At 38.8% G+C, this 250,792-nt stretch overlaps 2 protein-coding genes, 1 long non-coding RNA gene and 1 pseudogene across 14 annotated transcripts; 2 read left to right on the top strand and 2 right to left on the bottom strand.

The window, feature by feature from the left end:
• Positions 1–7,422: 7,422 nt before the first annotated feature.
• On the bottom strand, positions 7,423–119,645 carry ANKRD12 (ankyrin repeat domain 12). Of its 9 annotated transcripts, XM_082353455.1 has the most exons (14): positions 119,498–119,624; positions 105,436–105,526; positions 90,386–90,523; positions 79,624–79,771; positions 71,829–71,897; positions 67,482–67,628; positions 63,252–63,452; positions 61,761–61,903; positions 52,419–52,566; positions 25,130–29,847; positions 17,992–18,090; positions 12,807–12,950; positions 10,928–11,023; positions 7,423–10,287 (listed from the first exon to the last, which is right to left on the bottom strand). In XM_082353455.1, the coding sequence occupies exons 3-14, from the start codon at positions 90,470–90,472 to the stop codon at positions 10,102–10,104; spliced, it is 6,186 nt and encodes a 2,061-aa protein (XP_082209581.1). In that variant the 5' UTR covers positions 90,473–90,523; positions 105,436–105,526; positions 119,498–119,624; the 3' UTR covers positions 7,423–10,101. The 9 variants fall into 9 exon arrangements, with proteins under 9 accessions (XP_082209581.1, XP_082209579.1, XP_082209580.1 ...); XM_082353453.1 differs by lacking the exon at positions 105,436–105,526 and having other exon boundaries at positions 119,371–119,645; XM_082353454.1 differs by lacking the exon at positions 105,436–105,526 and having other exon boundaries at positions 119,498–119,638.
• Positions 119,646–124,397: 4,752 nt separating this feature from the next.
• NDUFV2 (NADH:ubiquinone oxidoreductase core subunit V2) lies at positions 124,398–150,001 on the bottom strand. Of its 2 annotated transcripts, XR_014234006.1 has the most exons (9): positions 149,868–150,001; positions 142,847–142,912; positions 140,837–140,899; positions 140,633–140,749; positions 138,387–138,555; positions 136,550–136,659; positions 135,909–136,233; positions 131,814–131,890; positions 124,398–124,551 (listed from the first exon to the last, which is right to left on the bottom strand). XR_014234006.1 is itself a non-coding variant. In XM_082353611.1 (8 exons), exons 1-8 carry the CDS (start codon positions 149,919–149,921, stop codon positions 124,458–124,460), a joined length of 750 nt encoding a protein of 249 aa, XP_082209737.1. In that variant the 5' UTR covers positions 149,922–150,001; the 3' UTR covers positions 124,398–124,457. The 2 variants fall into 2 exon arrangements, 1 of the variants encoding a protein (XP_082209737.1); XM_082353611.1 differs by lacking the exon at positions 135,909–136,233.
• Positions 149,834–208,633, top strand: LOC309610580. 2 transcript variants are annotated; one of them, XR_014234047.1, is made up of 5 exons: positions 149,842–149,956; positions 193,055–193,232; positions 195,705–195,790; positions 197,669–197,834; positions 201,028–208,633. It is a non-coding gene; the product is annotated as an uncharacterized lncRNA (long non-coding RNA). The 2 variants fall into 2 exon arrangements; XR_014234046.1 differs by lacking the exons at positions 193,055–193,232; positions 195,705–195,790 and having other exon boundaries at positions 149,834–149,956.
• LOC309610546 (small ribosomal subunit protein uS2 pseudogene) lies at positions 173,651–178,354 on the top strand (annotated as a pseudogene). Its single transcript has one exon. The product of its transcript is annotated as a small ribosomal subunit protein uS2 pseudogene (transcript).
• Positions 208,634–250,792: the final 42,159 nt, after the last annotated feature.

Genomic DNA, 250,792 nt, shown 5'->3' with positions numbered 1-250,792 from the left:
TCGGTCTCCCGCAGACCCTGCCGCCCGGCCCCTTCTCCGGGCTCACCCTTCCCTGGTCCCGGAGCTGGGACGTGATGTGCACGAGCTCGTCGCCTCCTCACAGCCACCCTGGGAGGGAGCTGGTCTCGGCCCCGTTATGGGGATGCCGGACTGACTGATGCACCCCCCCTGGTACCCAGTGTAGCTCATACCTGAATCCCGTCATTGATGTCGGAGACAGGATTTAGTAAAAACGCAGGCTTCTGGGGTCTGCCTCAGACCTACTGAATAAGGGTCTCCAAGAGTAGAGCCTTCGTCCCGCAGTGCACTGAATGCCGAGCCCTTCCTGGGCGCCCGGCTTTGTGCTCAGCGCTAGAAGCGGGCAGGGGCGCCGTGGGTGCTGGTCCAGAAGGTCGCAGGCCAGGGGAGAGGACGGATGGACACCTGGACAGATGGCAGGAGACACCTGCCCAAGCATGTGTGACCAACAGTTAGCTTGTAGATAAAGGCGACTGAGAATGGCTCTCAGTTCTTTCCCACAACCCTGGGAATTTGCTTTTTTAAAAGTTTCCAGAGTGATTAAGTTGGAGCCCATTGTACGTTTCCCTTGCAAATGGTACTAGACCATTTTAGACCTAGTACTAAAGTCTTAAGCTGGTAAGATCTTAAATGCCCACATTCCCCTTGGTTGATGAAGAAAACAGAAAGAATGGAAAGAGTTGACTGGCTGACAGGGTGGACTGCATTATTGCTGTTAGTCCATTTTTGTACAGTAAGTAAGAATACATTTCAAAAACCATCCCTGAAAATTATCCGGAAGAAATAATTGAGTGTACACAAATTTAACTTTAAGGATCTTATTCTTAGCATTACTTACTGGTTAAATGAATTATGATACAGTGCAATGGGCTAAATCAGATATTAAAAAATAATATTGTAGATCAGAGGTTCTCAGACTTTGTAGTCTCAGGACCCCTTTACACTGTTGAAAATTATTGAGGGCTCCAAAGAGGTTTTGTTTATGTGTGCTACATCTATCAAAACTTTTGAAGTTAAAACAGAAATTTAAGAAATAATTATTTATTATCTCATTTAAAAATAATAGACTCCGTTATATGGTAACATGAATACATATTTTATGAAAAATAAGTATATATTCCAAGACAAAAAAAAAATAGTGGGAAGAGTGGCATTGTCTTACATTTGTGCTATTTAATGTCAAACTTAATAGAAGGCAGCTGGATTTTCATATCTGCTTTTGCATTCAAACTGTTGCAATATCATATGTTATATACCCTCTAAAAAAACTACAGTGTGAGAGGAGACTGAAAGGCAAATAATGCATTAGAATTAAAATAAGAATAGTTTTGAGCTCATGAACTACCTGAAAATGTCCTGGGACCCACAGGGTCTCCTGATCACACTTGGAGAACTGGTGTTGCAGAGAAATACCACTGGCATGGAAAGATATTCATGATATATCAACTTTTAAAGCAGTGTGTGTATTTTTAGAATGACTGATGTTAAAAACTGTGTATACGGTTATTTTAAAGGCCTGGAAAGAGAACCATGGTGTAAGGAGTGATTGTAAGGAGATTATGAGCGATTTGTGTTGATGATGTTTTTTCTTTGTGCTTGTCTGCATTTTCTCATGTCTTTGCCTGTATTACTTTGGTAATAAGATAAAAAATAGTTATTTTTAATTTAAAGATCCTCTTTGATAAGCTCTAGAAGATCAAATGTTATTTGAGCCTCCAGGTGGCTATCAAGTGGTTCTGAACGGGTTTGGGAATTTGAGAGCTGCAGGGGTTATTGCAGTGGCTATTTTATTTTACCAGAAGCCTTTATGATCAATGCAATAAAGCCTCTTAGTAGGGTTTGATGAAAGGGTCAAATGTCACTGATTCACCTAAGCTTCAATCACCTGATACAGACGCATCAGTGGTTGACTGTCAGCCAACTACAGTGAAGAGGTGACTCATTTCCTATTGCTGCTAACAAATTACTGTAAATTTACTGCCATAAAACAACAACAATTAATTTTCTTACCGCCTGAGCTCCGCCTCCTGTCAGATCAGCGGTGGCATTAGATTCTCATAGGACCGCGAACCCTACTGTGAACTGCACATGTGAGGGATCTAGGGTGCGGCTCGTTATGAGAATCTAATGCCTGATGATCTGAGGTAGAGCAGAGGCGGCGATGCTAGGTCTGGGGAGCGGCTGCAAATATAGATTATCATTAGCAGAAAGATTTGACCATAATAAATCAATTGCTTGCAGACTTATATCAAAACCCTATCAGTAAGTGGCAAGTGAAAACAAGCTCAGGGCTCGCACTGATTCTGCATTATGGTGAGTTGTATAATTATTTCATTATATATTACAATGTATATATATAATGTATATATATTAATGTGCACAGTAAATGTAATGCACTTGAATCATCCCGAAACCATCCTCCCCACCCCCCCGCCCCATCTGTGGGAAAATTGCCTTCCACAAAACTGGTTCCTGGTGCCAAAAAGGTTGGGGACCGCTGGGGTAGAGGGAGTGAAGCTAGGGGAGGGGGTGTTATCCTGCCCAGCACAGAGAGATAACAAGGACAATTGTAGTTTGTGAACTCACTCTTGTAGGTGGTGCTTCTACACTCTCACCTCTGGGCCTCCCCTCACCCCAGCCAATTCACCCCAGAAGACAGGGAGCAAAATGGGAGCCCGAGACACAGGTGTTGGGTGCCCCTGCTAAGCACTCCAGTTTGGTCTGGATTCTCCACTTTTGAGCTTCCTTATAAGAGTACGGGCAGAGCCCCCGGCCCTGCCAGAGGTGGGACTGGATGGGGGGCAGAGGGGGGTGGGGATTGCTCAGGCCTGCCTGGAGGAGGCGTCCAGCCTGTGCGCCTTTCAGTCGGTGGAGACAGGAAGACTATTCTGTGTCCCAAGGAACCGGCCGACTGCAGCAGGCTGGGGATTATGGTTTGGAATCCACTGTCCCATTCTTAATGCTTTCCATCCGAGAGACTCAGTTGAATTAGCTGATTTGATTTACAGATTTGAACTAAAGGAGCCGCATCTAACAGCCTCGCAGCCTGTGGTGTGGAAGGGAAGATCTAGGGATGGAAGGCCCTTTGGGAAGAAACCTCCTTCCTCCACCCTCTCCCCCGCCTCTTCCCTCCCTGCTTTGTTGTGGGAATTACCGCAAAGCTCTCAAAAGAATGGGGAAAGAAAACGCTTACTTCCAAAGGCCTCTCAACTCTTCCTGTTTTAAACAAGAAGAAATGTAGAAAATCTTGAGGCTATTTTTGTTTTGTTTTGTTCCATTTCGGGTTCATAAGATCCTTATAATTCCCTCTGCAATGAACGGCTGTGAATCCACCAGGCAAAAGGACCGCCCAAGCAAGCTTTTCCGAGGCTCAGGTCCCTGGGGGTACAGGAGGCCTAGCAAACCCCTGGGGAAACTGCCGACCCCGCCTGCTAGGAGAAAATGCTGTTTTGGCAGATGTTTGCAAAGGGCTATCAAGGGCTATTGAGAGATTTACAAATCATTCTCAAAAGCTCTTAAGCCTTCTCAAAATCCACTATTTACTCATGGCTCACTCTTGCCTACCAATTAGGTCCCAACTTTGTAGCTTACTTATTTAGAATATTTCTTAATTTATATTCATTTCGACTTTTTCCTTTTTTTCTGATTACAGAGAATTTAAAAATTTCGGGACTTCATGTGTGACCCTGGCCATTTTAGCCCCCGGAGATTGCACCTAGCTTCCTATATATTCCTTCAGTCTTTTTTAAGTCACATGTATTTACATATTTTTGCAAAAAATGAAATTATGCTAAGAATACTTCACTGCAACTTGCTTTTTCCCATTTGGCATATCCAGAACATCTTTTCATGCTAGTAAATGTGGATCTTCTTTGATGTTACACAAATCCTCTCCATAGAGCCAAGGTGGTCTATTTGCATGCTTCATACTTCTCCACTCCTGTATTCTGCACATTTTTCTTTTTGCTTGGGACATGATTTTTTTCTTTTTCCTGGCTACATAAACCCTATCCACTCTTTTTAAAAAAATTTTATTTTACTGAAGTATAGTTGATTTACAATGTTGTGTTAGTTTCAGGTGTACAGCAAAGTTAATGTTTTTAATATATATACATGTATATATATACTTTTTCAGATTATTTTCTATTATAGGTTATTACAAGATATTGAATATAGTTCCCTGTGCTATACAGTAGGACCTTGTTGATTATCCATCCTACATATACTAGGTTTGCATTTGCTAATCCCAGACTCCCAATCCCTCCCTCCTCCACCCCTCGGCAACCACAAGTCTGTTCCCTACTTCTCTACGTCTGTGAGTCTGTTTAGTAGATGAGTTCATTTGTGTTGTATTTTAGATTCCACATATAAATGATATCTTATGATATCTCACGGTATGTCTTTTTCTTTCTGACTTACCTCACTTAGTATGAGCAGTCTTCAGTGGCTGGAAACCTTGTTTCCACTCTGAAACTCATGGGCGTGCACTGAGGTGAGAGGCTCCAAAGCAGGTAAGAGGGTACACGGGACTGCATCACAGCTGTGCTGTTTTATCCCACGTGGAGACAGAGCAATTCTGAGGCAAGAGTTCTTTCAGGATTGTGTTGGGCAGGGCTAAACACAACAAAACAACAAGCGAACCGAAAAACAAAGAAACCCACACCTAACGTCCACAAGAAGGCAGCTGGTCTGCTCTTCACCTGCTTGCCAGCATTAGCCTGTTCACTCCCTCTGAATTAGTGATGTCTTTGGACTGGGTTTTTGTCTGCCTCTATGTTGAGCATGCACTTTTGCTCAGTGAATGTTTCCTCGTGAAACTTCCACCACAGTGCTAACTTATGTCAGAAAGCCAGAGCTTCTAGATGCCTCTAAAGGACAAACTGCTCCTTTTCACCATCTCCAGCCTTTGGTGTCGTTAATTCAGGGACTCACATGGCTTCACCAGGGCTTCCATCTGCAGTATCCCTGATTAGACTGTACCCGTCCAGGTTTTCTTTTCTTTTTCCCTTTATCAGTGACTTCAGCTTTTTGCCTTTAAGCCGGTCAGACTTACAAGTTGAGGTTTTTCTTTCTTCCCTTCATGCTTTTTAAAATATGGATGTGACATTCATCTCTTTCATTTTTAAATACCACTCCCATTTCACAAAACATGTTGCTGTGATTCTCTTTCCCTTTTAGGAAAACAGAATTTTTGTATTCTCCAAATATTCCAATTGGGACAGTTACACCAAGTAGTTTAATTAAAGCATTCTGAGGGACTTCCCTGGTGGCGCAGTGGTTAAGAATCCGCATGCCAATGCAGGGAAAAAGGTTCGAGCCCTGGTCTGGAAAGATCCCACATGCCGCGGAGCAACTAAGCCTGTGCGCTACGAATACTGAGCCTGCGCTCTAGAGCCCACGAGCCACAACTACTGAAGTCTGCGTGCCTAGAGCCCGTGCTCCGCCGCAACAAGAGAAGCCACTGCAATGAGAAGCCCACTCACCTCAACTAGAGAAAGCCTGCGCGCAACAACAAAGACCCAACGCAGCCAAAAATAATAAATAAAATTTAAAAAAGAAAAAAGCATTCTGAAATAGACGGTTGAAAATATACTACTATAATTTATTTTAGCAAACACTGCTTACGTTAAGAATGTTTGCAGTGACAGAATTTTTTGCCTCGAATCCTTGTCACTAAAACCTAAATGCATGGATATGCATACATTCCTTAAATTCTTATGGATGTTAATAAAGACCTACCTGCCAAAGGGCTTGTGTGCAGAATAAGGACTTCCTACAAATCAATCAATAATAAAAAGACAACACAATGAAAAATGAGCAGAACACTTGAGGACAGTTCACAAAATAAAATGTACAAATGGCTATTAAACATATTAAAAGATATGTTCAACCTCTTGAGTCATCAGAGAAATGCAAGTTAAAAGCACAGTAAGATACCACTACATATCCACCAAAACTGCTAAAATTGAAGACTGACAACACCGAAGATGAGGATTCAGAGCAACTGGGCCTCTGATAGTTGGCAGTAGGAGTATAAAACGGTACAACCCCTTTGGAGAACTGTCAGTTTCTGATGAAGTTAGACATACATCTATGCCCTATGACCTGGTGACTGTACTCCAAGGTATGCGCCCAAGCAATGAAAGAACATGTTCACAAAAAAAGATTAGCATGTTTAGAGCAGTTTTATTCAGCCCCCAACTGGGAACAATCCAAATGTCTACCAACAAGAGTGAATAAATAGGTTTGTACAATGTACTTCCACTCAGTAAGAAAAAGGAACATGACTGACACATGCAACATGGTGAATTTCAAAACCTTATGTTGAAAGAAGGCAGACGCAAAACAAGTGTATACTGTTTGATTCCATATACATGAAGCTCAAGAGCAAGTACAGGTAATCCATGGCGCCGGGAGTTATCACAGCGGTGGCCTCTGGGGTGAAGTACTCTGCAAGGGGGCAGGAGGGAACTGCGGGGGGGCTGGAAATGTTTTGTATGCATCTGTCAGGACTTATCAAACTGCCTACTTAAGATGTGGGTATTCTTATTGGATACAAATTACACAATTAAAAAAAACTGAGGACCGCTCTTAAGCTGAGTGATGGGCACACAGGTGTTGTTTTTTACTCTACAGACATACGCTATATATGCCTCATTCTCTATATCAACAGCAAAATTTTCTTTAAAAGTCAGTCTTTCCAGGGACTTCCCTGGCGGTCCAGTGGTTGAGGCTCCAAGCTTCCACTGCAGGGGGCAGAGGATCGATCCCTGGTCGGGGGAACTAAGATCCTGCATGCCTCGCAGCATGGCCAAAAAAAAAAAAGGTCAATCCTTCCACATGTACTTTTCACTGTTTAAATTATAATACTTATAATTCTAACCTTTTGAGCCATTTGATTAATAGGAATTATTTAAACTTTAAGGTTTGAAAAAGGATTTTTAAAAAAAAATTGTGGAAATGCTTCTTTTAAAACACAAGACATGACTACCTCATGAGTTTTAAAAAGTCAATTTCCCCTACATAAAATTTTTGGTTTTTATGTGTCAGAATATCAGAGATAGAATAAAAAATATTGCTAACTTTTTGGATAACTAAGAAAAATAGATATTTAGCATTGCTCAATTTCTAGAATAACTCTATAATTCCTCAGTCTGTTAAAATGAGCTTCAGGGGATCTTTGCTTGAGATTTTTACAGTTAAGTCTGCAGCATGTCTAATACTTAAAATTCATTTTCGAGACCTCACTCCTGAATAGACTTGAGCTCAAAAGGCTAATTCTTCAGAGGTTGTTTCCCCAGAATGAGTATTTTGCAATTTTGCCAGCTGCCCAAGTAAACACTGGTGTTGGGCTTGGAGTCACGTGGGAGTGGAAAATAAAAAAAAACACTTAACACATTTCACTCTTATTTTTTCTATAAAAATATAACTCTTTATTAAATAACATGCACAAATATCTAGTCATTTATTAAACAGATATGATTTAGAACAAGATTTAAAGAAATACAAATCCTTAGGTACAATTTAGTATCTTGTTCATGATATTTGAATATTTAAAAAAAAAATCACTGATTAAACTAACCATCCTTTATTTCTCTTTCAGAATCCTGTATCTTTTTAGGCATATACCCCATTCCAAGTTTTTTCTAGCATTTTAGAGCTTCAGAATAATCTTTAATATCAAGAGCCCTTAACTTACTTAACTATAAATTCCCGTGGAGAAGGCATTTACTTTTTTTTTTTTTTTTAAAGCTATCCCGATTAGCTTCGAATGAGTCACTTTACAAAGGGAATCTGCAGAAGCAGCATCATGGCAGACAGGCTCCAGCAACTTGAGGTACCACTGAAGAGGGTGAGAACTGTGGTTAGTACTAAAAAGCTGGGATGACTAAAATATGCCAGATTTCTGCTTGCTTGGTTTTTCTCTTCTGCAGCTTGTTCTGTTTGGCCAAACAGTGATTTTTTTTCTGCCCCCCTTCTCTGGTTGAACCATCAGAACAAAATGCTGTATAAACTTACCCTTCTCATATTTTCTATGATTTCAATGCTCAATAATCTGTTTTTTTATTTTTAGGCAAAAGTATAAACAAAATTTGCATTAAGTTTTTCATATTAAAAAGTATTGCTTTTATAAATTAGTTTTTAATGTTCCCAGCCTTAATAAACTTAACTTCAACAAAACCAGTGCTTCAAAATCTACCCTGCCTTTCTTGGCCCCATTTATCCAATAAAAAAGGCCAAAATCTTTCATCTAAATTTCTAAAGACTACTACATCCAATCTTTATAATAAAGTCCTTGCACTGTGTATTTTTCACACGTGCTGCTTTATTGCGCATGCCAAGTACAGTATCAATTAAAATATAAACTGATGTAAAAATTCAAAAATCCCTAAGCTTAATATATACCTTTGCACTCAAAAACTTCAATTTTACATTCTTTCCCACTAGCTGGGATTTCCAACTTGCAAGCTGAATTTAAATCACTTTATTCCTCATATATTCTTTTCACTTTTTTCTATCAGAATAAAAAACACCCGGTATTATTTTATAATTCAAGAAAGTATTGTGGAAAGTTCTGTAAATTTTATCTCATATACTTATGATCAATTTTACATATAACCTATTTTCTTTCCAAAAATGTTTAGTAAGTTTAGCAGCAGGTTTCAGATCTGAAATATTCCTGAATATTTAATTTACATCATGTTATAGGAGAAACTGGACTTTTTCTAAGTATATTGCTAATTATTTTATTAAAAACAGCATACCAAATCTTATTTTAATTATAAAATTCTGAAAATTATATGTTTTGCATCTTGATACAAGGAAGAAATACAACATATTAATATTTCATAAACATTGCAGAGATCGATCAGAATATGCCCATTTCTTTTACCTATTTTGACTACCAAATATCTCTTTTTTGAGTACTCAGTTATTTTAAAAGTGCAAAGGTTATTAAGCTTAAAACATTATATTTAAGCAATGTAAAAAAGTTTTACAATGATTTAACATGACCAATAAAATTTATTAAACATATTTACATATATTCACAGATTCTTTCATATTTGAGTATTAAAATAGACATTTACAATTTCAGAATTTTCATTCAAAGGCATTTTTTGGGGGAAGAGGAGAATAGGCTCTATCGTGAGATGAAAAAAGAGCTGTTTCTTTGCATGACTAATTCTAAATAAAATGTCCAACATAGTAAGTCACAGGTACTATCCTGGGAGACTGGTATGAAACACCTTACACTACCGTCAGGCATCGCTATGGAGAGAATTAAATTATAGGAAGCATGCAGTATGGCTAAGTCACAGTCTCTACAGTTCTGTGATGGAAACAAGCTAACTCAGGCACGCATGCCTTATTTAAAAGTCCTGCTACCTCAACACACTATCACTACACTCCATACCATACAAACTACAACTTTGGTCCTTAAACATTAGACAAAACAGTTTTACAATTATCTCTTTGTATATGTTTTGACTACCAATCCCTTTGTATACATTTTGACCATTAATTACAAGATTTACATCTGCACAATATGTATAAAATAAGTTATTAAAAAGGAAGACAATATTAAAACTTTCAAAAAGAAAGCTGTACAATTAACTTACAGATATAATAAACTGAAGAAATTTTGTGCCAAGTTTTCCTTCCACATTAGAAACTATTTGGTAGGAATTGAGCCTTTTAGTTTGCTGATCTGTTTTAGTAGAACTTGACAGAACCTCAACACCCGTGGTCACCTCGTACGTAGAGCACTAACAGCTTCCAGCGCCATTAGCAGATCCTCAGCTCCCTAAACATCTACCTCGTCTGCCAACGTGCTCCAATGCGAGTCACCTTTCACCAATATAAATAATAGTTTTCAGTTAGAAACTGCTTGGATCTAAGATCCAAAATAATTCTTTTCATTTTTAATAAAATGACAGTGTTTACTACATCACCAACTTTAGTTGAACTTTACTAATAGCTGTGAAGGCATAATATCATATTTTTGTCAAAAGGCAGTATTCCACAGTATAATACTCTTAAGCCTCATTCATTTAAAACACCACCACCAGGAAGTCACGGCTGCTATATAGGAGTCAATTCAAAGTCATCATTCACATCAACAAGGGGAACGTAAAACTCCTGAATTTCATAAATGCTGATAGATTTATAGGTGGCAGGATCAAGTTCCTGGAGTTTGAGCTGCCATTCTAACCTCTGGACGGCATTTAAAGCTGCAGCTTCATGTTGTTGCCTCATTAAAAGACAGGTCTATTTAAAAGAAGAGAAGAATTCATTGATTATTTATTACAATTGCTTTGTTTAAAAATTAATCTCATGCATCGTTTCTTTAGGGTGTAAGATGGATATACTAGGGTATGTGAAGCTTCTGAGTCACACGTCCATTTCTGGTTTACCCTGTCTGTATCCATATGCCAAATACTTCTGGACCCACAACTTCACACTCATCTAACAGACTTTAATTTGAAACTGTTCTTTCAAGCAATAAAATTTCAAATTATCAGAAGAATCAGGAAAATCTAAGGAAAAGTGATTTTTGAAATGATTCAAACCAAATAATTTTCTTTACAGATTACTTGCAAAATACATTTCTTCTCTTCTTGTTCTCCCCTCTTTCACACGTTGGAACTATAACCAGACTCATACACTGGATAACAAATATGAAGATCTCCATTAGAAACTGCTTTCTCTGTGGTCGCTGCACCATGTACATGAAATTGGACCCGAAAAATGGGGGGTCTTTATCTTCCTTTATCTTCCAAAGTGCAACCGCATGAGGATTCACCACTAACCGGTCTTTCCTTTCCTAACCACTCCTCTCTAACCCAGCTACAGTTTCTGTTTATGAAGGGGAAGTATCCAGTTAAAGTGAACTTCTAAACATACATACCTTTAATTTGTCAAATTTATCATCCACATCTTGTAACCAAGACATGAATTGTCTTGCATTAAAACGATCCCTCACAGAAGTTTTACTGTCATCAGACTGAAAGAAAACATTAAAATTGTTGGATATTATAAAATAAAATAACCTACTTTAAAATCTATATGCCATTTTATCTTTTTATGGTATATTCTACTTTTAAAGGAATGATGAAAAGTATATTTCAAAGAAAGAAAACATAATCTGAATATTTTAAAAATCTGATGAAGTATTTCCATACTGAGATTAGTTATTAGAATTATTAGGATGCTGGGTTTAGTTATTAATAGAATCCTACCGATCTGTGTGTCAAAGATGTCTCAGAAAGGCATGTCATATGAAGTATTACATGCCTGTGACTTCTTATTAAAGCATAATTGATTATGAAATTAATTTTAATGTTATTGTTTACCACATGTAGGGAGAAAAAAATGTTAAGGTGGGAGACAGGCCTTTGGGGCTGACATTTCTTCCAGGACCAGTCCTTTGGAGTGCTCACAAAGAAATTCTATACCAACTCTTAAGAATACCAGTTTTGGTATTCTTTTAAGATAGGCTATATTCAAACGTCAGCTTTGTATCTTACTGTGTAATCTCAAACTAATTACATACTCCAATTTTCTATTCTGTAAAATAGGGTAAAAGCACCTCTTTTAACCTTGTTTGAGAATTGAGAGTCACTAAGCCCTTGTTCTAACGCTTGGGCAATGGGAAGCACTGGGTCTGACAAACAACTGCTGCCATTACTGCTGCCAAAGCTCTGACCACCAGCACCATCGAGGTGGCATCCAGGCATCACAATCACACTACTCACATTCTTAGCTGTTACCACTTCCTCCTTGGTCTTCAGGTAAGACCTTTTGACTATTTTAAATTTTATTATTGAACCTTTTTTATTATTACAAGTTTATTTTGAAAAGGAAGAGGTCTGATATGAGAATGGATAAAGGATGGCCCAAGCCCCTACCCAAGGAAGCGGACTTGTTCCTTAGTCCCTCAGCAGCTATGCTCACCTGAACAAGCCTGCTCCTCAGTGGAGAGACCGTCTACCAACTGTAAAGCCAGCCGTACAAGGGTGGGTAACAGGCCCACAGTCATCCTCAAGACGATGATTAAGTTCTCCTGCCCTTCAACTATTAGGTGGCTTGTGGCCTGATCCTTTTTAGTCTCTGATTCGGGGATCATTCTGAGGGTTTACTGGGAAAATTCACTTCTTTTCAGAAATTCTCTTTATAACCCATCTGGAACTCCCTTTGTTGTTTTTTTTTTTTTTTTCCAGGTGAGAAAAATAAAGTCCAGAGAGAACTAAGTAACTTTCTCTGTAATATACTGCATATACTTTGTGTCTCTATAGTTTGTCTGATTTAAAACAGTATTTTCTAGTCTTTTTTGGTGATAATCCTTCACTGTCTCTGTTTATACTTTTATATTCTCTCTTATGACCAAAGAATTTCATTCTGGTTTATGAACCACAAAAAAATTCTGACAACTGATGTCTGGTTCTGAATTCAAGTAATTTATATGTGGCAGTAAACCCTTTTCAAGCTGTAGCTACAGTTTTCCACAGCTGTGTTAATTTATCCCAACAACATCCAAGATCCAAACAAAGCCTGGCCCTCTCTCAGCACTATCACGACCTGGGCTCCACCTGTCGCCCTTTCTAGCTTCCAGCAGCTTCCACTTTAGAAGCAACTTACAAGTTATCTATAAAAAGTACTTTAGTGTGAAAGAGTTGTTTTCTCCTTTGAGCTTTACTGATTGTTGAATTCATGTTTCTTCTGAGGACCCAGATTACCAAAGGTGCCTGCTATCCTAAGAGAACTAAAGGCCATGGCTAGTCCTTTACCTGGGCGTCCAGTGGCACGCTGTACACTTCTGCGTCCAGGAGAACAGTGCATGCGCTGAATGGCAGTGTCTGATTTGCCAGTGTTCTTGCAGCTCTGTAATGAACCCGAAGAACTTCCTGTTCATTGGATACAATGAGTTTTTCCTGGTTGAACAAAGAATTAAAAAAACAACAACAATTCTTCAACCACTTGTTCTTCAAATAAAAATAAAATCACTTAGGGCTTCCCTGGTGGCGCAGTGGTTAGGAATCCGCCTGCCAATGCAGGGGACACGGGTTCGAGCCCTGGTCCAGGAGGATCCCACATGCCACGGAGCAACCAAGCCCATGCGCCACAACTGCTGAGCCTGCGCTCTGGGGCCCATGAGCCACAACTGCTGAGCCCGAGTGCCACAACTACTGAAGCCCGTGCGCCTGGAACCCGTGCTCTGCAGCAAGAGAGGCCACCCAATGAGAAGCCCGCACACCGCAACGAAGAGTAGCCCCCGCTCGCTGCAACTAGAGAGACGCCCGCGCGCAGCAACAAAGGCCCAACGCAGCCAAAAATAAAAATAAATAAATAAATTTAAGAAAATAAATAAATAAAATAAAATCACTTGAAGTGCTAAAGAACTTCAATCTCAGAGCAGGTTTTCTTTCACAGTAAGCTTGAGAAATTGGAGAACTCCAAGAGTTCCAAAAGTATAAGCAAATTTCCTTTTCAAAATCAGCAGTCTCTTTTTAAAAATCATCTTCTTAAAATGTACAATGACGGCTTTTAGTATACAGTTGTCCCTTGGTATCTGCGGGAGATTGGTTCCAGGGCCCCCACAGATACCAAAATCCATGGATGCTCAAGTCCCTTATATAAAATGGCATAATATATGCATATAACCTACACACATACTCCCGTATACTTTAAATCATCTCTATCTAGATTACTTATGATACCTAATACAATGTAAATGCTGTGTAAATTTGCCAGTGTGTGGCAAATTCAAGTTTCGCTTTTTGGAACTTTCTAGAGTATTTTTTCTTGAGTATTCTGATCCGCAGTTAGTTGAATCCACGGATGCGGAACCTGCAGATATGGAGGGCCAACTGAATTCACCAAGATGTTCAACCATCACCACTAATTCCAGAACATTTTCATCACCCCAAGAAGAAACCCCATGCCCATCAGCAGTCACTCTGCATTCCCCTAACAACAGCGACTCTTTCTGTTTCTATGGATTTACTTATGAACATTTCATACAGATGGAATCATATGGTAACTTGGTCTTTTGACTGGCTTCTTTCACATCCCATGTTTTCAAGGTTCATCTGTGTTGTAGCATGTATCAGTACCTCATTCCTTTTTACCACATTTTCTTTATCCATTCATCAGTTGATGGTCTTTTGGGCTGTTTCTTCCTTTGGGCTATCATGAATAAAGCTGCTATGAACACTCATGCTCAGTTTTTGTTTGAATGTATATTTTTATTTCTCCTGGGTAAATAACTAGGAGTGGGACTGCTGGGTTATAATGGTAGTTTTATGCTTAACTTGCTGACAAACTGCCAAAATGTTTTCGACAGCAAGTGTATCATTTTATGTTCTCCCCAGCAATGTATAGGGTTCCAGTGTTTTCACACCCTTGCCCATGTATGTTATTCTCTGTCTTTTTTATTATATCCATTCTAACTGTTCTGACATGATACACCATTGTGGTGGCAGCTTCTCTTTTATAACGAATATTTCATAGCAACAAACACACTGTACACTAATGCTAACTACAGTTGACCCTTGAACAACGTGGGTTTGAACCGAGCAGGTCCACTTATACATGGGTATTTTTCAATAAATACGTACGACAGTCCTACACAATCCACGGCTGGTTGAATCCACGGATGCAGAAATGTGGATACGGAGGGCTGACTCTAAAGTTATAAGTTAATTTTTGACTGTGCAAGGGGTTGGTGCCCCTAACCCTCATGTTGCGCAAGAGTCAACTGCACTTGTAAACCTCTGACAATCACAGTACAATCCTGCCTAAATGTGTTAAGTGGGATCCAAAACTTCCACTTATGTAATACACAGTCACCCTTTTGTAAGGTTAATGCCAATCTAGGCAATCCTCTGCATTTCGCAGATGGGAATTCCTGAGGTCCAGCTGCAGACCTTGGCCTGTCTGGAAGGCTGCGCTGGGAGAAGACTAAACATGTGGCTGGTCTCGTCCCCACCATGTTGCCTATTCACCCCTCAACTGACAAGAAATTTATCCTTCCTCCACTGGAGAATGCAGGCCACATTATATCCAAATATGCATTACTGTAGAGTTTTTCTGTATTTATAATTTAGTGAAAAGCTAAAGAGACAGTCCTATTTAATCTGCTATAAATTGCTATGTGATAAATGACACTCAAAAGAGAAGTGTTAAGTCCAATACTTATAATTTATGAATTTAAGTACAAGTTTAAGGTGGGACTTTAAGTGATAAATATCCAAACACGTGGTCAGATACTAAGAAAAAATAGCTAGAAGAAAAAATACTTTCTAAAAAGTTGGCTGGGGACTTCCCTGGTGGCACAGTGGTTAAGAATCCGCCTGCCAATGCAGGGGACACAGGTTCGAGCCCTGGTCCAGGAAGATCCCACATGCCGCGGAGCAACTAAGCCCAGGTGCCACAACTACTGAGCCTGTGTGCCACAACTACTGAGCCCACATGCCACAACTACTGAAGCCCGCATGCCTGCGTACCTAGAGCCTGTGCTCCGCAATAAGAGAAGCCACCGCAATGAGAAGCCCGTGCACCACAATGAAGAGTAGCCCCTGCTCGCTGCAACTAGAGAAAGCCTGCGCGCAGTAACAAAGATCCAACACAGCCAAAAAAAAAAAAAAAAAAAAGTTGGTTGTAGACCTGCAGAGATAGAGCAATAACCAAAAATCTTTTTCACCATACAAGAAAGAAATACATTAAAAAAAAAAAAATCCATTTAGTTTATTTATTTATTTTTGGCTGCGCTGGGTCTTTGTTGCTGTGCACAGGCTTTCTCTAGTTGCGGCAAGCGGGGGCTACTCTTCGTTGCATTGTGTGGGATTCTCACTGCGGTGGCTTCTCTTGTTGCGGAGCATGGGCTCTAGGAGCGCAGGCTTCAGTAGTTGTGGCACACGGGCTCAGGAGTTGTGGCTCGCAGGCTCAAGAGCGCAGGCTCAGTAATTGTGGCTCACGGGCTTAGTTGCTCCGCGGCATGCCGGATCTTCCCAGACCAGGGATCAAACCCGTGTCCCCTGCATTGGCAGGGGGATTCTTTTTTTTTTTTTTTTAAGCAGGGGGATTCTTAACCACTGAGCCACCAGGGAAGTCCCAGAAATACATTTTTTAAGTCAGACCCCCTCCCCTAAGATAATTAACAGAGATATGTGGCTTAACTGATAGCCTACATATTCCACTTTAGATCATCATTCTTAATGCTGTGTCTTTGAACTTCTAGAGCAGAGCCTCTCAAACAATGTCTTCTAAGAATGGGCTATGCCTCTCCCAAAGTACTGCCTTCCTCTTAGTTCCTGGGGAGGCAGGTAGGATGCGAGGTGGCTCTGAGGTCAGGGGCTCTTGGGGAGGCAGGTAAGGGGCCAAGGGCTCTGGCTGCAAGATGTGTTCATTCATTTAGCACAGTATTCCAATGTTATCATTTTCTATGGGAAAAATGTCCTCAGAACAGAGGTTCTTAGCCTTCGGTCCTCATACTCCTAAGAAGCCTCTGGACAGAACGAGGGGAAGGTCATCTGTGAACCTGAATGGGAAAAATTACGTCTTTATTTTTGCTCACCTTTAACTGGCATTTCTTTCAATTATCAATGTAGGCCACAGTGATGCCAGAAGTATTTGCAACTTTGTCATCCATAGAAATCACAACTATTTTCAATTCCTGTTATAGCTATTGCAGGTATTGCCCCCAAGTTTTTATATTAATTTCTTCTTTGAAATTCCAATAGTTATTAGACCTGCTACTGTATGACATGTGATGGCAGCTCTTCCATGTAGAGACAGCTGTGCTACACTACACAGCTGGCCAACTACCAACCAGTTCTTCCCACCGGAGAACCAAATGGCAGAGTTGTTTGTTCTCACACTGGCCAGACTTCTAAGTTGCTTTCTAGTTTTCTGTAATTCTAAATTGTTTGCTGGTGGATAAGTGGAAGGATGTGAGTCATTTTCACTATTAAAGTTCTGCAAATTACACAGTTCAAACGAGAATTCTAAACTGTCCGTAAGGCAGCACAGCTTTTCTAACACGGTTAGATGCATAGATGAATATATACCAGGTGACTTCACACATGCCTGATGGCTGAAACAGCTATTGATGTGGGTTATATGACCTAACTTCTTACTGCTAACAAATCGCACTGACATGGGTCATGGCACAATGCTGTAAGTTCTGTTTCAGTGCTTCTTTTTTTATTGCTTTTCTCTCTGTAATACTATAATTTTCTTCATTTAAAAACATTATTCTGAGGAAAGGTTTTATATTTAAATAACCAGATTGTTACAGGAATCCATGGCACAAAAAAGGTTAAGAACCTCTACCCTAGGAAATCAATCATGTATGAAGGAATTGCATACAAGGTTTTGCTTGTATAAGAATATGTGTGTATGTCTGTAAAGAAAGATCATAGCTTACATCACATTTTCAGAAAGTCCCTGACCCTCCCACAAAAAATTAAGGTTATTATTTTTGTCAATCCAAGTTACTTTGATGATTTCTATAAATAATTAGATAGGTTTTCCCCCCCGTCATTTCATGCCAAAACTAACCACCAGAAACTGGAATACTAAAGCAGACCCTAAAAGGACCAATGAGCACAACCTTGTTAAGAGTCTGTACTACAGTAGCTGGTACCAAGCAACAATTCCAAAGCTTGGAAATCCAAATGTCCAAATAGGAATTCACTGCTACAGTTCTGCAAATTTGGCAAATGATAAGAAATTATTAGAGATTCTTATATCAATATATCAAATATATACTGAACGTGAATTGTAACATGGGAGCAGCTATCCTAAATCAGGCTTAAAAATTCTCCATCTTATTGCGTGAGCACAAGATAAAATCAAACCATTTCCTAAAATGGCTTTAAATAAGAGTCACTAATAAAAAACTGTAGGCAATTATAATGTATTGTTAAAATAGTTATTTTTGACATAAATGTAAATTTAAATATTTCTTACCCTTTCAATACTGTGTTGCAAACGAAGTTTCATCCTTACAACTTCCTGTTGTCGAAAAAGCTCTTTAAGCGGATCTGACAGGGAAGGTGGTGGGGTAATCTAATTAAAAAAAAAAAAAGTTGAAAACATTAGATTTTATTTACAAAAATCGGCTATTCCTATAAAATTAAAACTTTTTAGTGTGTAACTTAATGAAAACATAAATTCTAATGTTCTTTGAATTAAATAATATAGTAACAATTACACAACTGGTTGTTACTTCTCAATTTAAACTCTTTGAAACTAAGCAGAGCATTCCAGAAAACTTTTAATTCTGTTTTAATTCTGTTTAATGTTTTAATTCTGAGGCCACAGCAAATTCCAAAGAGCACATTAGGACTAAGGCAGTTATTTACCATACAGAGACACATTTTAGAGCATCAGTAAGTGATAGTTCAAAGACAGGGAGGAAGGAGTAACAAAAACACACAACACTGAGCAAACAGTCCTAAAGATGACAGCAGTCTGAGGGTATGGTAAGTGAAATTTCTCTGTATACATGATAAAATCCAAACACTAAAGTGCTGAGTTTTACGTTTAGTGAATTAACTCTTTTATAAAAATACATGAAATTGTCTTCTAATACAGTTGTAGTTTTCAAACTTTATTATATGTGGTAACTCACTTTGTCTATCCATGCTCCAAAAAGCGTATGTTTAGTTCATCTCTAAATTGATCATTATAGTGAACTGTGCTTTCTGGTAGATGCTGGAGGTTAAGAAAGCTGACTCAGGGACTTCTCTGGTGGTCCAGTGGTAAAGAATTCGCCTTCCAATGTGGGTTCGATCCCTGGTCGGGGAACTAAGATCCCACATGCCACGGGGCAACTAAGCCCGCGCGCTGCAAACTACAGAGCCCACGCGCTCTGGAACCCGTGTGCCACAACTAGAAGCCCGTGCACCGCAACGAAAGATCCTGCATGCCTCTACAAAGATCCTGCATGCCGCAACTGAAACTCAATGCAACCAAAAACAAAAACACAAAAGAAAGCTGACCCAGTCTATGTATACACTCAAGTGTTAATATAAAGAGACATCCAAGTATGGCAGTAACTGTCTGTGATCCCTGAATATTCTCCCTCTACCTCTTGGAGTATCTATATATCCCCCCACCCCAAGCTTTTAATTACTGTCAGCATATTAGAGTGAAGTAACAAAGGTATCTCAGCACATTCTGGCACAGTTTAATAACTCTGGGGACTCTTCTGAAGGGGGAACAAGCAGATACTGTGTGCTTCCTGATGTGGCGCTACAGGGATTATGCAGTACTATACAGGAAACACTCTTGCTAAAGACACAAACCTGGATCCAATCAAGACTCTATTTATAAACAGTAAACACTTTATAGGAATCACGGGGAATTGAAAACATGTCAAATAACAATCAGTTGAATCAATGCAGAAAATTCTACAATACCAATAATTTACTGGGGCTGATCATTTTTCAGGTCTCTGATTGCAGTAATGCATTTGATTTCTGTGTCTGTAAACTTCTTTAAATTTAATAAGAAGAGCCAAGAGTAGAGTTTGGTGCTATTATTTTAGTTTTGCGAAGTCATACAGGCGTCCTTCAAGCAGCACAGAGGACAAATATTCTACTCCTTTGAGACCGGACTGTCAGAGAAAGCTTCTTTGAGAGGGTAATGCCTGAGCTCTATCTTAAAGGAAGAGCCAGAGTAAAGAGTTAAGCGAAATGAGTTGTGGGGAAAAAAGAAAGGGAAAGAAGGGAGGGAGATAATTCACACACGAGAGGACAGTATAATCACCTGCATGAGAACACCTGGTGTCAGGAGGCAACTGCAGGCTGTCCTGAGTTCCTGGAACATCGACGTGAGGGCAGGAAGGGTGGGATACAAGGGTGGAGAGGGCAGCAGAGCCCAGTAATAAAGCTTGTAGTCTGTTCTGGAAACAGCGTTTCTTCAAGCATGACCCACAGAACACTGGGTGCATAGAGATGATTTACCGGAAACGGTTCCAAGAACAAGCAAGTTTGGGAAACGCTGTATATATGTACTTATTTAGGTATCTTGTAATTAACAAATTAAATTTTAATAGTTCTCAGAAGTCCTACAGTGAAGAAATCTATTTATTTTTAGATAAATGGTGTTTCCCAAACTTATTTGATCATGGAAAACACCTCTCTCTCCCTACTGGAGAAGGTATTTAATTAACATACTGTGGAACACATATTATTTGTAACACATTAGGGTAAATTTTGTATGTAATGGGGAACCAGTGGAAGGTCTTCATAGCTCACTGCTATATTTGGAGAACAGGTATTAGGGGGACAACATTGTAGGCAAGGAATTAAGGAAGCAGGTCACTGTTACACTGGTGTTAGATGAGGAGGGAGTGGAAGAGATGGGGGTCTAAAAATGCGGGTAACTGACTGATTTAGGATAAAAAAGAGGGAGCAGCTGAGGACCTGTAGGTCCTTAGCACGAGGACTGGATGGCTAGTAATAGAGACCACAGGAGGGGACACGAGGAAAGAGAAGCAGGTTTGGGGGCAAGTTCAGTGCTGAAATGTTGAGTCTGTGGAGCTATCCAGTTAGCAAAAAAGAAGCCGAGGAGAGAGGTTTGGGCAGAATATATAAATTTGGGAATTCTCAACATATATCAATCTATAGAGAAGTCTCTATATGGAGACTTTTGAGGAAACTTTCCTTTTGCTATTTTCCTCATCTACCTGTAAGTAAATCAGGCGTGGAGATTTTGTCTTTTTTAGCATCTGTGAGTCCCAGGAGTCTCTAGAACAGAAGGTCTCTTGACAGCTTCCTCGGGACACCCTTTCTTCTCATCCCCCACACCTCCATCCCTCTGCAGGGTTTCTGTGTATACCAGCTTGTGACAAGTCTTTTTCTTTTTTTCCTTCGCCTGTTCATTTGAGTTTTGGGAACCTGACCTAAAGTTTTATTTTTCTGCCCTGTATTTCCTCTGGAAAAACGGCAGCATTTTGGCTAAAATTTAAGAAAAGCATGTGATAGAAGAAAGAACATGTAAGTGGACTCTGGAGACAACATACCACATTTATTAACAGGTTCTATAATCAGATTACACAGACAAAGTGAAGAAACCACTTTGACAAAAAGGCAATTAGCAGACTGAAAGGAAACAAATGGATAAAATATTGGTAAATACGAAAAGTAATGTAACAAAGCGATTTTTGTTATTCTGGTCTTTATTATTTTTCAAAAACTAAGTTTCAAATAAACGAGTTTTAGTCCAATAAACTCAAAAGTACAGCTTTTTATGAGCAAAAGGTGGAGGGTTCACATATTAGCAATAGTAAATGTGACCCTTAAAGTAATTTTGAGCTGGATAAAATAATGGTAACCTCTTAAATGTGTACAATGTTTTAAAAGTTTTCAATGGGCTGTGACATATACTATTTCAACCTGCTTTGAGGTGGGGTAGACATTATTGTTTTACAGATATCAAAACTAAGGATCAGAGAAGTGAAGCAAATTCTTCAAGATCACACAGGTGGTTTGCAGCAAAATCTAGACAAACTCACGTATGCTACTTGGAAATCTACTACTTTTTCTACTACATTGTGCTGTGTGTTTCTCTACTTTAGTAATTTTCATTAAAAACAAAGAAAAAATTCCCTACTACATCCAGAAATAATTCTAAGCTCTGCTTATAACGCCTTTTGAAACAACACTTGATTATGACTAAATTCTAATTTAATTAAAGTTATATCCCCAGAACTGCTGCAAGGGGATTAAACTTGTATCACATCATCTTTGCAGGAATAAGCAAAGCTGATAGTAAACACAGGCGTGCATAACACATACACAAATACGCATCACACTATATACACTTGTATACATACATATACGTATCAGTAGGCAGATAGTGTTAAAAGGGTAACCTAACAGTTTATTAGAAATTGTTTTTAGTGAAACAGTTTGTAAAAGTTTCTAATTTAAATGTGTTCTTTATAGCTTTATCTATATTTCAACCCTATGATACATAGTTCAGTTCAAAGTTCTTATCCTTTAAGGAGAAATAAAGGAAAAAAGGAAATTATTAGCTTTATATTCTTTGAATCATTAACAAATTATCTTGCTGACAATTTGAAAGAATGACAAATTTATTTACAACTCTATTCTTTTAAATCTACTACTACTGTTTACTATTAGTAGAGTAATATCAAAATCTCTGTCTAAGATTTAAAAGGCACTAGCATCAGGTATATTCCGTGAAAGCGGGAATAAAGAACCACCATTCCTCTAACTGTCTGATCTCCTCTGAGCTGGGCTTTGAAAGAAGGAACATGTGCAAAGGCAGGCTGTGAACCGGCAGGGAATGGCCTGGGGACCACCGAGTACAGCAGGGTAGTAACCACAGCCGAGCCTGCGTGAGAGGACCGTGTATGCAGGAGTGGGGACTTAGCTTATAGAAAACTGAGTCTTCTTTAGAAGATGTTTAGCCAGGTAGTCATGAATCAGATCTGAGTTTCATATAAGGAATCCAGACAATAAGTAGACTGACTAGCCTAGAAGAGACTGGACTAGAACCTATGGCAGCTTCTCAGAATGTCTGTTTTGCTCATGTCTGATATCCAGTTAGCACTATGCTTAGCACAGTTATGAATTACATGCATATGCAATTTTTGAATATCTGATTATGCTATATTCACATGTGTGATAATGCAGTAGTCTAAGGAGGTCATGAGGTCCCTGCATGACAGTGGTAAGAAAGAAGAGGGGAAAGGAAGTGAGATGAATCAATAGGACTTAGTGACTAATGTGACAGGAAGGAAGAGGGGAGGGTTGAGTTTTGGGTTCCCAGCCTGGGAAGTGAGGTAACAGATAATGATAGTAACTGAAGCAGATGGAGCAAGAAGAGCACTTCTGAGATAAGATAAGCGTGTTTGGTATTGGACATAATGACTTTAAGGATATTGTGGGATATTCAGGAGACGTCCAGAAGCAGCTAGACACATGATTATGGAAATCAGTAGTGTATTCGGGGCTGAAGATAGATGTAGGGCTCATTCTACAAGAGATCAAAAGTGTAGTAACCCTTTATCGGATTATAGCTCAGAGGGAGAGGCAGACACGTAAACAGTTAACTGCAACATAACAGGGGAGGTATAAGGAAGACACAAGCAATTCTGCTTTGACAAGACCTTGCACAGAGGTGACATCATAGTCGGTACAATTGATGGAAGAGGAGAGAAAAGGGGGCCCGGCGAAAACAACATTTCGCATAGAGGGAAAAGCACTGCCAAAGAACCCAAGTAGTGAAACAAGAGATTCCAAAGAAGAGTGAGTTCAGTTTGGCTGAAACACTAGGTGATTTGGATGAGTGGTGAGAAGGTGAATCAGGAGGGGTAGACTGGGGTCAGACTGTGAATGAATAATTATGCTGGGCTTAGATATGGGTTTTATGCTGTGGGCAATGGGAAGCCAGCTAATCACAGCTGAGATACTTCAATAGGGAAACAGCTTTTTATTGCTTTTGAAGGGACATAAATTTAACAACAAGAGAGAATGCTCCAATAGAAAGAAACTAGGAGAAAAAAGAAGGGAAAAACTTGCTGCGACGTTGAGAGTAAGAGATAACGACAAGGGCCCTAAACCAAGGCAGTGGTAGAAGGTACAGATTCTGGAAGGTAGAATGGTCAGAATTTGGTTTCTACTGTGGGTGTCTTCACTAATAAATACAAATTTGTTTTTAAGGGAGCGGGTGGTAACTCATTCCCTTTTGGTCTGTGTCAAGTCTGAAGTGGGAGTGGGCGCATGGTTAGCCCCTCCCCCCAAGAACGCGGGGTGCTGGTGGCTGATGGCTCCCGCTGCAGCTCCCCTCTAGGACGGAGCCCAAGGTCACATTCCTTCCCTGAGGGTAGACTCCCCATTAGCAGCTCCCGCAGGTGCAGTGAGTCACTGTTGCACCTGCATTTATTTCAGTTCACCTGCTTGCTCTACCCGATTCTGATTCCCTCACACATAGACAGGGATTGCTCACAGTCTCAGAGTCAGCTTCCTGGGGAACCAAGCCCATTACAGGTGCCTCAGGTCATTTAGGTGACGATGCCCAGGAGGCACCTATATTTGAGTCTAGAGATCAACAGAGATGATATGGCGCAACAGAATTTTTTGGGACTAACTGGTGCGTGGAAGACTGCTGAAACCACAGAAAGAGACAGGACCTCACTGAATGAAAGCTGACTGAAAATTTAATTCCTGGAGAACGCTGATGTTTAAGGACTGGGTAGAGGAGCCATAAAAAGACAGAAAAAGATTAGTGAGGCAAGAGGACCAGAAGAGTGCACCATCATGAAAGACCGGGGAGTGGGGGGCATTTTATGAACAAGATGGTCACGATATCAAATATGACAGACATCAAGTAGAAAGAAAAAGGGAGAGGCCAAACAATCAGGCAATTACAAGCTCACTGGTGAGCTTTGTCAGTGCACATAACGGTGACAGGAGGAACAAGAAGTGACAGAGAGGAGACATCAGGCACAGACCACTCTCCAAGGTGCGGCACTGAGAGAGGCTGAGCTAGACAAACTGTGACAGGCAAGGGGCAACATTTTTCTCCCTGGGATGAAGGAGACCCAAATATGTTCAGAGTGGGTGGATAAAGGCCAGTGGAGAGAGAAAATTTTAAAATATATTAGCAAGAAGTGTTTTCATAGAGGAAGGTTCCAGAGAAGACTGGAGGGAATGGGATCAAATGCACATGGAAAGGAATTACGCTTCAGAGAAATAAAAGTATAACTCCTTAGGGTTGAAAGAAAAAGCAGGTAAGGAACAAAATACCATGGACCAGTGCTGTTCAATAAGGTAGCACAGCCTACACACGGCTACTGAGCACTGACTGACACGTGGCTGGTCTGAACTGAGACATACTGCTAGCCCACCGGATTTCAAATACCCAGCACCAAAAAAAAAAAAAAAGATTATAGACTATCTCAATAACTTTTCTATATTGATTCTATTTTGACACCGAAATATTAAAACTAATTTTGCCCCTTTCCTTTTACTTTTTAAAATGTGGCTACTAGAAAATTTAAAACTATACATGACTTTCGTCACATTCCTAGTGAATGGGCTGCAGGTGTGTATCAAGTGAGGTTACTTACTGTGGGGATGCAGATCTTGCTTAAGGGGTTTCCATCCAGGAGATACGATCCATTAAATGTCACATATTCATCGTAATACTGAGGTGCTTGAGGGATAACACTACACAACAATTTGCGTTTTTCTTCGATTTTTTTCCTTATGTGCAAGTATTCAAAATACGGATTTGCTCTCTCTGAACTGTACGGCTGGATCTCGTCTAGTTTCAGAGAGTCCACGATGGCTGCCAGAGACTGCTGAGTTTTCTCTTTTGCTTGCAGTAAAGAGGGACTTGCTTGCACAGGCTGAGGCACACGTGACACTTTCCTTTTCCGTGGGTGGTGAATCTGAGGATCATCCTCCTCAGTTAATCTTATTCTTCCTCTAGGAGATGAAGACTCGGTATCTTTGTCTGCTAATAGTGTACAGGTGGCAAGAATCTGTTTGCTTTGATTTGCTATTGTATTTGCTTTGTTTCTAGTCATCCTTTGAGGAATTTGGTTTTCAGTTTTATCATCTTCAGCACTTTCTTCTAATTCTACTTTAACTAAGTGTCCGTATCTGTGCATTTCTGGTTGAGCTGGTTGTTGTGAATGGTTTTCCAGACTCGATAAAGTACTCTGTTGTGATTCTTCATCTTCTATGGAAAGCAAACACTTTTCACTTTCAGGACAATGTTTTGGATTATCCTGTTCATTCAGGTTTCCTTTTGGCATCCCTGCATTCATTTCACATAAATCAGAATCACACTTATCATTCAAATGAGTCAAAACCAAACTCTCCAGTTTGTTTTCTTTTTCGTGTGAAATAACCTGAATATCAGAAGTGCTATTTTCAGCCTCATGGCCACTGGAAGACTTATACATTAGTTTGCTAAATGCATAATATGTATTTGGCTGGGAAGAGGCATCACTTCCATTAAAGTCCTTTTCTGATGGTAATACAGGCAAAGCATTAGCTTTCTCAAAATTCGGTGCTGTTTCTTGAACAGTGCTTTCAGAGTACACTGGGACAAAGGCATCTGTCTTTTGAACATCTGTTAGGATAAAAGTATTCTCCATATCTTTTGTAGATTCATTATCAGTATCTAAAACAGAATTGATAATTTGAATTGCATTTTTCTGTTGTAAAATACCTGGCTCTTGATTGGCAACATATGACAAAGACCTATGCTTAGAAATAGATTCAGCATCTGAAAGTGATTGGCTGTGAAAAGAGCAAGGTTGCTGTGAAGGGAGAAAGGACGCTGGATCCTGAGCACAAGTGTTTCCTGGCAATTCAGTCTGGTGCAAGGATACAAAATCAATATTCTGTTCTTTCAATATTTTGTTTTCAGAATTACAAAAACCCTGAACAGAGGAATCTTGATCAGGTGTAGTAGAATTTGGGCAGACGAAGTCACTGGCGCTTAATGACTCCCGTCTATCAACAGGTATTTCCCATGATTTACTTTGGATCACACCAACCTGATTAGACGGCTCTAGATACACAGGACTGTCCATCAAAGTGCCCACTGCAGCAGTGCTCTTGATACCATTTGTATCAGCAGAAGTATATTTGCTGTTTACAGATCTAGTTGGAGAGGCTGCAAAACTGGAATGTGTGTTAGACGCACTTGAAAGTTCTCTTTCAGGCACATCCGAGGGTACCTCAGGTTTGGGAGAAGGACAAGCATCTCTTGGCACAACTAAGCCATCTTGACTGCTTTCTTCTGATATTGTTTGGAAGTGTTTTGTATGTTCGCAAATGACAGATGGCATGCTACATCTTCGAACTTCTGCAGTTGGTCTCCCCTCATTTATAACTAGTTTAGCATCTTCTACCGAAGATGACCGGAGATGGGCTGTTGGAAGTCTGTTTGTATATGACGCTTTAATCCGCTCTGGTAGTTCAGGCAGGCTATCTGACTCCCTTTCATGAAGGGCAGGAGATTTGGCAATTGACAAAAATGGTGACTGGGAAAAGGACATTTGGGAATCTGAACCTTCTAACATAAAGTCTGAGTCATACTCCACTGGAAGCCTTGGGGTTGTCACTGTAGTATGGCAAGAATCTTCTGAGCTAGCCACCGAAATCATGGATACAGACCTGGAGCTGAGACCTGGCTTTTCACTTTCTGATCTAGGAGATCTGTTTAAGCTATTATCTGAAACAAAGGATGACTTGCCTAAATTCACTGTATTTTTGGTGTCGACAGATTGTGACCTGTTACTTACAGCATCTTTGCAACGTTTCTCCTTGGTATAAGCATCAGTCAACTCTGAACTCTTCGACCTAGTAAGTTCTTTATTTTTGGACTCAGCTGGCACATGCTTTGTTTTTTCTTTATCTTTTACTTTAAGTTCTAAACAATTACGATTTCTCAACCGTTCCTTTTCTTTTTGCTTAATCTTTTCCTTGTGTTTTCTGTGCCACTGCTCTATTTCTAGGTCTTTAAGGCTTAGCATCCGTTCAAAGCTGGTCTGCATTAAGTCATCATTCACTAGCCTCTTTTCTTTGGGTCGAGTATCTTTTGATGCTGGTGATGACTTAGGTTTAGGCTTATCTGCTTCAGATTTTACTTTGAGTGAACTACTTAGTTGAACTTTATCCTTGTGTTTGTCTCGTTCTTTGTATCTGTCTATATCTTTATCTTTTTTGTCTTTTTCTTTTCCATCAGGAGTTCTCAAAGGCTCATCTTTTGTTTTTTCTTTAAGAGAGAAAGTTTTTTCATGTTGTGCTTTATTGCTATCTGCTATACTTGACCTCCTCTCTTCCTGGAACTGTTTGGAGTTAGTTATATTTACATTATCTCTAGATTTTTCCTTTTTATCTACCTCCCTATCTTTTTCTTTATTTTTGCTTTTTTCTGATTTAGTATACTCAGTATTATCTGATTGTTTGTTTTTTTTTTCCATCAAGTGCTTCTCTTTGCTCTCTGCAGGATGTCTCTCTTTCTCAAGTTTTTCTTTGTCATGTTTTCTATCTATCTTTTCTCTACTTTTCTCTCTGTCATCAGTTTTTTTAACGGTAGTCATGTTTTTTATCTTCTCACCTTCTTTATGGCATTTTTCTGTGTGATGTGAATATAGCTTGTCTTTTTCTTTTATTCTGTCAACACATTCACTGGGATCTAATCTGTCTTTCTCTGACTTATGCTCATGTTTTATCTTCTTCTCTTTTTCAGAGTTTTTTCTTTCAGCCTTCTCAACATCCTTTTCTTTACTTTGAAACCGTTTCTCAGATTTTTCCTTACTTTCTTTCATATGCTTTTCTTGTTTTTCAATTTCTATTTCCTTTTCCACTGAATGTAACCCTATAGACTCTTCACTGGCACTTATACCTAAAGAACTGAATTCTGTTTCTTTATCAGTTGGTACATTCTCTCTCTCATCTTTCAAATCTCTTATTTTTTCCTCCCTAAGAGATTTCTCACTTTCCTTTTTAATCTTTTCTCGTTCTTCTTTAAAGTTCCTCTCTTTGGAGACATGCTTTTCCTTGGTTGATTTATCATCTTTTATGTTTTTCTCCAACTTTGATTTTTTTTCTAATGTTAGGGACTCATGTTCCATACTTAAAAATAGATCTTCAGTTTCATCACTTTTAAAAAAATTCTCTTTCCAAAATTCTCTATCAAATTCCACACTTCGCTGCAGCTCTTTAGCACCATCCCTATTTTTGTATTTTTCCTTTTCACCGTCAATTTCTTTTTTATGCTTTTCTTTTTCCCTTTCTTTATGTTTTAATTTATGCTTTTTTAATGTTTTACCCTCTTTATCCATTTTTTTCAGCGTGCAATCTGAGTTTTCAAATGTTGGACTGTGATCTTCATCCTTTATTTTGGCATTTGACTTTTCACCAAATTCTAAGTGGAAATCTTTCTGATGTTTGTTTTTTTCCTTATGCTTACAAGATTTTACACTTGAACTTTCTGGCAAGAATTCAGATTCTATATTATCATACCGAACAAGATCAGGCTGTAATGACATTTCAGAACTTCCTGGTGATAAACATGTCTTAGAATGTTCTTGTTTTAGTGGTGTTGACTGCTTTTCACTGAGTCCACAAGAATGTTTGGGAGATTTACCAGTGGAAATATGAAATAAATGTAATGAAGTATCATCTTTTGGGCTAAAAGATTTCCTAAAATTCCCCTCCTCTCTGGTCTTTTCTGAACAATCTAGTGCAGTATTAACTGTCAAGTTTGTTACTCTGGTATTTTCTTTCCCCTCTTTTTCTTGCTTCAGCTCTTGGTTCTCTTTATTTTTGTTCTGGTTCTTTAATTTTCTTTTAACTTTGCCTTTCTGTTTGTGTTCATTTGAAACTCCATATTCCCTTCTGGTCTGTATATCAGAATTCGATGTTTCAGGAACAGAACATGGAGCAGAACACTTTTTGTTCTGAAGAATTTCCTCATCTGAACTTTCAGAACTTGAATACAAAACCCTAGATGGCTTTTGTTTTTTATTTTTAAATGATTTAGGATAGAAAGCTTTTTCCTGTTTTGCAAATAAGCTACTCTTTTCTACTTGAGCCTCGTTCTCTCTTCTCAGCTCTTTCCTAAGAATGCGCCTGCCATCGATCATCTTGCTTACTGCTTCCTCCTCGTCATCTTTGAACTCATACTCATCAAGGGCACATGGAAGAGCTGCTTTACTGGGAACTATTTGTTTACTTTCGCAGATGAGAGAGTCTTTCTCTGTCTCAGAGTCAATATTTTCATCAACACTGGAAGGATTTACAGACCGAGCCTCTTCAGAATCTAGAATAAGAAAGGAAAATCTGCTGTTAGTCAAGAGACAACTGTCAGAAAAGTAAGACTGAGAGAAAAATATAGCATATACATCAAATATTTCAAACAATTCAGAGAAAAAATTCATATTTGTATGTAAATAATACAACAGAAATATGTAAGAACTCTGCTACAGTTTTGTGGAAAAGCTTTATAGAGAATCTGCTTCAGGATGACACCCTGTGACACTTCTAAAAGCACACAATACACTGGATTTACAACACAGATACCAAGAAAACATATCTAATATTAAAATGTATGTATAATATAATGAAGAGGTTCATAACTCAGGGGACTGGATTCAGGAAAACACTGGCTACTAATGTAAAAAAAAATTTTTTTTTTTTGGCTGTGCCACGCGGCATGTGGGATCTTAGTTCCCTGACCAGGGATGGAACCCGTCCGCGTCCCCTGAAGTGGAAGCACGGAGTCTTAATCACTGGACCACCAGGGAAGTCCCCAATAAAATTTTACATATATGTACATTTTCTTTTTTCCTGGAGAGAGTATATTTAAGTAAAATTCTTTGATGTAAAAAAGATTAACAATCACTAACTTAAAGGGTTTATAATTAAGTAAACATCACAGATGGTTTTATATGCTTCAGAATTTTATTAGTAAAAGCATAAAAGAGCAAATGATTCCCATAAAGGACAGAACTTGAATAAAGGTGAATGGTTTTAACTATACAAGACACATGACTATTTGCTTTACTATCCGTTAAAGAAAAAAAAAAAAGAAGAAAATATATCCCCCAATTACACAGTCAAGATTTTAACAGATAAACTGGATACATAATTAGAAAAAAGCTATTTTATTCATTAGTTTTTTAATTTATAGTTTATTTTCTTCCTAGTTGGGCATCTTTTCTTAGCTGAAATATACATTGCATATATGGGGCCTCCAACTGGAAAGAAAACCCAGACCTCTAATTAAAAGAAAAGAAAACTGAGGCCTCTGACCAAAAGAGGAAAAAACCAAACTCATTATAAAAAGTAACTAAACACTTTTTTGGCTAAGTATTTAATAATATTAAAGTTATAAATTTATTTTAATACAGCAAGCTTCCTCTGAAGTGATCTAGCTCCCAAATATTCTCTTTACATGGAAATTCAAATTCCAGAAGCATTTTAGAGTGTCTATAAGGTTTTGAGCACTGGATAGGAGCCGTGGAGAGATCACAATCTTATTTTTGGAGAAGATGTGGAAATATTCTAAGACAATACTATTATTAGGTGCCAATGAGTGACACGGTTATATTGACATGTGGTATAAAAAAGAACATTTTTGGAATTACAACTGCTTGTAAGCATAACTCCATTCCCAGTTATCAATATTGCAATACAGAGTATCAAGCCATAGAACTTTATGCTGCAAAAAAGGAACGGCTGTTTTGGAAGTAGTATTTATTCTGTTCCTTGATTAAATGAATACAAGAATATGTACTGATATGACAGGTGTTATTTTGTCTTATTTGTGCCTTATTTACAATTTGTTCTTGAGGACTGTTCTCCCCTTGCTGTTAAGAACTTGATTTTTTAGGGTTTATATGTAAGTATTCTATTTATATTATTTCTCATTAGGTAAGTTTTACTGGAAATTGGGAATGGTTTTTTCCTTTGTATATCCCACAAACCTTAATTCGACACTTAGAATCAATCTTAAGTAAATATTTATTATGCTCCTCCAGGCACAGAGTGCTAGGTGCTACGAGTGACATGATGAAAAGAACACAGTCCCGTGCTGTAACATTTACACAACCTGCTAATCGCTAAAATGGCAGTGGGCACTAGGTCCAAAGGGTGCACTTGGGAAAGAGTCAGTATACTGGGAGAAGTGAAGGGAAGCAGGCTTCTCAAAGCAACAGCACTGAACTGAGGCAGGAAGGATGTATAGGAAGTTCAGGTAGGATTTAACGGCATGAAAACAACTATTATGAAAATAAGGAGCTCAAACCACAGCATATCCCATTTCACATATGGCTTTTTTTCATTGAACAGTTGTAGATATTTTCTTTTGAAGTTGCATTTTCTTTATTACTGTTTTTAAGGGCTGCATATTACATGGAGTTAATGTGTAATCATTTAAACGGATTCTCCTGAGGAGACATTCAGGTTGTCCTAATTATTTGATATTATAGATACTTAATAATTTAGAAAAAACTTTCGTATAGTTTGTCAGTTGAAAATAGCGGTATATAATTTTGTCTGTGTGTGTGTGTGTATGTAGGGAAAAAGAAATGAGAGAAATACATTAAAATAGTATCCATATTAAACTCTGGCCAGAGGAATTACGCCTTTTTATTTTTTTTCCAGTTTTGCTGTATTTTCCAAATTCCTAGCCTAACACATGTATTAGTTTTAACATCAGAAAAAATATTTTTAAAAACCTCACTAATAGGTACAAAGTGGTACCACTATTTGTTCGATTTTTTTATTACAGGTGTGGCTCATTTTCCCATGTGTTTGTATTTCTCCTGTGTAACATCACTTTATAATTTCTTCATCCTATTTTCTTCTGGTCTTCTTTGCCTATGCATATTAATATATTACTTAAATTATACTACACACATACTCCTGTGTATGTTTCAATCACTATATCATAGTGCTTACCATTTTGAATATACATATTAAAGGTCAAATGCAGATTCTCTGAGTTACACAGATATGTGTACCTGAGAGATGTAAGGTTGTCATCTGTGCTCCTGATTCATCAACTGAAGGTAATTAAGCAATGCTCTCCAACACAGATATGTTTTTCTCCCCATGGTTCTTTTAAAGAGACTCCTACTTTTTTAAAAGGGAAAAATATAAGTTCTAAAGTGAATAAGTTAGCCTCATGGTACATGATATGTCCGTGATGAAGAGTGTGGAATTACCCCAGGGAAGGATAGCAGCCTGGCTCTGGTCGCTGAGTTGCACCTGCCCAACAGGCTTGCTCCTCTCTGCACGCGATTCTCAAGCACCAGCAGCAACGACCCTGCATGGTTCTCATGAAGCTGGCTAGTCTGTGACCCCAGCAAAGATACTATATCTCTGTGATGCCATTTCACTGCCAGACCAGGCTGAAACCCTTTTCTTCCCTAAGCAGTCCAAACCTTTTTGTTACTTTACCCAGGACTATAGATCAAGCTGGTCTTGGAATTCTAGTGCAGTAGTAACTTTAAAAAAAATGTTTGCTCTGCCTCCCTTAGGAGATGATTGCTTAGAGTAAGAAACTCACCTAGAATCCAAATCCTCAAATCCTTGTTCTCAAAATGGCCATGGTTATCATTATACTGCATTATTTTCTAATTTGTTGCAATCTTTTTAGTCTTTAATGTCTCTTTAGTCACTAAATTTGAACTCATATTTAAAACATTTTACCAAATTATTTCTGATAAAAAGCTCCTTTAAAAAATGTTAATGTTTATCATCTCAACAATTTTATTTGGGAAACTAGGAAGAAAAGTGAGAAATAAGCAATCATTAAAACATTAAATTTTTCATTAAAACATTTTTTCTTCTCCATGAGAAAATGCTAAATAACAAAATGAAACTTAATTGATAAAAAACACAAATACACTTGAAAGTTGCTCTGTACCTCTCAAGGCACTCTAAGATATTTGCAACTAACACTAGTGACATTTAAAGAATAGCTAAATGTTACTTGAGATCACAATTATCCTTAGGCTTGACTTTTCCCCTACTGAGGCTACCATAAATTTCCACCTTATCTTGTATGGAATCCAAAAGGAACAGATGTGACCAACGCAGGGAGATGACAGTATATAAAGTAAATCCCTCCTCCTTCAAAATCTCTCCAAAATAACCAGCATGCATTTGATGAAGCAATTATATTTCACATGCCTGACTAATAAAATCAACAGATTCTGGGCTTTTAAAATAGTCTGATTATATTAATGATTACACATCTTCAGAAAACATAACTATATTCTACTAATGTCACATATACTTTGGGAGTGGGTGATGACAAAACGAAACTAAATATACCATGACCCTAAACTTAAAGAACTTATAGGCAAGTCCAAGTCTCTACTTTTCCTCTGAGATTCAACTGCCTAACCTGGAACTTCTTGGACTCCTTTCAACCACCCTAATTCAAGACTGAAAACATTCAACTCATTACTTTCTCTTCCACAACTGCTTCCTCTTGCTGCTAAAAGCCAATGTTTTCCCACCTCTGGCGTGACAACAACCCACTTATTCAAACTAAAAACCTCAGTCTTTTGCAACTCTCTCAATTCCTCAGCTTCCAAATTCAACCGTTCCAAGTGTCACTCTCTGGACTATCTCTTACGTCCATCTTCTCTCGATCCCCATGGCCACTGTCCCAGCTCAGGTCCTCACCAGTGCTTGCCTAGATCAGTTATCACCTGAAACCACAATGTGGCCAGCATTACCGATCATATCATGTTTCTTCTCATCTGAGGGTTCCTGCCTCTAGGATAAAAGACTTCCCAAAATCTGAAGCACTATCTCTACTACTAATACCATCAACTATTAATACCATCAATTATTATCCCCATTTAAGAGACACATAAACAGAGTAAGAGCTAATAAGTAGCTTGTCCAAGGTCACCTCACCATTAGGGGATATAGCCCGGGGTGTCTTCATCCACCTTCAGAGCATGTTCTACATCATCTCCCATCTTTCATTCCTTCTTGCTATACACATTTGCCATACCAGTGTATTACTTCCTAGTCCCCAAACTTCTATGCATGTTTACATAGATTCTTATCAGTTACTTTTTTAAAAAAACTGAAGTATAGTTGATTTACAATATTGTGTTAGTTTCAGGTAACTCAGTTTTATATATAAATGTATATATATATTTTTTCCATTTTTTCATTATAGCTTATTATAAGATATTGAATATAGTTGTGTGTGTAAATCCTTTTTTAAAAAAAATTTATTTATTTATGTATGTATGTTTGCGTTGGGTCTTCGTTTCTGTGCGAGGGCTTTCTCTAGTTGCGGCAAGTGGGGGCCACTCTTCATCGCGGTGCGCGGGCCTCTCACTGTTGCGGCCTCTCTTGTTGCGGAGCACAGGCTCCTGACGCGGAGGCTCAGCAATTGTGGCTCACGGGCCTAGTCGCTCCACGGCATGGGGGATTTTCCCAGACCAGGGCTCGAACCCGTGTCCCCTGCATTGGCAGGCAGTTTCTCAACCACTGCGCCACCAGGGAAGCCCCTTGTTGTTTATCTATTTTGAATATAGTAGTGTGTATCTGTTAATCTCAACCTCTAATCTACCCCACCCCCACTTTCCCCTTTGGTAACCATAAATTTGTGTTCTATGTCTGTGAGTCTGTTTCTGTTTTGTAAATAAGCTCATTTGTATCATTTATTTTAGATTCCAAAGATTAAATATCATATATTTGTCTTTAATCAGTTACTCTTTATTATTTTCCATCTACTTAACTAGAAGATATTTTAGATTATCGGTCAAGGAGAGGTGCAGTTCAAGAATTTATATTTTAGGAAGGGCACAGGGGTAGGAATCTGTTGCGGGGAGGAGGTTGGGTAGGGGACTTGTCTTGAGGCTATGTCTGCATTGGTATTTACTTATATGTTTATTTGGATTGATCTGGAAGGAGGTAAAGTTAACTTCTCATTTACCCCTGGGAACATCACTGGTTTGAAACCATTCCAAAAGATGTGTATATTTTATTGCTGCTATCCTGATCACTGGGATTTGGGAGGTCAAAGATCATTTCCCAGGAAAGTCAAGGGGCAAAGAGAAGGCTATCTGTTCTACAATATCCCCTATGCATTCCACTTATTCTAGATGAATAAGTGCTTAAATACACACACGCGCATGCGCACACACACACACTTCAGCTTCTTGTAAACTTATAAAAGTATACTACTTTATTAATAAGCACCTGTGTAAATTATAGCACCTGGAGAATGAAAAACTTAGGTATTATCTATTTGTGGGACGGAGGATGGTAGGGATAGTAGTGCATTTACTGAGAATAAAAACGCCTATTTATGGAATTTGGGAGTTCTTTGTGGGAAGGTAACCTCCAGTGAGTTAGCTCTACTGTTCTGTTTCTGTTTTTCACTTACCCAACAGATACTTCAAATACAAGTCTGTGACTTATACTTAGGGACTTTTGTAATACCTAGCATGTGCAGATACTTAATAAATGCAGAATGAGTCATACAACTAGGGGATTTCAGACCTGGATTAAGATGTCAAGAAATCAAGTCAGGGTGCTTATGGTGGACAGACAGGAGGACTGCAGAAAGGAACAGAAACATGTAACACAAGTAGAAACTAACACACCACTGTAAAGCAATTATGCTCCAATAAAGATGTTTAAAAAAAAAAACATGTAACACAAATTTATCCACTTTACAATTTTGTTTAACGTCCAAGTGCCATTGACTACTACTACTTTCTGTCTCATTCATTGCTGACGTCTTCTTAAAGTCAGCACTTTGAAGAGGTAGCAACCACTTCACCCACACGGTATCAGTTCCCACATCACTGGTCACGTGGAGATTAGGTCTGTTACTTGAACGGCTTTCAGCCACCCTTAGATTTTGTATAGCCTGCACTTTCACACCTTATGCACTAACACTTCCAATATTCTTCCTATACTGAGCTCATGCTTTTATACATCAGCTGCTGAACCTTTTTGAGTCAGCCAGAAATTTACTTTTAAACAATGGCACCATCTTTATATAGTGTGGTGTCTGTACAATTATTTGAGTACATATGTAATTTGTATTTTATGAAAATGGAAAAATTAGCCTCCTTCAGAAGCTGAAATAAAGACTGTTCAAGTGTGAAGAAAAGGAAAATTAGAGAACCCATATAAATACTAGATATATATTAGAGTGTGTCACATTTTGAAAAGCAGTGATGAAAAATAAGGTTTTAAAATTATGGGCAGTATCAGCATGTAAAATATTTAGATAACTTATACAGAGTTTATGCCAATACTAAGTGCTAGAAATCAGTTTCAAAAGGAGCCTAATGTTCACCTCTGTCTTGACAAAAATTAAGAAAATTGATCAGAACCATTAAAATAATCTCCTGCTCAATCTGTGGCTAAATCCCTTTGTAATCACCACAAGCAACTCTTTCTTTCCAATATTAAAGTCAGTTTACCACTAAACTCATTGCAGGTTAACAAACAAAATGTGAAATTGAGATAAGAAAAATATTTGGAAAACAGTTTTCCTTAACTAAAATCATGGAGATGCAATGAGCAAAATCCAGACTTTGGGAAAAACTGCCAGGCACATAATTTTTTCAACAACAGAAAAATACAAGAACATAAGAATGGAAGGGGATATTTACAGATTAAAAGATACTCAAACGAATCACCCAACTGCAATATATGGACTTCATTTGGATTCAGATTTTGAAAAAGTTGAAAAAAACTTATGATTTTATGAGGCAATGAGAACTTGGAACAATAACCAAATATTTACTAGTAATACAGTTTAGTTAGCTTAGGTATGATAATGATATTATGTTTTTAAAAACTGCTATCTTTTAAGAGGTACCTACTAAAATATTTTCTAATAAAATGACTTCAAAATGATGGGATAGGGAAGAATGGATAGAACAAAACAAGATTGGCCATAAGGTGGTAATGATTAAAAGTGGGTAATAAGTATACATGGGTTCATAATACTACTCCTCTTTCTGCTCTGTACTTTCACTATAGAAATTAAAAATTTCTATATTGAAACTAAAAACATTAATTTGCATACAATTAATCTATTTAAAAATGTTTTCAACAATGAATATATATCATGCAATGTACAGAATTAACCCCCCCCACCATAACATATATACTATACTTAGGGAGTTTTAAAATAAATAATTTTCTGAGTATAAAATCAGGTAATATGTAAGCACATTTTCAGGAATACATATGAAAAGATACTCTTTCATTAAAGACAGTAAATGAGTTAACTGTAGGCTCTATGGCAAAAAACAAAAAAATCATACCAGCAAGGTGACTACAGTTAACAATACTGTACTGTATACCTGAAAGTTGCTAAGGGTAGATTTTAAACGTTCTTACAACACACACAAAATTGTAATCAGGTTAGGTGATGGATGTGTCAACTAACCTTACTGTGGTAATCACTTTGCAATATATACATATATCAAATAATTACACTTACACCTTAAACTTATACAATGTTCTATATCAATTATCTCAATAAAGCTAGAAAAAAAAATAAAGGAAAAAAGCCGTCTTGACTACTTTAAATTGACTATATAAACCAGTGAACTTGATTAAATTTTTCATCTTTATGATGGTAAATAAAAATGACATTTTAAAGATTATAAGACTGCAATATCATATAAAGGATGGTCCTGAATGTTTCATTTTAAATAACTGGACATGTCTAATATGATAACTTTATTTCAGGTTTTCACTGTTTTTAAAGGAAACATTTATCAAGTGCTTACTCTGTGCCAGTCAATAGTCTATGTGTCTTTGTATATTAACTCATTTAACCTTTATTTACCACACCACCGTTAAGTACTGTATGTACTCAGGAACTGTATGTACTGTAATTCCTATTTACAGATGTGGAACGTAAGCACGTACAGGTTAACTAACTTACCCACAACTCGAGATCCAGGGCTGAAACCTAGATAATAGTATAGGAGCACTAAAATACGAGCTCTTATGATTAAATTAATACAGCACTCCAAACAGTGGGGAAAAAATGATGGTTTTGGCTTGATTTCCATTGCCAAAAACTCTACAATGTTGAAAGCCTTTTTTTTTTTTTTTTTGGTGTAATGTACTCAATCAGAATTATGAATTCTTTTAACAACAGGAATAGTACTTAAAAAAAAATTTGGAATTGTGTTTATATATATCATTTTTATTCAGAGATGCGCTAATGCATAAAAAAGTCCTAAGATAAACTTCTTTAGTGATCTTCATTTATTAACATTGCTTCTGTTTCATTTTCAAGTAGTATTTATTATTCTTTTATTACAAAAGTAAAAAACAGTTAATGTTAGAAAACCAGGAAAATATAGAGATGGGTAAAGAAAAGTCAACCATAATATAGCCCCATCACTCAAGCGAATCATTCTTCATAACTTAAAAGTATTACATTTGATTTTATTTGAATTTAACTAACTTAGAAATAATAAAGTGAACAGAATTTCTGAACCTCAAGTCTGTCCTCTTGGCTCTTCTAAATTCCCTGACCAAGGTGGTCTACTATTGTCATTTCAGAAAGCACGCTTATACTCCATGAGCACCCCCAACTCAGACCACGTTTTAGCTTGCTTTCTGTCAATATTTAGCCTGTGACTTGTATATATAGTTTATTTTCCCTTGAGGTTTTGCATTCTGTCTTGTTCATCTTCATATTATCAATACCATGACACGGTGAATTCTCAGAATCTAATTCACACACTATGTATGTTGTAATCTACTCTTTTCTTGATAACATTCTTCACAAAGCTGACATTTTGTCCTAAAATATGCCAACTGCTCATTGCTGTCACTTGCAAATTTTTCATCAAAATCCATAGTCTTCATATTTTCCTCTTAGACTTGTATTTTGTGTCACTGAAAAGTAATATATTTGAATAATTTTTTCAGAAAGAGAATAGAAAGTATGTCTAATGATGTTTTTCTTTAGCCCTTGCACTTGAGTGACAGGTTGGGAATGGAATTCTAGGTTCAAAATAATTTTCACAGAACGTTGTGACTGTAGCTACACAGTCTTCTCACAACATCTTTAAGAACAAGAAATCGGATTCCCTCTCCTTCTTCTGTAGGTAACATGTTTACCTGAGTCTGGGCATTTATAAGATTTTAAATAATCTTTATCCTTGAAGTCATGATGTATCTAGATGTGGATACATCTAGATACATGTAAATGTATCCTTTCCTTGCTTTTGTTTTTAAGTAAAATTACCCTCTTTCTCCAGTTAAGGGACATCTTCTTCCATTAAAAAAATTACTTTCTCCCAACATTTGCTCTTTTTTGTAAAGTGAATACTGCATATCCTGGGTATGTTTTTTGTCTGTTTATTTGTACCATTTTTCTCATATTTCCAATGATTTTTTTTAATGTTTTATATGTTGCCCTTCTCATAGATCTCAAATTAGATCTTCAGCAATGTCCAGTCCATTCTTTAGCCCTATATGGAATATTTACTTTCAGTAACGATAAACATTTTGAATTTCAAGGACTTCCCTTGTCGACTTTTTCAGGGTGGCCTTTTGTTATGGTTAGTGGATCGACTGCCCCCCACCCCCAGTGTCTCCACGCATACTGAGAAGAACTTACCCTTCTGCTTCCTATGTAATTTACATTCTCCAAATCAGCTGTTGTGCTTGTTCATTTTGGCCCTTCTCGTTTTCATTCAGTTGATTTTCCTCAAATCTCTGGATTTCTTTTCATACTGATAAAGGGGAAAACTTGTTTCTTCAGCAGTTTTGTGGAGGACCTCTACAGCAGGTGTTCCCCTGCACGAGTGGTCCGTGGTCCTCTCTAACTGCAGTCTTCTCTGAGTTTCAGAGTCTCCGGGGCTCCACTGACAGGGGTAGTTCACAACTGAGGCGGGCTTCTCTTATGCCTATTTGGGTTGTTCCTCTGCTTTGCAATAGTCCACTAACCACAACTAGTATATTTAAGAATTGATTATATAACTTATTTATGTTACCTAGCTAAGGAAGTAACATTAGAAAAAAACACCTGCATTTTAGGAAACAAATCTTTACAGCTTTTATATCCCTAAATTGACTGAGAAATGCAGCTTAGAGACAGGAAAATAAAATATTGGGTAATTGTATACAGTTTCTTCTAAATCTCCATTTCTAAACCTCAATTTTCCTAAGTAAAGGTTAGATATTTTAATTCTACTATACAGGAGAAAAGTAGTCATACACTTATTTGGAAGTAAGTATGCCATATGAGAACATATTTTCACTGTATTTCTAAAGTAACAGATATAGGTAAGAGAGTTATAGCTAAGAATTTAGGGGTGAGCTGGAGAGGGAAGAGAATATAATCAATAATTGAAAATACTATGTCTAAAAGCAAAATTTACATAAAAAGTAAAATCAAGTATCACACCACTCTTTACACTCCCTCTATTAGTAGTTATGCATGGCCTTTCTACCAACATGTCAGTAACACAGAAACGAATTCTATAAATAAAAATTATCAAGATTTTCCCCCTCTGAAAAATATGATTGGTATCACTACAAAAATTTTGATGTCACTACAGGAAACTGACAAAAATCACCCAGTCTCGGCTATTCCATCTATATATATATATATAGATAGATAGATAGATAAATAGATATTTATCTCTCTCTCTCTCTCTCTCTATATATATATATACACACACACATACATACATATATATATATTACATGGAGGTCCTTCAAACCATGACTAGATAAAACAGGATGATATAGCTAAGGCTAAACTCATTTAACTGTATGCATATATATTTTAAAGTCAAAGGTCTTTTTTTAAGGGTTCTGCCCAAATGTACCCTTCATAGAGCTTTAAGTCTTAAATATTCAGCAATATCTCAAGGTCTATAATTATGTGACAGACTCACTTTAAGTTGCTAGGCACTGGTACAAATTCAGTTTTTAAGGAAAACCATCAAGCTAAAATATTTTTAACAAAAAATCTATTAGTTTTGGTATCTGCAATAAGCAATTTTACATATTTTGGGCAAACACACTAAAAATTTCTTGACTACTATATTTACATAAAATTCAAAGAGAGATATTTAGAGGACTATTATTTTATGTAACATAAAAATTTAAAGACATTCATTTGCATCCAAAGAACATCCCAGCTGCAGTCACAATTTCCCATTTATTTTTCTGATACATGAACAAGTAAAAAATATAGAACTATGTAATTTTTATAGACATTACTAAAGAGTAAATGCTTATAGTATGGTAATTTAGGTATTTATAATTTCTTTCCCTTTTTCTCTACTTAACAAAATTTGACATATAAAATTTTCTTGAAAAAAAACCCAAAAACACTCCACTTTGAATTTAAAATTCTTAAGCTTTAGAATTAGGTTGATATAATGAATCCACATAAAACACATGATAAAATCTGTATTGATTTTAAAGTACTGATTTTCAAATAAGAGAACTGTAGGGGTTTTGGTTGTTTAAGTTTCAGGCAGAAGTAGCTGGTGATATTTAGAAAAAAGTTTGAAAAAGTAAAATCAGAACTCTGTGTATAAAGTGCACCATGTATGTCACAAAGCAGAGGAGAAAAAGCAGAGTATGCAAAACACAGTGATAGAATTTCTTTTTTTCCCCTTTTTTTAAACTTATTTATTTGGTTGCACTGGGTCTTAGTTGCAGCTCGCAGGCTCCTTAGTTGTGGCATGTGAACTCTTAGTTGTGGCATGAATGTGGGATCTAGTTCCCTGACCAGGGATCGAACCTGGACCCCCTGCACTGGGAGTGTGGAGTCTTAACCACTGCGCCACCAGGGAAGTCCCAGAATTTCTTTTAATTGATCATTAAATTAAAGAATATCTCATTGCTTATCATGCTGTATGCTCAGCCCTCTGCACATCATGGATATTTAAGTGCCTTTTCATTTATTGTAAGCATCAATACTACAGTGACATATATGTGAAAAATAAAGGGTGCTGAACACCAAATATGGTGCTTCCGCTATGTAATTTCTACCTGCAGTGTTTATGCTTCCAAGGTTAAAAAGTTTGCTTTAAAACTTCCAAAGGTGATGCTTCTTCCTACTTAAACTGTTAACATCACATAATCCATTTAATAAAAATTTCTGGTATATTTTGACTTAAATAATTGTTTTTTGTACCTCTTGATTTATTTTAACTGTTATAATTCCATATGTGCATGTATCAACAGTCATTTTTTCATAGCTCCTGAAATATAAAACTGAGGATATAAGTTTACCAAATATGACAATATATTTAGAATAGTTACAATCTACTGTTTTAACATTCAGAAAATAAGGCTTCAAAATACTGGTCATTTTGTGTATTTTATGACACAGAAATGCACTCAGTAAACACTAGAGGGTAACAACATATCACGGTCTTTTAAAAAGTTTCCTAATCTGTCTTATGGTAGACTCTAAATGTAGCTTGTCTATTTATTATGATGGAGCATTTCCTTGCTTAAGCTGAAGCATGCAAGTGAGGAAAGTGTATAGCAGCTGCTTAATAAACATGGCCAGATTATTGGCAGTCAAAGTAAGATAAGAAAAGGATGAATAATTATTTTAACAATGCCTGGCATTTTCAACTTTGCCCACTGGGCACTGTGTTTAAGTAATAAAACCAGGGTCTGCAAACTTGCAGCAGAATCTCTACTTTGGCAATTAAGGAGTGTCAGAAAGTATCGGGAGAGGCGCCGTGTGACACCTCTGTTACCGTAATTATGGTTTATGAGCATGGTCTGGCTCTCTGAATATGACTGAGTTTTCAGCAGGGTAGCAAGAAGCAATTATTTGTAGCAAACGCTATTATTAGATAGAATTCTGTCAGGAAGGTAATGTGGAATAAGACTGTGGAAAAAGGGCAGAGGTTGGGGGAAAACAACTAAAGAATTATGCAAATTTAAAAGTGCCACACATTTGTATACATATAAGCTGTAGTAACCAGGACATGTATTTCCTGCAACAATATCATAAATGTCTGATATGCACAACATAAAATGGCTACTCAGTGTGGTCCATGAACTTAAGGCCACTCTGCCAACTGTTTATTACAAATCTGTGATGAAACGATGAAATAACGGGCTTGTGCCAGAGACGGAAATCAGTTATGTCACGAGCACACTTAGTTCAGCTGACATTTTTGTCACAGCATTTTTTCCTCTGATGAAGGAAGCAGTGCACTGATGTACACTCTGGCACAAGCTCTGTATCCTGAGGCACAGTAACAGTTTGCAGAACAGCTACTCTCAGTAGCACTGTCACAAAGCACAATGACTAATGGAATAAACCGTTTTTAAAATGTTACACGTATAGTACCTTTTTATCTACTCCAAATTTATTAAGTTCTGAAATCCATAGTCAGTTATATTCTCTAACTTTGCAACACTTAAAGTGTATCTGTCACATGGATGACATAACATACAAGATGGGTAACAATGCTATCAGGCTTTATATGTACAAACGTCTATGGGCAGTAAAATGAATACTTGATTAAATATTAACACATTCTGAATTTAGATTAGATGACGTTAAGTCTAACAAGGACCTCATGTAAATTAAGCAATAAATTTGGGTATTTTTATCAGTCTTTTTCAGCAACTTCAAAATCTTTGTATGATACTTACGGATGATTTTTACTGATGATTTTTGAATCATTCCTTGAGGGATTTTGATCAAGCAATAATTCAGGCACATTCACCATGAGGAAAATAAGTATGCTGAAAAATCAATACATAGCTGATGAACACATGAACAATATCGGTGATAATCAAAAAAGATTCCAAAAGATGTGTTTCACTCTAATGAAACATGTAAGTTCAAATAAGATACCTAACTTCTTCCATGGGAAAAACTTACTGCAGCACTTCTTTCTCACAGAAAGATTTTTAACCAAAGCTGCTTTTCACAGCTACTGTTTTCTGAAGAGACCAAGATTACAGAGTTTGTAGCCATAATAAATGGGAGTATTAACATACCATATGAAATGTTCCTAGTTTTCAAATCTTATTTTCTTACTTTCTTGCGGAAGCCTATGTAATTCAGCTATTATAATCCTGATTTCACATAGCACAAAGATGTTCAAATGACTTTCAGCTTGCAACTGGTAGATGGATTTACAAATATTTTGAAAATAAGAAGTGACAAGGGTTAGGGGATGATTATGTTAGTATTTCCACTTTCTTAATCAGCTAGATCTCCAGTGCTTAAACAATGCCTCACACATCATGGGTGCACAAACACAGCTGTAGACTAATTGACCTGAAGAAAAAGGAGGAAGACGAATTTAGAATGACTATCAAGTTTAGGACATACATATAGCTCAATGATGAGACAGGAAAAACAAGAAGAGGAGTGTAAATGTGAAAAAAGAAGTTCATTTCAGGTACACTGATTTCTGTGGTAATTCTAAGTGGTAACATCCGGAGAGCAGTTAAATATATATGCATGAAGCGTAAGCGAAAGGTATGGAATAAAGAGATATTTAAAAGGCTTCACAACATAGATGGTAGTTAAAGCTGTAAGTGTGGGTGAACTTTATTTGGGAGATTATCTGGTATGAGAAGAGGGTTCCAGAAAGTAAATCTTTGGAAAAATGAACACAGGGGTGTATGGGAAGAGAATGAGGAAGAAACGAAGAGATGAGATCTGGAAGGAACCTGAGAAGGAACAGTCTGAGAAGCTGGAAGAGAATTATCTTCCAGGAGAAAAAGCCAGAAGAGAACTGCCTCTCTGAAACCAGGACCAGAGAATTTTAGGAAGAACACAGTTCAACACTGTCAAATCCCACAGAGAGACTAAAAAGACAGCTAAGGGGTTTGTTGTTGGAAGATCATGTGCGATGTTAGTAAACACAGATTGGATGGAAGGTACTTTAAGTGCACCACAATGCACTTTAAGAAACTTAGTTGTGAAGGGAAGGGAATGGGGATTAACAGTGGTGCTGGGCAAGAGATTTTGTAGAGTCCTGTATATTTATGTGTACAAAAATATTATCACACAACTGTGTCCAGCTCTACCTCCTTTCCCTCCACCCAAGTCATCCCTTCCTCTGCCACTTGACCCCCAACACATGCCTCATTAGCAGCCTGAGATACATCCTTCCAGATTTTACTCCATGTTTATAAAATTTTACACAAATATATGTGCATATACAAACATATAGATTTTTAAAACACTGTTCATTTTACAAAAAATGAGATATTATGATCCTTCGTCTTGACTGTTCTGACTCAATAATATCTTATGAAAATCTCTCCAAGTAACTGGTACAGTGTTAAGATATACCTTTTCATGGCTGTACAATAGTCTGTGGTGTGGCTATATACCTTGATTTATGCAACTGATCCCCTGTATGACTATACATTTTTTCTTTTGCCACTGAAAGCACTGCTGTAATAAACATGGCATATTCCCAGAAGTATGACTACTATATTAAGGAGCCTAAGTATTTTTAAAACTGTATTTACAATGGTAAATTTTGACTTTACACAAAAGTAGACAGAATGTTATACTGATCCCCCATGTATTCATCACTCAGCTCCAATAGCCATCAATCTCTGGCCAACCCATACCTCTATTCATCCTACTCCTGTATCATTTTGAAGCATATTCCATTCATGGTATCATTTCATCCAGAAATATTTCAGTATATTTCTCTAAAAGGTAAGAGCCCTTGTATTTTGTTAGCTGTTGCCAGACTGTTTTTCAAAAAGACTAACAATTCACATACCTTTTTTTTAAACCCTTCTCCTATTAGGTAACCACTTTTATAAGATGTTGGTTTATTCTTCCATAACTTCTTTTTTAAAAAAGTAAGAAAATACATTGATATAGCTTTTAAACCCCTAAATTATCTTTCCTTTACCCTAACAAGTGAACAATACCTTGGCCAGGTACATAATTCTTATGCTGCAGTTCTTTTCTCTCAGTAGTCTATCTTCCACTGTTGTAAGTTAGAAGTCCAATGCCAATGCGACTGTATTTCCTTGTAACTTGCTACACTCAGAATTTACAAGGAATTTGATCAAAATATGTCTAGGGGTATGTGTACATGCTTCTTCCATCAATCCACCTGGAGCTCACTGAGCTTTATAACTGATAGACTCGGGCTTGCTTCAGCTCAGGAACATTTTCTTCTATTTGTATAATTATGGACTATTCTCCACCTGTTTCTTTTTTTCCCTTTTAAATTCCCATAACTAGCTATTATTCATATGCTAAATCTGTTAGCGCTCCTACTATAGCTAGGACATGGAAGCAACTTAAATGTCCATTGACAGAGGAATGGATAAAGATGTGGTACATATACACAATGGAATATTACTCAACCATAAAAAATAATGAAATAGTGCCATTTGCAGAGATGTGGATGGACCTACAGATTGTCATACAGAGTGAAGTAAGTCAGAAAGAAAAAAACAAATGTATAATATTGCTTGCACGTGGAATCTAGAAAAATGGTACAGATGAACTTATTTGCAAAGCAGAAATAGAGTCACAGGTGTAGAGAACAAACTTACAGTTACCAAGCAGGGAATGGGGGGGGGTAGGATGAATTGGGAGATTAGGATTGACATATATACACTACTATGTGTAAAATAGATAACGGAACCTACTGTATAGCACAGGGAACTTACTCAGTGCTCTGTGGTGACCTAAATGGGAAGGAAATCTAAAGAAGAGTGGATATGTATACATATGACTGATTCACTTTGCTGCACAGCAGAACTAACACAACATTGTAAAGCAACTATACTCCAATTAAGAAAAAAAAAGATCTGCTAGAGCTCCTAGATCTATTCCCTAAGTCTTTTATCTTATCTCTTCTTTCAGGATTCTTTCTCTTTGTATTTTTGCTGTGTTGTGAGGATTTGTTTTACTTGATTTTATAGCCTAATCATTTAAGTCCCACTTCAGCTCATCTACTGTGTTGTCTGATTATATAATCATGTTTTTTATTAGCTCCAAAAAGCCTTTGCGCTGTCCTTGAATTTTCTTAAGTACTCCTTTTGTTGTCGCTGTTGAAGCTGAAGTAGTCCAAGAGGCAGCTCTTTGCAAGCAGTGGAAGGGAAAGTGGGCTCCCCCAGGACTGCCAGTCAGCACTGAAGCACCAGGAGGAGACCTCCCTGTTGCTGGACTAGGTCTTCTCCAACTTCCCCAGTCTCAGTAATGGACAAACTCAGCCCAGTTACTCCTTGGATCTGTGGGGGATGGAGGATTCTGGCATAATCCCTTAGGGCCAGTTACCCCTCCCCCACAATTCAACAAATATTTATTAAGCAATGTCTATGTACCAAACACTTTAGTTTACATTTATTGGAGGCTGAAGGAGTGAAAATACATACTAAAAGGAAAGCTGCCACCTTTACAGTTTTGCCTATAGCTTTAGCTCCATCATTACCATTCCCACTACAATATATTGCTTATCAACCCTTTAACCAACATTACATTTTTGTCTCTTTATTCCCCTCTCCCCCCACAGTACTGGCTCTAGGTGCGCAGGCTTCAGTAGTTGGGACACGCGGGTTCAGTAATTGTGGCTCGCGGGCTCTAGAGCGCAGGCTCAGTAGTTGTGGCACACGGGCTTAGCTGCTCTGCGGCATGAGGGATCTTCCTGGACCAGGGCTCGAACCCGTGTGCCCTGCACTGGCAGGCAGATTCTTAACCACTGTGCCACCAGGGAAGCCCTTAACTGAGTTTTGTACAAAATGCCCCTGAACTATAAATTACCTGTTAAATACATGCTTAATATTTTAGTCTTGCCCATTTTTGAAAGTGTGATATGCCACTTAAGTCATTTTTATTATTTTCTACAGGTTCTTCTTATTTTTGTACAATTTATCTGTTGGGAAACGATGCTGTTGGGGTTTCCTATGGTCTGAATGTTGCTTGGTGCAGCTCAGCACGCTCCTCTGTCTGGGTATTTCCTGCAGATGGCAGCTGGATCCTGAGGACTGGGGAGTGGAGGAGAGGGGCATTCCAGCAAGGGCAGGCAATGCCTTCTTTCCTTCTCTTTTTAATTTAATGTTAGCAACTGTTGATCCTCAATGCTCCCATACATTAACTAACAGGGGGTTGCAAAATGGTCAGTCTTTCTTTTCACTCTTTTAGCTGGATTAATCTTATAAAAAACATTTCTCCTCACCCATAATGAGGTTACCCAGTGACAAGAGTTCATATAGGAATATGAAGGTGAAATAAACGACTGCTTTTTTTCCTCTTTTTTGCCTAATTTTTAAGATAACAAATTGGTTCTCTGATGACCATGATAAATTTAAAAATTTATCATCATAGACTCATGGGTTTAAACATATTCGATGGGTTTCAAATCTTTGCAATTAACACCCTTAATGAAACTCAAACTACTGCATTTTTGGCCAGTGGGGAACTGTTCAAGTTGTCTCCTAAGGCCTCTGACAAGACCTGAAATCTGAAATGACAAGATGTTCCAAGCTCATCTTACACATTTCCTGCCCTAGACTTAGCATCACTCATTTTTTCCAAGAAACCTTGGTTTTCTTTTAGGAGAAAATATTTCCTGATTATAATCTGGGTACTAGGAATGATTACCGCTACTGCCTTAGTCAGTTTTAGATCTTTTCAATGGACAAAGCAAAAAAATTTTATGTGTTTGTATATTTTAGATTTTATTTGGAAATAATTTCAAACTCACAAAAAGTTAGAAAAATAAAAAATAATGAACACTATATATCCTTTACCCAGGTTTTCCTCCTGTTAACGTTTTGCTCTCTTGTGTTATAATTTACTTTCTCTCTATATATACACATGTGTGTAAATACATTTGTTTCCCTGAACTATATGAGGGTAAATTACATATATCATGGCTCTTTATCCCTATATACTTTAGTATTTCCCAAGACATACAGATATTCTCGTCACCACAGTACAGTTGTCGACTTCATAAATTTACACTGATACGACACTAATCTACCGTCCATATTCCTTGCTAAATGATCTAATAATGTCTTTTATAATCTTTCTCCCCCTCCAGGACAGAAAACAGTCATGGAGCAGGTACTGCCTTTAATTATTACCTCTTTGGATAGCCTGGAACATTTCTATTGCCTTTACTGGTTCATGACACTGACATTTCTTAATCTTTGGTGACAGTGGCTTTTAAAAAGAAGCAGAACATTCCTCATGATTATACATTCTCAGCCAGAATGCTACAAGTGATGTTCTATCCTTCTCAGGGTACCACACATAGAGGCACATGATATGCATCTGTGTCTCATTTGATGATGTTAATTTTGATCACTCAGTCCAGGTGGTGGATTTCTCTACCATATAATCGTTTTTTTTTCCTCCTCTCTTGTAATGTGAAAAGGTCATGTAAATATCTGCTCTTATAAAAAAAGAATTCTCCCTAGATTTACCAGCCTTTAGTGATTCTTGTCTAATCATCTTTACCATGAGGGTTGTAAATGATCAGGTAGGGGTGGGCACTGACTAGGAAGGGGCATAAGGAACTTCCTGGAGTATTGGAGATATGCTGTATCTTGATAAGGTTGGATTATACAAGGTCTATGCACTTCTTAAAGCTCACAGAATGTTATATTAAAGAATTATTAATTTCACAAATGTAAATATTACCTTGTAAAAATCATATACAAAAACTGAACTCTAGTTATAATGAAATGCATGTTAAATTATTTAGAGATGTCCACAACTTATTCTGAAATGCATCAAAAAATAAGAATTGATGGGTAGATGAATAAATATGTGATAATGTAATAAAGGAAATATAGCAAACAGTTAACAACTGCAAAACATAGCTGGTGGGTACAGGGGTTCACTGTACAATTCTCCGAATTTTGCTGTGTGTTTGAACATTTTCATAATAAAATATTGAGATTTTAACTTCTGCACAGCAAAGAAAATCATCAACAAAATGAAAAGGCAACCTACTGAATGGGAGGAAATCTTTGCAAATCATGTATCTGATAAGGGGTTAATATCCAAAATACATAAAAAACTGGTATCATACAACTCAATAGCAAACAAACAATCTAATTTAAAAATTGGGCAGAGGATCTGAATAAACATTTTCCCAAAGAAGACGTATAGATGGCCAACAAACACATGAAAAGATGCTCAACATCACTAATCATCAGGGAAATGGAAATCAAAACCACAATGCAATATCACCTCATACCTGTCAGAACACCTATTATCAAAAAGACAAGAAATTTCAAGTGTTGGCTTGAGGATGTGGAGAAAAAGGAACCCTTTTGCACCACTGGTGGGAATGTAAATTGGTGTAGCCACTATAAAAAAATAGGATGGAGGTTCCTCAAAAAATGAAAAATAGAACTACCATGTAATCCACCAATTCCACCTCTGGTTATTTATCCAAAGAAAATGAAAACACCAATTCGAAAAAATATATGCACCTCCACGATCACTGCAGCATTATTTCCAATAGCCAAGATATGGAAACAACCTAAGTGTCCATCAATGCATAAATGGATAAAGAAGATGTGGTACATATACACAATGAAATATTATTCAGCCATAAAAAAGAACACAATATTGTCATTTGAGACAATATGGATGGACCCTGAGGTCATTATGCTAAGTGAAATAAGTCAGACAGGGAAAGACAAATACTCTATGATCTCACACGTGTAGTCTAAAAAACAAACAAAAACCAAGCTCATCCATACAGAGAACAGACTGGTGGTTGTCAGAGATGGGGGGTGGGTTAAATGCGTGAAGGGGGTCATAAGGTACAAACTTCCAGTTATAAAATAAATAAGTCATGAGGATGTACTGTACATGGTGACTGTACTTAACACCGCATTGCACATTTGAAAGCTGCTAAGAGAGTAGATCTTAAAAGTCCTCATTACAAGCAAGAAAGAAAAAACTTTGTAACTACATATGGTGACCATTACTAACTAGACTTATTGCAGTGACCATATTTCAGTGTATACAAATCATTATGTTGTACATGTGAAACTAATACAATATTATATGTCAATTATACCTCAATAAAAAAAAAAGTAAATGGTAGACCTTTCTCTTTTAAAAGTACAGATGTTGTCCTATTGCCCTCTGGCAATGGCTGAGATTAAATGAGTATGGTTTCATTTTATTTATAAATAATATATAAAAGTAGTATTATTACCTAATTGCTTATAGGAATTGTTTACAATTTTGTAAAGATATGGCCAGTTATGAGACTTATTAAATTGTTTTCCATTGATTTTTGCCTGAAACATGGTGAAACCTTCCAATCTGTACATAAAAGACTTTTTTATATATTTTTAATTGTTTATGTTTATTTTTTTAAACTCTGAGTATGCCAAAAGTTTTATGAAATATTCTTTTCGGGTCTTTCCTTTTTAAAACTGTGACTGTAAAACTGTGCCTGTATTTTACAACAGTGACCAGAGTTTAACCACCTAAACTGCAAAAATAAAAATGCAAAGATGACTCATTAATGCCAGGAAGTTTGGTTAGTGGTGCTCTAACTTATAAAATAATTAAAAGAACTCAGATGTGGGATAGCTAGTGGTGGTAGTGTATAGCAGTGGTGGTAGCTATTAATGGGGAGAGAGGCTGCAATAGGCTTGAATGTAACATCAGCAATCTGTGGGGAACAAGAAATCACAGAAATAGGGCGAGAGCATTATGACTCCATTTACACAGAGGACATGTAGCAAACACCTAAATTTAGGTTACTAAATTCACCATTCTTAATAGCTAGATAGCATTACCTAAGGTACTCAACATTTTAGGTATTATAAAGCAGAAGTAGAATATTCTACTAAATATCAGGTCAAACAGGTGAATGTAGATCATGTGGAACAAACCTGTGTAACTCTCATCATCATCAGATAAAGGCACCTCTCTTTTTAGCAGCAATTCCAACTCCTCTGTTTCTGCTACATCCACTGGACGCTCCCCATGTTTATTAGCTTGAAATGGATTTCCACCATGACGAAGTAGCAGTTTCACTATCTGCAACATTAAACAGTAGGAAGACTCAGTCCTTTCGTAGACTGCATTATTTCAACCATTTTCCTCTTGATCACACTCATAATATCCTCCTGCTTCATCTCCTCTGCCTCCATTCCTCAGTGTCTATTCTAAATCATAATTACTCTCAAGTTCCATTTTCATCGCCATCCCCCTTCTGATCTTATCTACTACAAAGAAATTTGCTCCTCAAAATTTAAGCTGGGCTATTTTAGCACTGAATCTCATTATTTTTCTTCCTGTTTCATCATACATTTGACAAATATTTACTGAGTACCTATTAACAAGCACTGCTCCAAGTTCTTCAGATAAATCAATGAACAAGAGTATAAAGCTCCCTGGCCTCTTGGAATGTACAGGCTACAGGAAGTCTCAAAAGAAGTATCTCCCCTCTGTTTCAGGCTACCATCGCTACCAAGGCTCTTAATCACCTGTTCCCCATCATTCTGGGATTTAAACTATCACTAACTGACATGGGTTTACTTAAATCTACTATAGCTTAAACTTCAAGGCCTCTCATTTTCATGGTCCCCTTACATGGCCCTATATCTAATTTTTTATTCATTTCTTAAAGAACCCTGCCCTCACTAATTTCATAAGCTTTGGGCTCCACAAACCAAGATGCGACTGGTTAGTCATCACTTCATTTGTTTGTTGCTCCTTATTCCTCTTCCTTTCTATATTTCTTACCTCTTTTTCGATTGGCTCCTTTCTAAAAGCCAATCTTCCCAGTTCATGTCTCTTTTGCCTTAAAATAATGGCAATAAAGAAATGAAACACAGGTTAAAAAAAGCAACTGCTCACACCTATACTCCCCTCCTCTAGCTAAATCTCTCTTCTTTCCTTTACAGTCAAGTTCCTAAAAAGATGTTTACCCTTGGGGCCTTGACTACTTTTTTCTTATTGGCCCTTCGCTCTTCTACCTACAATTATGTTACCGTCAGTCCAATGAAATGAGTCTCCTAAGATCTGTAAATATCTAAGCCATAGATTGTTTCCCTAGGGCTCTGTCCTTGATTCACTTGATTCATGCTCTGGTCTACATCATCTCCGTGGAGAGCTCACCCACTCTGAATGCGATGACGATTAAGCAATCCACTCATTCATTTTCATTCTTGGGCTTGCTCTTTCTCAGCCTTTTTCTTGAGCTTCAAAATCAAATATCCAAATATTCTTTGGATATACTGTATTTCAATACAAAAGCTGAAACCAATAGGTCCCAGAGTTCATTAAACGTACACCCTTATCTTTTATTTGTTTCCATTCTCAGTGACTGGCACCAAAGTATACCCAGTCACTGAAACCAGAAAGCTGGGAGTCATCACATTCTCGTTTTTCACTCATACTCTATGTCAAATAGGTGGCCAAGTATTATTAATTCTGCTTCCCTAACATCTCTTCTTGTTTTGAGCTTCTACTTCCAGTGACATGAGTGTGTTCTATCATAGGTAAATCTATACTATAATTTATTAACACATTTCTCCCCTTATCCTAGACCATAAACTTCATGTGAGATCTTTTTTATTTATTTATTTATTTATTTTTGGCTGTGTTGGGTCTTCGTTTCTGTGCGAGGGTTTTCTCTAGTTGCGGCAAGCGGGGGCCACTCTTCATCGCAGTGCACGGGCCTCTCATTATCGCGGCCTCTCTTGTTGCGGAGCACAGGCTCCAGACGTGCAGGCTCAGTAATTGTGGCTCACGGGCCTAGTTGCTTCGCGGCATGTGGGATCTTCCCAGACCAGGGCTCGAACCCGTGTCCCCTGCATTAGCGGGCAGATTCTCAACCACTGCACCACCAGGGAAGTCCTATCATGTCTTTTTAAAGAAGCAATATTAAACAGGATGCTATAAATTAGGAACTTCTAACAAATGAAAGTATTTAAGAATAATAAAGATTCACAGTGAATAATGAAAAATCTTTTCTAGACTACCAAGAATAAACCATCAATACAGAATACCTGAAATTTAAGAATGTATAAAGAAAACAAATTACGCATGATCTCAACTGTTAATATTTAATTTCCCTTTTTGTTTACTAATTTTTATCAAATTACATGTTTATGATTTTAAAAGATCAAACGGCTTTTCAAGGCTGCTGGTGAAGAACAATCGTCCCTGATATTTATGTTCATATACTTAAGTAACATACTTAGTGTGCTGCTTCCGTATTTTTCAGTTTTAGGCACTGCCTACTGTCTTACAATGGAAAACAATTCAGCTCTCTCTTAACAACTCCATCTCTCTCCTCCCATAAACATCCACTTCTCCCTCCTCCTAACTTTCCAAGATAGACATATTATTTTTTGTGTGTCATTATGATAAATATAAATGTTGAACCAAGTAGTACACCATGACAAAATTTCCATTCTTACACAAGTTAATTTTATCCCAGAGAGTTAATTATCTTGACTTTTCACTTACTCGTTTTTCTACATACTCATCTTTAATTCATTCCCCATTCTGCTACAAGTACAGATCTCTTCAATTCAATATACCACCATTTTTTTGTTTAACTCCTTTCTCCAAGCTTTCTAACTTGCTCTAAGATGGACTGGTTGCTGTCTAGATTTGCTTCCCAGTTGTCATCTTGGCATCTCCGTTTATCCTATCATCCTAGAAATAGCCTTCCCTATATTCTGTGGATTCTTTAGACCTTATCTTTTTTGGTTTACTCCCTCATTTTGTTGAAACACCATCTCCAGGAGATTCCTAAGAAACAGTAAATATGCTGAGATTTTTCCATGGCAGAAAATACCTTTATTCTGTCCTCACTTGATTAATATTTACTCTTGATATAGAATAATTTTCCAGTTTTGAAGGCATCATCATTATCTTCTAGATTCTAGTATTGTTATTGAAGTCTGATGCCATTCTGATTTTTTACCTTTATATGGAACTTGCTTTTTCTCTCAGTAAGCTTGAGGACATTCTTTGCCTCTACTGTTCTGAAATCTCAGGATAATGAATTTTGATCTTGGTCTTTTAACATCCATTGAGCTGAGCATTCAATTGCTCTTTCAATCTGAAGATCCACATTCCTTCAGTTCTGAGAAAATTCCTGGTTTTATTTATTTGATAATGTCCTATGTTTTCACTGTTCTGTCTTCTAAGAACTCTTGTTAAGATAATACTGAATCTCCTGAATTAATCTTCTTTTTTCTCATTTCCCCTCCTCCACCTTTTGTTTCCTAGTTTCTTGGAGATTTCCTCAACTTTATCTTTAACCCTCCATACTCCATTTTTCATTTCTGTTACCATATTATTTATTTCCAAGAGCTTTTTTTGTTTTTATTTTTAAATTTGTTAACTGTTCCTTATTTAGCAACCCTTCAGTTTTTGTTTCATGGCTACAAGAAACTCTCATCTCTTTGGGGAAGGTAATGTGTTTCTTTCTTTCTTTTTTTTTTTTTTTTTTTTGAAGTTTCTCTTGGCCTTATCATGTCCTCCACATTTCTACTTTTCTATTTGCTTGTTCTGCTCTTTGCCTTCCATATTAGAGACCTTTCTCAAAGGTCAGGTGATCACTGACTGTCCACATTTAAGAGTAAGGTACTAGGGACTTCCCTGGTGGCGCAGTGGTTGGGAGTTTGCCTGCCAATGCAGGGGACACGGGTTCGAGCCCTGGTCCGGGAAGATCCCACATGCTGCGAAACAGCTAAGCCCATGTGCCACAAGTACTGAGCCTGTGCACTAGAGCACGTGAGCCACAAGTACTGAGCCTGTGCGCCTAGAGCCCGTGCTCCACAACAAAAGAAGCCACCACAATGAGAAGCCCGCTCACCGCAATGAAGAGTAGTCCCCACTCGCCGCAACTAGAGAAAGCCCATGAGCAGCAATGAAGACCCAATGCAGCCAAAAACAAATTAAAAAAAAAAAAAAAAAGAGTAAGGCACTAAAAGACTTGCTTAAAGTTTTTTAGGCATAGGTACGATCTATTGACAGATGGATCTTGTGCTAGTGTGACATGACTGGGCCATTTCATCAGAACCCCCTCTTGGCTAGTTCACTTTTCTATTGAGAAATCTTTCAATTACTGCCCTAGAACTATAAGCCTTAACTGTCAGCATTCTGGTTGACTGAGGTCTTAATGTTCAGTATGTTTTACTTAATTAGCTTACATTTAATCCTTACTCCCAACTACTCTTGTGGTATGTCAGTCCAGATGGTATGGTTTATACTTGTCAGGAAATAAACCTCCAATCATCTGCCAGAGAAATGTGCCGTCATATAGTTGTGAAGGGTTAGGAAGGGAATATGAGGGTAAAAAACCAGTTTGATTCAATCCTCTTATTTTCAGTCTTATTCAATGGGCACCTCCAGATGAACCCAGACATCAATTGCTGAGCTTCAGTTTTTCTGGGATTCTGTGTTGAAATGGCTTTGCTTTCAATTTTCTTGGATTTTTAAAATCAGGAGCTGGTAAATTTGGTCTGTAGGCCAAATCTGGCCTGCTGACTAAGAATAGTTTTTATATTCTTATAAAATACTTCAAAAAGAATTGATAAAGGAGAAATACATAGGAGGAAACAGGAAGCAGAGAGAGAGGGAGAAGGGAGGAGGGTCAGTGGAGGTGGCATGTAGCCTGCAAAGCCCACAATATTTACTATCTGGCCCTCTACAGAAAGAGTTTGCCAAACCCTGTTCTATGTAGTCACCACTCATTCCTCAAATTTCTATCTCCCAAAATATTGGTTTTCTTGTTTCTTCTGTTCTTTATCCTTGTGGGACTGTGTCCTTTAAAATCTCCCCTTTTAGGGGTTTGAGAAGGTAACTGAAGTTAAAAACTTTTAGTTATTATAAATAATGCTATAGTGAACACCTTTATAAGTTGAAACTTTTCCCCCCATTTTTAGGCTTATTTCCTTCGGTTAGAGTCCTAGAATGAGAAAACAGAAGGATCTTGATACTACTGAACGCTTTCTATACCTGTCAGGAAATAATCAAAAAATATTTATTCCTGGGACTTCCCTGGTGGCCCAGTGGTTAAGAATCCGCCTTCCAATGCAGGGGATGAGGGTTAAATCCCTGGTCGGAGAACTAAGATCCCATATGCCACAGGGCAACTAAGCCCGCATGCTGCAACAGAGCCCATATGCTCTGGAGCCCACACGCCACAACTAGAGAGCCCGTGTGCCGCAACTACTGAGCCCACATGCCACAACTAGAGAGAAGCCCACGCGCCACAATGAAAGATCCCGTGTGCTGCAACTAAGACCCTATGCAGCCAAAAATAAATAATATGAAAAAAATTTATTCCTGACTATGTTTAGACAGTTGGTTCATTCAAACATGCTACAATAACCCTAACCTAAATAACCAATACTTTACAGATCATTCTCATATGCAAAAAATTATTTATTCTAAAAAGAATTTAAAGTAACTTAAAGTTGCTTAAAACGAGCAGGCAGCAGGACTTCCCTGGTGGTCCAGTGGGTAAGACTCTGTGCTCCCAGTGCAGGGGGCCTGGGTTCAATCCCTGGTCGGGGAACTAGACCCCACATGCATGCCACAACTACGAGTTCGTATGCCTCAACTAAGAAGTCCTCATGCCACAACTAAAGATCCCACATGCCGCAACTAAACATGCCTCAGTGAAGATCCTGTGTGCCACAACTAAGACCCGGCACAGTCAAAATAAATAAATAAAAAAATTAAAAAAACCCCAAAAAACATAGACAGCAAATTAGAAGTAAGTAAAAATGATGAGACAAGAAGAAAATAAACATAGGTAGTATCTAAAATAGAACTAAGAATAGGGCTATTATAAGAATGTATATTATGAAGTAATACACATTTGTGAAAGGTAGGCCAAAGATTAGGTTCTTAGTAAGCTATGTTAATCCTCTCTTACTCGAAACAATTTAGAACAGATCTGTTTCTCCTACCTTAGAAATGTTTTATGGATGGCTGAAGTTGTCATGAGTGTTACTGAGTGAAAGAAATCTAATTCTTTGGTGGAGACTCATAATATATGGTACAAATATACACCAATGGGTTTTGGTATATCTCATTTCCCTCCTCCTCCTTGGGGACAAGTAAAAGAACAAGGAGAAAATAGCCCTCAACAGCTCTGAATTGTGACTCCTACTATCCTAGGCATGTTGGTAGGAGGAAAAGCAAAGATCTCTTGAAAATAGCATGCCAGTCTCCTTCTGGAAGGAGACTGGAAATAGTGTTTGAGTCTTTGTAAGTACATGAGCTCAAAGGTCAGCTTCTGGAAATATTTTGCAGCAATGTGCATATTTAGAAACTTGTATTCATAGAAACACGTCTTACTCATAAGGCATAGTTCTTTAACATTACATTTAGAAATCAGGAAATCTTTTTATGCAACATTTAAAGAAAAACTATTCATGCTTGATAAACTATCAACGATGCTTTTAAAAAAAGGGCAGTAAGTACAGTATTTAAAATAGCACAGCCAGAACATAAATCATGTATGCATGGGACTCAAAATTCAATGAAGAAAACAGACAAGCACATGAGTAAAAAAAATATAGTAAGTGCTATCACATAGGTATGTATGAATTGTCAAGGGAGCAAAAAAGACTGCAACGATGGTAAGCAAGGATCAGTTTAGGAAAAATAACGTTATAGGCTACATTTTTCTTCAAAATTATAACTTGAGAATTATGAAAAATACCTTATAGAAAGATTTAAATGAGAAAAATGGCATCTTTAATTTCCAAAATATCTCAGTATATTTGAAAAATAGCAATATAAAAGTAGCCTTTTAATCTTTGACCTCTGACATTTCTATAACATTTTAGATTTCAAGGTATATTTATGTGCACAGCGTCTTTTTTTTCCTTCAAAATATCCCTTTTAGGCAGGTATTATTTATTATGTGACTTAAAGATGAGAAAATGGAAGTTGGTAGGAAAAAAGTAACTTGTTTGAGATCACTCATTTGGGAAACTGGCCAGCCCAGAATTGAATTCGTATCTATCTTCACTCCAAATTCCATTTTTTTCTCAACTAAAGTGGCTTTTAAAAAACAGGCACCACGACACTGAAATTTTTATTGTGTCAAAAAAGAAAATAAGGCAGAGAATGTTTGCTGCTAACAAGAGAAAAAAAAAGGAATTTTCCAGCACAAAGGTATGAGACCACCAAAATCCTTCTACGTTATTCACTAGAGAGGAGAGACAGTGTACTGAATAACAACTCTTCCAGATTAATGAATTATTACCTCACTTTGTCTTAAAAAAAACACTGATATTTATCCTTTTTAGTCCCTTAATTTGAACTCCTATCAGTTTAATAAACTTGGGAGTGTCTTAGACCAGTGTGTCTTTGTCTTTGTCTTTGTGTCTCCTGTGTCTTTGTTTCTCCATGTTCTGGGAGAAGCTGAGGATACTGGAATGCAATGGGTCATACAGTTTCAACAAGAAACACCAGAAGGTTATTCATTTACTGTGATGATTAAAATAATACTGGGACTTCCCTGGTGGTCCAGTGGGTAAGACTCTGTGCTCCCAGTGCAGGGGGCCCAGGTTCGATCCCTGGTGGGGGAACTAGATCCTGATGCATGCCGCAACTAATTTGAGTTCTCATGCCACAACTAAGAAGCCCGCATGCTGCAACTAAGAGTCTGCATGTCACAACTAGGAAGTCCACAGGCCACAACGAAGATCTCCCGTGCTGCAACAAAGATCCCGCGTGCCACAACTAAGACCCAGCACAGCCAACATAAATAAATAAATATTAGAAAAAAATTAATACGTATAAAGAAAGCATTTACAACACTTCTTATCCCATAGTGAAAACACACAAATATTGCTGTGAGAAGTTAATGTAATGTGGTTCACAACCACTCCAGCCAGAGACTGGAAATCTCATGAAGAGACTGAGGATCTCACATGAAATTAATGGCAAAAACAAATCCCTGGACAGCATCTATGCTACAGATCTAGAGAGCAGCTAGTCCCAATTAAAGCAGGATACAAGATATCTTGTATACAAGGATATTCTCAAACATAATAAACTGATCAATGTATTTGACCTTATTCAGGGGCATTTTAGAGTTATGTCAGAGAGAGTAAGGAAGTACAGAAATAGATACATGGAAAACTAAATAAGAAAAATCAGAACAAGGCAGTGTAGTAACCAAGGTAATAAACAAAAATCCAAGAGAAAATACAATTATATTAAATTTGTGAATCTCTGAGAAGCAATATATATTAAAACCCTTTGCAGGGGGTCAATAACTAGTGACTAAAAATTTAAAAAGCAAAATAGCTTCCATCTTGTTAGAAATAAAGAGATAACTACTAGAAGAAACACCTACAAGAGCTGCTTTTGGTTAAAGGTACTGGGAAGTGCAGAGGGATGGGAGGGAGCAGGTAGTTATCTATCTTTATAAGCTAAGTAGTACTTTTCAACTTTTTAAACTATGTACAAGTATTCTTTGATAGAAGTTAAAATTAAATGAAAGAGAAAAACTACTTATGTGATAAACAAAATCCTACTTTAGAACCATTGCTAATAGTGCCCCAGGTTGATCTGCTCTGGCTGTAAGCAGGTTATAGTAATGGAGCTAAGCATTAAACACACTTAAAACATAAGCTACATTACAACAAAGACTGGTTAGGCTTTGATGTCAACATGCCAAAGACTGAAAATGAAAATGGAATTTAAAACCCAGAATGGTTCATAATATTATATCAAAACAAATTAAACTTGATATTTAAAGATACCATTAAATTTGCAAGCATATATAATCATGTTTGTTTAAATCATGTCTTTATTATTATATACATAAGCATCTGAATAATAATGTCAGCTAAAATTCAGGAACAGATGTTATATATAGAGGAATCATTAAATATTAATAAGTCTTAAAAAAAGGCATCATGACAATGTAAAATTTTATTTTAAGTAAAATCTGCTTTAATCGCTGCATCTAATTATCTGACAGTAGAATGGCCTTTTAAATAAAGATTTGCCAAGTTGTTTAATTACCAAGTTAAACAGGTTTTATGAAAAGAAAATGCTAAATCTATGATAGGAATTAGCAATTAGAAGGTAGAAAAAAGGGAAAATATAATATAGATGAGCTGATCATGCAATGAGTGAAATATGACACAAGATCGTATGACTAAGAAGTGAATTAAATGACTGGATTAAATTTATATTTTGAAGATGTATATTACTGCTCCTTCCATCATACTCACATCTCTGTGCCCACTACTAGCAGAATCATGGAGTGGAGTGTCGTCATCCAATCCTTGTGTGTTAACATCTGCTCCAGCTGCTATAAGTATCTTAGCAACATCATAATATCCAACATTGCAAGCTTCATGCAGTGGTGTCCAACCTAAAGTTACAATATTAATTGAACATATGGTTCACTTCTACTAATTCAACACATATGCTTTTTAGATACATAACCATGTGTGACATACTGATTCTACATGCACACAGTACAGAAAGAAAAAGGAGTGATGAACAAGTTACTGGAAATAAGTACCTAGGAAAACCACCAATTTTACAGAAGGTTCATCCACAATCATATTATTTCCATTGGGACTAAATTATTTGACAAAAGTACTAAACATTTAAGCTTATCCAACAACTTGCTGTAATTTAGAACAATCATCTCAACTATGGAAAAAGAGTAGAAAAAGGCAAAATAAGCTTGTTAGGGTCTTTCAATATTACAAGATATTGAATATAGTTTCCTGTGCTATACAGTAGGTCCTTGTTGTTTACCTATTTTATATATAGTAATGAGTATATGTTAATCCCAAACTCCTAATTTATGTCTTCCCCCGACCCAAGGCTCTTTCATATACTCCTGATGGGAGTGTAAATTGATAAAAGATTTTTTGGAGGGTCATTTGCCTGATTTTCAAAAAATTTTAAATATGCATCTCCTCTGATTTAGCAGTTTCCTTTCTACTGAAATATCATCCTTCCATAACTATACACAAATATATTTCTACAAGAGGGTTACTGAAGTATTGTCCACGGAATCTATTCTATACACTATTATGTGGCTGTTGAAATGAATGAAGTAGAACCACCTATATGTACCAACAGAAATATCTGTACAACACTAGTAAAAAGGGGAGATTGCAGAACTATAGGCTAACACAGATAGAGTGATTTGATTTTTTTTAAAAAAGTCTCTATGTAAATAAACGTTCATTGTATATATGATCCTGCAAGTGCACAGAAAGGACAGCCTCCAAATTGTTAACAACAGTTCTGTGAAAAAGAAAGAACCTGGGGGATGGGAGGGTAGGGTACCGTAGTATGTGAAACTAAAGGGAATTTCTACATTGTTCCCCAATACTTTTACTGTGTGAAACAACACTGCCACTCTCTTACAGTCCTTGTGCTCAAGCTAATAAACGGTTTAAACATTATTTAACTGTGATTCACCTAGAACCTAAATTGGATAAAAAATTATATGGTAATATGCCAAATAAAATGCAAGTTTAATATTTAAGTATTTGAGTAATTACTGACAAGGAACTGTAGCAGAGATCAGGGTTTTAGGTATACACTCCAAAATAGTTTTATATTAAAGTATACTTTTAGAACTCTTTCATTTCAGAAAGAGGAATGAAGAATATAGATTAAATTGTAACCAGCATCTGTTTAGATGATAAACTCAGAATTTTAGTTCCTGAGTATTAGTTTTTAACTACAAGTCTTACCTGCAAAATCTTTCACATTCACATTTGCCCCTAAACTTATTAATTCTTTGACTTGTTTTACATCTCCTCGAATAGCTGCCATGTGTAAAGGAGTTTCACCACGTTCATTTCTTTTATTAACTTTATCTTTCTGTCGAGATGAAGAACTGGGAGTTTTCTTTTGGGCTGGTGTTGTTTGTGATGGATGATTTGGTGTGGAATCTATAAGAAAGAGAAAAGTTAACAAAAGTTCTAGACTAAATATTTTGTATACTCATTTAAAGGTTTTTTATAGGTAACGTGCTAACAGGGGGAATATCTTCTCACCCAAACAACCTGAAACTTGACTTGGATGATACACTAATAATTTGACCCAATTACATGTAGTAGATCTTCCTTTAGGGTTATCAAATATTGCAGGAGCCAATTAAGGAAAAAGTTTTATTCTGTCAATTCACAGAATTGGTTTAAAATGATAATAAAGTTATCAAGTATGCACCGTGAAAGTGTTTGCTTAATGAATAATTTGATAAACTGCAAAAAAACATGTTTTTCATGGCATGTTATGATACTATTTCAAGAACTAGATGAAATGACATTGAAGGCTAGAGTTCACACCTCTGACTCAAACTACTGGAGCTCTATTCTGATATTAGGTGCAAATTAAGGTCATAGATGATTTTAGTATGAAGTGAAGCTTAATATCTATGAGAAATAAGGACAGTCTAGAAAAAGGCCTTTAAAAAGTGGGTGATAAAAGAGGAAAAAAAAGTGCTTTGCTTTTGCTTTGATTCCTATCTTTTGATTTTTGTTCCAGTTTCTTTCTCAAAAACAAGAAAGTTCAGTTGGATGACACCCAAAGTCCTCTCCTCCCCACTTCAGAACTGGAAAAAAAACAAAACAAAAAACTAGTTTCTTAATCAATTAAGGATTCAAGACATATGTACAGTGTTAATAATTAACTCTGAAAATTTACAACTATTTAAAAGAAACAACAGCTCTAAGAGAAAAAAAGTCTATGGAAAATCATTTTCTGACATCATATAATAATTTCCCTGCAAACTGACATGATTAGAGCACTGAAGCATTATCATCCTTTTCTCAATAAGAAAAAGTTTAAAATTTACCTTTTGGATTTTAAAGTACATTCAGTTAGTAACAGTTTCCTATCTATGGATTTCTATAATGTATGCTCCAGAAGAGCATGAACCTTGTCTAATTCATCACTGTATCTCGGCTGCTTAGAAGACTTCTTGGTACACAGTGTACTCACGCAATATTTGTTGAATGAATACATGATTCTTATTATAATATTTATAGTCAAGTTATTTATTTAGAAAATTAGTGGTTGAACTTCTTAAAAACAAAAGGACATTTTAAAATTCAAACAACTTGCAAGGAATTAATTAATTCATATAAAATTTTCTTAGCCATTCCAAAATGATACACACACAGACAAAATAACAGTAGTACTATCCATAATGGCAATCAGAATAAACAAAAACATGGAAAATGAATTATGTAATGGATAAAACAATGAACCCTAAACTCCAAGCATATCTATAAGATGGCAAACAGGCTGATATTTCAAAAGCTCTCCACTCTAGTTCTACATATATTAATAAAGATGACTGATGTACCCTTTAAATGAAAAGAACCAACTGCAGAACAGTATTATAGTATTAATCTTATTTATATTTAAAAACGAACAGCAACAAAAGATATGTTTACATGTTTATATCTAGAAATTTTCTAGAAAATAAGAAACTGTTAATAGTGCTCGCCTCTCAAGGGGGGAGGATCACTGGAAATGAGGGAGGACTTTAGCTTTTTTGCCTTACTGTATTAATTCTTTAATTTACTCTATGGATAGAGGTTCATAGTATTAAAAAAACAGTTTTAAAAAATAAGTCTTCCCATCTTTTTTTTTTTAATTTTATTTATTTATTTATTTATTTATGGCTGTGTTGGGTCTTCGTTTCTGTGCGAGGGCTTTCTCTAGTTGCGGCAAGCGGGGGCCACTCTTCATCGCGGTGCGTGGGCCTCTCACTATCGTGGCCTCTCTTGTTATGGAGCACGGGCTCCAGACGCGCAGGCTCAGTAGTTGTGGCTCACGGGCCCAGTTGCTCCGCGGCATGTGGGATCTTCCCAGACAAGTGCTTGAACCCGTGTCCCCTGCATTGGCAGGCGGATTCTCAACCACTGTGCCACCAGGGAAGCCCCCCACCTAACTATTAAGTCCGACTCAAAGTCAACATTTTACAGAAACATTTAAAGTTTAACACCGTAAACAACTTTAATTTGGCCACACTCTTTCCCCAGTTGTGGGTGGAAAGGCAGAAGAATAACCAAAACAACATGCCCTACTTAAAAAAGCAGAAAGCCCTAACATGTTTTTATTAGTGAGAGATATAGATACACTCATGTTTAATGGAAACTATGATATATAGAAACTCTAAGAATTTTACCAAGTTGTCCCATTTTTAAAAAAAAGAGCTAACACTGGGAAAGTACACTAGAAAAACTGTGTCCTTTTCAATGCATTTCAACAGGCTGTTACGTTACCCAAAGTCTTACATAAAAAGACGCCTTGAAGTCAGAGCCGAAACAAAAAATTTTTTTTCTCTAGAGAAAAGTGATTTACTTTCTTCTTGTATTGGTCAATGAGAACTATACAACTTAAAATTTTTGTGTTGTGAACTACCAGAATGCATAGCTAAATTCAATGCTCAGTAGTAATAACTATCTCAGTCCAGATGTCTGGGTTTTATCTACTTTTTAAACCCCTTTTAATAAGTTAGCAAGTTGGTTTGTTCCTTCTTCGTTTTCATCCTGCTGGTGAGCCATCTTTAATCATTTTTGGAGGGCAAACTACCCGAATAAACACACACACACAAGTAGCACAACACCTTAACTGGAAGTGTGAAATGAAATATGAAATAAATTTACATAGTATACTGCAGATATTCCTCCTTTTAAAATAAATTTTAGCAGATCTTTAGTCACTAAAACATGAATTACACTCTTGCTTCTAAAAGTATGTGATAAGATTACCAGCTTACAGCAGTGTGCTAATGAACTGAAAAGTAAACTATAAACCCAGAAGCAGCTTTACAGAAACTAGGGTAAAAATTTCTGCAGTAAGGTAAAAGCACACACAGTTCTGCAACAGATTTCTCATGCTGACTGACCCAATTCTAAATTACAGTTGACCCCTGAACAACTCGGGTATTAGGGGCACCCACCCTCCTCACATTTGAGAATCCGTGTGCAACTTACAGTTGGCCCTCCATATCCACGGTTCTGCATGTGCAAATTAACCAACCACGGATTATGCAGTAGTACAATATTTACTATTGAAAAAAATCTGCATATATGTGGACCCACTCAGTTCAAACCTGTTGTTCAAGTGTCAACTGTACTCATTTTAGCTGACAAATATTCACTGAATGTCCACTAAGTGCAAAGATCCGTGCCCGTGTATAGCTTTTCATCTAGTGGATGATACAGACATAAACAATTGTCACACAAATAAATATAAAATTGCAAACTTATGTTATAAGAAACTGATTAAATCCAAGAAAGGATAAACATTTAAAGTAGTTAAAAATAATTGTCAAGGACTTCCCTGGTGGCGCAGTGGTTAAGAATCCGCCTGCCAATGCAGGGGACATGGGTTCAATCCCTGGTCGGGGAAGATCCCACATGCCGCGGAGCAACTAAGCCCATGTGCCACAACTACTGAGCCTGCACTCTAGAGCCTGTGAGCCACAACTACTGAAGCCTGTGTGCCTAGAGCCCGTGCTCTGCAACAAGATAAGCCACCGCAATGAGAAGGCCGCACATCACAACAAAGAGTAGCCCCTGCTCACCGCAACTAGAGAAAGCCCGCACACAGCAACGAAGACCCAATGCAGCCAAAAATAAATAAATAAGTAAATAAAATAAAAATAAAAATAAATCCAAAAACAGTCATTATAAAAAAAAGTTGTCAGAGGGTGTGAGGGAGGGGGATGCAAGGGGGAGGAGATGTGGGAACATATGTATATGTATGACTGATTCACTTTGTTATAAAGCAGAAACTAACACACCATTGTAAAGCAATTATACTTCAATAAAGATGTTTAAAAAAAAAGAAAGAAATAAAACAATAAATACAGTTTGGCACTTTAAAAAAAAAAATTGTCAAGACAAAGCTACAGTGTGAGGAAAACTATGAACACACAAGAACTCGATGATGGTAAGTGTCACCTGGACTGTTGTCTCTTGCTGTCATCTGCATAAGAAGTGCCATCTGCTTTCGCTCTGAGAGTGGATAACCAAAAAGAATGCTAACTGGAGTGGACTTCTTATTTCCAGCTTCCTTTTTTGTTTTCTTCTTTTCTGGACCTTCTTTCTCTGGAATTATTAATAAATATATAAGAATCTGAAACAAATGTAAGCACTCAAAAGTAAAACATACGGAGACTTCTTAAAAATAGATGATACATGTTTATGAGAAACAAGGGTAACAGAGGAACTTGCAATAGGCAGACAAAAGGCACTAGGCTTTTATTATATAAGCAATTTTCTTCCTGAATGCTTTGAAAAAAATAGTCTTGTGTAATTTTCAGAAAATTAATAACATTCGGAAATTTAGTACTAGTAAAATTTTTAATGATTTGTTCTATTAAATAACACTTCAAACAATCCTTAGTTTTACATCTTTGAAATGCCTCTTTCATTCATTATAATTTTATTCTATTATTGGTAAGTTTATATAGCAACGTTCCTTCATATTACCTCCCTAATTCCACTAATAATCTGTACAATCTTCTAAGGAGGTGTTTAAAACAAAGCATATCACACGGAGTAATTACTGAAAAAAAAACGCCAAATCACTTTATTTCAGTCATAGGACAGCTGAACATGGAACAGTATTAATCAAAGCTAAAACTGAGCAAATTAAAGATTCTATATGTGTGTGATAAGGGGCCGGGGATGGTTAATAGAGATCCTGAAAAGATCCAAAAATGTCTTAAGATTTTTCAAAGAGATTTGATCCATCATAAAGTCAGCTCTCAGACTTAGCTATTTGGCAAATCTCTGGCAATGGAGCCAGCATTCCCCATTAAGTGACAGAAAATTCAGATGGAACTGGATTCCATGGGTCAAAGAAATACAGGTGTCTGTTCCTTCCTTCCTTTAGGACTTTTCTGGGAATTAATTCAAGTGGCCCTGTGAGATGAGCTGCCTATTAACTGTTTAGGCATGTATTTCTTGGGAAACCCTGTACCAATATCTGGGATTTACTGATCCAGGTTTGTGGTATAAAGAGGGGCTACAAAACTAAATAAATTAGTAAAAATTTTAAATAAACGTGAAACAGCAAAAATGAGTGGAAGAAGAGAAGGCTTAGTAGTCAATATTGTGGTTTTTCTCAGGCAGATGTGGCCAGCAGCTAGACTACTCCAGGAGATAAGCATTTATTGATCTGGTAAAATTTTCAAGAAACTAATAAAATTTGATATTATTTAAATATTACTGTACTATAATTTAAGACATAAAAACTTGCAGTGTACCACTTAGTTAATTAGGATAAACTGGCATCCTAATGACCTAGAAAAATTAGAGGTCCTAATGTTTAAACTCTGCTGCCCACAAATCACTCAAAATTCAATAGCTCCTAAAATGTCCATTTTGTTGATATTCGCAAAATTTTACATAACAGAAACAAAAAATTTCAAGATTTTTGAAGTCAGCCTTTATTAATAGTTCTAATATATTATTTTCTTATTTCTCATTTCATTATCATTAATGATCCAATTAGTATAAAGCCAGTTTCAGCAGTGTTTCACCCAACGTACTAAATGTATTATAAAGCCCTAAATAGGTCTTTTGGAGAAGCCTGTTTTTTTCTGAAACATATACTTTCTCCTAATAACATTCTGTATGCTTTGGTTCTCAGATTTAATGAGAAACCACAATTGTTATTTTAATAGTTTTCCATCTGAGTAACAAATCTTTAAATATAATGAATGTACTTCTCGTCCAAAATTAAAATATTTAACAGTGTGAAAATTTTAAAGAAAGTAGAAAAGTTGTTTTAAGGAAAAAAAGTAGAGTTTAGTAATCAGAAGAAGCAAAATTAAAAATACACAGTATCTATCCTTAAAATACTTCCTAAAATTTTGGGAAAATTTTGTCTTTTATTTTCTCATTTGCAAAACTATTGATTTTTGATATCAACTGCATTTTAATACAATCTTTTAAGAAGAATATGCTCTAGGACTTCCCTGGCGGTCCAGTGGTTAAGACTCTGCACTTCCACTGCAGGGGGTGCAGGTTGGACACCTGGTCAGAGAACTAAGATCCTGCATGCTGCACAGGCGCAGCCAAAAAATTAAAAGAAAAAAAAAAGTAAATTCAGTGAGATTTAGATTAAGATTAAAAGCAAAAATCAGTTGTGTTCCTCTATACCTGTAATGACCTCCTAAAAAAAAGAATATGCTCTAAAGTGATATACACTCAGTTTACAGAAGAAAGTGAGACACTTACGAATTCATTATTAAAATTCCATGCTGCCAAATGAGCAAACATATAATTATTACATTTTGGAAAAGAACAAATTGGATATACTCCAAATATTCAAGCAAAAATTCAAATTAGATACTAGCATTCAATATGAACTCTATTTTTTCTGAGTTACCTTAGCCATTTGTCTGAGTTCATGCTTTACATGAGACAGGAAAAGAAGGTAACTGAACAGGAGCTGGTGCAAGATAGCTAAGTTACAGATAACTATATACCATTCTTCAAAATCATAAATCTTAGATTAGTATGTCCCAAAGTGTGAGTTGAAAGCATTCAAATCTGACTATCTGGGATCTATCCTGTGAAGAACTTGTTTCCTCTGACCTGTCATAAGTAAGAAATGATCATATACGGTAATATTAGAAAAAGTCAGGTACTTTTTCAAATTTCAGTATCTGAAATACGTACTTATTTGTTTGAATGACAGATCAGAATTTTAAAATTTAAACACAGGAATACTGACACATATACTCAATCTATACTAATAGATTTGAAATTCCACTCAGCCACCTTAAGAGATTTTTAAAGAAAAATCCAGGTGATTCATTTAAGACTAAAGAAAAACAGATATGGACTTTTCAACAATCCAATATTCTTTATTTCAAGGTTCAGAGGATCTTTAGAATTATAGAAATATCTCGGTCTTATAATCATGAAAATCAGTGCTTTCTTTCCAGGTCTTGTCAGAATAAACAGAAAGCTCAACATTGTCACATCCCAATTAAGTATATTAAGGAGAAGAGACAAAATTGTTTTTCTTGGGGAACTAGCTCATAAGCCTATTAGTGTCTCAAAAACTAAATACAACATTTTCCCACAAAGCAGTCACTGTATAAGGCATGAAAGAATGGGAGCTACGATTCAAATACAGATGAACGTATTTAAATCAATCACATTTAGAATGTATATATACTTCAATTCTGAGGAAAAGCATTGCCAATTACTCTCTGGTTGTGAAGTATCTACACAATCTTTGACAGGTGGGTGCTTATATCTTCTGATTTCCAGCACTGATCCTCAGACCATGGATGGCTTCATCACATACAGCTCTTTTAGGTGCACCCTGGTACTTAGGAGCCCGATTTTAGAAAAGTACACCTAACTCCACAGAAAGTGTAAGTCTGTTCAATTTAAGGCAGATTGTAAACTTGCCTCCCACCCCCAAATTTTGATAACTAAGTATTACTGACTCATCAGCTCAATTAACAGCTTTCAGCATAATTTTAAGAATAAGTATTTGGTTCTATACCAACCCCACAAATTTTTTAAATGAATACAAGGTATATCAGAAACAGAAATTTTATTTCAGCTTTTAGAGTTAAATGTCATATGCTAAAAACTGGACATTCAGGGACTGAACAATATTTTACATTTAAAAAGTTCAGACATAAGAATGTAAGCTCATTAAAAACTAAAAAAAAGATAATCAAAACACTTAACTAATTTAGTTTTCACATACTAGGGGATACATTTACTCTTTAATGGCATTTCTCCAGGAAACCTGGTGTTTTAATCTACTTTTAAATTCAACAGGGGCAGCAAAGTCAATACACTAAAGAGGTCAACTGAAAATTTTTAGATGTGTTTTTAAAAAACCACTGCATGTTTGAAGAGTAAGATGACACTGTCTATCAAAATCACTACACATGGTATACCGTGTGACGGGCATACACCTAAGACACTAAGGACCCCGGGCACCTTCCCACAGGCGTTGCTGCACAGCACAACTCCAAGGCGGTGACTTTCACACTTTTCTACATGAATGGTGCCCCCAGGTTGCGCTGCACACCTGAGTGGCTGTGTGCAGGAGTCCTGCTTGTAACGTTCACACAGAGCATGTCTTGGACATGATGCACTGGAGATCTCAAATGAAGACTGGAAAATCTTGTGTCACTCATATAGTTCACTTATTCAACCACAGGTATCTATATACTGGTTTGAAAATAAGTTACTTATAGTACAATAATTAATTATAAATGTGACAGAAACCACTGGCTAAACAGGAGCCCCTGATAATCTAATTACCTGAGTATGTCCTGTAAGAAGACATAAGTCTCTCCCCCCAATTTTCACTTGTATGTCCTGGATCTGAATCTACAGAATAAGAAGAGACAGGAGAAAAGAAAAAAGCATACGAAGGGAAATGTAGAATTCAACAAACCAACATTTTTCAAAAGACCACAATGATGTATCATTGTTTTTCCAAAAGATAATTTTTAAGGTAAAGCCAAAAGTACATTTCAAACACAGATTTGGCCAATACTTAAGATTTCAGTTTCTTTGATCTTATAGTTGAAAAAGTCAATCACGTAGTTTGCAATAATAGTTATTACTGAGGCTGCTTATTAAAACATATCATCTCTTTTGAGGATATATTTTTTTCAATCTCTGAATAATGATAAAAGAGGCAGTACTCTATCACGTTTTTCTGTTTAGAATTTGTCTTTAGAAAACTTGAATAATGGACTTGCATCATTCTTTTTGTTCTATGAGTGCCAAAACTATTCAGAAGACAATAGAACATTTTGGACTACAGTATCATTCTAGACCACGGACCTTTCTATAATTTATAAACATTTCAAATAATATGAATTATTACTGACCACTACAAAAGACGTCTTAGAAAGAAAGTAGCCTAAATCAAAACAAAGTTTATCAGCAAAGAATATGAAATGCTGCCTAACAACTCAATAAATTAGAGAACTGACTTCTGGCAGTATGGCCAGAGCAAATAATTTTACTTACAAACAATATGCTGTTTTAACTCAACATAATATTATTCTGATCTTCACATTCTCAATTTATTGGCTTATGGTCTTCTTTCCAGGATGATCATTATAGACATTATTCATGAGTTGTTAGGTGTAAGGAAACAAAAGTGTTGGAAAAAACACCAATTTAGAGAACAAGTAACTCCTAAACATAGTATTTGAAAAATTTAAAGATAAGCCTAAAAGTTTAGTGATGAGAAGGCTTACTCAATCAAAGGGGAAATCATTAATAAAATAATATTTAGACCAATTTTAGAGCAAGTGGGTAAATGGACTGAATTACAAGCCTTTCAATAAACACTTATATTTCAAAATTTAACCCATTAAGTTAGCAACTAGAAGAATTCTATGAAGAATATTTGTCATTTCAGTTAAAGATAAGCAAAAATTTTAAAAGGCCTCCATAGGTTGCAAAGAAAAAGGGGCAACTAATAAGTTGCACCAACAAATTGAATTAAATGGATTATTGAAAGCAGATCATATTACTGTGACAGATGAAAGAATAGTGGATAAAATAAACTTTCAATTATATTCATTAATATAAGGAAGTAGTTTCTCCAAACCTTTCTTTGGAAGTAATTAATCCATCCAGACTCCACATACCCTTTTGGCTTTTACTCAAATAAGTATGCTTATATTTGGGGCGTTTGCATGTGTATTCTTATAAAGATTTAATTAAGGAGCTAGAAAATTAAAAGCTCCCATATTCTGTCCTTTTACTCAACTACTTCTTCTTTCAGTGCTATACTGAGACTAGACCATAATGAGACTATTGTTATCTATGAGGTTTTTGTAAAACACTGAGTGCTAAGCAGAGCAATTCTCTCTCCCTGATATGTTCTTTGCAGCAAGGCAAGACAAGCGATACCTATATTTTAAAAGCCATCTTTTTTGTTTTCAATTGAAGTATAGTTGATTTACAATACTGTGTTGGTTTCAGGTGTACAGCAAAGTGATTCATTATATATACATGTATTTTTCAGATTATTTTCCATTATAGGTTACTGCAAGATATTGAATATAGTTCCCTGTACTATAAAGTAAATCCTTGTTGTACAAGCCATCTTTTTAAGTTAATATTCTGTTCTGGATTGCAAGAGAATAAGAAAAATATCAAGAATGATTTTAAGAGTGTGCACTACATTTGAAAATTTTTATAATAAAATATCAGGGAAAGGGACGGAGTAAATCTATAATAAATAATCACCACGAAGAGCACCAAAAGAGGACTATCCTTATTAAGCAAAGCACTAATTTTATCTGCTACTTTAACACAGTTACCAGAAAAATTACATGTGTTTTCTTTTTTTAAAAAAGTTTTCCTCTCCAAATTTGCTTGTGTCATTATATAGGGTAAATCCTTTAATGGCATCCAAAGCCTCAGGAAAGTAGGCCTTCTATGGCTGGCTGGCAGAGATTTAGTTCAAAACATTCGAACAGACTCTACAACTGCGACCATGGACTTTGGGAACAGATCATATTGTGTCTCTTTACATTTTCTCCTACCACATTTATTTACGTATTACTTACATATGCCACAAGAAAAAAATCAGTAAGGAAATAAATAATGCCTATTAAGAAGAAACAAATATTTTTTAAAAAGTAAAGAATGTTGTATTTTTTTTACTTATCTAAACATGCAAACTAAAATGAAGTACTACTGGTTTATCCCTATAGATACTTAGAGCTATCAAACCTAAAGAAAAACAAGTGCCATGATGTTATTTGAGATTAAAGAACATAAATATACTGCTGGAGCCTTTATAACTATGTATAACTATTTTGAAGGAACGTTATAGAAATGTTTTACCCTTTTAACCCTGTAAACCTACTCCTGGGAATGAATAAGAAAGAAAAAAATTCAGGGTACAATAAAAATACAATCTGCAAAGACGCTCTATGGCATTACTCACAACAAACAAAATAATTGCAAATTTAGCTTGGAGGCTAAGAAGAGATTCACTCATGTGTAGCCTCAAGATAATTGCTCAGTACTTTCAAGTTAAGGGATTGTCATGGCATCCTTTGGATGCCAATAGACTAGGAAAGAAAATAAGTATGATTTTATGACGGATAGTGTAGGAAAAAAGTTCCCTTAGGTAGAAACATTAATAACTTAAAGATAACAGCAGTTATATTATTAATTACTATGTCAAAAATTTTATATACAGTAACAGTATTATAAGGTGCCTACTCAATATTCATTCTCCCCTTACTAGGAATACTCCAATTTTGATCAGGGTGACAATATGCCCAGCTCAAAAATATTCGACTTTTCAGACTCCCCAGCAACTAGGGGAGCCTAACCAATTGAGGTGCAGGCAAAAGTTTCTAGGGAGGTTGTTTCATGAGTAAAAAGGCAAAAGTCTCTCTGGGAGAAAGATACCTCTGTCTTTGGTCCTTCCTCTCATCTTTTCTGCCCAGGAAGGATGTATCCTGTGACTATAAGGCAAAATGCTTAAGGACAAAGGCTACGTATGAGCTAAGGGTAGCAGAGCATAAAGATGAAAAGAGCCCAGTCCCTGACGGTGTTACTGAACTGCTATACCAACTCTGGACTGCCTATGCCTGGTCTTACCACATTAGATGAAAAAAATCCCTATCTATTTAAGCCAGTATTAGTTTTCCGTTTTAATTAATGTATCGCAAGCTGATTTTACATGATATGTCACTTAGAGGTCACAATTTTCTGAAGTTGGTATTATATGCACTTTTATAGATGAGAAAATTGGGACTTACAAGGAACTCAACTAATTTGGCCAGGGCTAGTAGGTGGCTGAGCAAGGACTCAACAATGGTCTGTCAGACTCCAAAGCTTCTGATAATAAACACTATGCTATGATTTCCCTCTGTTATAACTACAATAACTTATCTGGTCAGGATTCTAGACTAGGAAAGATTAAAAGTAAAAGCTAAAAGTAGGTGATAAAGCAAGCTGATGCAGTAGCTGTAAGAAATAATTTGTCTTCTAGATAAGAAGTAGTTGCTTCCATAGGTTCAATGAGTCATTGTATAGATTGGCCTCAACATTTCATGGGACAAAATTTATAGGACTTATCTAATAGGATAGGACACTGTGGGATTGATACTGGAATGATATAAGTAGATATACTGGAGATTTGCTGAAATGAACAGTATTATGATACAGCTATAAGAACTCACTGGCATGACTTTGAATTATGCTGTAATTTTCCCCCAAATTTTATCTGAATTTCTTTTCTAGAAAGTGCTATCTTTTAAAAAATTAATACATATTAAATAATTGAGAATTTGGAAAGTTTAAGACACACTAGGGTATCTCAAAACGAAGACTAGGAATGACTCAGCCGGTTGATGGCATTACTGCTGATTTTGAGGACCACTGAATCTTCCTTGGACAATATGAATGTCTTAAAAAAAAATAATGACCGCGTTTTATAAAAATAATGTATGTTTGTTATTTTAAAAATTCAAGGCATATAAAGAATACAAAGAAGAAAGTAACAAATCATCCCAAATCCTGGAAACAAAATGTTAACATCTCATGAGCATCGTGCCAAGCATCCTTCTAAATGTATATAAAGACAGAGGAACTAGTAGAGAGAGAGAGAAATCAACTTATGTAAGAATAAGAAAATATCATACATATGTGCTATCTTTAAATAAAAATCTGTAAGATTAACTTTAGTTTAATCCAACATAAAAAGAAAAGAAACTAAAGGAATTGCTCTTCTCTATAAGAGATACCATATACTAAAATATAAACACACACATATATAAACATATAGGCAAAATTTTAAAGGAAAGATTAAAAGTTTTAAAGATTAAAAACAGATTATTTCAGTTTCAGACAATTTCAGTTAATCCCTTGCTATGAGAGATGATGAGTTGAGTAGCACTCTTAGCATTTTCTCCTTATTCCCCACTCCCTGTTCTTTTACTTTTCACCTAAGTCAGGGCTTATAATATTTACATTTTTGTTCAGGACCTTTAATAAACCCACTAGGTTTAGGCTTAGTTCTACAATGAAACAGTCTTTATATTTAAACAATCTTATCTTTCTGTATGTGTGTTAAGTATGTCCTGTGTGCATATGCATACAAATATAAAGAATATGACATAATGCAAACAGTACATATTATTTCATAACCTACTTTTTTACTTCGTATACTATGAACATCTTTCCATACAGTTTATTCTTCTACAATGTTATTTTTAAGGGTAAAAGATCATATTTCTTCATTGGATTTACCATAATTTAACAAATCCTATATTTCTTGACACTCTTTTCCTGTTTTTTCTATTATAAAGAAAGCTGAGAGAAATATACTTGAAGATAATTTTTACTCTCATCAATAATTATTTATACAGAATAAATGACGAAAGAATAAGTCAAATGTTAACAAACTTTTAGTTTTTAACATATGCTGTTATATCTACCTTCAACAAGGTAGTTCCATAATTTAGACAAACTAAAGCAAGTTCCTATTTCAAACCAGTGACCAGTTTGTATGATTTAAGCCAACGACAGTTTTGTCAATCATTGTAAACTCTATTTCTTTGAGTACTATTAATACATTCCATGTATTTCTTCACCAACTGTAATTCTGTTGTTCTGAACTACTTGCTTGTATCTTTTGTCCATTCTCCCATTTCTGTATTTTTCTCTTCACATTTAAGAGAACTTTAATTACTAATTATATTAAGATAAGGGTTGTCATATATGTTATAAATATTTCTCCCTTTTATAGTTTATTCTGTATAGTTTCAGCTAATGATTTAAAATTTTAAAAAGATCAATGTCAAATACGGGGTTTGGTGCTATAATTACCTTTCATATGGAAAATATCAGTTAATGGTACTCTGGACTCTTTTTTAAATTATGAAAATAAGACAGCTTAATTGTAAATAAGACATTTTGCCTTGGGCCTGGGGAAATTCTTCTTAATGCTTTGGATGTGTGTGTATGTGTGTGCGTGCAAAACTAAAGCCTTCATCTGTTATTTACTAAAATTTATAAATTCAGCCTACCCAAAATATAGAAATACATGTTTAAATCTATCAAAATCTCATTTAATGTTAGCCATGTAACCTTTTCAAAAAAAAATAAAATAAAATAAGAGTTTGTTCCATGAAACAGTCTTAGAGAGAGCTGCAATGTCCCACTAAATTCAAATAGTGGAAAGACTGTAGCAGGGGATAAGCATATAATCCAATCAATAAAATATGAATTAGACTATGTTTATTCAGTGCCTAAAGTTCATGTCTTCCTAAGTCTTTCTTTTATTTTGCACTAAATAAAAGACAAATAACCCACCGGATCTAATAACAAAGGTTCTCATGGGAAGTGTACTATTTTGAAACCTTATTTCTAAGTCCCTTCTTCAAACTACTAGTAGGATTATCACGGTCACTGGAAAACAAAACTTGGTTAATGTAAGTACTTTAAAAATAACTAGCAAAAGGGCTTCTAAGGGGAGAGTATGAGACAAGTTAAATCTTGTATATTTGAAGGCACAGAAGCACCTTCTTCTCAGCTAAGTGACCTAGTAATACCTTGAGAAAAATGCTTAAAAATAAGGAGGGTCAAACTTCAAAAAAAAAGAAAGAAAGAAAGAAAGATTCTGAACCTCTAGAAGAAGACAGTGTAACTTAAAATGAACAAAGCACATAATTTCTTAATCACTCAAAAAAGAGCAATTTTCAAAGTTTAAAAATGTCATAAGCGTTTAAGAAAAATTTTTAGTTCAAGCTAAGAGAAACAGCCAAATACACAAAAGGAAACCTACTTACTAACAGTGTATAGTAAAATTAAGTATTTTCTAAAGATTAGCATAAGGAGTTTCAAAAGTCTAGTCTTTTGAAAATAGTCTTTCAAAAAGTCTATTTTCACAGATTCTGGAGTCAAGATCATTCCCATACTGATGATTAAGATGGCTACAAAGATGAAAGTAGGATATGATCTCTGTACATAAATTTAGCATGTAACACTGATTATCTTTCTTTCTTTTTTTTTTTAAATAAATCTGTTTTTTTTTTTAAGTTATTCATTCATTCATTCATTCATCTATTTATTTATTTATGGCTGTGTTGGGTCTTCGTTTCTGTGCGAGGGCTTTCTCTAGCTGCGGCAAGTGGGGGCCACTCTTCATCGCGGTGCGCGGGCCTTTCATTATTGCAGCCTCTCTTATTGCGGAGCACAGGCTCCAGACGCACAGGCTCAGTAATCGTGGCTCACGGGCCTAGTTGCTCCGCGGCATGTGGGATCTTCCCAGACCAGGGCTCGAACCCGTGTCCCCTGCATTGGCAGGCAGATTCTCAACCACTGCGCCACCAGGGAAGCCCCAACACTGATTTTCTTTGAGTGAAACTAAAACATTCTTAAGAATAGTTCATTACCAATACTTCATTCAGGGGCTAAAACAATTATGATAAACATATAACGAACATTCAAGTTTATATTAGTTTCAAGAAACGATTAGTTCATGGCTAAAATACAACCTAGTAATTTATTAGATAGTGGTAATAAGGTTTTAATCTATTATGAATAACTGGGATTTACTGATGGCAAGTTATCATTCCTGATATAGCAAAAGTTTTGAGGAAAAAAGTACTATGAACTGGCCTTAGGAAGCCTCAATATTTTTCTTCCTTTTTTTGAAAGGGACATATTTCTGATTCATTTCTGAATCTAAAATGCCTAAACTTTTTTCTTTGGTGGGTTCAATAATTTGTTCACAAAAACTCAACAGCTTTTTCTCAAATCTACCATATCAATGCTCCATATTACTGAGTAAATTTTCATCACTGAAATGCTCCCCAAGCAATTAAGTTCTTAAAGTGGTAAGAAATTTGTAATAAACACTGAGACTAAGAAAAAAAGCTAATTGCTTTTATCTATGATAGAAATCAAATTTGGGTGAGGAATATATGAATTTCTGCCCCAATGATAAACCTGAAATTCTGAAATACAAATATTTCTCTCTAAAATGCAGTGAACAAGGAATGATAAAGAAAATCACAGTAAAAGAAGGATTATGATTTTACCAGAAAACAACAAAATTTCCTACCTGTGTCTGAATCTCGTTCTTCATTTCTTGATGGGCTGATGGTAAAAGGAAGTTTACGTTTCATGGACGATTTCTCTTTCATCTCCTTGCCCACATCACTCCGATCAATTTTTGGAGTTTTGCTATAGGATGCAATCTTGTCTTTACTCTATTAAAAAATTAAATATGAATAAACTTATAACAATATTAGCTGAGCAATACAGTATTAAAAAATACTTTATATAAAGTAGAAAGAGTATTACTACAAACCATCGTTGTCCTCAATGTCCTTAAGGTCCACTTTCAACAATCATAATGTGTTTTCTAACTTATTTCATATTCCCTTTTACTTAGTAATATAATTTTAAAATAACAAAACAAAATATCTTGAATATAATGGAACTCTATGTCTAAGATAGACATCATCACCAATAAACAAATATATAAATCAGAAAAAGCAGTCTAGATTGAATTAAGCAGATTGTATTTTATTAATACCATGTGTCCACTCATTTAGATAAAGTATCCTACCCTCATGCCTACAGAAATTACCAAGTTCACTCTTATGATCCAACATCTGAATTGGTACATACAGCACATCTAACTGGGCTATGACAACTCCTTTGGAAAAACATGCTAGATACTAAGAACTAAGCCACATCACCTAGCAGGTGAGCATAAAAACTATGGTAATAAATGATAGATATCATAACCATAGAGATTTTCAGAAGAAAATGAGAAGTAGACTCAGACTGCAGAAGACACGCGCTTTCGACCCAAGCCAGAAAATAAAGGAAGGAAGAGTGGGAAGAAGGGGCATAAAAAAATACTGAATTTTTTTTAAAAGTAGAATTTATCAACGAAAAGATGATTCAAAAAGAGCAATATAAAAGCTTTTAGTGAGTCTAATCATGAAAAGAAGAAGAGGGAAAAAAAAAACCAGGAAAAAAAAAAGACTGGGATTGAGACCTAAAATACAATTCCAGAGGGGATATTAAAAAGTTATGAAAGAATACTGTATTCATTTTTATACAATTACAATTTCAAGGCCTGGAAAAATGGATTATTTTCTTGGAAAACATGCATTCCTAAACACTGGCTCATGAAAGAAGTAGAAAAGCTGAACAGACCAATGATCATAGAAAACAATAAATCTATAGCCAAAGATTTTACGTCTAAAAAAGGTACCTATTCCAGAAGATTTTACGAGAGGTTTTAAATTAAAAATTCAGGGCAAATATATTTCCCATTTCATATAAACAATACTACAACACAGAAATAAGATTAGGAGATACCCAATCCATTTTACAAGTGTGAAATAAACTAACACCAAAGAAGGGTTCAAGATAGAAATTATACACTAAATTGCTTATGAAATAAATGAAACAATAAACTGTCCTAAATAAACTGTCCAAACTTAGTGCCTTAGAAAAATATCATAATCAAGCAGGATTCACCCAAAGAATGTAAGAATAGTTCATTATTAGAAAACCTCAAGACAATTCATTATATCAAAAGATTAAGGAAAAATCTTATTATGATGTTAATAGGTGACAATAACATCTAAATAGACCCTACATTCATTCTTGATAAACCTATTAGCAAATTAGGAAGAGAATGTGACTTCCTTATATCTTAACTGGTAAAGATTAGTAAAGAATAAAAGTCTCATACTATTTATTTCCCAGATGTAAAGGAAAATCCTCTTGAGCTGTTTTTTTACTTCTGCTAATGAAATGGAGCTTCACAGGCATGCCTTTTGCTTATAAGGTTGTTTTAAAACGTCGATTTTATTATTATTCTGGTATAGTGAGGCCAACAGATCAAGAGATCGCTGCCACTGAAAAGAGAGTTTGTTACTCACAGCTCCAAAGAAGAGGGGGCATGCCGCACCATGAGGTGCCACTGGGGGAAGCACCTAGGAGGTTCAGGAAGCAGAGGGAGGGGAAGGAAATGTGAGTCAAAGCTTTTATTGCGGTTTCCACAAGAAGAAAAAGGCAAGGCAGAGTAAGCAGGTTTAGGGTTGGCTAGTTTGCATAATTTCAGCAGACTCTAGGGTATAGGTGTTGTTTCTCTAGTTGTCTGGTACCTGGTTCTGGGGTGACTGTTATTAGGGCAGGGGGATAGTGGCCCAGAGTGTGAGAGCTGGATAGAGTTGGTGGTTGGGGATGGACTCTGGATTGGTTGGTTTGCATATGAAAGGTGTGGTCACACATAAGTTGTTTACTATCTCTGGGAACTGAGTAGCCCTGGGAAGGGCAGTCTCTCCAGGGTCACTGAGGCCCCAGATGTCAAAGCATCAGAAACAAAAAGGCATGATTAGTAAAATGGTTAGCCAACAAAGTTCTAAAGATTTGCCTTAGAAATACAAATCTTTGTTATTCAAAAAAGAATCTAAGAAAAACATTAGGTTGTCCCTTCTCCCTTGCACTTGTGTGAGTAAAGATACTGTTCTGTGCCATAAAACAAGAAAAACCAATTTGTTAATATGTTAAATGAAAAATGTTCACAAGAATTTATCAATCATACTCTCCTGTGCAATATGGTGATCAGTGTGAATATTCATTCCTGCTACCAACTTATTCTGTTCTCTGTAAAATAAAATTGTCCTTAAAAGTGTTACCTGAACAAAGCGTTTTTGTGAGAATCTTAACAATAAAAATTATTTTCTGATCTGGGGAAAGTAACTTTCAAAAGAAATAGCTATTTCTGATTGTCTTAAAATTTCTATATCATCAAATGGTATAAATACTCTTGTCAATTCAGGAGAGAATCACTGGCACATTCTTCTTTCATATCCATGACATAATAAACCTAACAGAGTCAGACTTTTTTTATTTTAAAATAGTTTAAGTCTTTTTCATTTATATTAATGATTTTCTTTCAATAACCTACAACAGCTATCATACATAGCAATGAAAGTATTAATGGCAAGACAAGAATGATTTTCTATCACTGTTGATATTGAACAATGTGCTGGTAGCCTTTACCAACTCAAGAAGATAGAAAAAAATAAGAGGTAAAAATTTACCTAGAAAAAAAGAAAAAAAACAAAAAACAAAAAACGCTTGAAGTATATAAACCAAAATGTTAATGGCTATCTGTGGGTAATGGCATTACAGGTGTGCTGGGAGACAATTCTCCATAGCTCTCTTGCATTTCTGCACATCTTGCAAGCAGAAGCACTAAATCCCTTTATTCTATCTTTTCAAGGATATCTGTATAGAGAATAGCCTTGGAAGACAGAGAAAGTGTCTCCCTCTGGAGGAAAGGGTAGATCAGACCTGTTCACTGTTCAGTATAATAAATAATTTCTCCCTTTAGGGCAAAGGTCAGGTAGATTTATTGCCCATTAAAAAGATCTGGGGTTCCTCTCCTATAATACAATCCACTGTATATGTAGTTGTAACCTGGCCTTCTTTGCATCCCTTTGTGAGAAACAGGGCTCAGAGAACAGGCACAAATGCTGATATATGGCTACTGCGATTGCTGTGAGAAAAAACACTTTCCTCTCTATCTGATCCAGGAGTCTCATGTCTTCTGCCATAATCCATGAAACTAATTAGCTTGCAAGTAGGGTAAAACCTCAGATCCTTCATCTCAGACAAGGCAATTTCTGTTTTCATTATTCTTATATACGTTTTCTAATTTTTCTGTAATGAACATTATTACATTACTTGAATAACAAAAGAAAAGTTCTCACTTATCATGGGGATAGGAGATAATGAAGGTCTGAACTATATTGATGATGAAAAGGATAGGGCAGAGCTATTTAGAAAGGCAGACAATTAACATCCACTCTCTCACACTTTATGAATTTAACCCAGGTTTTAGCTTATCAGAAAAGGTTTGATGAAAGATTTTGTTTTGCAAATTATAGCTAATTTATAGCTAAAAATGTCAGTGGAAAAATTTTTAAACTAAAACCAATGGGGAAAAAAATTCCACAGATTAGCAGTGAAAGGATAAAATATTTGAAGAATTTTGAGGAGACATTTTTGATGAACCCCTGAGTATTGTAATATTTAATATGGTAATAAAAGCACTTTATATAAAAAGCATATTGCTATAGAATGGGATTATTAAAAATTATGGTCTATTTAAATGCATTTAAAAAATTAAACTTTGGTTCAGGTTATTTTTTAATTTAGAACCTTATAACAGCAATGTCTATGCCATATTAAGCTGTAAATATGGTCTGTATTTACATAAGAGAACAGCTATATATTCATTTCTAAAAATTTTATGGAAGGAAAAACTCAGCAGAAGCTAGAAGCTGGCTTCAAGGCCAATCACTCACCAAGAAAAGACAATCCTAAGAATATGCTTTACAAATAAATAAGTGAATAAGATGGTCATGCCGCCTTCTCTCCTCCCCTCTTCTAACTTTATTTTGTCCTAAGCAGCAGTAGTAATGTGGTCTATAAGCAAGAAATTTGGAATGGAAATTATGGCCCTTCCTCTCTTAAGGTGCAAATGAACAGTTCAAATATCTACTTAAAACTAAGAAAATTACTTCTAACAACAGCTTTGGATGTCAAGCTGCTCGGAAATCCCAAAGCATGGCAGTAAGCACCACGCATACTGCCTCAGAAGGGCTTTTGACCGTTACCCAAAGAAACGTGTGATCTTGAAAAAAAAACACTGAATGATTAAACTGAGACTGAGAACAGTTAAATATATCCCTTTAGGTAGGCCAACTGTTAATAATTAAGGAATTTAATAGTTTGTATTTATTCTTCCTATTTATTTTATAAATCTAATGATTAATAAGTATTCTTAACTTACCTAAGCAATATTTTTAATAGAAATACATTAGTAAAAAGTGTTTGCTTTTTGCTTGCCTCTATAGTTTTAAGAAATCACACTGTTATGAAGGCAATGGTCAGGACTACTGCATATTTAGTGGCAATCTTCAAAAAATAATACGAAGTACCTAGAAGAATAAAAGCTTCAACAACTTTAGCCTTATAAATTCAAATCCAAAAACTGACATCAAGTAGCTCACATGTAATTTCACAAATGCAACCTTCACTATATTTAAACATTTAGAAATAAAAGTTATAATTCCTCAAATCTCACATTGTACTCTGTCCCCACAACTCTACTGAGGTCATCTTTACCCAGGTCACTGTAAGGTAGCTCTACTGACAATGGCCTGGTCTTTCCTATTAACTGTTGTGGCATTTGGCATACAGACCCCCTCGCCACTCTTCGCCATGTAACATCTGCTTCTCTCTCTGTCCTCCTTGCTCCCCCTCTCCGACTCCTCCTAAAATATCTGAATTCCTCAGGGTATGCTCTCCTCCATTCTTGCCCCACTCTCTTTGGGTGACATCTCGATACCTATAGATCACTTTTCCACAAATCCTCATACATTTATTTCCAGTCTAGCTGTTCTGACCTCTAGACGCATATCTAACTAATACTATCTAACTGATACTTCTATTGGATGTTCCGATGACCAACTAAATTCAACAAGTACAAACCAAACATTCTTCTTGAAACAACCTGTTCCTTTTCCTGAATGCCCTCTCAGGGAATAGTCCAATCAACCTCAGAGTGGACCCAGACAACTTTTTCTATACATACACAAGTTTCAGTAATTCAGTATCTTTTAGATCTGCCACTTCTATCCCCACAGCCACTGCCCACACTGCCTTCTGCTTGGATTTTTAAATAACAGTCTAACTGGTTTCTGCCATGGCCCTTCCCTTCTGGCTCACTGGCCACAGGATAAATTTCAAGATCTTTAGCAAGGAACACAAGGCCATAATGAACTGGTCCCTGTCTAATGCTTATCTCCTACCCTCCATCCTTCACAGGCTACATCCTAACTCTGTATGCACTACTTTAACAGATTCTTGTCCTTTTTACATCTCCTGCTTAGTCTACTCTTTACTCTCATTTTCCTGCTAGTCACATACTTGAGAATCCAGATTAGGTATCTTTTCCACTGTGAGACCACCCCTGAACGCCCTAGAACTGACTGCTTCTCTCCTTTGCCCCATCATTGAACACTCAAATACTTTAATTAGTGTGAACAAAGTATGGTCCCAGAGACCATTTCAGGGGAAATGCAAAGTCAGAAATATGCTCACAATAACACTAAGATGTTAGTGTATCTTTCTCTCTCATTCTCTAAAGAATGTATATTTGAGTCTTGAGATTACGTGACAAGAGATAACTGAACATCCAGATTGCAGAAGCAGATGAGAATCTAGCTATCTTTATGTTAAGCCGCACATTAAAGATATTTGCAAAACCAATGACACTCTTCTCACTGATACTGTCTTGGAATATACAGTTGTGTTTCATAAAAATATATTATCAACATGTAACAGTTATACTGTTTTTTAAACCAACTAATAAATTTAAATTTTTTCTCAGTTTTAATTTCTGATTGTGTAAATGTCAACAGAGATACCCACATACAGAAAAGCCCTTTAGCCTCCTCAGTTATGCTAAAAAGTATCAAGGGGTCCTGAGAGCAAAACACTTCAGACACAGAGATAGAGCAATTACTTAAGAGTCTTCATAAAGATTTAGACCAAGCCTTAACCACTGTTTTTTTTTTTTTTTTTTGGCCGCACCACGCAGCATGCGGGATCTTAGTACCCCAACCAGGGATGGAACACATGCCGCCTGCAGTGGAAGCGCAGAGTCTTAACCACTGGACCACCAGGGAAGTCCCACCAATCACTGTTTTATTTCAAGGGTCATAGGAGAGGCACACAACACAATAAGCATCTCATGTAAGGTTTGCTGAGTAAAATGAATAAATTAGTGAACTCACGCTCCTTAAGATTTGGCACATTAAAATACATTTGGGGAAACTTCTGTCTATGGTAGAATGAAGATACTGGCAACTTATCTCTACAAGAAACAACTATAAACCTGGACAAAATTGTCGAAAACCACCATTTCAAGGCTCTAGAAATTGAACAAAAACAACAAATTGAGAAGCATTTTCAACAAGAAAAACTGCTGAACTATGGATAAGAACAGAGATTGTCTTTGGCATTCTTGCCTGGGGTTGTTCTCATTTCCTGGCTAATGCTTAGTTAGCATGAAGTAGTTCCAGGGTGGGGCTGGCAATGAAAATCAGCATCTTTGCTGCCAGAGAGTCAACTTGAATTGACACAGAAGGCCAAAACCCCACCACCCAGTCACTCCATTGATAAAAATAGCAAGCAGGGTAGGAAAGGAATGGAGTGGAAAAAAAACCATAGTTCTATTAGCCTACGGCTGTGGTCCCACAGCAGCCAGTAGACAAGCCAGAAATTTAACAGGGAGGTTGCAGAAATCAGAGAGCCATGGAGGCACTATATAAGACAGCCACTCGGGCTTCCCTGGTGGCACGGTGGTTGAGAATCTGCCTGCCAATGCAGGGGACGCGGGTTCGAGCCCTGGTCTGGGAAGATCCCACATGCTGCGGAGCAACTGGGCCCGTGACCACAACTACTGAGCCTGCGCGTCTGGAGCCTGTGCTCTGCAGCAAGAGAGGCCGCGATAGTGAGAGGCCCGCGCGCTGCGATGAAGAGTGGCCTCCGCTCACTGCAACTAGAGAAAGCCCTCGCACAGAAACGAAGACCCAACACAGCCATAAATAAATAAATAATTAAAAAAAAAAAAAAAAAAAGAGGAAGGAAGGGAGGAAGGAAGAAAACAATGTTTGAAGAATTAAAGTATGACAACAATGACTTAAACAGAGAATATGAATAAAGAACAATTACAAAGAAATACTGGATTTGAAAAGTAAAGTGACTGAAAATGTATTAGGTATGTTCAACAGCAGATGTGAGATGGCAAAAACAAACAAACAAAATCAGTAAATTCAACACCCCAAATTTCATGAAAACCATTAATCTACAGATCCAAGTAACTCAAAAAACCCCAGGTAGAATTGCAAAGGGATCCTAAACACATTACAGTCAAACAAAAGAGAAAACAGCAATGAAAAAAAAAATCATCACAATTAACGGCTGACTTCTCATCAGAAACACTTAAAGCAAGAAAGAAGTGGGATGACAATCTACTAAAAGGAAAAGTCAAATAAGAATTCTATATCCAACAAAATAAAGGCAAACAGTCATGAATGACCACATACCGTAGAATTCCATTTATATGAAATATCCAGAATAGGAAAATCTATAGAGACAGAAAGTAGATTTATTTGCTATCTAGGGCTGTGGGGTTTGGGGACAGAATGGGGAGTGACTGCTAATGGGTAAATAGGGCTTCTTTTTCAGGTGAAAATGTCCTAAAATTGACAGAGGTGGTGATTAAACAACTCTGTAAATATACTAAAAACTACTGAATTTTATATTTTAAATGAGTAAATTGTATGGTATGTGAATTATATCTCAAAAAACCTGTTTTTTAAAAATGGCAAAATCAAGATATTCTTAGATCAATGAACACTGAGAGAAATCACAGCTGAAGATCCATCTTACAGTAAATACTAAGGAAAATTCTTATAGACTGTAAGGAAATGACACTAGACAGTAACCTGAATTCACAGGAAGAAATTAAGAGTGCCAAAATTGGTAAATTTGTAGATAAAAACAAAGAACTGTATAAATATATATTTCTCTTTAATTCTGTTATTTCTTTAAAAAATAAGACTGTATAAAACAATAATTGTAACACTCTGTTGTTGAGTTAATAACAAACGTAGATATAATCTATACTACACAGAGAACACAAAGGAAGGGAAGGTAACGGAGCTATACTGGAGCAAAGTTGCTGTATTATACTGGACTTAAGTCAATATTATCCTGTAGTAATTAGCATGCACATTATAATCCCTAGATCAACATTTTAAGAATATAATTTAAGAAACATAGTTTAAAAAAATCATAGAAATTTAAACAGTACACTGAAAAATAGTTTTTAAAAAAAGGCAGCAAAGATGGGAGAGAAAAAAAGACCTGAAACATAAGAACAAAGAGCAAAATGGCAGATATAAATCTAACCTTATCAATAATTACATGAAATGTGAGTGGATTAAACACTGCAATCAAAAGCAAAGACTGCCAGTGCAATCAGGCAAGAAAAGGAAATAGAAGTATTCATACTGGAAAAGAAGTTAAATTATGTCTATAAGCAGGTGACATAATCCCGTATGTAGAAAATCCTAAGGAATCCACAAACTTTTAGAATAAATGAGTTCAGTAAGGTCACAGGATACAAGATCAGTATATAAAAATATTTGCATTTCTATATACCAGCAGTGAAAAATCCTAAATGAAATTATCTACAATGGCATCCTAAAGAATAAAATATTAATAATTTAACAATAAAAGTGCAAGATCTGTACACTGAAAACTACAAAGCATTGGTCAGGAAATTGAAAATCTAAATAAATGGAGAGATATTCTGTGGTGATGGACTGGAAGACATGTTAAGATGACATACTACTTTAAGTGATCTACTGATTCAATAAAATCCCTATAAAAATTTCAGCAGGCTTTTTTTTGTGGAAACTGACAAGCTAATCCCAAAATTTATATGGAAATGCAAATGACCCTAAAGAGCCAAAAGAATTTTTGAAAAGAACAAAGTTGAAAACTTACGTGCTCTGATTTTGAAAGCAGATTTGGGGTTGCTTGGACTTTGGGGTGGGAATAGGGACACACTGCAAATGGGCATAAGGATCTTTTAACAATGATGGAAATGGTCTAAACTGTATTGTGATGATGGTTGCACAACTCTATAAACTTACTAAAAATCCCTGAATTTTACACTAAGTGGGTGAATTTTATGGTATATAAATTACACCTCAATAAAGCTGTTCAAAAAAGATTCGTACACGAATGTTAAGACTCTTTATTCATATTAGCCAAAAACTGGAAACATTTCAGATGTCCTTCAACAAGAAAATGGCTTACAGGAAGAAAAGAACTTAAAAAAAAAAAAAAAGAAAAATCCAAAGAAAGAAAAATTCAAAGATAATGTGTAAAACTAACTAGATAAAGCAGAGACTAGGGATAGTGAGACCACTTAGGAGGCAACTACAGAAGTCTAAATAAAGGTTTTGAGGGTCTAAACTAAATAGTAATGAAAAAGGATAGATGTAAAAGGGCAGAATCATGGGTCATTGGCAATGACTAATAATAAACAACAAAAACGGTTAACATTTATTGAGCACTTACTATATACCAAGCATTGTATTAAGTACAATACTTAAGTCATTTCACTGTCACAATTCTATAAAGTACTGTTGTCCTCTATTACAGAGAGATATACTGAGTTTGGAAAAGTTATGTAAATTTATCCAAAGTTATAGACATGGAAAAGTGAACGGCTACTGTGTATGTGTGTTTCAGTACCAGGGGTCAGGGGGAAGAAATGACAAATGATTGTGAGGTCTTGGATCCCCAGCCTCATGATCATTTCTCAAGTAACTGTGTAATCTTGGTAATTTTGTTATATTTAGGGAATGAAAAACAATCTCACTCCCAGGATCTGGCATCCATACAGCTTTTTATTTTATGAGCAGTTACTAAAAATACGAAACCATGGGAATTCACTGGTGGTCTAGTGGTTAGGACTCTGAACGTTCACTGCCGAGGGCCGGGTTCAATTCCTGGTCGGGGAACTAAGATCCCACAGCCACTGGGTGTGGATAAAATAAAATAAAATAAAGTAAAATAAAATAAAACAAAATAAATGTTACAATTAGAAAAGTTTTTAATAAATAAATAAATAAATAAAAATACTAAATCAGGAGTCTTCACAATTTCCAAAGAGTGACCAAATCTTTAGCATAATCATATACCTTTCTTCCATATGGTTTTTCTACCATATTGCTGTCACTGTCAGAATTTTCACTCTGAACTGGTTTTGTGAACCCAGATTTGGGCATCTTATAGCTGTTCAACTAGCTTCTTCTTTTAACAGTCTTCTCATCCTGGATCTGCAAAGAATGAATATATAAGGGTTATTTGTATACGCATGCAATAAAACCTACTTAAAGTTTATGCACAATTAGTGCAATTTGGTTTCTTCCATGTCTCTATAATTTATTTTCTCAGACAGGCTATCCTAGCCTAAAGTAAGTTTTCATTTAACAATTTGAGCTTCTAATTAAAGTTCTCTTGCTCAAGTCCGTTCAGCTTGTCACTGAAAAGAGAACTACTTTTACATTTCTTTCCATCTTCTCTAGACTAGTATCTAACCTCCAGCTTTTTGGGTAACCAGCAGCAGTCCAAGTGGAGGCAAAGTGTTTGTCACCCCACCCAGCATGGCTCCAGTGGCAGGAGCTCCTAACAGATTCTCTGGTAGTTCTGCACTGGTCTGGAAATTATTTCTAAAGACTCAACCAAGAACTTGATAGGTTTGATCAGTAATTTTACAGCGAATTCTATTTTAAGTTAAATCAAGCCCTTACTACTTAAAATCCCCAGAGTGGTTTATTTTCATTCACTGAACCCCCAGACATCCCCAGGTGTTCAGTCACTTTATCAACCTATTCACTGATTTAATCCTTATCATACTATACTGTAATTATCACTTTATGTATCATTTTCTTTCCAACTTGTTTAGCCTTCTGCCTCCTCCTCTACAAGCTGATTTAATAGGTCAAAGAGCCTCTTACAAGCTTTTTTTTTTCTCTTAGAAGTTTTTGCTTGAGAGATCCAGAAAAAATTCCAAAATGTGGGTTTTACATATAAAAGGGGTAGCCATGAGGCTAGACCTGTGTTGCTGTCTGATGACCTATTAGTCACACATGGTTGAAAGTTAAATTAATTAAAGTTGGTACCACACTACATAGTGCATATGTGTAGTCTGCACTATTATCTACTCTATGACCACAGAAAGCTCTACTGCACAGCACGGGGCTAGACTGAGGTTGCCGGCCAACAGGAACAGGACCTGGGCCACAACAAGAAGCACAATGACTGACAAGCCTAATTTTAACTACTTCATGCTATAAATTTCCTATAAATGGGTATCATAGATATAAGTAAGCTACATTCTAGGACCTATATGAATTATTAAAACTAAGACATCCTGAACAGAAAATTAGTAAAATCTATATTCTTCAAATTGTTCTACTGGTGCTTTAAAATCTGTTTGGTTTCAATAGAAACAAAACCAAAAAACCCTTAAATGAACTGAGTTAATTGGTAAATTATTAAAACTAGTTTAAATTAATCTGAATGTAGCCAAATTAGAGTATACTGCAACACAGAAAAACTGCCACAGTTCAAACAGTTCAAATCTTTCATTTTATAGAGGAGGAAACAAACTTGAAGAACTAAAGGAAAAATTTTGACACTACACAGAAGAGGCAAAGTTTCCCTTGGGGTCATTTAACTGTTTCTACTATTACCATATAAACGGAATCATTTAAACTTAGTACTGTCCTCAAAGCCAGCCCTATGCAAAGCTTACAGAGTTAGAGTTACAAGTCATACATAAAGAGAAAAATTCTGACTCAGAAGCAAAACTGAGGTGCATAATATCAACAGGCATTAACCTAGGCGAGACTGTGAAGATGAAGCAGTATCTCCTTTTGTAGACCAAGCAAAACAAGTCACTGGTGAATGAACAACTTTCATGAATATTTTTGGAGGAAATTAAACGTAGCAATAATATCACATTAATAGACTGTATGTTTAAAAAGCTTGTATTATTTTTCAATAACTGTACTTGGAAAATTTTAGCACTAACAAAACTCACAAATGGATTTTTAAAATTCTACTTCAGTCAACAAAGTACTTAATAAATAATTAGGTTCTGGGCCCAAGATATATACTGTAATCCTTAGAACAATCAACACACAAAGAGATGATCTAAATCACATTAGGTAAATTAAACTTGAATATTTAAAAATGTACAAATAACCCAACAGAAGGCAGAAAAAGAAATACTGAGGAATGAAAAACAGAAGGAACAAACAAAACAATAATAAAATGATAGACCTAATCAAGACATAGCAATAATTAATATAAAATGCAAATATTAAACACACCAATTAAAAGAGATTGTCAGAGGAGAGAAAAAAAATGACCAAACTATATACTAACAAGAAATTCACTTCAAATATAATAGTATGAGTAGGTTAAAAGTAAAAGAATGGAAAAAGATATGCCATGCAAACATAATCAAAGGAAAGCTGGAGTAACTGTATTAATATCAGACAAAACAGATCTCAAAGCAAAGAGGGACATTACATATTATATACTGATAAAAGGCCCAGTTCACTAAACATGTATGTAACTAGCAACAGAGTTTCAAAGTACAGGAAGCAAAAACCAACAAAACTGACAGAAGAAATAAACAAATTGATAGTTACAGCTGGAGGCTTCAACTACTCTCTCAGTAAGACAGAAAATCAACAAGGATATAAAAGAACTAAAAAAATGCCATCAATTTGAACTGACTGGATCTAATTGACATTTACAGAAAAATCTGCACAACAAACAGAATACTCATTCTTTTCAAGGACACACATAATATTCACCAAGCTAGGCCACATCATGGATCATAAACAAACGTTAATAAATTTAAAATTAAAATCATACAAAGTTTGTTCTCACACAACAAAGAAATTAAACCAGAATCAATTATAGAAAGGTAACAAGAATATATCCAAATTAAAAAACAAAGAAAAATCAATGAGGCTAAAAACTGTTTTTTAAAAAAAAAAAATCAATAAAACTTATAAACCTCTTAGCCACACCTATTAGAAATAAGACAGAACACATTACAAACTTTATACAAATAAATTCAACGAATTAAATGAAAAGACAAATTCCTTGAAAGGCACACACTACCAAAGCTCACTGAAGAAAACAATCTCAATAACTCAATACTTATTAAAGAACTTGATTTCATATTTAGAAACAAAGAAAACCCAGATGGCATCAATGGTGAATTCTACAAAACACATATGTGGAAGAAATATTACCAATTCTACACAAACTCTCTTGAAAAGGAAAGAAAACATATTTTATGAGGCCATCAATACCCTGATAGCAAAACAGAATAGTCTTTTACAAGAAAACTACAGACCAATACACCTCATAATCATATAACAAAATCGTCAACAAAATATTAGTAAATCAAATCCATCTATATAAAAAAGGATAATACATCATGACCAAGTGGGATTTATACCAGAAACCTGAGGTCAGCGTAATGTTTGAAAATCAATCTATGTAATTCACTGTATTAACAGACTAAGAGACATAACCATTTCAACAGATATAGGAAAAAGCATCTGATAAAATTTAATACCCGTTAATGACAAAACTCTCAGCAAGCTAGTAATAGGACAGAACGTGAATGCTTTCTTTCTCTCCTAAGGTCAACAATGAGGCAAGGATGTTCGCTCTCATCATTTTCCGCTCCCAGCTTTACTGAGGTATAACTGACAAACAAAAATTGTATATATTTAAGGTGTACAATGTGTCAATTTGATAAATGGCTACATTGTGAAAGGGTTAGCACAATCAAGTTAATTAAGTACCCATCTCACATAGTTAGCATTTTGTGTGTGTGTGTTGAGACCGCTTAAAATCTACTCTCAGCAAATTTAAAGTATACAATACAGTATTACTAACCACAGTCACCATGCCGTACACTAGCTCCCCAGAACTTACTCGTCTTATAACGGAAACTTCATACCCTTTTACAGTATCTCCCCATTTCCCCTACTCCCAAGTCTCTGGCAACCACCACTCTACTCCCTGCTTCTGTGAATTCAACATTTTTAGATTTCACATCTAAGTGAGATCACACAGTATTTATCTTTCCGTCTGGCTTATTTCACTTATTTAGCATGTCCTCCAGGTTCAACCCTGTGGTGACAAATGGCAGGATATTCTTTTTTTTAATGGCTAATATCCCATTGTAAATATATATACAGTTGACCCTTGAACAACACAGGTTTGAACTGTGAGGGTCCATTTGTATGTGGATTTTTTTTTCTTTCTTTTTAAATTTATTTTTTGGCCACACTGCGGGGCTTGTGGGATCTTAGTTCCCCAACCAGGGATTCAACCCAGGCCCCCTGCAGTGAAACCGCCCGAGTCCTAACCACTGGACTGCCAGGGAATTCCCAAGGATTTTTTTTTTTTTTTCCAATAAATACATACTACATTACTACATGATCCGTGGTTGGTTGAATCTGAGAATGTGGAACTGCAGACACAGAGGGCCAAATGTAAAGTTATATGCAGATTTTTGATTGCACACAGGATTGGCGTCCCTAACACCCATATTGTTCAAGGGTCAACATTTTCTTTAATCATTCATCCATTAACAGACACTGAGGTTGATTCTATACATTGGCTATTGCAAACAATGGTGCAATGAACATGGGAGTACAGCTAATTCTAATTTCATTTCCTTTGGAGATATACCTGAAAGTGGGATTGTTGGGTCAGATGGCAGTTCTTTTAATTTTTTGAGGAACCTCCATATTGTTTTCCACAATGGCTGCACCAATTTACATTCTTACCAACAGTGTGCAAGGGACCCTTTCTGCCACACCCTTACCAACACTTACTATCGCCTTTTTGGTAACAGCCATCTTAAGAGGCATGAGGCATATCTCACTGTGGTTTTGATTTCCATTTCCCTTGTGATTAGTGATGTTGTACAACCTTTTAATATACTTAGCCCTCTGTATGTCTTCTTTGGAAAAATGTTCAGGTCCTTTGCCCATCTTTTAGTCTTTTTTTTTTTTTTTGCCATTGACTTGTATGGGTCCCATATATTTTTTGGATATTAACCCCTTATCAGACGTATGTTTTGTAAATATTTTTCTCCCATTCAATAGGTTGCTTTTCATTTTGTTTCCTTTGCTGTGAAAAATATTTTTTATTTGATGCAGTCCCACTTGTTTATTTTTATTTTTGTTGCCTGTGCTTTTGGTGTCATATCCATAAAATCACTGTTAAGACCAATGTCAAGGAACTTTTCCCTTTTTTTTTGGCAGGAATTTTATGGTTTCAGGCCTTGCATTTAAGTTTTTAATCTATTTCAAGTCAATTTTTGTGTATGATACGAGTCCAATTTCATTCTTTTGCATGTGGATATACACTTTTCCCAGCACCAATTACTGAAAAAACTATCCTTTCCCCATTTTGAGTTCTTGTCAAAGATAAGTTGACTGTATATGCATGGCTTTATTTCTGGGTTCTTTATTCTGTTCCATTGGTCTCTCTTTTTATGCCAGTACCATACTCTTTTGATTACTATTGCTTTGTAGTATAGTTTGAAACCTGGACGTATGATGCCTCTAGCTTTGTTATTCTTTCTCAAGATTGCTTTGGCTATTCAAAGTCTTTTGTGGTTCCACATGAATTTTAGGATTGTTTTTCCTACTTCTGTGAAAAATACGAGAATTTTGATAGAAATTGCATTGAATCTGTAGACTGCTTTTGGTAGTATGGACATTTAATAATATTAACCCTTCCCGATCAATGAACACATTGGATATCTTTCTATTTATTCATGTCTTTAATTTCTTTCATCAACATCTCATACTTTTCAGTGTACAAATCTTCTACCTCCTTGGTTAAATTTATTCCTATTTTATTCTTTTAATTAATTAATTTATTTATTTATTTTTGGCTGTGTTGGGTCTTCGTTTCTGTGAGAGGGCTTTCTCTAGTTGCGGCAAGTGGGGGCCACTCTTCATCGCGGTGCGCGGGCCTCTCACTATCGTGGCCTCTCGTTATGGAGCACGGGCTCGACGCGCAGGCTCAGTAGTTGTGGCTCACGGGCCCAGTTGCTCCGCGGCATGTGGGATCTTCCCAGACCAGGGCTCGAAACGCGTATCTCCTGCATTGGCAGGCAGATTCTCAACCACTGCGCCACCAGGGAAGCCCTATTCTTTTTGATGCTATTATAAATGGGATTTTTTCCTTAATTTCTTTTTCAGGAAGTTCACTGTTAGTGTATATAAATGTAATTGCTTTTCATACGTTGATTTTATATCTGGCAACTTTACTGAATTTATTAGCTCAGTAATTTTTTTGGTGGAGTCTTTATGGCTTTTTATCATGTTATTTACAGAGACAATTTAACTTCTTCCTTTTTGATTTGGATGTCTTTTCGTTTTCTCGCCTACCTGCTCTGACTAGGACTTACAGTACTATACACTGAATAGAAGTGGTGAGAGTGGGCAAGCTTGTATTGTTCCTGATTTGATTTTTTATTTTTATTTTTATTTTTTTTAAATAGATGTATTTATTTTTATTTATTTTTGGCTGCGTTGGGTCTTCACTGCTGCACACAGGCTTTCTCTAGTTGCGGCGAGCAGGGGCTACTCTTCATTGTGGTGCGTGGGCTTCTCATTGTGGTGGCTTTTCTTGTTGCGGAGCACGGGCTCTAGGCGCACGGGCTTCAGTAGTTGTGGCACGCAGGCTCTAGAGCGCAGGCTCAGTAGTTGTGGTGCACGACGTTAGTTGCTCTGCAGCATGTGGGATCTTCCCGGACCAGGGCTCGAACCCGTGTCCCCTGCATTGGCAGGCGGATTCTTCACCCCTGCGCCACCAGGGAAGCCCTGTTCCTGATTTTAGAGGAAAAGCTAAGCTTCTCACTGTTGACTATGATGTTACCTGTGGGTCTGTTATATATGGCCTTTATTATATTACATTCCTTCTATACCTAACTTGTGAGGAGTTTTTATCATGAAAGGATGCTGAACTTTGTCAAAAGCCTTTTCTGCATCTATTGAGGTGACCGCACCACTTCTATTCAAAACTGTACTTACTGATGGCCCTAACTAGTTCAATAAGGCAAGAAATAAAAGGTATGTAGCTTAGAAAGGAAGAAGTAAAGCAGGTTTTATTTCTGGATGACATGATCATCAATGAAGACAAACACAAGGTATCTATAAAGAGGCTACTAAAACTTATAAGTAAGTATAGGAAGGACAAAGGATAGACAGTCAATACATGAAAATTTTGTTTCTATATAGTAGCAACAAAAAGTTGGATACTGAAATTAAAATATAACTCACAATAGTATCACATATACTAAATTTTTAGGGATAAATATAACAAAAATTATTTAAGACTACAGTGAAAAAAAACACTGCTGAAAGAAATTAAATTTAAACACTGCTAAATAAATGGATATACTATGTTTATATGGATTAGAAGACTCAATAAGAGATCAGTTCTCCCCAAATTGATTTATAAATTCAATGTGGTCCTAGTCAAAATCTCAGGATGCTTTTTTTTTTTTTTTTAAACATCTTTATTGGAGTACAATTGCTTTACAGGATGCTTTTTTAATAGAAACTGACAAACTGTTTCTAGAATGTACATGAAAATGCTAAGGACCTAAAAAAGTCCAAATAATTTTGGGAAAAAAAACAAATTCATGGACTTACATTACTTGATTTCACTATAAAGATACAGTAAGCAAGACAGTGTTTACTGGTATAAAGATAGATTTACAGATTAATGGGACAGAATGCAAAGTCTAGTCTAGAAATAGACTTGTACATATGTGTCCAACTAAGTTTCAAAAATGCTGCCCATGCAGTTCACTGAGGAAAGGCGTATATTCCTTTCAACAAATGGTGTTGGAACAACTGTATCTCCGTATGCAGAAAAAAACAAAAAACCAAAACTTTGACTCTTACCTCACTCCATAGAGAAATATTACCTCAAAATGCATCATATACCTAAATATATAAAGTGAAGTAATGTTTTCTAGCAGAAAACATGGGAGAATATTTTAGTGATCTTGGGTTAGACAAAGATTTCTTAAATAGGCTATGAAAAACAGAAACTATAAAAGGAAAAATATGGATAAGTGGGACTTCACAATGCAAACTCTTGCTCTTTAAACGACATTGTTAAGCAAATGAAAATCAAGACATACAGGGAGAAAATACTTGCAAATTATGGCTTTATAAAGGACTTATATCCAGAATATATAAATAAATCATACAAATCAGTAAGAGGATAATCCAATTTTAAAAGGAATAAAAGATTTAAACAGTTCATCAAAGAATATATAATTAATGGCAAATAAGCACAGAGAAAGATGCTCAACCTCCTTAGTCATCAGGAAAATAATAATGAGATGCCACTATACATCCATGAGAATGGCTAAAATTAAAGAGAAGGAAGACCAAGTGTTGTTGAAGATGTAGAGGAACTGGAACTCTCATATATCGCCAAGGGTTAGGAGGAAACACAAAGTAGTACAGCCGCTTTACAAGTGAGAATAGTTGGTGGCATCTTCCCATGGCTAAGAAGAATTATTCTTTTCTTCCATCCTTTGTATGATAGTCTTGGTGACTACTACACTGCTTGTTTTTCAACCTCCTTGCCCTAAGACTGCACAAAGGCATCAATACTTGTTGTTAAGGGCCAACCATCTGCAAGCTCTATGACAGACTTTGCTATCTAACAGCTAAAGGAAACAGTTAAAAGCTTTGATTCTGCCTTTTCAAAGGTGTCTCTTCCTTTACAATAAATACATTCTTGCTCCTTACAGATCAAGGACTCTATGTATTCATCTAACAACAGCTCACTTCCAGGTTTGACAGTCCATGAATGTATGCTATTATATTCAAGGGTTTTTCACTCTTATTTAGCCACAGCAGTAAAGTATATCTTCTTCTAAAACAAAGTAACCCAGCAATCTCTTGGTTTTTTTGTTTTAAATGGCATTCCTGTTTGTGACCATTCAAGGGATACTAAAAAAATATTTTTAATAGTACTGCTAACTGAATAACTGTGTTTGTAATGAAGGTAAAATATTCTAGTTGCTATTCAGAGGTACCAAGTTAGCATACACAGGTACATCAAAAACTCTAGTGTACACCAAATGTAAAGTAGATAACTAGTGAGAAGCAGCTGCATAGCACAGGGAGATCAACTTGGTGCTTTGTGTCCACCTAGAAGGGTGGGATAGGGAGGGTGGGAGGGAGACGCAAGAGGGAGGAGATATGGGGATGTATGTATATGTATAGCTGATTCACTCTGTTATACAACACATGCTAACAAGCAATTATACTCCAATAAAGATATTAAAAAAACCCAAAAACTCTAGTGTAAACTAAACATCATCTGGATGAAGAAATTGCATATATGCCATTTATTTTTTTAGTATAAGCACGTTAAGAATTAAGAACCAAGGTGTCTTTTTAAACTCAGTCAAAATTACACCAAAAACTTACTAACTTTCTTTCATAGTGGGGAGTAATGGATGGGTGAATACTTCTGGTTGGTTAATATCATTATCTTAAACTATCTATATATTCAGTGTCGTCTTCCACTGTACTGTTCCTCCTTCCTACATGCATGCTACTCTCAAAAACACACTTAGAAATTTCACAGCTCTCTAATGGTCAAAGAACCTGTACTTAATACCAGTTAACTCACATTATTTGATTATTAGTCAAAAAAATCGAACCCATAACAACTTAAACTTATCAAGCAAATAAACATTAGTGGCCGCAGAAGTCCTCGATGATAAAAATTTTCCCACAGTGCTACACATTTAGTAGGCCTGATACAGACTCAAGAATCTGTACTTTCAAGAAATATCCCAGTGGTTTGTATCATTAGGAAAGCTTGAAAAACAAATTAAATGAGGGAGCATTTTTCATGATATAAAAGATCTCAAAAGAATTCGCTTAGGCAAATTTAAAATAGTGGATTTCCCTACCATATTAAACACAATGTGCATGTATGTGGGTGTGTGAGGTACCATCTAATTTAAAAATAAGCACATTAGGCAGCCTGATAGTCTCATTAAAAACAAAAAGCATTTTACTACCATTTCCTTTTTTCATAGGATAACTCTTTGGGAGACTATCTTAACTTACAATGAAATGGATTCCAAAGAGCATTCAAACACCGTTATCATATTTATTTAGTTTGTTCCTCTACTGACTGTTAGTTATGCCATAAACACTCCATAGCTTCTTTCTCCTAGATTTATCTGTTTCCATTTTTTATGGCAAGTTTATAGAGCAACTATTAGTTTCTTGTCACTGTCTATGAATTATAACATTTAATACTGGCTTCTCTGGAAGCCTATTTTCTCCTCTAATCTAGACAGAAAATTTCTCAGTTATTGCCTTCTGTATGTTTTTAAGTTTGAAATAGTCTCAACAGAAGCTTAGAAACTATAGTTAATATTTGTCCCTCTTTTAGATAAGTAGAAAATGATTTAGGTTTTACCCAATTCTTTACGTTTAAATACAACTTTAAACAGTATTTTCTAAACTGATTTTTCAAAGCCTCCTTCACTGAGACCTCTAGAAACTGCTTTTGATGCTGGGGGAAGAGGTAAACATACAACTGGAAGAAAACTACTGTATCTCAAATCTCTTGACCTGTGTAAGGCGGTGAAAAAGATCTCACCATCCATTTACCTTATCAAATTCTTCTTTCTAGTAGGAAAAAAAAAACGTTCTACAAGCAAATTCTCTTGGATTATACATGCATTTGCTTTAGCAAAAGAAGTCTGACCAATTCATTTTTGAGACACAATGAACCATTCATTTTAGGGGGACACAATGCATGCATGCCCAATAAGTCCAGTTATTGGAAATCTGCCAAATACTACTGTTGATAAAAATGTACATCACTACTCACAACATAAAGTTTAAGCAAACAAGTGTAACAAATTTAACAAACGACAGCAGAATCAAACACAACTAACTCAAGATAAGAATGGAGATACACACAGATAAGCATCCTTCTTGAAAGCTGAGGTAACTGCAATGATGCCAAGTTTTGCTTGCAGGTCAGACTTCTTAGTATAGTAACTAACTTGACTCTTCAGTAAACATTAATAAGTTGCTCTTTTATTTATGAATTGCCCGTTATTCTAAGGCTAACGATCTGGAGAAAATTTTTTCTTAGCAGAGAGTACAAAATCACCCATAGGAAGAGGCCAAACTTTGTTAAGATACTTTGAAAAGCTACTCGAAATAAACCTTGGGACCATGTCTGTGGAGAAAAACTACCCAACATGTCAAAAGGAGAGAGGGTTAAGGGGAAAAAAGAGAGAGAAGACTCGGTAGACTATAGGCAAGACAGGAATGAGAGAAAAAAACACCTCTAGTTGGCAGTACAGCTGGAGGAGAACTTTCGAGAACAGAAACAGGTAACAGAATTTAAGAAGCTATATGCTATGGTAAAAATCTATAGAAGTGTTCCTCTAAGAACTAAAGAAAAGTCTGTATTTTGAGATCACTTCATAGTCTTTCAGCCTTCAGTGAGCACTAGACCCTCAGGATCAATGCTTTAAACACTACTTTATTCTGTTTGCTCTAGTCACTCTATCTTCCAACTATAAGTCTGACTTGGAAAATTCTTCATAGGGAGATCGCAATCCACTAAGTTTTTGTCTTTCGCTTCCATCTACAAAACAAGAAGGGGTCAAACTCCAACTGTGCCAACAAGTCTTTCCCAACTAAGCGATCAGATATACTCGGCTTTACCACAGCTCCGTAGTTACTTGGCAATGAGTACTCCTCCTTTAAGAATGCATTTTTACCACGGTAGTGGGGGCATGAAGAGAGATAACTTTCCTATGACTAAGCTAAAATAAGCAGAAGTTAAAAAAAAAAAAATCAGAAAAAACCCCCAAGAGAAAACAAGCAGAACAAAGTCACTGACACCAAAACTTGGTAATGGATAAATAGACTATACAGATTAAAAACAGATTAAAATTTAACTGAAATATAACACAGATGCAACAAACTGACAGTTTATAAAATGCTTTCTTTCCCTCACTTCAATCCTAAGTTGGCTTTTAAATTAAAGATGATCAATCTGTGCTGGCATTATTTGTACCTTTGACGAGGTGCTCCTTGATTGACATTACTTCTTCTACAACATTTCAATTTACTCAAAATATGCTGTTCTTTTAGGCTCATGCCACTTGGTAATTCAAACTTGCTTGATTATCAGAAGCAAAGCAGAACACTTTTTTAAAGATACAGACTCTAGCTTCATCTTTAGAGCTACTGAATCACAATACCTCAAAGGGGAGATAAACACCACTTTTTAAAATGTACAGGGACTTCCCTGATGGCGCAGTGGTTAAGAATCTGCCTGCCAATGCAGGGGACACAGGTTCAATCCCTGGTCCAGGAAGATCCTACATGCCACAGAGCAACTAATGACATGTGCCGCAACTACCAAGCCTGCGCTCAAGACCGCGAGCCACAAATACGGAGCCCACGTGCCACAACTACTGAAGCCCATGCGCCTAGAGCCCATGCTCTGCAAAGAGAAACCACCACAATGAGAAGCCTGTGCACAACGAAGAGGAGACCCCGTTCGCCGCAACTAGAGAAAGCCCGTGCACAGCAATAAAAACCCAATGCAGCCAAAAATAAATAAGTAAATAAAATAGTTAATTTAAAAAAATAAATAAAAAATAAATAAAATGTACATGTACAATCAAGTATACATTCTATGCCTGTATCTTATGAATCCTTTCTTCTTTTAGGCTTGCACCATCTCAACTCCAGTATCAGAAAATATATTCACTTTTATTCCCTTTAATCCCTTTTTTAACATTTAACTCTTCCTATCTATCTGTAATGCTAGTGTTTTTTAAAAAATTTTTATTGGAGTATAGTTGATTTACAATGTTGTGTTAGTTTCAGGTGTACAGCAGAGTGAATCAGTTATACATATACATACATCCAATCTTTTTTTTTTTTTTTAGATTCTTTTCCCATATAAGCCATTACAGAGCATTGAGTAGAGTTCCCTGTGCTATACAGGTTCTTTTTTTGTTGTTGTTGTTAATTTATTTTGGCTGTGCTGGGTCTTAGTTGCAGCACACGGGATCCTCGCTGCAGCAGGCGGGATCTTCAGTTGCGGCACGCGGGATCTAGTTCCCTGATCAGGGATCGACCTCAGGCCCCCTGCATTGAGAGCGTGGAGTCTTAGCCACTGGACCACCAAGGAAGTCCCTGTAATGCTAGTTTTTAGTAACAATCTTATTCCTTTATATACCCAAATCTGTCTCTGTGCTTTCTAGTGTTTCACTACTCTGTCTTTCATTTTTCTTTTTCAAAATTATCTTGCCAGTTCTCACCAAATTTTAGATTTGACAAGTTAAAAATGTTGGCATCTGGGTCAAAGAAATAAACATAAAAATCAAACTACAGAAATACTAAAAAAAAAATCGTTAAAATAGGGTAAATCTTCCTAAAACATAATATAAAAGCTAAAAGTCATTTTTTAGAAGTCCTAAATAAAAATTTTAAGCTAGAAATGCAAGTGTCATTAACAGCAATCAGATAACAAGTGAAAACATTTGCAACACATATGAAAAAGAACTAGCAGTCAAAGAGTTAAAAACAAATCAATAAAAAAATCAGAAGATGACTTGAGGCAGTTCAAAGAACAAGAAATACAAACGTTGAGTAAACATACAGAAGTATTCAAATTCACTCATAATTTTAAAACTGTAAAATAATGGATGACTTTTCATTTAGAAGACTGACAAGGATTAAGGCTGTGTTGGCAAAGATTAAGGAAAATCAGAATACTCATACATTATTGATGGCGATGAAACTGGCATAACCTCTTTGGAGAAGAATCTGGCAAAACTATTAAAATACAAACGCACAGACTTTTGTCCTGATAATTCAATTTTAGTATTTACCCTACAGGTGTACTATACAAACATGCAAAGATAATATACAAAGGCATCCACTAAAATGTTATGTGTATCCAAAACACGAGAAAAAATCTAAATATTCATTTGTAAAAATGTGGATAAACAAAGTATAGCACCTTTTTACAGTAAAAGTTATGCAAAAATCCTTTTTTCTTGACCTCTCCTCTTCCGCAGAAACTCTAAATGTTGGGAGTATCTCAGGACTTGATCCTGGATCCCTTTCTACTCTCTAACACACTCCCTAAATAACCTAATCCCATGGTTTTAAATACCACTGAAGTGCTACTCACTTCCAAATCCATACCTCTCGTCCTTATTTAAAACTCGCTATTTGTATATCCAACTGCCTACTTGACATCTTCACATGGATGTCTAATAAGCATATCAAACTAAAATAATACTATAGAGAATTCTTAATTTTCTGTCAAACTTCCTCACCTACCCATCTTCTCCATTTCAGTAAATGGCACCACCCTCCATCCATCACTTAAGCCAGAAATTCAGAAACGTTGACTCCATCTCTAAAGCATATCTCAAATTAAATCCATGTCTTTCCACATCAATTGCTACCCACCCCAAGCCACCATCATCACTTGAATAGGCCAGTGCAAAAACTCTGCAAATTATCTCCCTGCTTCCATTCTTACCCTACTCCTCCTTTCCTCCTTCTCTTAAACACACACACACTTCTACAAGCAGTGATCAGTGATCAGATCTCTTAAAACTAAAAACCAGATGCTACCACTGACGTGCTTAATTTTTTTATTGGTTTCCCACTGAAAAAAATCTCAACTCAAACTAAACCATCTATACTATATGAAGCTTAATTAATGGAACAGACGTCTGAAGAAATTTTTAAACCATTTAAAATCCTCAAAGAAATAAGAGAAGACTGATAATATGCAGAAAGACTAAACAGAACCAAGAAGAAATGCAGAGTATGAAAGTACAATGATTGAAATAAACAACTCTACAGGTTAGATAAATAATAGAAAGAAAAACCCAAAGAATGCGTTAGTGAGCTAGAAGATCAGGCAGAGGATAGTTGCAGAAAGCATCAGAGAGGGATTTTTTTTTTAAAGGAAAATATTAAAGTTAAGAGATGGAAAAGAGACGTTAGAAGTAACAAAATCCATATAACAGAATTCCCAGAAGAAAAAAAAATGAAGAAAAGATATTTGAAAAAATTACCAATAATTTTCCAGAATTGAGGAAAGATCAAAGGTCTTAGATTGAAGTGTCTGGAATACAACCTGGCACACAGTAGACTTCCAATAAATATCTGTTGAATGAAAGAATCAATGAATATGAATTCAAGGGCCAAACAAGACAGGAAAGGAACTACACCCAGACACACTATAAACTGAAAAAACAAAAAACAAAAATTTCAAAATCTTCTAGAGAGGAACTGCAGGTCACACACACAGGAAATCAAACTGACATCAGAAGTTACGAAAAGCAACATCAGAGGCAAGACAACAATGTAGTAACATTTCAAAATGTTAAGGGAAAAAATTTCAAACCAAAAATCTTTAATCAAACTAAGCTATCGTTTAAAAGTGAGAGTTCAATAAAGATGTTAAAAAAATAATAAAAATTAAAATAAATAAAAGTGAGGGTTAACGAATGATATTTTCAGGCATAAAAAGGCCTTAGAATGTATATATACAAACACCCTGCTTGAAAATTGCTTTTAAGGAGGCACTCAAAAAATAACTGAAATAAATCTATGAGAACTACTATGTGATGTATGGGAATTAGAGTGAGTAAATAACCTAATAAACCTAATATTTCATACAAAAACAAAAATGACGGATGGATGCTTGAAGAATACCCCTAACAATCCAGAAACAAAATTCTACAAAATGTCAACATGGCTGCTGGGACGTTGTGAGGTAGGAGGTGGGGTGGAGGAGACTAGAGGAAAGTGAGAAAGTGGTTACAGTACTTCTCTTGTTTGGAGGAAAGAAAACATATATATTTAAAAATATTTTTTAAAATATATTTATAAGATTAAGAAACTGTGGAAGATGAATAGAAATAGTCAATAGAATGTAAATAATTGCCAATATTTGTGTTGTTACAATAAATTTATTACATTTATTACAATAAATGAAAATGGATTAAACTCATTAATTAAAAGATACGAGTCTCTGAGATTGGATAAAAATAAGATTCAGCAACATACTTTGTAAAAGAGACCAAAAAAGGATACTAAAATGGTTGACGATAAAAGGATAAGAAGAAGACACACCAGGAAATATAACCCTAGGCTGGCAGACTTTTCTTTAGGCCCCATTCATAAATAATTCAGACCCTTCCTGGTCTGGGCACAGCTCCCTGCCACTCCTGGGCCTGTGGGTTCCAGGGCTGCATTAAAGCTCACACACTAAGAAGGTATCTGTCTATTTTCTTTATAGAACAGGGCTTCAATTTCTGCTTCCTATTATGACTTTGAGTTCTTTTTCCATTTCAGGCACCTGCAGATTCCTCTTTCTTGCTTTCAAGCTCAGCTGTGTTTTTAAAATATTTTATTTTTATCTAGCTTTCCGTATACATTACTAAAAAAGAAGGGAGCATCCCCAGTCTGCCTCATAGTCCAGAAGTCCCCAGAACATGCACTTAACTTCTTAATCTTAATTTCTTTTTTAATTTTAAATTTTTAATCTTAATTTCATCTATATTATGAAATGGTAATGCTCAAATAATAAGGCTTTAAGTAAATAAAATATCTTAGCATACATAGTCCTTGGTGCATATAAAATATTCAAATGCTGCCCTCTAAATTTACCAGCAATCTTACATCCTACCTAAAGAAAGTAAAGCTAGAACCGTAAGCACGGAATGGAAATTCCTAACCTTTTTCCTGCTCCAGCTTCCACTGGGCTGCAGCTATGCTGAGGGTAAAAATGCTTCCTCCAAAATTGTTTTGAGAAAAATAGGTAACTAGTAAAGGACCAAATCACAGCAACAGAATTCAATGACCCTTAAGAGTCATTCAGTAGGGACTTCCCTGGTGGTCCAGTGGTTAAGACTCTGCACTTCCACAGCAGGGGTCGTGGGTTCGATCCCTGGTCGAGGAACTAAGATCCCGCATGCAGCACAGTGCAGCCAAAATAAAATAAAATGGTTACTTTAAAAAACAACAAATAAATAAAGGTCATGGAGCTCATCCTTTAAAAAAGAAAAAAAAAAAGAGTCATTCAGTTAGTAAAGTGACTATTATTTTCTCTGTGATTTGATCTGGGAGCCTGAAGTCCAAGATTCTATGCTGAGATCTACCACTGACTTTTTGGTTGACCTTCATCATTTCTCAGTATTTGTTTCTTCTTGAAAGCAAAGTTAGGCTAGATAACATTGAAGATCTCCTATTCTTCCAAAATTCTGATTCCAGAATAAGATGTTTAGAACAATTTCACTCCATTCTATTTTTCTATGAATACAAAAATGACAGATTAAAGTACTAAACAATGACATCCTTATTGCTGTGTTCCCCCATGCAAAAAAAGTAAACCATTAGACATAAATACTGAACATTTCCTACTTGCACCAAGACCAAAAGCTTAATTCCCTCACACTTAAAAAGTGGTCTTAAAAAATAACAGAAAAGGCCTCACGGTAAATGGTCATGCTCCTGGGATATTAACTGTACCTCCTTAACACCTCAACTACTTAAACAATTCAAGTGAGAATTCAGTCTATGAAAAGGGTTTGTGCTTGCTTTATCATACCTTCCCAAAGTAAGGCATGGTTGATTTTCACCACGATGTTTTCTGTCAGCTATTCCATAACATTTTTCCCACAAGAATAATATGGCTGTATTCCAGACCAAGAAATTAGTATCATCAAAATCACAAATTTAACCAGCAGCATGAAAAAGATGAAAACATCCACATCCTTTAAAATAAACTGTTCTCAACACTGCCCTTAAAACAATATTTTTTAAAGTCCTTAAGGAATGTTTATAGTCTATTTTATACAGTTCTATATTAACTTTTTTTAAAATAAATTTATTTATTTTTATTTTTGGTTGTGTTGGGTCTTCATTGCTGCGCACAGGCTTTCTCTAGTTGTGGCAAGCGGGGGCTACTCTTTGTTTTGTTGCGCAAGCTTCTCATTGTGGTGGCTTCTCTTGTTGCGGAGCACGGGCTCTAGGCGCGCGGGCTTCAGTAGTTGCAGCACGCAGACTCAGTAGCTGTGGCTTGCAGGCTCTAGAGCGCAGGCTCAGTAGTTGTGGCCCACGGGCTTAGCTGCTCCGTGGCATGTGGGATCTTCCCGGACCAGGGCTCGAACCCGTGTCCCCTGCATTGGCAGGTGGATTCTTAACCACTGCGTCACCAGAGAAGCCCTATACAGTTCTATATTTACTTTTATAATGAGCATGTACTCCTTGTATAATCTACAAATAAAAATTTTAAAAATAATAAAATAGGTCGACTTCCACTTGGTTTGCTCTGGAGAACTACAGTGTTCTGGTTAGAACTCAAGGGGAAAAAATAATGAGATGGCAGGTGAGAGAACTACTTCAGAGAGAGGAAGAGGGAAAGAGGTAAAAGGTCCTTTCATGTGTTTTATGTTTTCTAACCCAGCCATCAGAATAGGAAAGGAAGCAAAAGATTCAGGACAGAAGCTCAATCCAGTAAATATAGGCTGCACTTTGGGTTGGTGTTGCTATATATTATCTCCTTCGGAAAGCTGAGCATGGCAGTTAATTTAGAAGACTATACCAAGTAAATGCACTGTAAATAGTCGATTTGGTTTAGCTCTGTGTGTGTATTACCTTCAAAGTTCCACAAAGGTAAACCAACAGTATAAAATACAGTAACATTTAGGCAGCCACACTGCTTGAAATATAAACAACCAAGGGTTCATGCTTGCTATATCATACCTTCCCAAAGTAAGCCATGGTTGACTTTTAGCACAATGTTTTCTGGCAGCTATTCCATAACATTTTCCCACAAGAAAATGATGATTGTATTCCAGACCAAGAAATTACACACGCCCACGCAAGATAGCAGACCACATTGAAGGGATAGCAAAAACTGAAGCACAACAGGATAGAAAATGAGGCTAAAGAGAGGAGGAAGGGAGCAACATGAAGCACCTTGTCATTGTGTTGTTTGATCTTTATGATGACAAAAGCAATTTAAGGCTTTAAAAAAAGGCAGTGACACAATTCAAGTAGCATGTTTAAAAAGGTGCTATGGGCGGGGGGGGGGGGGGAAGTGCCATTGGTGAAATGCTGGAAGACACACTAAAGAGGAATTACAGGAAAGACATGGAGACCACTTCAATTATAATGACCAGACTGTGAGGTGGGAAGGAATACTCAGCAACAGCAAGGAGGCTAGAATGACATCAGCAACAAGAAGTAAAAATGCTTTGAAAATAATTTAAAAGAAACAATTAGCATTTATCTGTTGTATTTATCTTCCAATAATAATGACTAAACAATACCTCAAATTTTTAAAAAATAAAATTCTCATTACTTCATTAGATAATATTTACAAAAGAGATTAGTGGTAAAAAGATTTTTTTGGCAGTCAAACAGTGGACCATAAAGGATCACGTTCTAACAATGCATTTAGAATTTTTAAAGAAAGTAATACAGGCAGTTGGGTTTACAGTGATCTATTTGCCCTCGGTATATAAATATATTTATATATACATTCATTTCTAGATGTAAAGGTCGACATATAAAACACTCATCTGCAATGGGGAGTTGACATAAATGACTTCTAAGGTTCTAAGATTCTAAAAATGAGTTGCTGGGTTTACTGGCCTCTTTCTAGCCCTACAGGGCTCTAAATGTGCAACTTCCGTAGACCAGCAGAGGGCTGCAACAGCCCAGAGAAAATGGTGAGGCATCTTGACTTGCATCTCTGGCACTGGGCGGTGGAAAAATTACAATACTGAAAGTAGAGAACTAACAACCACTACGTATTCACTTCACTGTCAACAGATTCTAAAAGGGGGCAAGAGCAATCCCCCAAAGCCTGAAAACTAGAAACACTCATAATTAAGCATTTTGCCACCAGCTCCTTTCTCTTCCTGCAAAATAGCAAAGTTTGGAAGGAGAACAAAATCTCACTAACATAGGGTAATTAGCAGGGAAAAAAGCCAGTCAAAATGAGTTAGCAACTCACGCTTCCTTTCAGACCACTGCTCCACACTGCTGCTACCAGACTAATCTTCCTAAAATGATTATTTCATTAGGTTACTCTCACATCTACTTTGCCAATCTGTTCTGCATATAGTGCAGTGCTTAAGTCTTTACTTTGCCTAGATTTTAAGGTAGATTTCTACCTCACGTACACAAATCTTATTTTCATCTCCCCTAGTGAGACTGCTCTTACTGTTATACACAATATGCAAGAGAGACTTCCCTGGTGGTCCAGTGGTAAAGAATCCACCTTCCAATGCAGGGGATGCAGGTTTGATCCCTGGTCGGGGAACTAAGATTCCACATGCCGTGGGGCAACTGAGCCCTCGCACCACAACTACTGAGCCCACGCGCCTGAACTAGAGAGCCCGCGTGCCGCAAACTACACAGCCCACGCGCTCTGGAGCCCACACGCCACAACTAGAGAGAAGCCTGAGCACTACAACAAAAAATCCCGCGTGCCGCAACTAAGACCCGACGCAGCCAAAAATATAAATATAAATTAATTAATAAATAAGTAAATAAATAAATGAAAATGGGCAGGGATTGAAAAAATACGTAATAGAATTGAAATGGAAAAGGTCACTGTGGTGAACTTTGCATAAAGAAACAAATCTACACAGGTCTAGGGAAAGGACAGATCCACTGTTGGGAAAAGTTTGTGCAAAGAGGGAGATAGGAATTTGCCTGGGGAAGTGAGGAAATGGCTCAAGGAAAGGTATACAGGGGGGTTCAACTGAATTGTAATTCTTAAGGCTGGTGATAGGTAGAAGGTGATCACTATGTTATCTTCTGTACCTTTTAAATTACTTGAAATATTTCAAAATTTAAAAAAGTTTTTGGTATTTTACTTTGCCCCACAAAAGCAGCCAATCTACTCAACAGATCAAACGTCTGGTGGCATTTTCAGTACTCACACTTTAATCCCAAATAATGCCCTAACTCATTTTTATGGCTTTCTATTTTTTAAAATATTTATTTATTTATTTATTTTTGGCTGCATTGGGTCTTCGTTGCTGCGCACGGGCTTTCTCTAGTTGCGGCGAGCGGGGGCTACTCTTTGTTGTGGTGTGCGGGCTTCTCATTGCGGTGGCTTCTCTTGCTGCGGAGCACGGGCTCTAGGCGCGCAGGCTTCAGTAGTTGTGGCGCGCGGACTCTAGAGCCCAGGCTCAGTAGTTGTGGCGCACGGGCTTAGTTGCTCCACGGCATGTGGGATCTTCCCGGACCAGGGCTCAAACCTGTGTCCCCTGCATTGGCAGGCAGATTCTTAACCACTGTGCCACCAGGGAAGTCCCGACGGCTTTCTTTAAAAATGATAGGTACATACTTTAGTCCTAAACGAAAGGAAAAGACTTCTAATTGCTTTGATAATTGGGTGCAGTTTGAATAATGACACATTAAAAAAAAAAAAAGAGAGATTTGAGATAAAGGACATGGCATAAAAAAACCAGAGTAGTTTATGATAATCATGGCTTCTGCAATGTAAGTCTGAGATCCTGAAAATCACCTTTATCTACACCCAAACTCTCTATGCAGTTAGAGGTACTGAAATCAGTACCCTGCCCAAGAGAGCAACACTTATGGAAGTATTAAGTTATTTCTAATCCACATACCACATCATTCCCACCCTGACCCAACAATAAGGTGGGTTATTAGCACTACTTCAACTATAGCCAAAGTTGTAGCTTCCATACAACTTCACACCAGGGCTGAACTATCTGGGCCTTTAGTCCTGACCTGCTACCTCTGCCTCCTGCACACTCTCCAACATAAACCCACTTGCTATACTCCGCACAAGAATTCAGGACAACTGCCAAATTTAAATGAAGAATAATCTACAAAGATACTGAATCACTATGTTGTACACCTGAAACTAATATGATTGGTATTATAAATCAACCAGACCTCAATAAAAAAAAGAATTCAGGATAACTGCATATAGGGCATTTAAAAGAAAACATGCTCTAAACTGACTTAGGGTAGTAGTATTATTGGTAGCTCTTTTAGTCAGGGCAATTTAGGATTATAAACTGTTTCCCTGCCAAAGTATGCTGAGAAGAATAATAAGAAATATGGTACCGAGGGACCAAAGCATAGTAAATTCACTGTATTTTAACAGCTGTAAGTAAGTAACAAGAAAAGTGTGGTACTGTGGAAACTCTAACCCCAATGACAAACAATACATATGTATTTGGTTTTATTTTTAAAATAAAGCATTTCCTGAAATATAATCATGTAAATGTTATGAACTGTGGATAAAAAAGGCAAATCTCACTGATGATACTGATATTAAACAACTTTATCTATGAAAAGAAATATACTATAAAAAATAAATGCCTAAAAACACAAATTAGGACTATTTAAGAATGTAACAGTTCTACACCAAAAATTCAATTTAAATTTCCAAGTCAGTGATTCTTAGTCTTTTTTGGACAGACCCAGCTCAGAGCCTGAAAGCCATAGGTTCTTTCACTAAAAAATTTGCAGTGTAACTTCCAAATGTTTACAGAACCTCTCTGTAATTATGGATCCTTGTTTTACGTAATTATCTCTTGCAGCTAGATTTTAAGCTCCATACAAGAAGAAAATGTCTTCTTCAGATATGTGCTTAGCATTGGCACCTAAAACCTTAAAACCTAAGCACCTTTTCAATGATCTCCTTGCCTCCTATATGAATTCTATACGACCTCGAACTTTTTTCTAAGAAAATCTGTATTACATTACTCCCCATCTTGGAAAATTTTTATTAAGCCCCTCTTCCTAGCAATCATGGCCTTTTTCATCTGCTACCCATCTTTTCTCCCTTAGTCCCAGTTCATCCTCTTCTGCCAGTCAGATCATCCTCCTGTCATTAGCACTGGGGTGATCCTTTACAGTGTGATGGAATCTACGGTACAATGAACAAGACAGACATGATCCATGTCCTGGAGGGCTCACCATGTTCCTTTCTACACCAACGAGAAAGCAATTTGAATGATTAAACAATAATACTGTCCGCCTATTTCACATGTCTATGTTTTGTTCATCGAATGTAAATCCTTTAAAAAAAAAACCTATGATACTGTCTTCACTTATATTTTTCTAAACTCCTGCCTCAACAATGCTAAATGCAATACCGTTCACAGAAACATTTATTTAAAATTTGTTAACTAAGCATGCAGTGTTTAAAACCTTCTTGATTATATCCATAATACTAGTTCATTGTGGCAAAACTTGAAAATACAGAAAAATAAAAGAAATTCTGGTTACTTTCATATTCAATATCCAGAGATAATCTGTCACACTGTCAGACTGGATCATTCAAGAACTTTCACTCCTTGTAAAAATCCATAATACAAAACAACTATTTTCCCCACAAAGGCTCAAATTTTATCTATCATTTTACCTTTTTTTCTCTTAATAATAACAGCTTCTTTGAAGGTGCAGTTTTGTAAAGGAGCAATACAGACACTGATTTAAACTCATCTGTATAATGGCAACAAGATAAACTTCACAAGGTAATGGTAAAGAGTGAATGAAAAGTTATGTGGAGAGCCCATTATCAATCACAGGACATTTGTAATTATGCCTCTGACCAAAGGATATGAAGTATCAATTCACAGAAGAGAAAATGCAAACGATTATTTCTCCATGTATTAGCTAATGATCCAAATTCCTGTAGCTAAAATCAAACCCTTCATACCACAATTAAAGATGAAAGCCTCGGATGTAAAATGACAGTGGTAATGTAACTTAAATGTAATGACACAAATTTTAATTGGTAACCAACAATTTGTTTACTTTCAACAGCATGAACACAAATAGAAGATAAAGAGGTATTTTTTTGTCCTGTTGGACTGCAGCTTAAAGAGAACACTCATCTTCATTCTTGGGATGTTTTTATGAATCCTGGAAGACAGGGATAATTTCTGAAGGTTGAAGAACCACTACTGGGTGATCACCTCAACTATCAATCTACAAACGAATTGGGTTGATCTTAAGAAAAAATTTTTCTCAAAGTAATAAAATTACATTTATATAACACTTACAAATTTCAAGTTAGTTCTTGAGTAATAGCATCTAGAGTTGGAAACATTCCAGTAACAACTTTTTGAAGTATCTTCATAACTAGATATATAAAATATCTATTCTCATCATATATTAAAATAACACATATGTAAGTATCTAACAGTACCTAGAGTACTAAAGCTCAATAAAAGGTCTTTTCTTTGATCACCAAGTAACTTACAAATAGTCAAAATTAAACTCTGGTAAAAAGGACTTATTTTAACTCAGAGGTTGCAAGACTTTAGTACATAATGTTAGAATATAAGCCAAGGCTTTATTCCTAGTTACAATATTTTTGTGCAAATTATGGTAGGAAACATTCTGTAAATTTTAAATTTTCTCATCTAAGTAACATCATTAACCACCAGCACTAATTAGTAAAGTGGTATAAAGAATATTTTTAGTATTTACTTCTACCCTGCTTGTTAAAGTTTCAGAAGTGGTAGAACAGAACGGAAGAAAGCTGTGTACAATGCGGCTTTGGTGGAGGAGAGAATAAAAGTAGGTGTTTCTTTCCTCTTCCTTCAGATTGCTAATGCTTCTCTTTCACGAGTGCATTTCAAAGGAGTCTAGCATTACTCCAGAGAATTTTAACCTGGATCCTATCCATGGTTCAATATCATCAGATTAGCGGATTTTTTGCTGATCTCAGAGTAGTTGTGAAATTCAAGAGATCGGATATAAAATGTACTTCATGAACTACAGAACACTGTAATTTTTTACATACTATTATCTTTTATTGTGAGTTACTACAGCTATTTCTAGAAAGAGAGCCACGCACACATGGTTTTTGTTCTCTATTAGAAGTCAGAATGCCAACAAAACTCCTATGTAGGAAGAACAATCTGAAATGTAAGAAGCTACAGGACTCTCCCAACTCTTTCAAGCAATAAGGTAGTTTAACAACATAGTATTTATCACTAATATTTGTGGTATCTCCCCCAATTGTGGCCCAAATACAAACTGATAAACAGAAATGTAAACTACTACATATTTTGACACAATTTTAGTGCAATAAACAAATATTAAGGGACCGGCCAAAAAAAGACACAATTTTTAAAAGCCGAAGAAAAAGAAATGATTTTGCAACTTGCAGCTTCATAGTTTACCTCTTCTATTTACCTCAATTTGGAAGCATTTCTGTGTTTAAACATAATTTTCTAAGAACTTAAATCTGAATTTGAATTTCTTAGAATTGTGGAGGGTTCCACTAATCAGAAAACCTAGTTTTTGGTTGCTATTTTCTAACCTGGACAAACTCATATTTACTCTTGCTGGATCTATTCCTTTATAAAAGTCCCAAATGAATTTGGTTAGTTATCTTTTCCCTTCAGTCACTCTGTTTAAAGTATGTTTCCTTAGAACAATGAACATCAATATCAAGGTGGAGTCTGTCAGAACAGCCTCTTAGTACTGTTAACAACTGTAGTCATTCTGTTGCTGGCGAGACTAATTTGCTTCTGACAACTAACATAAAAAAACCCAACTACATCAGCATCTCATTAAAAGGCTGGCTGGACTGTTTTCCACAATTCTCATAAGGTATTTTCTTTTCTTTTTGTTTTTTAACCAACACAGTAGAGGGTAGAATGCTGCCCACCACCTCCCCCCCAAATTTTTCACAAAGTCAGAAACTTAAGAAAAACTGCCCTAAAACTTCTCAAAATCAGCTGAACACTCTGAGAGATAGAATACAGAGAAATGGTTAAGAATGGGGATGGCAGAGTCTGTCACTTTTTTAGGTCTGTGAATATCTATACACCACATAACAGTTCAAAGCCTCATTTTCCTCAGCCACGGTATCTGTTTTACAGGGTTATTATGAAAATTATCTGAAATATTTCACTTAAAACTTTGAACACAGATACACGCAGATTCTACATGCTCAACAAATGTTTACCATAACCTTTAGCTTCAAGATTACAAATAATCCATGTATGTAACACTACAATACTACAATGTTGATGTTCCCAGTATTATCGATTTAAAGCACTAAAAGAAAAAGGTCTTTAAACCTAACAGCAAAAGTCAACAAACACTCTCTTACATTCCTACATGGATATTTTAGATCTACAAGATAACCTTAACATGAACTACTCAAAAGCTGAGTTTATAAAGGAAATTACCTCCTGTTATTGCCATTATCTAGAAACTAGCAACAAATTAACATTGCTACTAAGATACTTTCACTATTACTTTTAAAAAGCCACTGCCTGTTAAAGAAACAGATTATGCATGCATGAGTGTATATGAGAATGTTTTCAAATGCTATATGAAGAAACTTCATATTCTCCAGAGGAAGTCAGGCTCTAACAACCGCAATATTTAAAATGTTCATAAGAGGCTTTACTAAGATTAGAACTAAGTAGGGATCAGAAAATGTATCTACAGGGAGTTATAATCTGTAAAACAGCAGGTGCTCAAAACAATGAAGCTAAGGCTAAGCAAAAACCTAGGGATCTAGACACCTTAGATAATACAGTAGAAAACTATTTATTCTAAAAATAATATCACCACATTTCATATAGATAAAAGCTTATAGTATATAATATGCTTTCCATATGTAATCACATTTGTTCCATCAAACAATCCTGTAAATTATACAGGAAAATTATTTTTTGCAGATTACAAAAGGCAAGATTCTGAAAGTATGATTTGTCAAAAACCACAGTTAGGAAGTGACAAATCCAGAATTTAAACCCTGGCCTTCTCACTTTTATTTGCCTGTTCTTTCCACTACTCCATAAAGCTACTTCTTAAAGAAAGAAGCAAATTAGCATCTTCAGAAAAAAAAATCTCTAGGCCAAACCACAGACTGTTTTAATTAGCTGTGCTGACTTGGGTAAGTCATTTCCCCTTACCAGGCCTTTATTTTCTCATCTGTAAAATGAGGGAAACGGATTAGAAAATCTGAGGTCTCTTCCAGTTCTAAGGATAAATCTCTAAACTACAACCTTTACAGAGTACAAACATTTTACAAATACATGTTGATGTCAGCTTCAGCAACAAGTTCCAAGTCAGAAAGTGGTGTCATTAGCTATTAAGCAACCTACTGCAATTACTGGATAAATTCTTCATGTCTATCTGATAGATGTTGCTTCAGTAGCATCAAGTTTATATACAGAAAGCTGTCTAAACCTTTTATGGACTACGATGGAAATGATTAATCTCACTATTCATTCTCCTTTTAGCCTGAAACAATGCTCTTAAAACATAAGAATGGCTTACAGAAAATTTAACTACTCGTCAACTCATACCAAGAAACTGAACATTTTTACTATTATTTTTATTCTATAGAATAAAAACCTCTTTTCCAATGAAGTTTTCCAAATATCCCTATTTCTCCAGTCTACCTCGAAGATTATCAGTTACCTTTTTCAGCAACTTCTATAGCAAAAAAAAAAAAAAAAAAAAAAGTAACACAAACAATTTGATAAAAACATCTTCCTTTTAAATTCATTCCACCAGTTGGGCGCTCATCTCCAAACAAAATTCAAGCTTTTTTCCCCCCTTCCTGATATTAAAGAACTAAAATCAAAGACCGCACAATGTATTTCCACCTACTAAGTTCTTTCCTCATCTGAATACTTTATTTTCTTTACTCTGCCTCAAATAGTCTTCATGGAATACACACCCAGAGATTTCCACTCTCCCAGCTCTGCTTGTTCATAAAGCCATCCTGACAACAACTATGGAAAGCAGAGAGATTAAGAACATTACAGGCATCCTGCTCTTTTCCTTCCATGAATACTACTTAGGTTTTACTTCATTTTAACACCTTGCCTGTCCCTAAAATAGAACACATACCCCGAATAGTTAGGCTTGACCTTACTCAGTCAACCGTCTGCAGACCTTTAGAAATTTAGTTACTGCCTGTGTCGACTATAAAAGATCTTTTAGTAAAGCCTTCCCCCGTTTGCCTATGAAACATGTCAAATGTTTACATGTTTTTGCGTTTAGCCCAAATTAAAGACTTTTCCCAACAAGCTTAGCTAATACAACGACTTGATCTTACACAGTCGACACTATCTCATTTTGTTTTTTAAGCCACTTGGCACCAATATAGCACATGTTCTGCCAGTTCTGAGCTAATCTCCAGGAAAGCCTTTGTATAACGACTGAAAAAACTGAAACAGATCAGTGCCCAAGATTTTTAAGAGCCTATATGAGCATATGTTTTTAATCAACAGTCAATTTATTTTAAAATAGCTATTTCACCAGTTCGCCTTCTTTTATAATTTACATAAACCGTTTTAAAATAAAGGACACATGACTGAGAACTCAGGTTCACTTCAACTTCAGGATTAGAGCCGATTCCGAAGTGTTAAGGATCCCTGGGTCTGCGACCCCTTTCACTGCGTCCGCAGGGTGGAAATTACACTCTCGACCATTAACACCGCTTAAAATGTTTCCTACGGTTTCAACGGGTGCAAGAGTGTCAACTTCCCGTCCTAAACTATTTCTTACTGTTATTATTAAAACAGCTGTCAGCTGGGCTTCGGTGACCTCTTTGTACAACCGTTTATTCAACGCTTTGGGAACCTCGAGGCTGCGTCACACCGTATTACCCTCGAACTAGCTCCAAGAACCCGGCGGCCCGAGGGTCCGAGAACGCCGGGGCCCGGCTCGCCCGCACCGCGAAGCTGCCTACCCGCGGCCCCGGGCTGGGGGCGCCCCGCCCGCCCCGCCCCCACCCCGCCCGGCTGCCGGCGGCGCCCCCCCGGCCGCGCACACTCGCTCCTTCGTTCCCTCGCACGCACACGCGCCGCGGTCCCGCCATGTTCCGGGAGCGGCGCGGCCGCTCGCGGAGCCCCCGCCCCCCGCTCGGGCAGCTCCCGCCGCGCCGCGGTCACGGCGCTCCCGGCGGGGCAGCCCGTACTGTCAGCGCGGCGCCGCGGGGCGGGGCGCGTCCCTACCTCGCTCGGGGGAGGGGACGGGAGCGGGCGCGACTGAGGGGCTCCTCCCGGGCTCCGGGGCCGGGGCTTGAAACCGCGCCCCCCCTTCCTCCTCGCCTGTCGCCACGCCCCCCTCGCCCGCACGGACCCGAGGCACGGCCGGCGCGGGAGGGTCTACCACCGGAACGAGGGCCTCGGCGCCGCCGTCGCTGTCGTGGTCTTCGCCGCCGCCGCGAACGCCGCCAAGGCCGGGCTCGAAAACATCTCCGGTCTCCGCCGCCCCTCACCACAGCCTGCTCGCTCCCAGGACGGCGCCGTCCGGCGATTGGCCGCGGCGCGGGCACGTGACGCGCCGGGCACGGGACGGGCGGCGTGAGCGCTCCGCCCCCGGCCCCGCCTCCCCTTCCGCCCGCCTCCCCGCCGCGGCCCGCCGCTCTGGCTGGGCCGGGAGAAGCTTCCCGAGCCGGGGGCGGGGGTCGGGGCGTACCAAGTGGACGCGGGGGTGCGGACCCCACCCGCCTCGCCGCCTCCCCTCCGCCGGCACCGGCCCCAGAAGGGAGGGGCCTAGGGGAGCGAGGGAGCCGCGCAGGCGCCGCCGACGTGCCGGGCCGGCGGGTGTCGCTTTGCGCTCTGCGGCGACCATGGCCGTGGCAGTGACTGGAAACTTCTGGAAATGGCGGCCAGGAAGAGGAGGCTCTATCTACGTTGGGTATTCACATGTTATTTTTGCGGGGGCGGGCGGACGAGTTTGCGAGCTGGTACCCGGGAGAACAACGCTACGGCCCCGCCTGGCGGCGGAGGCGGGTGTCCGCCCCGGCTCGTGGACTGCGGGCCAGGGTCGTTCGGAAAGGCGGTGCGCCCAGGTCCGCGCACTGCGCCTGCGCGCCGACGGCCGCACCTGCGGAAGCACGGGGCTGGCCAGGCTGCAACGCGCCCCTCACCTGAGCCATGTGGGCCCCGGGCCCATCCCTAAAGCACGTTCGCGTGCACCTGTCGCGGGGACTGCACGGACTCTGCAATACGCCCTCTCACGGTCACACCTTCGGATGACCTTTTCAGACAAAATTAAGTGCATTTTCCCCCATCCGAGATAGTACTTCTCAGGGCACTGCCAGCTGGAGGACAGTGCAGGAGGGAAATTTACCGCCTCGGCCGTCCAGCTGCTGGCACTCTGACTTCCTCTGGAGGGTTATCCGCGACAGTTTGTACTTGCCCTTATTTAACCACCAAAGAGATTACATAATCGGAGGGAAACCATTTTACTGAGTTCCTTCTGGACGCTTTTTATTTACATTGAGGTTAATCCGCGACAATTTGTGCATGCCTTTATTTAACCATAAAAGGGCTTGCGTAGTTGGAGGGAAACCATCTTCTCCCTCATCGTTGTGGCCTCCAAACTACAGCACGCATTTGTGACTTAATGAGTGAAGTTACGAATTTATGTCATTAATCAGCAGATGATATATTTCAGACTTGACAGAGAAAGCTAAATCCCAGCATTTAACCATATAAAGCATAAACTTGCATTAAACATCACTATTTACTTTCCTAGGTTCCTGATTTCTCCCACCTTTAAAAACATTAGGTTCAATATGAATTGTAAGAGAGCAACCTTGTGGCTAGAAGTGGATCACTGTTACGTATAATTTGGATATTTATGGCATGAAATACAAAGAAAAATCCACTAAAAATTTAACCAAGTCTTGTCTGACTTCAAGTCGTTGAGTTGGTTCTCATTTAACTCGCTGTCATAGGGAGAATGGATGGCAGTGGCAATAGCTATTTCTACAGCAGTATGAGCCTCAGTTCAAAACTGAAAAGGTAGCTAATCTTGAATTTGCTGAAATCAATTAACCATAATTCATGCCATAACTATATGCACAACCTTATTACTTAAAAGTCACTGAATACATGAAAGACTCATAAGGCAATTGTGATCCAAGGCACTGTACTGACTACACTTGAATAGGACACTATCTGTAAAAGAAAAGTTCATTGTAGAATCAAGTTGCAAAAAAAATTTTATTGAAGCTCCTATTAAGATTATACGCGACAAGTTATAAATCAGCCAGTTTATTGGAAAGGTCCAAAATGAAGGGAAGAGGAGCTAATTTTCCTTTTCAGTGTGAAACTAGAAGTATGAATCAAGAAGTTAATTCTTATTATGGATAGAGACCTCAAAAGAAGCTGGAGCTAGTTGATTAGTACGTTGCTAGGGCTTTTAATTGTAGAGCCCTGTCTTTCATTGGCTCAAATCCTGGAATCCATCTTCAGCAAGTGGGCAAAATATGTTTTCTTAATAGTACCAGGAGATCAAGGACCCCAAGCATTAAACATCACTCTTAGCCAAGGTTAAGTTTTATTACATTTACTTAGGGTTATTACTAGCAGACACTTAAAATGTGTGTATTTGGTATCTAGAAGCCATCTGCAAAATTTACTTTCCAACTTCTTACCTTTAGAATCAACTCCTGTTACATTTTGCTACATGATGTCCAGTTAAATCAGATCATTCAAAAAATCCTGCCATATTTCAGGAAGGTGAATATAATAAATGAAAAATACAATCTCAATCATGGCTTATCATATGAGTCTATACAGATATAATGCTTTAATACTCTTATGACTATCATCATGTTGTAGGACTTAACTAGGGCAATGGCTCCATCCAGTCACAGCAAGTAATTCTAAGGAATTGGTAGCTTTCCCTAGCAACACTCAGTAACCGCTCCAAAAACCACCAAAAAAGCCAGACATTAGATCCTTTGCCCAGTAGGAGAAATGACAAGTTGAATTAATTGTTGGTTCATTTTTGTAATTAAAAAATTTAAATAGCAATAAGAACATTTCCTCCCTAAATATCTTTTTTGTAAAAAACAGCACAGAGCTAGGAATTGAGAAGAGGAAATGAGGGAGCAAGTGGTGTTAGACACATCAACACTGCCAACTTCTCCTTATGGGTTTGAAAAATAGGCTGGGATATAGCTTCATCTCAGGCAACCGAAAACTGGCAAGAAATTTTTAATCAGTGTGTTCATATACATTTGGAACCATCTTGGATTACTATAATGAAATTTCACCTGCCAGGTGTTTTTAAAAGCCTATCTGTAGTTATTAAAACCAGTGCTCTTGTGTTAAAAATTGACAGGATTTTCAAGAAAAATGGACAAAAAGATTAAGCAAGATTCAACTCAAAATCCTAATATGTACTACTGCAGTACAATGTAAGTGATGATCTAAGAACTATAGAATATGTTTTGATAATGATATAACAGTATGCCTATAATTATAACGACCTAAAATCAATATTCTGCTTCTGAAGTAGTACATAAGTTAATAATCAGTGCATATCCTTAATACATGACTTGTTTTTTCACCCAGTATCTGAAACCTTCCCACTCCTAACTTTTCGTCTAGTGGGAAAAAAAAAAATTATGTCTAAGTGTAAGGCATTTTTTACAATAGTAACTTTAATTTAAAGGAAAACCTGTAATTTTTCATAATTTTAAATAAAAAGCTTAATAGCTAACAGAGATGATAGACTTTTTTTTTTCTTGAAGAGGTAAAAATAATAGTAAAAGTAGTTGCCTGTGGGAAGGTCATCTGAGGGCTCTAGAGTAGAAGGGAGCATTTTCATTGTGTTACCTTTTTGTGCCACTTGAAAAATTACTGTTGTTACCTTCCTAGGTAAAAAACAAAAACTAGTTTGTTTTTTTTTTTAACATCTTTATTGGAGTATAATTGCTTTACAGTATTGTGTTAGTTTCTGCTGTGTAACAAAGTGAATCAGCTATATGTATACATATATCCCATATCCCCTCCCTCTTGCGTCTCCCTCCCACCCTCCTTATCCCATCCCTCTAGGTGGTCACAAAGCACTGGGCTGATCTCCCTGTGCTATGCGGCTGCTTCCCCACTAGCTATCTTTTACATCTGGTAGTGTATATATGTCAATGCCACTCTCTCACTTCGTCCCAGCTTACGCTTCCCCTCCCCGTGTCCTCAAGTCCATTCTCTACGTCTGTGTCTTTATTCCTGTCCTGCCCCTAGGTTCATCAGAACCTTTTTTTTTTTTTTTTAAGATTCCATATATGTGTGTTAGCATACGGTATTTGTTTTTCTCTTTCTGACTTGCTTCATTCTGTATGACAGACTCTAGGTCCATCCACCTCAGTAAAAATAACTCAATTTCATTTCTCAAAAACTTGTTTTTAAAGACAGTCTTAAAAATAACCATATTTATAAGCATCATAGTTACTAGTCTGTCATAAGATCAAGGCCAAACAGTGACTTTGAGAAATCCTGAAACTGGATTAGTTGAGATCTATCTCTGAATTTAAAGCTGGCTATTAATTTTTTATTCCAGCTTGCAAAACTCATAGCTAGTTTCTTGAACTGGATATTATATTACAAAGGGTTTATTCTTTCTTCCAAGTTGTAATATGCATTCAGCTGAGGAGTATATTTCCCCTATCCACTGAACCTTCCAACTCAAGTTACACTTCCAGTTTCTTCCCCCACTTAGTTTTTGTATACTTGCAGGGTCAGAATAGCCAAGGATAATATCAAAGTGTTTTGTACCTTCCTTCTTTAAAAATAATAGTACTTCTAGAGACAACTACCCTATCCCCGTTACACCTACAGTCTGCTTGATATGTCACTTACCAGTTGAAATTACAGTAGCAATGGTGTGCTGTAAATATAAAAATGTTTAAAGGGAATACTGACAAAGTTTATAGAAAGATCATATTAACTTAAGACTTGGCTATGGCTAAAGATGGGAGTGCAAAATGTATTTGAAATTTGACAGAATTTTTACTTCACAATAACCTAATATTACTGATAAAAGTGAAGGGGCAGTTGAAAATGCGTAATGTTGAAATAACTGTTAACTAGCTTATGGAATAATGTGTTCATAGTTAGCCAAAGACAGCAGACGACTAAAATGGTGCTCTGAAGTCCTGACATGGCACTTACTGCTGCAAGTTGCTAGGTTACAAGCAAGGTGTACACAGATGGAAATGAACAAATAATATAAAAAGTCTATGTAGATAGATAGGAGATTCATATTTTATTTCTCCAGTGACATATTTACAGTTGAATATAAATTAAAGGCCTGCTTGCACGCCAAAGCCAGGTCCTTTAGGTGGTTCAGTCAAAGAGGTAAGACCTCCAGCTGGCTCACATGAGAAGCGTCCACTCCTGAAAGGAAAAGTAACATTAAATTGACTGCTAATGATTACCATTTATAACTGTTACCTCACCAAGAGCCCAGTTAAGTAACTATTTCTCCTCAGAAAACTAGTATGGATTATTTAATCCAAACATTATAACTGCCGCAAGATTTTCTCTTCCTAAGGTTAAATATAAAAACATGAAATATGAAAAATATAAAAATAATACTAATACTATTCCCACTTACTGAGCAGTGTACATACATCACTGGCTCGTTAAATCTTTACAACAATACTATGAGACAAGGGACACTGGCCAAAATATTTTACAGATACAGAAACCAAGGCTTGGGATGATGCAGCATCTGCCCAAAGATCATAGCTAAGAACTACAGCAAAATAACCTAGCCCCAGAGGACATTTTAAAAAAGCATGTTTTAATAAACTAGAGTACTACGTTTATTCTTTTTGTATTTGAATTTTATTTTGACTGAGATCCACTGTCGCAGGGAATACACAGTTATACACTGTATTTGGAAACAAACAAAAACTGGATTCCTTGAGAGATTTGAAGATTTGGGAGGATGTCCCTTAGAAGCAGTAAAGACAAAATCCGTTTGTATTTTTGTTTTTAAAGGCTAAATTATTCATATTAATTTTTCAAAAACAGGTTCCAGATCAGGGTGGCTACCACAGCCACAGAGAAAACATGAACAGGTCCTCCTATAGTTCTATGAAGGGAGGCAGTGCAGAGGTAAATGAACCTGTCTTCTTTTCACCACCACACATACTTTCCCAGGTAATCGTTCAGGCTCAACCTCTGCCCTGTCTGACCTCTGTTGCTAGAGCCTATCTCAGCACCTACTCCTGTTTCACCCTTCTATTCCCTGGCTTTGCTCATTTACCTTGTTCCTGCCACAGATTTCAGCTGAAGAACTTATTCAATTAAATCATTTTATTCCCTCTGGCTTTGCCCTTCACACTCTGTCATCAATCTTATAAGTCTATTTTTAGCCCTAGAAAATCATTTGTTGAGGGGACAGGAAAATGACACCACATAGTCATTTATAAGATCTTTTAAGCTATTACATTACATAATGCAAGTAACTAAGTAGTGTATTATAATAAAGAATACCTACAAAGTCAGAAATTAGTTAATATATTTGCATTATAGGTTCACTATGAAAACCAGATAAAAAAGCAGTTACTGTACTATCTGTTACAGCCTAAAATTAAAGTTTTAGGGTAAGTAGCAAAATGATATCTAGCTTTAATAAACAGTATTTCGCTTTGTAATTTTTTTAATGTTAACTGGTAGCACAGGTACCCTTGCTGCTCTTTGACTACCAATGAAATAATGAAATTAATCCATTTTGGAGGACCTTTCTTCTCCTTTACTAGGTTCCCTCTTGTGGTTTAAGCTCAGCTACCCTCTTTGCCAACACAAAGGATCAACTTAGGAAGATTAAAAAACTGAAGTTTCTGGAACAGTAAATAGAATTAATCATGTATACTGCATGAGCTCTTCACAGGATTATGGAATTTTATACAAGAAAGTAACTTTAAGAATAATCTGGTCCAGTTTCCTAAAGTTTGTTCCACAAAATTACCATCCCATAACATACTTTAGGGGAAAAAAGGGGGTTCCAGTCCTCTGTTATGCCTGCCTGCAAACTTTCGCCTGCCCCCACCATTCACAAAATGCACATTAAAATACTACAAAGGCTGTAAAATACTCCAGTAAAGCCTACAAACTTGGTTTAATCTACTAATCATGTAACTTTCCTCCTCACTTTATCTATAAACATGCTTCAGAACCCTAGAGAGGCCATGATCTAGCCCCACCCATTCACCTGACAGCCACAATTTACACCCAGATTTTCACGTAATAAAAAACAAAAAATGATTCCCCCGATATGCTTAAAATACCATCTATTAATTACCTTGTTCTCTTCTTACAATTAAAAAGGTAAATCTGGTTTTTTAGCCATTCCAACACTACTTGCACAGTAATCATTTTAACTCATTTGCATTCTAGAAAACTTGGCCTTTCTGTACATTTTTTATGGCTTAAAAAAAGTACTTCTTGGGCTTCCCTGGTGGCGTAGTGGCTGAGAATCTGCCTGCCAATGCAGGGGACACGGGTTCGAGCCCTGGTCTGGGAAGATCCCACATGCCGTGGAGCAACTAGGCCCGTGAGCCACAACTACTGAGCCTGTGCGTCTGGAGCTTGTGCTCCGCAACAAGAGAGGCCGCGATAGTGAGAGGCCCGCGCACCGCAATGAAGAGTGGCCCCCGCTTGCCGCAACTAGAGAAAGCCCTCGCACAGAAACGAAGACCCAACACAGCCATAAATAAATAAATAAATAAATAAATAATAAAAATAAAAGGAATTCCTTAAAAAAAAAAAAGCTACTTTATGAAAGTTTAGTGCTTATCTTTTTTTTTTAAACCCAGAAATCCTTATTTATTTTTTAAGTTTTATTTATTTATTTATTTATGGCTGTGTTGGGTCTTCGTTTCTGTGCAAGGGCTTTCTCTAGTTGTGGCAAGCGGGGGCCACTCACTATCGCGGCCTCTCTTGTTGCGGAGCACAGGCTCCAGACGCGCAGGCTCAGTAATTGTGGCTCACGGGCTTAGTTGCTCCGCGGCATGTGGGAACTTCCCAGACCAGGGCTCGAACCCGTGTCCCCTGCATTGGCAGGCAGATTCTCAACCACTGCGCCACCAGGGAAGCCCCAAGTGCTTATCTTTTTAATATTACTGAGATACGTGCACCACTGCCCCTACATTTAGTATAAAAAAACCAGTGACTTTATTGTCTAGAGTTTATCATCAATCACCTATATCTTTTGTATATATACTTTGTAGCCTATCTATACTTTTAAACACCTCAGATGTTATCTGTACTCCACAGAATTCCGTAAAATTTAAAATATCTTTATAAAACTAAATATGAATAATTCAAGTTGAATTTAAAATTAGTTTTAGATAATCCATACTAAAAAACAACCTCTATCTATTAATTAGTAATTGGAAGCAGGTTTAGAAGTTATGTTCAGTACTTTAATTGAAAATAAGAACAATCTCTAGGGACTTCCCTGGTGGTGCAGTGGTTAAGAACCCGCCTGCCAATGAATGGGACCACGGGTTTGATCCCTGGTCCGGGAAGATCCCACATGCCACGGAGCAACTAAGCCCGTGCGCCACAACTACTGAGCCTGTGCTCTAGAGCCCGCATGCCCTAGAGCCCGTACTCCGCAACAAGAGAAGCCACCGCAATGAGAAGCCTGCGCACCTCAATGAAGAGCAGCCCCAGCTTGCACAACTAGAGAAAGCCTGCACATAGCAACGAAGACCCCACGCAGCCAAAAATAAATTAAAAACAAAAAGAATCTCTAGCACACAAATATTTATAAATGTCAAAAGAAAGAATGTTGTCTTACCATCAGTTTAATATTTTCTTTCTAGCCATCATTTACCAAAATAATAAAAAAGCAGTTTTGAACCACAAAGAGATAGCAATCTTTACCAATTTTGGCCAGAGTACACCTGATAGTGGTACTCAGAAATCAGTTACCACTGAACCAGTTTAATTTCTGCAATTACTCAAAGACTCACAACTAGCACCTCTTTCAAATATTTAAGCAGAGGGCTTTATTATAAAAATACTAATAGGGCTTCCCTGGTGGTGCAGTAGTTGAGAATCCGCCTGCCAACGCAGGGGACACGGGTTTGAGCCCTGGTCTGGGAAGATCCCACATGCCGTGGAGCAACTGGGCCTGTGAGCCACAACTACTGAGCCTGTGTGTCTGGAGCCTGTGCTCCGCAACGAGAGGCCGCGATAGTGAGAGGCCCGCTTGCCGCAACTAGAGAGAGCCCTCGCACAGAAATGAAGACCCAACACAGCCAAAAATAAATAAATAAATTTATTTAAAAAAAAAAAAAAACTAATAAAAAAGCAGTAGCCAGCTTTGGTTAATTTAAAGAACAGCTATAACTATTTTGGTTACTGCTATCATCACAGTCTCTCTCAAGAGCCAAGAAATTAACTTGGGGAAGTTCTTATTTTCACATGCTGGGAAGACATTCTGAATTACCATGTCCAGATACACTCTTTACATATACCACTGACGGATGCTCTGCAATTACTGAAAACTAAATAGATTTATCTTGGCTATTTATTTATTTATTTATAAAAAAAAATTTTTTTGGCCACACTGCATGGCATGGATCTTAGTCCCCTGACCACCCGTGCGTGCCCCCTGCAGTGGAAGCACAGAGTCCTAACCACTGAACTGCCAGGGAATTCCCTATATCAGCTTTTTAAATAAGAGGTGATACGTAGGAAATAAAAATAGGTTGAGAAACCAGTAATTCTTAAAGTCTTTGGCTCAAATCTAGAACACTGTCAAAAAAATCACATTGAAGAACTATTTACAGTTACTGATAAGCAACATTCCTATTATTATTAGGTGTCGAAAATGCTTTACTGTGGTACTTAGTTCCTGTTTATTAATGTTAAAATACAATGTTATAGTATCTCCTGTATTAAAAACAACAACAAACTCTTAATTTCACCCCTGGTAATCTCATCCAGACATGGCTTTAAATACCATCTATAATAACTAATGAATCCCCAATTCATATTTCCAGCCCTAATGTATTCCCTAAATCCCAAGCTCATATCTAACCTTTCCGCACTCTACCATGGATGTCTAAGTAGGCATCTCAAACATGCTAAGTAGCATGTCCAAAACAAAGTGACTTTTCTTCCCCAAAATTGCCCTACCCCAAATCTTCTTCATTTTAGTTAAAGGAATCACTGAGGTGCTCAGACTAAAAAGCTAGAAATCATTCGTAATTCCTCTGCCCTACAACATCCACTAAATTTTAAACTATTCTTTACACAGCAACTACGACAATAATTTTAACAAGATCACGCATATCATTCCCTACTGAAAACACTCCAACAGCTTTTTATACTTAGGATTCAACCCAAATTGCTTACCTGGGCCTCTACCTACCTCTCTGACCTCTTCCACCACTTTCCTCCTTGATCACTCACTTCAACCGTACTGTCATCTTATTTTTCCTCCAGGACCTTAATACCTCCTCTTTCCTCTCCCTCTGCAACATTGTTCCTCCAGCTCTTTACATGGTTCCTTTGGGCTTATCATTCAGGTCATTAATTCACCACCTCAGAAAGGCCTCACCTGACTAAATTTACCTCCAGTCATCCTTCATCCCCTAACCTGTTTATTTTCCTCCTAGCATTTATTATTCAGGTATTACACTAGTTGTCTCTCTCCATCACTAGAATATAAAATATATGACGACTTTACCTTGTTCATAATTTGTATGCACAACCTAAGATAGTGACTGGCACACAGCACAAATCCAGAAATATTTGTAAAACAAATGAATGCTGAGGGAATACAATAAAGTAGACAAAGCAGCTATCTGTCTGTTTGTGTGGCAGGAGATTTAATGCTGGATTAATGTTGTCATCAATAGATCACGAAGTTCACAAGAAAGGAAGGAGGAGGGTCTAAGCTCCAAAAGTATGACTACAGAATTAAAAACAATACCTAATCAGAAAAAAAGGGGACATTTAAAGAAACCAAGTGGATTTCACAAGGAAATGTGCACCTGAGATATTAAAACAAAGTACCCCGAAGTTCAAAGAAGTATTACGGGTTTAAGTACAAATACAAGAGTAGCACGAACTTATTTTAAAATATCCGAGTCCTAAAAACAAGCTAAAGTTTGTGAAAAATATTATGAACTTTTGTTTTTGGGCAAGGGGCGGCTACAGTTGAAGCAAGGATAAGTAAGGGACAGGACCAGTGGCTAAGAGAAATATTGTAATGTTAAATGACAAAAGGTTTCACTTCAGTAGCCTCCATAAAGGAGACTAATTCTTCACAGTGGAAATGTTTTATTCCTAAAAAATGTTTTCAGTGTAGCCCAAGTAAGTGAGGAACTAGGAAGGGAATGCCAAACGTCTTTAAACAAATTCAAGTGTTGAAAGAAGTGTATGTTTTTTAGGGGCCAGCTTGCCTTTACTAAACTTGTTATCCTGAACTGACCTCTTTTTCTTATTAGGTAGGGTTATTAGTCGGTCAGAACAATGAGGGAGTAATTCTCAGTACTTCTTGCAGACTCCAGAACCATGCATACCCTCTTGACCTAGTAATTCAACCTCAGGGAATCGTTGTTTGTAACAAAAAGAAGGAAAATATATTTTAAAACAGGGTAATAAAGAGCACATCATAGTTCTCGCAATACATTAGAATACTGTATGGCCTTTAAAACCTATATATATGTTGAGACAAGGAAAATTTTATATGACATAAGCAGAAAAAATACAAAGGGAATATAACTATAAAACCATGCAAACATTGCTAGTATTAAGAGAGAATTTTAAGTAATGAGAACACTTAGATAAGGAATAGGGGTTTGTTTAGCAGCAAAAGTTCAGGTTCATAACTGAATGAGGAGTAATTAGTAGTTACTAATTACTGCAGTTACACAACTGCAGGATGGGAGTAGCCTGGATAAAACAATGTCTAAGTTGAAAAAGATCTAGGCATTCTAACTGACTGTAAGTACAATTTAATGGTGTAATGTATCTGAAGTAAGAATTGATGTAATTAGGCTGCATTATTATAAGCATGATGTCTGGAATAAAGAAGACAGTCCCACAATGCCCCACATGCTAAGTACATATCTCAAATACTGTGATTAGTTTAAGTATCACATTAAGAAACTCATTAGCCAACCAGAAGACCTGCCAAGGAGGGAGACCAAAACTATGTCATATAAGGAAAAACAATGAAACAACTGTGGATATTAAATCTGAGAAAAGATACGGGGAAGATGAGATAGCTATTTCAAGTAACTAAAGAGCCGGCATTTGGAAGAGATATAAAAATTATCTTGTGTTTGTTCAAAGGACAGAACCTTTGGACCTTTAGGTGGAAATCAGAGGGAAGACAGACTTTGGGTCAAATTCTGGCAGTATGAACTTTTAAGCAATGAAATAGATTTCTATTTGTAGTACATTTCCCTTCTTTATATCATCCAAGTAGATACCAGATGATTATCTGATAGGGTTTTGGACGGGGGAAAAAAATCATTGCTTTAAATGACAAGTTGATTTAGATAGTATTCAAGGCTCCTGAAAACTCCTATGGACTTAGGGTTTAAAATTTTAAAATTAAGTCTACATGAAAGACTAACTTAGGTTAAGCCATTAAAATTTATTAAAAAGAAATAAAAGGATACCTTGGCCCAGGTTTTGGGATTTTGCCAGCCTTGAGTTCATCAATAATTTCTTCAATATCCTTAGGTGTCAGATCCTCCTAGAAAAAAAAAGTAAAATAGTCATATTAAAATTACATCCTACCTCAAAATCAGTGTAAATCCCTAATAACAGTTTATTGTCTGTCTCAGCTCACAAGTTAGTTACCAAGGCAGCAACAACTGAGTAACTCCTATGCATAGTCTGTCCTGCTAAATGCAATAGCAATAGGAGCTGCAGCCTAAGAGGCAGCACAGAGCAGTGCTTTGAAGGGAGATAGTTCTGCATTTGAGCTGAAGTCCCAGCACTTACTAGCCAGCAATCTGAGAGAAATTACTCAGCTTCCCCAAATTTGTTTCTTCATTCATAAACTGACTTCAGAGCGTTTTGAGGATTAAAAGAGAAGATAAATAAAATAGAACACTGCCATGCACATGCTCAACAAATGCTATGTCCTTGAAGAATCAGTGAGATGCAAATAGTAATTAGCACCAGCAGTCATAAAAAGTAGATGCCTAATATCTATCCCTAAGCTAAAGATCTAATACCCTAGTGATATCTTCTTTATTTCCCAGGTAAAATTCACCCTGTTGCAAACGTCACTTAATTTTCGAAAGGAAAAGTAAAAAACTTATTTTGGACACATTTATTTTAATAATCCTGACCCTCCAATCCCCGTTTCAACCAGAGCAGCTTTGTATTTTGTGCACTATACACCTGTGTAAAATTCTTACCTCAAGTGTTCTGTTATTTAAAATAACAAACACAGTTAAAACACATAGACACACTCCTACCCCTGGTTGCACCCTAGGATTAGTCAAAAGACAGTCAAAACAGAATGGGGCAAGATTAAACTAATGAAAGTGCCTAAACTACATTATATCCCCTCTACCCCTCCCAAACTGTTAAGTACTTAAGAAAATGTTTTTAGGACCCTGGTACTATGCTAGAGAAATCATGATTCAGTACTGTATATTCAATGCCTAGCCTCATAGAAGCCCTTTAATATAGAATAAACATTTATAAAAATAAGAACTGCTTAGGGTGCAACAGATGCTCAGAACCTCAAAACTAGAAGGAATCTTTAAACTCACCTAATGATTTTATCCACCCCAACTCTTTATTATGAAAATTTGAAAAGTATACATGAATAACCATATTCCTTACCATATCTGAATTATGTACACATATGCCTTTTGGTTTCTTTTCTTTTTTTTTTTGGCTGTACATTTAAAAGCAAGTTGCAGACATCATGACACTTCACCCCTAATAACCACAGCAGGCGGGCATCTCCTAAGAACTTTTTTTTGGCCTCACTGCACAGCTTGTGGGATCTTAGTTCCCTGACCAGGGACTGTACCCAGGCCACAGCAGTGAAAGCCCAGAGTCCTGACCACTGGACCGCCAGGGAACTCTCAGAACATTTTTAAATGTTCTTAAGTAACACAATGTCATTACCACACCCAATTAACTAACAATAATAATTCCTTAATAAAATCAAATGTCAAGACCATATTCAACCATCCTCAAAATGTATTTAATATTTCTCTCTAATCGGTATCCAATCACAGTTTATGTGACTATTTCATTTTATCCACTGGTCAGCTGACATCCATAAAAGTTAACTGCCTTGGGCTTCCCAGGTGGCGCAGTGGTTAAGAATCCACCTGCCAATGCAGGGGACATGGGTTCGAGCCCTGGTCCGGGAACATGCCACATGCCGCGGAGCAACTAACCCCGTGGGCCACAACTACTGAGCCTGTGCTCTAGAGCCCATGTGCCACAACTACCGAAGCCCGCATGCCTAGAGCCCATGCTCCACAACAAGAGAAGCCACCGCAATGAGAAGCCCACACACTGCAACGAAGAGTAGCCCCCGCTCAGGGCAACTAAGGAAAGCCCGTGTGCAGCAACGAAGACCCAACGCAGCCAAAAATAAATAAATAATAATAATAATAATAAAAAGTTAACTGCCTCACCAAAGACCATACCACTACTAACTGAATCTCTTGCATAAATCCGCAGTCTACTATATTTAGAATTACAGTGCTTCATACAAAGCCTTGACTGTCTAATTCCTGCTTAAATTAAGATCCTCATGATTATGAGTAAATTGCAGAAATGTGGGAAAAGGGTAAGTTATTGCCATATTTTTAAAGGAATTTTTTTTTTAATATGAGAAAGAGAAGGTAAGAAATTTGAATCACCATCATTAAAATGAAGAAAACCCCTATAGGTAATAAAAACATCCCAGAAATGTAAAATGCCAAAGAAGTCCAATTTCATCTTCATTAAAAAAAAAAACTGTAGATTTCCATTACAGGCATTATGGCAGTCCAGCTATCCTGACTGAACGTCCTATTATAACAACTAACAATGCTGGATAAAATTTTTTTAAAAACTTTAAAATTTTATCAATATCAAGGCACTGACAAGAAAAAAATACCCAGAGGCCAAAAACTCAATGAAAACTTAGGGAGACAGTGGAACAGCAAAAAAACTTGGCTTCAGGGTCTCATAGCCTAGAGGGGCAAGGGACAAATCTCCAGGACACAGGACGTCATCCAAACCATGTAAAGCTGAGACCCCCAAAAGCTATACCCTCAATATAAGGGAAAACTAGAAATTAAAACTGTCCCTCAAAAAAACCCTGCTACTCTAGAAACTTACACTTTAGGGGAAGAAGAGGGGAGGATATAAGAAGAAGGGATTTCTTTTGGGCCAGTAGTATTTCCAGGAGCAAGAGAGAAGCAAAGTCAATCCCTTCTTGAAGTATCTACCTTCAACACAGGCCTTAAAAGAATTTCCATAAACAAACTTCTAAGGATTATGAACTAACAAGATATTATGAATGACAGCCATGATATAATTAGGGTAGCAAGCAATTAAAACAAGGTAACTAGAAAACTCCACACACTTGGATATTAAGAACACTTCTAAAAAACAGAGGTCAAAGAAGAAATCAAAATGCAAATTTAAAAATATTTAGAACTAAATGATAAAAATATTACTTACCAAAACTTGTAATGGGACTTCCCTGGTGGTCCAGTGGTTAAGAATACACCTTCCAATGTGGGGGACACAGGTTCGATCCCTGGTTGGGGAACTAAGATCTCACATGCCGCAAGGCAACTAAGCCCGTGCACCACAACTACAGAGCCCACGTGCTCTGGAGCCCGTTCCACTAGAGAGCCCATGCGCTGCAACTACTGAGCCCACTCACTCTGGAGCCCACGCGCCACAACTAGAGAGAAGCCCACACACCGCAACAAAAGATCCCACAGGCTATACTAAGACCCAACACAGCCAAAAATAAATAAATAAATAAATATTTTTTTAAAAAAAGAACTTGTGAGGGGCTTCCCTGGTGGCTCAGTGGTTAAGAATCCGCCTGCCAATGCAAGAGACACAGGTTCGAGCCCTGGTCTGGGAAGATCCCACATGCCGTGGAGCAACTAGGCCCGTGCGCCACAACTATGAGCCTGCGCTCTAGAGCCCACGAGCCACAACTACTGAGCCCGCACACCTAGAGCCTGTGCTCCGTGACAGGAGAAACCACCGCAATGAAAAGCCTACACACCGCAACGAAGAGTAGCCCCCCCCTCAACAAAACTAGAGAAAGCTCGCACAGCAACGAAGACCCAACGTACCCATAAATAAATACATAAACAAAATAACTTCCTTTAAAAAAAAAAAAAAACTTCTGAGATCTGGTTAAAGCAGTTCTTAGAGTTATGATACAATCTCTGTCAAATTTTTAAAACACACAATATAGTATTATTAGCATGCCTAGATACATATATTTTGAAAGTTTAAAAAACATGTACAGGAAAAACACAGTTTATGATAGTGGTTATCTCTGGGAATGAAAGGAAAAGAACAGGATTTTGAATGGGGGTGGGGGAGGTTTACCCTCACCTATAGTTTATTTCTGCGCATAATAATGATAAAAATTATAATACCTAAAGCAAGTGTGGCAAAATATTATTATCTATTAAGCCTTGGTGGTTATTTTTTGTATTTATATGTAAATTATTAAATTTTTCATTATTTAAAAGATTTTTTAAATATTTATTTACTTTTGGCCACGTTGGGTCTTTGTTGCTGTGCGCAGGCTTTCTCTAGTTGTGGCGAGCGGGGTCTACTCTTCGTTGCGACGTGCGGGCTTCTCACTGCAGTGGCCTCTCTTGTTGTGAAGCACAGGCTCTAGGTGCGTGGGCTTCAGTAGTTGTGGCACGCGGGCTCAGTAGTTGTGGCTCGCAGGCTCTAGAGCGCAGGCTCAGTAGTTGTGGTGCACAGGCTTAGTTGCTCCACGGCATGTGGGATCTTCCCGGACCAGGGCTTGAACCTGCGTCCCCTGCACTGGGAGGCAGATTCTTAACCACTACGCCACCAGGGAAGCCCCTATTTAAAAGTTTTTAAAATGTGTCATTATCTCCTGGAGTTAAATGCAAAAATGTTTAATGATAATAATTTTTTTAAAACGTTCTGGTGGACAACAATGTGGAAGCTAAAACTGACATATTTTATGTAAAGTTTTTCTATTCTTTGATTTTTAATAAAGTTTGGAAACCAGGAAAAAAGAAACCTTCTAGATATTTATGCCAACAGTTTCTTCTAAATGAATAATTCAGAAACCAACATCCACATGACAAGAAACCAAATGTTTAAAATATTTTAAATATAACATCATACAACTTTATATTAAGTAAATACTCACATAGTAGTTGTCATTTATTTGAACCATTGGTGCGTTTACACAGGCCCCTAAACATTCCACTTCTATAAGAGTGAAAAGTTTGTCAGGTGTAGTCTCTCCAACCTTTATTCCTAAAAATATAAATAAGCACTGGTAAGGACCAGGTTATATTTTAATTGCAATATAGCTTAAGAACCAAAAAAAAAAACCAACATAAAAAGCATATATATAAAAAGTATTTACAGAGGCATATAAAAAGTATTTAAGAACATTAAATTTCTTAAATTAAACAACTCTGTATAGTTATTATAGAACATTCAAGGATTTAAGTGGACTTGTTCCTTTAAAAACAAATTTCAGAGGACTCATCTCCAGTGTTTTTTGTTACATAACAGTGCATCAGACCATATTATCTTCATTTTGATCATGCTAATTAACCTACTAAAATCAGTCATACGATCAGACGGGCAAAGACTCAGAAAACAGCTAATGTCAAAGATCATTAAGAATATAAGGAAAATAGGTACTCTCATATCTTTAGGGAAGGCATTTTAGCAAAATATAGTAAAATCTGACCCAGCAATTCTACTTCTTGTAAACAACCTTCGTGTACAATTGGACAAGTATGCAAAGACATGTTGTATACATGAAAGTAACTGCAGAATAATTTAACTTATAATAGAAAAATGAGGCACACATATTATAGCCAAAATCAAGTGCAAAAAGCAAACAGACATATTACATTTATGTATTTAATAATGAAAATAATTAAAACAATATAAAATCTAAAACTAATATACCTGTTATCATAATTTGTACCTTGGAGATGGCAGGGTAGGATTTTGAGCAGACTTCAGACTTCTGTCTTACATACTTCTATACTCTCCAACTATTTTTACAACATGCAAGTAACAACAAAATTAAGAGACACCTCCTTTTACTTCATTTGATATGTATAGTGATAAATGCAACAATGGCAGTTTTATATAATAAAATGCCCTTTTAATTCTGTAAATGCTACTGTAATAACATCTTTCTTTTTTAAACATCTTTATTGGAGTATAATTGTAATAACATCTTATTCCAAATTTCCCTTCCTGAAGCATTCTTCCTATTCTAGTATCATTTTTGTTTTTAAAATAAATTTATTTATTTTTGGCTGCATTGGTCTTCGTTGCTGCATGCGGGCTTTCTCTAGTTGCCGTGAGTGGGGGCTACTCTTCATTGTGGTGCTCAGGCTTCTCATTGCGGTGGCTTCTCTTGCTGTGGAGCACGGGCTCTAGGCACGCGGGCTCCAGTAGTTGTGGCACTCAGGCTTCAGCAGTTGTGGCTCACAGGCTCTTGAGCACAGGCTCAGTAGTTGTGGTGCATGGCCTTAGTTGCTCTGCGGCATGTGGGATCTTCCCAGACCAGGGCTCGAACCGTGTCCCCTGCATTGGCAGGCAGATTCTTAACTAATGCGCCACCAGGGAAGTCCTATTCTCGTATCTTATTTGTTCCAAGTCTTGTTTGGAAGGATACAAGGATGATATAGTCACTTCTTTATGTGCCACATGCTATCACATAACAAGTGAAACTTAATTTTCTAAACAATGAAAACTTTAAAACTTCGAGAAGCTTTTAAAACATACTCAATGGTTAAGGAAGAAAACATGAAAACTCAGCTTTGAGGAGGAGAACTAAAGAATACAAAATAGGAAGCAATAATGGTGGGCAAACACAGTAAGACAAAAATTTACTTGTGAAGTACAGATCCAGTAAGATGGTAAAAGTTTGAAAATACAGGTAAGAAATAGGTCAAATCTCGAAAGACAACTCTATTTTTTCATAAAATTTATAAATATACTGTGTCCCATACCAAGCTTTTTCTGAATGGCCTCCAGTATGCTGTCGGAGTTACGAAGCATGCAAGGCGTAGTAGTGCAGACTTGAACATGATACTTTCCAACTGGCTTTCGATTATACATTGTATAAAAAGTTGCTACTTCATATACTCTCATTGGAGGTACTTGTAAAACTTCTGCAACCTAAAATATTTTAAAATAATATGATTACAATATTTATTAATTGAGCGTATTACTTCAATTTGGTAAAAACCAAAAAAGTTCTTTGAAAGCAGAAACTATATCTGTATCTGATATCTGCGAGGCTAAGTCCTTCAATTTTGACACTCAAAAATTATACATATATCCAGGTTCTGACATGAAAAAAGAACTCATTAAATAGCATTTCAAATGACAAATATATTAAACTTTCTCTTATCAGGGATTCTAAAAGAAATGTATTCTCAAAAGACATCTAATCCCGGCTCACTTGTGCAAGATTAAAGTAGCTATGCTAAATTTAATTTAGTGATACTAAACCAGGCTTATATGTCTGAATATTTCTCTCAAAATACACACACTGGGGCCTGACCAATGGAATAATTGTAAGGCCCTGGTGTTTAATTGAAAAAGCCCCCCAAAGCTGCTGCTGTGCACCTCCCTATGCCTTAGTGATGGTTAAGGAAATGATGCATGAGCCTCTAGATTTTGTTTTTGTTGTAAGGTTGGGCTTCTCTTTGCGGGGGGAGGGGGACAGTAACATTAAAAATCTCAAAGTGGAAAGAATCTTGATTCTATTCTCTATATGCTATTTCTTGCCTCTCACACATATACATCCAATTCTAAATAGAACAGGACAATATTTTTGAAATGTTCTCGCATTAGTTTCTCATTTATTTTATTTTGCTCTGCTAAGCTTGACACTCAGCAAGACTTCCAACAAGCTTACCATTATTAAAAACAAATTTTTCCAAAAAAAAAAGTATTTATGATTAGAAACACATCTAAATCATTATTGAGAAAGTTGGCTATTACAAAAATAATGTAAGGAATTTAGAAAACCCCCAAACATATATGTGATTTACTGGAAAAAAAAGAAAAATAAGCACCTATGTTTACTAAGTATAGTACCAACCAAACTTGCTTTATAACATTTTTCATAGTAAAAAAACAAAAAACTAAAGGTCCACAACAGTGTTAGAGTACTGTACAAAGTAAATAAGAGATCAATGAACTATATCTAAAATTTGCATCCAGGATTCCATTAGATAAATTGAGGACATTCCTATACTCTAAGGAAGATGATAATGGTCTAACCTAATAGTTAGACTTTAGAAAGTTAAAAGGAGAATGAAGTATAGCAGAATCTCTGCAACAGTCAGTCAAGTAGAAAATACATAGAATTAGAAATGATTCAGTCCCAGCTCTATCACTTAGAAATCATAATATAATAATTGGAAGAGCTCTACCTAGTTCAAAATCATCATTGCAGATGAAGAAGCCCAGAGAAAAATCAGATCTCTTAGTCCAAAGTAAAATATGTTTTCCATTATATCACACTGGCTTATTAGTCATGTGATTCTCACAAGAATCAAATAATATAAGGTTTTATATGGCACTTTGTAAATGATACACTGTAACATAATACCATACAAATGTAGTTGTATTAATAGGATATGAATAAACTTGAAATCTGGATTACTGCTGAAAACACTATTAGGAAAAAATGAATCCTAAAACATGCATGAATATATTAAACATATTTAAATGGGTCACCCATAAGATTTCTGTACGTTGTGGATTCCAAGCTGCCATAATCAAGTGTCGTAAATACCATGTATTATATGTATTTTGTTAAAGCCTGTAGCCAAAGATGCAAAATATTAAAAAGATTCACATTAGCTGTGAGCAGATCTTTTTCTGTGCAATTCTAGTGTTTAAGCAGTACATTCATTTTCAGAATATCTTGACAGCAAATTATACACATTTGGGATCTTTTATTATTATTGCCATTTCTCTCAAAGACAGAAAAAAAGAAAGCCTCTTTCACTATAATGCCTTTACTACTTCTTGCAAGGATAAAAAGCTCTACCCTTTCAGTTCTCTGCATTATTAAGGGAACCAACAAAAACATAAATGTAATTTGAGGTATGAAACATATAAATGATTAAAGGGCTTCAAACTCCTGGATTGATATCAATGAATGTCAGAGAAATTTCTACATAAGGAAGTTACTATACACAATCTCTCCTCTTTTTGAACTAACACAAAAATGAAGTACCTTGTTCATAGCAGAGATGGGCAGCCATCCATTCTGTCTTTGGGCTAAATCCAGGACTGGAAGCACAGCTGCTGCTTTATGCCCTTCTGGGTAGTTTTTTACAATTGCCTCTATCCTCTGTATCAAAGAAAAAGCACTTGTTTTTATACATCTGGAAGATACTAAATATTTTGTAAATTAATTATAATGTTAATTTAGTCGTACCTTATAGTTTTCCGGTGTGAAATCAAATGGAGTATCTGGGTTATTCTCAGGAGTATCTCTGTGCTACACAAAGGAAAAAAAATGTTTTCCAAAATTATCAAAATTCCCTCAAAAGTGTGAATTTGTACTTTACTACTACTGTTCATTTAATCTCTTCGCTTTAATTCGAACATGATATACATCAACCTATCCTTGCATCAAGAAGAATGGCTAAACTAATTATGAAATACAGATCTGATGAGTATGATTACCAAAATATTAGCAGAATTCAAAAATTTAGAAGTTTTCAAAATCATCCTTTATAGGTTATGAGAAGTAGCTTTAGGATCAAAACCCAAAAAAAGCATTATCTAACTTGATTAGAGAATAAGATCTTCTAATGTAATCTAATTACAAAAAATTACCGATTATTGGAAGCCTTATGAAATTAAGACACGAAATTTTTTTTTAATTTATTTATTTGGCTGTGCCGGGTCTTAGTTGCGGCACGCGGGATCTTCGTTGTGGCATGTGGGACCCTTTTTTTAAAAAAATTATTATTTATTTATTTATTTGGTTGTGTCCGGTCTGTTGCGAAAGGCAGGCTCCTTAGTTGCAGCTCACGGGCTCCTTAGTTGCAGCACGTGGGCTCCTTAGTTGCAGCAGGCGGGCTCCTTAGTTGTGGCATGCATGTGGGATCTAGTGCCTGGACCAGGGATTGAACCTGAGCCCCCTGCACTGGGAGTGTGGAGTCTTAACCACTGAGCCACCAGGGAAGTCCGGGCATGTGGGATCTTTAGTTGCGGCATGCAAACTCTTACTTGCAGCATGTAGGATCTAGTTCCCGGACCAGGGATGGAACCCGGGCCCCCTGCACTGGGAGTGCAGAGTCTTAGCCACTGGACCACAACGGAAGTCCCTAAGACACAAAATACTGAGTGTGAAAATATGTGCCTTTTTCCAAAAGAGAGTGTACCAGATTGTTAAAGGGACCTACCTCCTACTACAAAAGCACCATTTCTTCCCCACACAACAGAAACTAGCCAACAGCTAGTTTTCTGTTACAGAAACTAGCCAACAGCTAGTTTTCTGTTACAGAAACTAGCCAACAGCAAGCTTTATTTCTTCTCCAAAAGAGCAGGCCCTCTTCAAACACTGACAAGAAATGGCATGTCAACAGGAAATCAAATGAGTCACACTGAGATTAACACTTACATCAATTAATGTTTTGTATGTATGGTGAACACAGAACTGAATCCCTTAGTAAGTTAACTCTCAGAGTTCTGGTTTTTCAAGGACATAGAAGAGAAAAAAAGCGGAAACTTTGGACAATGATCTCGAATGTTTTTAGACAAAGATGACAAAATACAAAGCAGGACTCTACTTATTAATAGTATAGCTAACTCATTTATTAAGAGTCAGCCTAAAAATAATTCATTTTCCAAAATGATACCACTAACTCTAAATCATCATACAAGTCCACTAAATTGCCTTTAAACACTAGATTGATTCCTAAAAAATGTACCTTGTCACAGAAAGGGGATACATATCTTAGCCTTTCTGAACTGTGCAACCAAGCTAGGGAATTCATCGACCTCTACCTGTAGTGAAACCCTGGACACAAAAAACATAAAGGCCAACTGCCAATGTGTTCGCTGTATTACTAAAATCTATGAGTTTCAAGCTAGTGCCATTTTGGGATTCCCCAAGTTGCAGCCTCAGAATCTTCACTGAGCCAACATGAATGATTTTTAAGAACCTAAAGTGTGACAAGAAATCAGGTTAGGTTCACAGTTATTTCACCAAGGAATAATCTAAATTCTTATTCCCAGAGTTGCCCTGGTATCAATTTAAATTTGAGAGGTTTAGCTGGAACTACACCTCTTGAAATGTAGTGAATTCAATTAGCTATGTTTAAATTCCCACAATGGCCAGCAAATACCAAAGACACTGGTGTTTAAGATATGTTGTGTTGTATCTACCCAAATTTCCAAGTCCTTCCATTCTGAAGAAATCTAAGTAATTACTTACCACAAATAAGGCTCCTCCAGCTCCATTCTGCACAGCTGTCTTATGCAAATTCCTTACATGTCTTCCCTAAAATTTTAAGAAAGTTTAGTAAATCAAAAGCCTTATGAAATTTTAAGATCCATAATTTAAAATAATAGAATCAACTGATAGAAGTAGAGTATCTTAAGAGATATGGCCTACCACACTACACCATGCCCACCTCTATTTCAGGAGAGATATAAGGAAATGGAGATTCAAAGGTAAGGTTACTAACTTGCCTAAGGTAACACGCAAGAGTCAGTGGAAGAACCAGAATGACAACCTAATCTCCCGAGTCGCATATCCTTTCTCCTACATTCTTTTGGCATGCAATTGCAGAGTTAATGTACCATTAACTTACTGCCTTTCACTTTTGTCTGAATCAAGTTGGATAGCTTTCATTTCACAAACATGTTTTCATTCTGTAAAAATGAGTTGAATGTACACCCCCTTTTCAATTCTTTACTACCTTAGTTTAGAAACTCCAGCCATAAAAGTAGTTTCAGAAAGCTTCTTATAATGCTATGCAGATTGACCATACTCAATTGCTTTGGAAGGAATCCATTTGATTACTCTCTATGTTGCATTTCATTTCTCTTTGCCTTATTGCTTCTCCCCCACTTCTACCTTCTCTACCCTCTCCCTGAAAAGCAATTCTACCGTTGTTCAGAAATCCTCCAACTTGTAAGTTCTACTAACCACAGATAGTAGAACACTGGATTAAACAAAACACGGAACTGGCAAAGAGCTGGACAATTCAAAGGCAAACATAACAGACAAGGAAGCAAAAGCAGTGACATAACACAATCACAGATTTTTTCCCCTAGATCCAAATAATATTTCAGTTGAAGAAATAAGTTTACACAGAACACTTGCTTTAATTAACAAGAAAAGACCCAGGTACAGAATGTGAAACATAGGTATAAAATATGGGAGTGATAAATATTTTCAGGATAATGGGGGGAGGAGGGGAGAATTTGATCAGCTGTGGTACACAAAGGGGCTTCAACTGTGTTGGTTTTGTTTTCTTTCTTAGGCAGCAAGTGGATGGATACACAGTGTTTATTATATTCTTTTTGCTTTTTTGTGTCCGAGATATACGATAAAAATTTCCTTTAAAATAAATGCAACACACACAACACACACACATATTTTACATTACATATTATGTAGCTAAGAAAAATATTTCTTAAAAATGACATAGAAAGAAGTGTTTGTGGCACAATCATAACTGGAAAATATCAAGGTTAACCAAAACAAAGAAGTATAAACTACCATCCCAATATATTCAATATAGACATTAATGAAAATACTAGATGGCCTTAACAATTAAAAGTGCTTATCTGTTATTATGATGTTAACAAGATTATAAGGGACTCTTATTTTATATTTTGTTTCTTATATTTTTCTCTATTTTCTAGGTTTCTTTTAGCATGAATTGACAAACTGAAAAAAATTCTTATTTAAAACAAAACGTTCATCAAGTACAAAATGAAACATCTACTGTTAATCCTATTTCTCCTTCCAATTTCCCAGTATATCAAAATAAACACCACCAATCTCTAAGTTAGAATAGCTTCAGTTTTGATCCTTTCCTCATTATTCCAGGATATGTCACATACTTTACTTAAAAATATACAGATAATCTTGAAAATTGGTCTTGAGGCCTATGTAGTGGCATACTGGAAAATCTATTTTGAGGCACTCTCTGGCTGACCTGTAATTCTGCATATGCACGTGAATTTACACACACACACACACACACACACATATTCTCTCTCTCTCGCTCCCCAAAATAAAGTGTTTTAAAGTCCAAATCCTTGAAGATAGACTACATACTGATTGAGAACAGTCAGGAAAAAGTAGTTAAGTTACAGAAACGCTGGAGTTACAGATATTATGATGATGATGATTTTTTTTAATGGAAGATTTTGGTTTAGATCACCATGCTGCCACTTGCTAACGTGTGACCTTACACAAGTCACTTAATTTTTTTGTGTCAGTTTCTGTATCTGTAAAAACAGGGATACATACTTATTGAAGTATTTTGAGGTTCAAATAGTCAGGTACTATATAACCTTATCTCTGAAGATACTATAAACCTGTTAAAGCGTTACTACATCTGCCTAGCTGATATGGGGATAAAACATTTAATAACTGAACAATGGAAGATTTAAACTGCATTTTGAGAACAACTGTGCTGTGTTAGCTAACACAGAGTCACTGTCACTACTTGCCTGCTGTAAGTCTTCTCGCTTCCTTCTTAAACCCTGAAAAAGAAGCTAGAATTGAAACCCACTATTAATTCTTCACTATCAAATTATATTCTTGTTTATGAAAAAAAAGTTTCTTGAATTTTCATTTGGAGTTCAGTGAATTCAACTGGAATTCACTGAAGTATAGACATTTTCAGAGTCTAATGAGAAACTAGACTCCAGTCTAGTGAAAAGCCTAGACTCTATTCTAAGCAGGGGGGAAAATTCAGCTTACTCTTCAAATCAGTCCCGCCTAGCTAAGTTGTTCTTTTCCAGTTCTAAGACGATTTCGTCCTAGAATGCTTCTTTCTTCTAAAAGTGAAACTGAATTCAAATGGCCCATTAAGTAGGGAAAAGACTACTTATAATTCAAACTTTTAAAAAATTGAAGTATAGTTGATTTACAATATTATGTTTCAGGTGCACAACATAATGATTCACTATATTTATATATATATTTATACATTATACTTTTTATATATTTTTAAAGTTATAAAATATTGGCTATATTCCCTGCGCTGTACAATTATCCTTGCAGCTTATTTATTTTATATATAGTAGTTGTAACTCTTAATCCCCTACCTCTATCTTGCCCCTCCCCTCTATAATTCAAACTTTTAATATCTTATTTATTCCTTTATTGGAAATGCCTGATGTGGATATTATAATGAATGTAGTAAAATAGGTGAAGTTCCTAAAGATATCAAAAAACAGGGCAGCTTTGAAAATGGCCACGTGCTAACTTGCTATGAATGAGTAACAGTGTATGCCCAGTTGAAAAACAAATGAGGGCTTTTATCAGTTTACCTTCACTATTTTGCTTGCCTTTGTTTTATAAACAAATTGAGCCCTTTCTCTACTATTTTGAAGAAATCACCTTTGATATTAAGTTGCTAAAATTCTGTGTTAATGTATATATATTTAGGTTTTCTGTAAGAACAGAAGAGCTGCATTTACTGTTTTAAAAAAAAAAAATTAAAAAAAACACATAGCATATATAGGGAGACAGATTAGAAATGAAAAGGCCTGCCTCCCTTGGCTCACAAAATCCCCACATAGGTATTATTATCATCCCTTGTTTTACAGATATGGAAACTAAGGCTCAAAGAAGGAAAGAAAAGAACTTTCCCTAGATCACACAGCTAAATACATGAAAAGTCAAACACAGGTTTTTCTGACTTGAGGACACACCTTAACCACTAAAACTAAGTTTTGTGATATATTCAAATATACATAGGAGAGTTTTACAAATGTTCTCCAAATAAAGTTCCATCAATAATTTAACTAAAAATGTTAATTTGGATTAAAGAAATATAAGTGATTTTACTAGCATTGTGAGAGAATTACCAAGTAAAATTTGGCCAAATTTTATATTATAGAAAAGCTAAAACGAACAATTCAGGTATTAAAGGAGCATTACAGATTAAGATAACCATATTAATGGTCACAATATTCGTGATTACTTTCAGCCATCTTGCCCATAAATTAAACAAAGCATTCTTTACATATCTAAAATCCAATATGGATACCCATAACACTCCAGTGTCCTAAAGAGAAGAATACTTCACAGAAATGAAATGTCCAAACATCATTTCAGTCAGTCTCACCTTCACCAATTACTATAACCTTAGGGAGGCTGCTCTGCTTCTCTGCACCTAGGTTTGCTCATCTATAAAATAACAGGAGTACCTATCTTAAAGTGTTAAGAAGATTAAATGAGATGAAGTGTTTAGCATACTATTTTTATCCTTACACTGGAGACTGAGTTCACATCTCCAATATAAAGATCTGAGTCTGTAGTGTGCAATAGTGGCCCACTGAACCTCAGTGAATAACTTAAAATGCGTTCATTTTCTCTTTCCCCTAAACTGTTTAAGGCTGTGGCAGGCAAGAATAATGGTGCCCCAAAGATACCCACATCCTAATCCTGGGATGCTGTGAATATGTTAGTATACACAGCAAAAGAGGACTACAGTTGCAGATGGAATTAAGGTTGCTAATCAGTTGATCCAAAAATAGGGAGATTTTCTGGATTATCAGGGTGGGCCCAAGGGCTCTTAAAACGCAGAGGAGTGAGCAAAGTTAGAGCAGGGTCAGAATGGTATGTGAGAGCTTGACCTGCCCTCGCTGACTCTGAAGATGGAAGGGGGCTATGGACCAACAAAGAAGGGCACCTTCTAGAAGCTAGAAAAGCCAAGGAAACAGGTTCTCCCCTAGAATCTCCAGAAAGGAAGGTAGCTCTACCAACACCTTGGTTTTAGCCAAGTGGGACCCATGTCAGACTTTTAACCTACACAATCATAAGATAATAAATTTGTGTATGTCATCAAATTTGTGGTAACTTGTTACAGCAGCAATAGAAAACTAATATAAATGCCCTCTAATCTCACTTTTCCTCCTCCCTCCCTCCCTTCCTTCCTCCCTCTCTCTCTCTTTCTTTCTAAAGAACTGGGTTAATGTCCTAGAGCCAAAATGTAGATACTGCAAAATCAATGGAATCTCTAATGGAATAGGAAAACATTTCGTTCTACAAAACTTAAAATTTAGGAAGAAAAATGCCACCAAAGAACGTTCTACTTCTAGTATGGCTGAGTAGATTATTATCAGGCCAAACCACTGGGTAACAACTATGAACTCTGGACAAAATATTTTTAAAAAAATTAAAAACCAAAAATCTTTCTGAAGGCACTGAAGAACAACCAAATGCAGGCAGACACATGAAAGGAGTCTAGACTTAGAAGAAGCCAATAAGGGTTCTTTTTTTTTTCTTTACATCTTTTACCGTGAAGGCAGGCCCCAGTCTATCCCATGCTGGGCAGCTAAAACTCCAAGAGAAAACCTGCAGCCTTAATGTCTTGAAGTACCACAGGAGAGGCTGGGACAACCACAGGAGAGGCATAGGCAAGTGAGAAATCCCAGAAAAGGAAAAGCCAGAGAGGAGAAGCCCCCAATTCTGTGGCTGACTCCAAACATGCATGCACACAGGGCAGACTCCAAACAGCCCAGCTAAAAGAACTGAACCAATATTTGAGCCGCTGCCCACAAGGGAGCCAGACTGCAGTTCAAGTTAATTGCCTGCCTGCAACAACTACAACAAAATATTCTTTGGAGGAATTAAAAAGATCTAGAGCCTCTATGACATCATTCACAATGTCCAGGATACAATCCAAAATTACTCAACATAAAACAACAAAAAAGGAAAACAACCTATTTTCAAGAAAAAAGACAATGGAGATTACCAAACAATAATTTCAAAACTGCTACAACAGTGCTTAAGGACAGAAAGAAAAACATCTTCAATAAATGAAAAGATAGAAACAGAAACTATAAAAAAGGAACCAAATTAAAATTCTAAAACTGAAAACACAATCCTTGAAAACGCCACCACAACTCTCTCACCCCTACGAAACTAATTAGTGGCTTGGGAGAGAGGCAGTGATGAGTTGTAAAATGGTGTCAACATTACAGAAAACTTTGGGCAATTACTGAAGATGGAAATAAACCTATTCTGAGTAGCTATTGCTCCATATTTCATAATTTTTAGGCAATTCTTGACAATCGCTCAATAAGGTATTACTGCACTTTACAGAAAAGAAAAACAGAGCTCAAGGAGATTAAGAAATATGGCTCAAGGTCACACAATTAGTGTCTTCCCCTAGACACAGTACTAAATTCTGGATATTTTTAAAGCAATGACAAGCTGAATAAAAGCCTGTGGCTGAAGAAATTGGCAGCTAGCTAATAAAGGAGCAATTATAACAAAATAAGCAATTTCTTTGAAAATGTAAATGATTTCCTTAAATGTTTCTCTTTTAGGAAAGGAACTTTATTGGTGAGACCACTTTACTCACATCTTTCCTAACTTTTGCTCGGTCATTCTGATATCCCACTATTTGTAAAAGGCTAGAAGGGCCTGGTTAGAAGGGCAGTCACGGAATGTCACTTGTCATTATTATTATCCACAATGTTACCTGGAGCCCAGCAGGTAACAGTAGAACCTCAAGCGTTTATTGAAAACCAAACTCTACAAATTAGAATATTCCCACTTGACAGCCGAGGACACCAAGTGAGAACAACAAGAGCCCAAAGGCACAAAGGTGGAAAGACGGTGCACCCACCATCCAAACTCAGGTCTCCCTGCAAGGCCCTGAGCTCATCCTCCGCTACTGCGCACCACCGCCCTCCCTTCTGCCGAGAACTGATTCAACCTTTCTACGTTACTGCTGGGGGAAAGGCTGCTTTCCTTCCGGTAAATGCCCCGCCGTCATCCTCGTCATTTCTGGAACACGTTCTATTAAGTTAGTGCGAACGGGTGTTTCACCCCGAGAGTCAATGTCCTTTCTAGAGACGGGCTTGGATGTCAGGAGCGCGAGCGGCCCCGACGTCCTCCGGGTGCGGGACGCGGTGACGCCATCACTCGGCCAACTTCCCCACCTGCCAAGGGCAGTGCTGCTAGGGGACCCTGGGGCCGCCCCGCGCACAGACTCGGCCTGCTAGGCGGGCGGAGGTCCCGGCACCGCCCTCCCGCCTCCCGTCCGGAAGGAGGCCTCGCGCCCGCCGCAGCCGCACCGCCGACCCCCTCGCTCCGCGGCGACGCGGCCTCCCTGAGGAGGGCGAAGGCCGCGGTGTCCTTGCCGCCGCCCGGGGTCCCGTCCGGGGCCCTGGGCTCCCGCGTGCCCACTACAACAGGAGGCGCGGAGAGAGGGGGAGGGCGGCGGCAGCGCCCGCGCTCATTCGAGCCTCCTTACCCACTGGGCGGCGAAGCCGGCTGCACGGGCCCGGAGCGCCGCGGAGAGGAACATGGCAGACCAAACTGCGGTCCTCCGGGCCGCGCCAGGTACAGTCCCGAGCGCCCGGCACGCACGGCGTGCGCGCCCCCGAGCCCACCCCGCGCGCCCAGGGCGGCGGGGGCGTGCGGGGGCGGCTGGGGCCAGTGGGCGGAGACTTCCGGGGCAGGGGTGGCGCCAGGACCCGCCGGCGCCCTAGAAGGCGGGTTCCGCGGGCCGCACCCGGGGCGCACGCCTTGAAAGATGTCTCCTGGCAGCGCCTTGCGCTCCGCCAACCCGGATTTTTGGGGTGAGCCTCCCTCCTGGAGTCTTAGGAGGATTTAACCGCCTCCTTTTTGATTGTGGTTGCCTAAAAAAAAATTCCGCTCCGTTCCCCTATAAGTAGTATGTTACGAATTGCAGAATTGAAGATACAGGGGCTGCCCCCCAGTGAGCTGGGCATAGACACCAAATGCCTTGGTTCCCGTTGTTTTGCTTTAGAGGTGCGTGCCTACGTATTTAGGGACGAAATAATATGAGGTCTGGAATTTGCTCTAGAGTAACGGGCCGTGAGTGATGACTGCCTGAAGCTGCGGGGTAGTGCTCGTTACTATTCTCGGCTCTTCGTACGTGTTAGAAATTTTCCATAATAAAACTTTCCAAAGAGAAAAAAGCCACTTCCTTCTTGATGTTTGTTTGGTCATCTCTGGAAATTCCAGCAAGTATTTATTCGGTAATAGCTCTGATCTGCAGAGCGCCGCTTCCTGCTGTGGGGAGTTGACCACGCACTTCCCTCTTGATTTCTGCCTTGACTGCCTTTCCTTGTACGTCCTGAACCCACTCGCTTCGTTTTGCCCATTTTCTTTGCTATAATAAACTTGTGAATGATTTCTGGAACTTTCATATCAGTACAGGGAGTTTTTAAAAAACTTATCCCTCATTAATTTAAAAACTCTAAAATATTCAGTTGCAACTCCTTATGAGTCATATTTTACAGATTAGGGAATCGGAGTCACAGAGGGCTGCCAGCCAGTAGCTAGGAATAGACACCAAATGCCTTGGTTCCCATTCCTTTGCTTCATCTTTTGTATTAGTGTGCTTCCTCTAAATTGGCTTCAGTAGTTCCTTTTAAAAGGGAACATTCTGGGCCTCAGTGTTGATTTAAGCTATTTTAACATTACCTAAATATAGATACACCTAACACTATTATACACATAACACTATTCTTACAGTTCTTATATAACTAAAACCAAAACATATCACAAATACATAGAAACTTAGAAATGGATGATGTTGATTGATATGGCATGGGTCTTTAAATCTGGAATGCATGCTTTTACTGGACTCTGTTAGGGCCTTCTCTAGCCTCCTGGCCTAGTCTTCATGATACCTTCCCTAAGTACACCTGGCTCCACTTTCATCACCACATTTACCACAGCTTGTAACCACCAAAGATGCAGAATCCTGCCCTCCCCAATCCATTCAGTTCAACAACCTGTACTGTGCCTGGCATGTGGGAGGAATTCAGTATTTCTTGACCATGAAAATCTTAACCACAGTGCAAATATATTTGACCTCTCTGAAAGGGCCGTATGTCTGCGTGGATTTAGGCTTATATGCATGTGTATCAGTGAGAGTGCTTTTCCATACAAGTAACAGGAAACCTAACTGAAGTAGATTAAACAGTACTGGGTTCATGATCTCCCACGAAAAGAATTCCAGAGGTAGAGAAGTTCCAATATTAGATAATTCAGTTACTCAAGGATGTCCTTAAAAACTTGAGTGCCTTCCATCTTTTACTCCTCCATCCTCAGCTAGGACTCCTATGATGGTTACAAGATGGCTGCAGCAGTTCCAAGGACCGTATGCAGATGACAACACTCCTAGGAGAAAAAAGTCTTACCTTTCAAGGAAGGGTCCCAGATGTTCCTCCAGCAGACATTATGAAACACCTGTAAAAATGACATGAAACACCTGTGAAATGCTTTTTAAAGTACCTAGCTTAGAGTAGGTGTTAGCATGGGGTCTTCCACGGTAGAGCAGTCTCTTTGGAGGTGACAATCTGTAGAGAACGTGTATATTTCATTGGTGTCTAACAGTAAGCAAGGATTTAGCAGGTGTCCCTAATTTCTGTTACTAAGGAGTAAAACCAAAGAGTGCAAAGAGTCATGCTTAAAATATTAAGGATCAGGGCTAAGGGAGTGTCTAGCCTGTTAAAACTTTTTCAACAATGATACAGAAAGTAAAATGCTTTTAGTTCAACATTCAACTGCCAGTAAGTGTGACACCACTCTGTTCAGCAGTCCAAAAGATTTGTTAATGCCCAGGGTGACTTTGACTTATCGTTAACCCAAATAATTCTCAAGTGCAAATGTCAGGATTAATATCTCTTACACCCAGTAATGTGAGTTCATTTCTAGAGCCATCCCACTGCACAATCAACTATTCTTCCCAAAGTCCTTAGGCTAGAATTGTGGGGACTGTTTGAAAAATCCCTGTTCTTCCTCCCGCTTTTTTTCTTTTTTTTTGATGTGGACCATTTTTAAAGTCTTTATTGAATTTGTTACAGTATTGCTTCTGTTTTATGTTTTGGTTTTTTGGCTGGGAGGCATGTGGGATCTTAGCTCCCCAACCAGGGATCGAACCCATACCTCCTGCATTGGAAGGCAAAGTCTTAACCACTGGACCGCCAAGGATGTCCGCCTCCCACTTTCAAAGTCATTGTTTCTGAGCACAGACCCACATGGACATCAGTGATTTCAAATGTTAGTGACCTAACCCTGTAAGCTTGATTGAAGCTGGCTTGATTACATACATGTAATGGACATTATGGCTGCCTGGTTAGGGTATATTCCACTATTCTAAGTTAGTGCTATTGCCATAAGCCCAGGGAAGTTGGCCCTAACTATAGTGGCCAACCCTTTAATTAAAGAATGCATGTGTTTGGGACTTCCCTGGTGGTCCAGTGGGTAAGACTCTGCGCTCCCAAAGCAGGGGGCCCAGGTTTGATCCCTGGTCGGGGAACTAGATCCCGCATGCCACAACTAAGAAGTCCACATGCTGCAACCAGAAGATTCTGCATGCTGCAACTAAGACCCGGCGCAGCCTAAATAAATAAATAAATAAAATATTAAAAAAAAAAAAGAATGCATGTGTTTGGGGGCTGGGAGATGGGGCATTGGGTGCCAGGGCAGCTAGAATAAAGTTGGGGGGAATGACCAAATGTGGGAACTTTGGCTCTGCAAACCCTATGATTTCTTCTCCATTTGAAGCATCACAAATTGGGGCTATTGAGGACATGGCATCATGGAAACCATGAGCTTTGTCATCAGAGGGACTTGGATTTGAATTCTGACATCACTTACTAGATTCTGTGAAAGTTTGGTCCTCAATTTCTGAAAGTATAATTGGAACATTAAACCATTCAGTTTATGGAAAATGATTAAGGTGGTTCCTGGCAAAAAGTTCTTTCTAGTACCTAACAGGTGGTTCGCCTCATCCGTGGAACGCTTTAGTCAGAAATTCTAAATTGCGAAGATCTCCTAGGTCACATCCTACTTACTAAGGCGGCCTCCAGCAGATCACTGTGTACGCTGCCAGCTCTAACAATGCCAACCGGCCTGCCTCGCCTAGTTTTCTAATGAATAATGTGAAATGCAGGCCCAGTCCCGCTTTAAGGGAAGAGGAGCAACTGAGAGCCAGTTGTTATGAAGTCAAAACTCAAAGGAAGGAAAAAAAGGGATGAGGTTACTGCTGGGTGAGTAAGAGAGAGTTTTAGGAGGCAGGGTTGGGGGGGTTCTTCAAGCAGGAAATTTGGAGATGCAAAGAAGAATCACTGGTCACAGTGGTAAACTGAAGCGCTCAGCTGTTTCATGCTGTTTTACACCTGGGTGAGGGGGGGGATAAGGGCAGTGAATCATTTCTTCATGGTCCTTCCAACTTCTCCGCGAGTTAACCGTGGATGTGTAGGACCAAACAGGAGTGAAAATCAGAACAGCCAGTAACTTAAAGACAAGGACTTCAAGAGCAGACTGTTTAAAAAAAATAATAAGCCTGGACTTCCCTGGTGGTCCAGGGGTAAAGAATCCGCCTTCCAACACAGGGGATGCGGGTTCGAGCCCCGGTCTGGGAAGATCCCACGTGCCGCGGAGCAACTCAGCCGGCAGGCCTCAAGAAGAGAGCCCGCATGCTGCAAACTACAGAGCCCACGTGCCCTGGAGCCTGCGCACCACAACTAGAGAGAGGAAACCCGTGTGCCACAACTAGAGAGAAGCCCGCGGGCAGCAATGAAAGATCCCGGATGCCACGATTAAGATCCCACGTGCCGCACCTAAGACCCAATGCAGCCAAGAATAAAATTAATTAATTAATTAAAAATAAAAATAGAAATAAAAAAAATAGTAAGTGGAATGTCACCTAAGCCATTAACATATTCAGGTGACTTGTTATATCCCTAATGTGAGACTGAACCTAGTGGCTTCCATGGCTCAAGTGAAGTTTTTTCTCAGAATTTGATCAATGCTTCCCGGTCAACTAATCAAAGTAATTAAACAACAATGAATACAATATTTACCTAACAGATTGGCAAAATTTTAAGACTGCTAATTGCTGGTATGGGTAACGTGTGGAGCAACAATCTCTCATCCTGCGGTGGTAGCAATGTAAATAAGACCAGCTTCTCCAGGGAGTAATTTGGCAATATGTACTCAGTTTCTTTTTCTTTCATTTTAAAAGATTTTTTTGACGTAGACCATTTTTAAAGTCTTCATTGAATTTGTTACAATATTGCCTCCGTTCTACATCTTGGCCTTTTGGCTGCGAGGCACGCAGGACCCCAGCTCCCCGACCAGGGATCGAACCCTCACCAACCCCCAATCCCACCCCTGATTCCCGCCGGCCGCATTGGAAGGCAAAGTCCCAACCACTGGACTGTCAGGGAAGTCCCCTGTACTCAGTTTCTTAATATGCAAACCCTTTACCCAGCAATTTTACTTCTGTATAACTGGAAAAGTCTATGAAGTTGTATGTACCTCACAGTATTATTCATAATACTGAAATCCTAGCAGCCATGTAAATGATCGTCATCAATAGAGAACTGATTAAACAAATTACAGTGCAGCCATACAATGGCTACAGATTTAAAAATAATAATAAAGATCGGTATTTATCATAAAGGAAAAGTGCCCATGATAGATTAAGTTTAATTTTAAAAATTTTACAGTGTTACGTATAACATGATCACGCTTTTTGTATGTGCATAGAAAAAAATGCAGAAAGGTACACATCAAAATGTTAAATCTCTCTGGGTGATGGGATTAAAGATAATTTTCATTTTTTTTCTTTACACCCTTTGTACTGTCTGAATTTATTTCAATTAACATGTGTTATTTTCATTACATGAAAAATAAAGCTGTGTTCATTTTGAGAAACAGTCTAAGAAAAAAAAGTTAAAAATGAATAATTTTTTAAAAAATAGTTTTCTTTTATACTCACTTCTTTTTAGTGGATGAAAACCTTCAGAGCTGCTTCTTTAACTGCTACTGATTTTTGTTCAGGTCTTCATTTAGGGCTGGGAAGAGGGAGACGGACCATTTCTTAGGCTCTTTGGGGAGTTTTAATTCTAGGCAGAAGCAGCAGCTCTGGACTCCTTAAAATTGCTGTGCGTATCTGAATTCCTGTCTTCCTTGAGCAGTTACAAAAGTATTCACAGAAACTTTGTTTAAACAGCCAATGCTCCTTGCTTATATAAAATATTCCTTGACTAAGAAAAATGATCTTGCATCTCTTTACTTCATTTGCTTCATATTCTTGTGTGGTTGGTATAAATAGCCTAAGCTGCATAATGAAAGAGTGGTCAGAGCAGAGTGAAATGGGTCAGGAAAGACTTTCATTCATTCATGTGCTGTACAAATGTATTTTCAGCCCCTATTAATGGGCTAGGCTCCAGGGCTCTGAAGATAGAGATGTGGAAGATCATAGTCCCTTCTTGGGAATACCTTACACACTGCAGGGAAATGATTATAAAATAAAGTGTACGTGCAGGATGAATGGGAACTTAGAGGGAGGGTGCCAAGTCTTAACTGGGGGAGTTCATGTCCACTGACACTTGAAGGCTTTGTGGGGATTTTCCTTAAATAGGGTTTCTTGGGGACAAGTTTTCACCTGAAAGAGGTGAAAGATAAGTGTTGTTAGAGAGCAGCTAAAAGGTCCAGGTGGCAAATAACTAACCTCCTAAACTGATCCTGCTAATAAAAAGGTTAGAGGAGACGTATCCCCACTTCCTCTGGGGACCACTTCCTACCGGGTAAAACCAGGGCACAGTAACAAAGGCACTTGATCCCTGTGCTGGGCCTTCATGGAAGGGGGGTGCTTTGGGCACGACTTGCACACTGTGTGCCACCTGTGTGTGTTAATGTCAAGACAAGGAGCTGTGGTTCCAGGGCGGTGGAAGGACAGGAATGGTTGTACAGATTCAGAGACAGCCTGATTTGATGAGTCCTGGTATCAGCATTTCAGAGCAGGAAAGACTAGAAAAGATCTGGTCCAATCTCCTCACTTAAAAAAAAAAAAATTACTGAGATGGCCAAGCTCTTAACAACTGCCCTATTCTTTAAGAATAAATTATTAAATGTAATGTTCTGTGAAATGGTGCTCTTGTACACTCTGTAAAACTTAACGAAAAGACTCATTTTGTTCATCTGGGGAGTAGAGTGGTAATGCTCTGTTTCCTAGCTGGAGCCCAACGCGTTTCTTGTGTTTATACAGTCAAAGGTCAAAAGCTGACTAAGAACAGATGGGCCCTTTCCTTTTGCATCACTTTTCAACTTTTCAAAGAACTTAAAATGAACTATCATTTTCCATTATTTACTTAAGGGATTTGTTTTGCAGAATTTGTAGCTCTTGGGAATCCCCCGTCGTTCTTACGAAGCACACAATCTGATTCTTCCTCATCTGTCAGCGTCTAAGGAATGCGAGTATCACTATGCATGGTGTAAATCACCCAAAACAGAATAAGAGGGCTGAGTTGTCCAGTAACGTGTGTCACTTTCCACCAATACCTGATGTATAGAGTCAGGAAACCACTCTTCCCTGAGATAGAGGAAATGATAGAAATGGAGATAGAGCGAAAGGGGGTGGGGGTGGGGAGAGAGAGAGAAATGGGAGAATGTGTATCAGGCCAAGGATTAATTTCTCTGAATAAGAAAACCTTCTTTTCTAACCAGCATTTCATCTGAGGTAAACAAAGGCACATTCTTAAAACCCACTGCAACCCCCAGACTTCCAAGGGCTTACAAAAATGTATAGCTTGCATTGTGTAGAAAAGGGTTTGCAATAATTTCCACATGGATTCACTCTTCTGCTGAACTCCAACTCAAAACCTCTGTGACATGCCACACCTCAGAGTACATGCAGCACCTCAGTCCTTGCTAGTGAACCTCTCTAGATAAACCTAGATTCTAAATTCTATTTGCCCAATAACTGTGCTATAAAGATCAATCTGATGGTAATAGCAAGTGCAGATTTTACTGGATACCATTTCTGTTTGTCCACGTTATAGGTTTTCTCAGATTAGCATTTTGAAAGGTACTGAATAATGAATACACCAGAGCCAATGTGGGGATAGCCTGGCTGACATTCATTCAATCAAGTATTTGTTTAGGTTGCTACAATAGTAAACTTCCTCTTTCCGTGACTACTTTCTAAATTGGCATAATATTTTGTTAAATCTGTAACCCATGTGGAAAAAGTCCTAAGAGGGACAGGCTCTGTTATTCACTAAACCAGCGGTTCCCCAACCTTTTTGGCACCAGGGACTGGTTTCATGGAAAGCAATCTTTCCTCGGACGGGAGGCGGGGGTGGGGGGGGAGAGTTCAGGCGGTAATGCGAGCGATGGGGAGCGATGCGGAGCAGCGGGCAGCGACGGGGAGCTGCAGATGAAGCTTCGCGTGCTCACCCGCTGCTCACCTCCTGCTGTGCGGCCCGGTTCCTAACAGGCCCCAGACTGGTACTGGTCCACACTACACCATTCCTCAATCCATTCAGTGTTTGCCAACTTCCTCTCGTGAGTCAGGGAAGGGGCAATAGGTGTTGAAGATGTCGAGATTAAGGACACAGCCCTGCCTTCAGGGAGCTCACATTCCAGCTACTAGTACATGACTGGGTTCTTAGGTGGATTTGTCCACTGAATAGAATGGAATGTACGACACCAAACTCTCCTAGTACATGGTCAGCCCCCTTTGAAATCTAATGTTCTTTTGCTGTGATGTAGTTTTGCAACTTGTCCTGTTGTTTTAGGAATAATAAACATGCAAAACAACAGACACTATTGAGCACCTAGTATAACCAGGTGGTAAGGACACCATGGCAGGCCCCCAATTATCCCCACTTCCTTGTATTCATGGCCTTAAATAATCTTCTCTCTTTTTTTTTTTAATTAATTAATTAATTTTTTATTTATTTTTGGCTGTGTTGAGTCTTCGTTTCTGTGCCAGGGCTTTCTCTAGTTGCGGCGAGCGGGGGCCACTCTTCATCGCGGTGTGCAGACCTCTCACTATCGCGGCCTCTCTTGTTGCAGAGCACAGGCTCCAGACGCGCAGGCTCAGTAATTGTGGCTCACAGGCCCAGTTGCTCTGCGGCATGTGGGATCTTCCCAGACCAGGGCTTGAACCCGTGTCCCCTGTATTGGCAGGCGGATTCTCAACCACTGCAACACCAGGGAAGCCCAATCTCCTTCTCTTAAGTGTGGTCTGTATCTAGTGACTTGCTCCTAACCCATAGAATATGGCAAAGGTGATGGATGTCACTTCTACGATTAGGTTAGGAAAGACTATGGCTTCTCTCTCTGTTGCCTTCTTGGCTTCCATGCTTTGGTGATGCAAACTGCCGTATTGGAGAGGCCCACCTGGCAAGGACCTGAGGGTGGCCTCCAGCCAACAGCCATCTCAGAACTGAGACCCTCAGTTTACCAGTCCATGAGGAACTTAATGCTGCCAACAACCATGTGAACTTGGAAGCAGATCCTTGCCCAGTCAGGCCTTCAGATGAGACTCAAGCCTTGGCTGACATCTTGATTTCAGCTTGTGAAGGACCCTGAGAAAGAGGACCTGGGCAGGCTGTGTCCAGATTCCTGACTCATAGAAACTGTGACATAATACATGTATCTTGTAAGCTGGTAAGTCTTAGGGTAATTTGTTATGCAGCAATAGATGTGTAATATGGAAACTATCCCTGTTCTTAAGAGTTGGTAGGATAGATGGAGTCAGACAGAACAGTAACTATAGCACAATGTGAAAAGAAGTGCCATCTTTAGTAACTTGGCAGAGGTTGAAATCAGGGACTCAATTCGGTGATTCTGGTATTTCAATTCTAGTCTCAGGCTAACTTGATTTATGTTCTTATAGATTTTTCAGCTGGAAAGGCTCATAAGCAACCCCATCCCTTTAGTCCTTACCCTGTATCCCACCTGAAAAGAAGAATAATGGTACATATTGGAATTGCCCAACTTGATGGCGTGTTCCTTGAGGGTAGGAAGAATGTTTTACACTTAGCGCTCTTTTAAGCATCTAGTTCCTGCTGTTTTGTATGAGGGGAAGGCTCGCAAAATATGAATGATGAACTATATCCTCGTAGTTAGTAAAAGAGCAAAAAACACATGAAAGACCTTTGAATTCCCTGAATGACCTGGTGCATGTACTGGAGATAGGGTGGAGGTGGGAAGCTGCCAGAGCAGTCCTATACAGGGCTATGATGACAGTTCATAAGCCAAACATAAGAAACCTTGGAAGACTTCCGCAGGTAATACTTAGTGTGACACTGCATACTTCCTCCAGAAGCTTTCCAGAATCACTGAAACGGCAGCTCTGAGTGTTATTTTAACTGACTGTAGTGGATGCCGCCTGTGTTCTGCTTATACCCCCTGGGTACGCACCATCACAGTATATTTTATTTATTTAGCTTTTAAAATTTTATTTATTTATTTTTGGCTGTGTTGGGTCTTCATTGCTGCACGTGGGCTTTCTCTAGTTGCGGTGAGCAAGGGCTACTCTTCGCTGCGGTGCATGGGCTTCTCATTGTCATGGCTTCTCTTGTTGTGGAGCATGGGCTCTAGACGCGTGGGTTTCAGTAGTTGTGGCTCGTGGGCTCTAGAGCGCAGGCTCAGTAGTTGTGGCGCACAGGCTTAGTTGCTCCACGGCATGTGGGATCTTCCCGGACCAGGGCTCGAGCCCGTGTCCCCTGCATTGGCAGGTGGATTCTTAACCACTGTGCCACCAGGGAAGACCCCTCACAGTATATTTTAGAACAACCTTACTGCAAGCACCCACTGCTCTCCCTGTGAGGGCTGCAGCCAGAAGTGCAGTGTAGCCCTCAGCCCATGACCGTGTGACCAGGAGGAATCCCCAAGTGTCCTCACCCTCCTTCGGTGGGAGGACTCTGAGCTGTGTTCTACACTCTCATCCATAGCTCCCCAGTGGCACTGAACCCAGGGGTAACCCACTCAGTAACACTTCCTTGGGTCACCCCTCAAATCAACTACTTGGTCTCAAATTTTCATCTCAAAGTTGGCTTCTGGGGAAACCCAACTGAAGACCCTAGTGAACAAATAAAGACCGGAGACTAAAGTCAGAGTCTAGTTGCGTTAGTCCCGCTGAAGCTGTCTTGCTCAAGAACTAGACATAACTTGGTGAAGAGGGATCCAGTGAAGAATGCTGGGTGGGGGTGTGCATGACTTCTAAGCTGACTTGCTCCCTGGGGTGGGATGAACATGAGGGCTCAGATCCAACTGCTGGTGCTGAGAGAAAATTGGGCTCCAGGGCTGTAGCCAAAGGGCGTGGCAACAGGAGACTGCATTTTATGTCAGCAGCTGGCTGCAGAGACCGGCCTGCAGGAGTCCAGTCCCCTATCAGACAGGAGAGCACAGTGGCGGTGAGTTCAGGTGGTGTTTGGACGTCTAGGCAGCCAGCAGTGATGGAGAACATTGTCAGGGGGAGCTGGACTCCAGCACTGAGTCAGGGTCCAGGGCAGGGGGCTTCCCTTCTCTGAGGATGAGCTGCGGGACAAAGCAGCCCCAGTCCTAGAGAGAGTCTGGTGCTGACCATGAAATAACACATGAACTCAGGCTACAGAACAAAATAGAAGTGAGTCTAAGACCAGGGCCTTGGGGACAGTGACAAAGGGCTCTGGAACCAGAGACTCTCTGGTTTGGATCCAGGTCCCAGCTTTCCAGAAGGGTGACTTGTTCAGCCTTTCTGAGCTCAGTTTCCTCATCAGTAGAATGACGATAACGGTTCCTCCCTCACGAAGTTGTGGAAGGGTTTTAGCAATAAAATGTGAAGTGGGAGCACGAGGTAAGTGTGTTCTTTCTCTGCCTGAGTAAGCTGGGGCAGCCCGGAGAGGCCACAGCCCCCCTGGAAACAGAACTTGCTTTGAGCACAGAAAGAAGGTAAGGGTGTTCTCAGAAACACGGATGGTCAAGGAAACCCATCCCATCCTTTCTTACTCATGCTGCTTCCCTGTACCAGCCAACTGCTTCTGCTGAAATGATGCATCCCAGGCAGAGGAGGGAGGAAGCAGCAGGGCTGAAGTCATGACTGGGATGTTGAGCAGGCCGGCACACCTGAGAACAGGTGTGCGTGTGCGTGCATGCACCAGACAGGTGGGGCAGAGAGAGGCGGTGGGGAAGGGGAGCCGCAGAGGTTGGCAGGGTGCCAGCTCGTGTATCCCCACTAGAGGTTCAGCACTGAAGGCAGGGTGATGAGGATCGAGGTCCAGATGCTTCCTGCCTAAGGTCGGTTTTGTCCTGGAGACTGGCTGAGGTCAAGGCTGGTGACAAGGACCAGATTGCTCCAGCATGGGGAGAGGAAGGCTGGAGAAGCAGTGAACTTGGAAGGGCTCTACCAGATTTCAGCACTGAGACAGTAAATCTGCCAAGACCCGTGATCAGGGGCCATAATGACCTTCAAGGCACAGTGTTGAACTCAGGTACACAGTGAGGTTCAGGTACTAAATGATCAAGGTGGACCATGGCCAGTGTGCAGAGTGGATGTCAGTGCCTGCTAATTATCAGCCCTGTGTCCTGGGATCTGTTGAAAGGCTTCATAAGTACATATCTGTGGGTGCTTCAGGTAATGATTAATGCATAGGACTTGTGGAATGTTCCATTTCCAAGACACACTTATCAAGCTAAATTTGTATTAAGCCTGTTAGACAGGAGGGAAGGTTACAAAAACCAGAGGAATCTTCTGAGAAAGGTAGCTATTTAATCACAACACTTATGATGCTTGACTCGAACACACTTAAACTGACCTAGAAATCTAGAGAGGAAAAATACAAGCTGTACTTTTCTTACGTACATCTTTGCCTTATCTTTGAGAGATGATTTTTTTAAAATGATTTAGAGTTCCCAATAAATTTTTAGAATATTGACAAATAAAACAGTTGCTAACACCTATGTATCAACACAGAGCCTGGTTTCCTTCAGCAAAGCTGGGAGAAGATTTTAGTCACCCAACCAAGCCCCATCTGTGCCCCAAGCAAGGTCCCAGGAGAGGTGGGTATGCTCTTGCTTTGGCCTCTTGACCTCCTGAGCTCTCCCAGCTCTCCAACAGCAAAAGCCCAAAATAGGGTCACTTCCACTGCTGCAGCTGACTCCAGGCATTATCACCCAAACCAAGACTGAAAGCTCCCCAGTAACACGGCGGGAGTACAAATGTTTATTTTTAAATAAATTACTTTTTTCTGGCTTAATCAGAAAGCTTTTATAAGGTTTGATTTTAAACCACATGCAAATACAGTAATCTCTGAAGGATTTGGCAAAGATTTATTTATTTTCTTCAATTTCTAGTTTTTTAAATGTAGACACAGATTAGCTTAGATTAACATTGATTCTCAGAGCCCCCAAAAGCTCAGCACAAAGGACGAGGTTAACTGATGAGGGGCCTGAAACAGATTGAGCAGGTGTCTCTGACAGAATGCTGACACGTCCCTGTCGCCTACCCGTTGGAAGTTGAAGCCATTACACTGTGAAAGCAAACACATTTTGGCATCTAAACTCTACTGTGGAGTTTGATTTGCACCTTGGTTTTCTAGTTCCTGCTTCGCAAAGAATAAATAGCAGAGTTCAGCGTAGCCTTTGGTAGACAATCTCCACCGTGTGCAATAGCCAGAGTCCAAGTCTCCATCAAAAGACACTGGTGGCCAGACGCTTTCCAATATGATTCCCAAGCTACTGGCCAGTGATGTGAGAGCAGCAGAGATGGAAGGAAAACCCTTAGAAATTCTGCTGAGAAAATGTCCCCTTTCTTCCTAAGACGCATGTTCCTCCTGCCGAGAGAGGCTGTGTGCTTTGGATGGTGTTTAAAGATGTTTAAAGGCAGTTTTTTGGAGGCGGGGGCAGGGGGGATGTTTTCAGATGGACTTGACCAATCCCATGTCCAATCTGAGTTTTTCTTCAAAAGCCTTTCAATTTCTTCTCTTGATATAATCTTCTTTGGGCTGAGGGCTGTTTTTCCTCCAACACTGTGGGTGTCTAGTTCAGAAAATACTAGTATCTTGTGGGTCATCACAGTGGACACTCTGGGGGTGACATCATCTAGGTTCATGCTGGGTGTCCAGTAGCGTTTGATCCACGTCATAACTGCAAACAGAAATTGAGGCTGCCTGGGCATATACCCAGAAAAGATGAAAACTCTAATTCAAAAAGATAAATGCACCCCAATGTTCATAGCAGCACTGTTTACAATAGCCAAGACATGGAAGCAACCTAAGTGTCTATCAACAGATGAATGGATAAAGAAGATGTGGTACATATGTACAATGGATTATTACTTAGACAGAAAACAGAATGAAATAATGCCATTTGCAGCAACATGGATGGACCTAGAGATTATCATACTAAGTGAAGTAAGTCAGACAGAGAAAGGCAAATATCACATGATTATCATTTATATGTGGAATCTCAAAAAATGATACAAATGAACTTATTTACAAAACAGAAAGAGACTCACAGACATAGAAAACAAACTTATGGTTACCAAAGCGGGAAGAGGGGAGAGGGATAAATTAGGAGTTTGGGATTAACAGATACAAACTATTGTACTATGCATAAAATAGATAAACAATAAGGACCTACTGTATAGCACAATGAACTATAATAACCTATAATAGAAAAGAATATGAAAAAGAATATATATAATTGTATAACTGAATCACTTTGCTGTGCACCTGAAACACTGTAAATCAGCTATATTTCAATACCAAAAAAACTTTAAAAATTAAAATGAAAAAAAACAAGAAATTGAGGCTGGAGCTGTGCTCCGTTCCCATTGCTGAGGTGCAGCCCCACGCAAGGGCCCTGCAGGTTCTCTTCCTGGAACCCCGGGATACCTGAGACTCTGGTGGGCTGGTCAGGCTCTGTGACAAGCAGGAAAGAGACTCTGAGTTCATTACTTTTATCTTTTGCAAGATACTTTATAAGTATTTATAATAAAGGTAATATAATATTGAAATAAAATTCAAGTCCTTTTTGCTTCCCTCCTCCTTCGCCTTCTTTCACTTTTTTCCCCAGAGACAACCCCAGGGAGTGTCCTCCAGTACACCTCTCTAAGCGTATATGTATCCATTGGCAATATATAGTGGGTTTTTTTTATTTTAAATAATTTGTATCCTACTGTTTAAATTTTCTACAACCTGTTTCTTTTTTCTTCTCAGTGGTATGTTTTAGTGACCTATGTTAATAAGGTTAACACACAGAGACCTAGTTCATTTTTTAAATTGCTATTTTAATGTTCTTGGGCATATAAACTTTACTTTTTATTTCTCTCTGATGGGTTTTAGATTGTTCTTTTGGTAGCTGTCTCTTAGCACTTATTTGCAAGTTTCTCTAGAGGAGGACTTTCTAGGTCACAAGGAATGTAAATTTTCAGCTTTACTGGATATTGGTAATTTGACATCAAAACGATTGTATTCATTTTCACTCCCACTAGTAGAATATGCAAGTTCCTCTTTTCCACTTCCTTTCCAACATCTCATATTGTCTGGTTTGACATTTTGTAGACAATCAGAGGGATATAATGTGGCATCTAATTTAATTCGTGTTTCTCTAAGTATAGTGAGGAGGAGGATATTTTGTGAATTTTGGTGATTTTGTTTGCCTTTTCTCCTTCCTCTTCATATTTTTTGTCCATTCTTAAAAATTGGGGGTTTCATTTTGTTGCTTTTTAATTTTATTTCCTTGTGTTTCTTAGATACTTTGCAATACATGTTACAAATATCTTCTCCTAGTTTGTGGCTTGTTTTTTCAATCAAATCTTTAAGCTAAACTTTAATTTTGGCATCATTTTAAAAATACATGCAAATTTCTAAGTCTTTTCCTTTACGATTCATACTTTCTGGCTTAAGATATTCTGCTTAACTCAACGTCATGAAGATAATCTGTACATTTCCTTCTAATCATATAAAAGTTGTGCTTCACATATTTTGATCTTTATTCTTTCTGGAACTTATCTGTGAAAAGAGTGTTCAATAAGGTTCTAATTTTATTTATTTACAGATAACCTTCTGATTGTGCAAACAATTCAGGCTCACTGTTAAAATTCAACTAATCATTTAACATATGAAGAAAGACATTAAAAGTCACCTGAAATCCTACTGCCCCAAGAGAGTCACCACTGATATTTTCAATATCATTTGTTGATATCTCCTCTTCCCCCCTTGATTATGATCCTGCAGCTGTCACACAGGGAGGGGACTTCTCTAGCATTCAAGTAAACTTAAAGAATTAATACTAGAGCATCACTACTCATCAGGGAAATGCAAATCAAAACCACAACGAGATATCGTCTCACACCTGTCAGAATGGCCATCACCAGGAAGACCACAAATAACAAATGTTGGAGAGAATGTGGAGAAGAGAGAACCTCTCACACTGTTGGTGGAAATGTAAACTGGTGTAGCTACTGTGGAAGACAGTATGGAGGTTTCTCAAAAAACTAAAAATAAAATTACCATACAACCCAGCAATTCCACTCCTGGGTATAAAGCTGAAAAAAACCAAAACAATAATTCAAAAAGATACATGTACCCAATGTTCATAGCAGCATTATTTACAATTGCCAAGATATGGAAACAACCTAAGTGTCCATTAACAGATGAATGGATAAAGAGGTTATGGCATACATATATATATAAATGGAATACTACTCAGCCATAAAAAACAATGAAATTTTGCCATTTGCAGCAACCTGGATGGACCTGGAGGGCATTATGCTAAGTGAAATAGGTCAGACAGAAAAAGACAAATACTGTAGGATATCACTTATATGTGTAATCTAAAAACTACAATAAACTAGTGAATATAACAAAAAAGAAGCAGGCCCACAGATACAGAGAACAAACTAGTGGTGACCAGTGGGGAGGGGGAGGGGCAATAAAGGGGTGGGGGAGTGGGAGGCACAGATTATTGGGTGTAAGATAGGCTCAAGAGAAATGCAAATCAAAACTACAATGAGGTATCACCTCACACTGGTCAGAATGGCCATCATCAAAAAACCTACAAACAACAAATGCTGGAGAGGGTGTAGAGAAAAGGGAACCCTCTTGCACTGTTGGTGGGAATGTAAATTGATACAGCCACTATGGAGAACAGTACGGAGGTTCCTTAAAAAACTAAAAATACAACTACCATATGACCCAGCAATCCCACTACTGGGCATATACCCTGAGAAAACCATAATTCAAAAAGAGTCATGTATCACAACTAGCTGCTGGACAATCATCGACAGGAAGACACTGGAATTCACCAAAAAAGATACCCCACATCCAAAGACAAAGGAGAAACCACTATGAGATGGTAGGAGGGGCGCAATCACAGTAAAATCAAATCCCATAACTGCTGGGTGGGTGACTCACAGACTGGAGAACACTTATACCACAGAAGTCCACCCACTGGAGTGAAGGTTGTGAGCCCCATGTCAGGCTTCCCAACCTGGGGTTCTGGCAACAGGAAGAGGAATTCCTAGAGAATCAGACTTTGAAGGCTAGTGGGATTTGATTGCAGGATTTTGACAGGACTGGGGGAAACAGAGACTCCACTCTTGGAGGGCACACACAAAGTAGTGTGCGCATCAGGACCCAGGGGAAGGAGCAGTGACCCCAAGGGAGACTGAACCAGACCTACCTGCTAGTGTTGGAGGGTCTCCTGCAGAGGCGGGGGGTGGCTGTGGCTCACCGTGGGGACAAGGACACTGGCAGCAGAGGTTCTGGGGGTGCTCCTTGGCGTGAGCCCTCCCAGAGTCAGTCATTGGCCCCATCAGGGAGCCCGGGTAGGCTCCAGTGTTGGGGTGCCTCAGGCCAAACAACCAACAGGGAGGGAACCCAGCCCCACCCATCAGCAGTCAAGTGGATTAAAGTTTTACTGAGCTCTGCCCACCAGAGCAACAGTCCGCTCTACCCATCACCAGTCCCTCCCATCAGGAAACTTGCACAAGCCTCTCAGATAGCCTCATCCACCAGATGGCAGACAGCAGAAGCAAGAAGAACTACAATCCTGAAGCCTGGGGAACAAAAACCACATTCACAGAAAGACAAGATGAAAAGGCAGAGGGCTATGTACCAGATGAAGGAACAAGATAAAACCCCAGAAAAACAATTAAATGAAGTGGAGATAGGCAACCGTCCAGAAAAAGAATTCAGAAAAATGATAGTGAAGATGATCCAGGACCTCGGAAAAAGAATGGAGGAAAAGATCGAGAAGATGCAAGAAATGTTTAACATAGACCTAGAAGAATTAAAGAACAAACAAACAGAGATGAACAAAACAATAACTGAAATGAAAACTACACTAGAAGGAATCAATAGCAGAATAACTGAGGCAGAAGACCGGATAAGTGACCTGGAAGACAGAATGGTGGAATTCACTGCTGTGGAACAGAATAAAGAAAAAAGAATGAAAAGAAATGAAGACAGCCTAAGAGACCTCTGGGACAACATTAAACGCAACAACATTCGCATTATAGGGGTCCCAGAAGGAGAAGAGAGAGAGAAAGGACCAGAGAATATATTTGAAGAGATTATAGTCGAAAACTTCCCTAACATGGGAAAGGAAATGGCTACCCAAGTCCAGGAAGCACAGCGGGTCCTATACAGGATAAACCCAAGGAGAAACAGGCCGAGACACATAGTAATCAAATTGGCAAAAATTAAAGACAAAGAAAAATTATTGAAAGCAACAAGGGAAAAACGACAAATAACATACAAGGGAACTCCCATAAGGTTAACAGCTGATTTCTCAGCAGAAACTCTACAAGCCAGAAGGGAGTGGCATGATGTACTTAAAGTGATGAAAGGGAAGAACCTACAACCAGCAAGGATCTCAGCAACTCTACAAGCCAGAAGGGAGTGGCATGATATACTTAAAGTGATGAAAGGGAAGAACCTACAACCAGCAAGGATCTCAGCAACTCTACCCAGCAAGGATAGATCTCAGCAACTCTACCCAGCAAGGATCTCATTCAGATTCGATGGAGAAATCAAAAGCTTTACAGACAAGCAAAAGCTAAGAGAATTCAGCACCACCAAACCAGCTCTACAACAAATGCTAAAGGAACTTCTCTAAGTGGGAAACACAAGAGAAGAAAAGGACCTACAAAAACAAACCCAAAACAATTAAGAAAATGGTCACAGGAACATACATATCGATAATTACCTTAAATGTGAATGGATTAAATGCTCCAATCAAAAGACACAGGCTTGCTGAATGGATACAAACACAAGACCCATATATATGCTGTCTACAAGAGACCCACTTCAGACCTAGGGACACATACAGACTGTAAGTGAGGGGACGGAAAAAGATATTCCATGCAAATGGAAATCAAAAGAAAGCTAGAGTAGCAATACTCATATCAGATAACACACACTTTAAAATAAAGAATGTTACAAGAGACAAGGAAGGACATTACATAATGATCAAGGGGTCAATCCAAGAAGAAGATATAACAATTATAAATATATATTCATCCAACATAGGAGCACCTCAATACATAAGGCAACTGCTAACAGCTATAAAAGAGGAAATCGACAGTAACACAATAATAGTGGGGGACTTTAACACCCCACTTACACCAATGGACAGATCATCCAAAATGAAAATAAATAAGGAAACAGAAGCTTTAAATGACACAATAGACCAGATAGATTTAATTGATATTTATAGGACATTCCATCCAAAAACAGCAGATTACACTTTCTTCTCAAATACACATGGAACATTCTCCAGGATAGATCACATCTTGGGTCACAAATCAAGCCTCAGTAAATTTAAGAAAATTAAAATCATATCAAGCATCTTTTCTGACCACAATGCTATGAGATTAGAAATGAGTTACAGGGGAAAAACCGTAAAAAACACAAACACATGGAGGCTAAACAATACATTACTAAATAACCAAGAGATCACTGAAGAAATCAAAGAGGAAATCAAGAAATACCTAGAGACAAATGACAATGAAAACACGACAATCCAAAACCTATGGGATGCAGCAAAAGCAGTTCTAAGAGGGAAGTTTATAGCTATACAAACCTACCTCAAGAAACAAGAAAAATCTCAAATAAACAATCTAACCTTACACCTAAAGGAACCAGAGAGAGAAGAGCAAACAAAACCCAAAGTTAGCAGAAGGAAAGAAATCATAAAGATCAGAGCAGAAATAAATGAAATAGAAACAAAGAAAACAATAGCAAAGATCAATAAAAGTAAAAGCTGGTTCTTTGAGAAGATAAACAAAATGAAAAACCATTAGCCAGACTCATCAAGACAAAGAGGGAGAAGACTCAAATCAATAAAATTAGAAATGAAAAAGCAGCAGTTACAACAGACACTGCAGAAATACAAAGCATCCTAAGAGACTACTACAAGCAACTCTATGCCAATAAAATGGACAACCTGGAAGAAATGGACAAATTCTTAGAAAGGTATAACCTTCCAAGACTGAACCAGGAAGAAACAGAAAATATGAACAGACCAATCACAAGTAATGAAGTTGAAACTGTGATTAAAAATCTTCCAACAAACAAAAGTCCAGGACCAGATGGCTTCACAGGTGAATTCTATCAAACATTTAGAGAAGAGCTAACACCCATCCTTCTCAAACTCTTCCAAAAAACTGCAGAGGAAGGAACACTCCCAAACTCATTCTATGAGGCCACCATCACCCTGATACCAAAACCAGACAAAGATACTACAGAAAAAGAAAATTACAGACCAATATCACTGATGAACATAGATGCGAAAATCCTCAACAAAATACTAGCAAACAGAATCCAAACACACATTAAAAGGATAATATACCATGATCAAGTGGGATTTATCCCAGGGATGCAAGGATTCTTCAATATATGCAAATCAATCAATGTGATACACCATATTAACAAATTGAAGAATAAAAACCATATGATCATCTCAATAGATGCAAAAAAAGCTTTTGACAAAATTCAACACCCATTTATGATAAAAACTCTCCAGAAAGTGGGCATAGAGGGAACCTACCTCAACATAATAAAGGCCATATACGACAAACCCACAGCAAACATCATTCTCAATGGTGAGAAACTGAAAGCATTTCCTCTAAGATCAGGAAAAAGACAAGGATGTCCACTCTCACCACCATTATTCAAAATAGTTTTAGAAGTCCTAGCCACGGCAATCAGAGAAGAAAAAGAAATAAAAGGAATACAAATTGGAAAAGAAGAAGTAAAACTGTCAGTGTTTGCAGATGACATGATACTGTACATAGAGAATCCTAAAAATGCCACCAGAAAATTACTAGAGCTAATCAATGAATTTGGTAAAGTTGCAGGATACAAAATTAATGCACAGAAATCTCTTGCATTCCTATACGCTAATGATGAAAAATCTGAAAGAGAAATTAAGGAAACACTCCCATTTACCACTGCAACAAAAAGAATAAAATACCTAGGAATAAACCTACCTAGGGAGACAAAATACCTGTATGCAGAAAACTATAAGACACTGATGAAAGAAATTAAAGATGATACCAACAGATGGAGAGGTATACCATGTTCTTGGATTGGAAGAATCAATATTGTGAAAATGACTATACTACCCAAAGCAATCTATAGATTCAATGCAATCTCTATCAAATTACCAATGGCATTCTTTATGGAACTAGAACAAAAAATCTTAAAATTTGTATGGAGACACAAAAGACCCCGAATAGCCAAAGCAGTCTTGAGGGAAAAAAACGGAGCTGGAGGAATCAGACTCCCTGACTTCAGACAATACTACGAAGCTACAGTAATCAAGACAATATGGTACTGGCACAAAATCAGAAACATAGATCAACGGAACAAGATAGAAAGCCCAGAGATAAACCTATGCACCTATGGTCAACTAATCTATGACAAAGGAGGCAAAGATATACAATGGAGAAAAGACAGTCTCTTCAATAAGTGGTGCTGGGAAAACTGGACAGCTACAGGTAAAAGAATGAAATTAGAACATTCCCTAACACCATACACAAAAATAAACTCAAAATGGATTAGAGACCTAAATGTAAGACCAGACACTATAAAACTCTTAGAGGAAAACATTGGAAGAACACTCTTTGACATAAATCACAGCAAGATCTTTTTTGACCTACCTCCTAGAGTAATGGAAATAAAAACAAAAATAGGGCTTCCCTGGTGGCGCAGTGGTTGGGAGTCTGCCTGCCAATGCAGGGGACGCGGGTTCGAGCCTTGGCCTGGGAGGATCCCACATGCCGCGGAGCGGCTGGGCCCGTGAGCCACGACTGCTGAGCCTGCGCGTCTGGAGCCTGTGCTCCGCAATGGAGAGGCCGCGACAGTCAGAGACCCGCGCACCGCGATGAAGAGTGGCCCCCGCTCGCCGGAACTGCAGAAAGCCCTCGCACAGAAACGAAGACCCAACACACCCAAAAATAAATAAATAAATAAATTTAAAAATAAAAAAATAAAAAAAATAAACAAATGGGACCTAATGAAACTTCAAAGCTTTTGCACAGCAAAGGAAACCATAAACAAGATGAAAAGACAACCTTCAGAATGGGAGAAAATATTTGCAAATGAATCAACGAACAAAGGATTAATCTCCAAAATATATAAACAGCTCATGCAGCTCAATATTAAAGAAACAAATAACCCAATCCAAAAATGGGCAGAAGACCTAAAATGACATTTCTCCAAAGAAGACATACAGATGGCCAAGAAGCACATGAAAAGCTGCTCCACATCACTAATTATTAGAGAAATGCAAATCAAAACTACAATGAGGTATCACCTCACACCACTTAGAATGGGTATCACCAGAAAATCTACAAACAACAAATGTTGGAGAGGGTGTGGAGAAAAGGGAACCCTCTTGTACTGTTGGTGGGAATGTAATTGATACAGCCACTATGGAGAACAGTATGGAGGTTCCTTAAAAAACTAAAAGTAGAATTACCATATGACCCAGCAATCCCACTACTGGGCATATACCCAGAGAAAACCATAATTCAAAAAGATGCATGCACCCCAATGTTCATTGCAGCACTATTTACAATAGCCAGGTCATTGAAGCTACCTAAATGCCCATCAACAGATGAATGGATAAAGAAGGTGTGGTACATATATACAATGGAATATTACTCAGCCATAAAAAGGAACGAAATTGGGTCATTTGTTGAGACATGGATGGATCTAGAGACTGTCATACAGAGTGAAGTAAGTCAGAAAGAGAATAACAAATATCGTATATTAACGCATGTATGTGGAACCTAGAAAAATGGTTCAGATGAACCAGTTTGCAGGGCAGAAGTTGAGACACAGATGTAGAGAACAAACGTATGGACACCAAGGGGGGAAAGCCAAGGGGGGGTGGGGATGGTGGTGTGATGAATTGGGCGATTGGGATTGACATGTATACACTGATGTGTATAAAACTGATGACTAATAAGAACCTGCTGTATAAAAAAATAAATAAAATTCCAAAAAAAAAAAAGAGTCCTGTACTGCAATGTTCATTGCAGCACTATTTACAATAGCCAGGACATGGAAGTAACCTAAGTGTCCATCAACAGATGAATGGATAAAGAAGATGTGGCACATATATACAATGGAATATTACTCAGCCATAAAAAGAAACGAAATTGAGTTATTTGTAGTGAGGTGGATGGACCTAGAGTCTGTCATACAGAGTGAAGTAAGTCAGAAAGAGAAAAATAAATACCGTATGCTCACACATATATATGGAATCTTGAAAAAAAGGTTCTGAAGAACCTAGGGGCAGGACGGGAATAAAGACACAGACATAGAGAATGGACTTGAGGACACGGGGAGAGGGAAGGATAAGCTGGGACCAAGTGAGAGAGGGGCATGGACATATATACACTACCAAATGTAAAATAGCTAGCTAATGGGAAGCTGCCTCATAGCACAGGGAGATCAGCTCGGTGCTTTGTGACCACCTAGAAGGGTATGATAGGGAGGGTGGGAGGGAGACACAAGAGGGAGGAGATACGGGGATGTATGTATATGTATAGCTGATTCACTTTGTTATACAGCAGAAACTAACACAATATTGTAAAGCAATTATACTCCAATAAAGATGTTAAAAAAAAAAAAGATAGGCCCAGGGATGTATTGTACAACACAGGGAATATAGCCCATATTTTGTAATTACTGTAAATGGAATGTAACCTTTAAAATTATATTTAAAAAAATTTTTTTTAAAGAATACTAGGCTTTCTTTCCGCGTCAGTCAGACAGGGGTCCATATGGCGTTGTTCTGGATTCCCATCATAACTTAAAGGGAAACTTTCACAATGTCCGGAGCCCTTGATGTCCTGCAAATGACGGAGGAGGATGTCCTCAAATTCCTTGCAGCAGGAACCCACTTAGGTGGCACCAACCTTGACTTCCAAATGGAACAGTACATCTACAAAAGGAAAAGTGATGGCATCTACATCATAAATCTGAAGAGAACCTGGGAGAAGCTTCTGTTGTCAGCTCGTGCCATTGTTGCCATTGAAAACCCAGCTGATGTCAGTGTCGTATCCTCCGGGAATACTGGCCAGCGAGCTGTGCTGAAGTTTGCTGCTGCCACTGGAGCCACTCCTATTGCTGGCCGCTTCACTCCTGGAACCTTCACTAACCAGAGCCAGGCAGCCTTCAGGGAGCCAAGACTTCTGGTGGTTACTGATCCCAGGGCTGACCACCAGCCCCTCACAGAGGCCTCTTACGCTAACCTGCCTACCACTGCTCTGTGTAACACAGACTCTCCTCTGCCTTATGTGGACGCTGCCATCCCGTGCAACAAGGGAGCTCACTCAGTGGGTCTGATGTGGTGGATGGTCGCCCGGGAAGTTCTGCGCATGCGTGGCACCATCTCCTGTGAACACCCATGGGAGGTCATGCCTGATGTCTACTTCTACAGAGATCCTGAAGAGACTGAAAAGGAAAAGCAGGCGGCAGCTGAGAAGGCTGTGACCAAGGAGGAATTTTAGGGTGAATGGACCGCCCCACCTCCTGAGTTCACTGCTCCTCAGCCTGAGGTGGCGGACTGGTCCGAAGGTGTGCAGGTGCCCTCTGTGCCTATTCAGCAGTTCCCCACTGAAGACTGGTCTGGAGCTCCCACTGCTCAGGCCACTGAGTGGGTAGGAACAACCACTGAGTGGTCTTAAGCTGTTCTTCCACAAACTCTTAAAATGGAAATAAGCTGACGGAAAGTAAACAGTTTCTAAAAAAAAAAAAAAAAAAAGAATACTAGATCTGGATATAATTTATAGAATTTGAAGTATCAGCATACAGGATTTTCAAGTTAGAGTACATCATGTGATTGCCTCATTTCATTAAGCAATGTAAATAAGTAAAAAGAATAAAAAGGAGCATCGTTTGAGAAGTTAGGATTTCCCAGGAAAAGCCAGTTCTCTATGGTTTGGGAACGTATAGCACTAAGAACTGCCAGTTTTTGAAACCAGAGCACAAGTTCTCCTAGTGTCATATCCAGCATGCTAGGTTCATCTTGCTAAATGTTTTCCAATTAAGACCACTGATAGAGCCTCTAACAAATAACTTATCTTTAATTTTGTCACAGAAGTATGTAAGTAAAAACAGAGCCAATTCCTAGAAAAGCTCTAACTAATTTGATAAAATGTGTGTACCTGCATCACTCTATTTTGGAGATTCTGTGGAAAGAAGTCATTTATCAAATTTCATTACCATCAAGAAACAGGCCATCATATCTTTCCTCTGCATACACGAATATCACTTGCTGTTCTTCATGAACTCATATGTAAATTCCTCTGTGGGTACATTAAAAATACATTTGATTTTTGAATTAAAACAATTATCAAAACCATATATAGATCACGTTTATCTGCATGCGGGATGAGAGTTACTCAGCCTTTATGTAGACGTTTTACAATATACAAAGCATGGAGTTTTGCAAATGTATCCGGTCATTACTAATTTCTGTGCCAAAGTGGTGTGAAAACGTTTTAAATGACTAGAATATTCAGTGTAGAGTTCAGTTAAAAATTGCAGAACTATATGAAGAGATTTGGAAGAGCTACATAAGGATTAAGTCCGTCATCCCGAATGTAGCCATGGAGCTGAATTCGGAACGAACCCAGGCTGCTAGACTGCATCACTGGTCCACCCCCTCAGATCTGGAAAGCTGTTTTCCTTGAGGACACTGCTAAGGAGAAAAGAGGAAATCGTCTCTATATGTGTTTCTGAGACCACTTCAAGGGGTTTTCAGTGGGCAAAAAATTTCCAGCGTGCGGGTTTTTGTTTTTGTTTTTGTTTTTGTCTTCAACTAGCTTGGTGCTGTCACTACAGTCATTTTACCTGACCTCTTTTTTTCAACAGGCATAAGGCAAGGCTGAGCTCATACTTTCATGAAAGCCACTCTGCCATCTAAGCAGAACGAACGCTGTTAGAAGAGCACAAATTGTAATTAAACAAAAATCCAGCAGCCAGCAGTTTCTTTTGACCACAGTGGTTTTTTCCTCCTGTTCATTCTGCTGAAACAGCAGCGCTGCTGTACACTGCAAGTCCCTACTTTCTGCTCGAATTTGCTGTTCCTCTGATGAGAATTGTGCGTGAGGACGTTTTGTTTCGGGTGTGTTAAGGGTTGCACATGCAGCTGGATTTCAAGTTTCTAAAGACGTGGGTCTCTCCCTCATTTCCATATCTTCTCCTCTATAGGATCCAACCCGGGGCTGTCATAGGTGCTGGATTATTGTCTGTTGAGTGAATGTGAGACTGAATAAATGAGTGACTGAGCAGATATTTCCAGTCCCGTTTTGTAAACTAAACAGTGTAAGCTGGATGGGATCCATTTCAATTACAGAGCAGGATCTGTGCAATGCAGAAATAAAAAGATGAGAACAAGACTCCAACAAGATGAGGCAGGAGCTGGAGTTCACCAATTCCTTAGTGATGGTGGTGGTTTAGATCTGTGTAGACGTATGTCATAGGGTATATACATGTGTGTATGTACAGATAGTATGTGTTATGTAATTATACACCCATTCATGTAATTATTTCTATAGTTCTATGTGTTGTATATTATGTATACATGTAGGACATATATATAAGCATATATGTATTGTGTATGTGTGTATATACATGTATGTATGTGTAGATGTGTACAAATATATATACGTGTGTGTATATATATATATATATATTTCAAAGAATTTGCAGCAGAATTCCTCTTGACAACTATCTTTGTTTAGAAAAATACCTTGATTATCCACTTGTGGGTGGAAAGGAAGTAAAGTCATAGCTAAACAAATCTGAATCTATACATCCAGAGGAATCTGGGAGTCAAGAGAGTAGAAGGGAAAGAGATTGAAGAGAGAGGTGGGATTCTACAAGGCTTTGCTTGGGAAAGTCGTCTTGGGGGAAGGCAAAGAAAAGAGGCTGAATTCCAGGTCTGGGTTGGTCCAAAGCAGAAAAAAGATGCCGACAGTGGAAGTGGCCCCCAAGAGAGATGTGAGCTCAGCCAGAGCAGGATTTTGTAACTGAAAGTGAATACCAGTCTATAAAATCTCAAGACTTAATAAGTAAATCTGGGGCAATCATTAGACCTCTCACTGACTTGGGAAGAAGGCTCAAACAAATTTTCATTAAATCTTAGAAGTCGCTGGCACTTCAACTTATGTCTCTGGGTTCCTTAAATCCAGCATAGGGTGAGGATTGAGAAACCCTCTCTTCATTCCAACAAATCAGCTCGTGTGGGCTCTTCCTAAGGCCCAGAGTGTCAAAGAAGACAAAAGCAAGAAGATAAACAAATAAACTAAGCCCACAGCCTCTTCCAGGGGTTGTTAACACTAGATTTTGAAGACCTACTAAGCAGCTCCAGTCCTGACCTGGTGCTGAACCTGAGCCCTCCACATGGAACGTCCCTGACTCATACCTGTGCCCAGAGGCCTCACCTGAGCAGTGAGGCGAGGATGGGGCTCGGGGGGCAACCTGGGACAATACGGTAGCTTAGTCAAAATGGTCACAGCCTTGTGGTGGAGTCTTTTCACCTTTCCCTCCAGGGCTCTATTAATTCATATATTAAAAACAGCAAGGTGATTTTATACTTGTAGACAGAGATGGTCACTGTTCCTGTTTGACAAATCAGAGGGCTGAGGCTTCAGCTTGCTCAGCGCCAGCAGAGCAGGATTCTGGGTGAGGAATTATGATTCCTTGGGGTGGGCTTAGTTCACTGGACACCATTGTCCTTCTCTACAAAGGGTGTATTGTGAAATGTTTACAAAAGCACTTTTAGGAAGAGTTCAATGTCTATTTCTATCTTGGTGAGAATGTGGGTGAATGTATATGAGCGGTGGCAGAGTCCCCTGGCAGAGGGAGAAGGGAATTTACACTTGCTGTGTTCCTACCAGAGCCCAGGACTGGGTTCCTTACCTACATCACCTGCGCTTTCTGAGAGAGAAAGCAGCAGCAACGGACTTTCTGGGGAGATGTAATGTTCTATAACTTAATAGGACGGCCACACAGGGTATGCATTTGTCAAAAGGCAACAACTGGTCCATTTAAGATTTGGGCTTTTCATTCTTTCAAAATTTTACCTCAAAAGAAGTAGAACCATAAACAGATACTGAACTCTGGTCAATGATATAGATGCTAGAGTGTTTAGTTGTGAAATGCTCTTATGTCCAAAGCTTACTTTGGTTTTTTTTTTAATTAAAAAAATTGAACTATAGTTGATGTACAATATTATATGTTACAGATGTACAATAGAGTGATTCTCAGTTTTAAAGATTATACTCCATTTATAGTTTTTATAGAATATTGGCTATATTCCCTGTGTTGTACAATATATGCTTGTAGCTTATTTTATACATAATAGTTTGTACCTCTTAATCCCCTACCCCTGTACTGCCCCTCCCTGCTTCCCGTTCCTCACTGGTAACCACTAATTAATTTGTTTTCTATATCTGTGGTCATGCTTCTTTTTTCTTATATTCACTAGTTTTTTGTATTTTCTTTAGATTCCACATATAAGTGATATTATACAGTATTTGTCTTTTTCTGTCTTATTTCACTTAATATAATACCCTCCAAGTCTATCTATGTTGCTGCAAATGGCAAAATTTCATTGTTTTTTATGGCTGAGTAGTATTCCATTGTATATACATACATATATATATGTATACCACATCTTCTTTATCCATTCATCTGTTGATGGACACTTAGGTTGCTTCCATATCTTCGCAATTGTAAATAATGCTACTATGGACATTGTGGTATATGTATCTTTTCAAATTAGTGTTTTGGTTTCTTTTGGATATATACCCAGGAGTGGAATTGCTGGGTCATAGGGTAGTTCTATTTTTACTTTTTTGAGGAACCTCCACACTGTTTTCCATAGTGGCTGCACCAATTTACATCCCCGCCACCAGTGTACGAGGGTTCCCTTTTCTCCACATGCTCTCCAACATTTGTTATTTGTATTCTTTTTGGTGATAGCCATTCTGACAGGTATGAGGTGATATATCATTGTGGTTTTGATTTGCATGTCCCTGATGATTAGTGATGTTGAGTGTCTTTTCATGTATCTCTTTGGGAAAATGTCTATTCAGGTCATCTGCCCATTTCTTAATTGGGTTGTTTGCTTTTTTGATGTTGAGTTGTATGAGCTGTTTACATATTTTGGATATTAACCCCTTATCAGTCATATCATTTGCAAATATTTTCTCCCATTCTATAGGTTGTCTTTTCATTTTGTCAATGATTTCCTTTGCTGTGCAAAAGCTTTTAAGTTTAATTAGGTTCTGTTTGTTTATTTTTGCTTTTATTTTCTTTGCTTTAGGAGACAGATCCAAAAAAGTATTGCTGGGATTTATGTCAAAGAGTGTTCTGCCTATGTTTTCCTCTAGGAGTTTTATGGTTTCTGGTCTTACATTTAGGTTTTTAATACATTTTGAGTTTATTTTTGTGTACAGTGTTACAGAATATTCTAATTTCATTCTTTCACATATAGCTTTCCAGTTTTCCTAGCACCACTTACTGAGGAGACTGTCTTTTATCTATTGTATATTCTTGCCTCCTTTGTCGTAGATTAATGGACCATAAGTGCATGGGTTTATTTCTAAGCTCTCTATTCTGTCCCACTGATCTGTGTGTCTGTTTTTATGCCAATACCATACTGTTCTGTTTTTTTAAATATAAATTTATTTATTTATTTATTTTTGGCTGCGTTGGGTCTTCGTTGCTGCACACGGGGGCTACTCTTTGCTGCGGTGCGCGGGCTTCTCATTGCAGTGGCTTCTCTTGTTGTGGAGCACGGGCTCTAGGCACGTGGGCTTCAGTAGTTGTGGCACGCGGTCTTAGTAGTTCTGGCGCACGGGCTTAGTTGCTCCGCAGCATGTGGGATCTTCCCAGCCCAGGGCTCGAACCTGTGTCCCCTGCATTGGCAGGTGGATTCCTAACCACTGTGCCACCAGGGAAGTCTCACCATACTGTTTTGATTACTGTAGCTTTGTAGTATAGTCTGAAATCAGGAAGTGTGATTCCTCCACCTCTGTTCTTCTTTCTCAAGATTGTTGTGGCTGTTTGAGATCTTTTGTTTTCCATAGAAATTTTAGAATGATTTGTTCTAGTTTTGTGCAAAATGCCATTGGTATTTTGATAGGGATTGCACTGAATCTGGAGATTGCCTTGGGTAGTATGGTCATTTTAACAATATTAGTTCTTCCAATCCAAGAACATGGTATATCCTTCCATCTGTTTGTGTCATCTTTGATTCTTTCATCAGTGCCTTATAGTTTTCTGAATACAGGTCTTTTACCTCCTTAGGTAGGTTTATTCCTAAGTATTTTATTTTGTTTTATTTTATTTCTTTTTGGCTGCACCAAGTGGCTTGTGGGATCTTAGTTCCCTGACCAGGGATCGAAGCCAGGCCCCTGGCAGTGAGAGCACCAAGTCCTAACCACTGGACTGCCAGGGAATTCCTGAGTATTTTATTCTTTTTGATGTGATGGTAAATGGGATTGTTTCCTTAATTTCTCTTTCTGATCTTTCATTGTTAGTGTATAGGAATGCAAGAGATTTTTGTGCATTAATTTTGTATCCTACAACTTTACCAAATTCATTGATGAGCTCTAGTAATTTTCTGGTAGCATCTTTAGCATTTTCTATGTATAGTATCATGTCATCTGCAAACAGTGACAGTTTTACTTCTTCCTTTCAAATTTGGATTTATTTCTTTTTCTTATAATTGCTGTGGCTAGGACTTCCAAAACTATGTTGAATAAAAGTGGCAAGAGTGGCCATACTTGCCTTGTTCCTGATCTCAGAGGAAATACTTTCAGCTGTTCACCATTGAGTATGATGTTAGCTGTGGGCTTATCATATATTGCCTTTATTATGTTGAGGTATGTTCCCTCTATGCCCACTTTCTGGAGAGTTTTTTATCATAAATGGGTGTTGAATTTTGTCAGAAGCTTTTTCTGCATCTATTGAGATGATCATATGGTTTTTATTCTCCAATTTGTTAATGTGGTGTATCACATTGATTGATTTGCAGATATTGAAAAATTCTTGCATCCCGGGGATAAATCCCACTTGATCATCGTGCATACTCCTTTTAATGTATTGTTGGATTGATTGGGTTTGATAAGATTTTGTTGAGGATTTTTGCGTCTATGTTCATCAGTGATATTGCCCTGTAATTTTCTTTTTTTGTGATATCTTTGTCTGGTTTTGGTGTCAACGTGATGCTGGCCTCACAGAGTGAGTTCAGAATTGTTCCTTCCTCTGCAATTTTTTGAATAGTTTCAGAAGGATAGGTGTTAACTTTTCTCTAAGTGTTTGGTAGAATTCACTGTGAAGCCATCTGGTTCTGGACTTTTGTTTGTTGGGAGTTTTTAAATTACTGATTCAATGTCTGAAACTTACTTTGAAATGTATCTGAAAAATAAGATGGATTGGTGGGTAGACAGAGGGACTGTTAGATGGATACACATGTGATAAAGCAGGTAAAGCAAAATGTTAATAGTAGAATCTAGGAGATAGATACACGAGTGTTCATTGTAAAATTCCTTCAACTTTTCTGTATGGTTGAAATTTTTCATAGTTAAATGTTAGGGAATAAAGTGGTACTCACAGCTAGTATCAATCTGGCGGCTATGGAAAGCCATGAAATCTGAGTGCTCTGAAATAAAACATTCCAGTCAGGCCAGTTTTGTAGCCATGTAGGTAAAAGGTCCTTCTTGAAAGGAGAGAAGAACAATGCTGCTTCTAGTTGAAACTGCATTTCTAATATGCAGTGCTCTCCCCCTTGAACTTGTGTGATGTTCTTTCCCAAGACACAGGGTACCATCCTCATCTTCGCAGTATCTGCATCCGCAGGAAGCATCTTCTTCTCTGCCTTGGGAGACACCACGCTCTCCTGGATTTTCTCCCCTCTCTCTGGTGGCCCTTCTCAAGCTCCATTACTGACTCCTTCTCCTGTGCCTACTTTATAATGTAGAGGTTTCTTTGGGCTGGGTTCTGGGCCTTCCTGTCTTTTCTGTGCCCTCTTCCTCCCAAGGTGTTCTCAACAGTTTTCCTGGATTTTAGCACCATCTCTAGGATGACATCTCCCAAAGTGATAGTTCCAGCCTAAGCATCCTTTCAACAATGGACTCTCATGTCCAGATGCTTCTTTAACACCCACTGGACCATCTCTCAGAGTCCCATCCCTGTAAGTTCGAATCTGAACTCCTTGCACACCCCTTCACACTCTGTTCAGCCGCTGCCAGGGTTTCTCTTTCCGTCACCTCCCCACCACTGCCCTACCACGGCCATCATCTGTCCTGGATCACCAGGCGCCTCCCAGCCTGTCTCCCACGGAGACTCACTCCACTCTAGTCTTAATTCCAGCTGCCAATGCATCTTTTAAAAACATAAATCTGATCATATCTCTTCTCTACTTAAAACTCAACAATGGCTTGTCTCTGTGGTTAGGACAAAATACAACATTCTTAATATGGACCACAAGGCCCCCAGGATGGGGCCCCTGCCTGCCGCCTACCTTTTCTGCCTCTACTGGGGCCACATGAGTCTCTGTTCCTCCAACAAGAGAAGCATCTTCCTACCCCAGGGCCTGTGTATGGGGCATCCCTCTTGGAATGTTTCCAACCATCCTTCCTGGTAAATCCCTACTCATTGTTTAGGTCTGAGCTTAAATAAGGCTTTTTGAGAGAAACTTCCTGGCACACCCCTCCCGCCATCTAAACTATGTCTCACTGTTACTGTCTCTCATAAAGCCTGTACTTTCGTCTTACAGTAGAATTAGTGATGATAGTTGTCTGCCTCTCCCGCTAGACTTCAGACTCTGTGTGGGCCTGCTGTGGGGGAGTCTGCTGTGATCCACCCCGTGTCCGGGGATGCGGCCCCTGACAGGAGTCCCCAGAGCGCAGGAGGGGGTCAGTTTATACACTTACTTGTTGAGTAACGTTCGACTATGCCTCAGGGAGATGCAGTTTGAAAGGTGAGGGACAAAGTCACAAATCAACATGGCATCTGGGCTCAGCCTCATTAGGACCCGTGTAGCCTACTGCACAGCCCTTACCACCTTGGGTGTGAGCACAACAGGCACACGTAGCCCGTTCTCAGTCATTCCTGTCCCTCCCCTCACCCCTCACTCCCGCTTACATGCAGATGAAGAAAAAGCAAGAAAGAGCGGCCAGTACTTAAAAACACTTGCTGGGAAGACTCCCTCCTCCTCATCTGCACCCAGGGAGCTTTGGGGCAGTCTGCAAAAAGCTTACAGAAACGAAAGGCAAAGGGCCTGAACTCAGAATCACATGGTCGGTCCTCCCCTGGTTCTGTAGCCCATTCGATTAGGACCTTACGTGCATGATTTATGGCTTAGATTTTTCATGTGCCCTGCCTATGTCGCACAGCTATTAGGAGGACAAAATGAACTAATGTAAGTGAAAGTGCTTCTTATACCATAAACCTATGACCACCACATAGAGGTAGGTTACGTGCAGCTTGAAGAATAGTGAAATGTTAGATATACTGATTTTGCTGTTTTTAACAATGAAAGATGCTAATACCAGTTGTCTCAATAATTACATTACCATGAGAATAATGAACAACTTGATATTCTTCCCACTTTAAGGAGGATGTTTAATTATAGATAGGAACACGGTAGAAATGACCTAAATTTAGAAATATTACTTCCTAAATCAGCAATTCATGACTAAGATTACCCTACATAGCACTTAAATTGTGTGAGCATTCAACTGACCTATAAGTAATAACTTTCCAGTTTATGCCATACTAAAATGTTTTTCCTCATAGTTACATACTACTTTTATAACAAAAACAACCTTATTTTCCTGTTTGTAAAAGTAATGTGTATTCATAAAAGTTCAAATGATATACAAATATAAGTAGCAAGAGAAAATTATTCATCAATATCTTCTCTTTACCAACATCAAAAAAATATTGTAAAAATAAGTAAGACTTGCAAGTAATTATAAATATGTCTTATAACAGGCATCACTTGATGAGAATTTTAAAATCTCTAATACATGGGATTATTTCAAAAGACTGTTTCCACATTGCAAAAGCATACATTTTTGTTTATGAGACATTTCTAATTTATCAGCTATTAGTTCTTTTTGCCCATGTGTATTTGAGATCATTCTTTTCAATTGAAAAATAAGAACTAAAATATCCACCAGATATTTCAATAACTTTACAATATGCAGAACAACTAAGAGATATAGAAATTGTTAGCAAAGGGAAATGACACAAGGACCCACAGTATTTCTTAAATGTTATATGGAGGGGCAAGAAATAAAGATTCACGGCACATGCTAATTTTGCAGATTGTTAATAAATACAGACATTATGATACATCTGTATTGCCACAGGAAATAGCCAAGATATTACTAACTTTAAATGCCAGGCTGTCAGCAAGAATGAAGCTGAAATCCAGGGATGTTCCAAGAAAAGGGAGAAACATGCCCGGAGCACTGAGTAAACTTTCAGGCTGAATTCGTGTGAATTACTGGACAACCCTGGGTTTCTAAATTCTTTTGCATCTTTTGTGTAAGATTAAGAAAGGGCTACTCCTGTTCTATATCGCCACCTAGTGGACAATGGCATCCATGCTCTGGTGCATTGGCTTCAGAGAGGCTTGCTCGCCCCAGTTAGGTAAGGAGCTGATGAATATTGTTTGGGACACAGAAGATGAATTACCCTTTGAGTTTTAGTTTGGGTTTGGACTTTAAAATGTCTGCTTAATGAAGCAAATCTGGTATTTCATCATCTTTTATTAGCCTGTAGGAAAAAATAAGCGACATTTATAAGCAGCATCTCTTCCTCTTTTCAAGAATTAAAAATACATAAGAGTATTAATATTTCCACTGAGTTGCCATTAATAATTAATTTTTTAAATCTCTCTTTTTGTCCTCCTCCCCCCAGCTCTTCCTGATTACCTCACAAGTCTTTGATACCAGCTTCAATGACTTGACCGTTTGTTCTAAAGCAAAAAACAATTCAGGTCCCCTTGCAATGTAATTCAAACTGTGGTAGCAACACACGAGTGGATCCTGACATCAGTATAGGGGGTCGTGTCCAGGATTAAAAAATAAAATATCCATTTTTCATTTTTTGAGGAGTCTACACACTGCTTTCCACTGCACGATCCCACTTACATGAGAAATAATCCAAAATAGTCAGACTCCCAGAAGCAGGAGGGGAGTGGTGGTTGCCATGGGCTGGGGGGTGGGGTGAGAAGTGGGGGTCAAGTTTCAGTTACACGAGATAAGTTCTGGAGAACTGAACAACATTGGGTCTGTAATTAACAACACCGTATTATGCACTTAGCATTTTAAAAATTAATTAATTTATTGTTGGCTGTGTTGGGTCTTCGTTGCTGCGTGCAGGCTTTCTCTAGTTGCAGTGAGCGGGGGCTACTCTTCGTTGCGGTGCGCGGGCTTCTTATTGTGGTGGCTTCTCTTGCTGCGGAGCACGGGCTCTAGGCGCGTGGGCTTCAGTAATTCTGGCACGTGGGCTCAGTAGTTGTGGCTCACGGGCTCTAGAGCGCAGGCTCAGTAGTTGTGGCTCATGGGCTTAGATGCTCCGCAGCATGTGGGATCTTTCCGGACCAGGGCTCGAACCCGTGTCCCCTGCCTTGGCAGGTGGATTCTTAACTACTGCACCACCAGGGAAGCCCTGCACTTCGCATTTTAAGAGGGTAGATTGCATGTTTTTACCACGATTAAAAAAAAAAAAAGGATCATTGAGGAAGACTCTGAAGAAAAAGGAAGGAAGGAAGGGAGGGAGGGAAGGAAGACTAGACTGGAATCTAAAATGTCAGCGAGCTTCTCACACACATAGTGAGTGTTATTCTGTGAAACTTCTGTTACATGTGTGTGTGTTGTGTGTACTGAGGTGTGAGGTAAAGGGCTTTTCATCATGGGGGGCAAGTTCAAAAAAGTTCAAAAGCCTCTGCTCTATTGTTCTAAAAAAAAATCAAACTACAGCTAAAATCTGTTGTATTTCAAATGAATTAGGGTTCCTTGTATGTAAATATGCTTCTCTGTTTCTGAAAAAGGTGGTTTAAGATGCCTTGAGGCAGGAAATGTGATGGCATCGGAGGCAAAGAAGTGGAACTGTCGGCCCAGTCTATTCTTTTTTCTTTTTAAATAATTTTTTAAAAATTTTATTTATTTATTTTTGGCTGCATCGGGTCTTCATTGCTGCGCGCAGGCTTTCTCTAGCTGTGGCGAGTGGCTACTCTTCGTTGTGGTGCGCGGGCTTCTCATTGCGGTGGCTTCTCTTGTTGCAGAGCACGGGCTCTAGGCTCGTGGGCTTCAGTAGTTGTAGCACATGGGCTCAGTGGTTGTGGCGCACAGGCTTAGTCGCTCTGCGGCATGTGGGATCTTCCTGGACCAGGGCTCGAACCCGTGTCCCCTGCATTGGCAGGCAGATTCTTAACCACTGCGCCACCAGGGAAGCCCCGGCCCAGTCTATTCTTTGCCTTTGATGTGAGGATAACTTCGGACAGATCTGGAAGCCTCCTGTGATGGAGCACACAGTCTTTGGAGCAGGACAATCCTGGTTTTGAATTCCGATGCAGACACTTCTCACTTTATGTCAGCCTCTCTGGTCTCAGCGTCCTAATCTGAACATGAAGCCATTCATTATTACTGCGTGGAGCTGTCATGAGAAACACGTGGATGATACAGACGGTGTGCCCATCACATGCAAGGAGCCAGAGTTGCACTGACATCACTTCAAATAGTTCTTGTCTTCCTTATCGCCCTAGATTTCTATAGCTTAGAATTGCAAATATCCCTAAAAGAATTTAAAACTTGAATCCCAATAACGATTGCTTCTTCAGGGCGGTCCAGTGAGAGCCTGAACTCTGCATTCTCTGATTCTGTTTATGACTGCGTTTATTATAAATCTCAGTGAAAGTGTTTTCCTTGTTTCTGCAATGCCTTCTTTATTTTACAAAGAGCAGGGGTCTTTTGTGGTTTTTCTTCTCAAAGTGGGATACCATCCTGGGGGTGGTGACCACCCAAACGGAACCACAGCGTTTTCTGTGAGCAGAGCACGCCTGGGGAGAAGATGAGGACCCAGCTCCATTTGTTTCAAATTGAGTGGTAATTGAAATATAACATTACATTAGTTTCAGGTGTGCACCATGGTGATTCCATAGTTGTAAATATTGTGAAACGATGGCCACAGTAAGTCTAGTTAACATCCATCACCATAGGTAGTTACACATTTTTTTTCTTGTGATGAGAACTTTTAAGATCTACTCTCTCGGTAACTTTCAAATATACAGCACAGTATTGTTAGCTGTGGTCACCATGCTGTACTTTCCATCCTCAGGACTTATTTACGATATAACTGGAAGTCTGTGCCTTCGACGCCCTTCTCCCATTTTGCCCACCCACCCTGCCTCTGGGCACCACTAGGCCTCTCTCTGAATCTGTGCATCCAGCCACATTTTACATCCCCTCCCTTCAGCCGGGGTCCCTCTTCAACCCCTCTGCTCCCTCCTCTTTGCTCCTCCAACCCGCTCAGCCTCACCCCAGGGGAATCTGAACGGACAATCTGTTGCTAAAAATAGTACCTGTCTTGCCTCCTGAGGTGTGTGTGTGGGGGGTGTCCTGATGAGGAAGTGAGAAAAGAAGGAGAAAGCTGTAAGAACAGTGGGGTCACACCAGTGTCCGGTGTTGTTTTCACATTCTGAATCCATCTCAGAAATGTTAGCAATGCAGTAAGGTCTGCTAACCTGGGCTCCCTGGGTCTGCCGCTTACCAGCGGGGCGACCTTGGCAAACCACGTGAAGCCTCAGTTTCCTCATCTCTAAATTGTGGAAAGTAGTACCTCCCATTCACAGGGAGCTTTAAGAATTAAACACGTAATGCAGGTAGACACGTCAAAACAGATCCCAGCCACAGTAAGTGGTTACTATGGACTGAATGTTTATGTCCCCCCCAAAATTCACAAACTGAAGTCTAATTCCTGGTGTGATGGTATTTGGAGGTGGGGCCTTTGGTAGGTGACTATGTCATGAGGGTGGGGCCCCCATGAATGGGATTAGTGCCCTAATAAGAAGAGACACAGATTTCTCTCTCTCTCTCTCCCCCATGTGGGGACACAAGAAAAAGACGGCCGTCTGCAAACCAGGAAGAGGACCCTCACCAGACACAGATCTGCCAGCACCCTGCTCTTGGACTTCCAGCCTCCAGATCTGTGAGAATAAATGTTTGTTGTTTAAACCACCAGTCTTCAACAACCCCCAGTGATACTTTTGTTATAACATCTGGAACAGACCAAGACAATGACCAATAAAGACAATGGTTGTTATTATGTTATCTCCCCAGATTTTGTGTCTTCAAAGGACCATAAAGGCGGTCCTTAAAAAGTTAAGAAGTTAATGTTTTCCTTAAGTTAAAGTTTCATACCCTATAAAACCTGTGCCTTGTGGGAAGATGGGAGAAAAGCAAGAAATTTGGGGCAGAGAAGACTTCTTGATACTCTCAAATCTTATCACGTAAGCAACTACCTGGGCATGATACTGCTCTGTATCGGAGCTGTGAATTTCAGCATTTGCTTGAAATTTGGCGACAGAGTGGCCAATGTAGTGAATGACTCCAGGAATGGTCCATTATTCTGTTTTAAGTTAACAATTTTTTCAAGCCACAGAGGCTGCTCATTACTTTACAACTCTCACTACAATATGACCTGCTCATCCCCCGGTAATTGCCTGCCCCCCTAGCTTGTGTCCTGCAGTCAGAGTTGTAGAAGCAGGGGGAGATTAGGTACAAAAAGGGCCTTGGTGAGGAGGATATGTGAAGAGAATGCAGGGAGGAAGGGGAGGACCCTTGTCCTCTCATTGCTTGTTCTTGAAGTTGGGTCTTGTCTACACATAGTGTGTGATGGTCTCAGGGGTGCACAGCTGAACATTTTAAACTTGCATAGTTGCTGACTGTCAGCTCCCAAAAGAACATCAGAAGAAGCCGCTGAGTAAGCAAAGTTGTTTTTAGACTTACTGCCAAAAGGGAGACCACCATTTTGACAGTTTTAGTTGTGTGTCAGAAGGAAAAGTTCAAGGAAGAACATCTATAGGGGTTTGAGGTCTGGGCTCAAGGGGTTGAAGGTGGGTCTTTCAAGGCAGAGACTGGATCAGGTTGGGTACAGTTTGTGATGTGATGGTTCAGGATTGGAGGTGATGGTCTGGGGGACTGAACTGCTGTCTGAGGACAGTTTGCTCAGGTAAGCAAACTGTTCACCTGAATAAAGTCATTTGTAGGAATTTTCTGAAGCAAACAGTAAACTACTTTATTGGTGTACAGCCTTATCTTCTTGGGCAAGAACTTCCTGGAACGAAAAGTTGTATTATGTTGACACAGATAGACTCCAGTTCTTATAATTATGTGTTTTTGAAAATATATAACTAGCACCTCAGATCATTAATCTTGGAAATGATAGTGTTTAGCACAACAGAGAAGTAAATTAAATTTAAAGTGAAAAGCTGACTTGATTCAAAGAAAAACAATTAATAGTATAGGAGGTACTCAACACGGACAAAATTGTGACTACAGTGTATGAAAGACTGGGGTGTGAAACTCTGTTTAACACTGCGAGACTCTCCTGGTAGAGTCTCTTCTGGAGGACAGTCCTCCTGTGGGGCCAGCGTGTGACCCACAGATGAATCGTCACAGAGAGCTGGGGCAGGAGAGCCTGTCACCTGGGCTGGGAGGGGTCCGGGCACCCCACAACCCTGGGCACCCCCCCCCACCCCTGGTTTAGTGTCATCTTTGTTGTGCAGATGAGCTGACAACTAGAAAAGTCCCCCGACTGGAAACTCTGACTTGGTGGTGTGTCCACCCGGGACCCGAGCTTTCACATAGGATGTAGCAGCTGCTGTTGGCGCTCCTATGCAAGGCAGGTGGGTTCCCCAGTGGTGGCACCTGCCACTGTGGTCACCAGGCCCTCATGGCCCCAGACGCCAACAGAACAGTGTGGCAAAGAGGAGCCAAGACTCAATAAAGTGCAAACCAACCAGAATGATGAATATTTTGGACAAACTGAAAGGGGTAGAGGGAGAAGGCAAGGCAGCTTCTGGATTTCCAGGAGCCCCTTCCCAGGAGGGGTTGGTTGAGGGAAGGAGGACACATTCCCCTTGATCCAGGCCCAGGTTAGCTTGAATTCCAGGAGAGGAGCCTTTGGGGCCTTTCTCAGGTAGAAAGCCCAGAGACCAGGGCAGAATCCTGTGGGTCTGCTGTCCCCAGGTGGCTGGTGAGACAATAGAAAGCTTGGTGCTGTGATGAGCCAGCAGGGGAAGGGAGGCAGGTCCTACAGTCGCTGAGACTCTCACTCCTAGGCTCATCAGTGAGGCCGACCTGATCTTCCTGGAACTAAATCTGAGGAGCTTTCCCAGCGTTCTACCCAACCAGATGGGGTGTGGCTCACCCCAGAGCAAATCCATGGGAACTAGGAAAGGAGCCATTCTAAGAGTAACCCATCACCGTCCCTCAGAGACAAGGACCAAACACTGCCAGTCTTCTACACAGGGTTTCTCAGGCAGCTGCCGTTTTGTCTGCAGCTCTGTCACCTGTCAGCTTCCCTGACCTGTCAGCTTTGCATGGTGGTTAGAGCTGGGTTTAGTATCCCCAGGCCCCTGGGCATCTCCACCAATCAGCAGGTGACCTAAAGAATTTAATGACCATTCAAAAAAATAAAACAAAGCATAGAGCAGACCGTGACCTCACCAATGTCAAGGAAACATCCAAACAGTAAAGTGGAAGATTAATTGTCCAAGACGTTGACATTAGAACATTTACGATTATTCTTTTTTTTTTTTTTAAGTAGGAGCTGCCCTTTTATATGGAACATTTACATTTTTTAAAAATTTATTTATTTATGGCTATGTTGGGTCTTCGTTTCTGTGCGAGGGCTTTCTCCAGTTGTGGCAAGTGGGGGCCACTCTTCATCACGGTGCGCGGGCCTCTCACTATCGCGGCCTCTCTTGTTGAGGAGCACAGGCTCCAGACGCGTAGGCTCAGTAATTATGGCTCACGGGCCCAGCTGCTCCGCGGCATGTGGGAGCCTCCCAGACCAGGGCTCAAACCCGTGTCCCCTGCATTGGCAGGCAGACTCTCAACCACTGCACCACCAGGGAAGCCCCTACGATTATTCTTTACGAAACAACTACAAAAGGAAAATGTCAGTCAACTTTCCAGCAAGCTGAGATCCCAGGATGCCTGAAAGGAGGACAGGAAGGACCTCTCCAGTTTCAGCAACCACTAGGTGTTATTTTTTTTCCTGTTTTTTTCCTCTTTTAGTAATATGAGTTGAAAGATGAAATATCATTAGCCCGTCGGGAGAACCCCAACCAAAGAAATCTAAAACATAGTATGTAAATGCTTTTTTTCCCTTTCTTAAATTTTGGATGCTGGTGCTAAACTTCCAAGTGTCATGATTTAAAAAAGAAATTTTATGCCTTTTAAATTTATTTCTGGGATGAGGGAAGGGTAATATTTTTGCTTTCTTATGGGACTCTCTTTAAAATGTGCATATGAAGTTCCTCAAAAATAAAATTTTTACTCTCAAAATGAAAAAAAAATTGTTCCTCCACCCAATACTCAAGTCCCTCAGACAAGGTGCTCACCCTGCCCGGCCTGAGGTGGCCTTGGGGCCAAGCCTGTGGTGTGTGGCTGAGACAAGCCACACGAGTGTGCAGAAAGTTTGCCACGTGGTCAGTACTTAATGCACATCAGCTGTTAGCTCTTGTTTTCTGTAAACCTGAGGGGACTTTTGTTGTAAGATTCCTGCCTCCCATTGGTCTGGGGGAAGAGGAAGGTCGGCCGGAGTGACAGTGACAGTGGAAGATGCACATGAGCAGAGCTCTGTGGCCTTTCAGAAAAGAATCGTTAAGTGACCCATGTCACCTATATTCCCTGTCCAACCCCCCACCCCCAAACTCAAACCCAACAAAAACACATTCTAGGAACTGAAGGCAACAGGAGCAGAGGGAGTCCTAAAAGATACTGAGGGGAAGATGATGAGAAAGCCGACGTTGTAACCCTGAGTCTGCAGGGAAAGCGTCCATCTGATGGCTTATTTGAACCACTGCTGTTTGAAGGATGACAAATCACCAGAAAGAGCAGAAAAACAGGGCAAACGAAGGAGGGTGAGATAGTCATGCAGAAGGGGCAAGGAGAAGTGTGTGCAAATGAAGTGATATTCCATGAAAAGGTACAGATTTTAAAAAGGTATGTAGGTACATACCACTACAGTTTTGTGAAACATGTTCCCACTGATAATAAGTAGAAGAGAATTTGGTATTAATTAGAAGATACTCAGTAAAGTTTTAAAGATACTTAAATTCAATATAAAAAGTATACAAAGCACTGCAAAATAACTCAAAATTATTTTAAAATTGTTTTAGCTGATTTAGCATTGTTTTAGTTCATTCCTGGGCTATCATTTTTTTTTAAATTTATTTATTTTATCCATTTATTTTTGGCTGCGTTGCGTCTTCATTGCTGTGCGCGGGCTTCCTCTAGTTGCGGCGAGCGGGGGCTACTCTTCGTCGTGGTGCGCAGGCTTCTCACTGCGGTGGCTTCTCTTGTTGTGGAGCATGGGCTCCAGGCACATGGGCCTCGGCAGTTGCAGCACGTGGGCTCAGCAGTTGTGGCTCATGGGCTCCAGAGCACAGGCTCAGTAGTTGTGGCACACAGGCTTAGTTGCTCCGCGGCGTGTGAGATCTTCCCAGACCAGGGCTCAAACCCGTGTCCCCTGCAATGGCAGGCGGATTCTCAACCACTGTGTCACCAGGGAAGCCCTGGGCTATCACTTTTGATAGGTAAATGTTCCCTCATTTTGCTATTACCTATAAAGGCAATGACTGATGCATTTATAATCACAATTAGAACAAAAACTCGAGAACTCCTTGGGTGGGGTAGGATGCTGGGAATGCCAAATTGGATGTCACAGGGACTTCTCCGAGAGTCTGTATTTAAAAATAAATTCCCATCTGGCTCCCCACAGTGTAGACCTCCTGTGTGGCCCTGTGATACCCTACACTTCTCCAATGTGGCACTAAACCCACTGTATTACAAGTTCCTTTTGATTTTTCTCTCTTCCCCTTGGACTGCAAACTGAAAAGGTAGATGATAAATACCTGCTGAATTAATGACTCCAGCAAGCATTCACTGGGAGTCGGTGTGTGGCCGGCAGTGTTCTCGGCACTGGGAATACAGCAAGGAGGGTACCTGTGAGCAGAATCCCGGACTCACAGAGGAAAGATAACAAGGAAATAAATGTCTGCCGTGTGTCAAATGGTGGTAAGTGCCATGGATAAACATAATGCAGGGGTGCAGGGGTCGGGGTGGCCCGAAGGGGAGCAGAGGTAGGCCCTTTGGCATCTGTGGGTCGGGGGAGGACCAGGCAGAGGCAGCAGCAGTGCAAGGGCCCTGAGCCAGGTGGGCTTGGTGAGTCCAGTGAGTCCCAGAGCAGGTGGAGTGATGGGAATGGAGGCAGTGAGGAGGGGGGTCAGAGGTCAGATCAGAGAGGCAGGCTGGGTTGCAGATTGTGTGGGACCAGGCAGGTCCTTTCATTCGGAATGCACTGGGAGTCGGTGGGAGGTTCTGAGCAGAAAAGTGATAGGATCCGGCTTTTCATGCTGAAAGGACCCCTCCGGCTGCTGGACTGAGAATCAGCGTGAGAAGGTAAACACTGAAGCCGCCAAGCATCTAGCGAGTGATGGAATCATCCTGCTAAGAGGTGATGGGACTGCAGCGGGCGGAACCGATGGGTCAGGCTGTGGACGGCCCGCCAGGCGCTCAGGCGCAGAAGGAGGCTGAGGGAGGATGTGCTGCCTTCTCTGTGGCTGTGGACGCGACCAGAAGTCTGGTTTTGGACATACTGAGTTTGAGTTTATTACACGTATCTTCCTTTTTCATGTTGAATTCTCTATCCAAGTTGGAGAGTAGGTGCTGTTTCTTTTTCAGTACTACCATCAAACAGGAACTGAGAGTGTATGTAACAGTCCAGCAGGAACTGAAACCAGGAAAGGGTTGGGGGGGCCGTGTGTGGGGTGTTTTTGTTTAAACATAGGGAGACACATGGACATCCCACCACCCCCTTTTCCTCCAGCAATAAATCAACATTCCGTGGGTCTTCAGCAGCCAGCCCAGGGCTATCAGCACTCGGTGCTGTGGGCTTTTGGACTAAGGTCACTCTGAAGGGAAGCTGGAATGATAAACTGTATGTGGGCCCTGCTGGGAGAGGCAGCCCTCCGTGGGCTCTGAACATCCTGGCAAGCTTGTGCCGAGGGCGCCTGATGGTTAGGCTGACCTTTCCCCTGACATTTAAGTAGGTCAGGGCTTGTTTGCTGCCTGATCATGTGCTGGGCACTTGACCCTGGTCCCTCTCCTGCACATGCTGGTGTCATCTGGGACCATCGCATGATCTCAGTGCTACATGGGGGCAAAGGGAACTAATACAAAGAGCAGATGTTGTCTCCTGGGCTGTGAGTAGTAAAGTCCTTGGTCTCTGACCCCCGAGTCTTGTGTCTTCTGCCAGCATTCCCAAAAGAGGAACAGGATAACGTGTCAGAGTCTAAGTTGGGTAAAGTTTCAGACCCTTCACACTTGTGGACAGACCTCATCTCTCTCAGAGGAGTTGTCGGAAGCCCCGCTCTGGGTGGACGGGTAGTGTGGGGTGAACCACGAAAGGCATCAGGGCAGATGCTCAGGCCCAGCTGGGAAGGACTGTAATTCCTCGTGGGGACCTTTCTTCTGAATGAAGGACTTGATGGGGCAAAATGAAGAAAACTGATCACATGGAGCTGACGGGCTTGGGCTAATGTTCAATTTGTTTATACTCCTTTCCTCACCTTGTAGTGTAAACGTGAGTCCTCGCTACAGTCCCTTGGGATTGAGTAAAGGATGGGACAGGTGGAAAGATCATTTTCAGCGTAAAGGTAGCAGATAACGGCTGCTGAAAACCAAGGCAATCTTAGTTCACTTTTATCTACGGATGGACAGGATGCCAGGCCACAAAAAATGTGAGACCTTTATTTTTACAAAGAAAATCCATTTGCACTTATTTTTAAGAAATTTAAGACTGGCTAGGCTGCTGGAGTGCTGAACCTTCCCCCATTGACTCAGAAGTCCTCCTCCCTCCTCTGGGGATCCATTGCTCAGAGGGACCAGCCAGCAGACACCCACAACAGGTGCTGGGGGAGCACAGGGCCCTGGCAGAGGTACTGACTGTCTAAGGGAACACAGGAAGGGGCACCCTTTCAGTAGGTGTCAACCTTCCAAAAATGCACAGTACCAATTTAAAACTGCACTAAATTCCTGCAGAATTGCAACTCTAACCTTTATGCTATGTGCAGTGCAATCCCTCTTCCTCCTATTGGAGCTCATCTTTTTAAGTTGATCTCAATGGTAAAAAGGGAAGGGAAGCATGATGGTGCTTCTGGAACTGTCAACACAAAGAGCACACGGATGAATCGATATCATGGCAACAGGTGTGAGTGAGGGAGGTGAAACGTCATTGCCCCACAGGGATTTCCTCAGTGGTTTAGCCAGGGTCCCCTGCTAACTTCCACAGCCCTTCCTGCTGGTCAAAATCTGTTCTTAGAGGGATGCAGGAGAGGGCCAGAATGGCGCATGTGACAAATGATACATAAGTAAGCCGATGGTGATCTAGGTAGTCTGGGCTCGAGTTACTTCCCCCTAAGAAAGTAGGAAATATTTAAATCCAGTGCTTATCTTTATACCTCTGAACAATGCTGCCATCCCAAATAGATGAGAAAATGGAAACATGATGAAATTTGGAGATGCCAGCAGCCACTTTGACAAGAAGTAGGAAGCTCTGACTTCTACACAACGGGGTACTTTTGTTTTACATTGCGTGTCGGCTGAATGAAAAAAATGTCTTATTTTCTCCCATACACAACAGCCTACTGCATTTCAACTTGCAAAAATTTTTATTTATCCCCTTTATTCACTGTTCCGGGTGTTCATATCGAAGGATAGGCATGATGTCCTAACCTGAAATCCAGATCACTGACATCCAAATTAGGTTCTAATTCTTTCCATCCTCTCTTGCTATCATGTCATACAACAAAAAATATATTAGTTGCAAGCAGTCTTCGATTCAGATCCCCTGCAGCAGAGTTGGTGAATCAACGGAAGTTTCCATGTCCCTTTTTATCCCAGATATCCCTAAAGTCCTCATTTGGGTTTTATGTTCTATTTTCTGCCACCCTGATGAACTTTTTAAAAGGTTTATTTTGATTTCTCCCTCTCTGGATCCACACACGATCTGAGGGGATTATATTTCCTTTCTAAATGTCTCTCTTCTTCATATTCACAAGTTTCCTCTTAAAGATATATACCCTCTACTTATCATCTCACACCGGTCAGAATGGCCATCATTAAAAAGCCTACAAATAACAAATTCTGGAGAGGGTGTGGAGCAAAGGGAACCCTCCTACACCGTTGGTGGGAATGGAAATTCATGCAGCCACTATGGAGAACAGTATGGAGGTTCCTTAAAAAACTAAAAACAGAGTTACTATATAATCCTGCAATCCCACTCCTGGACATATATCTGGAAAAGATGAAAACTCCAAATTGAAAAGATATATGCACCCCAATGTTCACAGCAGCACTATTTACAATAGCCAAGACATGGAAACAACCTAAATGCCCATCAACAGATGAATGGATAAAGAAGATGTGGTGTATATCTATATATCTATATATATATATCTATATATATAGATACACACACACACACATACACACACACACACACACAAAATGGAATATTACTCAGCCATAAAAAAGAATGAAATAATGCCATTTGCAGCTACATGGATGGACCTAGAGCTTACCATACTAAGTGAAGTAAGTCAGACAAAGATAAATATCATATGATATCACTTATATGTGGAATCTAAAAAAATGATACAAATGAACTTATTTACAAAACAGAAAGAGACTCACAGACATAGAAAACAAACTTACGGTTACCAAAGCGGGAAGAGGGGCGAGGGATAAATTAGGAGCTTGGGATTCACATATACACACTACTATATATAAAATAGATAAACAACAAGATCCTACTGTATAGCACAGGGAACTCTATTCAATATCTTGTAATAAACCATAATGGAGAATCTGAAGAAGAATATATATATATATATATAGATATATATATATATATATATATATACACACACACACACATATATATATATAAAACTGAATCACTTTGCTGTATACCTGAAACTAACACAACATTGTAAATCAACTATACTATACTTCAATTTAAAAATAAGATATATACCCTCCACCTACACACTCGAGTCTTTTCTTCAGGTCCACTGCTAATGAGACATGTGTCACGTCCCAACAGTGACTATGTTTTCCCTGCAGCTAAGGCAGAGGAGAGGCCAGCCCCAGGCAGGAACCCCCATGAAACTTCTCAAGGCTTCCTTCTGACGCAACACAGTGTTTCCTTAGAACATAGGACATTCCTGGAATGTGCTGCTTCTGAGCCCAGACCTCCTATTCTTCCTCCCTCACTTGGTGTAGACGAAACCCTGCAGTGGGGACCCGGCAGCCCCTGCACAGCGTTTCTTGTCTAAGGGAGTCTAGCCTCTCCCTCAAGTTCTTGGCCTCTGGGGCAATTGTGAAATTGGGTCTAATGATTAAACAAAAAGTTCTCCGTGTCTCCTCTTTGTCCACTCTGAATGCTTTAGAATGATTAAATACGATTAGAACTGTCAGCCATCTGCCAGAGAATCTAAACAACCCACCTACACTTTCTCTGTCTATGATTAAAAGACAAAGAGTTTGGAACCCTTGTGATTACTTTGCAGAAGAAAGATATTATGAGGACACAGTCTAAAACTTGACTCAGGCCAGGTAAGTGTCTCTGCTCATTTGGTGATGACTAACACATTCTGCCAGCTGTTCAGTGTTAAGATTATTATATTGTGTAACCAAAAGAGGGCAGTGCTCATTCTTCCTGTTTTCTATTTTAGGATAAAATGGAAAGGTCATCTTGTTCTTATTCCATTTTTCCTTTACTCACCACAAAATGAAAATAGTGAGTAAAAGTTACGTAAGCAAATAAATGAAACATATTCCGAGTCCCTTTAGTTCAACATTAGTAATTTGATACAGATACTTCTACAGCAAAAGAAGACATTTGTTTCTTTGATTTACTTTTCTAACCCTGGATGGTTGCTTCTGTTTCTGAACATTTAAAACAGTGCCTCCAAAAAAAACCTCCATGATACTTCCCAAAAGACAGAGAATAGGTAGGTTTCACTAAATGGTAGCTTATCCAACATTTGAATAAAAATAAAATTCGGCCCTAGTGATAGTGCATTTTTTGGTCATTACATGTCCTTACATGACCACTCCACTCGCCCCATCCCATCTTTTCTGAGCCATCTATATTAATTTATCCTTCAAGTCCCAACACATTTTTTTCTAATTTACTTTCTCGTAGGATACTAAATTAACGATCAAAGCAAAGATTTGGTCACCTGGAGTATTATACCTAGACCAACACCCTGTTTAAATATGAAAACAGAAAACCATGAAGTCTGGTATAGCCTATGAATAACTTGGCTCTTACTGGCACTGAACTCCTTCAACTATAATGATTTCCATTTGTCCTCTTTCTGGTGGACCCAGGAAATTAGGCGGCAGCGTCCAGAGTATCTGTGGACACCTGTGTCGATATATTGTATGCTGTAGTCAGACAGACCTGAATTCACATCCAGACCTGCTAGGTGCTGTGATTTGGAACAAATTACTAACCTTGGGCAAGTTTCATCCTAAGGAAAAATGGGGGTAAAATGCCCAATTTGCAGGCTTGTTGTGAGAATACAGTAAAACAATCAATCTAGGTAAAACTATCTACAGTGTGCTGAGCAAACAGTAGGCACTCAGTCAACCTGAGCCCTATTCCTTCCTGTTAAGAAACCATACATGTACATCCACCATTATTGTTGCTTGGCCAGTAGATGAAAATAAATGACAGAACTATACTTACGTGAATGTTCTGTTCCTTTAGGAACAAAGATTTAATTGGTTTATATGTTCCATACGAGTCATTGTTTAAAATATTTATTTAGCATCTCATGCAGTAGTAACATTTATTGAGTGCCAGGGCCTAAGTGTCTTTACATGGATTGACATCTTTAATCCTCATAGCACCCTTATAAAAGATACTATTATCCCCATTTTACAGTTGGGGAAATGGAGTCAAAGAGCTGTTATGTAATTTGTCCAAGGTCACACAGCTAACAAGATGGAAAACCTAGGATTCAAATCTAGGAGGTGTGCCTTTAGACCCTAGCTTCATAACCATCATGCCTCTATTTCCCTGATAAAAAAAGAAGAGTATAAAGACCTTGGGAAGGGATTTTTTTTCCTCTTCTCCTCCTCCTTTTTTTTTTTTTCTTTTGGTTCTTTACAATTTTTATTTTATTTTATTGTGGTAAGAGCACTTAACATGAGACCTACGCTCTTAATTTTTAAGTGTACAATACAGTATTGTCAGCTGTTAAGTACAATTTTGTACAGCAGCTCTCTCAAAGCAGGCTAACAGGCTAACTTGTTGGCTTGTAATCAGGGTAAAATCTCAGACCCTGCCCAGTTCTTGACAGTTTTGGTGAGAGGATAGGATTCTGATAGAGTCATGGCTTTCTGGAAGAGGAACAAAAATTTCCAAGGGCTGGGATAGGACGAATTCCTGGGATTGGGAAGTGAATACTCTTGCCAAGTAGTGATGGGTGGGGAGTAAGGGTCTCTCACTGCCTTAGCTCTTAATGAATATTTAGAGGCTGAGTGGCAAGAATTGAAGAAGCCTTCCAAATGGTGCACTGCCTACTGCCCACTCTCCTCCAGGCAGGAGGAGGAAGGGAGGTTATCATGCCCTGTAAACCCAGCCAGAAGGCAATGTGGCTTGGCTGTTGAGTCAAAGGGTCCCCAGAGCTAAAATAAATGGTGCCAACAGTGAGGACACAGAGTTTCCGGTGAGCCAAAATCAAAAACAGCTTGCTTGAGTCTGAACAGGAAGCCACTTGAAACTGAAAGTAAATGTGCTTGCTTACTGGCCCAGAGCAGCTCTCTCCTCTGATCCCTTCATCTCCCTCCTCCTGGCCCTCAGATGCTTTAAGGAAAAAAAATGATTAGAGGTGGGACAAAGGTCTCCCTGTCCTCAAACATACCCATCTAAGTATGCTGGGGAACTTTGGTGGCAGCGCCTCAAAACTTTTATGACTCTTTTGAATACAGGCACTCAAGTGACCATCATACCTGGCCCTTTAGGGAGAAGCTCACTTGATGGGGTTTGGGCAGGGATCTCGCAGGGAAAAAGAAGCTAACATAAACTTGTCCACAGGGCGTTTGAGCCAAGTCAATGTACTACAGTTGCATCTATATTTGAATGTCTAGGAGGAATTGATGTGCTGTATGCTTGTACTTCCCCATCCCGTAAGTGCCACAGGGGACGCTCCTGATCAGGAAGAGCATTGGGGAAGAAGTGCTAGTGAGGCAAATTTCCCTGCCATTTGGCACCAATGAGTGGGTCAGCATTTGGTACAAGTGCCCCTACCCACTGACGTCCAAAGTGTTCACTCAACAGATGTCCTATGGGTTGACAGGTGGGGAGTCTCAGTCTCAAAGGCCCTGACTGCCATATCATCACACCTCTGTCTGCAGGAGTGTCTGATAACCCCCCAACAAAATGCAGGGGTCTGCTCACCAAGAAAAATTTCTTAGGACTCTGTGGGTAGATTCACAATGATCAGTCCCTCCAGGGATCAAGGAAAAGTTGCTATTTGGTCCCCGGGCACCAAAAAGGAAGCCAGTGGGTTGGAGACAGTGTATGTCACTTCACCATTCTGCTGGGTCCTTTACATGAACTGTGAAGGGCAGAGTCCTAAGATGGTCCCATGACCTTCCACCCCTGGTTTTATTCCGATTACCTTATGTTACATGGCAAAGGAGATCCTGCAGATGTAATTAAGGTTGATAATCAACTGAACTTAACATAGGGAGATTATCTGGGTGGACCTAACCTAACAAGAGCCCTTTACAGTATCAGGTTTTCATCAGCTGGTAGCAGAAGAGGACATCAGAAAGAGAAGAGGCAGGAGAAGATTCTACACCATTTGCTGGCCTTGAAGACAGAGAGGACAATGCACAGAGATTGGAGACTGGCCTCTGAGACTGAGTGACCCCTGGCCAACAGCCAGCAAGGAAACAGGAACCTCAGGCCTACAACTGAGCAAACCAGATAAGAGTTCAGAGGTGAACTCAAGCAGAGGACCCAGCCAAGCTCGTCCAACCTTCTGATCTGCAGAACAGTGAACTATAACATGGATGCTGTTTTAAGCCTTGAGTTTGTGGGAATTTGTTCAGCAGCAGTGGAAAACTAACCCAATAATTAGCAGCCTTCAAGTGAGGCTTGATCTAACTTGATGCATCAGAAGCTGCCCAGCAACCTTTAAAAAAATTTTCATTATATAAAATTAATTTTTAAAATAAAAAATGTTAAAACATTGGTACCTGCTTTTGAATCAATTAATTTATGAAACCATTTTCTTTTGTACAATACGCACTGGCAGTGCAACAGTGTAAAGTGGAGTATTTACAAAATTTAGTTCACGTTGCTGTATTTCTCCAACCTGTGTGTCTGCACATGTGAAATAAAATTAAAAATTTCAAACATTTTATATACAGTGATTCTTTTTTTAAAAGCATACCATTTTTCACTGTTATGCTCTTCATAAAGGACTTGGCTTAAAGTTTCAAAAGCAAAACACAAAAAACAAAAACAAAAATAAAACTAAGGTACTAGAATAACTTTGCCGTATCTTTAACAGTATTTTTATATAGAACAATCTGAGTCAGCCCACATGCAACTTCCCTTATTTTCACATACATGAATTTAGGGAAAATTACACTCATTTTGCAAAAAAAAAATCCCAATATGATAAGCTCAACAGTAAGCTCAAAGCACTGTTAAAAAGACCAATGTGAATGGCACACAAAAATCACATCTTTATCAATTATTAATTGGAATTCCTGATCAGAAAGTAGGCACAGAGAGACCCAGGCCCTAGGGGTTCCCTCTCTGGAAGAACACCTTTGAGTAATTCTTTACAACTTCAGCATCAAACTCTGAAGTGCTCAACAAAAGTCTGGAGTTATTTCTGGAGCTACGTGCAAGGAGAACAGGTGTCCTCGTTATACTGCACACCTGGCCCCATCTGAGATGCACGGTTCTCCTCGTCCCTGCACATTCACATAGCCCAGAACTGTCTGCACCGCCAGGTGAAGGTTCTACAGGTGCTAGCAGACCTGTGGGACCTCTGAGCTCCTACAGTCCTAATGCCCTTGAGCTACAAGTCTCTGTGACTGATTTTGCCAATTCAAATTTCTGGCAAAGGGAGGCCAACCCTGAAGGGCTGTAGCACCTCCAGAGCACCCTGCAGGGTCAGCCAAGCGTCTACTGCAAATGAATTGCAGTTGAACTTCTCCCTCTGCCCGGTCCTGCTTCCCTTTCCTTTACAGGTGGCACTCTCTCCCCAGTAAACTCCTGCATAAAAATCTCTGCCTCAGAGTTTTTTCCATGGGGAGTGGGGAGTAGGGATAGGGAGTGTGGCTGTGAGAGGAGGTCGGGCAGGGAGAACCTGACCTTTGGCATCAGGTGTATCTAACTGCAGAGCCTAAGCCCCCAACCACTATTCCTTCCTACTTCCATTCTCTAAGGACCGGCCTTAGTTTCAATAATCGGGAGCAGTGTCTCAAAACTAAAATCTTGAACGGGTCTCTGCCAAGGATTCTATTTTAAGATGCAAGAGGGCTGACTCCTAGTTCATTGGCAGTCTTTGATTCATGACATGATAAATCACTATCTTCTACTAGGGCAGGAGGGGAGGGGGAGAGCTAAGTTTGAATTTTGTGGAGTAAGGGAGTTGGTTGTGGGATAGAGAGGAACAGAGAGGAGGTCATAACTGAGGTTTCATGAAATTGAGATCAATGTTCTAGAAACATTTTGGAAGCAACTTTACTGAGAAAGATGCAAATGAGGTTGGCAGCTGGTCTGGAGAGACGCTTCCTTTGCAAAGCCACCTAGCAAGCCGGTTGCTATGGCAGCAGTAGTAGCCCTTTACTGCAGACTCCAAGTAAAAAACACTCCTCTGACTTTTTTTTTTTTTCTTTAGTATTTTGAAATAAGCTTTTGAAGTAAAATATTCAGGGTTGGTAGCCTTCTTTGGTATGTAGTAAAGCAAAGTCCTTTTCCTCTTTTATCCTTTCTGCATAGATAAAACCAATACTTTTAAACTTGTGATGTGCATAGAATTTTTAAAAGGTTTTATGTAGCTGTGCCCAAACAATTAGGTGAGCAAGACTATGTCACAAATATTGAAGAGCTCCTTAGCTACCCAGATAATGTAGAATTGGATTTCTTTTTGCACTTCAATCAAGAGAAATTAATTTGTTTATTAAAGTGTTACGTCTTATTTCTCCCTCCATCGATAGCAAATTTTAAATATATGACTTTTTTGTTAACTATTTTGCTTAAATAATTTCAAATCAGAAAGTGGAAGAAATTGAAATGATTATAAATCAATACTATTGATATCTAGTTCTTGTTCGGATAGGCAGATTCATACAAAGATCTTTTTAAGAGTTTCCTTGTAGGGGATAACATTGATAATAGTTATAATGCCTATTTATTGAGGCCTCATTCTGTCCCAGGTACTTTGCCAAACACTTTCATACATAATTTTAATTCTCCAGTTAACTTTATGAGACAGGTGTTAAGTCCACATGCTGCAGATGCAAATTTGGCAGATATAGTGCCTTTGCTGGTCCTCTCTTTCTCTGTGCGTGCGCTCAAAGGGAGGGCCGCGTGAGGACACACAAAAGGTGCCTTCTGAAAGCCGAGTAGAGACCCTCACCAGAAACCAACCCTGACAACACCTTGAACTTTATGCCTCCAAATCTGTGAGAAAATGAATTTCCACGGTTTAAGCCACCCAGTCTGTGGTATTCTGTTATGGCAGCCTAAGCAGACTAACACAACCTCTAAAAGAAGACATAAACACCATAATTCTTGATCTGCTATACAAGAGCAAAGCATAGTTTTCTTTTTTAAAAAAATTATTACATTTTTAATTTTATTCATTTTTTAAAAGACTTTTTTCTGTGCTCCTCCTACCCATCTCCTTCCCTAACCCCCATCACTGCAGCCCTTACCAACCTCATCGTTTTACTGTCTCCATATTTTTGCCTTTTCCTGAATGTCACATAACTGGAATCATACAGTATGTAACCTTTTCAGACTGGCTTCTTTCACTTAGTCATATACACTTAAGTTTCCTCCACATCTCTCTGTGGTTTGATAGCTCATTTCTTTTTAGTGCTGAATAATATTCCAGTGTCTGGATGGACCACAGTTCATTAATCCATCCACCTACTGAAGGACAGCTTGGTTGCTCCCAAGATTTGGCGATTATGAATAAAGCTGCTATAAACATCCACATGCAGGTTTCTATGTGGACGTTAAGTTTTCGACTCCTTTGGGTAAATACCAAGGAGCATAACCACTGGGTCATATGGTAAGAGTATGTTTAGTTTCAGAAGAAATTGCCAGACTGTCTTCCAAGACACTTGAGTTGTTTCCTGTTTGGGGCTGTAAGGGGTGAACCTGCTATGAACGTTACTGTATAGGTCTTTGAACATAGGTGTTTTTTCCTTGGAGAAAATACTTAGAAGTGGAATAGCTGGGTCACATGGTAAGGGTATATTTGACTTTATAAGAAATTGCCAAGCTGTTTCCCAAAGTGGTTATACTATTTTACATGTTCACCAGCAGTGAGTGAGAGTTTTGGTTGCCTCATAACCAACCCAACACGTGGTATTTTTAAGCTTCTAATGAAGATATCCCAGTAGGTATGCAGAGGTGTCTTCTCTCCCTGAGGACTAATGACATTGAGCTGCTTCCTGTGCTCACTTGGCATCTGTGTATCTTCCTTGGTGAAGCGTTCATTTAAATCTCTAACCCATTTTAAACTGATCATTTGTCTTATTACTGAAGTATAAGAATTCTTTATATATTCTGAATACAAGTCCTTTATCAGGTTCAATAAACATTTCCTCCCAGTCTGTGGCTTATCTTTGCATTTTCTTATTTGTGTGTGTGTGTTTTTTTTTTTTGAAGAGCAGAGAATTTTAATTTTGATGAAGCCTAATTTATCACTTTTTTCTTTAATGACCCATGTTTTTGGTGTCTTAAGAAACCTCTGCCTACCCCAAGGTTGCAAAGATTTTCTTATATTTTTTTCTAAAATTTTAGAGTGCTTTTAGATTTAGTTCTATCGCTCATTAGTTCACTTTAATATATGGTATGAGGTAAGGTCAAGGTTCATTTTTATCCAAGGGGATATTCAACAACATGTGTTGAAAAATTTATTATTTCCCCACTGAATTATCTTGGTATCTTTAAAAAAATCAATTGGCCATATATATGTGCATCTATTTCTGGACTGTATATTCTTTTCCATTGATCTCTATGTTTATCCATCGATTCCTATTTCTATCCTATGACAATAATACCACACTGTCTTAATTACTATAGTTTCAAGTCTTGAAATCAGGTAAGTCCTCTACCTTTGTATTATATTTAAAAACTATTCTGGCTATTCTAGATGTTATGCATTTCTTTACAAATTTTAGAGTCAGCATATCAATTTCTTAAAAACAACTACTGGGATTTTGATTGGAATTATGTTACACATATAGAACAATTTGGGGAAAGAGTTGGCATCTTTTTAAAAATTTTTATTGGAGTATAGTTGCTTTACAATGTTGTGTTAGTTTCTGCTGTAAGCAAGGGAGTTGGCATATTAATAATATTGAATAATCTGCGCCATGAACATGGCAGTATATGTTAGACAATATACTATGTACTGGAAATTTTTACATTGTACTTGGTCTGGAAAGTGGACTTCAATCTTTTTTAAAAAGTTGAGTTTTTTTTAAATTAAGACATATTTTAAAATTATGTTTGCTTTTTGAATAAAGAACAAATGTCCTCGTTTGTAAAATGAGAGACTTACTGCATGGTCTCTCATGCCTCTTCCAATATTTTAAAGTTATTGAACAGGGCTTATTGCTTCTGTCAGATAAAAACCAGCCTCCAGCAGAGCTACAAACTCTTCTCACCAAAAGAGGTGGAGACAAGTCTTTCTACTGCAGCTTTAAGAATCTGTGAGAAATATTACTTTGGTCCTTTTAGGCCTCCAATGCACAAAATAATAGGCCAGCCTATAAAATAAAAAGTTAAAACAGAGTGCAATTTTATGTATTAATTCAAAATGAAGCACATGAGCGAGAGTTAAAACCAAAATATTATTTGGGGTAGAAAAATTAAATTTTTACACAGGTTTTTCAGGGTACTAGTTTTTTATGCAATAATATATTTATAAAGTTATTTCCTAATCCACTAATACATCACAAAGTAATGATAAATGGAATGAATTTTCGTTTGTCACTTCCTAATACTACAAAGTGATAATTATACTGCCTATCATTGCAATTTGATGACAACCGTTATCTGCTAATTTATTTAGGACAGTCTATCAAAATAAAATTCTCTAAATAGTTATTAAAGGGAAACATGAAAAATTGCTAGCGCTATAGCCAATAGAGCAAGTAAAAACTATATATAAAGTGATATACTCAATATTTTAAAGTACATATTTATTACCATTTTTACTGCACATATCTCCATGGCTCACATGCCTTTTTTAGGTTTTCAGCTGATCTGTTTATTTTTAAAAATCACTGCAGTAAATGCTTTGGTGCAAAAAAATGTGAAATCCAAGATTACAAACTAACTCTACTGATTTCCTACTTAAGATGAAGCACTCTTAAAAAAAATCATTGAAACATTTGTAATTAAGTGCAAAATTACTGCTCAGTAAAAATACATGGAATTCTCTGATTCTAATGTCTTAAACTAGGCATCAGGAGACTTTCTGTAAAGGGCCAGATAGTAAATATTTTAGGCTTTGCAGGCCAAGAGGAAAAATTGAGATTATGTAGTAGTTATATGACAAAACAGAAAACACATTTCCACAATGTGAAAAAATCTGCAGCAAAAGCTACTTTCTAAAGCCATTCAGTTTTTGAAAATGTGGTTGAAAGTGGTTCTTCGTATTCAGAAAAATTTCAATCTGTGTCCTGAGCTCAAAAAAATCACAATTACATTTTTACCACTAAGTCATCAAACTGCTGTAAAGTAGTGCAATTCAGGATATTAATCTATTTCTGGAAAAAATTTTTTCGAACTGATGATAGTTAAATTCATGACAGCAAATGAAGTTCACTATTGATGTTACTAGTTCAATAACACATGGTAGGTTAAACTATTTTTTGCAAAATACCTGCTGATGAATAGAATAACCATGGGATTTAAACACCTTACATTTTCACAAGCTTTTAAAAGTTGTACAACTAAGCCTCTCTGCTGCAGACACATTTTTACTGCCTTAGTTGCAACACATTTTAGCATCTGCTGCTTCATGTTGTACTAATTAGGGTCTTCTCAACTTTGAAAATATTCTTGCTGGTAGTTGTTTCATGCAGACTATTCAGAGGCTAATTCTTCAGTTACTTCATACGTGGCACTGACTCTTCAAATAACAAAAACTGAGCATTTGTCACATCTGTCAATTCACCAAGAGTTAAGGAAAGCCTCTTGATCATTTTCTTTTCAAAAGAAAAACTGACCACTGATGTTGCTCCCAACATCCTCTACTCTCCAAGCAACTGTTCTCATCAAAAGGATTACAATCTTAAACAAGTTTATTTTCTCTGTACTAATTTTGTTGGCTGCTACAATCAAAGATGATTCAACTAACTCACCATCAGTAAATGACTTTCCTTGCTTGACTAACAAATGAGCCATTCAGAAACTTACTTTGGTCACAGCCTCATTTTTTTGTTTCTTTTTGTGAAAAAATTTATCTGTGATGAGATATTCCACTTTAAGTGTGGTAATTTTTCTGACTGTTTGCTCTCCTGTGAGTTGGGACTATTATGATGAGTCTTTGTTTGGTAATGTTGATGTATATTGTATTTTTTTAGCAAAGCCTATACAGACCTACCTCAGAGACATCAGGGATTCGGTTCCAGACCACAGCAATAAAATGAGTATCACAATAAAGCAAGTCACATGAATTTTTTGTTTCTCAGTGCATATAAAAGTTATGTTTATACTATACTGTAGTCTATTAAGTGTGCAATAGCATTATGTCTAAAAAAACAATGTACATACCTTAATTTAAAAATATTTTATTGCTGAAAAATGTTAACCATCATCTGAGCCTTCAAAAAAGAGCAATCTTGGGCTTCCCTGGTGGTGCAGTGGTTGAGAATCTGCCTGCCAATGCAGGGGACACGGGTTCGGGCCCTGGTCTGGGAAGATCCCACATGCCGTGGAGCAACTGGGCCCGTGAGCCACAACTACTGAGCCTGCGCGTCTGGAGCCTGTGCTCCGCAACAAGACAGGCCGCGATAGTGAGAGGCCCGCGCACCGCGATGAAGAGTGGCCCCCGCTTGCCGCAACTAGAGAAAGCCCTTGCACAGAAACGAGGACCCAACGCAGCCAAAAATAAATAAATTAATTTTTTTAAAAAACCTATTAAAAAAGAGCAATCTTTTTGCTGGTGGAGGGTCTTGCCTGGATGTTGATGCTTGTTGGCTGGTCAGGGTGCTGGCTGCTGAAGGGTGGGGTGGCCATGGCAATTCCTTAAAACAAGACAACGATGAAGTTTGACTCTTCCTTTCACTTGAACATTTAGAGGCCACTGTTGGTTAGTAATTGGCCTAATTTCAATACTGATATGTCTCAGGGAATAGGAAGGCCCGAGGAGAGGGAGAGAGATGGAGAACGGCCTGTTGGTGGGGCAGTCAGAACACACACAACACTTATTGACTAGGTTTGCCATCTTATGTGGGCAGGGTTGCCACAAACCTTCAGTCTAAAAAACACAGCATCTGCAAAGCACAATAAAATGAGGTATGCCTGTAGGGTCACTGTATAATAAACACAGTGCTTTGCATCTAATTCAAAATAATCCACATTCTACTGTGCTTTGAAAGAGCAACAAAGTCCGTTCTTTTCTTCTTTTCTTGTTTTGACATGATGGGGATAGACTGGTAATAAAGTCACAGTCCTGCAATACGCATGGCACTCAAAATGCTGTTGCTATAAATGTCACTGCAATTTGTAGCGTGCTGAGCAGCAGTGTAAAGTGATAAGAACATCCTGCATGGTAGTTACCGAGCTCACTACTGATGCTTGCAGAAGCCAAAACTATAGCACCTGCTTTTGAGAAGAGAAAGACCTTTATTGCCAGGTTGACCGGCAAGGAGACAGGAGGCAAGGCTCTCAAACCTGTTTCATAGGTCCAGGATTTGAGGCAAAAATTAAGGGGTTAGGGGAATTTCAAACCCGGAAGCTGACTGGCTTAGTCTTGAATTAGTCCATAGAAACTACTCCTGCTGCTGGAAGCCAGATTTTCCTCATTGAAGGACTCCTTGCTTTGTAAAGGGCTCCGGGGTAATAATTTTATTCTCCAAGTTCCGTGGACTGAAGATTGTTGGTTCTGGGGTTATCCTGGAGACATGGGCTCCCTCTTGCATATGTGCAGTGCTGTCTCTGTAAAATGACTCAGGGTTTCATTAATCAACAACCTATTTAATGAGGCAAAACCAGTTTAAGCTGGTGCTGTTTCAATTTGATTAATCAATAACCTATTTAAGGAGGCAAAACCAGTTTAAGCTAGTCAATGTTTTACGTGCTGTTTCATGGTGTTTGTTGCAACTCTTCAACTCTGCTGACGTAGCAGGAAAATAGTCACTGACAACCCATAACCAAACGAACGGACTATATTCTAATAAAGCTGTACTTATGGACACTGAAATCTGAATTTCATGTAATTTTTATATGTCAAGAAATATTATTTATTCTTCTGTTGTTTTTAACAGTATTAAAAAACGTAAAAAACATTTCTTTTTGGTGGGCTGAACAAAAACAGGCCGCAGACTGTAGTCTGCTTCGCACTGCCTTAAACAGAAGAAATCCTTTTCACTGTTCATGTTTTTAATTTTTTAATTACACAAATATAAAGAGACAACTTCAGGGTTTACCACTTGGTACAAACTGTAGTAACTTGTAGCAGTGTTGTGCCGTTTTAAAAGAAATAAAAACATTGAACAATTCTGAAACAAAACCCCTCAAACCAAAATTCAGAATTATTATTTGTGACTATTAGGGCTCAAAGTTGGTATACCCCCCAATTACAGTTTTTCAGGCTTCTTCACATTTTAAAAAATGAAGGTAAGATTCACATAGCATAAAATTTACCATTTAACCATTTAAGTGTACAATTTAGTGCGTTTTAGTACATTCACAATGTTGTGCAACCATCACCACTAAATGGCTCGAGAACATTTTCCTCACACCACCACCACAAGAAACCTCATATCCATTAAGCAGTCATTCTCCACTCCCCTTTCCCCCAGCTTCTGGCAACTACTAAGCTGCTTTCTGTCTCTATGGACTGCCCTCTTCTGTATATTTCATATGAACAGAATCATACAATATGTGACCTTTTGCATCTGGTTTCTTTCATTTAATATACTGTTTTCAAGGTTCATTGTTGTACCATGTACAGCACTTTATTTGCTTTCATGGTTTCATTTCATTGTGTTGATGTACCAAATTGCTTATCCCTTCATCAGTTGAAGGACATTTGGGCTGTTTCCACTTTTTGACTATAATGAATAGTGCTATGAACATTTTGTGTACAAAATTTTATGCATACTTATGTTTCAATTCTTTTGGGAATACACCTAGAAGTGGAATTGCTGGATCATATGGTAATTCTACATTTAATTTCTTGAGGAACTGACAAACTGTTTTCCATAGTGACTGCACCATTTTACATTCCCACCAGCAATGTCTAAGGGTTTCAATTTCTCCATATGCTCACCAACACTTGATGTATTCTGGGTTTTTTTGATTCTAGCCTTCCTAGTGGGTATGAAATGGCAACTCATTGCAGTTTTGATTTGCATTTCGCTGATGACGACTTTTCATGTGCTTATTCATCATTTGTATATCTTCTTTGCAGAAACATCTATTCATCCCATTTTATAGTTGGACTGCTTGTCTTTTTGTTCTCAAGTTAAAGGAGTTCTTTACATATTCTAGATACTAGATCCTTATCATGTATATGAATAGCAAATTTTTCTCCCATTCTGTGAGCCATACTTTCACTTTCTTGATAGTGCTTTTTGATGCACAAAAGTTTTAAATTTTGATGAAATTCCATGTATCTACTTTTTCTTTTGTTGTTTGTGATTTTGGTGTCATATCTAAGAATCCATTGCCAAATTCAAGGTCATGAAAATTTGCTCCTATGTTTTCTTCTAAGAGTTTTATAGTCTTAGCTCCTATATTTATGCCTTTGACCCATTTTGAGTTAATTTTTCTAGATGGTATGAGATAAGTGTCCAACTTCATTCTTTTGAATGTGGTTATCCAGTTGTTCTAGGACCTTGTGTTGAAAAGACTATTATTTCCACATTCAATGATCTTGACACCCTTGTTGAAAATAGATTGGTCATAGATATATAGGTTTATTTCTGGACTCTTGATTACAGTTAATTGGTCTGTATGTTTATCCTTGGGTCAGTACCACATGGTCTTGCTTGCTGTAGCTTTGTAGTAAGTTTTGAAATTGAGAACTGTGAGTACTTCACCTTGTTTTTCAAGACTCTTTTGCCCGTTCTGGATCCCCTGTAATTACATATGAATTTAGAACCAGCTTTTCCATTTCTGCAAAGAAAGGCAAGAGGAATTTTGACAGGAATTGCACCGAATATGTAGATTGCTTTATGGAGTATTGCCATCTTAATAATATTAAGTCTTCTTATTCATAAACACAGGATGTCTTTACATTAGTTTAGGTCTTCTTTAATTTCTTCAAGCAATATACTTATATTGAATATAATGAAATCTGTTGTTTTCAGAGTACAAGTATTATATCTCTTGGTTGAATTTATACCTAACTACTTAATACTACTGTAAATAGAATTGTTAATTTCCTTCGCAAATGTTTGTTACTAGTTGTATAGAAATACAACTGATTTTAGTAATTTTATATTGTATCCTAAACTTTGCTGAATTTGTTTATTAGGTCTAATAGTGATTTTTTTTTTATTCTATAGGATTGTCTATATAAAATCATGTCATCTCCAAACAGAAATAATTTTACTTCTTTCTTACCAATCTGGACTTTTTTTTTAACATCTTTATTGGAGTATAATTGCTTTACAATGGTTAGTTTCTGCTTTATAACAAAGTGAAACAGCTATACATATACATATATGCCCATATCTCCTCCCTCTTACGTCTCCCTCCCACCCTCCCTATCGCACCCCTCTAGGTGGTCACAAAGCACCGAGCTGATCTCCCTGTGCTATGTGGCTGCTTCCCACTATTGATTTTACATTTGGTAGTGTATATATGTCTATGCCACTCTCTCACTTCGTCCCAGCTTACCCTTCCCTCTCACCACGTCCTCAAGTCCATTCTCTATGTCTGTGTCTTTATTCCTGTCCTGCCCCTAGGTTCATCAAAACCATTTTTTTTTTTAGATTCCATATATATGTGTTAGCATATGGTATTTGTTTTTCTCTTTCTGACTTACTTCACTCTGTATGACAGACTCTAGGTCCATCCACCTCACTACAAATAACTCAACTTTGTTTCTTTTTATGGCTAATATTCCATTGTATATATGTGCCATATCTTCTTTATCCATTCATCTGTCGATGGACACTTAGATTGCTTCCATGTCCTGGCTATTGTAAACAGAGCTGCAATGAACATTGTGGTACATGACTCTTTTTGAATTATGGTTTTCTCAGGGTATATGCCCAGTAGTGAGATTGCTGGGTCGTATGGTAGTTCTATTTTTAGTTTTTTAAGGAACCTGCATACTGTTCTCCATAGTGGCTGTATCAATTTACATTCCCACCAACAGTACAAGAGAGTTCCCTTTTCTCCACACCCTCTCCAGCATTTATTGTTTGTAGTTTTTTGATGATGGCCATTCTGACTGGTGTGAGGTGATACCTCATTGTAGTTTTGATTTGCATTTCTCTAATGCTTAGTGATGTTAAGCATCCTTTCATGTGTTTGTTGGCAATCTGTATATATTCCTTGGAGAAATGTCTATTTAGGTCTTCTGCCCATTTTTGGATTGGGTTATTTGTTTTTTTGATATTGAGCTGCATGAGCTGCTTGTATATTTTAGAGATTAATCCTTTGTCGGTTGCTTCGTTTGCAAATATTTTCTTCCATTCTGCGGGTTGTCTTTTCGTCTTATGTTTTCCTTTGCTGTGCAAAAGCTTTTAAGTTTCATTAGGTCCCATTTATTTTTGGTTTTATTTCCATTTCTCTAGGAGGTGGGTTAAAAAGGATCTTGCTGTGATTTATGTCATAGAGTGTTCTGCCTATGTTTTCCTCTAAGAGTTTTATAGTGTCTGGCCTTACATTTAGATCTTTAATTCATTTTGAGTTTATTTTTGTGTATGGTGTTAGGGAGTGTTCTAATTTCATTCTTTAACATGTAGCTGTCCAGTTTTCCCAGCACCACTTATTGAAGAAGCTGTCTTTTTTCCATTGTATATTCTTGCCTCCTTTATCAAAAATAAGGTGACCATATGTGTGTGGATTTATCTCTGGGCTTTCTATCCTGTTCCATTGATCTATATTTCTGTTTTTGTGCCAGTACCAAACTGTCTTGATTACTGTAGCTTTGTAGTATAGTCTGAAGTCAGGGAGCCTGATTCCTCCAGCTCCGTTTTTCTTTCTCAAGATTGCTTTGGCTATTCGGGGTCTTTTGTGTTTCCATACAAATTGTGAAATTTTTTGTTCTAGTTCTGTGAAAAATGCCATTGGTAGTTTGATAGGGATTGCACTGAACTGCTTTGGGTAGTGTAGTCATTTTCACAATGTTGATTCTTCCAATCCAAAAACATGGTATATCTCTCCATCTGTTTGTATCATCTTTAATTTCTTTCATCAGTGTCTTATAGTTTTCTGCATACAGGTCTTTTGTCTCCTTAGGTAGGTTTATTCCTAGGTACTTTATTCTTTTTGTTGCAATGGTAAATGAGAGTGTTTCCTTAATTTCTCTTTCAGATTTTTCATCATTAGTGTATAAGAATGCAAGAGATTTCTGTGCATTAATTTTGTATCCTGCTATTCTACCAAATTCATTGATTAGCTCTAGGCGTTTTCTGGTAGCATCTTTAGGATTCTCTATGTATAGTATCATGTCATTCTGCAAACAGTGACAGCTTTACTTCTTCTTTTCCAATTTGGATTCCTTTTATTTCTTTTTCTTCTCTGATTGCTGTGGCTAAAACTTCCAAAACTATGTTGAAAAACAGTAGTGAGAGTGGACAACCTTGTCTTGCTCCTAATCTTAGAGGAAATGGTTTCACTTTTTCACCATTGAGAACGATGTTGGCTGTGGGTTTGTCATATATGGCCTTTATTATGTTGAGGTAAGTTCCCTCTATGCCTACTTTCTGGAGGGTTTTTATCATAAATGGGTGTTGAATTTTGTGAAAAGTTTTTTCTACATCTATTGAGACGATCATATGTTTTTCTCTTTCAATTTGTTAATATGGTTTATCACATTGTTGATTTGCATATATTGAAGAATCCTTGCATTCCTGGGATAAACCCCACTTGATCATGGTGTATGACTCTTTTAATGTGCTGTTGGATTCTGTCTGCTGGTATTTCGTTCAGGACTTTTGTATCTATGTTCATCAGTGATATTGGCCTGTAGTTTTCTTTTTTTGTGGCATCTTTGTCTGGTTTTGGTATCAGGGTGATGGTGGCCTCGTATAATGAGTTTGGGAGCATTCCTCCCTCTATTATATTTTGGAAGAGTTTGAGAAGAATAGGTGTTAGCTCTTCTCTAAATGTTTGGTAGAATTCGCCTGTGAAGCCATCTGGTCCTGGGCTTTTGTTTGTTGGAAGATTTTTAACCAGTTTCAATTTCAGTGCTTGTGACTGGTCTGTTTATATTTTCTATTTCTTCCTGGTTCAGTCTCAGAAGGTTGTGCTTTTCTAAGAATGTGTCCATTTCTTCCAGGTTGTCCATTTTATTGGCATATAGTTGCTTATAGTAATCTCTCATGATCCTTTGTATTTCTGCAGTGTCAGTTGTTACTTCTCTTTTTTCATTTCTAATTCTATTGATTTGAGTCTTCTCCCTTTTTTTCTTGATGAGTCTGGCTAATGGTTTATCAATTTTTTTTATCTTCTCAAAGAACCAGCTTTTAGTTTTATTGATCTTTGCCATTGTTTCATTCATTTCTTTTTCATTTATTTCTGATCTGGTCTTTATGATTTCTTTCCTTCTGCTAACTTTGGGTTTTTTTGTTCTTCTTTCTCTAATTGGTTTAGGTGTAAGGTTAGGCTGTTTATTTGAGATGTTTCTTGTTTCTTGAGGTAGGATTGTATTGTTATAAACTTCCCTCTTAGAACTGCTTTTGCTGCATCCCATAGGCTTTGGATAGTCATCTTTTCATTGTCATTTGTTTCTAGGTATTTTTTGATTTCCTCTTTGATTTCTTCAGTGATCTCTTGGTTATTTAGCAGTGTATTGTTCAGCCTCCATGTGTTTGTATTTTTTACAGATTTTTTTTTCTGTAATTGATATCTAGTCTCATAGTGTTGCGGTCAGAAAAGATACTTGATACGATTTCAATTTTCTTAAATTTACCAAGGCTTGATATGTGACCCAAGATATGATCTATCCTGGAGAATGTTCCATGAGCACTTGAGAAGAAAGTGTATTCTGTTGTTTTGGGATGGAATGTCCTATAAATATCAATTAAGTCCATCTTGTTTAATGTATCACTTAATGCTTGTGCTTCCTTATTTTCATTTTGGATGATCTGTCCATTGGTGAAAGTGGGGTGTTAAAGTCCCCTACTATGATTGTGTTACTGTAGATTTCCCCTTTTATGGTTGTTAGCATTTGCCTTATGTATTGAGGTGCTCCTATGTTAGGTGCATAAGTATTTTACAACTGTTATACCTTCTTCTTGGATCGATCCCTTGATCATTACGTAGTGTCCTTCTTTGTGACTTTTAATAGTCTTTATTTTAAAGTCTATTTTGTCTGATATGAGAATTGCTACTCCAGCTTTCTTGTGATTTCCATTTGCATGGAATATCTTTTTCCATCCCCTCACTTTCAGTCTGCATGTGTCCCTAGGTCTGAAGTGGGTCTCTTGTAGACAGCATATATATGGGCCTTGTTTTTGTATTCATTTAGTGAGCTTGTGTCTTTTGGTTGGAGCACTTAATCCATTTACATTTAAGGTAGTTATCTATATGTATGTTCCTATTACCATTTTCTTAATTGTTTTGGGTTTGTTATTGGTCTTTTCCTCCCCTTGTGTTTCCTGCCTAGAGAAGTTCCTTTAGCATTTGTTGTAAAGGTGGTTTGGTGGTGCTGAATTCTCTTAGCTTTTGCTTGTCTGTAAAGGTTTTAATTTCTCCATCGAATCTGAATGAGATCCTTGCTGGGTAGAGTAATTCTGGTTGTAGATTTTTCCCTTTCATCACTTTAAATATGTCCTGCCATTCCCTTCTGGCTTGCGGAGTTTCTGCTGAAAGATCAGCTGTTAACCTTATGGGGATTCCCTTGTATGGTACTTGTTTTTTCCTTGCTGCTTTTATTATTTTTGCTTTGTACTTAATTTTTGATAGTTTAATAGTGTGTCTTAGCATGTTTCTCCTTGGATTTATCCTGTATGGGACTCTCTGTGCTTTTCAGACTTGATTGACTATTTCCTTTCCCATATTAGGGAAGTTTTCAACTATAATCTCTTCAAATATTTTCTCAGTCCCTTTCTTTTTCTCTTTTTCTTCTGGGACCCCTATAATTTCAATATTGGTGCATTTAATGTTGTCCCAGAGGTCTCTGAGACTGTCCTCAATTCTTCTCATACTTTTTTCTTTATTCTGCTCTGCGGTAGTTATTTCTGCTACTTTATCTTCCATGTCACTTATCCGTTCTTCTGCCTCAGTTATTCTGCTATTGATTCCTTCTAGAAAATTTTTAATTTCATTTATTGTGCTATTGATCATTGTTTGTTTGTTCTTTAGTTCTTCTAGGTCCTTGTTAAACGTTTCTTGTATTTTCTCCATTCTATTTCCAACATTTTGGATCATCTTTACTATCATTACTGTGAATTCTTTTTCAGGTAGACTGCTTATTTCTTCTTCATTTGTTTGGTCTGGTGGGTTTTTACCTTGCTCCTTCATCTGCTGTGTGTTTCTCTGTCTTCTCATTTTAATTAACTTACTGTGTTTGGGGTCTCCTTTTCGCAGGCTGCAGGTTCGTAGTTCCCGTTGTTTTTGGTGTCTGCCCCCAGTAGCTAAGGCTGGTTCAGTGGGTTGTGTAGGCTTCCTGGTGGAGGGGACTGGTGCCTGGGTTCTGGTGGATGAGGTTGGATCTTGTCTTTCTGGTGGGCAGGACCACATCTGGTGGTGTGTTTTGGGGTGTCTGTGGCCTTATTACGATTTTAGGCAGCCTCTCTGCTAATGGGTGGGATTGTGTTCCTGTCTTGCTAGTTGTTTGGCATGGGGTGTCCAGCACTGTAGCTTGCTGGTCGTTGAGTGGAGCTGGGTCTTAGCGTTGAGATGGAGATCTCTGGGAGATCTTTTGCCATTTGATATTATGTGTAGCCAGGAGGTCTCTGGTGGACCAATGTTCTGAACTCGGCTCTCCCACCTCAGAGGCACAGGCCTGACACCCAGCTGGAGCAGCAAGACCCTGTCAGCTACACGGCTCAGAAGAAAAGGGAGACAAGAACCACCAAAAAAAGAAAAAAGTAAAATAAAGTTATTAAAATAAAAAATTTTAAAAATTATTAAAAATTTAAAAAATGTAAAAGTAATAAAAAAAGAAAAGAAAAAAAAGAAAAGAAAGAAGAGAACAACCAAACCAAAAAACAAATTCACCAATGATAACAAGCACTAAAAACTATACTGGAAAAAAAAAAAAAAGAAAGAAATGGACAGACACAACCCTAAGACAAATGGTAAAAGCAAAGCTATACAGACAAAAATCACACAAAGAAGCATACACATACACACTCACTAAAAGAGAAAAAGGGAAATATATATATATATATATATATATATATATATATATATATATATATATAAAGGAAGAGAGCAACCAAATCAATAAACAAATCTACCAATGATGATAAACTCTAAATACTAAACTAAAATAAACATAAAACCAGAAACAAATTAGATGCAGAAAACAAACCCCAAATCTACAGTTGCTCCCAAAGTCCACCACCTCAATTTTAGGATGATTCGTTGTCTATTCAGGTATTCCAGAGATGCAAGGTACATCAAATTGATTGTGGAAATCTAATCCGCTGCTCCTGAGACTGCTGGGAGAGATTTCCCTTTCTTCTTTGTTCACACAGCTCCTGGGGTTCAACTTTGGATTTGGCCCCGCCTCTGCGTGTAGGTCGCCTGAGGGCACCTGTACTTCGCTCAGCTCAGACAGGATGGGGTTAAAGTAGCAGCTGATTAGGGGGCTCTGGCTCACTCAGGCTGGGGGAGGGAGGGGTTCGGAATGCGGGGTGAACCTGTGGCAGCAGAGGCCAGCATGACATTGCAACAGGCTGAGGTGCGCCTTGTGTTCTCCCAGGGAAGTTGTTCCTGAGTCACAGGACCCTGGCAGTGGCGGGCTACTCAGGCTCCCGGGAGAGGAGGTGTGGATAGTGACCTGTGCTTGCACACAGGCTTCTTGGTGGCTGCAGAAGCAGTTTTAGCATTTCATGCCCGTCTCTGGTGTCTGCACTGATGGCCACGGCTCGCGCCCATCTCTGGAGCTCGTTTAGGCAGTGCTCTGAATCCTCTCTCCTTGTGCACCCCGAAACAATGGTCTCTTGCCTCTTAGGCAGTTCCAGACTTTCCCCCAGACTCCCTCCTGGCTAGCTGTGGTGCACTAGCCCCCTTCAGGCTGTGTTCACACAGCCAACCCCAGTCCTCTCCCTGGGATCTGACCTCCAAAGCCGGAGCCTCAGCTCCCAGCCCCCACCTGCCCCAGTGGGTGAGGAGACAAGCCTCTCAGGCTGGTGAGTGCTGGTCAGCACTGATCCTCTGTGCAGGAATATCACCACTTTGTCCTCTGCACCCCTATTGCTGCGGTCTCCTCCGTGGCTCCGAAGCTTCCCCCCGCCTCTGCCAGTGAAGGGGTTTCCTAGTGTGTGGAAATTTTTCCTCCTTCACAGCTCCCTCCCAGAGGTGCAGGTTCTGTCCCTATTCTTTTGTCTCTGTTTTTTCTTTTTTCTTTTGCCCTACCCAGGTACATGAGGAGTTTCTTGCCTTTTGGGAAGTCTGAGGTCTTCTGCTAATGGTCAGTGGGTGTTCTGCAGGAGTTGTTCCACATGTAGATATATTTCTGATGTATTTGTGAGGAGGAAGGTGATCTCCACGTCTTACTCCTCCGCCATCTTGAAGGTCTCTCCCTGGATACCTTTTATTTCTTTTTCTTGCAAAATTGTGCTGGCTAAAATTTCCAATACACTATTGAATAGAAGTAGCAAAAGCAGGTATCCTTACCTTGTTCCTAATCTTTGGGAGAAAGCTTTCAGTTTTTACCATTATTCCTCACATTTTCCAGGCATAACAGCTTATGCCTCAAAACAGAATCATAGCTGCCTTTGTGTTCCAAAGACTATTTTCCTAATAAAATTAATTTCTATAAATTTGTTTAGTAAAATAAAACCTGTATCCCGACCTAGGGGTCTTTTCTTGAGACCAAGAAAGCCAGAGAAACAAAGGCAGAATTCCAGAGTTTATGTCTCTGTTAGGTTACAAAGATGGGAAAAACAGACCTTTCTGAAATACTCAGTCCTCTGCTTAATGATGGTGGGACTGTATTTCCCAGACCCTTCCCCAGCAAAATGTAGATGTATTAGATTGTTAAGAAGAGTTATGAGCTAGATTAGGAAATTCATTTTTTTGTGGTCCCAGGTAAGTTTTATTTTTCCAGAAATTAAATTTATCTGTAATTTAATAACCCCCACTTAATTCCAAAGAATTTGAGTTTGCTTATTTTTGGTCACATTCACATTTAAATATTCTAGTGGTAACCATAAATTCAAGTATATTTAGCATATGATTTAGTGTATATTTCCAAAGGTGCACATTGTAAATCATATTGCAACATCTGGTGTAAATCAACATTCTGTTTTTCTTAAAAAAACTTTTTATTGAGGTATAGTTGATAAAAGTTTCAGGGGTATTACATAGCGGTTTACAATTATGAAACGTTATACTCCATTTATAGTTTTTATTGTATAAAATATCTTATTGTATAAAATTTTGGCTATATTCCTTGTTCTATACAATATATCCTTATAGCTTATTTATTTTATACATAGTAATTTGTACCTCTTAATCACCTACCCCTATACTGCCTCCCCTCTTCCCTCTCCCCACTGGCAACCACTAATTTGTTCTCTATATCTGTGAGTCTGTTTCTGTTTTGTTATGTTCATTCGTCTTATTTTTCTAGGTTACACATATAAGTAATAGTATACTATATTTGTCTCTGTCTGATTTATTTCATTTAACATAATACCCTCTAGGTCCAACCATGTTGTTGCAAATGGCAGAATTTCACTCTCTTTTATGGCTGAGTAATACTCCATTGTATATATACACCATATCTTCTTTATTCATTCATCTTTTGATGGGCACTTAGACTGCTTCCATAACTTGGCAATTGTAAGTAATGCTGCTGCGATCACTGGGGTGCATGTATCTTTTTGAACTAGTGTTTTCATTTTCTTCAGATATACATCCAGGAGTGGAATCCTGGGTCATATGATAGTTCTATTTTTAGTTTTTTGAGGAATCTCCATACTGTTTTCCATAGTGGCTGCACCAATTTACATTCCTACCGATGAGGGTTCCCTTTTCTACACATCCTCACTGACATTTGTTATTTGTAGACTTTTTGATGATAGCCACATAACGGTCTCCTTGAACTTCTTTCTCAAAGTACATCTATATTAAACTGTTTTAACTTCTTGGAATTTTAGGGATACTTAAAACACCAGTGTCGTACTAGCCAATGGCAGTGTCTATAGTACTGTGCATTGTCTTCCAATAAATCTTGTTAAAGTATACTGTAGAACATCACTGAAAAATCAACTTGTCTTCATACATTTGAGGTCAATATTTTGTCTCCTAGTTTCTTCATTCTTTTTCTGTATTATGATTAAATAAATACTCCCGATGCCTTTCTATCATGCCTTCTTTTTGACAAGGCTTATCTCCCTCAGAATTCATGATAAAACTACAGAGAAGAGTCAAAGAGAACCATGTTTGTGTCAAGTTGTCAGGTCTCCAATTTCACTATGGAAACTCACTTTCAGTGAAAGTGGAAACTCAGTTCAGTGAAAATTGCTTATTAAAGAAATAGAGGTGAGGAACACAAGAATAATGTCCAGGCCACCTGTGGACTCACACCAGGTAATCCAAACTCTGCCCAAACTCTCTGGTGATGGGCTATCATGAGGAATACAGCTGGACACTTCCATCTTCTTCTGTCTCCATCCACTTCTCAGGTTCAGAGTCACCATCAGACTCATCTGTACATGAGAATCAACTGCCAAGATGCCAAGTGGTCCCCATCATTCCTTATCCCTACTACTTGCCTGACTTACCTCTTTCAGTTCTAGTTTCCTGTGATTCATCATGAAGACCAGCAGGTAAATTTTCACTACTGTCTTTTCCCACTAATCTGAGGAGCTCATACCTACTCTTACTTTTTATCCTGCTTCACAGTTGACAATTCTCTTTCGCTATCCTGAAGATGGGGGACAAAGATAATAGGTCCACTGCTTCAAAGTCTCCACTTTTCCAAAGTATTTCAATGTACTTAGAGCACTGAGGACTTACACAGTCGAATGATTAATAGAGAAGTGCTTTAAAATCTAGTGTCTATAGCAGGTATTTTAGAGATTTTTACTTATGCAAGACAAATTTATCCTTCAATCATATCTAATATAGCTGTCACCAATATTGCACACCTGAGGAGTAATTTCATTAAAAAATTCAATCACTTCATTGAAAATTAGTATGTTACCAAGAAACAGAGAGTACTAATTTTTATAGGATGGGAAATGGCCATAATCTAGTACAGTTATCCTTTGACAGAGTTCTAGGTACTCAAAGAACAGTTCTGGATTCCTGAAGAATCGGGGGGAAAAAGAAATTCCCTAGTGGGTTGACTTCATAAAAACAGCAATTTGGTGCTGGTTAAGAGATTACTGTTTCTAACGTATGGACACCAAGGGGGGAAAACCGCGGTGGGGTGGGGATGGTGGTGTGCTGAATTGGGCGATTGGGATTGACATGTATACGCTGATGTGTATAAAATTGATGGCTGATTAAAAAAAAAAAGAGATTACTGTTTCTCTCTTTAGAGCCTCAGTTTTAACCCAGACATCCAAAGCTGGAAATGCATTAAGCATTCATCATGATAGACCTGCACACCTAAAACTATGAGACATTGATGAAAGAAACAGAAGAAGGTACAAATAAATGGAAGGAAAGATATTCTGTGCTCATAAATTGAAAGAATTAATATTGTTAAAATGTCCCAAAGCAATCTACAGCTTCCATGCAATCCCCATCAAAATTCAAAGATATCTCTCACAGAAATTGAACAAACAATCCTAAAATGTGTATGGAACCACAAAAGACCCTAAATAGCTAAAGCAATCTTGAGAAAGAAGAACAAAGCTGGAGGCATCACACTCCCTGATTTCAAACTATATCACAAAGCTATAATAATCGAAATAGTATGGTATTGGCATAAAGGCAGACACATAGATTAATGGAACAGAACAGAGAATCCAAAAATAATCCCATGCATATTATGGTCAATTAATTTATACAAAAGAGCCAGGAATATACAATGGAGAAATGTCAGTCTCTTCAATAAGTGGTGTTGGAAAAACTGGGCAGCCACTTGTAAAAGAATAAAGTGGACTCTTATAAGCCACAGTCCTCAGGAAGGATGCCATTGAAATGTGGATAATGAATATGTCCATACACCTGTTTTTTCAGATGATCAGAGATGTCACCACAGGCTCCAGAGTGATTTGCCACCCCATTCTGCCATGAAACTGCTCTTACACTCTTTCTACAATGGAAGCTACTTAACAATGAACTGGGATCCCTCACTGTCATTGGAATGTTCAGGCACAAGATGAACAACCTGCTGTTTCGCATATTATTGAAAGGATGCCTACAAGTAAAAGAGGTTTAAAGGCCATGACCACCAAGGAATTTTTCAATTAAAACACTCTATGGCTTAAGGAAATTCTAGTATTCTAGTTTTTCTGCACTGAAGCATGAAGCCCATGTCATAATCACTCAGCACAATGTATGCCAATGCTTTCATGAACAGTCCATGGAGCAAGATGATAGAATGTCTGTACACAAATTTCCTGGCTAATCTAGCATGTGAAATCTAGTTACCAAGAGGAGTCAGATAGAGAAAATTGATTATGATGAAGAGAAGGCCCAAGGGAAAGGATTTTTCTGCTTGAAAAAGTGAATGTCAAAATTAAATCACTTCCACTGCTCAAAGCATATCAAATTCAAAAAGGAAGGAGCCACAACAATGGGATATGGAGACTTGCCTCTAGCATTATGTTTTCTCAATTTTTTAAAAACCACAATCAGAAATACATTTTACATCATGATTCAGCACACACACTTTCAAATACACACACACACTTAATTGTTGAACTGAAGAATTTTCACATAGTAAACCCGTCTTCGTAACCTACATTTTATTCTATTCTATTTCACTTTATTACAATTTTTTTTATTCTGGTGAGACATACAAAGCATATAATTTACTTTTTTTTTCTTCTTTTTTTTACCGTTTTTAACCATACAGTTCTGTGGCATTAAATATCAATACATTCACATTGCTGTGCAACCATCACCACCATCCATCTGGAACATTTTTCATCATCTCAAACTGAAATTCTGTCCCCACTAAACAACAATTCCCCCTCCCCCCCGCAACCCCAGCTCCTGGCAACCACCATTGTACTCTCTGTCTCTACAAATTTGACTACTCTAGGTCCCTCATATAAGTAGATTTTGCTCTTTTGTGACCAGTTTGTTTCACTTAGCAGAATGTCCTCAAGATTCATCCATGTTGTAGCACATGTCAGACTCTCTTCCTTTTTCAAAGCTGAATAATATTCCATTGAACATATAAACCACATTTTGTTTATCCATTCATCTGTCGATGAACACCTGGGTTGCTTCCATCTCTGGGCTACTGTGAATAACACTGCTGTGAACATGGGTGTACAAATACCATTTTTTAAAAACGCTAGTTGTAACACAGTTGATTTTCTTGACCTTGAAAAATCTGGTGTTCTCGTTCATTAATTGAGAGCAAATGTACCCTTTCCTTTGAGCCATATGCAGCTAACCAGGGCCGTCTCAGACTCTTCATTTTCCTTCCTTGAACTAGGAAGAGCCTTAGCATATGCTAGACAGGACGATGTAAGAGCAGAGTTTTTCCCTTTAACAATGGAAATCACCAAACAGTGACATGTGATGCCTCGTGGAGAGAACCCCCTCAAGAAGCCACCACTCAGACACATACTGAGCGTCCTGTTGTCTCTTCCTGGAAGTGGGACCGTTTGGTGGCCAGCCAGGCTTGTGGTGCGCTCAGGGTTACGGTCTATCTGAACAGCTACAACACTAAATACCTACTGATAAATCCAAGACTAGCCCAACTGCACTTGTTCAGGAAACTCCTGAGTCCACAGGCTGCGCAAAAGGTTGTACATCCTTTCAAAGTAAGTCTTGAACTGCAGAGAAGATGGCAGAATAGGAGGACGCAGAGTTTGCATCTCCTCACAACTAGGGCACCTACCAGGCACTGCTGGGAGACCTCGGACATCTAAGGGGATGGGAGAAACCCCCGCATGACCAGGTAGGACGTGGAAGGGTGGGGGTGGAGGAGAAGTGGAGGTGGGATGGGACCGGTGCCCCTTAGGGGCGACTGGGGGAGGAGAGGGGTTCCCATGCTTGGAGGTGCCCACTCATGGTGAGGGAATCAGCGGGGACAGGGAAACACGTTTGGGGGATCGGAGGATCGGAAGGGAACAGGGCCATCATTTCCCCCTGCCCACTTGGGACCCAGGGAGCCTACTGGGGTCCTGGGCCTAAACCTCTGCCCACCGAGGCCCCCTCTGGTCACGCTGAGCCCAAGTCCCACCCCCGCGACTTCCCCAGGACCTTTTCTGGACACACAGGTCCTGCACCAAGGCCTTGCCCCCACCTAAGCCCTGCTGCCACACACCCCCCACCCCAACCCAAGGCCTTTTCTGACCTTTGTTTTTTGCTGTTGGGGTTCTGTTTTGCCTTGTTGTTGTTTCATTTATATTTTTATTTTTTCTAATAGATTTTAATTTTTCTAAATTTATTTTTTTTATTCTTTGTTTTTGTTCTGCTTTTTTCTTTCTTTTTTCTTTCTTTTTTTTTTAGCTGCACTGCACACCTTGCAGAATCTTGGTTCCCAGGCCGGGGGTCAGGCCTGAGCTCCTGTGATGGGAGTGCCGAGTTCAAACCACTGGACTAACAGAGAACCTCAGACCCCAGGGAATATTAATCAGAGTGAGGTCTCCCAGAGGTTCTCATCTCAGCACCAAGACCCAGTTCTACCCAACTGTCTACAAACGCCAGTGCTGGACACCTCAGGTCAAACAACCAGTAAGACAGGAACACAGCCCATCCCATCAAAAAAAATGAGACGACAAAAAAATGTGTTACAGATGAAGGAGCAAGGTAAAAATCTACAAGACCAAATAAATGAAGAGGAAATAGACAACCTACCTGAAAAAGAATTAAGAGTAATGATAGCAAAGGTGATCCAAAATCTCAGAAATAGAACGGAGGCATGGATTGAAAAAATACAAGAAATGTTTAACAAGGACCTAGAAGAACCAAAGAACAAACAAACAGTGATGAACACAATAACTGCAATGAAAAGTATACTAGAAGGAATCTATAGCAGAATAACTGGAACAGAAAAATGAATAAGTGATCTGGAAGATAGGATGGTGGAAATAACTGCCAGGGAGCAGAATAAAGAAAAAAAAGAATGAAAAGAATTGAGGACAGTCTCGGAGACCTCTGGGACAACATTAAACACACAAATATTTGAATTACAGGGGTCCCAGAAGAAGAGAAAGAGAATGGCTCTAAGAAAATATTTGAAGAGATTATAGCATGGGAAAGGAAATAGCCACCAAGTCCAGGAAGCACAGAGAGTTCCATACAGGATAAATCCAAGGAGAAACACACCAAGACACATATTAATCAAACTAACAGAAATTAAACACAAAGAAAAAAATATTAAAATCAGCAAGGGAAAATCAACAAATAACATACAAGGGAATCCCCATAAGGTTATCAGCTGATTTTTCAGCAGAAACTCTGAAGGCTAGAAACGAGTGGCCATATTTAAAGTGATGAAAGGGAAAAACCTGCAACTAAGATTACTCTACCCAGCAAGGATCTCATTCAGATTTGATGGAGAAATCAAAAACCTTACAGACAAGGAAAAGCTAAGAGAATTCAGCACCACCAAACCAGCTCTACAACAAATGCTAAAGGAACTTCTCCAGGTAGGAAGCACAAGAGAAGAAAAAGACCCACAAAAACAAACTCAAAATAATTAAGAAAATGGTCATAGGAACATACATATTGATAATTACCTTGAATGCAAATGGATTAAATGCTCCAACCAAAAGACACAGGCTTGCTGAATGGATACAAACACAAGACCCACATATATGCTGTCTACAAGACACCCACTTCAGATCTAGGGACATATACCGACTGAAAGTGAGGGGATGGAAAAAAGATATTTCATGCAAATGGAAATCAAAAGAACGCTGGAGAAGCAATACTCATTTCAGATAAAATAGAGTTTAAAATAAAGACTGCTAAGAGATAATGAAGGACACTACATAATGATCAGGGATCAATCCAAGAAGAAGATATAACACTTATAAATATTTACGTACCCAACATAGGAGCACCTCAATACATAAGGCAAATGCTAACAACCATAAAAGGGGAAATCAACAGTAACACAATAATAATGGGGGACTTTAACACACCACTTACACCAATGGACAGATCAACCAAACAGAAAATAAGGAACCACAAGCTTTAAATGACACAACAAAACAGATAGATTCAACTAATATTTATAAGACATTACACCAGAAAGCGGCAGAATACACCTTCTTCTCAAGTGCACATGGAACATTCTCCAGGATAGATAACACCTTGTGTCACAAATCTAGCCGCAGAAAATTTAAGAAAATTGAAATTGTGTCAAGCATCTTTTCTGACCACAACACTATGAGATTAGAAATCAATCACAGGAAAAAACTGTAAAAAACACAAACAACACATGGAGGCTAAACAGTGTGCTGCTGAATAACCAAGAGATCACTGAAGAAATCAAAGAGGAAATCAAAAAATACATAGAAACAAATGATGAAAACACAACGACCCAAAACCTATGGGACAAAGCAAAGGCAGTTCTAAGAGGGAAGTTTATAGCAATTCAATCTCACCTCAAGAAACAAGAAAAATCTCAAATAAACAATCTAACTTTACACCTAAAGCAACTAGAGAAAAAAAGAACAACAAAAAAACCCCCAAAGTTAGTAGAAAGAAAGAATTCATAAAGATCAGAGCAGAAATAAATGAAATAGAAACAAAGAAAACAGTAGGAAACATCAATAAAACCAAAAGCTAGTTCTTTGAGAAGATAAACAAAATTGAAAACCCTTTAGCCAGAATCACCAAGAAAAAAAGGGAGAGGACTCAAATCAATAAAACCAGAAATGAAAAAGGAGAAATCGGGCTTCCCTGGTGGCGCAGTGGTTGAGAATCTGCCTGCCAATGCAGGGGACATGGGTTCGAGCCCTGGTCTGGGAAGATCCCACATGCCGTGGAGCAACTGGGCCCGTGAGCCACAACTACTGAGCCTGCGCGTCTGGAGCCTGTGCTCTGCAACAAGAGAGGCCGCGATAGTGAGAGGCCCGTGCACTGCGATGAAGAGTGGTCCCCACTTGCCACAACTAGAGAAAGCCCTCGCACAGAAACAAAGACCCAACACAGCCATAAATAAATAAATTAATTTAAAAAAAATTATAAAAAAAAAGGAGAAATCACAACTGACACCACAGAAATACAAAGGATCATAACAGACTACTACAAGCAACTATATGCCAATAAAATCGAAAACCACGAAAAAGTGGACAATTCTTGGCAAGGTACAACTTTCCAAGACTGAACCAGGAAGAAATAGAAAATATAAACAGATCAATCACAAGTAATGAAATTGAAACTGTGATTAAAAATCTTCCAACAAACAAAATTCCAGGAAAAGATGGCTTCACAGGCAAATTCTACCAAACATTTAGAGAAGAGCTAAAATCTATCCTTCTCAAACTCTTCCAAAAAACTGCAGAGGGAGAAACACTCCCAAACTTGTTCTATGAGGCCACCATCACCCTGATACCAAAACCAGACAAAGATATCACAAAAAAAGAAAATTACAGACCAATATCACTGATGAACATAGACACAAAAATGCTCAACAAAATACTAGCAAACTGAATCCAAAAACACATTAAAAGGGTCATACACCATGATCAAGTGGGATTTATCCCAGGGATGCAAGGATTCTTCAATATATGCAAATCAAACAATGTGATACACATTAACAAATTAAGGAATAAAAACCATATGATCATCTCAATAAATGCAGAAAAAGCTTTTGACAAAATTCAACCCAATTTATGATAAAAACTTTCCAGAAAATGGGCATAGAGGAAACCTACCTCAACATAATAAAGGCCATATATGACAAACCCACAGTAAACATCATCCTCAATGGTGAAAAACTGAAAGCATTTTCTCTAAGATCAGGAACAAGACAAGGATGTCCACTCTTGCCACTCTTATTCAACATACTTTTCTAAGTCCTAGCCATGGCAATCAGAGAAGAAAAACAAATAAAAGGAATGCAAATTGGAAAAGAAGTAGAACTGTCACTGTTTGCAGATGACATGATATTGTACAGAGAACCCTAAGGATGCCACCAGAAAACTACTAGAACTAATCAATGAATTTGGTAAGGTTGCAGGATACAAAATTAAGGCACAGAAATCTCTTGCATTCCTATACACTGATGAAAAATCTGAAAGAGAAATTAAGGAAACACTCCCATTTACCATTGCAACAAAAATAAAATACCTAGGAATAAACCTACTGAGGGAGACAAAAGACCTATATGCAGAAAACTGTAAGGCACTGATGAAAGAAATTAAAGATGACACCAACAGATGGAGAGATATACCATGTTCTTGGATTGGAAGGATCAATATTGTGAAAATGACTATACTACCCAAAGCAATCTACAGATTCAATGCAATCCCTATCAAATTACCAATGGCATTTTTTACAGAACTAGAACAAAATATCTTAAAATTTGTATGGAGACACAAAAGACCTCGAATAGCCAAAGCAGTCTTGAGGGAAAAAAAGGGAGCTGGAGGAATCAGGCTCCTGGACTTCAGACTATACTACAAAGCTACACTAATCAAGACAATATGGTACTGGCACAAAAACAGAAACACAGATCAATGGAACAGGATAGAATGCCCAGAGATAAGCCCACGCACCATATGGTCACCTTATTTTTGATAAAGGAGGCAATAATATAGAATGGAGAAAAGACAGCCTCTTCAATAAGTGGTGCTGGAAAAACTGGACAGCTACATGTAAAAGAATTAAATTAGAACACTCCCTAACACCATACACAAAAATAAACTCAAAATGGATTACAGACCTAAATGTAAGACTGGACACTATAAAACTCTTAGAGGAAAGAGTAGGAAGAACACTCTAGGACATAAATCACAGCAAGATCTTTTTTGATCCACCTCCTAGAGTAATGGAATAAAAACAAAAATAAACAAATGGGACCTAATGAAACTTAAAAGCTGTTGTAAAGCAAAGAAAACTACAAACAAGACGAAAAGATGAAAAGACATTCCTCAGAATGGGAGAAAATATTTGCAAACAAATCAAAGGACAAAGGATTAATCTCCAAAATGTATAAACAGCTCATGCAGCTCAGTATCAAAGAAAAACCCAATCCAAAAATGGGCAGAAGACCTAAGCAGACATTTCTCCAAAGAAGACATACAGATGGCCAAGAAGCACATGAAAAGCTGCTCAACATCACTAATTGTCAGAGAAATGCAAATCAAAACTACAATGAGATATCACCTCACACCAGTTAGAATGGGCATCATCAGAAAATCTACAAACAAATGCTGGAGAGGGTGTGGAGAAAAGGGAACCCTCTTGCACTGTTGGTGGGAATGTAAATTGATACAACCACTATGGAGAACAGTACGGAGGTTCCTTAAAAAAGTAAAAATAGAATTACCATATGACCCAGCAATCCCACTACTGGGCATACACCCAGAGAAAACCATAATTCAAAAAGACGCATGCACCCCCCCCAATGTTCATTGCAGCACTGTTTACAATAGCCAGGTCATGGAAGCAACCTAAATGCCCATTGACAGACGAATGGATAAAGAAGATGCGGTACATACATACAATGGAATATTACTCAGCCATTAAAAGGAACGAAACTGGGTCATTTGTAGAGACATGAATGGATCTAGAGTGTGTCATATAGAGTGAGGTCAGAAAAAGAAAAATAAATATCATATTAACGCATATATGTGGAACCTAGAAAAACTGTACAGATGAACCGGTTTGCAGGGCAGAAATAGAGACACAGATGTAACAAACATATGGACACTAAGGGGGGAAAGTGGCGGGGGTGTGATGAATTGGGAGATCGGAATTGACATATATACACTAATATGTATAAAATAGATAACTAATAAGAACCTGCTGTATAAAAAAATAAATAAAATTCTAAAATTCAAAAGAAAAATAAGGAACATAAAAAAAAATGTAAATTGTATGAACACATGTGCACCCATTCCTTCCTGTATGTCCCCGAATGCCCTATACTGCTGCTATATCTTACATAAATTGGGGGTTACTATCCACCTAATAGGAGATAAACTGGAGATTGGTGGCCCCTTAGACAAGGGGCACAAGATGATAATGTTAATGGCTGAGGACAAACCTCCTTGGACAGAGCAAGTTTATCTCCTTGGAGTAAATCCCGAGGTCTGGGCCCAGGGACAGGTGGGACCAGCTACAGAAGCCAGTCCTTTGATAGTCCATCTAAAACCTGGACATACATGGCCCAAAAGAAAACAGTACCCTCTCTGCCTGGAGGCCTTGTTGAGCATTTCCCCTGTGAAACAGGCCCTAACTGAAGGGGTCTTATTAGACCAGGCCAATCAGCCTATATACTCCCAACCCCATAAAGAAACCCAATGGGGAATACTGGATGATACAGGACCTCAGGGCAGTCAATGAAGCCACTGAGGATCTACATCTAGTGGTCCCGGATTCCTACACCCTGCTGGCCACTCTACATTTGCCAGGACCTGGTATTCTGTATTAGATTTAAAAGATGCCTTCTTCTGCATCCTATTAGCTCCAGAGTCACAAGAAATTTTTGCTTTTGAGTGGCAGGACCCAAACACACAGCAAAAACAATACTGCTGGTCAATCCTGGCCAAAGGGTTCAAAAATTCCCCCACCATCTTTGGGGAAACTTTAGCTAAAGACCTAAAAGATCCACATCCTGGAAGATGGAACCCTCCTCCAGGATGTGGATGACATTCTGATCACAGCCTGACTAAGGAGGCCTCTGACAAAAATACTGTAACCACCCTGAACCACCTGGCTAATAAAGGATATAAGGTGTTCAAGAAAAAGGCTCATATGTCACAAACTAGGGTGACCTACCTGGGCTTCATTTTCACAGAAGGTCAGAGAAGCCCACCCCAGGAAAGGAAAGAAGTCATTTGCAGCCTCGCCTCTCCTAGAACTAGGAGACAGCTTAGGGGATTCCTGGGGATGGTCAGGTTTTACACATATGGATCCCTAACTATGGTCTAAGAGCTGGGCCACTATATGAAAAGTTGAAAGGAAAGGATGATGATCCTTTTGAATAGAATTCAGAATGCAAAGGACCTTTCAAGAACTGAAAAAGCAACTACTTCAGGCCCCCCTGCCCTGGCCCTCCCAGATTTAGCTGAACCCTCTGACCTTTACATTCATGAGAGAAGGGGAATCGCCCTTGGGGTATGAGCTCAAAAACTAGGACCCCTTACTAGAGTAGTTGCTTATTTCTCTAAACAATCAGATCAAACCACTAAGGGGTGGCCTCCTTGCCTACAGGCAGTAGCAGCTACTACCACCCTGCTAAAGAAGGCTGGAAAGTGAACGTTTGCTCAGCCGATCACTATATGGACTCCGCGCCGTGTTCAGGCGTTAGTAAGTCCTAAGGGAACAGAACGGCTATCCCCCTGAAGGTCAATTCAAGTTCAGGCTATGCTTTTAGACAACTCAGTGGCTACCATAAAAAACTGTCACACGGTAAATCCTGCCACGCTGCTACCTACGAAAATGGGACTCCTGGAGCATGATTGCATGGAAACCACAGACACGATCTATTCCAGCCACCCCGAACTATGAAGTGAGCCTCTCCCAAGTGCTGAAGAGGAATGGTTCACAGAGGGGAGCAGTTTTATTTGAGAGGGGAGAAGTCTGGTGGGACACGCAGTGACCTCCAAGATGCAAGTCACAGAGGCAGGAATTCTACGCCAAGGACTTCTGTCCAAAAGGCCAAGCTCACAGCCCTCACCTGAGCCTTAGAGCTCGGGACCGGGAAGATCCTGAATGTTTACACATACGCCCGGTATGCACATGCCATCCTACGCGCACATGGGGCTATTTGGAAGGAATGAGGTATGTTTACTGCGGAGAATAAACTGGTGAAATACAGCTTAAGCATACTGAATCTCCTAGAAGCAGTACAGTTTCTAAAAATGTGGCAGTGATTCATTGTAGGGGTCACCAAAAGGGGGATGCAGAGGAAATAAAGGGAAATAAGGCAGACGCAACTGCCAAAAGGGTGGCCCTAGAACCAGTAAATTGGCAACCAGCCCTTATACCTTGAAGGCCAGATCCATCCAATTACCCCCCAATCTACACAAAGGAAGAATTAAGACAAAGCCTAAAAGTGGGGCTTCAGTAGAAATCTAGGAGGCCATGGGTGATGAGTCAATGAACATGGGTGAAACTTCTTTCCCTAAACAGCAGCTTGTAAAACTATCAGAGAAGCTCATCAGGGAACTCACTACAGGAGGGAAGCCCTATGTAACTGGTGAGTTAAGGTCACAGTAACTCCTGGCATGAAAGTATAATCAGTAAGATAGTTGAGACATGCCCCATCTGCACAATGAACAACACCAACATCAGACCCCCCAGAAGCCCCCTGATAAGGTCCATTCAGACCAGAGGGACATATCCTGGGGAAGGCTGGCAGATTGATTTCACTGTCATACTTAGAGTACCCAGCAATTTCCGGCATCTCTTGGTGCTAGTGGACACATTTTCTGGGTGGATAGATGCATTTCCCACTAGTACTGAAACGGCAGCTGAAGTAACTAAGGCATCCGTTAGAAGGGACCATCCCCAGGTTTGAGCTCCCAAGACCCCTACAAAGTGATAATGGTCCAGCATTTGTGTCTCGAGTGACAAAGAGGATAACAAGTGCCCTGGGCATGAAAGGGGCCTTGCTCTCAGCCTGGAGACCCCAATCATCAGGGAACATTGAGAGATCTAGTCACTCCTTGAAATGGCCCTTAGCCAAGCTATGTCAGGAAACTCAAGAAAACTGTATTAAGGAAGTTGCTTTGGAGCTCCCTGCTCCACATGCGGTAGCCCCAAGGGATAAGTTAAGGTTAAGAGCATTTGAACTCCTGGATGCCCATTCCCCAAGCCTGAGAGAAGGGACACCCCAGCCCCCTTTGAAATGTAACAACTCAAGTGTGCCCTCCAGGTGGGAGAAACAGTGAAAGCGCTCTTGGAATAAGGTGACCAGGTGCTGGTGGCACCCACCCACCCACCTGCCCCCCCCTCACCGCCAGGAGCCTGGGTGCACCTAACAACCTGGAAAACCGGCGGCTGCAAGCCCAGCTCACTCCTAAGTGGACAGACCTCACTCGGTGACCCTAACCACCCATCTGCCCTTAAGTCACAGGGGTCACTCCAGGAGGGGACACTGCATTTCAGGAAAGAGCCCCCCCCCCCCCGCCAGCCCCAACCTCCAGAAAGACAACCTGGGGCAAAGGACCCCCTGGACCACTCATGTGACCCTCTCTCTGACTTGAAGCTTCTTATCCGAAAAACCACCAACGTGTGACCAGGGAGACTCAGGCCCAGCAGTGAGCCTCAGCGTCAGGGCCAGAGACCTGCGTTTTCAGGAAAAATGAGACGTGTGAGCATGGTTCTCTCGCTAATATTTGGGCCATGGATCTTAAACTGTCTGGGGTCCTTTGTCTCCAAAAGGTTACACAAATGAGGGTCACCCAGGGATGTAAACAGTCAGGGCCCAGGCCTGGGGGCCATCAAGCAGACCGAAAGAGAAGTTCCCGTCCTCCACGCGGGGTTCCGACACCACCCGCGCTCAGCAGGAAGCAGTAATGGAAGGTGAACACAGGCGCTCAGCACCCCGCCCCCCGCACACACTATGAGGAGCCGGACACAAGGCAGAGGAGGGGTTTGTCACCAGCAAAGCCCATTCACACAGTTCCCTGGGAAGAAGAATAGAACCTGGGTGAGAAGATAAAGTCTAACCTTGTTTCCTCCGGGCTGAGTCTAGTCGGCTGGCTCCCAGGGCACCGCGGGCAGGGGGTGTCGCGCCCGGCCCTTCAGACCAGGGCTCCCGGTGCAAAACGGCGGCGTCGACAGTTCAGCTCAGGGCGCTACACAGAACGTCCACCCCGGCACACTCAGTTCAAGATGGCGGGCGGGCCGCGTGCAGAGACGCTGCGCCTGGCGCTGCGATCAGGGGGCGTGAGCAGCAGCTGCGCCTGCGCCCGCCCACGTCAGAACCCTGCCCCTTCCCGGCCACTGGTTCCCTGCAGAGCAGCCCCGCCCGCCGTCTGACCCGAGAGCAAGTGCTCTATTGGCGTGAGCGACACTGGGCAGGAGGATCTTTGTTGCGGAAGGACTCAGAAGGGTGGGTAACAGTTTGACCGTACATCCCAGCTTCTGACAGTGTACCCTACAGATCTACCTGCACACATACAAAGTGACATCCATACAAGATGATTCACAGCAGCGCTTGTGATTAGAAACAACCCCAGCACCAACTAAGAGGAGGCTGGTACCTCAACATGTCAGGACACTGAGCGCTATAGGAGGAACTGGGAACCTCTTACTTTTTTTATTTTTTTTTGAGAGCCTCTGGGAACTACAGTTTTGTCTTTTTTTTTTTTTTTTTAATTAATTTATTATTTATGGCTGTGTTGGGTGTTCGTTTCTGTGCGAGGGCTTTCTCTAGCTGCGGTGAGCGGGGGCCACTCTTCATCGCGGTGCGCGGGCCTCTCACTGTCACGGCCTCTCTCGTTGCGGAGCACAGGCTCCAGACGCGCAGGCTCAGTAGTTGTGGCTCACGGGCCTAGTTGCTCCGCGGCAAGTGGGATCTTCCCAGACCAGGGCTCGAACCCATGTCCCCTGCATTGGCAGGCAGGTTCTCAACCACTGCGCCACCAGGGAAGCCCCTCTCTTACGTTTTGATGTGGGAAGATCTCTAGGATATACTGTTGACTGACAAAATCAAACTGCTGAAGAACGTACACAGTGTCCCCAAAGTCTTAGTGCAGTTTTAAACCTTAATAATGTCAGAAGTATAAATGCTATTAAATTAAAAAAAAACATGATTTGAAAACAGTTGTATACATTTCTCATCCACTTAGTCTTGGGAGTTTGGAGTGATAAATTTTAACTTTAAGGCTTTTTTTTCAGTCAGTTTTCGTTATCTTCACTCAGAGGTACTGAAACAAAATTAAAATAAAATGTATTATTCAAAATTCACATAAATAAATGTAAAAGAGATTCAAATAATAAAACTTTCAAATGATGTTGTTTGTACTTTGGTAGCATTTATGCTTCTGAAGTTATTAAAGCCTAAAACTGCATCAAGACTTTGGGACACCCTATACAGAGTGTGCTAACTTTATTGTTTAAGAAAAGATGGAAATAAGTTGTGTTGGTTTCCTGTTCTTTCTGTAACAAGTTACCACAAACTTAGTGGTGTGAAACCGTGCAAGTTTATTTCCTCCTATTTCTGGAGAACTTCTGGAGGTCAGAGGTCTAAAATGGGTGGATGGGGCTGTGTTCTTTCCCGAGGCTCTAGAAACAAATCCGTTTCCTTCCTTTTCCGGCTTCCAGAGGCCGCCTGCATGTCTGGGCTCGTGGCCCCTCCTCCATCTTCAGAGCCAGCCTTGTAGTATCTTCCCATCTCTCTCGGTTTTATCTCTGTCCCTGACCCTCCTGCTGCCCTCCTGTAAGGACCTTTGTGATGACACAGGCCCACCTGGACAATCCAGGCTAACCTCTCCATTTCAAGAACCTCACTTAATCACATTGGCAAAGACCTTTTTGCCATGTAAGGTAGCATATTCATGGGTTCCAGTGATCAGGACATGGACAGCTTTGAGGGACCCATTGTTCTGACTACCACATAAATATATTTATTTTTGTATTTGCATAAAGAAACACTGGATGCATATATAAGAAAGTAATAAAAATGGTTACCTATGGGGGGCAGTGGGGAAGATGGACAGGAAGGAAACAAGAATTCTTAATGTATATCATTTTATATGGATTTGATAGCTGAATATATGAATGTATAATCTATTCAAAATAAAGTTAACTATTGAAAAAGTAGAGCCTGCTGAGTTTGCTATGGATACCTAGATTTTTGTAAACTCTGGGCTTTATGGAGATAACAGTATAATTTTTTCTGAAATGCTTGAATCCATTCTGTAGAATCAGAATCTATGAGTTTACTTACATGTAGTAAACTATACATTTTCTATGCAGCCAGCTCTGAAATCTGCCTTCAGTTGACTCTCTATTTTTTTTTATTGAAGTATAGCTGATTTACAATGTTGTGCTAATTTCTGCTGTACAGCAAAGTGACTCAGTTATACTCATATATACATTCTTTTTTTATATTATTTTCCATTACGGTTTACCCCAGGATATTGAATACAGTTCCCTGTGCTATACAGTAGGACCTTGTTGTTTATCCATTCTATTGTAATAGCTTGCATCTACCAACCCCAAACTCCCAGTCCGTCCCTCTCCCTCCCACCCTCTCCTGTCTTCAGTTCACTCTTGCTAAGGAAGCTGTGAGAAACGATGTGACTAATGGGATAGTTCTGGTCCAGCTGGGCCCTCCTGGTGCAAGCTGGCCGCCTGCCTCTTTCTGGGTGGGTGTGGACATTGGCTTCTGGTTTCAGGGGCTTTATGACAAGTCGAAGCCAGTTCTCGGGCTCTGCTTGTGCACCCACCCCTGCTGGACGATTTGCAATGAGAACCTCCTCTCTCCCTGTGAACGAATTGCACTGGCCCAGGTTTCGAGAATCGTGGACCCTGAGATGGGGGGAGATGGGATGGCTCCTCATGTCCCTTAAAGCATGTTAGTCCCTGGGGCTGTTGTACCTATTTGCACGTGGGCAAGTCCTCACTCTCCAAACCCAGAGGAGAGCACGCCCACTGAGGACCATCAACGCAGCCCTGCCCAGAGACTCGCAGTACAGCTGCTGTGCTGGCAACACAGAATTGGAAGGATTTTCTCCCTTCATGGCTGGTCTGCATGAGCAAAATAGTAACACAGTGGGGCAGTGTGGGGGGCTTACATGGGGTGGGGGCTTTCAGTGGAAGACACATCTATGGGAGGCTGGATGCTGCTGCCTGACTTTCCCCACTGAGGACCCTGAGTCTGCAGTTATAGACTCTCAGGAACTTTACTCCTGGGGCCTGTGCTGTAGATTTCCTTCTTCCTTTAGCAAGCATCCGCTGGCTCAAAGCTGAGGAGAAAAATACTGTGACGAAGAAATCTTATTGGTTGTTTGTTTGTTTGTTTCACCACACGGCTTGTAGGATCTTACTTCCCCAACCAGGGATGGAACCTGTGCCCCCTGCAGTGGAAGCACAGAGTCCTAACCACTGGACCACCAGGGAATTCCTTCACTGGTGTACTTTTGAAGGTACTCTTAAAAAACAAAAACAAAACACCACAAGAACAAAATCCGAGTTCAAGATTGTTTTGGGATGTTAATTTAAAAGCTGAATGCATTTGAGATAGGCTTAAATAGCAGCACACAGAAGATGGCGGTGTGGGAAGATGCCGAGTTAGCGTCTCTCCACAACTAGGGTGCCTGCCGGCTGCGGGTGGGGGACCCTGACACCCAAGGAGATGGGAGGAACCCCCAAGTGAACTGGTAGGACGTGGGGGAACTGAGGAGGGAGGAGAAGTGGAGGCCAGACAGGATCGGCGCCCCTGAGGCTGGGGAGATCAGGAGAGGCAGGCAGGAGGGGCCCTCTGAGAAGAGCAGGAGAGGAGCCGAGGGCGTTTGCCCCACCCACTCTGGTGCGGGGAGCCTGCTGGGCTCCAAGATGAGGTCCCCAGCCCTCTGAGACCAGGGGTGGGGGACACGCCTGGGCCCCTTCTGTTCCATTGAGCCTAAGCCCACCCCCCACAGCCCCCAGGGCCTTTTCCAGCCCTGTGAGTCCTAAGCATAGACCCCATCCACCATGAAACCTCTCCCTTGCTTAGGCCCTGCCCTCCACAGCCAAGGCCTTTCACCCCCTTTTTTTTTTCTTTTCCCTCCTCTTTTTTACTTGTGGTACTGTTGTACCTTCCGGTTGTTGATTCATCTGTATTTTTATTTTTATATTCTTTCTAACATATCTGTTAGTTTCCTAGTCTAATTTTATTTTTTACTTTGTTATTCTCTTTTTTTTTTTTTTTTTTTTTGCTGCCCCACATGGCTTGTGGGATCTTGGTTCATGAGCCAGGGGTCTGGCCAAAGCTGCTGTGGTGGGAGCTCTGAGTCTGAACCACTGGACTAACAGAGAGCCTCAGACCCCAGGGAATATTTATTGGAGTGAGGTCTCATGGAGGTCCTCATCTCAGTACCAAGACCCACCTCTACCCGACAGCCTACAAACTCCAGTGTTGGAAGCCTCAGGCCAAACCACCAGTAAGACGGGAGCACAATCCCACTCACTAAAAAAAAAAAAAAAGAAAGAAAGAAAGAAAAATGAGACGGCAAAAAAATATGTCACAGATGAAGGAGCAAGGTAAAAACCTACAAGACCAAATAAATGAAGAGGAAATAGGCCATCTACCTGAAAAAGAATTCAGAGTAATGATAGTAAAGATGATCCAGAATCTCGGAAATAGAATGGAGGCATGGATTGAGAAAATCCAAGAAATGTTTAACAAAGATCTAGAAGAACTAAAGAACAAACAAACAGAGATGAATAACACAATAACTGAAATGAAAAATACACTAGAAGGAATCAATAACAGAATAACTGAGGCAGAAGAATGAATAAGTGAGCTGGAAGACAAAATGGTGGAAATAACTGCCGAGGAGCAGATAAAGAAAAAAGAATGAAAAGAATTGAAGGCAATCTCAGAGACCTCTGGGACAACACTAAATGCACCAACATTCAAATTATAGAGGTCCCAGAAGAAGAAAAGAAAAAGAAAGTGTCTGAGAAAATATTTGAAGAGATTATAGTCGAAAACTTCCCTAACATGGGAAAGGAAATAGCCACCCAAGTCCAGGAAGCGCAGAGAGTCCCATACAGGATAAACCCAAGGAGAAACACACCAAGACACATATTAATCACACTAACAAAAATTAAATTCAAAGAAAAAATATTAAAAGCATCAAGGGAAAAACAAAAAATAACATACAAAGGAATCCCCATAAGGTTATCAACTGATTTTTCAGCAGGAACTCTGCAGGCCAGAAGGGAGTTGCAGGATATACTTAAAGTGATGAAAGAGAAAAACCTACAACCAAGATTACTCTACCCAGCAAGGATTTCATTCAGATTCGACGGAGAAATCAAAAGCTTTTCAGAAAAGCAAAAGCTAAGAGAATTCAGCACCACCAAACCAGCTTTAGAACAAATGCTAATGAAAATTCTCTAGGTGGGAAACACAAGAGGAGAAAAAGATCCACAAAAACAAACCCAAAACAATTAAGAAAATGATAATAGGAACATACATATTGATAATAACCTTGAATGTAAATGGATAAAATGCCCCAACCAAAAGACACAGACTGGCTGAATGGAAAAAAAAATAAGACCCATATATATGCTGTCTACAAGAGACCCACTTCAGACCTAGGGACACATACAGACTGAAAGTGAAGGTATGGAAAAAGATATTTCATGAAAATGGAAATCAAAAGAAAGCTGGAGTAGCAATACTCATATCAGATAAAATAGACTTTAAAATAAAGACTGTTACAAGAGATAAGGAGGGACACTACATAATGATCCAGGGATCAATCCAAGAAGAAGATATAACAATTATAAATGTTTATGCAGTCAACATAGGAGCCCCTCAATACATAAGGCAAATGCTAACAACCACGAAAGGAGAAATCGACAGTAACACAATAATAGTAGCGTACTTTAACACGCCACTTACACCAATGGACAGATCATCCGAACAGAATATAAATAAGCTTTAAATGACACAATAGACCAGATAGATTTAACTGATATCTATAGAACATTCCACCCAAAAGCAGCAGAATACACTTTCTTCTCAAGTGCACATGGAACATTCTCCAGGATAGATCACATCTTGGGTCACAAATCAAGCCTTGGAAAATTTAAGAAAACTGAAATTGTATCAAGCATCTTTTCTGACCACAACGCTATGAGATTGGATATCAATTACAGGAAAAAACTGTAAAAATCACAAATACATGGAGGCTAAACATTGTGCTACTAAATAACCAAGAGGTCACTGAAGAAATCAAAGAAGAAATTAAAAATACATAGAAACAAATGACAACAATAACACAATGACCCAAAACCTATGGTACGCAGCAAAAAGCAGCTCTAAGAGGGAAGTTTAGAGCAATTCAATCTCGCCTCAAGAAACAAGAAAAATCTCAAACAATCTAACCCTACACTTAAAACAGCTAGAGAAAGAACAAAGAAAACCCAAAGTCAGCAGAAGGAAAGAAATCATAAAGATCAGAGCAGAAATAAATGAAATAGAAATGAAGAAAACAATAGCAAAGATCAATAAAACTAAAACTGGGTCTTTAAGGAGATAAACAAAATTGATAAACCCTTAGCCAGACTCTTCAAGGAAAAAAGGAGAAGACGCAAATCAATAAAATTAGAGATGAAAAAGGAGAAGTCACAACTGACACTGCAGAAATACAAAGGATTATAAGAGACTACTACAAACAACTATATGCCAATAAAATGGACAACCATGAAGAAATGGACAAATTCTTGGAAAGGTACAATTTTCCAAGACTGAACCAGGAAGAATTAGAAAATATAAACAGACCTATCACAAGTAATGAAATTGAAACTGTAATTAAAAATCTTCCAGCAAACAAAAGTCCAGGAACAGACGGCTTCACAGGCAAATTCTATCAAACATTTAGAGAAGAGCTAACACCGATCCTTCTCAAACTCTTCCAAAAACTTGCAGAGGGAGAAACACTCCCAAATTCATGCGACAAAGCCACCATCACCCCGATACCAAAACCAGACAAAGATATCACAAAAAAGAAAATTATAGACCAATATCACTGATGAACATAGATGCAAAAATCCTCAACAAACTACTAGCAAACAGAATCCAACAGCACATTAAAAGGATCATACACCATGATCAAGTGGGATTTATCCCAGGGATGCAAGGATTCTTCAATATACACAAATCAATCAATGTGATACACCACATTAACAAATTAAGGAATAAAAACCATGTGATCATCTCAATAGATGCAGAAAAAGCTTTTGACAAAATTCAACACCCGTTTATGATAAAAACTCTTGAGAAGAGGGCATAGAGGGAACCTACCTCAACATAATAAAGGCCATATATGACAAACCCACAGCAAGAATCATACTCAATGGTAAAAAACTGAAAGCATTTCCTCTAAGATCAGGAACAAGACAAGGATGTCCACACTTGCCACTCTTATTCAACATAGTTTTGGAAGTCCTAGCCACGTCAATCAGAGAAGAAAAAGAAATAAAAGGAATACAAACTGGAGAAGAAGTAAAACTGTCACTGTTTGCAGATGACATGATACTATACATAGAAAATCCTAAAGATGCCACCAGAAAACTATTAGAACTAATCAATGAATTTGGTAAGGTTGCAGGATACAAAATTAATGCACGGAAATTGCTGGCATTCCTATACACCAACAACGAAAAATCAGAAAGAGAAATTAAGGAAAGAATCCCATTTACCATCACAACAAAAATTCCTAGGAATAAACCTGCCTAAGGAGGCAAAAACTTGTACTCAGAAAACTATAAAACACTGATGAAAGAAATCAAAGATGACATAAACAGATGGAGAAATATACAATGTTCTTGGATTGGAAGAATCAATATTGTGAAAATGACTATATTGCCCAAAGCAATCTACAGATTCAGTGCAATCCCTATCAAACTACCAATGGCGTTCTTCACAGAATTAGAGCAAAAAATTTTACAATTCATATGGAAACACAGTAAACCCCGAATAGCCAAAGCAGTCTTGAGAAAGAAAAATGGAGCTGGTGGAATCAGTCTCCCTGACTTCAAACTATACCACAAAGCTACAGTAATCAAGACAATATGGTACTAGCACAAAAACAGAAATATAGATCAATGGAACAGGATAGAATGCCCAGAGATAAACCCATGGCACATATGGTCACCTAATTTACAACAAAGGAGGCAAGAACATACAATGGAGAAAAGGCAGCCTCTTCAATAAGTGGTGCTGGAAAAACTGGACAGCTACATGTAAAAGAATGAAATTAGAACACTTCCTAACACCACACACAAAAATAAACTCCAAATGGATTTAAGACTTAAATGTAAGACCAGACACTATAAAACTTTTAGAGGAAAACATAGGAAAAACACTTTGACATAAATCACAGCAAGATCTTTTTTGACCTACCTCCTAGAGTAACAGAAATAAAAACAAAAATAAACAAATGGGACTTAATTAAACTTAAAAGCTTTTGCACAGCAAAGGAAACCATAAACAAAACAAAAAGACAACCCTCAGAATGAGAGAAAATATTTGCAAATGAAACAGCAGACAAAGGATTAATCTCCAAAATATACAAACAGCTCATGGAGCTCAATATCAAAAAAACAAACAATTCAATTAAAAAATGGGCAGAAGACCTAAATAGACATTTCACCAAGGAAGGCATACAGATGGCCAAGAGGCACATGAAAAGATGCTCAACATCACTAATTATTAGAGAAATGCAAATCAAAACTACAGTGAGGTATCACCTCATGCCAGTCAGAATGGCCATTATCAAAAAAGCTAGAAACAATAAATGCTGGAAAGGGTGTGGTGAAAAGGGAACCCTCCTGCACTGTTGGTGGGAATGTAAATTGATACAACCACTATGGAAAACAGTATGGAGGTTCCTTAAAAAACTAAAAATAAAACTACCATATGACCCAGCAATCCCACTACTGGGCATATACCCTGAGAAAACCATAATTCAAAAAGAGACATGTACCACAATGTTCATTGCAGCACTATTTACAATAGCCAGGACGTGGAACCAACCTAAGCGTCTATCGACAGATGAATGGATAAAGAAGATGTGGCACATGTATACAGTGGAATATTACTCAACAATAAAAAGAAACGAAACTGAGTTATTTGTAGTGAAGTGGATGGACCCAGAGTCTGTCATACAGAGTGAAGTAAGTCAGAAAGAGAAAAACAAATACTGTATGCTAACGCACATATATGGAATCTAAAAAAAAAAAAAGGTACTTATGAACCTAGTTGCAGGGCAGGAATAAAGATATAGACATAGAGAATGGACTTGAGGACATGGGGTGGGAGGGGGAAGCTGGGGCGAAGTGAGAGTAGCATCGACATATATACACTACCGAATGTAAAATAGTTAGCTAGTGGGAAGCAGCAGCATAGCACAGGGAGATCGGCTCGGTGCTTTGCGATGACCTAGAGGGGTGGGAACGGGAGGGTGGGAGGGAGGCTGAAGAGGGAGGGGATATGGGGACATATGTATGCATATGGCTGATTCACTTGGTGTACAAAAGAAACTAACACAGTATTGTGAAGCAATTATACTCCAATAAAGATTTATTTAAAAAAAAAAGATTGTTTTGGACTCAATCAAGCGAGCGTTTGCTCTCAGAGCAGGAGTGTCTTTTCAATTCTTGGACAGTTCTTGGACATAATTGTTCCTCAGTCCAGAGGAAAAAAAGATGCAAAGTTGTCAGAATAGAACAGGCTCCGAGTGGACCCACGACTGTAGATAGTGAAGATGACTCAGTAATTTTTCAGGCTGGAGGCTTGTCCCACAAGCTCCTGTCCAACACAGGGAGAAAGATGCCCTTGACTTAGAAAACCTGGGACGTGAAACTACCTCTATTTATAAGTTTTAAAAATATATTTCTGTCCCTATCTTGTTCCCGAAAGGATTTAAGGTGGCTTACGGAGACACAAAGTCTATAGCAAGAAGACATAACATTGAAATAGGAGAGAAAAAATAAAAACAAAAACTCAGGGATAAGGATATGAAATGGGGCCTGAGGTTAATACATAAATGCACGCTCATGGGCCATCAGTTTGATGCTTAGCTTTTCTTTTTCTGCTGGAAGAGAGAAACCTGATAAATTGACAAGGCCGTGTTCAGTGTAAGAGAGACAGATGCTCAGAGAAAAAGGAAGGAGCTCTGATCTGTGCTTGTATGAAAAGGAAATGGGGCAGTGGAGGAGGACCAGGGCAGAGAACAGCAGGAGAGGACAGACCATGGGCTCCTATGTCCATGGAAATTCCCAGAAAGAGACCCCCAGCAGCCCAATTTGGCCATTCCTAATTGGCCTGCTGTGGTAGTGGGATGACTTTTTGGATCTGAGACATCTGAGGGAAAGACTCCAAAACAGTCTTGTCTGAGCTTATTTCCACCTTAGGTTTTTTTGTTTTTTTGTTTTAAAATTAATTAATTAATTTAATTTTGGTTGTGTTGGGTCTTCGTTTCTGTGCAAGGGCTTTCTCTAGTTGCGACGAGCGGGGGCCACTCTTCATCACGGTGCACGGGCCTCTCACTGTCGCGGGCTCTCTTGTTGCGGAGCACAGGCTCCAGACGCGCAGGCTCAGTAGTTGTGGCCCACGGGCCTAGTTGCTCCATGGCATGTGGGATCTTCCCAGACCAGGGCCCGAACCCGTGTCCCCTGCATTGGCAGGCAGACTCTCAACCACTGCGCCACCAGGGAAGCCCCACCTTAGGTTTTTATTTTGCTAAATGGTTTATAGAATATTTTACCCATGTTCTCTTGTTACTTGACTTTTCACGTGAATTAGCGAACATTACAAAACATTCTCAGACTTGTTTTTTCTTTTTGGCTGGGCAGCCTTATTGTGAGTCTTATATTATTTCCAATAAGCTTTCTGAATTTTTAAAGGGGGGAGTATGCAGTATACTTTATTAGAAAAGGCATTATTTCAGGGTCTGAAGAGGCTGGATATAAAATCCAGCTCTTCAATTTAATAGATATGTTTGAGTGACCTTAACTAGGAAATTGAGGTGATACACTCCATGTACCCTGGTATGCTTACTAAGTGATGGTTATTACTACAGAAAATAGTTTGCAATATCCCCAATACCTGTTTTAAGGATCCAAGATTGAGAATCATTCAATATAGGTTGTATATTTCCTCCTATAGAAATAGGAGAGGGGATGCCCCTGGCTGGTGGAGGGAGTTATCCATTCATAGTGGTGTAGCCTAACTCAGTGCTCCTCAAGCTTTTTGCCTATGACCCAGAACATGAAATACACTTACATCGCTACCCTGTACACACATACTGATCTGCTACTAAAAAAAAAAAACTTGAAACAGCACTTAGATATTTTCTTTTCTTTTCTATTCATTTAATGAAAAATGGCTGGTCAAAGACTCACTAAATTGGAACTTCCCTGGTGGCGCAGTGGATAAGAATCTGCCTGCCAATGCAGGGGACACGGGTTCAAGCCCTGGTCTGGGAAGATCCCACATGCCGCGGAGCAACTAAGCCCGTGCGCCACAACTACTGAGCCTGTGCTCTAGAACCCGCGAGCCACAACTACTGAAGCCAGCGCACCTAGAGCCCGTGCTCCACAACAAGAGAAGCCATCCAATTGGAAGCCCGCACACCGCAACCAAGAATAGCCCCCACTTGCTGTAACTAGAGAAAGGCCGCGTGCAGCAACGAAGACCCAACGCAGCCAAAAATAAATAAATAAAGATCTTGGTGAAAATGAAAAATGTTTCTTTAAAAAAAAAAAAGACTCACTAAATTAATTTCATGACCTACTAGTGAGCCTCAATTTACACCTTGAAAAACACTGGTCTAAGTAATAGCCTTGTGCTATAAATATGTGTAGCGCACATGAATTTAGTTCTACCCAACCTTCAGACCAAGATACAATGGATTGTTTCATTTCTAAACATCAAAGCAAATTAACTCCTAAGTGCCCAGTCTCTAGAGATTGTTAAAATGTAATCTCGGTCATCATTGTGGTTCTTTCTCTTGACCTTCTCAGGGTCCTGCAAAGGTCATGCGGTCTCCTGCAGTCCAGGTTTTGGGGAGGACCTTCTGTTCTTCCGTCTAAGCTCTTATGGTCCTTAAAGGGTTGATGAGGCCATGACTTCCATGACAAGCCAGCCCAGGACAGGCTTGCTGAGGCTGGGACCCTTGGACCCAGGGTGCAACCTCTCTAGGGGTACCGGGCAGGTCATTTCCTGAGGGTCTGCCCCCATGTGGGGTTCTGCAATGTAGTAGCCCCTCCACTCCTGGGCTCATTCTTCGCCCCCTTCCAATACTAGGAGAATCTTCTTTTTTTTTCTTTTGTCAATGTATTTTTTTTAATTGAAGTATAGTTGATTTACAATTTGTGTTAATTTCTGCTGTACAGCAAAGTGATTCAGTTATGCATATATATACATTCTTTCTTTAATATTCTTTTCGATTATGGTTTATCACAGGATACTGAATATAGTTCCCTGTGCTGTACAGTAGGACCTTGTTGTTTATTCATTCTCTCTATAAAAGCTCACATCTGCTAACCCCAACCTCCCACTCCATCCTCCCCCAACCCCCTCCCCCTTGGCAACCTCCAGTCTGTTCTCTATGTCTGTGATTCTGTTTCTGTTTCATAGATAGGTTGATAGGACAATCTTCTTCTAAACTGTGGTCACTTCTGTTCTCTCACTGCCTGAGCAGTGTCAGAACCTCTCCCTCACTGGAGCCTGAGGCTCACTGCTTCTCTCTGTCCTGCAGTTCTGGAAGCCCAGGTCTCCTGGAACCAAAGCCTCCTGTGCCTTGAATATCCACAGACGGGGCTTCCAGGGCAGAGTGGGGCAATGGAAAAAGCCCTGAGTTGGGGTTTAAGATGATAGACTCCAGTCTTGAGGTTGCCTCTGTCATGTGGTCCTGCAGATGTCGTAGGGAATGCAGCACAGGGCGAGGCTCGACAGACATCTGTGAAGTGAATGAATGAAGGATTGGGGGCAAGTTGTTTGACCCACCCTCCGCCCCCCCGGCTTCGGTTTCTGCACACCTCCGCCTTCAGCTCAAGGTTAAGCTTGAAACAGATGGTTCATGGGGCCCGCTGTCCAGCCTGGATGAGTCAGGGAGGGTGAGGGGTCAGAACTCCTGGCTGCTCTTCGTGTCCAGAGTGGAAAAAAGGCAGGGACTCACATTTGTTCTTCCTAAAGAGAACATGCAGTTTTCTCCATCCATTTGGTGGAATTAACTGTGTCCAGTTCTGACCTCATGTCTTTTTTTTAAAAAAAGCAGTGCTGCTTTCCAAGGCACTAGCTTAAGGAGTAAGTAGATTAAGTGGTTTCTTTCCATCTCTATATTTCTCTCTTTTATTTAAAATAAATTTATTTATTTATTTTGGTTGCATTGGGTCTTCGTTGCTGCACGTGGGCTTTCTTTAGTTGCGGTGAGCGGGGGCTACTCTTCATTGGGTGTGCAGGCTTCTCATTGCAGTGGCTTCTCTTGTTGCGGAGCATGGGCTCACGGGCTCTAGAGCGCAGGCTCAGTAGTTGTGACGCACGGGCTTAGTCGCTCCACAGCATGGGGGATCTTCCTGGACCAGGGCTTGAACCCGTGTCCCCTGCATTGGCAGGGGGATTCTTAACCACTGTGCCACCAGGGAAGCCCCTCTATATTTCTCTTTTAAGGGAGCTGAAAATTACAGAACTCTTATTAAGCCTTTTCCTCTGCTCCCCGTTTCTGTCTCCCTCACTGCCTTCAACTAACAAACAGCCTGTCCTGGAGGGTACACAGCAGCAAGATGGCAGTGCCACCTGTCCCAGAATCCACAAAGGCCTTTGGAATGCATGGCCCAATTTACAAAAAATGTACTCATGTGAGAACTGTAGCTTAATAATTGGTCAGTTTGCCCTAGACTTAAGCTACAAATGCCTCCAAAATCTAGATAGGCTTGGGTGATGAAGATGGTGACAACTCACTATTTATTTTCCATGTCTTCTGAACTTTGTGCAGGTAAGTTTATAAAGTAGGTATTTTCTACCCTAATTCTTCTGTTTTCCTTATAGGAACTCTGTGATTTCTATCATTTATGACCCTATCTCAATTAATATACGTACATATCAATTGAGACTTTTTGTTCCCTTATGTTCTTATGATACCCTGTGTATATCTCTGTTGATGTAATTATCATTTGTGTTAAAATGATCTATTTACCTATCTATCTTCCTAACTAGATTGGGATCTTCCTTAGTGTAGGAATTGTGCTTTTTTTCATCTTTGCATCAACCTTATATTTAACAAAGGGCCATGCACACAGTACGTGAGTAATACATGTTTGTTGACTGATTAAATGTAAACATTTAACCCAGGGTCAGTTAGTCTATAATACAGGCCAAATGCTGACCTGTCCACTCTGTGACCATAGCAGACATCACTAACTGATCACTGATCACAACGTTCTTTTCCACTAAGCTGGGATATAACCCCTGGAATCCTTCTCAACACAGCACTCTAGGCAGCAACTATGAATAGATCATGGTTGGCACACAAGGGGAAATCTTTCATCTGGTTTTAACCTAATGTTACCTTTGCTGTAAGCTGTATTAGCTGGTGCAAGACAAGATCTGGGTCAGAGCCAACGTTCATTGGGGTGCCCCAGAATGACCCACTGATGGTTTACAGCTAGCATCTTAGCTTGTAGAGATTGTTACGGTGAACAGTCAAGTTCTTTATGCTGTAATTTTACATTCTAGCTACTCCTCCTGGAGATGATTTATCAGGTTCTTTCCTTCACTTGCCTTTCTTGGGGAAATGGGCCTTTTTCCCCCTTACACTCCGCTTCAAGTTACAAACTCAACAAAAATAATGGCCACCAGGGAAAAGGATTTTATTCCTTCAGTGGCCATTAAAACGTGGTTGGTCACGTTTCTGTAAAAAGGGATGAAAAATACACCAGAGCCTGGATATCTCCTCTGAAATGACTTTATAGGTCAAAAGAGTCCTGAACTGTTTCAGTGAAGCACAGCTGCGGTGGGGACGGCACTCATCACACACCAACACAACCCCTCCGGCTCACAGTTCCTTTCTTTTCAGGGTCTCAGTGTGGTCTCCAGGGAGTTCTGTACTGACAGCAGTGACGAGCTGTCATGATGGAAAAGCCATTCCCAGGGGGATTCACATAATAGATACTTCACAATAGAGGAAGTGATAACAATTCGTACAAAAATGGGGATAAAGCCAAGAGCTAATGATTTCTCAGCTCTATTTTCAGCAACACAGGTAGAATTGTGTCTTAAGAAATTTGACTCTATGCAATTTAAAAGTCTGCTGATTTCAACATTGGGGGTCTTTTGCATTTGTTCTGTCTAATCACTTCCTTCTGAAGAAAAAAAGATCAATTACTTCTGAGGAAAAATGGAAAAGATGATAATCAACGCCCCCTCCCCCTGCACATTACTTAAACTGGAAAAGGTTCATTTAGAAACTTAGAAAGATTCTACTGCTTAAAGACTTTGCATGACTAATATTCATCCTTTTCTTTCAGGTGAAAAGCTCTTGGACAATTACAGCCTCAAAGACCCTCTCATTGTAGAGAGATGTGACAAAGATGCTGCAGCTGAACTGAAAAATAAGAACATGGACTGTGCTTGTTGGACTTTCTGTGCACTTAAGTTATATTCTTAGGTCAGCTCCTCCCACGGAAGAATTGGAGCGTGGCTGTTCCCCATTGCATGGAATCTTTAAATCGATGGTGCTTTTCTGCCATCCTGTCGCAGAACAGCAAG

This window comes from Balaenoptera borealis (genome assembly GCF_965194805.1).
Source record: "Balaenoptera borealis genome assembly, chromosome: 14".
In the NCBI taxonomy this organism is placed as follows: Eukaryota; Metazoa; Chordata; class Mammalia; order Artiodactyla; family Balaenopteridae; genus Balaenoptera; species Balaenoptera borealis.
Note: the sequence above shows the minus strand (reverse complement) of the source record. Positions and strands in the feature narration are given on the sequence as shown.

Excerpts from the sequence above, each read along its gene's own strand:
- ANKRD12 (XM_082353453.1), bottom strand. The coding sequence starts at position 90,472 with ATGCCCAAATCTGGGTTCACAAAACCAGTTCAGAGTGAAAATTCTGAC. Across the intron at positions 71,898-79,623 it reads AGAACGAGATTCAGACACAG|ATTCAGATCCAGGACATACA; the intron begins GTAGGAAATTTT and ends CTTATTCTGTAG. Across the intron at positions 11,024-12,806 it reads GCGTGCCACTGGACGCCCAG|TCTGATGACAGTAAAACTTC; the intron begins GTAAAGGACTAG and ends GTTTTCTTTCAG.
- NDUFV2 (XM_082353611.1), bottom strand. The coding sequence starts at position 149,921 with ATGTTCCTCTCCGCGGCGCTCCGGGCCCGTGCAGCCGGCTTCGCCGCC. Across the intron at positions 136,660-138,386 it reads GGCCATTCAGAAAAAGCTTG|GAATAAAGGTTGGAGAGACT; the intron begins GTATGGGACACA and ends TTATATTTTTAG. Across the intron at positions 124,552-131,813 it reads ATCCCAAAACCTGGGCCAAG|GAGTGGACGCTTCTCATGTG; the intron begins GTATCCTTTTAT and ends TTTTCCTTTCAG.